The 270,795-nt window shown below is 39.1% G+C and overlaps 4 protein-coding genes across 45 annotated transcripts; 3 read left to right on the top strand and 1 right to left on the bottom strand.

Annotated features, from left to right (window-relative positions):
- The first annotated feature begins 9,124 nt into the window (after nt 1-9,124).
- si:ch211-1e14.1 (UPF0606 protein KIAA1549) lies at nt 9,125-68,359 on the top strand. Of its 4 annotated transcripts, XM_038290959.1 has the most exons (23): nt 9,125-9,318; nt 12,511-12,765; nt 29,611-30,003; nt 30,049-31,740; nt 31,824-31,912; nt 32,448-32,607; nt 32,698-32,828; nt 33,222-33,414; nt 33,505-33,564; nt 33,646-33,791; nt 38,184-38,361; nt 38,639-38,823; nt 46,042-46,277; nt 47,219-47,354; nt 48,007-48,022; nt 48,417-48,625; nt 54,457-54,686; nt 54,804-54,948; nt 55,025-55,348; nt 60,328-60,380; nt 60,852-61,000; nt 63,587-63,741; nt 65,537-68,359. In XM_038290959.1, the coding sequence occupies exons 2-23, from the start codon at nt 12,639-12,641 to the stop codon at nt 65,732-65,734; spliced, it is 5,205 nt and encodes a 1,734-aa protein (XP_038146887.1). In that variant the 5' UTR covers nt 9,125-9,318; nt 12,511-12,638; the 3' UTR covers nt 65,735-68,359. The 4 variants fall into 4 exon arrangements, with proteins under 4 accessions (XP_038146887.1, XP_038146889.1, XP_038146888.1 ...); XM_038290961.1 differs by lacking the exon at nt 48,007-48,022 and having other exon boundaries at nt 47,219-47,328; XM_038290960.1 differs by lacking the exon at nt 48,007-48,022 and having other exon boundaries at nt 48,416-48,625.
- A 5,209-nt stretch (nt 68,360-73,568) lies between these two features.
- mical3a (microtubule associated monooxygenase, calponin and LIM domain containing 3a) lies at nt 73,569-217,789 on the top strand. 36 transcript variants are annotated; one of them, XM_038290906.1, is made up of 50 exons: nt 73,569-73,732; nt 98,087-98,165; nt 137,297-137,696; nt 138,805-139,012; nt 139,114-139,230; nt 139,365-139,466; nt 140,083-140,238; nt 142,688-142,788; nt 146,479-146,736; nt 146,871-146,986; nt 147,320-147,446; nt 148,869-148,962; nt 149,331-149,360; nt 150,417-150,564; nt 155,299-155,495; nt 155,592-155,710; nt 155,824-155,886; nt 155,973-156,149; nt 157,178-157,279; nt 157,466-157,549; nt 159,348-159,458; nt 159,794-159,850; nt 159,929-160,042; nt 160,176-160,280; nt 160,647-160,757; nt 161,501-161,593; nt 163,556-163,669; nt 163,968-164,154; nt 165,920-166,014; nt 166,127-166,217; nt 170,039-170,234; nt 170,315-170,589; nt 170,875-170,967; nt 174,380-174,541; nt 174,957-175,019; nt 177,230-177,304; nt 177,917-178,030; nt 178,728-178,807; nt 178,881-180,876; nt 180,966-181,060; nt 181,878-182,042; nt 184,722-184,772; nt 187,020-187,127; nt 189,248-189,341; nt 194,865-194,915; nt 195,745-195,795; nt 203,261-203,326; nt 213,301-213,400; nt 216,684-216,757; nt 217,170-217,789. In XM_038290906.1, exons 3-50 carry the CDS (start codon nt 137,424-137,426, stop codon nt 217,352-217,354), a joined length of 7,644 nt encoding a protein of 2,547 aa, XP_038146834.1. In that variant the 5' UTR covers nt 73,569-73,732; nt 98,087-98,165; nt 137,297-137,423; the 3' UTR covers nt 217,355-217,789. The 36 variants fall into 36 exon arrangements, with proteins under 36 accessions (XP_038146834.1, XP_038146832.1, XP_038146831.1 ...); XM_038290904.1 differs by lacking the exon at nt 98,087-98,165; XM_038290903.1 differs by lacking the exons at nt 73,569-73,732; nt 98,087-98,165 and adding an exon at nt 104,904-105,056.
- Nucleotides 217,790-220,597: 2,808 nt separating this feature from the next.
- ttc38 (tetratricopeptide repeat domain 38) lies at nt 220,598-239,283 on the top strand. The gene is made up of 14 exons (XM_038290980.1): nt 220,598-220,738; nt 221,006-221,083; nt 224,484-224,565; nt 225,404-225,575; nt 228,128-228,301; nt 229,012-229,087; nt 229,342-229,461; nt 229,585-229,644; nt 229,741-229,779; nt 232,415-232,496; nt 232,781-232,946; nt 234,476-234,635; nt 235,003-235,076; nt 238,890-239,283. The coding sequence occupies exons 1-14, from the start codon at nt 220,709-220,711 to the stop codon at nt 238,975-238,977; spliced, it is 1,401 nt and encodes a 466-aa protein (XP_038146908.1). The 5' UTR covers nt 220,598-220,708; the 3' UTR covers nt 238,978-239,283.
- tspan33b (tetraspanin 33b) lies at nt 223,238-264,054 on the bottom strand. 4 transcript variants are annotated; one of them, XM_038290983.1, is made up of 8 exons: nt 263,862-264,054; nt 252,014-252,071; nt 251,269-251,396; nt 251,033-251,107; nt 244,661-244,756; nt 244,239-244,367; nt 241,424-241,585; nt 223,238-223,327 (listed from the first exon to the last, which is right to left on the bottom strand). In XM_038290983.1, the coding sequence occupies exons 1-8, from the start codon at nt 263,955-263,957 to the stop codon at nt 223,253-223,255; spliced, it is 819 nt and encodes a 272-aa protein (XP_038146911.1). In that variant the 5' UTR covers nt 263,958-264,054; the 3' UTR covers nt 223,238-223,252. The 4 variants fall into 4 exon arrangements, with proteins under 4 accessions (XP_038146911.1, XP_038146912.1, XP_038146909.1 ...); XM_038290984.1 differs by lacking the exon at nt 223,238-223,327 and adding an exon at nt 239,216-239,501; XM_038290981.1 differs by lacking the exon at nt 223,238-223,327 and adding an exon at nt 240,158-241,312.
- Between the last annotated feature and the right edge of the window lie 6,741 nt (nt 264,055-270,795).

The following is a 270,795-nucleotide window of genomic DNA, read 5'->3' as shown; positions in this document are numbered from 1 at the left end:
TCATTGCCAGGACAGAAGTTGAGCATTAATAGAGTATAATTGCAAATAATGGAAAATTTAGTGGGAGGAAAAAGTGTGGTAAAAAATGCCTGTGTAAATCCTCTGTTATGGGGGTCATGGAAACAACAAAACAGGCTTCAATTAGAGACCATCTGAATTGTAATGTCTGGTGGCCTCTGATTGAAGCACGCTTTGTTGTGGTAGAAGAAAATATGAGTTTTCTGAGCAGTCAAGGGCAGTGATGATTAAATCATTAAAGTAGGTCTTTGTGGTGTAGACAGAAAGTCCTATCAAAAAATACAATTTGTATGTCTATAAACTTTGTTCCAAAATAGACTTTGGGCACGTTGAAATACAGCAGACCAACATCACCAAGTCCCTTGGTTCCTAGAATACAAGACAATACTTATATAACAATTTATTGAGCCAAAGGACCCCAAACATTTTAGCTTAAATTCTGTCAGACAAGCAGGTAAAGTGCCTGGCTCAAGGACACAACTACTGAGGCAAAAAGAGCAGGGGCTCAAACTGGCAACCTACTGGTTCCATTACAAAACTACATTCTGAGCTTCAGTACCTTCACCCTATAGAGACTCAGAGACATTGATATGCAAGTTATTTCTAATTTCACCTTAATGTGGAGAGCTTTTTCTACAAGTCTTTTTTCCTTCTGCTAAATTTTCCATTAATATTCTTGGATAAAACCCTGTGTGAAAATCGAATGTCTTTAACAATGACCTGTAAAGCTTATCTCCCTTAAAGAGAGTCTTAATGGAAAACTGTCAGGTCGGCCATCTTCCCTACGACTGTGTGGGTTTTCATTAGCCATGATCATTATAGTTAGCAGAAATAAATGGTTAAAATAAATCAGGTAAAAAAGATCTATATAAATCTCCCTTTTTGAATTTTATTGGGGAAATAATTTCCCTTAATGATGTTGATAAGACTGTATTTTCAAGGTTAAGAACTGGTTTGAGAGAAAGTTTTGACCGAAAGTGATTGTTGCCATGAGGTTGATTCTGTGGGGCTGGAGATATTTCTTGGCTGCAGCAACAAGACAGAGTACAGATGGACGTTTGAAAGAGATACCATGCAAGGGATGACGTAAGGAGTCAGTTTAGGTAGGAATGGGGAGAACTCTATCTTAAAAGGGAATAAAATGGTTGCAAGTTGGCAATGAGCAGGTTGATTGTTACTCTGAGCCGCGCTGGGTGCTGCCTCACCTGAGCGTGCACTGAAAAATCTCACATGAACTCTTTTGTTTTTGTACTTTTACTGCTGTTCATGATGAAACGGAAGTTTTTGGCCGAAGGGAAACGGGACAAGCATACACCTGGAAGGGCACCTTGCAGATGTTTTTGTCTCCATTGTCCATTTGTCTTCAATCCAGGTACACCGTAAAAACCACCATGCCAACCTGAGAGGGATACTGGAGCACTTAGAGAACTAATAGGGCTACAGCTGTGTGTGTTTGCTGCTTGATTTCATGGCTTCATAGCCAGAAGTACAAGTAAACCCTTCCTGTTCATTTGTCCTATTGGACGTAGGTAGACCAGAGCTGCTGGTGGTTTAGTCAAAGCCTTCTCCCCTCCTCCTTGGTATGCCATAGTACTTGCATTTGAAGTGATTTTTATTTTATTGTTTTCTCTTATTAACTTATCAGATTTTTTTTTAATGGCTGTAGTAGTTACATGTGTTTATTTTTAGAGATTGTTGCAATAATTGTTGTGGATATTTTATCAAAATGTGTGCGTATTTTTATTATATGTCGAGCTTATTTTGAGTTTGTAAAATGATGTACAGTAATATTTAGTATTCAGTGAAGGTGGGTGCACCTGTGTAAAGCGTTTTAACACTGCTGAGGATTAAAAAAAAAGTGGGTGGGCTGATGATAATTCACTGGGACCCTTTAGAAACATGCTCTTCAAACCCACGGGTGCCGGTTTGTAATCCAGCAGAGGTTTCCCCAGGCCCCCTGGAGTTGTCTTTCAACCTGGTACTTTCTACTCGGAGATGCAATTACATAGTACATTGCTGGTTACATCATTTGTTTCTGTTCTATTGCTTTCTGTTTCATCTCTTTCATTTCCTCTGGCTCAGCCAGGCCTAAGCACACATGCATAACTTGGAGGATTTATGAATCAAACTACTGAAATATTCCACTGTTTTGAGGGAATTTCACATTACCAACTACTGTCCACGTCCGACACCATGGAGACAGACTGCTGCTTGTCCCACCAAAGACTTTAACAAGATCAACCATGCACAGCACAGAACAAGCAATCCTCCTCATCATTGCCAGAAAAGCCAGGCAATAACTTCTGGTTCAATGTTAAGATGCTTCATAAGTACTTTTCAAGAGGTGTTGTTTTCACACTGTGAAATGCATGTGTGTGAGGATTGAACTTGCATAGAGCACAGATGTTTTTCTGTTGACCCTCAGCTACAGTGCTATGATAAAACCCTTGCCCCTGGGAGGGTTATCTTCTTTTTTCACATTTGGATCTTTCAAATTATGAGACTATATTCATTTATCTGGCAAAGATAACCTGAGTAAATACAGAAGGCTGTTTTGAAATTAGGGTTTTTATAAAGCTATCCTAAACGACCTTTTCTATGTGAAACATAAATAACTTTTTTATGTCATGAATCGATTGTTATCAGCTACATTCTTTGTTTCATCTCCTTAGCCGCCAACGTAGTTATTGCTTGCATATAGAATGAAGATATCACTTTAAGGGGTCATTGCCAGCAGGAGCAGATCCTGCCCAAATCTAAAGAAACCAAGAACAGATGAGATCAGTTTACAGGGTCATATAGACATTCAAAGACATTTAGGGTCCAAAGTGAAAGTCACTGTCCACAGACAGAGAGAACATGGAACTGTGGGGAACCGTCCCAGGAGAGGTTGTTCACTCAGAGATTGCATTGGCTGAACAACATCTGAAGCTCGCTTGGTCTCAGCTGACTCAGTTAAGGTCAAGATTAGCAATTTATATAACATTAAGAAAGTAAAACCAGCCATAGTTGGAGGTTTCTCAGTTCAAAATGACTGCTGAGCAAACAACATCTTGATGATCCGTAATGCTGTTACATCTGGTGCATAAGCAGCATTTTACTGACAGAAATACGGAGGTGGTAGTGTGATGATGTGGGACTTAATGGAACCATTGGTTCCATTAAGCTTGGTTTATGCAAGGATGGAAATTCATGCTAGCTAATCCAGCTCTGTTTGGATTGGTCTAGTCAAAGTCTGAATTTAAATCCAATGGAGATAGAGCTTAAACAATCAAATAAGGCTTAAAATCCCTGTGTGGCTGGAGTAAAACAGTTCTGAACAGCAATATAAACAAATATATATGCCAGATATTAAAAAACCTTAGAGATAGCTGGTATCTGCAAGGATGGCTAAACAACTTTCGTAGCTTTAGTAGTTATACTATCACATTGGGTCAGGTGGGCATGGGATCCTTTTTTTAATTTTATGTTTCAAGCCATCATTTAAAAAGCCTGTTTCCGTATTTACTTATGCTATCTTTGTCTGATCTTTACGATGTTTAGATGTTCTAAAATATAACAGCTGGATAATATACTTTTTCACAGTTCTGTATCAAAACAGTTTCTGTTTAATGTTGAACTCTTCCTCATTTTTTGCCGCCTTTCAAATGGAATCAGATCTTACATGCTCCTTCCTGATTGTTATTTTCTTTTTATGATGTTTGAGCTTTATTCTTGTTATAGGAAAAGTCTTTTGTGTTTTAACTAAAAAAAATAGGTCTCACACTAGACCTATGAATATAAATAATCCAAAATGTGTGAAATATACCTTTAAAGATCATGGTCACCTGCACAAATGAATGTAATATTATTTGAGCCAACCGCATCTTCAGCTGTAGGTGATCTTTTTGTTCATTTGTGCGCAGTTTGTGACCCATGCATGGCGCAATAACAGTATATCTGATCTCCAGCAAAACCCCACAACTGATTAAGTAATAATGACCTTTTTTCATAATTAGGGGATATGACTGATCTTTTTTTTCCAAAATGAAAGGAAATGTACACACTGTGCAATTCAGATTGATACCTTTGTCTGTGTCTCTTTTTTAAGAAAAGTTCAGAAAGGTCAGCATCATCATAGATCTAGTGACCTTACAATTACCAAAATGTGCTTAAGTAGCGTTTAAAAATGTTGGGTGTTGATAAGGCGTTTGCAGCCTTTCCAGTTGGCAACTTTAATGTTAACTCCTGCCTTCCAAACGACCAACAAAACCTCCAAAGATTTAAAAACTGACGTTTCAATTAGTGAAAATGAAATAAGGCAGGATGTCCATGTCTCCCTTTAGGACCCTGTCATTTTCTTTTGTAAAGCGCTCAGACTTCCGGTTCTGCTCATGGTGTTGCTCTTTGAAGTCCTCGTCCTGAGCTTTGGAAACACTGGCTAACATTCCTTAGGGCATGACACACGGAGCTGCATTGGTTGTCCCGACACAACGTCCTTCCAGGAGAATTGCAGCTTGTTAAACAGAGACTTTCTGCAGAACATGCGCTGTAGAAGTAGCAGGCTGGAGCTACAGCTGCTTTCCAAATGTCAGAGAAGATAGTATAGACAGGTGTTGAGTCAGATGAGCCATGTGCTTATGAAGTCACTGAAAAATCCCTAATATAGTCCCACAGACGTTCTTAAAGCCCTTTTAAATACATGATTTTATTTCTTTTTATTCTTAAAGCTTTTTTTTTTTTTTTTTTGATAGGAGCTATTCCTTTGGCTGGTTATTCCTTTTTGGAATTCAGGGTTGGGCGGTCTTGGTTTGATGCCTTCACTGACTGTTGGTGTTCTGCCTTTGCTACAGAAAAACAGATTTAAATTAGATTATATCACCTCCAGTCATAAACATTCTTTATAAAACCCACTATGGAAATAAATTACTTACTTGAAATAACTAGTTCCTGATTTTGTAACAAAAATATTAATACCAACTTTCCACCTTGGTGATTTTGCTTTTATTGAAAAATATCTAATCATTAATTTCAAATCAATCAGGGCAATTATTTTCTTTTTTTTTTTTTTGCTTTATAATCTAACCGGCTAAGTCCACTTTTGTTTTCTTGGAACTGTTATGCATTAAAGAGAGAACATGTGTCATGTTTTTGATGAAAGTAGTAGGGATTTGATTCCAACTGAAGTTATAAAGATTATTCTCTTCTATGCATCACTCCTATGTTCCTAACCCTTCTTTTGTCTCTAAAAAAGTTTGGTAAAGTACTGCATTTAGTTGATGTGTCTGTAGACTGAAAATGTTATAGGTTTTGACACATTTAAGGATTTTTTCCCCCCAGTATTAGACCAGCGGACCATCAGTCAGAGCTGGATTATGATCTCTGGTTTATTGATTGGTGCTTTTTTTTACTGGAGATTGTGTTAAATCCCCTAATTGGAGTCCTCTAAATATCCCATCAAAAACATTACATCAATGTTTGTTTTTTCTTCTAGAGGACCGACTATAAGAGCGCATCAAACCCTGACCCCCGTTTTGTGTCTTTTGCTGTATGGTTTATCAATGTTGTGATATTTAATTCTTTGCTATGAAGCTAAAGTGTGCTGCAGTATTTCCTAGTATACATCTCTGTTGATGGTCTTTTCTTATTTAGTTTTGTTTATTGGGGAGTGATGTCTCATTTCAATCTGTTATCGTAGCGTTTTCTGTATACCCTGTTCCTTAACCTGATATTATCAAGTATGTTATGAGAATGGATATTTTACTGGCTTTATAGAATGTTTTAAAATAAATATAATATTGACAATAAGAAAAAAAAAAGGATTATTTAAACCTCCTAACACGTTGAGTACCTGCTACTAAGCGCTTGTGTTTTTCCATTAGGATATTGTGTGCTTCTCTTAATCATTTTCGTTGTAGAAAAATTGAGTGAATTTATATTAGGCTTTGAAAAACTAATGACACAATTGTAAATTTTGCAGGAGGGTTTTATTAGACCAATGGCTTCATCAGATTTAAAAGAATAGTTCTTTTAATTGTCCTTACTAACTTTAGGATGAGAAAGGGGCTCACATTGTGGAAACCTTGTTCTAGCTTGTTATTCACTGTTACTTTTGATCATTTTTTCGGTCTCAGAGGTGAATCGAGTTAATAATGAGAATTTGTAAGCTCACATATGCATATTGTATATGTGTAGAAATGTAATCACACTTTGTCTTGGATTTACATTAAACTTAAGTCACGGCAACTGTCTCCTTTTTGTCCCATGCTGTGTGTGTGTGGTTGTATTCTTTGGACTAGGACTATAAAAGCATGCATATTACCTATTACCATGATATTAAGGCAAAGGGCTGGATTTAGAAATCAGGAACTTTGCTAAATCAAAGGGATTACACCCAGCACATATCTACAAAAACACCATCCCAGCGGTGAAATATAGTTGTGGCTGCAACATAATTGGGGATCAAACTCCCCAGTGGAGGGGAAAAGAATAATGAACCTGAAAACAAGACAATACTGCAAGAAAATGTGTTTATAAAATACTTTTCTGACAGTTGATATTTGTCGGGCAGTGTATCGACTCTTTATGATACCCTTTGCCAGACATATACATTTTCATAATGAGACTATTTGCAACCTCTCAAGTTATGGCTTTGTAGAAATGATTAAATTGTGCAAATCACAGGAGAGTTCCAATTAAATGGGTAAACTCAATTACAGGTGCTGGTCATAAAATTAGAATATCATGAAAAAGTAGATTGATTTCAGTAATTCCATTTAAAAAGTGAAACTTGCATATTATATTCATACATTACATACAAACTCATATATTTCAGATGTTTATTTTGTTTAATTTTGATGATTACAAATGACAACAAATGAAAATCTCAAATTCATCATATCAGAAAATTAGAATATTGTGAAAAGGTTCAAAATTGATGGCCCCTGGTGCCACACTCTAATCAGCTAATTAACTCAAACCACCTGCAAAAGCCTTTAAATGGTCTTTCAGTCTAGTTCTATAGGCTACACAATCATGGGGAAGACTGCTGACTTGACAGTTGTCCAAAAGACGACCATCGACACCTTGCACAAGGAGGGCAAGACACAAAAGGTCATCGCTAAAGAGGCTGGCTGTTCACAGAGCTCAGTGTCCAAGCACATTAATAGAGAGGCGAAGGGAAGGAAAAGATGTGGTCGAAAAAAGTGTACAAGCAAGAGAGATAACCGCACCCTGGAGAGGATTGTGAAACAAAACCCATTCAAAAATGTGGGGGAGATTCACAAAGAGTGGACTGCAGCTGGAGTGAGTGCTTCAAGAACCACCACACACAGACGTATGAAAGACATGGGTTTCTGCTGTCGCATTCCTTGTGTCAAGCCACTCTTGAACCACAGACAGCGTCAGAAGCGTCTTGCCTGGGCTAAAGATAAACAGGACTGGACTGCTGGTGAGTGGTCCAAAGTCATGTTCTCTGATGAAAGTAAATTTTGCATTTCCTTTGGAAATCAAGGTCCCAGAGTCTGGAGGAAAAGAAGAGAGGCACTTCATCCACGTTGCTTGAAGTCCAGTGTAAAGTTTCCACAGTCAGTGATGGTTTGGGGTGCCATGTCATCTGCTGGTGTTGGTCCATTGTGTTTTCTGAGGTCCAGGGTCAACGCAGCCACATACCAGGAAGTTTTGGAGCACTTCATGCTTCCTGCAGCTGACCAACTTTTTGGAGATGCAGATTTCATTTTCCAACAGGACTTGGCACCTGCACACAGTGCCAAAGCTACCAGTACCTGGTTGAAGGACCATGGTATCCCTGTTCTTAATTGGCCAGCAAACTCTCCTGACCTTAACCCCATAGAAAATCTATGGGGTATTGTGAAGAAGAAGATGCAATACACCAGACCCAACAATTCAGAAGAGCTAAAAGCCACTATTAGAGCAACCTGGGCTATCATAACACCTGAGCAGTGCCACAGACTGATCGACTCCATGCCACGCCGCATTGCTGCAGTAATACAGGCCAAAGGAGGCCCAACTAAATACTGAGTGCTGTACATGCTCATACTTTTCATGTTCATACTTTTCAGTTGGCCAACATTTCTATAAATCCTTTGTTTTTATTGGTCTTCAGTAATATTCTAATTTTCTGATATGATGAATTTGAGATTTTCATTTGTTGTCATTTGTAATCATCAAAATTAAACAAAATAAACATCTGAAATATATGAGTTTGTATGTAATGTATGAATATAATATACAAGTTTCACTTTTTAAATGGAATTACTGAAATCAATCTACTTTTTCATGATATTCTAATTTTATGACCAGCACCTGTATATCTTAATTAGATCTTCTACAGGTGTGGCCCCAAGAAGACTGTAGGCTCTAATGAGTCAAATCATACTTTTTGTTTTTATTACTTAAAATGAGCAGATTTCAAAATTATTTATTAAAGTCACATGTTCCCCAGATAACAAAAGCCCCGAAAATATTTTAATTGGGGATGTTTAGACATTGAAAACCTCAATTACACATGAGTAGTAGGACCTCTGTGTCACCACTAGGTGTCAGTGTGCACCGAAATGAAAGAAAGGGCTATGACGTAAACGGGTTATGTTAAATATCTCAAAAGAAGTTCAGGATCCTTCATTAGAAAACCGATCTTTGGATTTTGCTATTAAACTGTTGAATGGAATGTTTTCTTATTTTGACAAAACAAGCAGAAAAATAAACCATAAATGTGGATATTTCCCTCCTTAAAACGGGTGTTGCATTATAATGGGGCTCCAAATTGGAATTGGACTAAAAAGTTAAATATGAACGCTTACATTACGTTACATTAAGTTATAAAGAAATACGGGAAATGGGTGAAAAGTTACATGGTTCAAAAGGAGGGTAATCCTATTTAGCAGATAAAGGCTGACACGAAGATGTGCCCCCCTCATTGTGCATCATTGCATAAAGTAACGTTGCCGTGGAAGCCGTAGACGCCAGTAAGAGAGGACCAACCTAATATCAAAAGCAAAATCTGACAGATATGACTATTAGCCTATCAGAATTAGTCTTGATAAATAAAAGACCAATCAGAGCTGGCGGAGGGCGGGGTTAAGTCAATCAGGACGAGTGAGGGTAACTGGTAACTGAACTATCTCACATCACAAGGAGCTATCAGTCTACAGCCGCACGCGCACCCGAAAATAACTTTAGGACAAAGAATGTCCACATAAAGCGTTAGGGATAAAGCTTTAAAGAAGATTTTACTCGTTTTATGGATATTTTCTCCTCACTCTAATACAAACTGGCTGAGTCGGAGCTCGCTTTTGATGGGTAAGTGTATGTGCGCAGCTATGAGCTGGCTGAGAGGACAGTCAGCTCTGGGAGAGGTGGAGGACAATTGTTTTACCCGTGGGTTTGGAGCCAGCTTTAGAGAGTGTAGCTATCCAAAACTTGAGCTTCTACTGGGGAATTTGAGGATATTAGCTTTGTGAAGCTTTATTAAAAAGCACGTGATCGCTAAGCTCAGAGTAACGGGACGGGATGTAGGACAGGAGACTGAAGTGTATCAGGATGACAGAGCTAGAGCTGCACAGACAGGTCTGCTTGGTCCCAACCATGCTAAAGAAACACATTCTAGAAATATTTATCTACAAGCTTTTGGAAAAATGTGTATGTCCATTTGGGGGAGAAATTATTATCCAGGGTATATTGAGCTACATGAGGTAAAATGCATTATTTTGAAGAGAGACGAATTTTTACCCCCCAGCTTTAAAGCTCCCATATTATGCATAACTCACTTAATAAACATTTTGTAACAGTCATATGTGTCCCGAAGCCTGCGTATGTGCTCAGCAAATGAAGAAAAATCCTTTCTCTCTCACTGACTTTCTCCAGCTGGTAACTAATGTGTGCTCAAAATGCTCTGTTTGAACATCATGCCCTTTATGACATCATAAGGGGAAGAAACCGTCCGGAACGGTTGATGGGTTGATAACTGAAAATCTTTGAATATCTTGTTAATTCTTTATTTTGTTTTTGCGCTGTTTTCTCAGTCACCACTTGAACAAGCATAACTCATTTTTGAGAGAGGGAAAAATCTACATTTATGTGTGTAGTATTTTGTCACAATAATCTTCTTATTGACCATGAATTAAAAATAATTTATTTTAAGTAATAAGCTGAACTGGATATGTTGAAATGACAAAAAAAAAATCTACATCTAAGGATTTATAATTAAGTTATTAACTAAAATTTGTATCAATTTATATACATTTGGAATTACTATAAACTCATAAAAAATGTTTAGTTTTTTCTAGATGTGTGACACTGCAATCATATAAATCAAAGATAATAGAATAGAATAGAATCTTTATAGTCCACCAAGGTAGAAAATTGTCTTTGGCTCGCTAGACAGGCAGTACTAAAACACAAATGCTGAAAAAAAACAATTAGAACAAACATCAATGCAGATAAAAAAGTGGTACAAAAAAATACACGAAGCTAGAGAAGTTTTATCAGTTTTCCCCATATAGAGTTCTTTGAGGTGTATGTTATTTTTTTTTTAAAACGTAATTCTTATATTTAAGTTGAATTTGAAATGTTAAATATCTAGTCGTGATTTTAGATGTTGTCGTTTTATCAACGTACTGCAAATTAACACAGATTTTTTTCAGTCATTTCAGTAAATTGGCATTAGAACAGAGAGCGTAGCATAAAAGTTACTTTCTTCCTCGTCTGCTACTAAAATTGCAAATTAGCTCATTCAGACAAAAAGGAGCACTGTTTACTTTTATTCTCCTTAATCTTCTCTGGCATACATTCTTCTTCTATGGTGTAATTTGGTTGGTGAGGCAATCTGCAGTCAGGGATTACTCGTGTTTGGGGTTGTTGTCCTGCTGGATTGTGAACCTCTGCCTCAATCTCAAGTATTTTAAAGCCTCTGACAAGTTTTAATCCATAATTTCCATGGATTTAGCTCCGTTCCTATTCCCTTTAACCCTTACAAGCTTTCATGTATCTGCTGAACAAAGTCATCCCCCACAGCATGATGCCCCCTCCACTATGTTTAATGGAGGGAATGGTGTGTTCAGGGTAATTTGAAGATATTTTTTTCCACATATCACATTAAGCAAAGAACAAGGGTCCTTTCTTGGTGGTCTTGGCTGGTCGTCCTTATGGGCCACATATGTGGATTAGGGCTGCTCCTATCAATTCTTTTAGTAATAGATTCATCTATTGATTACTTTTTTAAAATAATCAGTTATTCTGAAAACAAATGTTTTCAGTAAATAATAATTTCTAAATAAATAAACATTTGCATTGTATAAAAAAAGCTTTTTTTTTAAGTATTTTATATGAATTGGAAATGGCAAAACCATAAAAAAGTATAGAATAAATAGACATATACATGTATTGATATATTTATGATGCAAACATTTTTCATCTTCAATGGAATATGTTATACTTTTACTGGAGTTTTTCTTAATTGCTGCTGTAAGTAGGTCATTCTTTCAGTAACGGACCTGTTTAAGATTCTTTGGACTATTAATCTAGGCAACAATTGAACTACTTTATAGTGAGATGAATTTTAAAAAAGATCTATTTTCACCATTAATCTGATCAACCCTTTCAGCCCTAACGTGGATCCGACAGCAAGCGGTTGTTCTGTTAACAAATTCTGGATCTGCATCTCTCTCCATAGACATGATTGGCCATCTGGTTTCTCTGATTAATGCTCTTTGGACATCCATGTTCCTGCAGGTCTGCAGTTGGTCCATTCTTTCTCCATGTTTAAATGGTAGATTGAACAAAGCTCTGGGAGATGTCGACCTGCCTGCTGTGTTCCTTGTTTTTTTGTTTTTTTTTTTCTACAATGTCCTGTCTGGTAATGTGGCAATAAGAATAATTGTCTTGATGCCAAAAAAAACCCAACAGATTTTACTTTCACAAGTGGAGCAGTACGGCTATCGCCATAGTGTTCCGCTTGATTTATGCATATACATTGCTTTATTATAATTATACAGGGAGTTTTACAGATTATTTGGACATTGCAATGTCAGTAAAGGAAAAGTAATGTACAGGAAAGGAAAAACAGAAAAAACGGAGAAAAGATGAAAGAAAGAGGAGATAAAGGGGAGATAATGATAAAACATTTTCAGTCAGTTCCTTGGTTTTTCTGATGTTTTTTTCCTCACTACCAAACCTTTGAGGTCTTCACAGAACAGCTCCATTTATACTTATATTTACCTAGATAAAATGCAATACTCCAGTTAAAAAACAGATCTTATTTTTCAGATTTATAATTTTTTACTTCACATTTGACTTTTCATTATTTACTGTTTTGTGTTGATTCTGGACATAAACTAATAAAACACTGTGATATTGGTGGTTTTAATGTGAGAAAATATGAAACTATTCACAGGATATGATTGCTTTTGCAAGGTGTCATATGTTAGTAATGAGAAGTAAAGTTTAACAATGAGGCTTTGTGTTTAGCATCAATCTTTATTTTTTTTCTTGCAGCCTTTCTGCATGGAAGATCATCCTAACAAAAGAAAAGCAGTAACCCAAGCCTTGGTTTATCTCGGTCTGTGCCATGACTTTTTACGTCTTATCCGGATGAAATGCCCTGAAAGTTCAACCCCGCCATCATGGCAGGTTTACACTCCGCTGTGGGTTTAGCAGTGAAGCTCCAGGCTTTTATGCATGGCCAGTGTGTCCTCTTTCTTGGGATAACCGTGTTGGCATCAGTGATCTCAGCTGGCTCACCTCTAGCAGGTAAGAGAACACCTTTCTCTGTCTCATATGATCCACTCCTTTTAAACTTTGGGTTGGTGTAGATTCTAATCTTGTGAAACATCCTCGTATGTGTAAGAAAGCAGAAAATGCTGTTCAGATGAAACAAAGTTAAAACAGAAATTAAGGATAAAAAGACAGAAGTTTTCCAAGCATCACGGCCTGTTTTAAAAAGCAATTATTTTGCAATCATGGTTTTTATATTTACACAAATTTCAAAAGAGCAGTTGAGACAGAATATATAGATTTTTTGTATGCCAGGATCTATTTATTTAGTAACTGTTTTGAGTTTTTAATCTTTTTCTATAGTAACTGTTGTTTTTCTTTAATATGATTATCTTTGGGAGTTTTTATTTGTCCACCACTTTGTGGACAAACAATTACAGTATATCCTCACCTAACAATGACATTATTATTCTATTCTATTCTAGAGCATCAATGTGGGGTGAATGTTTGCTTATCATCAAAGATCTAGCCAGAGTGTAATTAGGATTAGGATTATCTTGATGGATATCTGCTCTGGTTTCCTTCCCCTGCCTCAGCAACAGTGTCTGGTTTATGTGAATCAGGAACTTTGAACTACATCCACTATTCTGAGCAGAATATGTGACTTGTTTACTTAAAACTTTGGAGATACTGGTTGGAACAAATGCAGTCTTGTTTGTGAACCACAGGGCAGCTGCACTGGGGGTGTTGCATTGACCTTTGCATTGGGAATCTAGTGACTGAAATGAAGCATCCGCATCAGGATTTGATGTACAGATTTTAGAATTAAGAGTTTAACAACTTTCTGCGAGTTTAATGTCTAAATCTACTGGGGAGACATTTTCTCTGGACTTCGATTTATTGATGCTGACGTCTGATCAATAGCCCTCCCTCTCAGGGAAAAAGAAGCCCTTCTAAAAGATCACAAGTAGCTGCGTTATTATATTTTTAACAGGATTTTGTTGGAAAATAGGAATTAGTGTTTCACAAAGTCCTGCTTAGATGATAACGTCACAATAAGTATGAAATAACCCCTGTCCTCTGAATACAGGACTCATGATCTTTGACCTAAAAGTGAGGTGGAGTTATGTCTTATGTTGGGCTGCTTGATAGAACAAAATCTTATCATGGGTATTTTAGAATAGAGTTCCACTTTATTGTCATTACACAGTCACAAGTACAAACCAACGAAATTTAGTTTGCATCTATCCAGAAGTGCTTAACAGGATATAAATATTTATTTCAGGGGTTGATGTTAAGGATTTTTACCACTTGCCCAAAGGGCATGTGACTTGTGGCATGTGAACAATTTTTACTTGCCCAGTATAATGCTTGATAAATACAGTTCCTAATATTCATTTTTGTATATATATCAATGAAACATGTTTGTTTCTTGTCATGTCATGTCATGTTTTTTGTAATTCAGTATTTTTTAAGTTTACAGGTTCCTGGTGTGTATCTGCATGCGTCAGATAATGAACTTAAGCCTACATTACCATGTTAACATGCTTTTCAATCCTTCCTGCATATTCTTTTCAAACTAAACTTTGCTTTAAACAGTTGTATGCTTGGAAAAATATAAATTGTAATGTTAAAAATCTAAAAAAAAGGTTAAAAACTTAAGATAAATCACAAGTCAGAAGTCAATGTCAATAAATAACTTTTATTTTAGAGTCAAGGTATGTTTATACAAGATAATACTATTAATATAATGTGACTTTTCTAGAGAATTATTATACATATTTATTTTATACAGGGTTTCCACAGTCTTACATAATTTCAGAATTCCCTGACTTTTAACTGACTCAGGATTAGTTTTCCCTGACAAAATAAATGCAGCAACAAGACAATAATAATAACATAACCGGTCACCAATTTAACATGTTTAGCTCTATAACATTTAAATGCACCTCTCCAATGTCTAAGAGAAAAAAATGTAATGAACATTTTTTAATGTATGACCTGCATCACTGTACAGAAGACTGCCATATGATAGCCATATTTACACTGTGCGCAGCATAATTATGCCAATTTTCCTAATCCCTGACAAATAATTTTTAATCTAGGGTTATCTAGGTGGTGGGTGAAATGGGTGGAGGGTAAAATAGCCTCGTTGTTGTTTTTTAGCCTGCCAAGTCGAAAAAAATGTGTCTGATTCGCACCGGACAAAAATCACACCATCTGGCAGAAAATCAAGCGGCTTTCTGAAATCACGCGAGAATGTGTACAAAACAACAAAAATGGCGCCGGCAACGCTTGTAGGTCGTTTTCAGAGAACGTCGGTGATTTTAAAGTAATTTTGAGTGAGAAATATATTTTTTTGCGATCATTGCACTTGCCCGGCGGGCAAATGCAATGAAATTTGTACTCTCCCAACAATGAAAACTACTCGCCCCGGGCGATCCGGCAATGGTTAACATCGAGCCCTGTATTTACATGTGTACAGAGACTATGTATGTATGGACTGTAAATGGTATAAAAAACAGAGAGTAAGTGTAAGAGGCTATAAATAAATATGGAAACTATATACACATTATACAGGAAAGTTAGGATATGGATTATGTATATTTTATTGGGGTTATAATACAGGATAAATGATGACAGATAACAGCAGATAAAAGATTTACATGTTATTTACAGCTATGGTAAATGTTTGTACTTGTGTAGCGCTTTTTCATGTCAGAGGACATGACCAAAGTACTTTACACTACATTCAGTCATTCACCCATTCACACAACGACTCCCACACTGTTGGTGGCACGCTACATTGTAGCCATAGCTGCCCTGCGGCTCACTGACAGAGGCGAGGCTGACGTACGTTAGCGCCACCAGTCCCCCTGACGAACTTCAGTAGGCAATGCAGGTGAAGTGTCTTGCCCAAGGACACAACACTGAAAACCAGAACCGAGGCTTGAACCGACAACCCTCTGGAAAAACGTATTTATCCAACGCCACTGTCGCACCAAGCTATAGTTGAGAAGTGCCTGTAAGTGGTGTTGGATCCGTATGTTGTTGTGTCTGTGTGTGTGTGTGGGAAACAGTCCATGGTGGTCTTGTTTTACCTACAATGTGGGGGAAGTATTTTGTAAAATATCCTACATGCGAGGACTTACAGGCACAAATGGGGACATTTAAGTAGTCCCCAAATGGTTAAGTTCTGGTCTTTGATTTGATCTCATTTTGAATTGAACAGTTCATGTAGATGTCCTTGATGGCAGGGAAAAGTGCACCAGCAATGTGCTCAGCAGTTTTCATCACCATCTGCATCGCCTTCTGATCCAAGGCAGGGCAGTTCCCATACCAAACTGTGATACAGTTGGTGAGCATGCTCTCAATGGTGCAGCGGTAGAAGTTTGTGAGGATCTCTGAGGAGAGGAATTTGTTCCTTAGGGAACGCATGAAGAAGAGGCACTGGTGTGCTTTCTTGGTGTGTCTGGAGCAGTTGGTCGTCCAAGTCAGGTCCTCGGAGATGTGGACCCCCAGGAACTTGAAGCTGTCCACACCACCCCCGCCGTCCCCTTGGTGTGGATAGGTGGATGTGGGTCAGCGTTCCTCCTTAACTCCATAATGAGCTCCTTGGTCTTTTCAGTGTTCAACTACAGGTTTTTTGTGTCGCACCACTCAGCCAGATGTTCCATCTCCTCCCTGTAGGCGGCCTCATTGTTTTCTCTAATGAGGCTGATCGCTGTTGTTTCACCTGCAGAATTGATGATGGCTTTGGAGCCATGGAAAGGTCTGCAGTCATGGGTGAGGAAGGAGTAGAGGAAGGGATTCATCAAGCAGCCTTGTGTAACTCCGGTGTTTATGGTAATGGTTGATGAGAAGCGGTTGTCCAGACATGTTGGGGCTAGCTGGTCAGGAAGTCGAGCAACCAGTTACACATAAGTGAACTGATGCTGAGTTCTGTGAGTTTGGTAATAAGTTTTGATGGGATAACAGTGTTAAATGCACGGACTAAAGTATATGAACAGCATTATGTCGTAAGTGTTCTTACTGTGCAGGGGAGAATGGACAGTTCCAGACAGGAGTGCAGCTCCATCGAGATTGCACCCTCTGTGCTCCTTTTCTGCCTGTATGCAGATTGGTGGGGTCCGATCTCAGGTGAGCTAGAACCACCCGCTCAAAGCAATTGGTGATGATGGGGATGAGGGCTACTGGAGGGCAACTGGATGTGACTTTGGAGGTAGACTTGAAGCTGGTAGGTACCACAGTGTGGGCCAGGGACAGTGTGAAGGTGTCCGTTAGGACTCCTGCCGGCTCCCCAGAGCACACTCTGAGGACATGTCCAGATATGTCATCAGGACACGTTCAGGGACACCATCAGGACCCACAGCCTTGTGGGCTCTAATCCTGCTCAGGACTGCTCCTACGTCAGTGGAGAGGAGAGTCAGTGGCTGGTGGTCTTTGGTAATGACTGCCTTGGTTGCAGCTGTAGTGTTCCCTCTCTCAAAACAAGCATAAAAGTTGTTGAGCTCGTTGAGGAAGGAAAGATCACAGGAGGTGGGGGATGGTGTTGGTGGTCCTGTAGTCTTCAAGAATCTGAAGGCCTTGCCACAAATGTCGGGGTTCAGAGTTGGAGAAGTGATCCTCCACCTTCCTTTTGTAGTGGTGTTTGACCTTCTTGGTGCCCCTCTTCATTAACCTGAATGAAATGTTGCAGGCCTTCAAAAGGAGGCAAACATCCCGGTTCATCCAGGGCTTCTGGTTTGGGCACATGGCGGTACGTTTGTGGGTGATGACACCATCTTTGGTGATGGAGATGTGGTCCAGTACATACAGATCAAAGTCTGATTGGTAGAAAGTATTCCAATCTGGTTTCCTGAATCGGTCCTGGAGCACAGCGTCTGAGCCCTCTGACCACACCTTTGCTGTCCTCACAGTAGGTTTCACACTTTGGATGAGTGGTGAGTACAGAGGTGTGAGGAACTGGGAGAGGTTCCTCACATGATTTGATTGTCCAATGTGGGGGAGGGGTGTCGCCTTGTAAGCTCCAGCCAGGTTAGAGTAGACATGGTCCATGATCTCCTCTGGTGTGAGACATGTTGGTGGAATCCGGGGAGCACTGTGCTTAAGTTGGAGTGGTTGAAGTCACCCGCAACAATAAAGGCAGCCTTTGGGTGTTTGGTTTGATGGTTGCTAATGTCCTCATAATGGATAGCTTGGCATTAGCATCCAGGGGGTATCCACAGCAGTGAGGATGGCAGAGGTGAATTCCCTTGGAAGGTAATAAGGTTTACATTTGACTACTAAAAACTCCACATTCTGTGAGCAGCATCTCTCTGTTGTGGCAGCATCTGTGCACCGTACTTTGCTAATATAAATGCACAAACCTCAGCCTCTGGTTTCTCCTGGCATCCTGTTAGCTGGATAGCATTGTCTGGGCAGCTGTTGTTTAACAATTTGTCTGTGAAAAGCGTGACATTTGAGTTCATATTCCATCTTTCGTTTGAGATGGATAGTCGTAACTTGTCTATTTTATGGTCTATTTAATTATTTTGCCGGCGAACGAACATTGGCGAGGAAAATGCTGGGTAAAAGGAGTCGGTTTGCTGTTAGGTATAGCATAGGTTGCAGCCCTCCATGATTATCCCACCTTTGTTTATATTCTCGTCGCCGTCTGCGTGCACAACCCCCGGCTGGGAGGAGTGGGCAGCCTCCAGTATTCTGGAGATCTCTGGGTAAGTTGGAGATCGGCGACAAAAATGTCAAAATTGTAGCTCCAAGGGTCCTGAAGTGACAAAAAGTGAGGAATAGATAGAAAACTACTATTTAGCAGATTCTGGAGAGACGTTGAGCATCGTGATGTTAATGCGCCGCAATCTGTCCAGATGGCTAAACATTGCATTAGCATTAAAACTTTAGGATGATGAAACTAGGAATGCCTGAGCTTGCACAGCTTTTCAAGACATTTAAATGACTTTGTTTCTGCTGACTTTAAATTATTTCTTTTAAATGTGTGCATCCTAATTTTAGCATAAGTTTCCTACAATTTAGAGACAACTTCTATTTTGTAAAACTGAAATCCCTAAGATGTAGTCATGGAGTGCAGGGGACGATCCTGAAGACCTTCTATGACTCTGTTTTGGCATCAGCCATCTTCTATGGAGCTGTCTATTGCAGCTGTGGCTTATCTGAAGCTGAGAGAAAGTGGCTGAATAAGCTGATCAGGTAGGCCAGCTCTGTGTTTGGATGCCCTGTGGACTGTGCAGGAGGTGGGAAACAAAAGAAACCTAACTAAATTAACATTTCTGTTGGATAATGTCTACCACCCCATGCATGAAGCTGGGACAGAACTGGAGAGCTCCTTCAGTAACAGACCGCTGCACCCTAAATGCACCAGGGAGCTTTATCACAGATCCTTCTTCCCAGCAGCTGGAAGACTCTATAACCACCAATGTTTCCAACATCTCAATAATTTGTTACATTCACACAGTTTCTACCTTAGTCAGTTAAATAATGTGCTGCTGTCATTTCTGCAAATCTCTGATGTTGTTGCTATTATCAAATATCCGTCACTGTAAAAATGTCCACAGCTGTATATTGGTTATTTATCGTCTAGGAGTACAGTATTTAATTGTTAAAGCGCTTTACAGTACAGTATGTTATTTGTTTATTTTTTTAACTCTTTAACTCTATCATGTTATTCGTATGTGTGTGACCATTTTATTTCTATGATCTTTCTGCTGCTATAAACACCAGAATGTTCCCATTGTTGGACAATAAATGGATTTTCTATTCTATTCTGTTCTATTTTATTCTATTCTATGTAATCTTTATCTCTAAGGCTGGACTTGGCCTGTTTGCACTCTGGATTCATCATAGTTCACACATATGCCTGTGTAGATAGGCAGGTATATAGTGAGCTTTTGGCTTTTTACGAGCTGCTCCCCCATCCCTGCAGGTTATGCTGCGTTCACACCGGACGCAGCTGGCGCGACAGAAGCAGCGAGTTTACATGCAAAGTCAATGGTTGACGCGCGTCAAGGCGCAGCAAAAGGTCCCGAGGCGCGTTTTGAGCAGCAGGCGCAGCGTGTCTGAGCAGCTGAAGCAGCGCGTCGGGAGCGTTTAAGCATCTTACGCGCGTGACGCGCCGCAAACGCGTTGCTGCTCGAGATGGAAAAATTGAATTTTTGCTGCTCGACGCACCGCGTCAACCAATCAGAGAAGCTGATCTGGGAGCTGGCTGGGACCGCTCTGATCACTCCTCTTAAACAGTTTATTAACGCATAATTAACTTAAAATGCATACATCTGCCGGCAGAATATGTTCGCTTTTATTATTCTGGTGCCTGCAGATCGGATTATTTAGATGAAAAACACCTACCAGCTGCTGCGGTGAACCGCGAGGAGGCGACCCGGCCAGAGGCTGCTGTTTAAGGGATTCCTTCTGTCGGCGCACCGCTGGTATGTGGGGGTCTGAGCGGCTCCGACAGAAATAACATTGGGAGGCAGGATTGTAATCTGGATGAACTGACTGCACTGAGGAAGTTTTCAGGTGTATTTTCTCACTTAAAAACATATTAAAACTACTTTATTCCCACTGATCACAGCAAATATAGCTGCAAGGCAGAGAAAGGATAGAGTAGCTCCGCCCAACGCAAGTCAGAGCCACTTTTGCACCGCGCAGCCAGAGCAGCAAAGCTGCTTCAGCCGCGCGTCAGAACTAACTGGTACAAGCAGCAAAAATGAAGCAGCAGACGCAATTTTGCTGCTTTTGCTACGTCCGGTCTGAACGTAGCATTAGACCATCTTCAGCTCCATTTGTAGTGATCATAAAAATACAAGTAAGCAAGGAATGCCTTCCTCCCTGTCAAGAGAAATCAACCTATTTCAGTCCAGAACCATGGGCCAACACTGAGGAGTTGGTTTTAATGCTACTGCTTCATTCTGCTCCAGCTCACACCGAGGGTCATGGCCTTACAGGCGCCAACAGAACCACATCATCTGCCAAAAGTGTAGCCAAGATTTTTTCCAAGTCAGCCATCTTCCACTCCATGACTAAGCCTTTAGACGTTGTCAACGAACCCCACAGTCAGAATCAGAGACAAGTGCTTGTTCTAGTCCAGGTCCTGGATACATATACAGACCTTCACTGATCTAAAATTTGCTCGCCTTCAGAAGTTGAATGCTTGGACTGGCTGCTTTTCTGACAAATAATGAACGGTTTAAAACAGTGACCTTTCACCAGGTTGTCATTAAGTCTGGGGAAGAGGTTATAGTTAAAACAGCTTCAATTCTTCTAATACAAAGGCAGATTGTCAATTTTGCATCAATTTGTATGATGGGACTTAGTATTCTGAAAACACATCCATCATTTCTTTAAGTTTTGATTCATGCAAACACACCTTTTTAGATTTGTCAAAATGCTGAGTGGATACGAAGGCAAGGTATTCATCTATAGATCAAGTAAAAGTTTGTCATTTTACTCTGTGATCTTAGAGAAAATATCATGGAACTATTCATTTCCAACACCTTAAAGAGCTTTTCAACTTTTGAGTGTTTTTCATTTTTACTGCCTGTTTTGGTTGACAAATTGGGCCAAATAAGCTTGTGGAGAGCAAAGTCCCATCTAATTACCAGTGCAGTCTGTTACCCAGTGAAATTTGATCCGTTTTGGATGACAATATGTCCATTCATTGTTCATTAGAGCCAGGAGCAGTTACAGATCAATGGGTAGAAACTATCAGGAGCCAAAGACAGGGTAATGTTGCACTCAGCTGGCCTGCCGCCTAACCAGAGCCACGATAGCCCAGCCACGGCTCTGTGCCTCTCTGGCACTGTTGGAGCAGCGGAACCCGGTCTGCTGATCAGAAGCGGCACCAAACGGACTCCTGGGATGAACAGCCATTTGGTTTTTAGAAATAAACATGCCTGCTCATTTCTTTCCAATATGATGATTGCATCATTATGTATTTTGCAGAGCTGGGAATCTTGTTTTTGTTTTCTCGTTTTAATAATTTAATGACCTTAGAACTTTGCAGACTTACTGTGATGGTGAACGGGGCTTGTGAATGTACATCTGTGAATAATTTTCTGTACCATTGTTTGTTTTTTACAAGGCCAATTTTCCCCTGAAGTCAAGATTTTACTACTGAAACAACCTAATAAATAATAGGAATGAACAAATGTCTTTGTTTTTTCTTAATCAACCCATATTAGTCCCTCATTTATTTACTCTACTTTAGATTTTTATTGAACATCCTTTTATGGATTTTGTTTGATTTGACGCAGACGTTAGAGCTCAAAGCTAAGAATCACGTCACACCTGTTAGCGTCGGACAAAAGATCAAAACAAGACATTGTAAATATTTAATGAATAAAAACACGTTTTTTTTATATTTACCAAACAGTGTTTCTGCCAGTGGGTTATTGAGATAAAAACCGTCAGGAGTGCTAAAAAGTTTTTTATGGCTCCAGCTATATTGGACACTGTATTTAGATAGGTTCAATCGGGAATTGGTTATTGTTGTTTTTTCCCCTTAAAAATAAACTAATGTTTTTGAATTATGATAAGACTAAACTGAAAGTAAACAAAAAAAAAATTATAATTCAGTCAGATTACAACTCTAGATCAATCTCTCAGTGTGGCATATTTTATTCCAAATCTCATGATACAGAATTTAAAGGTAAAAATAAGTGGTCCTCCTGATTGTCAGTCATTCTGGTTATTTGTTTATGTAAGGGTTTATGTAAAAGGTGCTTTTTTTCACCTACCGATGGTGAGTCTGACATAGTGGGAAAAAAAAGCAAATCTTCTTTTGGAAAGTAAGCGATGAAAACAGCAACTTATAAACAGAGCGTGCCCGAGGAGAAACGGGATTGTGCATGCTATCGCAAACGTTTAATAGACGTCCCTTCTCAGTAGTGAGTACAGGGTTGTGCATGTGTATTTTTTAAAGTTGAGAAGGCAGGTCTTTTCAAAGATTTGTGAAAATCCTCCACTATACCTTTAATATAATCTTGATGGGAGTCGTTAATTGAATATGTTATTTTGGATTTATTTTCCTCACTCAAAGTTAGGTTATTAAAAAATGTACATAACTCACACAATAAGACCAGACAGATACCAGGTGAGGTGAATATATTTTGTTTTCTGCACTTTACAGATTTACATATGTGGGCAGCTAATTAGTATAACATCATAGAACAAATGAGAGCCTAGAAGACCTAGATTCAGAGCAAAGCCCTACAGCTTTTTTTTTTTTTGCAGTTGAACTAACTTTCGACCAGTTCAGACTTTTAAACGTTAATAATTTGGGTTCATTTTGGACAAGACACACTTCATCCATCATGTTTGTTCTTAACATAAGCCCAGAAACATCCGGCCGGTAACCGCTGCTTTGTCTTGTTACTGACTGCATAAAATACTCGCAAAGATTTCCCTGACATATTGTGACTTCCACCTTAGGGTAATACCAGTATTTACAGAATCTTTGTAAAAAGTCCTAGATCCAGATGGTGATTCAAATCAACACCATAATTTGAAATGTCCTCCTCCTCCCTTCATTAAAGACATTTCATCACAACGCTGCGTGTCCCAAGACCGTAACATCATCAGTGACCCCTCACACCCCCCACCGTGGACTGTTCTCCATGCTGCCCTCTGGGAAGAGGCTTCACAGCATTCGATGCAGGACCAGCTGGTTCTGCATTAGCTTATTCCCCGCGTCCATGAGACTGTTGAAATCTAAACTGGACTCTGCATCACAATCTGCATCGCAATAGTATTTTGCACTACCAGCGTTGCTGAAATATTATAACCCTTTTAAGTAGGACACAACTCAATATTCCACTGCATTTTGCACCATATTTATATTTCATAATTTCCTTTTCTCCTAGACTGTTTACATGATGATCACTGCTGCACTTTAAATGGTAATGGTCATTTCCCTGTTGTGAGCTGCTCATTTCACAGTTTGAAGCTATAAGCAGCATAATTTAAATTTTTATACACTCAGTGTATATAAAATGACAATAAAGTTTGTCTAAGTCTAATATACTAATTTGTTGCTGGTCGCTATGCACACCTTCCCAAAGAAATTATAGCAAAATCCATCCACAACATAACCAAACATAACCCCCTTGGCAGAAAATAATTTAATTTTTTGAGAAATTAGATGAAATAAAAGTATTACAGCTTCATGAAAAAAATATAATTTTTTTCCCCCCATCGGAGCAACTCAGAGTCAACCCGCTGAAGGCATGAAGTCCCATTTGTTGACCAATTTAAGTTAGAGTGGTTCTGGACCTTTGACTTTAGAAATCAGGCTTGGACCTTTAAACATCAAGTCTGAGAAGCTTTTCAGACTTTTTTTTAGGCCCTATTGTTCTGAGCACAAACATATGCACTTAGACGACCTGGTTTTTTAGCTCCTTCGGGCTAAATCATTGGGTTTTGGTCCTTTCTGCAGCAGTAAGCACTTAACTATACCCGTCTCAGGCGTTTCCTTTCCATGGTAATGACTTTTAGATCCCTCCTAGTGCCTGGAGGTCTTCACCGAGTCCAACAGACAGTGTTTGTAAGCGAAGGACCTGCGGTCTGTGGGAGGACTGAGACAAAGTGGAGGAAAGCGCACAGTGATGCAGTCCTCAGTGCTGTTTTTAAAAGGAAAGAAAGATTTTATTTTTGTTCCAGGACCAGGGCTGTGATCATCTAGTGGAGAAACTACTGATTCTGTCCTGGAACTTTGTTCAAAGTTTTTATAATTGTTATTCTGAGCCTAGTGCTCCAAATGACCTCAGATTTCAGAGATCATTTGAAGAAAGTCAGCTGTGCCCTTTAGCTCTTTGTGTGTCTGTTTCTGTCCGTCTCTGTTTCACCTCTTCCTGTTTCTCAATTGGACTCTTGTACTGCTCCCTCCCCTCCCCCTTATACTCCCTCCATCCTTATCTTACACAGTATCCCCTCAGGAAAGTAAAACAAGGGTCACATGAATATTTGAAGAGGTCCGTGCCGAGTCAGCTCTCCGTTCCTTGATTCAGATTCATAAAAAATCTGATAATTGATAAAGTTTGCAGTAAATCACTGCCACTTCTCTTGATTTATTAAGGCATTAATTTAAGAGAAAGATTTGGTTTATTTTTTTCCTTCACTCGTTTGTAGAAATCTTTCACTTTTACTTCAGTGCTTGATGACAACTCTAGTTAAGTGTTTAGGTTTTTTTGCACTGGAAAGCAACTGTTGGTTTTATAATAAAGCTGCAGCTTGTTTTCAATCATCCACTTTGTCGGGGGGGTGCTTGAGCTTTAGCAGAGACCCTGATCTCATTCAGCTCGGCTGATAAAAAAAATACAATCTTTCCCATCTTAAAAGCTTCTCTGATAAACCAAATGTCAGCAGCACTGCCGTATCTTGATTGTTTGACTGCTCTCAGTGTCGGCGGCTGCTGCCAACTGAAAAGAGCCAGTCACGCAAAGGGGCTCGGCTGAAAACAGAACCATGTGTGGGGTTGTAGTTAGCGAGCGGTAATGCCAAAGAAACACTTCCTTCTCTTTAAATGTCTCTGTAAAGAGTCTGGCGAACGTAGAAAATTACCTCATCTTATGTTTTTGCACTTGTTGCCGAAGCTTTCCTCACATCTAAAACTTGGACGGTCTGTGTGCAGCTGCTTGTTGGCCTTTTTCTTTTTTTAAACCAAAGGATGTGTAGTTAAAGGAAAATACCCTCAAAATGAAAAGTGAGGCCAGTAGAGGAGCAGGAAAGATGGTCTTGTTTGTTTCTAATTAGTTAGAACTACAACAATTACCCTTGATCTGGATTAAAATGTCTTTCCTTTCCAAAAAAATAAACATACTTTTTCTTGAATCATATTTATGACATCTTTTTTTGCTCTCTTCTTACTCTTGTTGGTTTAATCGTTAAATTTGTCGGGTCTCATTACTGAATCATCAGACTTATTGATTTAAGAATGCTATTTGCTTATATATGATGGTTTTAAGTTTTCGTAGTAGTGTTAGAATAAAATATAATATTGGCCTTACTCTGGCTGCTCAGGATTTGAGAAATTCCTCTCAGAAGAAACAGTTTTTGCTGCAGAATTCATCACAGTTTGTTTTGTTGTGGGAGTCTTTAAAACACAAATCAGGTCAGCTGCTTGCAGCAATAATTCATGTCGTATAAGCGCCCTTTTAATTTGATTGGCTGCTGTAATTCAAGTCTGGAAATAGATGTATGTACCAAAAAAAAAAACAAGCAAACAGTGCAACTGAAGCGGCCTCATTTCTGGTTGCTTGAATTAAAAGCAAATGGATAAATGCCCCTGTGGCTGAAATGCTACAAGCATTAAAGAGGCTGTTTTTAGTAGGATGCTGCATTATGAGGAAAAAAGGAAACGGATTCTGCTAAACCCACACAGCACTGCTTCTCTGGCTGGGAAACGAATCAGGGTTGTTTTCAAAGTCTGCAGAAGCATGAAGAGACAAGTTTTTGAGATTATTTGTGTTTAACATTCCCTAAAAAATATATGATAATCTTTAATCACTAAACATCCCAGAGTAACTGCATATACTCATGTTATTCTAATTTCTTCATCCCCCATAGGAAAAAAAAAGTATCTCAAATAAAGCTAAAAATACATACATTTTTGGGGGAGTTTTTTTAATATCATTTACTCAAGTAATCAACATTGTATATTGGATCTTAATAGCGATAAACAATGTGATAAATGCCCACCCATATCCATAAGTTGCTTAAAATAGGAGAAAAGGATAAGATATCTAGAATTCCTAAAACTGGGCTTTTTAAAGCTGCATACATTTCAAAATTTTATCTCATTACATTAAGAGCTACACTATAGTTCAAATCACAGTTTGCAATGCTAAACCATAACCTCTCAAAACCCACTGGGTTGTCGGCAACCCGTTTTATAGCGTTTACAAATAATAACTCAGAATGCAAGAAAATTACGCTGGTAAAACGCTTACCAATATAGACATGTTAAACATCCTTGGAAAGCTAAGACACAGCGAGCACCAAAGCACAATTAACACAGATATAGCAGCATGTCACAATGTACCATGACAAAGCAGCCACAACAAGCAAGCATGTCTTTATAATTGCTGTTCAAAAAAAATGACCTATCATTTTTGAGAATAAAAAAAAATAACATTGAGTCTTGTTTGAACTGATGCAGCTTGGATGTTGCCCAATTTTCACGTATGTATTCAGGAACTAAAAGGTTTTAGCTTTCAAATAACGTATCACACGTGTAATATGGGCTTACAGGTCCTAGTTATTTGCTTTTCCATTTGGGTATGCAAAATAGGCAAGAATGTCACAAAATGAGGTGGATATTAAGAGGCTAAAGAACTGCTTGGATGTAAAGTGGTAGTTTGTTTTTTTCATATGAGCTGCATTAGCACCCCTGACCTCTGCATGTACAGTATATCCTATATTTGGCCGATTAGAAACATTCACAATGACATTTATGCCCACAACTGACAGATCTAGGTGTTCAGAATGCTTACATGAAATCATGATGACTGAAAATTAAGAACAGTGAGGGAAAAATGAGGTTATGTTGATCATCATGATCATCATTGTGCAGGCCTAGTGTTAAGGAAGGTCATTTGTTCACTAAACAAATTAATGTAACTTATTGTTTATTTTTATAATGGTTTTCTCTCCTTGATCATTCCTTGGATACAATAGCTGTTGACATGGTTACTGTGTCTGGACATGATATTTGATGGTGTCCACAGGTTGTGGCGCTTGGTTTTCGGTTTCATTGACTGTGACAATGAGCCGCCAACCAACTAGAACGCTCTCCTGTTTCAGGGAACAGGTGGTGTCGCTGTGTTTTCTCTTAAGATGTTCATCATACTCTCGGCCTCAGTAATGCCTTAATCTAGGCCAAACATGCCTGGTCGCTTGACTTTCATTCAGCTAAATTATCACCTTATTTAATTTATTGATAAGAGCTTAGTTTGCAATAATTTACTCTAATATTTTTTTTTTTTTTGAATCAATTGTGTTGGCTTTAAATTTAACGTTTGAATAACTACTGTATGTTTTTACCCTCATAATATAGTAATATACGGCAAAGATTGTGTTGCTGTGTGACAGAAGCATCCTCAGCTTCTAGTGATTTTTATCTGTAATTGTCAGGGCCATCATTGCATTTATTATCCTTTCTGCAATCATCATTGTTATTCATGGCCTTCCGGTAATCCAAATGGTCTGTTTTTATCATCCGTTTCGCTATGTTTAGATGTTCTAACTGAGACTACTGATGAATGTAGAAATGTTTGCGGCTGTTGGGGCGTGTTCTAGATGAGCTGACATTTTGGGGTCATGTCCAACGCTTTGACCTCAGACTTCAGCAATCTATTCCAGTAAACATGAGTCTCGCCCTCTTTATTTGTTTTTAGGCTTTCAGAATGTGTTGTTTGCTGCTGCATAAACTGACACAATCATTAGAAAGCATGTGTGTTTCTGTAACATCCAGCCGCAGTAAAAACGGCTCATCGTGAACAATTTAAAGAGCAAACTGAGACGTCACAATGAACCAAAGTATCATTTTCTCTCTACTGTTTTGGTTCAAACAGGTTAGCAGATGTTGCTTTTCTCACTTATCTGGTTTTCATTGCATTGAAGGTCAATCACATTATTATGTACTATGTGTTTATACTGTGTGTTTGTGTATGCTCAGCTGTTTGCTGCTTTCAAACGCTTGGCTCAGCAGCAAAGCGTTTGATTAAAAACCCTGGAAGTTTCCCAAGTCCTTCTAGGCGGGTTCTGGTAAAGTGGCATGCTGACTTGATTAAGGTACCTATGTAGGTTTTAATCAAATTAGGAGTTTTCTTTAGGGCAAAGCCAGCCACTGTCTGCCTCTATGCAACTAGCCGCTAAGTTAAAGATGAAACTCTGGAAGTTTTCCTTTGTTCTTAGATTTTTATAGATTACCTGCCCGCTCCTCTTAGTATTAAAATAGCCTTTATCCTCAGTCCATCTCTTAGCTTTTAGGCCTTAGCTTCTGTAGGGGTCCTGTAAACTACAGAAAGCATCAGTGTTTACTTTTTAATGAAAACTCCATGCAGAGATGATAATGGTGTCACGATTCACTCTTTGCAGTAATATACATAGTTTATTTATCTCTTGCATAAACAAATCAGCACATTATCCCAGTGTATTTCTTAGGATCAGAGAGGCAAGCTGTTTTAGATAGATGATACTGTAAAAAGGCCTATAATGTATTTCTATCAATTATTTATTATCTATTTCCTCTCTTGAAGCTATTTTTAACATGTCCATATCTGAGCAACGCAAATGAGCCTCTTTCAAAATGAAATTATGTCTGATATATAGAATCATGTAATGCAGAAAGCCAAGGCTTTTGCTTTCCATTTAAATTTGAAAGGTTTTGCCTAGCTTTAAATTGCAATTTGAAGGCTGCCTTTTCTAATGTCATTTTTAAGTTTTTATTGGTTTGTTAATCCTTGTGACTTGTTGTCTTTTCTTTCAAATAGGATATTAAATGTTTTTTCTAGGATCTGGCTTTGTAAATCATTAGACTTCCATTTTATACTTTGATTTTTTTTTATTTTACTTGTTTCATTATTTATTTTTTGCATATGCTTGTTGAACTGTCATTGACTTTGCAATTAATAGAGATTTGACAATAATCCTGTTCCGTTGAGTATGGCCAAAAGCAATGTACAATTAATTATTTCTTTTTCTACTTTTCCCTGCTAGGGAACATACCTTCTATGGATATAGTTTGGTCAGTTTCTACCTCCACATCAGAAAGAAGCTGCATTACTCTGATATTACTCCAGCGCTCCAGAGTTTAGTTTCTTTTTACGTGTGTCTCTAAACTAAAACATGATCTGTTTTCCTTCTCAGATGAGCCCTTGCCGGACTCACACTCCTCCCCTGTTGACGTTTTTGGAGGTGTTCCAAGGACAACAGAATCATCACCAGCAGCCTTACCACACTCTCATTATACTGCCTTTAATGTCCCAGCCTCACCTGGTGCCCTGTTCTCCTCTCCTGAACCGGTTCCCAAAGCAAGGACTGTTGACAGAAAGCTTTTTAAATCAGCACCCCATGCATATGAAAACATTCAATCCACAATGCCAAGAAAGGCCTATGTAGGAGAGACAAATGTCCAGAATAGTACATCAGCAAGCTCTAATGGACCTATCCAACGGTTTGAGGCATCAGCTACTAGCTCCTCTAAAGGGAGGGGGGTAAGGACTAATTCTGACCAGCAAGAATATAATTTTTCCCTTTATTCTTTGAGAACTGAGCATCTATTCCAGTCAACCTCAAGTCCTTCTGCTTTGACAAAACCCACACCTCATCCAGACCTTGCCTACCCAGAAGAACCAACTCCAAGCATGGTACAGAGTGGTCCGTCAAAACAAATGCAGTTTATTACGACCTCATCAGCTGACCTGCCTCTAGAATCTCCCAAATTGTTTAAAGCTTTGAGGAACGAGTCCGATAGCAAAAAGGTTGTTTCAAGCAGCGTGAACGCCAGCAATGTTCCATTGGTGCAGACCAAACTTGAACAGAACCTAAACACACTACCGAACGTCGATGAGATTATGGCTCCTGGTTACCACGTGCCTTTCATCACCCCCCAGTCCTCGAGAATTTTAGCTGAAGCTAACGATTTGCCTCCAGATTACTCCTACCCTACCAACATGGAAGAACACTGGGGTTCTGGGGATTACTTGGAAACCATGTCCTACTTCAACGCAGATAAAGACGTTTATTCTCCAGTCACTAAGGTGATCTCTGACCCCTATGATATGGAGGTAAACACAGAGATCTATGATACATCCTTTCCTTCCAGAGTGGGCTTATCACCTTCATCCATGCACCCTGTTTACGTTTCACCTTCCCCCAGCCTCATAACTGCATACCTCCCCATTGTTCCACATCCATCGATTCATCAATCCAGACTTTCTACACAGACTCCCTCTTTACAGAACCCTACTCCCGCACCTAGCACCGACGTCCCTAACATATCTGAAGCAGACTGGGGAGATGTCTTCACTATTCGGCCAACAGATGTGCTCTTACCGGACATGAACAGCTTGGAGTATTACACCACTCAGCTGTCAAAGGACAGTGGTGTTTCAGAAACAGGAGCAGAGTACAGCGAGAACACCACTGAAGTGTCCATCAATGCTACAATGGTCCCACCCAACACCGAGTTCACCACCGATCATCAAATAGAGGCCTCCAGCGATCTGTCAGGGTTTGGGCCTCAATATGAGTCCCCTACAGCAGTAACCACAGAAAACACTCAGCTGATAAATTCCTCTGAGCCTATTCTGGATCCCTCCATTGTCTCACCCTACGTCTTTGATTCCTCTTCCTCTGTGTGGGGTGGTCTGGTTTCCACCACAGGCTGGTCCACACTTTCACCAACTGTAGACATGGATACTGCATTAGAAGAGCCTTTACAGCCAAGTGTGACTCCTTTACTACCAGAGGACCTATTGTCTTCTTCATCATCTCTGACTGATGTCCATTGGTTTGTTACTGAATCCTTTGACAGTCCTACACTCAGACCTCCTGTAATAACTCCAACAATAGCCTTCTCTCCAGTTCCTACTGAAAACGGCACTGCTGTCACAACTGAACTAATGTCCCCCGACTTATTTACCACTGAACAAACTGACAATATGACTCTAGCTTCAACTGAACCCTCATCTCACAATGCTACCCTGGTTCCTCCAGTTATGTTTGGTGATCAGAGCGTGACTGAAGATGGACCCGACAAGCCATCCACCATGACCTCAATCCCAACAAACAGTCAGTTTATCACTATTCCTGCAATGAACACAAGTCCGGGTGCCACAAACACTCCACATCAAGCGACAGCCGCAACTTCTGCTGCCACTGAGACCTCAACCAGTGTCAGCATCATCGCTACTACCAGCAAAGAAGCCGCAGCTGCATCAACAACGAGACGGTACCTCTGCAAAGTTGACAGCCCCAATTATCTAACAAGGACGGGTATCCTGGATTTCTTTATCTTGTCAATAGTAGATAAATATTCATATTGATGAGATTATAACCATAACATTTTTCTTATAAAGGTTTTCCTTCTGGGGTAACTGTTGGTTTTGCCAAATCTCAAGTCAGAGACATTTTAAAAGTGGAATTTAACAAGTCCGTGGAGCTGCAGGTAAGATCATTTTTCTCTCAATATTTCATTTTAAAGTGGAAACATGGTTCAGTATAATGACATGAGTATTATCGTGCTTTAGAGTGTTATATTCATTTAAAGTTTTTTAAATAATTTATAGCATTTTCTTTTAAAAAGCATGTTTTCTTGTGATTTAGCCATTCATCCATTCAAAATATCAGACAGGGAAACTATCCATGCAAACATTGACTATTAAAAATAGTACTTTAACTGAAATAAACTTAAAATAAAATAAGGTGTCATTATTTTATGGTTTAGTTCTCTGATAAATCACATTTTACAAATGATGATCTTTTTCAAGTTTTTTCCAGTTCAGGATGGCGGAACCAAAAGCCATTAGCAAATATTCAGTTCAGTTTATTTATGTAGCTCCAATTCACAGGATGCAAATGAAGGTACCTTAGAGAGAGTGTCTAATCTTTTTTTGAAGATAAAACATTTAAGTTGGACAAAAAACAAAAGCTGAAGTAATCTGTAGAAATGTTATACTTCTTATTTGGTATTTACTGTCTAGGTTGTTAGCCTGCCGCCACAGCTTGTCTTCCGGGTGGTGTCGGGTCCAGTAGTGTACACAGCCATATCTGTCATCAATGCTCTGAGACGGTCCGGTCGACGCTTCCTGTATGTGTCCCCTAACCTAACAACACCAGACCGGAAGTACCAAATCCACACAGGTACACTTACGCTTCTAATGTTGCTAAAAACATTCACTGTGAATGCACATTAAACCCTCCCTGAGTTTCTCCATCCTGTTCTGTGTGCAGTGCTGCAGTTTGTCCCTGGTCACATAGACGTAAGATACTGCAGCTTCTTCGAGAGCGTTGAGAAAGGTTTGACTATGGCTTTTGCAGAAGTGCGCCGTCGGTCAAAGGAGTCAACAAACTTCACGGTGCATGTGAGTTGTTTGACTTTACATCTAAAATCTGCATAACCTGGTTCACAACTTTATAAAGGCCTAGGAATTTAGTTTTTTCTCTTGCTCTATATGTTTTTGGCAGCAATTAAATATATTCAGGAGACATATTGGAATTAGTTCTTTGCAAAGTGGGCTTAAAAATGGTAAAGCGGACAATGTTGAAAAGGCAACAAGTCAAATTGAAGACGTTTTGTAATCCTATGAACATAAATAAAGGAGTGTAGATTTCTAGCTCTTTAAATCCAAACTACTGTTCTGCTTCTTAGTTTGTTCTTCTTAAGTCCACTCTATCAGAATAGGAACGTTTCTGCAGCTCTTTGTAAATAGCTCTTTATCGTTGAACTGACAGACGCATCTTTTGGCTCTTTTCAGATTCTCAACATCACAACATCTGCAAACAAGTATGCAGAACAGCAGCTGGTGAGGCAGCCAGTGGACATTACCTTTACTGTCAGTGGTTCAAGGAGTTATCTGATGGGGTCGAAGGTCAGCAATGCTCTGATGAAACTCACAATGGTAGAATTTAGCTACTACATCGGTTTCCCAGTGCTGCAGATTGCAGAGCGTGAGTACCATAAGATTGGATGTCTGGAAAATCCAGCTGTCTCCTTCAGGATCGCCAATGTTATTCTAATGGGTTTTTTCTGTCCTGAAGCTTTCCACTATCCGGAGCTCAACACCAGCCACTTGCTTCGCTCCTCCTGGGTTAGAACAGGTAACATGGTTCCAGTTTCTGGCCCTGCTTGTAAATAGAGAGCTATGATGATTTAAATTACTTTTAATTTCTCTTTCTTAGTACTTCTTGGCGTTGTTGACAAGAAGATGAATGAAAGGACCTTTCAAGCTAACATGGAGCGTAGAGTGGCCCTGTTGCTCGGGGAAGCCATGGGACAAGTGAGGCGGGTCAAAAGAGCAACCACAGTTGGTAACAGTAGCATACAGGTAAAAAGAAAAGATACCAATATCAGAACTTTGAGCTTAAACTGTTAACTGAGCTGTTGCAAAACGATTTTTAGCAAAACTAAGGATCCTGACTCAGTATTTAAACTTCCAAACTTATAGCAAGTCACCTAAAAATCCTCTGAAAGTGTAATAAGCTTTAAAAGAAGTTTTCTCTCTCCTAATGTGAAAGGAGAACCCCAGGATTTCAAGTCGTTTCAGATTTAAAAGAAGTATGTAACAAATTGCGTTTTACAGATCACATTATCTTCATTTCTGAGGGCGAGTTTGAAATATTAAAAAAATTTGAAACTATAAAGCTTCAGCCTGAAATGAAAATACACCCTAAATGTAGGAGACATCAAACCCGTTAAAATTCCAAGAGCGTTATAGCTGGGTTAATTTGTTTCTAAAGTACAAAATGCTTTAAATCCTAAAGTATAAACTCAATGGCTGAAAAACTAATTCTGATAGTTCAAGTTAACAGAAAACATTAGTCTAGGTTAGTCGCTAAAGCTGTTAAAAAAAACCAAATCTAAAATTTTAGCGCGTGCTCTCCTAAAAATAAAGAAAAATTAAAAATCCCACAATACTTTAGAGTAAATATAGAAGTACCACCGATATCATGGCTATTGGGGCAAAGTCTTATAAGCTGTTATTCTTCTGCTAGATGCTGTGAAAGCCAATGGGGGTGAAAATAGCCCCTGGTTGTTTAATCACATAATGGTTCAGTGCCAAGCTACACAGACTCAAACCAATTGGTTTCACTTATTTAAGTCTGAAACTTAAGTTTTAAATAAAGAGAAATCGCCCAAAATATTTCATATTTATTTTTCTGTTTACCTGGAGCATCATTATAGACGGTGGAGACTCTCTTAGTGCCGGGACCGAGTACAGAGGACTCATTATGTTTGTCTCAGTGTTGGCAACCAGTGAAAACCTTAGTGCTTCACTCATCAAGCTTTAGCTTTTGTGGGTCTCCTCTGCACCTGCTCATCTCATCTCTAAGGGGGAGCAGGATGTTGCTTTATTTCCATGGCAACAACATCCCATTTGCCCAAGAGACAAACCACTTAACAACCTCCACCTAAAGGGGTTCAGATTTCTGTTGCCTCTCCTTCTCGTCTTCGCTCGCCTGCTGCCGAGAGCCACAGACCCGCTAACAGCAGATCAATTATTCATTTGGTCCCAGTCTGTACCCTTCAGTTGGGCTGATTAAGAGTTGTCTATTTTGGTAAAGCAGTGGCTTCAGTGGGGCTGGAATTAAAGATGAGATGAAAATGTGAGAGATGAAAGAAACTGAGGGCGAATGAGTGTTAAAGCAAGATAAAAGGGACTTGTTATGAGGGATATGGGATACATATTTTATCTGACTCTATGAAATTTAAGTGTATAATGTGGATGTTAAACCAGGTGCCTGTTAGAGTACTAATATCAAACTCAGCCTTACTGTTTCTGATCAATCTGCATCAGAAATTATACCAGTTCCCCTACCAAATCAATTTTAAATTAATATTAAAACAAGGTTTTAGATCATAAAAGCATTTTTTTTGTGTAGCCTAAAATATTTGTATTGTTATTTTAAACTTATTTTAGTATTTACATCTTTAAAACAGCTAATCCTTGATAGTTGAATGACTTAAACGTACATACCTGCTGATTCACATTCTGTATATTCGAACAGAATCTCTGAACTATCATGACGGTATGATTAGCTTCACCATCCATGAAAATACCTGATGAGGCTTCTTAAGCAGATAAAAGAGGGGGCTGGGGGGGGTAATACCACATGCATTCATGATGACCTCATTCCACTCTAATAACTCTGCATGGACTACAATTGACTGCATGACGATGTCTGCCCAGTGTTATTTTTTTTTCTCCTAGCCCAGACGTGGCCTGAGCTTTAGGCTTTCCGGTTATACAGACAGCAGCAGAGCCTGAGGGCATCAGGCTGGAAACTAGTCTCTCAAACACACACACGCTTTGAACACTGACTGAGGATGTTGCATTGACTTCCTTTTTATGTTTTTATTTTTATTTATTTTTTTCAACCTTCACCCTAAACTCATTAATGGTACTTAATTTATTTTACCAAAACCTAATTCCTACCTTTGTCCTACGCTTAACATTTAGCCCCCAAAAAAGTGTCAACCAGAAAAAATCATCACTTTACATTTATGTACCCTAAAACAAATTTAACTGAGGGAGGTGAGGTCTGCAAAGCTTTAGATTGCATTCCAGGTTCATCTACCACCTTTTAGAAGTGTCATTTATGAGCTCTTTGGGGGAGTGGGTCCCAGTGGTTCGGAGTTCAAGCCCCACTCCCACGGACTCCCACTCTGGGTCCCTGAGCAGGACCCTTAACCCCACACTGCTTGATGGGCGCCGCACAATGGCAGCCCACTGCTCCCCAAGGGGATGGTTTAAATGCAGAGAGTTCATTTCATTGCTTTGTACTTGTGACAGTGTAATACCAATGTAGTTGAATTTAATTCTGTTCTATTCTCTGTGAGTAATCTGGGTTGGCCAAGCGCCTCTGGAAAGATTTTTGAACGTTCCATGATTTCTCCATTTGTGGATAGTAGTTTTCAGCAACATTGCCTAGAGTCTTAAAGCCATAGAAATAGATTTGTTACTTATGCCAGTCTGATAGATTTCACTTTCTGTTCTTTAATATCCTCCAAACGGGACAAAATGTGTTGTCAGACTTTGTTTAATTGATTTCTTGAATCTTAGCTTCTGGCAGTAACCAGCAATTAATTGCCTCTCTTCCACCATTTTTGTACATGACAAATAAAGTAATTAATCAAGGTTGTATTAAATATCAAAATTAATTTGGTAGACTTTAACATTTAAGTTTGTGCAAAAAACAAAAGCGTAAATAATCTAAATGGATCAAAAACATTCCCACATTTGTTTAATGTGATATTGTCCCATTAATTGTTTTGCACTTTCTGTGGGAGCAGTAAACATATGACAAAAGCCGTAAAGAAAACGTATCAATTTGTTGAAACTTTCCTTTGAAGGCTCAGCATATTATTGTACTATAGCTTGTTACATGGCAGAGCCAAATCTGTTGGGCCCAATTCTTCTTCCTGCTGTCAAACACAAGCTCAACTGCTCCAAGTTTGAACGTTTCACTGTTAATGAGGCGCTGCCTTCTTCATTAGAAGTTTGTTTTTGTTTTTTTTTCCAAGGCAGATGTGACACATTTCTAGTTAAGGTCTTCTTTAGAAATTCCATTCCTAATTTAGAAAGCGGACTTCGTCATCCTCCCCAAATAGTTGGTTCCCTTCTGGAAATGCTTCTCTTTAACTGTTGTTTTTAAAAGCAATAAAATATCTGCAGAGAAACACAACAGATTTAAACCTCCCTGATTACAGTATAGGGTTAGTAATGTAGCTCACTGTGGACTCCACTGAACCTCAGAGCTTTGATATAAAAATACAGGTGGACTGATTAATAAAGACAACTATGACATTATGAGTGCTGATTCTACAATCACAAAAATATTTCACCCAAAATTTAGGATTTATGTATTTTTGTTAAATAACAAACTCCGCTTTAAGTTGATTAGATAATTTTATCACAGTCCTAATTAATAAACTTTACATGATTCATATTCATTAATTTTAGTGTATTTACTTAAATACATATGGTTTAATTGTTTAAATTCCATAAATAATCATTAGTTTACTTTCACGCAATTCAATCACTAATTTAATCTATTTCAAATGAATGCACTAATTAGTGTTATTTTAAGTAACCATACTTTATCAATAATAAATACTAAAGAAAGAAAGAAAGAAAGAAAGAAAGAAAGAAAGAAAGAAAGAAAGAAAGAAAGAAAGAAAGAAAGAAAGAAAGAAAGAAAGAAAGAAAGAAAGAAAGAAAGAAAAGCTCTTGAGTGTATATCTACAAACAGCAGTGAAGGGGTCATTCTTCAAAAGATGTTAAGTATATAATAAAACTTTATATCACCTCTACTTCTGAAGTAAAGTGATTTTGAAAATGTGTCAAACTTAACCAGCATCTGATGTGAATGGTAATGGTGGTGACCTGCTGCTGCAGTAGGCTGGCCGTCTGCAGGATATCACCTTGACACGATGTCTTACAGAACAACAGTTTCCAGTTAACAATGTCCTTTTTTAAGCAGCTGTGAAACTATCTGCTCTCTGTGTCCAATATGTGCCTTGAAATGTCTGAAAACCTGTGTGACATTGTTAAAATTGTAAAAAAAAATAAAAATAAAAATAAAAAAGAAAATTTTTTAAGGAAAAATCAACTCCTGTGTAAAAATACAACTGTTACAGTATGTGACGCTCTCGTTTTAAAACAAGTCCATGTTCCTCTTGAGTCGATGCTGAAACTGTTTGATTTTCCTTTTCTCAGGTTCTGAGTGTGAGCCGCCTGGAGGGAGCAGAAAACCCAGCACAAATGGTGTATTTTGTGGAGGGTCAGGATGGTCATCGGATGCCTGCAGTTCAAACTGCCGACCTTCTTAACAGCCTGGACGTTCAGAGGGCTGCCATTATCCTGGGATACCGTGTGCAGGGCATTTTGGCTCAGCGTGAGTATTGTGTTCTTGATTACGGAGATGTAGTTACTTGTTGGAGTTAAGAAAAAAAACCATGGAAAAACCTTTTCACTGACAGCACGTCTAGGGCTCTAGTATGCCTACTTGTGTTGTAAAGTTATAACCTTTTTCTTGAATACTGAAAAAAAAATCTGAATTAAAATATTTTTATCCAATAATTTTTATAGTTGGCTTTTAATGCTTTTAATGCTCAAGATGATTGATAATGCGCTATATTTGATCCTGTATCCCTGTTGATGTTTGATTGAAGCTGTAGAGAAGGTGGCCGCCCCCCCTTCTGACACAGAGAACACCAACATGTGGATCATCGTTGGGGTGGTGGTTCCTCTCCTCGTGGTCCTCATCATCATTTCCATCCTCTACTGGAAGCTGTGTCGGACCGACAAGCTGGAGTTTCAGCCAGATGCTATGGCAACCATCCAGCAGAGGCAGAAGGTATGCTGCCCATTCATCCATCCATCCATCCATTCATCTATCCATCCATCCATCATCATCATCCATCCATCCATCCATTCATCCATCCATCATCATCCATCCATCCATTCATCCGTCCATCCATCTCTCCATCCATCCATTCATTATCCTTCCATTCATTCATCCATCCATCCTCATTCATCCATCATCCTTCCATTCATTCATTCATCCATCCATCATCATCCATCCATCATCCTTCCATTCATTCATCCATCCTCATCCATCCATCCATCATCCTTCCATTCATTCATCCATCCATCCCCATCCATCCATCCATCATCCTTCCATTCATTCATCCATCCATCATCATCCATCCATCCATCATCCTTCCATTCATTCATCATCCATCCATCCATCCATCATCCTTCCATTCATTCATCCATCCATTATCATCCATCCATCATCATCCATCCATCATCCTTCCATTCATCATCATCCATCCATCATCCTTCCATTCATTCATTCATCCATCCATCATCATCCATCCATCCATCCACCCATTCATCCATCCATCCATCCATCCATCCATCCACCCATTCATCCATCCATCTATCCATCCATCCACCATCCATCCATCCATCCATCCATTCATTCATCCATCCATCATCATCCATCCATCATCCTTCCATTCATTCATTCATTCATTCATCCATTCATCCATCCATCCATCATCCATCCATCCATCCATTCATTCATCCATCCATCCATCCATCCACCCATTCATCCATCCATCCATCCATCATCCATCCATCCATTCATTCATCATCATCCATCCATCATCCTTCCATTCATTCATTCATTCATTCATTCATCCATCCATCCATCATCCATCCATCCATCCACCCATTCATCCATCCATCCATCCATCCACCCATTCATCCATCCATCCATCATCCATCCATCCATCCATTCATTCATCCATCCATCATCATCCATCCATCATCCTTCCATTCATTCATTCATTCATCCATCCATCATCATCCATCCATCCATCATCATCAATCCATCCATCCACCCATTCATCCATCCATCCATCCATCCATTCATTCATTCATCCATCCATCATCATCCATCCATCCATCCATCCATCATCATCAATCCATCCATCCACCCATTCATCCATCCATCCATCCATCCATCCATTCATTCATTCATCCATCCATCATCATCCATCCATTCATTCATCCATCCATCATCATCCATCCATCCATCCTTCCACCATCCATCCTGAACATATGTTTCTCTAAGCTATGGAAGAATGAGGAGAGTGTTGGTGGGGAAAAAATACAAATTTTCCAAAAAGGAAATCATGACAAACAAAAAATCAGTTTAATCGATTTCATTGAGGTCAGCTGATCTACAGTAGAGAGCAAGACAGAAAATTATTAGCTGCTGATTAATTAGCTGCCTTTGTAACGGATTTTACAAAGGCAGCAGCACGACTGCGCCTCATTTCTTTTCCTAGGTGGGAGGAGCAGCGCATTAACAATGCTCATGATGATACAGTAATGAGAAAAAGGCCTCTCTTGTTATTTTTTTCTTGTCAGACCTCAGACATATTTCCATGTTATTGATTATTTTTATTTGAAAAATGTTGATCTAGTTTTCTCCTCCACGTTCTCCTCTTAAATATATGTGAGACGGTTGTCTTCAGTGAGGTGGTTTTTGAAAAGAAATAAAAAAAAAAAATAGTTTAGTTCTTACCGAAATGTGTATTTCAAAGATAAAAATTATTTTGTTTATAAAAGGGATCAACTAAGATACTATGACTCATGTCCTTCTCTTTAGGTTGCCAGTCAGTTTCACAGACTTTGGTTCTCCTGTCTAATTTATAAACTTCATGTTGGTCATATGCGCTGTTTTTCCAATTCAGAGGGTCTTTATTTGGAATCTGACTGAAACTCTGCAGCTGCAACTTGCTATTCTCTATTTAAACTGTGCATCATTGTGAATTATGGGAATGAGTTGTGCAGACATCGCTAAAGTAACGGCCTTGTCTTTCCTGTTCAACACAATCGTCTGTCACTTATCCTCACTGCTCTTCTTCAGTCCGCTGCATCATTCAGTGAATCAGGAGCTTCCCTCCACCAAGCATTCCATCCAACTAAAGGGGATATTGAGTTTAGTGAGGATGAAGAGGGGGAGTATGAGGAAGAAGAGGAAGAAGAAGAAGAGGAGGAGGAGGAGGAAGGGGAGGAGCTGGAAGTTAAAAGGGGGAAGGTACAGAGTGGTGGTCTGTAGATCATGTAAACAGACTTAGTTTGTGCGTGGTTGTGATTCATGTTTACAGTCATGTTAAAAGATTAGGACACCCATTTAATACGTAGTTCTGTAGAGAAATCATTAAATGTTGATGTTTTGGGTTGTTGTTTTTTTTAACAGTGATTAATTACTGTTTAAACAGAAAACATCAACCTTTTTCTCATTCAACAAAAGATATGAACTTCAAGCCGTTTTCTAAATAATGAAGGGTTCAGGACACCCTGACTCCCTTTAGGGAGAAGCTTCTTCTTTCGGTAAGAATTATCTTCATTGACTCTGAGGGCAGTTTGCTCCACTTTTTCCTTCAAGCTGAGAACGTTTGACATGTTTATCTTTAACGGTCAGCCTATTTCTGTGCAGCAAAATTCCCCTTAGTTAGATTAAGACACGTGCTTTGACTACAGGTGCTGGTCATAAAATTAGAATATCATGAAAAAGTAGATTGATTTCAGTAATTCCATTTAAAAAGTGAAACTTGTATATTATATTCATACATTACATACAAACTCATATTTCAGATGTTTATTTTGTTTAATTTTGATGATTACAAATGACAACAAATGAAAATCTCAAATTCATCATATCAGAAAATTAGAATATTGTGAAAAGGTTCAAAATTGATGGCCCCTGGTGCCACACTCTAATCAGCTAATTAACTCAAACCACCTGCAAAAGCCTTTAAATGGTCTTTCAGTCTAGTTCTATAGGCTACACAATCATGGGGAAGACTGCTGACTTGACAGTTGTCCAAAAGACGACCATCGACACCTTGCACAAGGAGGGCAAGACACAAAAGGTCATCGCTAAAGAGGCTGGCTGTTCACAGAGCTCAGTGTCCAAGCACATTAATAGAGAGGCGAAGGGAAGGAAAAGATGTGGTCGAAAAAAGTGTACAAGCAAGAGAGATAACCGCACCCTGGAGAGGATTGTGAAACAAAACCCATTCAAAAATGTGGGGGAGATTCACAAAGAGTGGACTGCAGCTGGAGTGAGTGCTTCAAGAACCACCACACACAGACGTATGAAAGACATGGGTTTCTGCTGTCGCATTCCTTGTGTCAAGCCACTCTTGAACCACAGACAGCGTCAGAAGCGTCTTGCCTGGGCTAAAGAGAAACAGGACTGGACTGCTGGTGAGTGGTCCAAAGTCATGTTCTCTGATGAAAGTAAATTTTGCATTTCCTTTGGAAATCAAGGTCCCAGAGTCTGGAGGAAAAGAAGAGAGGCACTTCATCCACGTTGCTTGAAGTCCAGTGTAAAGTTTCCACAGTCAGTGATGGTTTGGGGTGCCATGTCATCTGCTGGTGTTGGTCCATTGTGTTTTCTGAGGTCCAGGGTCAACGCAGCCACATACCAGGAAGTTTTAGAGCACTTCATGCTTCCTGCAGCTGACCAACTTTTTGGAGATGCAGATTTCATTTTCCAACAGGACTTGGCACCTGCACACAGTGCCAAAGCTACCAGTACCTGGTTGAAGGACCATGGTATCCCTGTTCTTAATTGGCCAGCAAACTCTCCTGACCTTAACCCCATAGAAAATCTATGGGGTATTGTGAAGAAGAAGATGCAATACACCAGACCCAACAATTCAGACGAGCTAAAAGCCACTATTAGAGCAACCCGGGCTATCATAACACCTGAGCAGTGCCACAGACTGATCGACTCCATGCCACGCCGCATTGCTGCAGTAATACAGGCCAAAGGAGGCCCAACTAAATACTGAGTGCTGTACATGCTCATACTTTTCATGTTCATACTTTTCAGTTGGCCAACATTTCTATAAATCCTTTGTTTTTATTGGTCTTCAGTAATATTCTAATTTTCTGATATGATGAATTTGAGATTTTCATTTGTTGTCATTTGTAATCATCAAAATTAAACAAAATAAACATCTGAAATATATGAGTTTGTATGTAATGTATGAATATAATATACAAGTTTCACTTTTTAAATGGAATTACTGAAATCAATCTACTTTTTCATGATATTCTAATTTTATGACCAGCACCTGTAGACCCAAATTGTTCCATTTCTAACTTGTTTTGCCAGTCCAATGATTACATGGATTTACTGCCATGTTTGGTTTTTTGTTGGGGTTTTTTGTCTTGTATTAGGGTCAACATCTGTTTCAGCTTTATTTGATTTTAGATTTTATTGATCTTATTTAGATTTTTCTCAGAGCAAATGTTTTTTACACAGCCTCTATAGATTGATTTGAATATAATCCACCTTCAGACTTTACTGTGAAAAAACTGGTTTGAATCCCTCAGCAGATTTTGTCTTCCTCAATCCTTTATTGTATTGAGGAAGACAAGATTATTGGATGTTCCCTCTATCCCCAACAATAGGAGCAAAGAAAATACATTTATTTGATTTAAACAGGACAAACGTTTTTCAAAGTACTAAGTAATTATGTTTGCAGCATAAACAACTGATTTAATACGCCTGTGTGCAATTTTGGTAACTTATGAGGAAAATAATATGGCATCTTTTCAATTTTTCCATTTTTATTGTTTATTTATATCACTGGAATTTTTTGGTGTTAAAATTAAACATCCTAATACATATTAGAAAAAGATATCCAGGCCGTCATACGGTGTCCTAATTTAGTATCATGATTGTATGTTTAGACTGTAGATATACATTTAGAAACTAGATTATGATTCACGTGTTTTATTGGATAAAACTGTGTTGTATTTCAAGTTATGGAGGTTTGAAAAATTAGCTACAGGAAAAAAATCTGATGATATTCTGTGTAAAAGTAGAACAATACACTCTGTCCATCATGGCTCCTGTTTAGAAACCAGTAGCTCTTCCCAAGAGTAGATGGAATACGAGCAGTCTTGAAGAGGAAGAAGAGGAGGAAGAGGGAGCCGAGGAAGAAGAACAAGAAGATGATTATGAAGAAGAGGAGGAGGAAGAAGATGATGATGATGAAAATAAGAACTTCAGAATAAAACAAATAACACAGCGTCAGCAAAAGCTAGAAAAGATGACATTTGTCCCACCAGGGACAAAGACAGAGGAGAGAAAGGCTGTGTCTAAAGGAAGGGGAGCCACGGGGAACCAGAAGGTATATGTGGTCCTAGACATGGAGACTAGTGGTTGTTGGTGTAAATACAAGCTAGAACCCTGGAATCTCTCCACAATTACTGTGGTAGATGGCAGAACTTTAGCATTAGAGGACTATAGTGTGCTGATATTCTATAGATTATGTGTTGTGTGTGCAGAACTGGTCTCTTATTAGTTCATCCTATGATCTTAGTAGAGCACACACTACAGTTAGCTATAGTAGTTTTTGACCACACCAAAAGTGTTTACTTTGTCCTTTTTTAAAACCTCATAAGTTTTTTGCACCAAATGATCAGCAGACTGCACACAAGATTGCACTATCGCCATCTGCTGGCTGCTTATCTAAATTAATTTGAAAAGTTGAGCAGTGATGCCCCGTCCACACGAAGCCAAACCCTGGCCTAAACGCACAAATTTTTCACCAATGCATATGGTATGCATTCTTGCTGATTCACAAAGCGTGACAGATTTGTAAAAAGGTTTGCTTTGTTTTCCAACAATTATAGCAAAAATTAAAGGAGAGAAATAACATAATAAGCCAACAGGACAAACCTTTGTATGCATCAGAGTGAGCCTCTGGTGTAGAAATTCAGAAGGTCATAGAACGTGACTACAGCCCTTTGAGTAAAAGCACAGGGGGGACAGCATCTGTGCTAAAATACTTTATGCATCAAAATAATGAAATGCTACCACTATTTATACAAAATGTATTTATAGGCAACAGAATGGAGGAAGTAAGGGAAAGAACCACATTTTTAAATAAGTGTTTTCTTTAACAATAATACTCACCAAAGAGTACTTCAAGCTAAATGTAAACATCACAGCTACAGAAAAAAACAGACTAAACTGACTGTTGCAAACTGAAACTGTGTTGTGACAAATCCAGAATATAAACAAACAAGATTTTTTTGCCAATAGCCAGAGGATTTTAGTACAACCTGTTGGAACAATCTATATTTTTTAGGGTTATTTTTTTCAACAAAACTAAAACGTAGACCAGTTTTATTGTTGCATAATTCATCAATCCATATCTTTTGACTGCTAATCCATTATTAATAAAATACTACCTAATCTCATTCAGTTCTGTACTGACGATTTTTTGCCAAATAAACATATTAAAGTTATTATCTTCATACATGTAAATAGGTATGTAAACAAATTTCAAACCCCCCCAAAATATCAAATTTATAAAGGCACAAAGCTAACTAATTTTCTCCCACAGATTTTTTTGTTGTTTTTTTTTTTGTTTATGTAACATGATTAACAGCATAGAGATATATCCTCTCTGGATATTAGTAATACACCCCAGTAAATAATACAGGATTAACTGTTTTAAACCAACAAGCTTCATTAAAGATGCAAACTAGCTGAAGCTTTGGGAACTAAGAAGAGATTTTCCTGAAGCCACATCTTAGTGTCGCAGGACCAAAGTTTCTGTCAACACAGATAGTGAGAGCATGCATCCACTATTTAGCCCTGTGTTGTTGGAACGTCCTCAGGGCTTTACACAGAAATAGTCTCACTGTTTCTGTCTCTAGCCTCCACCCCCCACCACCTCACAGGAAAGCCTGCAGTTCTGTGTTTACCCCACTTTCTAACAGACTGCCAGACTCTCTTTATTCATTAATGCCTGTCTGTCTCCCTCCTGCAGATCCTTTCAGTTAGTCAACCCAATTATGCCTCTAAAATTCTATTTCTGTCTTGGCTGCAAATTCAGAGTTACTGGAATATTCATGTGTCACTCTGACTGGAAACTGTATGTCACTTCTGAACCTTTAATCTACCTTTTTCCTTGCTGTATTTACTCTACCCTTCCTGTCGTTCACTCTCTGCCACCTCTCTCAGTTACAGGCTCCCAGTGTGAAAGGCTTTGATTTTGCCAAGCTCCATCTTGGCCAACAGAGTAAAGATGATGTCATGGTGATCCAGGAGCCCGCCCCACCATGCTCTGGCTCTGGTCCTCTCGCTCAGTCCATTAAAGATGGCCTCAGTCCATGTGAGAACGGCGAGGCCCCCACGCCCAAATCCAAAACCTCTGCCTCCTCCACCAAGGCGTCCCGCAGCAGCCAAAGGCAAGAAAGGTCAGTGCTGCAGGAGTTAGAGAGGATGGAAGGGGAGTAATAGCTGGATCTTGGTGTCAGAGCTGAGTGAAGATAAACATTTTCTAGATTTTAGATTCAGGTCCTTTTAACCATAACTCGCTGATTTAAAAAAAGTCTGCAGCAAGTTCTTAACCGGGTTTCTGACAGATTTAAACTTGTTCATAGACCTTTTTGATGCAGATTTGATCAAGAGTTTAGTTTTATTGCTACTTAAAATGGCTCAAACCTCAGACAGAAAAGATGAGGACGTCCATACTTGGCCTGTTGAAGGACGTTTGTCCTGTTTTGACCTTAAACTTAAAGGGAGAGGGATGTCCGATGATCTGTCTGAGGCATTCCACTGTGATCAAACAGGTGGAGAGAGTATTGGCTGTACAATCTGAATCTTGTGGGTTTGATTCTGCAACATGATGATGTGCTCCCGAGCACAGCTCCTGACTGTTATCTATTTGTGTGAGCGTGACTAGTTATATGAGGCTTTTGTGTTCAGTGGTTGATATGACTAGAAAAGTTCTATATGCATTTTTTTTTTTGTCTGTTGACCCAAAATGGCACCTTCTTTTTTTGTTGATGTTTTTAATGATGAGGAAGATCCTCCACACATGTTGATCGCACATCAGAGCCAATTCATGTCTGCCTGATTTATTCATTCTTTTTTTACAGTTTAAATTTTTAGAGTTATAATTTAAAAAATACTGTTAATCATAATATTAAGGACGGATTAAGTGAATTTTTATTAAATCTATCAGGAGAATTCCTCATAGCTCTGAATCATCAGTGGAAATTTTTAATCCGTTATGTTTTTAGTCTCCTTCCAGCTCATGTTTCTGGAAGACCTTGTTTTTTTGATAATGCATGGTGATAAAGCACATTGGTGTTGTCTTCCATTATTTATGTAGCTGTGTGTGATTTCTGGGCAGGGTCTCCCCATCAGACGGTGACTCAGTGGTGAGTGACCGCTCCATTGAACGGGAATTGGCTGAGGACAACCTGAGAGGCCAGGCCACGCCCAGCGACAGCAAGCAGATCCGTAAGCCTCCCATCAATGTTTTAAATGCAACACTTAACAACAGTTCTCCAAACCTGGAGGCGGAAAAATTTAGGGAGAGGGGTGGAGGAAAACTGAGCAAAATTGGACTGATAAGGAGAAAAGAAGGAACAGCTAAAGCTGGCAGGACCAAGAAGAAGGCCAGACTGAGGGCAGAGATGAAAAGGATGCAGAAAAACAAAAGATGTTGTTTGGTTTCTGTTTGTGATCTAAAAGGGAATCTGAAGTTACTTTATCTGACAGCTTGTTGATTGATTTAAGCTTGCCTTGTCATTCAGAGTGTTTGGGAGCCGGAATCAGCCAAACAGAAGACAGGCTGAGTCACCCACAGAGGAGAGCTCTCTGTTGTGTTATGGCTCAAATCCTGGCTGGGACGATGTGTGCGCTTCATTGGGTTTATAATTAGAAAGTGTATGAAGCTGATGTGTGACTCCTCTCTCTGTAATCATGGTATTTCCTGCTTCTCAGAACTGCTTTTACATATAAACTAATTAGAGGCAAAGAAAGATTTTATTAAGTCTGAAAACTTTATTTCTGTGGGTCATGGTAGACTAATTCTACGCTTTTCTTTTAACCAATGCGTAAAGTCAATCTTTAACCTTACTTAATTTGTTTTATCTCATAAAGACTCTTTTTTTCCTTTCTGATATATGCTCTGCAGGCAAAAATAGAATCGGTAAGGGCTGGTCCTCTTTCTCTCTGTTTTGCCCCATAGACCCAAGGCTTGACCTCCTGCAGCTGTGTCTGTGTGTTCCCTGTTTGCTGCTTTAGCTGTCATTGTGTTCTGCTAATTCCCACCATCCATCACTGTCTGCTGGGCTGTCAGTCACCGCCAAGAAACCATAGGCCTCTCTAGAAAAAGTCAAAACTTTGGTCCTAAATTAAGTTTAGCTCTTGCAGATGGAAATCTATGTTCATTCATGTTGCCACTGCCAACATTTGTCATTGCTAAGTTTTGTTAGAAAGTCGTGCTTTAATTATTATTTGGACAGTTTGATATTTGACACTCCTGTAGCTAGCATAGCTTATGTTTTCATACTTTTATGTTTTCATTTCATTCTTTTCTTCAGGTCCACCTCCTACAAATAGCTCCGCAAACGAGCCGCCGTCCTCAGCCTCCATCTTTGAGCATGTCGATCGGATGTCTCGCGCCACAGATGCTAGCCGCAGGCTCCCTAACAAAGTGCAGCTCATCGCCATGCAGCCTATGCCAGTCCCACCGCTGCGCAGCCCTCCTGTCAGCAGCAAGACTTCTGATCCAAACCAGATCAACAAAGAGGTGATGACATAAATTCATCTAATAGAAGATTATTCTCTGCTAGTTAGGCATAGTTTACTCTGCCTCCCCTGTTTATTATCATCTAGATATTCAATTCAATTCAGTTTATTTATATAGCGCCAAATTCACAACACATGTCATCTCAAGGCACTTTACAGTTCAACCAGATCATACAGTCAAATTGATACAAAGTTTTCTATCTAAGGAAAACCAGTTGATTGCATTGACTCATTGACTCAAATACAATCCCCCACACTAAGCATGCTTGTAGCGACAGTGGAGAGGAAAAACTCCCTTTTAACAGGAAGAAACCTCCAGCAGAACCAGGCTCAGTGTGAGCGGCCATCTGCCGAGGCCGACTGGGGTTCAAGGAGACAGAAGCAGAGATACAAAAAGCAGCTGTAAAAGGCGGCCCCGTCCAGGAAACACGCAGCCAGACAGACGAGCTCCAAGGCAGCTCCCATGCCAGAGGACGAAGAGAGCACATCCACTCAGTCACGGTCAGAGAAACAGGATCACACTGGAAAACAGGCCGATCTCCAACATCTATAAACAAGGGTGTTGATAGAAGCAGCACAGCTGATGTTTCTCTCCAGTATGGCGTCACAGCCAAACAGGAACAGACGAGGCAAAGCTACTCTGAGGAAAAGCAGAGAGAGCAGAAGGTTAGAGATTGAACTAACAGATTCTGCAGAATAGGAGAACAGAGAGAGAATGAAGCAGAATGATGAAATGGGGGTCCCTATGTCCTCCAAAAGTCTAAGCCTATAGCAGCATAACTATAGAGATAGCTCAGGATAACCTGAGCCACCCTAACTATAAGCTTTATCAAAAAGGAAAGTTTTAAGCCTAGCCTTAAAAGTAGACAGGGTGTCTGCCTCACGGACTAAAACTGGTAGTTGGTTCCACAGGAGAGGAGCCTGATAACTAAAAGATCTGCCTCCCATTCTACTTTTAGAAATTCTAGGAACCATTAGTAAACCTGCAGATTGAGAGTGAAGTGCTCTGTTAGGAACATAAGGAACAATCAGATCTCTGATATAAGATGGAGCTTGGCCATTTAAGGCTTTATATGTGAGAAGGAGGATTTTAAATTCTATTCTTGATTTAACAGGAAGCCAATGAAGAGAAGCCAGGATAGGCGAGATATGATCTCTCTTTTTAATTTTCATTAGAACTCTGGCTGCAGCATTTTGGATCAGCTGAAGGCTTTTAACTACAGTTTGTGGACTTCCTGATAGTAAAGAATTACAATAGTCCAGCCTTGAAGTAACAAATGCATGGACTAGTTTCTCAGCATCACCCCTGGACAGGATATTTCTAATTTTTGTAATGTTCCTCAGATGAAAGAAGGAAATTCTAGAAACCTCTTTGATGTGGGATTTAAATGACAGGTCCTGATCAAAAATAACACCAAGATTTTTTACTTTATTATCTGAAATCAGTTTAATCCCATCCAAATGAAGTGACTGGCTAATCAGTTTCTTTTTCAGAGACTCTGGTCCAAAGACTATAACTTCTGTTTTGTCTGCATTCAGGAGCAGAAAGTTAAGAGTCATCCAGGTTTTTATGTCTTCAAGACATGCCTGTAATCTATGTAATGGGTTAGCTTCATCTGGATTTATTGACAGATATAGCTGGGTATCATCAGCGTAACAGTGGAAATTAATCCCATGCTGTCTAATAACTCTACCAATTGGGAGCATGTATAAAGTAAAGAGAATTGGTCCTAGCACTGATCCCTGTGGTACTCCACAGGTAACCTTTGAGCGTGTTGAAGATCTATCATTAACATGAACAAACTGAATTCGATCAGATAGATAAGATTTAAACCAGTCTAGTGCTGTTCCTTTAATTCCAACAAAATATTCAAGTCTTTCTAAAAGAATATTATGGTCAACTGTATCAAATGCAGCACTAAGATCCAACAGGACGAGCACAGATACAAGTCCATTATCTGAGGCCATGAGAATATCATTAGTGACTTTCACCAGAGCTGTTTCAGTGCTATGATGAGCTCTAAAGCCAGACTGAAACTCTTCAAAAAGTTCATTATGGTGGAAGTGATCGCAAACTTGTTTGGCAACTACTTTCTCAAGAATTTTGGATAAGAAAGGAAGATTGGATATAGGTCTATAATTGACCAAGTCATGGCTCTGGGTGAGTTTGGCAACTGTATTAAAAAGAAATCTAGGATTATTCTTATTCTCCTCTATTAATGAGGAGAAGTATGCTGCTCTTGCTTTACAAAGAGTCCTCTTATACAGCAGTAAACCATTTTTCCAGACTAGGAAGGACTCTCGCAGGCCTGTGGAGCGATATTTTCTCTCCAGTTTCCTAGCATTTTGCTTCAAAGTACGCAGCTCTGCATTAAACCAAGGAGCAAGCTTTCTATTTTTAACGGTTTTCATTTTCAAAGGAGCTGCGTTGTCTAAGGCAATACGCAGAGAACTAGCAACCCCATCAACAAAATCATCAACCTGTGAAGGGGAATAAGCTAAGCTTTTGCACTCTGCAGCACTGCTCAGTGACACAGAGGAGAGAGAAAGTGAAGCAGATTCTTTTAAATTTATAACTGCACTATCTGATAAAGATCTACTAAAATTGAACCTTCTTTTGGGGGAGGAGAACTCTGTTAAAGTAATCCTGAAGGTTATTGGAAAGTGGTCAGAGAGGACAGGGTTGTGAGGAAATACTGTTATTTCTTCACATTCTATGCCGTATGTCAGCACAAGATCCAAAGTATGAAGATGAGAATGCGTGGGACTATTCACATTTTGAACAAAGCCAATAGTGTCTAAGATAGCATTAAAGGCTGCTCTTAAGCTATCGCCTTCAATGTCAGCATGGATGTTAAAATCTCCCACTATGATGACCCTGTCAGTATTTAATACCAAATCAGAAAGGAACTCTGAAAACTCATCCAAAAATTCAGAGTAAGGACCTGGTGGACGATACAAAGTTACAAAAAGAAGAGGTTTTCTTGCCTTGAAATTTGGATCAGGGAAATTAAGGGTTAAATGTTCAAAAGAGTTGTAGGTATTAATTGTTTTGGGAGTAATCAGCAAGTCAGACTGGAAGATTGTTGCTACTCCTCCTCCTCGCCCAGAACTTCTGGGGATGTGAAAATTTAAATAGCTTGAAGGAGTTGCCTCATTTATGCTCACATAATCCTCTTGCTGCAGCCAGGTTTCTGTAAGGCAAAACAAGTCAATGTGATTATCACAAATCAAGTCATTAACTAGTAGACTTTTAGAGGAAAGCGATCTTATGTTAAACAGACCGCATTTAATTGTTTTAACTTTTTCCCCAATTGGAGTTATTTTGATTTTAATTAGATTATCATGATTTACTCCTTTGGGAATCTTTGCTAATTCATTAGATTTTGGTCGTGGGCAAGACACTGTCTGGATGGAGTAAAGAGTGGGTAACAGTAGAGAAGCTGCAGAGATGTGTGTTAAACTACAACTCTGCTTCCAGGTCTGCACCCTGGGTGGTCAGGGTTTTGGAGGACTAATAAATGTGGCCAGATTCCTAGAAAGAAGAGCTGCACCATCCAAAGTGGGATGGATGCCGTCTCTCCGAATCAGACCAGGTTTTCCCCAAAAGGATTGCCAATTATTAATGTAGCCCACGTTGTTTTCAGGACACCACCTAGACAACCAGCGGTTGAATGACGACATGCGGCTAAACATGTCATCACTGGTCAGATCAGGGAGGGGACCAGAGAAAATTACGGAGTCCGACATTTTTTTGGCAAACTTACACACCGAAGCAACACTAATTTTAGTGACCTCCGATCGGCGTAACCGGGTGTCATTACCACCAGCGTGAATAACAATCTTACTGTATTTAACCTTATCCTTAGCCAGTAGTTTCAGGTAGGATTTGATGTCGCCCGTTCTGGCCCCCGGCAAACATTTGACTATGGTCCCTGGTGTCTCTAATGCCACGTTTCTGACTATGGAGCTGCCAATCACCAGAGTGGGCTTCTCAGTGGGTGTGTCACTGAGTGGGGAAAACCGGTTAGAAACGTGAACGGGTTGGTGGTGACCAGTGGGCAGAGATCCACGACTACGCTTTCTGCGTACAGTTACCCAATCGCCTGGCTGCTCAGGCACTTTTGGAGGACAGCCACGTGGGGGGCCTACTTTAACTCCTGGATGTTCAACAGCCTGAAGCCTGGATTCTAACTCTGACACCCTCGCCTCCAAAGCTACAAAAATACTACACTTATTACACATCCCATTATCACTAAAGGAGGCAGAGGAATAACTGAACATCTGACACAGAGAGCAGGAGAGAGGAGAGGAAGAAGGAAGAGTTGGAAAAGAGTCAAGGGAGGGAGAGAGAGAAGCCATAGCAATGCTAAGCTAGCGCTAGCCTAGGCTAGCTACTCCTTGCTATCAGAAATAAAACCGTGTGAAACTGACAAGTGCTCAGTAGAAAAGTGCAGCAGAAGGTGCTATGTTTTAAAGTAGTCAGTTAGAGTTACTTAGATACAGAGATATCACAGAGAAAATAACTTAACTTCAGATGGAGATCCTCTGAACAGCTGCACACTCAGTTAATCCAAACAGGAAGTGAACAGGTCTTGAAGTGAACAGGTGAAGATATAGATGTTGAACCTGAGTATATATGGTACTACTTTTTTGGTAAAATTGGTATTGCAAATAAAAACAAAAACAAGGAATCACCTTCAGTTTCTAGTATGAAACAGAGTATATTGATTGATACTGATGTTACTTTTGTACTTTGCATCAAACTAGCTACATTTATATGCGAAAACTAATTTTCCCCGATCTGATTTAAACCTTGGTTGACTGGAAAATCGAAATCTCTGTTTACATTGACACTGAATAAAATTATCCGATCACTAACAAGCATTTGATCAGATCAAATCATTTGAAGCGTGCGTGGAACTGTCTTAATTTTATAAAAATGCTTTAAGAGTAGAAGATGAAACTGCGTGTTGTACTTATCCGCCCGTCCTTTAACTTTAGCTGCTCTTTATCCCCGCCTCTCATATTTCTTTTTCTTCAGTTCTTCAGTCGTGTCTGTTTATGTTGTTTTTTTCTTTCCATTATGGACCTTCATTGCTTTTTTGTATCCATACTTTTGTTTTTGCTGCTCATTTTAATTAAGTTAAGGGGTTAGGAGTACCTTATGCTAATGCTCGTTAGCTACAGGAGTATAGGGCAGGATGGCATTTTCATCCGCACATTACATTTACAGCCACCTGCACCACCTAAGGCCAAGAGAATGTGGGTCAAGGTTAGGAGTGAAGAGTCAAATGTCATGCTGATATTGCACACATGTGCATTGGAGATTATTTTACTCCAAAGATCCTAAAGGGTGTTTACTTGGAGGCCAATCCGATTGGCGATCGGAAAAAAAAAAACAACAGAAAAAAAACTCTTTTGAAATGAAATTTGTTTCAGATCGGATTAAAATCTTCAGTCCACCTTGTTTAGATGAAACATTTTGATTTCTGTGTCTATGTAATCTTAACTAGTGTCTACTAGGCAAATAGGAATACATGACTAACCGGTCATATTCAACATGTGAAGCACCCACACTGTCAGATGAGTTAAACAGCAGTCCTCCATCAACAGTCGCATTTCTTTGTCCCATTCTAAATTTTACAGGCTTTCAATTTCTGTATAAATTCAGTTCTCCTTTGAAAACCTTGAGTTTCCTTAGGAAAAAGAGAGCAGGCACCTACAGTTTCTTAATACCTTACAGTTTCTGCTAAATTATGTTGGTCTGCCACATATAATCTCAATAAAATTGACTGGTGATTTCCTTATGTGTCCAAACCTTGCTGTCAGATCCAGGCAGCTTTGAGGCACAAGTCAGAGATTGAACATCATCGTAACAAGATCCGTCTGCGTGCCAAGAGGAAAGGCCACTATGATTTTCCTGCAATGGATGACATGATCAGCAGCCTCGGCGACGCAAAGGAGCAGGATCGCATCTACCAAAAGGCTCAGACTCAAATAGATAAGATTCTGGATCCAGATAATCCAGTTCCCTCCATTTTCATCGAGTCCAAGAAAAGGTTTGAGCTCGTCGGTTTACTATTTGAATATTCCCTTTGACATTATAGTTTTCAGATTCAGCTGAAGTAAAATAAAGCAGTCTAAAACATGTTGACTCTGTTCCTTTGCCTCCACAGCGGCCGCGGGCGGCGCTCTCCAAAGCAGAGACTGAGGGAGCAGCTGAATGGAGGCATGATGGAAGCAGACAAAGACCACCTCATCACTGAGGATGGCGACGCAGTCTACAGGAGGTGCCCTGGGGTCAACAACGTAGCATATGTGGTGAGTAGAAACAGCAGATCAACATCAACAATCCAAGAACTGCCAGACATTCAAATGCCCTGTATTCTGAATCCAGTCGGACCCTGACCAAGGCCCTGGCTCCCCTCTGAGGAGCCCCTCCCCCACTGATGATGTCTTCCTCGGCCCAGCTTCCTCCCCTCCAGGCCAAGCCCCTCCCCCACCCCCCTACATGCCTCCACAGCCCTCCATAGAGGAGGCACGGCAACAGATGCACTCCCTGCTGGACGATGCCTTTGCTTTGGTGTCGCCCACGTCTCAGAGCAGCACAGCAGGGATCACCCTGCCAGGGGTCATCAGCAACCCTCAGGGCACCAGCCCTCCAGGCCGGGGCCCCAAAGCGTGGGGCCCCTCTTACCAAGCTCTTGGTTCTTTTCCTGGTGTAAGTATTCAGATGTTAATCAGCTACTTTGACATACTGTTGATATCACTTTTATTATAGTGCATCTCTTTTAGTAATTATTGCTTTTTGGTTTTGAATAAATTTTATTCTGTCACCAATTTAGTTTTCCTACACTTTTGGTTTGTTTTCAACAACTTTAATCATTATTCTCTAGTCTTTCTTTTTTTCTGCTGAGTATTAACCTTTCTACCAGTTGTTATATTAAAAGAGCATTTTTATTTCAGTTTTATTAATTAGTTTATCATATTTTTTCTTTCTACTCTTTCAGTTGTTTTGCTCTTATCATTTTTTTTGCTCCTTTTAAATACTTTTTCTCTAAAAAGTCCTTCAAACCCAAGCAACTTCAGAGCTTAATTTTCTCGTTTTATATCCTAACCATCTTGCCGCATCCGCTCTGCTGACGATCTTTGCTGATAGATTAGTTTGCAGACAAACATTTGCTTCATTTCTCTGTGTTTGGAAATATTTTTACTTGTAAATGGACGTATTTGGTTCTCAATCAGTAGTAGTAGTTCTGCGTAAAGAACAATATTCTGAACAAAGTCAAAGTCAAGACTTTGATGACATTGTTCTGCACTCATCTCTCTCCTGCAATACTATTGGTTGAGCCTTCCATGATGCCTTCTTTTCTTTCAGACAAACATCTCACCAACCAAATGTATTAACAATAAATACTTTCATTTTTCTAAATGTAAATAAAATACTTTAATATCAAATTTACATACTCAATCACATGTGAATGAACAACTCATTCTGTGACTGTGAGTCTGAAAAGGAGTATGATAAGGTTTAACTTCAGTTTCCATTAATTAATTTATACCATAGTCTTCTTGTTTCCGGTATCCTTTTCAAAATGATATTTTTCTCTCAAATATATTTCAATTGTTATACAATCAAAATGATATCTAATCACATTAATTATGGTTTCAATTGTATTATATCTAAGACTGATGTTTACATATATAGCCACTCTTCCACCAGTCTTCCCCTCTCTATAATAATATAGCTAAATTGATGAGCATTTAGCTTAAAATCTGCTCCCTTCTCAAAATTAAGCCAGGTCTAGAGGTAGTAATGACACTTAAAGGTTGATTAAGCTGGCTTAAACAGCCTTTGATGTGGTTAAAATTAGCATATAAGCTTCTACTGTATAAATGTATAATGGAAAATGTATTTTCTGCTTTAAATGTTGAGTTGCATTGCTAAGTCGAGCAGTGGCCACAGATGTTCATAATGTTAGAGAAGAAGTTATCCAAAGTGATCCAAAACCTTTTCCTTTTTTAGACTTTTATATTCAGTGTAGCCACAGATGTTCATAATGTTAGAGAAGAAGTTATCCAAGTGATCCAAAACCTTTTCCTTTTTTAGACTTTTATATTCAGTGTAGTCAAATGTTCAGTCCCAGGTGATCAACATCAGATAGAGTTAGTGTCAATTTTATGTCCATAATTAATGAAGACAAAGTATTATTTAATTGAGACATTGTGATTGTGTGTCATGTGCCACTAAGAAGAAGGGTCTGATTGTTTTGTCTTTTGGTTTGGGTTTAAAGTCGGGTCCGGACCTTTGGGAAATTCTGTATGCTGTGTAGCGATATTATATTGGATATTTGCATAAAAACGGTTTGCAGATAAAGGCTACAGTATGATCTATTTGGTAAAGAGAGGCAGACAGATTATGATTTAAATGTCCTGCTCACCATACGCTAACCCTCCCTTTCTTTCACAACACGAAGCCGGCAGCTTCCACTGAACTTGTTTCTTCTTAGCAAACTAATTGGTTAAGCATTCCTCCATCTGTTGCTCCCAGGCAGCTCCAAGCTAACAGCCCTTATCAGCTATATAAAGTCCGCCTCCTAAGACCCTACAGCTTTACAGACTTTATGTCCCTCATATCTGCATATATATATATATATATATATATATATATATATATATATATATATATACATATATATATATACACTATATTGCCAAAAGTATTTGCTCACCCATCCAAATTATTGGAATCAGGTGTTCCAATCACTTCCATGGCCACAGGTGTATAAATTCAAGCACCTAGGCATGCAGACTGTTTTTACAAACATTTGTGAAAGAATGGGTCGCTCTCAGGAGCTCAGTGAATTCCAGCGTGGAACTGTGATAGGATGCCACCTGTGCAACAAATCCAGTCGTGAAATTTCCTCGCTCCTAAATATTCCACAGTCAACTGTCAGCTGTATTATAAGAAAATGGAAGTGTTTGGGAACGACAGCAACTCAGCCACGAAGTGGTAGGCCACGTAAACTGACGGAGCGGGGTCAGCGGATGCTGAAGCGCATAGTGCGAAGAGGTCGCCAACTTTCTGCAGAGTCAATCACTACAGACCTCCAAACTTCATGTGGCCTTCAGATTAGCTCAAGAACAGTGCGCAGAGAGCTTCATGGAATGGGTTTCCATGGTCGAGCAGCTGCATCCAAGCCATACATAACCAAGTGCAATGCAAAGCGTCGGATGCGGTGGTGTAAAGCACGCCGCCACTGGACTCTAGAGCAGTGGAGACGCGTTCTCTGGAGTGACGAATCGCGCTTCTCCATCTGGCAATCTGATGGACGGGTCTGGGTTTGGCGGTTGCCAGGAGAACGGTACTTGTCTGACTGCATTGTGCCAAGTGTAAAGTTTGGTGAAGGGGGGATTATGGTGTGGGGTTGTTTTTCAGGAGCTGGGCTTGGCCCCTTAGTTCCAAGGAAAGGAACTCTGAATGCTTCAGCATACCAAGACATTTTGGACAATTCCATGCTCCCAACTTTGTGGGAACAGTTTGGAGCTGGCCCCTTCCTCTTCCAACATGACTGTGCACCAGTGCACAAAGCAAGGTCCATAAAGACATGGATGACAGAGTCTGGTGTGGATGAACTTGACTGGCCTGCACAGAGTCCTGACCTCAACCCGATAGAACACCTTTGGGATGAATTAGAGCGGAGACTGAGAGCCAGGCCTTCTCGTCCAACATCAGTGTGCGACCTCACAAATGCGCTTCTGGAAGAATGGTCAAAAATTCCCATAAACACACTCCTAAACCTTGTGGACAGCCTTCCCAGAAGAGTTGAAGCTGTTCTAGCTGCAAAGGGTGGACCGACGTCATATTGAACCCTATGGATTAGGAACGGGATGTCACTTAAGCTCATATGTGAGTCAAGGCAGGTGAGCAAATACTTTTGGCAATATAGTGTATATACCGGTGTGTGTATATATATATATATATCAAGTTCTGTAAAAATTCCTACTGTTGCTGTATGCTAAATCTCAATTTTAGAGTATGGTTTTTTACAAACTTATTTGTACAGTTTTATGTTATTGTTGAAACAGCTGAGAGACGAAGTTATCTGGCTGGCAAACCTTATATCCACATATCATTGGAATCCTATTCAGGGTTAAGGATCACAGCTGGAATGAGATACAATAACAGGACATGTTGTAAGGGGTTACTGGAAACCTAAACACTGATTAATCCGTCACATTCACGTAATGAGTGTCATAGCTACACAGGCTTCCCTATTAAATCTGTCCTTGAAGGCAATGCTTTAGATACTACTTTAAACATATCTGCTTTTGTTTTTTTATGTTAAACTCTAATGTTCTGAATAATCAACTATCAGCTCTGAGACTACAGAAATGATTCACTGTAATAAGATGCTCTAAAAGGGACGATTGAAACAAAGCTAAACTTTGGTTCTTTTAAATAAGTGAGGCAAAGAGGTGTACAGAGATCTGTGGCTGATGCCAGATAATAATGCAGAATACATCTTTTACAGAGGGTGTCCACTCCATCAGTGCTTATCAGTAGACTATGTCTCACTATTTTGGGGTCAGATAGGTTTTATAAATGTGCTGCAATTTCTAATTGACTCACAGGTGTTTTATTATAAAACCCAGTCTCAATGAGAAAAACTTTTCAGACATTATCTGTCTTTAAGCTGCACAGTATATTTTTTATTCCAACCCCTTTCCCTCAACAATTAAAACAAAACCTTAGGTTTTGTAACATTGTGACAATAATTAAGATGATTATTCAATGCAGTTTATTTCTATAGCACCAATTCACAACACACGTCACCTGAAGGGAGTTTAGAGACAATTCAACCAGATCAGACAGTCCAATTGGTTCAGTCTGTCAGTTTTCACTCCAAGGAAAACCAGACCCCTCACACCAAGCATGCATGAAGCGACAGAAGAGAAGAAAAACTCTCTTTTAACAGGAGGAAACCTCCAGCAGAACCAGGCTCAGTGTGAGCAGCCATCTGCCAAGGGCGACTGGAGTTCAGGGAGATGTTCCAATCCCAAAGTTGGCTATGCTCAAATAATTATGATATTTCGTGGAGAATAAATAAAACATTAGAACTTCTACCTCATAGCATTATATTATAAAAAGGAAAAGTTATAATCATACATACCTGTTACTGTATATTTAATGTAAAGCATGTAATATTAGCTAGTGTACATTTTTTTCAAGCAACATAGATTATACCTTACAAGTAACAGACAAAATAACCTGTAGATCTCAAAGTGCGAAGCCATTCCCTCGTCTAAAGAAATACATCAACATGTGAGAAACAAAGTCACCAATCAGAAATATAAGAATTTCTATGAAATCAAAGGACCCCCACCAAGAAAGAAAAAAATCACACACTGTTTTTGAGTTTTACAAAAACGAGAAAGTTCAGATTGAATCTTTAATTCAATGCTTTTTGCTGCTGCTGAACTGCAGAAAGAAAGGAGACCAACCATATCTCACTTCAACACAGAATAAAACTGACGGCTTTTCAGGATCCATAAGTAGGAGAAGAGTTAATGCTCCATAAAATACAGATATCTTCTCTGGATTTATTGTCCTGTATGGATCTGCTACGTTCCGACAGCAGGATGTTTGTTGTCTATTTCAGACTAATGACTCTCAGATGACATGTTTTCTTCTTCTAGAGAATCACTGAGCTGGGCGTGTCCTCTGCTGCTGTCCCAGGCCTGACCCCAAGGTGAGCAGGAACCCAGTTGAAAGACAATCATATACTAACTTAGAACATTTAAATTCACCTCTTTTTCAATTTATCAAAAGGATGTCTTCGGGATAGTTCCAGTGAAATTTACTCACCTCTTTCCCAGTATGTATGTTTTCCTTTTGGTGCAGCATAGCAAAACATTTATGAAAGGTAGGAGCTGCGGTCCCTCATAAATAATGAAAGCAAGTCTTTTTAAATAAATCTGTTTAATGGAACCGGTCTGAGCAAAGGTCATAAGGACACACACTTGTTTTAGAACACAGCAATGGGTTCAAACTTCTGTGTTTGCAATTAATTTTGTTTTGCAGCCTTTTTAATGCAAAAATGTTACATTTGGGTTATAGTTTCTACCAGTCCGTTTTCAGGGTTGTTGTTTTGCATCTTTATTGCTTTCACATCCAGGAAATAGATTATTGCAACTAATGAATTATTCTCTTTGTGTTTCAGACTAGGCCTTGGCTCCAGCTACCTGTCACCAGGAGAGGCAGCAGGCCACAGCGAGTCCCTCCAACCAGACAGCTTGTACTCCGGCAGGGGCCTCTACGCCAAAGAGCTGCCCTCGTCTGCCAGGCCACGCCCAGTAGGGGGAACTACAGGTACGGGGAAAGGTTTGGAAACAACACGCATGCTCCGCGGGTCATCAATTACTTATGTTGGGAATTTAAAACTTTGTAGAAATATCTGTTTTTATCAGTATCTCAAGGTCAAGGCTGCATCAGGTGAAGATGTTTGAAAACCTTTCAGATAAATGTATGTTTCATTGCTGCAGCGTAATCTTTCAGAGAAAGGCTTAATTCCAGTATTTGTTTATTACCCAAGTCTTTTTTTTATTGCAATTTGAAATATCAACATAAAACATAAATATCTAATAAATGTCATGACTCCATAACAAATAACAAATATAGACAAGGTTGAAAGATGAAAGGAGAAAAGAGGAATTAAAGACATCGGCAATGTTAGATATAACTAATAGCACGAGTAATATAGAAAAATAAATAAGGTTAATATTGACTCACCAACACATTAGGTGTTTATGTTACATATAAATCTTCTCACCATTTACAGTTGAACAACATCAAATAGATTACGGTAAAATATTTTTAATTAGACCCATTAAAGATGAAAGAAACTCCTTGCTTCCTTCACACACTGTCAGTGAGTCAAAGCTCATCTACTTAGTAGGGAAAAATCCAACTTTTGACATAATTGGTTTGAACTAAATGTTGTTCTGTACCCACTTAATTTTTTAAGTTGATCAGAGTTTCTAAGATTTTAACAATCCATGACTTCCTGTTTTCCCTGCTGTAGAAATATAATGCGATAAAGAGGCTCCTGACATTTAGCCCCTCCCATAATCCATAATCCTCTACTTGGATGCAAGCTTATCTTCAATGATCCAGGGGATAAATACATATTTATAGCCCACAGGTGGAGAAATGCAGCAAAGAGACCCGTACTGACGACCTAGTCATCATAGCAACCATTTCATCCCTGTCTTTGACTTAATGAAGGGCTGAATATATATTGGAGAAAAAAAATCTGGTTGTAGCACAACCAGTTGATGCAGAAGAGCATCTCTGAACACACAACGTGTGGAACCTTGAGGCAGATGGGCTGCAGCAGCAGAAGACCACAGCTGGCGCCACTTCTGTTGACTGAGAACAGGGAACTGAGGCTACAATTCGCACAGGTTTACCAGAAGTAGACAATGGGTGGTTGGAAAAACACCGCCTGGTCTGATTAGACCTCACCTGCACATTCGGATGGTGGGGTCAGAATTTGGCGTCAACATCACAAAAGCATGTAACCATGCTGCCTTGTTCAGGCTGGTGAAGGTGGTTTAATGGTGTTGGGGATATTTTCCTGCTGTGTTTCTGACCACAGGCTGCCCATCTTCTGATGGTGCATTATACTCTTGGAAGAAGCCATCTGGTTGCCAGACTGGTTTCTTAACATGACAGTGAGTTCACTGAACTCAAACAGGACATTCTGAAGGCAAAGGGGTCCAACCCGGTTCTAACAAGGTGCAGCTCATAAAGTGGCCGGTGAGTCTATACTCTAGTTCGATATTTCAGGAGAAAATAAGTCCTTTTGAAAGCAATTACCAACATATCTACTGGTTGAAACCTTTTACCATAATCGTTTTCTTCCAATAAAAGGGTTGGGACCTAGCCTAGTAAACTAGCCCCACCCGCCAGCGGCCAAAATCATTTTTGCCTGCTAGTGGTCCGGCCTCGATCAATGCCCCAAGCCCTAGAACTGGCGGGCCAATCACAACGCAGAGATGTGTTTTGAATTTCTGGATGCAAAGCGGGCGAGGTTTTGAGGGCGTGACGACAAAGCTGTGACGCTGGAGAAAGCACAACAAAGAAGATGGCAACAACTATTGAACAGTTCTCATTTAACTCAGATTTGGAATCAGTTTTGGAAGGATTAGACTTGGGGTTTTCGTTGAAACGTGAGCAGGAAGAGGCTCTACGCTCACTCATTTTTAAGAAGGACATATTTGCCGTTTTACTGACTGTTTACACTCCCCCACCAGCTTTCTGTCGCGCTTATATCGTCACAGTCAGTTGCACTCATTGGTCAGAGCATTGGCCAATAGGCACAGACATGATTTGAAAGACAACGGGCTGTTCTCATCAACAATCTTCCGATGTCTCATTCATCGGGCCAGACTAAATTACACATTTAATCTCACATTTAGTCTGGTTTATCAGGCTAGTTAGGACACATTTTTTCTGTTTGATATTATTCAACAATAACAGATGATTTTGTTGGTATTTACATCATCTTTGATGTGGCTGTTTATACTTAGCAATAACTCTTAACAGCTACTTTAGCTTAATGGTTTGAGGGAATGTCACGTGTCAGAAGGAAAGCTGCTTTTCCCTGTTTTACCAATTCCATAAATACAGCTTCAAGGATTCAGACGAGCCCATCCCATATATCTGTCCAACTGGAGGAGCCTCGTCTCTCTTCTAAATAATTAAAGGAGCTGACTTTCTGCCACCAGCAACACGTGACATGGAATAATACAAATGGATTTTGGCACTTAGCTTATTGAGTGAAGCACTCTGCCAGCCAAGTGCCTTTTAGAGTTTGATGATTGCATCAAACTGTTCGGTAGAGGATCGCATTTCAGGTGAAATGACTCTGCTGTGGTTTGTGTGTGTCCAAAGGGGCCCAGCTCCATCACCTCACACAGGTCGGCCTGTCCAGCCGGATGAACGGTTACCCGGCAGGGATCAGGGCCGCTCCCGGCCAGAACGGAGGCCTGGGCTGGAACGATTACCATGGTGACAATTTTTCCAGGATTGAAGCAGAAAAAGACGCAGTAAGTGAATCAGAAATTGTGCTGTTTAGACCCAGGTCAATCTTAATAAATTTAATTATGCTCAAAAAGTTAATTTATTTCAGTTTTTCATTAAAAAATCAAAACTCAGTGATCTTGTAGTTGAATTACACAACATATAATCAATTGCAGGTGTTTGTGTCTATAAATTTTAGATGATTCCGGCTTGAGGCTGATGAAAATTCAAAAGGTTACCTCTCAGGAAAGTGAAATGATAATAAAAAAATAAAATAAAAAAAACTGTTGTTAAGGCCTTCTGGATCACAGCAAGAATTCCGACTTTCAAGTTTCGAGCTTGTTCAAAGGGTTTTATCCAAGCATTCTAATGGAAAGTTCAGTGGAGGGAAAACCTGCAACTTAAGAGCTTGAAATAAAGGAATTCCATTAGGTTACATCCATCTTCCTCCGCTTATCCGGGGTCGAGTCACCAGGGCAGCAGCTTAAGAAGGGAGGCCCAGACTTCCCTCTCCCTAGCCACTTCTTTCAGCTCTTCAGGAGGAACCCCAAGGCGTTCCCAGGCCAGCCGAGAAACATAGTCTCTCCAGCATGTCCTGGGTCTTCCCCGGGGCCTCCCCCCGGTGGGACGTGCCTGGAACACCTCACCAGGGAGGCGTCCAGGTGGCATCCTAAACAGATGCCCAAGCCACCTCAACTGGCTCCTCTCGACGTGGAGGAGCAGCGGCTCTACTCCAAGTCCCTCCCGGATGACCGAGCTTCTCACCCTATCTCTAAGGGAGAGCCCAGCCACCCTACGGAGGAAACCCATTTCAACCGCTTGTATCCGCGATCTCGTTCTTTCGGTCATGACCCAGAGTTCATGACCATAGATGAGGGTAGGAACGTAGATCGACCGGTAAATCGAGAGCTTCGCTTTTTGACTCAGCTCTCTCATCACCACGATGGACCGGTACAGCGCCCGCTTCACGGCAGACGCTGCACCAATCCGCCTGTCGATCTCCCGCTCTTTTCTTCCCTCATTCGTGAACAAGATCCCAAGATACTTAAACTCCTCCACTTGGGGCAGGACACCCCCCCTGACCCAGAGAAGGCACTCTACCCTTTTCCGGCTCAAGACCATGGCCTCGGATTTGGAGGCACTGATCCCCATCCCGGCCGCTTCACACTCGGCTGCAAACCGATCCAGCGAGAGCTGCAGATCACGACCTGATGAAGCCAATAGGACCACATCATCTGCAAAAATCAGAGACGCAATCCTAAGGCCACCAAAACGGATCCCCTCAACACCTTGGCTTCGCCTAAAAATTCTGTCCATGAAGGTAATGAACAGAATCGGTGACAAAGGGCAGCCCTGGCGGAGTCCAACTCTCACCGGAAACGAGCCCGACTTACTGCCGGCAATGCGGACCAGACTCTGACACCGGTCATAAAGCCGGTAATAAAGGAATTTTTAGATGATATTCTCATTTGTTAAGATACACCAGTATAGTCCTTCCAATGTTAGTTGTTTATCATTCAGGCATTAAAAAGATCCTAAACTCATTAGATTGTTTCTTTTAATTACTTAATTCCCAAAGTGAAACATGGAATACAGAGTTATTATCTGCTTAAGTTTGTAATTTCTTGGCACATTACATCTGACAGATGAGCCTCATCCTAACATATTCAGACTGAGATGGTGATGTTAGCAAATTATGTTCAAAGGAACTTCAAAGATAAAGTGGGTATTTCATGGTATTTTGTCGGAAAGTGTATTAAGTTTGTTGTTAAAGGCCTTCAGCTCCTGTAATGCTGTGATTTGATCTTCTTTAACTTCCAGATGCACAGGAGTGGAAGTGGGGAGCCTACAGCCCCTCCTGTCCACTTAGACACTTCAGCCGTGGCGTATCTGTCTGCTCCACAGCCCTTGGAAACATCTCCTCCAACCCACTCCTCTGCCTCCCTGATCAAAGCCATCAGGGAGGAGCTGCTGCGTCTTTCCCAGAAACAGGCAGCCGTGTCCAGCTACCACGGCTGAATCTGGGCCTCATGCCTTCAACCAGTCTGTTCACTGAAGGTTCCTCTCTGCTTGGCTTCACCTGACGATGCTTCCCATGGAAGCTCCTGTAGCTGACCAGCAGAGAAACTGTCCCGTTAAACTGAAGAGGAGCTTCACAGATTCACAGGAAAAATAAAATGAATGGCAACAAAATACATCCGCTAAGAGGCAGTGTTATGAAATGGACATTTGGACTTCCTGATCAGGTGGGATAAATCCAATCTGCGTCTGCAGCAGAACCACATCCAGGACTGTATTCCTTCAGACTGTTCAGCATCATGTTTATTATATAAAGTATTTTCTTCAGAAATGTTTTAGTGTATTTTCATCACTACACTGGATGTATAGTTTTTCTCACTCCATCCCCGTGGCCGTAACTGACTGTTTTCAAATAATCACTTATAAACATGGCTAAAATTATCCAAATAGGCTCAAATATAAACACTCCCACTGATACTGGTTTGACGTCCCATCGGAAGCTAAACCCTCCATTCTTGTCGTTGCCGTCTTTAAGATTCGGGAATCCCTCTCATGCTTCTTACCAAATTAGTTTCAGTTCTTTCACAGACCGGCTTTTAACCCACAAAGTTTGGACACAGTTTTTCGGTTCTTTCCATGTTTTTTTGTCTTAGCTTGTTTTATCTGTCCCAAGCCGGTTCTGATCTGCTTTTGGGGCAATGATCTCAAGAGCAGGACAAACAAGGCTTCGTTTTAGTTTGTAACACAGTACCATATTCCAAGCCCACCTCTCACTACATCCGCCCCACCTTCTCAGTAATTAAACCCAGTAAAGTCAACTGTAGTAAATCACATATTGCAGCAAAATTAACTAGTCTGCAATCAGAAAACAACCACCTTTTAAGAACAATTTAAACTGCAGCTGATAATCTCCACTTGTACCAGAATTCAACATTGCTATCAAAACATTTTTTTGCTTCCTCTCACAATGTGTTATTTATTTAATGCATTTCTGAAACGTACCCCCATGTTGCTACCACCATGTTTGACACTTGCTTGTCTTGCTTTTTACATTTTTTTCCTTGTCACCTGGACCCAACAATTGAATATTTGTCTTTTCTGATCATAAAATGTTCCTCAGAAAATGTAGTGCTCTTCCATCTGGGCAGCTGTTTATTTTTTTATTTTTGTTTTAAAGCAATATCTCAGTTCTGGCCTCTGAACTTTTCCATGGAGTCCATTTTTGCCCCTTCTTCCTTTTCTGTCATTGAATCTTAAACTCTGATTTTAATGGACGCAGCAAGGCTTAAAAAGCTTCATCGGTTGTTCTGTATCCTACTTTGACCTCTTGGACGAATTAACCTCTTGGACTCATTTTGGTGGACCAGACACTTAGGTTAAGGTTCTGCATTGTTCCTTGTGTGGGTCACGGTTCTTCCCCTCCAGGCTGACGGAGCTCAGTCACCATTTCTCATTTGTTGCTACATTGAACCCTACTGTGACATGGTGTTGTCTTTTTTTAACATTTTAGATCAAACACATCACGTCACGTTGGTTTTGTGTCATTTTTCTCCAACAACCAAATTTGTAAGCTGTATTTTCTGTTTATTCAGGTTATCTCTGAAACCCCTAAGAACCCGTGACTCTTTCTAACTGCTGTTAACACATTTGAGCCTGTGTTCATACATTTAACCCGAGGATATACATTTTAAAGTGATTCTTTCAATTCCTTTTTTTGTATCTCTGAACATTTCTGTTGTATTACCTGACAACGGTGGAGAAAAGGGGTCGAATTCCTCATTAAAAGCCCGACATTAAATGATATTCATGTCCATGATGCAGTGGTAAACCATATGTATCACCTTAGTAGCACTCCTTTTGCATTCCGCCATGATTTAACCAAGGCTGCCTTGACACTGTGATGTCGACCATTGGACCATCTACTGTTAAAACCTGGAGGAACACCACAGTTAGGAACCAGCAAGCCAGTCAGGATCACACTATGGCTTCCATTCATGATCAAACTGAACATTTCTTCCTGCAGTATAACTGTTTTAGTTTTTTCTTTTGGATCCAATAAGTTTCTTTTTTTGGTGTTGATGTTTTCATGCTGTATTTAATATCTAATGGACTAGTACTCTCATGGCCTTGAAATCAACCTCCAAACATAGTTTTTACAGCTGGTTTTGCAAATAGCTGCTAATGTATACTTGACATGTATAACTGTACGTATTGAGTATTTGGCTGTAACTGGATGCACTGTTTGCAGACTACTTACTGCTCTGGTTTTTACAAACGAGATTCTTTGCAGGAAAAGTTGAAAGGTCATGGGAAGGACTTGCAGAGAAGCGTGACAGGCAACTTTTCTGTGTTAACTGTATATTGGATGATCAGCTTTTATTCTTACAGTATTTAAAGTCTGTCCTGCCTTTTTTTTTTTACTGTCTGCTACTTTTTATCATTTTTTGCTTTTTAAATGTTCTGTTTATTTTGCCTCATGTCATCATGTTTACTTGATTTATTCTTTTTTTTAGCTTTAAAGATCTTAAAGTATTCAATTTTTTGATGTCTGAACATGTTCTTTCCAGGAACCTGAGGTGGTAACTTATTGATCTGCAATAAAAGAAGGAAACATGGACTTTTAAAGCAGGACTTGATGGCATGTTTGTAGAGGGTATAGCAGTGTTGCATTGTGGGATATAGAAGCTTCCTGCCATGATCTGTGCCCCTGTGATGTGCCTGAACTGGTTAGAGTACAGAGCAGAACATCTCACTCACCGTCTTAAATCGTGTTTTTATAAAATCGAATAACCACCAGGAAGCAGTCTAGATATGCAGGCCGTTGTTCTATGAAGTCTGTTCTTATAAAGTGTGATAAAGTGATGGAAAGGCAGTAACATCACAATCCTTACTACAAGTTCTTGTTGTCTGTTTTGCATCCCTGTGCATGCTTTATGCCATCAATCAGACGCTATGCCTCCATCTTCTACACCTGTACTGTAACTACATTTCATAGTTCTACGTTGCTTTATGTCTTTAATTTTGTTGCTTTTCTGCAATGTAAAATACGATGTGTTGGCTGGCCCAACTTTAAGTTTGATTGTTTTTGCATGTTCACTGGTTGAATTTCTCCTGGTTTTTGTTTGCATGCTGTTTCAAAAAATATTGAAAATAATACAAATAGAAAAAAAAAGAATGTGTCTGTGGATTATATGTACCAATACTGAACAGCATTACATCTGAGTTTATCTTCTGGTGCATCACTGTGAGTTAGAAAAGCATTAAATGGTGAAACTTGTTAATTATATACATTTTTATTTTACACACACAATTCTACTTTTTAAGCTTGTTATTGCCAATAATTTTGGCTTACAGCTGAAGGAAATTCCACATTCAAATGTTTAGAATTCACACACAAAGGAAAACGTTGCATTTAGAAATATTAGGACATCATGATCTACATAAACATTAGAGAACACACCCTTAATGAAGAAGGATAAACCACAAATGTTCACCAACACCTGCATCTAAGCATATTAGAAAGTTTAGTGGAAGGAACATGATGCACAGCCAAATAGAAATGAAGTCATTCTTGAGAGATTTATGACCCAAAACCCCTTTGAGTGTTGTGGTGGGATGTAGACTGCAGGTGGACTTGGAAATTAAAGAGGAATCACTCACATATATTCTTTGTACATAGAAACCAGCGATCACGCTGTATTCAAGCCTTTTCAAACCTGAGCTGAAAGCCCTAAGGAAAATAATAACTGGAGTGTTGCTTGGTGGCCAAATTACTGTTTTTGGATTAATTAATGATTTAGTTTTTTTTTTTATCAGTGTTGATGGGGCCTTAATTCATGTTACTAGGGATTAACATTATGTTTTCACTTGCAGAAAAGACTTAACGATCCATATTATCTGCTAGTCTATTAAACCACTGTTTCATCAGGTATAAAGTCAGAGCAGCTGTCAATCATCTATAGAGCAACCTTGGCTTCCTGAAAACCTTAGTAGAACCATGGGCTAATGCTGTATTCATGAAAAAGGAGCCCTGACAAACTGCTGAGTGTAGATGCTGTACAAATAGATGGACATATGTTCAATAGGCCCACATATGTATATGAAATAATTGCATTATTTGCCTGATGTAACATTCCAAACTCTGAGAAGATAAACTTGGGTTTTAATAAGTGGTAAGTTTTAGTAATCAACATTTTGAAAAAAACAGTAATCCCTCTTTGTAAATGTAATTTATTATATATGAGTTCAACATTTTAAGAGGATTTAGTGAAATAGCTTTTCCAAAGTTATCCAAAAAGAGATGGTCGGTTTTGTACTTGATACAAAGAGCCAGCAGGTGTCAGCATATTCCAAGAAAATAAACCAGTGCCATAGCTGTTCTTGCTGCACATGCTAACAGAAATTACTCAATGACTTTTATTGTAGTTTGCCTTCAGTATAACATTTAGTCAGTCAGATGTCCTCCATGTTTTATATCAGTATTCCTGCACCAATAACTTTAAAAAAAAAAGCAACATTGTTGCCTATTGTGATTCATATAATTATAAGGCAATAAACACCTCCATTTGTATTATATGTTGCTTTTTCCCCCTATTGTAATTAACTAAAAATAAATCCTTTTACCTTGATGTTTATTTGTTTTCTGTTTCGCTACACATGTTGGAAAACGGTGAGAATACAAAATGAATTTCAGAGGGAAAAAAAGATGGATCTGTCCGTATCAACATCTATCAAAAGTTGCTTGAGCTCCTTCTTTATGAATGTTTGTTGATGACCTGGATTCTTGAGCCAGATGCGAGAATGTCTTTCTTTCTTTTTTATTTATGACTTTCTTTCTTTGTATTTTATAAAAATCTAAAGAAAACAATCTGTTATCCTTTTTTATGCCATTGTATTACTACTTCAGGGAAAAAGTTACTTTTCCTCGAACGATAAATGCATGCATTATCTATTCATCAGCCATGCCTTGAGCAGTATAGGATTAAGGGTCTTTGCTCAGAGACCCAGAGTGGCAGTCTGTGGGAGTGGGGCTCAAACTCAGAACTCCAAGCTCTATGCCCTAACCACTAGGCTGCCACTCCTCTTATCTCTGCATTATATGTGTGCATGTATTTTGATAGATTTTAATATATTTTGAAATATATATATTTTTACTAATGCAATGTAAACATGGATATTTAGACATAGACTGATTACTCACAGTGTTATGTTTCAGCCAATTAGTTATGTTAACTTAGCTGGTAAAAACCGTAAGCCCCCCTCTGAAAATTATATATTTAAATTAGAGATGCACAGGTAGTTTTTTTTCCAATCCATTCATATACTGACGTCCCACCGGGAGGAGGCCCCGGGGAAGACCCAGGAAACGCTGGAGAGACTATGTTTCTCGGCTGGCCTGGGAACGCCTTGGGGTTCCTCCTGAGTGGCTAGAAGAAGTGGCTGGGGAGAGGGAAGTCTGGGCCTCCCTTCTGCTTTGTTTCATAACTTAGAGCCTTAATCATCCAAAAATCCTATTAACACAGAGACATAGCTAGAACATTTTTATAAGGGTGGCCAGGCAATAACCAGTGTACACTGAGGGATGGCCAAAAGTAGATAGGCACCATAACCTCAGTGTCAGTCTACACTGTTCCAACAGGAATATTAACAAGCACAACATCCATATTTTCTAAATAAAGATGAACTACACTTTCCTACAGCTTTTGCTAACAAATAGATGCATATATTTTAACATCTGTGCTTTCTAGATACAAGGTATAGTGGACACAATTCTTTCAGGTTTGAGTTCTGGGGTGAACGTCTCTTCCTCTGTCATTATTTGCCTACTTTTATCAACAATTATTCTGCATAAAATTGATATTTACAAGTACTAATATATATACACAAATTGATTATTAAAATTGATCAAAAGTAATTATTTATGTATGATTTCACTGAAGACTCCTAGATGACTTTCACTTTATCCTAAATAACACAAAATCTACTTCTGAAAAGAGCATGAATTGTCATCTTTTCAAATCCAGACTCAAAACTTTCCTGTTCAGACAGTCTTATCCCATCTAGTTCCTACGCATCACTTCAATATTGTTCTCTTCCTTTTCTTCCTTTGGTTTTATTTTACTTCCTGCTGTTTTGTTTTCTGTGGCATCTTATGCTTGTACTTTTTAGCTCCCTGTTTTTAATGTTTTTATCTGCCTGTACAGTGTCCTTGGGTGTTGTGATAAGGCGCTTTCAAATAAAATGTATTATTATTATTATTATTATCTTTAATGTTAGTATACTGATGTGAATAATTAATATATTGTTTTGTTGTCAAGTAACTGTTAATATATTAAAAATTTAAATGTTTCGAATATTCCACTTGAGATTATTAGTTCTGTCACAGTGGGGGTGGAGGTTTGACAGGACTCAAATGCAGACAAAAGCTTGAGGTGGTTACTTGAGTGTTTGATTAACCAAAAGTTCAATAAAAGCAAAAATCCAAAACATAAATCCACAAAAATCCAAAAAATGCTCAAAACCAAGAATACTCACAACAAGAAGGGGACAAAGTAATGACGACAAACCAGCCAAGAATGACTGAGCAGGAGGAGAATAAATGGAAGAGAGAAACAAAGACCATGTTTATTAGCAGATTGGGAGCAGGTGTGAACAGAGGAGGCAAGAAGGGAGCTGGGGTAAAGGAGGCTGACACAAAAGAGCAAACAGGAAATATCTAAGAACTCAAATACACAAGAATCAAGATAACACCAATGAAAACTCAAAATAAAACTTGGAAAAAAACCATGACAACTGCTGCCACAGTCGTTATTAGAGGGTTAAAAAAAATGGTAGGGGTGGCCACAGAGGTGGCCAATGATTAGCTAAGGGTGGCCATGTCCTCCCCTGGCCCCCCATCTAGCTCCGCCCCTGTACTAACAACCTTGCTCTTTGCCAGGAGTGTTGTGCTCTGAGAATGGTGCATGCACCCAGTTAGATCCCCACAGTCTGTAGTCTGGGTCCCCGAGCAAGACCCTTAACCCCACACTGCTCCCTGGGAGCCGCATAATGGCAGCCCACTGCTCACTGAGGGGATGGGTTAAATGCAGAGGTACATTTCTCCAGTGTGAGATAAATAAAGTTCAATTATTTATTATCAGAATGTTTAATTTTACTGGCAATGCCTGGGTTTGTGAATAAATATAACGGCAGATAATACATTGAACATCCTTACATCTAGTAGAGCATGTAAAACTGTTTACTACACTGGACAAAATCAAATCTAGATAAGTCATTTTTTATTAAAAGTGCATTTGTTCTTGGATTGAGGAAGTAAAAGAGACATTTTGCCAATGGAACAAGCCAGTTTACACTTAAAATAAGAAAACTCATTTGCATTGTCTTATTTCAAGTGCATATATTCTAATTATCTTATTTTGAGAGTATAAATACTCCATTGGCAAACTACCTCATTTACCTACTCAACTTAAGGGTAAATACACTTAATTTAAGAAATGTTTTACTTATGTCTAGACTGTTTTTCCAGTGTAGATGTGTTAGTCTTTGTTCTCCTGCATTTTTCCTCTTTTTTGGGCAGTTTTATGGATTCCTGTGTTGCCCCTCTATGTGGGGTCTACAGTATACACCCCACCCATCTTCCCAGTGCCTAATGCAGTCTGTAATGTGTCCAGCTCAGCCCATGGCGGAACATCAAGCACACCCAGGAGTTAATCCGGATGATGATGGTAATTACTGCCTGGTTGTCCAGCCTGTGAGAGGGAGGAGTCAGATCAGAGTCTCTACCCACTGACCTTGGAGAGAAGCAGTGAGGGGAGGGAGGAGGGAGGCAGAGTTTCACCACTGCAGATCTGTCTCCTCTCTGTGTGTGAAAGACAGGCAGGACAGGAGAGGAAGGATCAGTGGGACAGAAGACGGATGACAGGAGAGGATTTTTTTTAACCCTCCTTGCAGATTTTGGGAAGCCCTTGTGAGGAGACTATCATTCCACTGCCATTCACTGTGAGTACATGTGTTCTTATGTGTGGGAGTGGAAGTAATGAGAGGCAGCTCTGAGGAATTTCTGCATGCAGTGTGAGGAGTTTCTCAGTCAGACATGGTGTCCTGTCACTTTGTTTTGGTAACCAGGCTGTGCGCTCTAGGCGCATGATGCGCTCAGGCTGCTGACATCCTGGTGTTGTTTACATCACAGTTTCTGTTCCTTTAACTTAGAAAATAAAGTGATAGCCTATTGGTGGATGGATGTATTTATTGTGGGGTGTTGCTGTGGAAGGATATGCTCCTCGCCCTTCTTGTTTACCACTGTAGCTGTTATGCAGCTCTCTTCAAGCTTTGCTCCTCCTGCCTCCAGGATGTGTTAAAGGCAGCAGGATTGGCTGGTTGACTGCAACACACTGCAGCATCCAGACATCTCCTGCAGTGTGAAGATTAAGAGCCAACTGGCACAGTTTCCACTGTAAGAGGTGCATTTACATCAACTAAAACTGTTTCTACTTTTTCTTGCGAGTTAACAGTGATGTTTTCATCTTTTCTTTCTCTTAGGACAGGGAAGTTGATTAGTATGGAACCATGTATACATAACTGGATAGGATAAAGAGAAAAAAAGAACGGAGGTCAAGGATATCGCTTGAAAGACAAGGAATATATTAAAAGCAACATTTTCAAATCAAATACAAAAAAATGTAAAAAGAAAATACATGACCTAAATGTAAGGAAAATAAAAGACACAATTAACACAGCATTAGACTATGTCCTTAGCAGGGAGCCTTCGTGCTACAGATTGTGAATTATGAACTCATTTTATCTTTATTTATGTAGATCTTTCTCGAGGGCTTAAGGAGTAGCATTTTGGGGGGAAATGCTATTAAACAGTTTTCTTTACAGGCCCATAGGAAGTCTTTGTAACAAGATATCTTGACAGAATCTTGTATGACAAAAAAAAAAAAAACAGTATAGAGGTTGTGTTTTATGTTGTATTAACATAATTTATTGATATCAATGGGAAATGGACTTCATTTATCCAGTGTTTTGTCATAATGACAAAACTATAGCCTCATTTAGCTGATTGCACAAAATCCATTGGTTTTTTGACTCTACTTAAGTTCTTGCATATTTGTTACCAAAAGCAATACATGTGTTTTTTCCACACTGAAATAGAAGACATTCTGAGCTGTCTGCTCACCCATAACAAGGATACGAGTAACTGACTGTAATGACTGGTTATCGGTACACTCTATAATATAAAGTTGTATCTCATCAGCATATGTGTGGTAACACTCCATTATCTGACCTAGCTATGTCTTGTAGATATTGAATTGAAGTGGTTCGAAAATGAAGCCTTAAAGGAATAGTACACCCAAAACATGATTAGCCTTCATTTTCTACTCACCCCCATGCTGAACAACACTCTGGAGTACTTTTTTGATATCTCAAATGCATCTGGAGATCTGGGAGGCTTCTTGCTGTCTGCTGACATTCAAATAATGGAGGTCTATGGTGCCCGAGACAGAAAGGTCCATAAAAGTCCACAAAAAACGTGTCAATATTCCTCCATACTGGTCGTCCAATGTATTCGAAGTGTCCTGAGTGGGTAGCATCCAGAATTTACTCGAAACGAAGTCATTTAGAATGTTTTTAGAGCATAAACAGTAGTGTATAGGATTTCCTAAAAGCGCGTTCACGAGTCTACAGAAACCACGGCAGACCAAGCCAGACGAAAGTGCGCATTCAGCTCGGCAAAGAACTCATGCTCTTCCTCAAAACTGAAGTCCTCAGACATTTTTCTTTCGTTGTTTCTTTCTTTGCACAGGTAAACAGCACATTTCTTCTTCTACGCTTGCATTACACTGCATGAAAAGTGAGATTTTCGTCCCCGTAAACCCCCGTAAACTCCCGCAGATCTGCCTGATTTTCGTCAGTTTCCGACAATTTGCAACCCGTGCTTGTCCGCGTTTATCGTGCCACAAATTGTCGGAAACGGACTCTGACGTATGTGGAGAGCGATCAGCTGTACTAATGGCCCTAATTAGCATATGAATGCAGCAAACCCGCGCGGCTGGCCAGGTCTGGCTTGAATAACCTACTCAGTATTGAGTATTGAGTATTGCCAATAATTATTGGCAGAGCAGACGCTGAATGCGCACTTTCATCTGGTTTGGTCTGCCGCGGTTTACGTAGACTCGTGAACGCGCTTTTAGGAAATCCTACACACTACTGTTTATGCTCTAAAAACATTCTAAATGACTTTGTTTCGAGTAAATGACCTTTCTGTCTCGGTCACCATAGACCTCCATTATTTGAATGTCAGCAGACAGCAAGAAGCCTCCCAGATCTCCAGATGCATTTGAGATATCAAAAAAGTACTCCAGAGTGTTGTTCAGCATGGGGGTGAGTAGAAAATGAAGGCTAATCATGTTTTGGGTGTACTATTTCTTTAAAGGCAGAATGTGATCTTTGTTAATCGTATTTACTGTATGTTTGCCAGTTGACACAAAGTTTTTCTGCTCAAATAAGTTCTGAACTAGTTTAGCAAAGTACCAGACAGTCCTATCTACCTTCTCCACTGCAATATTTTAATAAACTGTATCAAAAATGTGAGATGAGATCAAGTAAAACCAAAACAGGAAAACTAACCAACTTATTACATGAGGGCGTTTTTGCTCAACACCCCTAATTATGATCTTTTCCCATAATGCTGTTTTTGACTCCTCCCAAGCTTCCCTCAGGTATCTATGCTATCCTTGCTCTCTAATTCAGTAATTTTCTTGCGTCTCACATTAGTTGCAGAAAACACAGCAGTTTCAAGAATGACTTAATGTTATATTTGGCATTGAAGCATGATGTAGGAGAGAGAAGGACAAGGTGAAGTGTAATGATGCTGCACAGAACAGCATTTTGCTAAGTTCCAAAACCGTCTAAAGCATGATGACACTGCAGACATCAGGTTAAGTAGCTCCAGGTTTACACTCGTGCATCTCTTGTTTCCAGTTGGCCTCAAGGTCAAAGAAGCAGCTCATCTGTTTCTCTGTCTCCCCCTTCTACCAGGCTCCACTGTAATCAGAAGACAGAGTGATATTGTGTCCGGCACTGTGCTGAGTAGGAGGCAACACTCATGTGATGCATAAAGGGGGAGGTGAATAGCTGTCATTCATAACAAAGTGACCATTTGCTCAGCAGCTGCCCTCTCCACTGACTTCAGACACTGATCCTGCATGTCAGCTGCTCCTGGTCATCTCCTGCAAGCCAGTCAATTGCTCAGAGGAGAGGATAAATTAAACATATATATTCTAAGAATGGATAGAACATTGGAGAGAAGGCAGCATTGTAAAGACTTATAGAGAATTTGTCGAAAGGAGGTCACAAGGTCAACTGTGTTTACATTTGTGCAGAAGCTGTTCAGGATATCCAGCAAAATTTTAGATGAAAGCCAAAATGTCCCTTTTTGACCTACATGCATGGATGTTAAAGATGTTTTCAGTTAAATCTGGCCAAACTAACCAATTTATATTGGTGAGTCGATATAAATGTACCCTCATTGTTAAAATCTGGTAGAAAAAAATAATAATCTACTAAGCCGCTATGTTGCGGAGCTTTTACAAGTGTGGTTGTGATGTGAAAAAAGTCAGAGGCTCAGATTTTTCATGGAGAAGAAAAGCTTAAATGAAGTCAAAAAAAAGGAAAAAAAAGGTGGTGAATAAACAGAATGTAAAATCCACGTCCCAAAAATGTTATCGGCTGTCGAAGTTCCAGAAGCAGATTTTTATTGCTCTTGCACACAGTATTGTTTTTGGGATTCCTTTAGACTGTATGTGGACAGCCTATAACCACACGTTGCTCCATAAATAATCCCAGAAGATGCACTTGTATGCAGTGGTATCCATTAGACAACCACAGGATCCAAAACAATTTGGATAATAACTTCCCAGAACCAGAAGCACGACCAGTAACATTTGTTTCAGCTATATTAAAAAATCAGCACAAAGACTCCCATCTGTATCTGACTGATATAGAATCAGCTTTTGCTGCTGTTTGCTTCCTGTTCTGATGAGGGAGATACAGTTTAGCCGAGCTCATCAGCAGACATCAGTGTAATGAAAAATGTTGCTGCGCTCAGCATCCACTGAAGGACAAGTGGGTTAAAGAAGACAACAAGGGAGGGAAAGTATTAAAGCTTTAGGAAGGAATCGGTTGACTTTGCATTGATTGTTACAGATTCCATGTGCTTGTTTTAGAGTCCCATTTGTATCTCTTTTTCTTCAAATTTGGTCCTACGTTTTGTAAAGAAGTCTGTGGAGAAAGAAGAAGGGTAAGGGGCACAGCTCTTTAGACCTTAGAGATCTGCAGGGGCAAACATGTAAACAGAGGAAGCAATCTAAAAATACATATATTATCAGTGTAGTTTGAAGTATCTGGAATTACTGAGTAGGGTTTATTAGTAGAATATCTGGGATTGACAAACATGATGTCCATTTCTTCACTCTAAGTCCCAAAGGATGAGCAGAAGGATAAATCGGGAAAATTCAACCTTTTCTTTTCTGGATTTGTCATGACTCTGATATTACTTTGATTCTACAGTTGGTTCAAACACATTTGTCCTTAATGATTGAGAAATTGTCTAAACACAACACAGGTTGAAATGGAGCAGCCACTCAGAGGTACACTGTATAGACCAGGGGTGGGCAATTCCAGTTCCTGAGGGCCGGTATCCTGCAACTTTTAGATGTGCCTTTGGTTCAACACACCTGAATCAAGTAATTAGATGATTAAGAGGACATAGCAGGAACTGACTGCATACTGAAGAGGTAAGTCAATCATTTGATTCAGGCGTGTTGGACCAAGGGTGAATCTAAAAGTTGCAGGATACCTGCCCTCAGGAACAGGAATTGCCCACCCTTGGTATAGACAGTTTTAGTTTTGCCTTAAACCCAACCAGCTTGCTATGAGAACAAAAAGTGTGTTCATGTTGGATTATGGATGCATGCACATGGTCTCCAACCTACCTTTTGGTTTGACTTCCATATCAGGTTCCTACAGACGTAACGGTCACTAGTACAGCTAGCAAAATAGTTACACACAACTTAAAGCCATTAGATCTGACAATGGCTTCAAGTTGGACCACATGTGAGATCTGTTATGCATGGCAGTAAAATGCAACTGAACAAAGAGGCTTTTTTATATGAACTGTGGTTGTTCTGATAGAGAAAAGTCCATGTGTTTTAACTTACCCATGAACGTTAAAGAATGAAAGAATCAGTAGATTCCGCATGTGACAAATGTGCCTTACAATGAGTGTAACTTTTTTTTTACAAATTAACTTGTTACAGATGTCGGAGACATTTGATTCTGCAGTTGCTAAACTGTAACGTAGATGAAAAATGTGACTCCTTTGGACAAAATTAAACACTGATGAAATAATCAATTTGTCTCTGGTGGATGTTTTCAATGTGTTGCATTCACTGTGCCATTCAGTCGTTAAAAGCTAGTAGGTACAAAGGGCCTTCTGTTGGCTTTGCAAGGTCTTTCCAAACAGATCTGAAGGGAATCTGGTAATATTTTAAAGTCATTTTTACCTATGTGACTCCTGCATGAGTTATGATGTCTGACAGTAAAGCATTATGGTCGTAAGTTCTGCCACTTAGGCCTAAAGGTAGATGAAGTCATAACTGGAATACATTCATAAAGTTTTTGTTGTTGTGAATAATTTTTCACTCAGAAGTTTCATGTTCACTAATTAGACACATATCCATCGGTTTAAGCCATTTCTATTTAAAGGATGACATGTGAATTAATAGATCTGAGTACAAAGTAGGCAAGCAGGGAGCAACCAGCTGTGGTTCACGGGGCAAAGAGGTCGAAAACATGAGATGGCATCTCTGAACTTTGAAGAGCTGAAAGAGCAAGTTGGACACATCAACGCCAACGCAGGCCGGGAGGGGGTAATGGTTGGGGTCAGATAAGGAAGGAAGATGGTCATAAATAGATGCAACGCACATTGAGGCCTGACACATGCATGCACAAAGAAGGAGCAGAACGTCAAACCTGGGTTTAGGTCTTCTAGTCATCACCTGTCCCCTTGCTTCTTCTTCACAAACTCCCAGGAATAAGCTTTCACACAAACAGCGTGAATGTATCTAGAATAATAACCGTTGGTTCTTGTAATGTGTTGTTTTTTTTTAACCACGTCACTAATTTCCATCATGATAAGGATTTGAAGTGAAATACCAGCAAATGACAGCAGTTTTTTAAGTTTTTGTCAAGGCTCAGAACAGAAGACCCAGAATTCAAGGCAAACAGAAAATCAATTTCTCAAAGGCATTTATTAAAAATGAAGGATCTGCATGACTGCAGAGACGTCAAAGGCAGGATCCTCAGCGGAAGGAAAACTCCGCTGAGGATCAGTTTAGTGACCAGGTAAATCTGACGGAGGATGATTATGAATGCGTGAGTCTCTAACCTGGTCTGAAATTTCCGTCTGTGCCCAGAAGAAGGAGCGGAATCCAGCCGGATGACTGCCAACAGCATGTGGCAAAAACTGCCTAGAGATTTCCAGATGCTGAAGTATTGAAAACTGCAGAACTGGATGAGGAACAGATCCAAGCAGACGAAGGAAGGCAGGACAATCCAGAAGGTGAAGCCAAAGCAGGTGTCAAAAAACTTCACAGGAGACTGAGCCAGAAGATCAGAGATCAGAAGAGGGAAATCCAGGTTAATGTCAGGAAGCAGATCCAGGTTCGGGCAACAGGCAGAATCCAGCAGTAGTCCGTAGACAGGTCAGGCAAACGGATCAGAACAGGCAGGCTCAGGGGTCCAAAGGCAGAACGGGCCAGGATTTGGCAATCAGAACACAAACAGGTGCGCTAGAGAACTCTCACCAAAGGCTGGAATAATCTGCCACTGATGACTGGGAGCAGGCAAGTTAAATAGAGACTGGTGCAGGTGACACGGATGAACGGTGATGGGAAACTGGGCGGTACTAGACAGGTGAATGGAATTAACCATTAAGCCAGACATCAGCGCCAAGATCATGAAAGTCTTGAATACTATTCCTGATTTTTTTTTCACTGGATTTTTGGCCTGGACTTTGACTAGGCCCTTCTAACACATAAACATGCTTTGATCTGATTTCTTGTATTTTATCCGTGGTATCTTTGTTTAGGATTGATGTTCTGCTGATGAAGCTTCATTCCAGTCTCTTTTTTTGCGGGCTTAATAAGGGGAATCAAGAAAATAAGTCCTAAAGCAGGATGATTGTACCAATATGTTTCATGATGAGGTTGACACGTTCACAGTTGACTGCAGTGGTAGTTTTCTACCACCCATGGAGTTTTTCACCTAGATCAAATTGTTCAGCTTTAATATCATCTGACCAACTGAAAGTGTTCAGATGTTTATGTTTACTCTGATTAGCTTGCGGCAGCTTTAATGAACATCATTACACATATTAACTTACATAGGCCTTAAAAAAGCTAACTTTTGTGTGTCACCTGTTTGTGCTTTCAGTTAATTTTCTCACATGTTTTTCAGTTAATCCTTGCTTTATTTTAGTTCTTCCTTCTTCTGGTCCTCATTGTAACACTCTTTCTGTCATCGTTCCTCTGTGTTTCCGAGCTCCTGATTAGATCTCCTTTCACCACCTTTCACCTCCTGATATTTACTTACCATTTTAATCCTTCACCGAAACAAATCATGACACAAACATTGATCCTGATCAAAATTGCTACACTGTAAAAAGCATGTTGTAAAGCAATAATTACAATAAGTAATGCTGATATACTCATACTGTAAAGAGCTCAACTGAAACAAATTTTTTGAAGTATACAATATTTGAGAAACTTCAGTGGGCAATTATAAAGATCTAAATACTGAAAAAATCTATTTGATTCACTTAAATTAGCTCTTAGAACCTGGTCCATTTATTTCTGTCCAGCTTAGGGGAACACTTGTGCTAAAACTCCAGACAGTAGACATAAAGAGTCGTGACCGGACGTGAGATTAAAGTGAACCTGTCAGACGGTGGGGGGGATTCCTGCTGGGTGCTCAGACGGACAAAGAGCTGAGCATCAGCGGACCTCAGCAGGAGAACAGGACAGGAGGGATTGGGCAAAGAAGGAGGCTCATTCCAACTTCATAATCCTCATCTCTGTTCTACCTTGATCCTCTCGGGTTTTTGCCACCGTGTCACATTGACTGTGGGAATCTTCCTTCCCAGAAATATACTCTGCCTGAGTCATCCTGAGAATGCTTAGGGACATTGGGCTTGGCTTGCCTCTGGTTTTATTCATACACTCAGTAGGTTTTCTTCAGAAACATGATAATAGTTTAACTTAAGGCTTGATAACTTATCTGTCTTTAGAAAAAGTACATTTCCTGCTTGTGTGTTTGTCCTCTTTGAGTCCTGAAGGTATAATGAAGGTTCAGATTACCTGAGTGAAACCTGTCTGTGTCCACATCTGTTCCTGCTGCTTACATAAGAAGACCAGATATGGTATCACTCAGTGTGACAAGCTGCTGACAGGGATACAGTTTACAGTTTCCACGGTTACCAGTTAAATGACACCACAGGAAGGCTCATTGCATGATTACTGTTAACCATGGTGCTATACATTCTCATTGGGTGAGAAAATTACGATGGCAGCTTAAGTTTAAATGAATGTTGTTCTTTCTGTGCACATGTCTGGATTCACAGTCAGACACTGTGATTATAATTTGTAGTCTGATGTTGAGTCTGTCTGAAAAGGTGCAGTATTTCTTGGATTGGCATTTCTGTTAAGAGAGTTTAGCTTTATAATAAACCAAGTTTAAGGAGTAATGACGGTTAAGTTGGACCTGAAAGAGCTTCCTGAATTACCCAAAGATTTTATTCTCTTAGAAAAGTTTAGGCAAGGTTTATCTTCAGCAAGTTTTGGCATCTGTCTGACCGTTCATGGATGCCAAGGGGGATATTGTGTTCCTCCAGAGAATTCTGGGTCAGTCCCAGGGTCTCCCCCCAGTGGAACTTGCCTGGAAACCCTCCAAAGGGAGGTCCCAGTTGACTGAACCACGAGTGAGGAGGAACGGCAGCTCTCCTCTCACTCAAGGATCTCCTAATGAAAGCTTTCTAGTCTAAGTACAGAAACCCGGACATTATAGGGCTGGGGGAGGAAACCAGAATACCCAGTAATAATAAGAATAATATATAGGACCACACAGAAGGACCCATGGATCTTATTGCAAGGAAACAGGACTAATGCATGAGAAAACATGCAATTGTAATGGGGTTATTGTGGTCAGATTATTAATCCCAGTGATTATTATTGATCAGTCTTCTACTTTTCCATCATTCTGCTTTAAACTGTAAATGATTTAACGGTTTATTTTAGCGTTTAATGGAATTAAACATAGCAATGCATACAAATACCTGTTAAAGTGGTATATTATTTCGATTAAATCTACCAGCTACCATCCCAAAGTGGCCAAACTTTGGAAACCACTGTTAAAATGGAAGATGATAATTAATTTTTTTTAAAGCAGACTGTCATATTTATTTAAAAGTATAACTCATAATTTTCTTTTGCAGATTGTCTACGGTTTCCTCAAATTTGTTTTACATGATTCTAACTGAAGAGACAAGATTCCTCAGAGACAGGATGAAACGTCACATTATACATGGAGCTGGTAGCTCTGTGTTGAAAGTAGAAGACAACCTTAAGGGATGAGATCCTTGTTTTCCGAGTCATTCTCTTCTGGCTGTTCGTCACAAGCCCTCTTTGTGCCAGGAGAAGATCTCATGTCACAATATTTGAACAGCTGCAGACTGTGGCTGTGTGTTGGTTTATAGGCACTCAGAGCAGGAATCTTTGCTGATGATGCTGCTCTGAGTGAGGAGCTCATCATGGATAAATTAATGAAAAAAATATTTTTTCCATCATTCACCAAGTGGTTTACATAATAGATTGATTTTAAAATAGCTTAACAGATAAAATATACATACTTAAAAACCAAAATATTGTTAAAACAAATCAAGTGGATGTAAAATTACACCGACTATCTGCTTAAATGCGGGTATAAGTATCATATGGGGTCATATTGAATTGAATCCATCCCAGAGTTGCTTGATAAGACTCTCCTTTTACGTCACATCAAAATGAAGCTGTATGGCATTGTGATCTGGTCACTGTGGTGACCACTGGAGAACCAAAGCTCATTCTCTTGTTAAACAAACAAGCCTTATAAAACTAGAGTTAGCCATCAGAACATAAGCCCCTGTGGGCATGAACATGGTCAAGAATGGCACCAAAGGGACAAAAAAAATTCCCACCTTTGTCATACCACCACCACTAATAACCTGAACCTCTGGAACAAGGCAAGTTGATGGAAATTCACATTTTTGAATGCCAGATTCTTAACAGAACATGCTTTTTCCAATCTCCTCTGTACCATTTCTGGTAGGTTTGCCTAAATTGTAGAGTGAATCAGAATCAGATTTATCGCCAAGTAGGTTTGCACTTACAAGGAATTTGACTTGGTGTTGATGGTGCAGACTATATGTGTATATATACACTCACCGGCCACTTTATTAGGTACCCCATGCTAGTAACGGGTTGGACCCCCTTTTGCCTTCAGAACTGCCTCAATTCTTCGTGGCATAGATTCAACAAGGTGCTGGAAGCATTCCTCAGGGAGTTTGGTCCATATTGACATGATGGCATCACACAGTTGCCGCAGATTTGTCGGCTGCACATCCGTGATGCGAATCTCCTGTTCCACCACATCCCAAAGATGCTCTATTGGATTGAGATCTGGTGACTGTGGAGGCCATTTGAGTACAGTGAACTCATTGTCATGTTCAAGAAACCAGTCTGAGATGATTCCAGCTTTATGACATGGCGCATTATCCTGCTGAAAGTAGCCATCAGAAGTTGGGTACATTGTGGTCATAAAGGGATGGACATGGTCAGCAACAATACTCAGGTAGGCTGTGGCGTTGCAACGATGCTCAATTGGTACCAAGGGGCCCAAAGAGTGCCAAGAAAATATTCCCCACACCATGACACCACCACCACCGGCCTGAACCGTTGATACAAGGCAGGATGGATCCATGCTTTCATGTTGTAGACGCCAAATTCTGACCCTACCATCCGAATGTCGCAGCAGAAATCGAGACTCATCAGACCAGGCAACGTTTTTCCAATCTTCTATTGTCCAATTTCAATGAGCTTGTGCAAATTGTAGCCTCAGTTTCCTGTTCTTAGCTGAAAGGAGTGGCACCATGTCTACATGCCTAAATGCACTGAGTTGCCGCCATGTGATTGGCTGCTTAGAAATTAAGTGTTAATGAGCAGTTGGACAGGTGTACCTATATATATATATATATATATATATATATATATATATATATATATATATATATATATATATATATATACACATAATACAGAATCTATAGCTATATACAATATAAAACATACAATATACAATATGCAATATATAGTACATTGCTGTATACTATATACATAGTAGACTGTGCGTTATTGTAACGCAGAAGGTCTGGAGATGCTACGTTGGTGTAGCTTCTAGGTCCTGAACGGGGGAGGGAGAGAGGCAGAGTCAATGTCACAGTGGTCTCTGGGCCTTGTTGATAAGGCTGGTAGCAGATAGACAGAAACTGTTCTTTTGGCGTGAGGTTTTAGTCCTGATGGACTGCAAGCTCTTGTCAGATGTAAGTATCTGAAATAGTTTGTGGCTGGGGTGTGAGGGATCAGCCTCAATCTTCCCTGCATGCCTCAGAGTCCTGGAGGTGTACAGGTCCTGGAGAGATGGAAGATTGCAGCCAATCACCTTCTCTGCAGACCGGATGACACGCTGCAGTCTGCCCTTGTCCTTGGCGGTGGCACCAGTGTACCAGATGATGGTGATGATGGAGGAGGTGAGGATGGAATCAATGATGGAGGAGGAGAAGTCCACCATCATTGTCATTGGCAGGTTGAATGTTTTCAGCTGCCGCAGGAAGTACATCGTCTGCTGGACGTTCTTGGTGAGGGAGTTGATGTTCAGATCCCACTTTAGGTCCTGTGAGATGATAGTTCCCAGGAAGCAGAAAGATCCCACAGTCTGACTTGTGGAGTCATAGAGGGTGATGGGGATGGCTGGGGCTGAATTCTTCCTGAAGTCCAAATCCATCTCCACTGTTTTTAGAGCTTTGAGCTCCAGGTTGTTCTCCCTGCACCAGGTCGCCAGATGGTCAGCCTCCCACCTGTAGTGAAGTAGTGGTCTGCTGCTGGAGCCCATTTTGTTTAAGGTTTAGTTTTTTCATTCAGAGATTGTTTTATGTAGTTGTTGTTTGAGCTACTGTTACTTTTCTGTCACCAGGACTCAGTCAGACCATTTTCCTGTTACCTTTCATATTATAATGAGGCTTGTGTCCGTACAACTCTCAGTAAACTAGAGATGCTTGTGGGTGAAAATCCCAGTAGGTACACCAAGCATAAACATCATCTAGATGTTTCTAGATTATTCTAGATGCATAGATAATTTCAGTGGCTGCCATGCCATTATCTTAGTCAGCTGTGTTAAAAAAACATCTTTACAGGGGATCTAAAAAGGGCCACATATCATATATAGTTCATAATATCACTATCATTCCAGAGTTTTAAAATTTTTATGCATGGAGCTTCTATTTGACTGGGATATCCCTTGAAATTAACATTTGTCTTAGGGGAGATTTGGTTTGGAGCCAACTGGCTCTAGACATTGAGTCTAGGTCCTGTAGCAACTCTGAAAAAGATCCTTAACACATGCTAGGTACACTGCAATGTTCATCAAAGTTCCCTTCACTGTCATCTGCAGGACTGTCTGATTAGACATCTTCAGCATCAGCAACGGTGAATTCCTGGCAAACTTGATAAACAAAAGAAGAGTAAAGCATTTCTAAACACTGACGTCCTTAGCTAACTTGGGTAAAGAATCGCTGCAAAAAAAAAAAATACTTGATAGTAAATAATCAGACTTGCCTGGATTTAAGGGCATGTGCCTAAGAAATAAAAAAAACATCAAGATCTCAAGAACCTTAGATAAAATGGCACCAAGATAAATTATTTATTATTATTCGATATGGCCTCATGCATGAGACGATCAAAAATCATGTCCTACAATTTAGTTTATCCTATAAATTGTATTTATTTTCTTAATGTAAAGTGGTACATTAAGTTCAGGTTTCTGAGTAATTTATCACATTTCTTAGACATTGTTTGGGTTCTGATGTGGTCATTCTGCTGTTCTGACTCTTCTCAAAAAGAGAAAATCTGGAGAATCTGAAGAAAAACGGACAGAAGTTTGATTCATACTAAACAGCAGTGGCGGCTGGTGAAAAATATTTTTGGTGGGGCTGATATAGCCTAGTGTATGTCTCCAACTAATCCGGAATAAGAATTCAAATAAACAATTGGACAATACATACAATTTAACAGTAATGATTTAATTTACTATATAATAACAGTAACAGTGATGATTTGGGTCACTGTGACGGGGTTCTTTGGCCTCCAAGAATCCAGGCTCAGTCGGGTTACCGGTGTTGGTGATTTATTGTGCTCAAAAACTCAAAACAGGGTGCAAAAGAAACTAAACATATACAAGATCCTCTGGGCCTCAGCCTCCCTCCAGTTACCAGCAATGTAACAAAGAAACAGAAAACAAAAATTGCCGCTTTTCTTCCCACAGCCCTCATTAAATAGTTTAAGCCCCTCACCTCAGGCTCTCTTATTTCTGATTTCTTCTCATAAATCAGTTTTGTCCATATATTACCTCCACAAACAATTGATGTACAAAAACAAATAATTTTTACAACTTAATTCTTTTACACAGATTCATTGACTTATTCAATTACACCAAACTGGGTTTGAACCCAGCAAAGACGCAGCCAGACTGAAGATGATAAGTCCCCATAGCATAAACACGTACACACACACACACACACACACACACACACACACACACACACACACACACACACACACACACACACACACACACACGGCTAACCCCACTGAAATATTAAGTGTGCACCCTCAATATGCCAGCAGGTAACCAGGAACAGCTTGTATGTTTTAAGTTCATGGAGCTACTGGGCTCTGCGCGAGTGTATTGGTCCTCACAAGCACAGTATAACAGGAATGTGTGTGTGGCGCGCAAAGTTAGAGGTTATTTTAAGTGACGAGGTGGATTCGTCACAGTCACAATAACCATGACATGAAATTTTCATATCCTACAACAGGAATGTTCTTCTGGCAAACGGGTAGATAAATAAGGATCTCACCGAATTTGGTGGAAGCTGCATCTCGTTCGTTACGTTCGCCATCTTCCCTCTAATTGTCTGCACCTGCGCTTGGGTTCAGAAGCCTGTTAAAGCGCAGTATTTTCAGCGCCCCAAGACCATAAAGTTCTGAGACGCTGATTGGCCATTAAATTCACCTAGCAATAGTACATGATTGACAGATTCTCTGCAAATGTGGGGCTGTCTGATCACAGCCCCCAGAACAGAGACGGTAGGAGTCTGTGGAAATCCACAAATTAATGACAGTAGATAGGGAAATGTAGTTTATATAATTTGTTTTGCTTATAGGTACACAGTCTAGAGAGTAAAACTGACATTTATGAGTTAATTTCTAAAAATATATTTTACGTTTCTCTCTTCTTATCAGGGAGGGCGGTGCCCCAGCGCCCCCTATGGGCCGGCCGCCACTGCTAAACAGGTAAGCTTGTGTTAATCAGTTTTTAAAAAGCTCATATATTCTGTCTATATTATTCACATCACATTAAGTAAATTCTGATTCAGGACCGCAATCTTGGAGCTGAGTGACTGGTTTTAATCTCCCTCAAGTGAATGGCTCATCTCTAATTGGACATAAATCCATTTTTTGTTAATGGACACCACTAATGGATTCTGCTTGGAGAGTCAGAAGTGAAACACACTTCTGATGTGTTTCATCGACTTTAATTTGCACTCAGTACTTTGAGCAGGAGATGCTGAGATTCTAACCAATGTGGAACTTTAATGCACCAGAATCATTAGTGAGGTGTAAACCCTAAAAACTAAAAAGAACAACCATCTTCTTTTATACTTTCTCTTTAACAAATATCTAACAGGATTATATCAACAGGAATGAGCCCAAGCGACTCTTTTTTGTTCTGGTTGTTCATGAATAGATGAGTCACCTGTGGGTATGCATCTGTTCATTATGTTCTTTGGTCTCATTGTAGAGGCAGAATGGCTTTTCTTAGGGCCATGTTACTTTGAACACTGCAGAACTGGACTAGTGCATCTCGCTTGTTTTAGCTTCAAGGCCCAGCGGTAGCTTGGCTGGTTAGGAAATTATTAAAAAAGATCTGCTCACATGAGTTGCACCAACTAGCCCATTTAAAAAGGAACATAGTAACATTCAACGCATTAAGAACATCTAGTTGATATAATTACACCATGTAGATGAGTAAAATTCTATATTTAAAAAAACAAAAACAAAGATTAGTTGTTGGTTTTTTTAATCCTAAACATTATTTTTAAGATTTATTAATCAATTCAGAAAAAATTGGCAGATTATTTTTCTTTGCATGTCTCATTCTCAGTTCATTCTTAAACTAGGAAACATTTAGAAATACAATTTTTTAAAACATCTCAAATCGAGTTTCAAGAATCTCCCTTTATAATCTAGTTGATGCTTGACCAGTCTAAATATGTAGACCTTTAAACTTGGATACTCTAAGTCAGTCCTGACTCCTGAAAAAACTAAAACACCCTTCTAGTACAGCACCAGCAGCCACATTTTCTTCCATCTACACTAGAAGATAACATGTGTGCAGAGTGCTCCCTCTTTAAATGATTTTAAAAAATCTGTTAAGTGCAACTTAATTGTTTTACTTTTTGTAGTGCCCTCCAGGCCATGGTACCCTAGGCAGAAAAACCTATTGCTCATATCAAAATCTGTTTCTACTCTTAGATGGTATGTAATGAAAATGGAAGTTAATATCAGGGATACACAAAATATCGGCATATCGGTATTGGTCCAAGATATGGTGGTGCAGCCCAGGATTATGGGTGGTTTAGAAGGAAATACAGATGGCTAGCTACTATCATTTGTTTGTTTTATTTTTTTCTGGAGCTGCCTTATCAAAACAGCTATTGTTAATACTGCATGCAGGGCTGATGAAACTGAAGAGGCTGCTCGCAGTGCAAGGTGGGCTGGCCTATATCAGTGTAGCTGCTGGAGCACAGTTAAAAACAGAAGCAGCAGGTGTCAAGAATTTCAAAGTCTCAAGTGACTCTTGAAAGCAATTGTTCACATAATATCCTCACTGAAGCTTGAATAATTAAACATAACACATATAGAAAGACAGACAGATATTTGAGAGAAATTACCACAAGTTAACATTTTAATTTTGCTGAAAGAAAAAAGGAAGACAAGTGTGACATAAAAATCTATTTCTTAATAATCCTTAATCATATTTGTATTTAACCAGAAAGAACTCATTAGAATTAATAAATATTTTACTTTTCAGTTGTTGTTTTAATATATTACTTGAAAACATTTCTATTTTATTTTTTAAGATTTTAAAATGAAGTTCAGATGAGGATTCAAACTGGAAGACTCATCCAAGCATCACCTCGATTCAGTCATATCTAATCCTAATCTCATAATGAACATCCAAGCTCATCTCCATTTTCTGCTTCCATGTAAATAAAGGTCAGTAAAAGGTAACAGAAAATGAAGAACAAGGGCACGTTAGATACAAAACTTACGGTAAACTTGTTCCTGGGCCGTCCTGCGTTGTGACCAATGAGCTGACAACATATATGTAACGATCCAGAATACCCTCATTCCATTGGTCAAGCAAAGTGTTGCTCACGGAGAAGATAGCGGGAGGCAACAAAGCAGTATGGGGGATGGATGGAGTAATAACATCTTTGCATAGTGATGATGAAAAATAGGATGCAGAAATACACTATATTGCCAAAAGTATTTGCTCACCCATCCAAATTATTGGAATCAGGTGTTCCAATCACTTCCATGGCCACAGGTGTATAAATTCAAGCACCTAGGCATGCAGACTGTTTTTACAAACATTTGTGAAAGAATGGGTCGCTCTCAGGAGCTCAGTGAATTCCAGCGTGGAACTGTGATAGGATGCCACCTGTGCAACAAATCCAGTCGTGAAATTTCCTCGCTCCTAAATATTCCACAGTCAACTGTCAGCTGTATTATAAGAAAATGGAAGTGTTTGGGAACGACAGCAACTCAGCCACGAAGTGGTAGGCCACGTAAACTGACGGAGCGGGGTCAGCGGATGCTGACGCGCATAGTGCGAAGAGGTCGCCAACTTTCTGCAGAGTCAATCACTACAGACCTCCAAACTTCATGTGGCCTTCAGATTAGCTCAAGAACAGTGCGCAGAGAGCTTCATGGAATGGGTTTCCATGGTCGAGCAGCTGCATCCAAGCCATACATCACCAAGTGCAATGCAAAGCGTCGGATGCGGTGGTGTAAAGCACGCCGCCACTGGACTCTAGAGCAGTGGAGACGCGTTCTCTGGAGTGACGAATCGCGCTTCTCCATCTGGCAATCTGATGGACGGGTCTGGGTTTGGCGGTTGCCAGGAGAACGGTACTTGTCTGACTGCATTGTGCCAAGTGTAAAGTTTGGTGGAGGGGGGATTATGGTGTGGGGTTGTTTTTCAGGAGCTGGGCTTGGCCCCTTAGTTCCAGTGAAAGGAACTCTGAATGCTTCAGCATACCAAGACATTTTGGACAATTCCATGCTCCCAACTTTGTGGGAACAGTTTGGAGCTGGCCCCTTCCTCTTCCAACATGACTGTGCACCAGTGCACAAAGCAAGGTCCATAAAGACATGGATGACAGAGTCTGGTGTGGATGAACTTGACTGGCCTGCACAGAGTCCTGACCTCAACCCGATAGAACACCTTTGGGATGAATTAGAGCGGAGACTGAGAGCCAGGCCTTCTCGTCCAACATCAGTGTGCGACCTCACAAATGCGCTTCTGGAAGAATGGTCAAAAATTCCCATAAACACACTCCTAAACCTTGTGGACAGCCTTCCAAGAAGAGTTGAAGCTGTTCTAGCTGCAAAGGGTGGACCGACGTCATATTGAACCCTATGGATTAGGAACGGGATGTCACTTAAGCTCATATGTGAGTCAAGGCAGGTGAGCAAATACTTTTGGCAATATAGTGTATATGGAGGAATGGGAAAAAACAAATACCTGGGTGGAAAAAGTCTGCAATAATTGATATAAAGCACACTGCAAATATGCATCTACTTCAATGCACATGTGAGTCAAATAGTTAAAAAAAATCCTTTCAAACACAAAGTGGGGCTAAAAAAAATCACCACACCAGGAGGGGTAATCGGATCAGCTGGCATGCACATTTTTTATTATTATTTATTTTTCAGGTAGTTGGCAGTCCTAGGTAGGAATGGGAATGAGGGATGCAAAACAGTCAAACAAATGTTGAAGGGTTGTGAAGGAAAGAGAGACAGGAAAACTCAAAAACGGTGAATAATCATCTCAGACAGACCTAAAATAGAACCAAAGGGAACTATAAACCAAAGGTGGAAAAAACCAACACTAACCTAAAAAAAACTAAAATGCACAGAGAGAAGAACACAGGAAATAACTGCGTTTAATTGCAGTGAGAACTAAATTTTTTTCTACTTTTAAGGCGGAAGCATCAACAGAAACACTCCCTGAAGTTAGAAAGTTGAAGACTTCTTTATGTCTAAGTTTGAATCCAATTTGGCAGAGATTTACCTGCATAAAGAAAATCTAAATGCAGTTTATGCTGCTGTAATGGAGTCAGTTTTGGTGCATGAAATCAAATTTAGTGTCAAAATCCAAAATAAAATTTGATGTTATATGTTTTATTCAAAGATCTGCAGGTTTTCTTTTATTCCGAATAAGAATCCAGGAGGCAGGAATAGATTTATATAACTAGTGGTCACTCTTAGTGTTTGGCAGGGAAATACTCACTGCCTTTTCCAAATACAGGGATAAGCTGGAGTCATTTAGCCCACAGTCAGATTATTTGAATTCATATTTCATCATTAAGGTTTAGTACCTGTTTGACACGGGGCAGAGGGTCAAAGCCATAACCTTTTTAACTCTTGTGGTAGGATTTATAGCTGGGCATTATAGCAGCTCATAGGGCTAGTAAAAGTAAAGCTGTGTGAGAGATGGGCTCAGTGTAGCCGCGCCCTGACCACTGCTGCCTGTTCCAGTCCTCACACAGCACTGAGGTCTCCTAAACACATGCAGTTAATTTTAGATTGGCTCAGACTGACCACAGACACAGCTGAACCTTCTGAAATCTGGCCTTCATTGTTTGCTTCGTGTCTCTTCGCCTGTCTGGGAAACATTTCTTTACTTTATGTCTTCACCGGACCCCATTTCACCCCTTACACACACACACACACACACACACACACACACACACACACACACACACACACACACACACACACACACACACACACACACACTCACTCCTCATTTCTCCTGCTACCCATCAAGAGCAGCTGATTTACGTGGTGTTTGCACAGGGATTGTGCTCATAGCTCTGGAGGAAATGAAAAGTTCAAGTTGCACCACTAGGCTGGATTCAGGTTACTTAAAATAGTTCTTTGAAAAACTCTTGTCATATCACTTTTTTGAAAAGGGAGTGTTTACATTGTTCATCCACAGGTTACACATGTCTACCTCCTCTTTCTGTTCGTAGTTTATTAGAAGAATAAAATGGATTCTGCTCTGATTATATGTTTGGTTTCTAAGTACTGAGATGCCATTTTTACAGGTGCCAACTCTTGATGATTTACATCTTGCTTAAGAAAAACCTTTATAATCTATTGCCCCATTTACACTACCCACTGAAAATTTATCCATGCCTGTAAACAAGCAAATCAACATGGCGAGGCCCATAACATTCAGGAAGTTTGATTATAATAGGGATATTTCATTGTTCGCGGAGAAGGCAGTCTTTGGTGAATTTACTTGACAAAGTCGGCTTTTGGGAAGTGGATACGTCAAATGATATTCTAATGAGGACTTACAGATGCAGGAAACAATGACAGACGTTGAGGTTCATCACACTGCAAAGCAGAATCATCACTGGAAATCATGCGGCACGGTAGAGAAGCTACTAATATCTATGAACGTCTGAAATTTCATGATTACAGAAGCTAACTGTAAGGAGATGACGCGGTCTGCTCATGCGCTCTTTGTTATCTGAGAACCGAGCCTGAGGTGAACCGTGCTGAGCCCTACTGATCAACTAGTACCAGTTTAGCGTGGTTCGGTTGTGTCTGGCACGGTCCAGTTCAGTTTAGTGTGCCATTTACACTCAAAAGTTATGTCGGTTACTGTGCTCGGACCGATTTGGCACAGTTTCAAAAGGTTAGTGTAAATGGGGCTCCAAGGGGGGAAGATTAGGATCATAATGTCTTAACATCAGAAAATAGATGAATAATTAATGGAATGTCCTCTTTTTTCACATTAATGTAGCTACTAAAAGGGCAAATAGGATTTGTGTGTTCAGGATGGCAAAATAATGATCCAAGTATGAATATTTGTATTATGTAATCAGAATTTACTTTATACTGAACTGAAAAGGTTATTTTTGTTATATACTTTCATTACTTTGCCTTAGTTATCAAGCTTTTATTTGTTATACACTCACCGGCCACTTTATTAGGTACCCCATGCTAGTAACGGGTTGGACCCCCTTTTGCCTTCAGAACTGCCTCAATTCTTTGTGGCATAGATTCAACAAGGTGCTGGAAGCATTCCTCAGGGAGTTTGGTCCATGTTGACATGATGGCATCACACAATTGCCGCAGATTTGTCGGCTGCACATCCATGATGTGAATGTCCCGTTCCACCACATCCCAAAGATGCTCTATTGTATTGAGACCTGGTGACTGTGGAGGCCATTTGAGTACAGTGAACTCATTGTCATGTTCAAGAAACTAGTCTGAGATGATTCCAGCTTTATGACATGGCGCATTATCCTGCTGAAAGTAGCCATCAGAAATTGGGTACATTGTGGTCATAAAGGGATGGACATGGTCAGCAACAATACTCAGGTAGGCTGTGGCATTGCAACAATGCTCAATTGGTACCAAGGGGCCCAAAGAGTGCCAAGAAAATATTCCCCACACCATGACACCACCACCACCAGCCTGAACCGTTGATACAAGGGAGGATGGATCCAAGCTTTCATGTTGTAGATGCCAAATTCTGACCCTACCATCCGAATGTCGCAGCAGAAATCGAGACTCATCAGACCAGGCAACGTTTTTCCAATCTCCTATTGTCCAATATCGATGAGCTTGTGCAAATTGTAGCCTCAGTTTCCTGTTCTTAGCTGAAAGGAGTGGCACCCGGTGTGGTCTTCTGCTGCTGTAGCCCATCTGCCTCAAAGTTCGACGTACTGTGCGTTCAGAGATGCTCTTCTGCCCACCTTGGTTGTAACGGGTGGTTATTTGAGTCACTGTTGCTCTTCTATCAGTTCGAACCAGTCTGGCCATTCTCCTCTGACCTCTGGCATCAACAAGGCATTTCCGCCCACAAAACTGCCGCTCACTGGATGTTTTTTCTTTTTCGGACCATTCTCTGTAAACCCTAGAGATGGTTGTGCGTGAAAATCCCAGTAGATCAGCAGTTACTGAAATACTCAGACCAGCCCTTCTGGCACCAACAATCATGTCACGTTCAAAGTCACTCAAATTACCTTTCTTCCCCATACAGATGCTCGCTTTGAACTGCAGGAGATTGTCTTGACCATGTCTACATGCCAAAATGCACTGAGTTGCCGCCATGTGATTGGCTGCTTAGAAATTAAGTGTTAACGAGCAGTTGGACAGGTGTACCTAATAAAGTGGCCGGTGAGTGTATGTCATGCAGGCGTCCTGCTGTGCTCTTTCTTAGGCTACGTTCACACTGCGGGCTTTAATGTTCAATTCTGAATTATTTTTTGTGAAATCTGATTGTTTTGCATGTTTGTACACATATCCAAATATATGCGACTTTTATTTGATCTCCTGTGTGAACTGCATTCATACAACTTAAGTGTCCCGCATGCACACTAGAGGACGCTATAGTCACCTTTGTGGAGCGATGATGATGTTCAGGTCGTATTGGATTTAGGACCACATAGCCAAGTGGCCTGGGTCACATTTGAAAACATCATCAAACGTCATAAAAGGATCAGATAGAGGTCGTATACTGGCAAAAACAAAATCGGATGTGGGTCAGTTCAGGCTGCTGTGTGCTGTGTCTGTGTCCCTCAGTCACTATATATAGTGGGGTCTACATAGTGGAATTTAAAGTGAACTCAGTTTACTCACCATTCGGAGAGATGATCACTACTTTTCGCTCCGCGTTGGTCAAGAAGCTCCCCCTCCCACCATGGTGCATGCCTCATCTTTGTTATTAATCACCACTACAAAAATACCATGATGCTGTGGGAGGAGAGCTCTTGCAAAGCAATCTGGGATATATCTGCTCATCTAGTGACGATTGTTGATCACTACTTTTTAAGGTGCATTGTGGGAAATTTCGAGTCCACTACTTTTTTATCCACTCATTGCTCAGACACTCATCTAAAATGGCGTAAACACTATATAGTGCCCTATATAGTGATAAAGGCAGATGTTCGGACACAGCCTTACTCTGCCTTCTCCTGCTATGCTTCACTCTCCTGATTTGGGGATCAGCTTCACGTGCTGCTCTTAAATTCCTGCAGGTGTTTCCACCTGGGTCTCGATCCACTGATACTTGCTTCTCGCAGCCATTCTGCACCAGATCGTGTCGTTGCTTATATGCGGTTCATTCCCAGTACTTGTGTGCACTGCCTGCCTTTCTGTGCTCACTGGGTTCCTTTAATCTTCTCACTTTGGTTAAAACCTGGACTGCCTCTGCCTGCCACCGGCCTGTTCTGCTTATATCTCCAGGTCAATTGATAATATCTACATCATTTGGTAAAACTTTTAAGTGCTTTTCAAGCTGGATTATCTGATTCTCTGTCTGATTGCTAACATTATATGTTTGAAATAAAGATTTGAATATCATTCATATGCAGAGCAAAGGCAATGTTACTATTTGTGTCAGAGAGCAGCTAAAAAAAAGAGTTCTACTATTATTTTCAAACTAAATAATTACCATGTTACCATAATTAGGGAGGTTTTGCATATAATTGCAGAACCGGTTTCTATGCATGTGCGTATGTTACTTTAACTCTGAGATTTCCAGACAGAAAAAGAAAACTTTGCTGCACATGATTCTGGTGGCACATTTTAAAATACCTTTATCAGTAGTACGAGCTGAAACTTTAGAATGGAAAAGGATATTTTCTTGTTTTCTTTTTGTGTACATCTAATAGTACAAAGCTAAGGACTGTTTTTTATTAATAATTTGCAGTCAGACTGTTGCACAGATTCAGTCCACCCGCTAAAATACAAAAGCATTTTCTGGTGGTTCTGATTTCACTGGTTTTGAATAAACATATTTCTCCTAAACTGGTACAATCCTTCTCTTTCTGTGAACAGCTTCTGATTGTTTTCTGATAGTAGAAATTGTTGTATTTGTACAGAATCGTAACCAACCTTAGAGATGGTTTTAAGGTTAATTCCCAGTTTCTCTATGTTCGTATTTAGTTTTCTTAAGTTCTGACTGACAATTAACAGAAGTTTTCTGTCATCTATTGCCTCATCAATGTTTGACTGTTTCTACAACCCACTTTTCTTGCCACCTAATAACTTATCAGTCATTTATATAAGATAGTTTTAAACCCAAAATGAATGTTATTACTGCTTTTTGCTAGCATTGAACCACTTAACATGGTTTCCTCCTTCCTCACCAAGTGTCTCATTCTCAGATAAGTTTTCTTTAAAAATGTTTTTTTTCTTTCATGTATCAGAAATACTTAGTTTAAGAAAAGATGTTTCATGAGGAATGTAAATGAGTGCCATTCCCCTACCACTCGCCTCCTTTCTCCTACTCCTCTGCAGCTCATTGGCCTAAGACTGGCTCCCCATGGCCGACCATAAGCATGAGGAGATCATCTATTAGCATAATTGCTTCTCATTATATCTACCACCTATTGATCATTCTCTCTAGGACAAAGGAGAAGAGAGTGAGTTCGGATCAAACAATGTCCTCTATTTAGTACCATGATTTTACAGTTTAATATCAATTCAACAGGACTTCTTTTGTTTACTGGAATTCAGACAGAACATATTTTGGTGATGAAGAAGCATTAACTATATTATTTTAATTTACACTTTGATATAGTATGATATAAAAATCTATCTTCTCCAGGTTTTTACGTCAGGGTTGTGGTCAGGCCAGTTCCTACTGCGGCTGTCTATGGGAGAGAGGCAGGGTCCACCCTGGACAGGTTTGAGACACACAACCATGCACACACACCTAGGGACAATTTAGAGATGCTAATTAATCCAACAGACCTGTTTTTGGACTTTGAGAGGAAGCTGCAATAATACAAATATTTCAAAAGCCAAAATTGTGGAGATGATTTTTGTGTCTAATTACAAATAATTGCCTAAACCGGTTTCATTATACATTGAAAAACACCTTTACAGCCTCCATGAATGTAGAACGGATGGCGTTGGAAACAAAGCATATTTTATTAATAAACCTCCCTGCCCTTTTATGGCATTAGAGGCAAAATGTCTGCATAATGCATATCTCTAACTGGTTTGAGAGGACGATGTTTGAGCTGTTTTAGAAGCATTTTAATTTAGCTCTGTTTTATTTTCTGCAAGTGAACTGCAGCAAATGACCTCTAAATGCACAGTAGATTCAATTTGCACCCTGATATAAAGGTGGATCATATTCATTCCCTTACATCCCTGTTATTTTCAGTTTCATCTATATAAATCCAATAATGATTATTATTCTTGCTGTAGTACAGTGCATTGAAATGAGACTATAGATTTTTCCGGACAGGAACCCCAGATTGAAATGGTTGTAGCAATGTGGGAATTCCAACTGATGAAAGTGGTTAAAAAAGAGTTTGAAGTAAATAATTGTATTGAAAGATGAATAAAAATGCATAACGTTTTGATTCTCAATCATAGTGAAAAGTCAGAAATAGAATGTTCTTTTATTCCTGGTGTTATTAGAAGCATAAGGATATTTGTATCAATTAGACTGAATGCTTATCTTTTACCTGCATTTTAACCTTAATCTGTGAGATCAGGGATGGGTGCATATGTAGAGAAACAGACATAATATTTTCAAAGCTGAATGAAACAGTCAAAAGGAAAAACATCAGCTGAAATAGACTGAAATTTCCACATCTTTTGAGAATTTGTCATGCATGGTTTCTTATTTTAGACCAACCATGATCTCTAAGGTGTTGCACAAGCAAAAGCAGCGTGGCCCATTACCGTCTCTCAAAATAAGCAAGAAAGACAAGAAATATTTGACAAAAAAAGCTTGAAGTTTTCATTCATTTAGTTATTCTGCATAGCTTTAACTCTTCCAATCCATCTTCAGTTAACATCTCAACATTATTTAATTTTGGTTTATCTGTGTTGAAATCTCAGAAAAGAAAACTACTGCCAGCTTTGCTGCGGTTCAGGAACCCCTACTGGGTCTCCTCTGTGTATCCAGGAGCAGAAACGTCTCTCAGTGATTCATCTTTGAGTCATTTTTCCAGTGCTTGTGTTTCTGTCTGTGTTTTACTTCCGGTTTGGTTTCAGTGGATGTCTGCAGCCTGTGTAGGAGGATGTATGATAGATTAGCAGATCGCATTGTGTTATTTCTCCATCCTCTAGACCTTGCTATGTGGGACACCTGAATAACAGATGGGAGGAAATCTTCTACTATCTGAATAAAATGATATCCTAACAAACCAGGTGTCTTTAAGTCAGTCAGTTTCCAGTAAGAAAAAAAACTCCACCTCAGGAGGACACCCTTTGTGTCTGTTTGCTCTATCTGAGGATTCCTCCAATCTGGGAGCTGGTGGGCGTCTTGACACCCCCCGCCTTCCTCTCCCCTCGTCCCGTCCTTCTTACTTCACTGCCTCCAGCCAATCAGAGGACAGAAAGGCCTATTCACGTAACTGCCCCCACCCCCCTCAAGGTTCCCATGACAACGAGCTTTGGTCCAGGCAGCATCTTGCTGTGGTGAGAAGAACAGGGTGAGAAGCGGCAGGAGGAGAGGCAGACACACAGGAAGGAGAAAAATAGAACAAACTGAGCTGGAGGATTACGCTTTTGGATCCCTTCTTCCCTCTGTGCTGTAAGTCATCTCCTCTCTCCTCTTCCAGTTGCATCCAATTCAGATCAGGGATTTTAATGCAGTTGTCATAAATATTTCATGGTGTGTCTCTGAGGATATTACAGGTGACATCATGCGAATTCTTTGTGATCCATTCCGAATGCCGCCTGCCTCACCTTTGATAGATGCCCTTTGTTTGTGTTCTTTAGTCAGCATCCACTGATCCTCGATGACAGAGCGGTATAGTGAACAGAGGCGTGGTGAGATCAAGGAGCTCAACACAAATAAAGGCACTTTCATAATGTGGTGAAACTCTCTGTGATGTATTGTGATCTAGCAGCAAGTCATTGAGCTTTTATTCTCCTTTCTGCTGCTTAAAGCTGCCCTCTTCCTCTCTCCCTCTGCCATTCTCACACAAGCAGACCTGTTTGCTTCTTTGCATCCTCCTGGGGTTTCGTTTAATTAGCAAATCCGTACAAATCCAACTAGGGCAGCTGGCTCTGATTGGAGATCTCATATGCAGAATGTCCTTGTGCTGGTAGAAACACTGTGATTAAAAAAAAAACACTTTTAGAGTTCAGATGTGGTTGTTTTGAGCTGAACTTCAGCCGATGCCTCCATATCTTTTTGATGAAAAGATTCATACTTTGTTTTGTATTATCACTATGGGCATGCACGAAGATTGTTTTTTACCGTGGCAAGACATTTTAGAGATTTGAAAACAGCAGATCATTTTCACAGGTTAACAGTTCCTTTTAATGCAGTTTATTGTTGCAGGGATCTGGGTTGTATGTCATCTGAAGGCACAACAGGTCCAATCCGTATTGAAGTCCAATTTGGTGCAGACACAATTCAAGGTATAATATGATGCAGGCAAATCATGAGATCAGTCAGTGACATCATAAAAGTAATGGATCTAAAGAAAGCCCATATAAATGCATTTTTCTGTCAACTTTGCAAAAATTTCCTATACTTTGTTAATGGTTATTTATAATATTTTGAAGGTTATTGTTTGAATGTATAACAATACCTTTTTGCTACCGACAGTCATTTAACAACACTTATAATTTTTGGTCCTATAGACCAATGTTTCAAAAAGCTTTTTTGACTTGTGTACCCCTTTGGGCATTGTCTCACCATGAGTACCCCTCTCAGCCAAAAGTATTTATGATTGTCCAAAAGTCGAACGTACAATAACTGATTTGAAAATTAAAACTATTTTACTTAATCTTTTAATATGAGCATTTAATTCTTATTTATTTTATGTTTTCCATCGCAAATAAAAAACAACATAAATATGTTGCCCGGAAGTTAGAAAGGAATAAAAATAAATACAAAATAAAATCCTATTATAAACCTGTACGGTATTTATAAAACTGGAGCTCCTCTGAGTAATTCCCTAATAATCACATTTAAAGTGGATGAAATGTAAGCAAAATACAGAACAAAAGTTATAGTCAGACTAACCTAATTAGGTGTACTTTGTTTTGATCAAGAAATCTGGGCTTCTTCGATGAGCTCTGATAGATCAGTGTGAAAAAAAACAGATACTAGGCTGCTCTCTTCATCCAGTCTGTTCCTCTGCTTGGTTTTTAATGTGCATCACAGCTGAAGGTGAACTCAAAGAAAAACTTACTTTATAGTTGATTTAAACTTGTTAGATTTTTTTTCAATTGGGTCCTTATAAAGGAGAACAGATCCCATCCCTATTTTATTTTTCTACCTAAGAAATAAAATATTTTCCTGTACCCCTTGCAATGCACTCGTGGAACACTAGGGGTACGAGTACCATAATAGCTGTTTTGTTCTTGAGAATGTCTTTACTCCCTTATCTTCAGGAGAGTACAATCTGGTTGGAGCAGCCATACATGGTTTCATATAAGTTGAACTTTACATTGTTTAAACTGTTTTTTTCAAGGAATTTATTCAAATCTAAATAAAAAAATAGAACCTAGATGGAGAGGGGTAATACATGATGTGTAGAGTTGATTATGAAAGTGGAAGGTTTCCTCACAGTTGGATCTAAAAGGGCGTTGTAACATTGTTTAAGATAGAGAACATAGATAATGGGCTTTTTTTGATCAAAGTGAAGGAAATTTACCTTTGATTGCTTTTGTGCTGAATTGCGTTTTGTTCCCTTTTGATTTGATTGAACATTTGACAGATTTTTCTTAATGGTCCTGGAAGTAGAAGATCTTTTCTTTGACAAACACACAGCACAATCTCCTCTCGCTGATTTGAAGTAATCGCTTCTCTCTACGCTTTATGTGATCTAGGCTGACGAGTTGCAGATAAAGAAAATACTGTATGGTTTCTGTAGCAAGAAGACAAATGTTGGATTGTTTTGTAATTGAGACAGAACAAAGCAGTTTATCAGCGGTGCATATTTCTGTCCGTGGGGAGCAGCCAAAGGCTCACTGCAGTAAATAGCTTTTTATGCAATGCCTTTCCTTGTACAGCAATTGTTTAGACGTTATAATTTTCCAGAGTTGTAATCTTATGGTCTTCCACTAAAGCTAACTTTAGTCTCTATTGAACCTGTTGCGCAATATGTGTGTAAGCTCTATGTGAAAGAAATTAAAGGGACTTTGAATTTTGTAAAATTGAAAGATTTTAGGCGTAGAACAACCGCTAAATTACCAACTCAGACATTATAAGCAACAAAAACATCATGAAGCATTATTAACCATAAAGGTTATCGTTTCTATTTTGAGCAGATGACACAGATGTGTTTTATTGTTTTATTTATTTATAATGCCTTTTCTATGATGCTCTGTTGATAAATCCACCTCTTTAAGTGTCCTGGATAAGATTAGAGACTGATACCTTCTATGAAGTTTAGTCACGCACAAGGCGTTCTATACTTTTGTACAGTAAATGAGAAGTTAAAGCTCTATAATTGCATTTTTTTTGTAGGTCCAAACTCCTATCTGGATCTAGAACAAATGGTAGTCTCATTCCATTCCTATTTTAGAGTAACATTCAGCTAAGGCTCTTCTAAAAAACAGAGCAGTAATATGATATTTATAGAACAGATTAGAAAAATCTCTTTATTGTCTCACAATGGGGAAATCCTGGTGTTTACAAAAACATTATAGAAAAACTGGTCACACAAAGGTGGACCTTAGACAAATGTATAAGAATAACATTATAGCAAGGAGTTAAAAGATAAACAATAAAATACTGTACTGTAAAGTGTTTTAACAATATAAAAACTGTACACCTGGAGAATAAAATAACCAATATACAGCTATGGACATTTTTACAGTAATGGATATTTGACAATAGCAGCAATATCAGAGATGTGCAAAAACGACAACAGGATGTTATTTAACTGACTAAGGTAGAAATTGTGCAAAATCAGCCTGAATGTAACAACTTATCTCTGATGATTCTAAGTTTATAGTAAAGTGCTGAATTAATGACGAAAGAGAGCAGCTCTTTCTGTTACTTTTTTTGTCTTCAGATGAATAACCTGAACACAAAGAAGACATGTTATAAACTAAATCACCAGATCACATTTTACCCTTGTAAAAAGCTTCTTGGTTCAGATCCTCTGAAGAGTGAGGACCTTTACTGAATAATTTTTGAAAGAAAATTTTATAGCTGTCTATGCAGTTCAGTAAACTTTGCCTCAGTTTTGATAGAACATTTTGTTTTTCACCTAAACTCATTTTTTATTCATCCTTTTATATATTCACTCCTATGCATAGAGATACATTTTTATGTATGAAGACGTGACAAAAAATCAAATTAATCCAGTTTATTTTAAAAATTTCATATAAAAGATTGCTTATTACCCTTGACTGTTAATATGAAAGTGAGTCTATTTTAAAATTAACAATGGCATAAATGAAGCACCATTTTTCTTAATTATGAGACATAAACACATTTAATATAGGTGATCCCCTCATTACTGCGTACTTATGATTTTAACTAAACTCAGATTCTAAAAATTTTAAATTAAGCTTTATACTTGTAATATGTATTAAACCATAATAGAAAATACTGCTTTGAAGAAACGTGATATTTTATTTATTGTAAATGTTTTTAAAGATTTGTTAATCATTTTTTTTTTGTTGTTGTTTAAATTGAAGCTTGTGTAATATGTTTTATCATTGTGTTATTTTTATCATGTTTATGGAGGCAGAAAAAGTTATTTTGGCTTCAAGAAATGGTCATCAAAATTTAGCAGTACATATAAGGGATAATTTACAATGCTGTCAAAATAATTTGGATCTGCCTTTAAAAAGTAAACTGTATCAGTCAATCTTTCATGCCTGTATCATTATAACCAACATGATAAAATGAAATAACGTGAAATTTAACTTTGCCGGGAGTATGAACACTTTCTGTTAATACAATTCAAATCATCCTCAAATATGTTTATCTCCACATGAAAATTAAAACCCTTTTAGGCTCCGTTTTATTTTTTTGAAACAACAATTGCTAAACGATTCTGAATTTACATGTAAGGTTACTTTGCCCCCCAAAATATGGCGGACGCGCTGACGTACAGTTTCAATTTAACAGGCCTATTTCAGTATCTGTCTTATTTCCGATTGCAAGTAAAAGCAACGATACTGCTGCGTCACATTGGCAGAGACCAATCGGATTAAAGTGATCTAAATGAAAAGGAGCAGAGGGATTCAAATATGGAATAAGGGGGGGAGGGGTCGATGTTTACTAGCCGTTTGATAAGTTTACACCGTTATAGACTGCCATTTAAACTGCAATTATTTTCACAGTTAATTATTTTCTTGCAGTATAAATATATTTTTAGCATAACTTATATTTATTCAGTGCTTTTTTTTGATAATATTTCTTTCCATTCCCCCTCTGGGATTCCCTAATGGTCTGTACCGATCCTCCGTGTCAGTTTCAAGTTGCGCCTTCTCCCTCTGCTGTTCGGTCCCTTCCTCTGGCCTCACGGACAGAGCTCACTACTTCATAGTCCCATTTTATAATAAAACTTGGAACCTTTCGCTAAAATGGATTCATATATACAGGATAGGGGGACCTTTTAACCGCTAAGGATTCAAAGGTAGGACGGCATTCCTCCCGCTCGCCTGTGTGTTTCCTAATAGGATCCGTGGGCTGCACCGTTTGCACGTTTGGCGAATGAAACGCTCCGGTGATTTTTTCAATGGAGCGAGTAACGATTTAACCACAGCGACCTTTATAAATCTGTCTAGTTCTATCATCTGCATTCAACATGCCGTCATGCTTGTGCATCTTTCTGGTTTTAACGGGACAGCCTGTGGAATGTGTTGCATGGGGACTTTATAGAGTCTCACACTGAAATATAAAAGTTAATTTTCTGAGTTTTGCAAATAAGGGAGGCGCAGAGCCAAGGTTATGAAAACGACAAAAATAATTTAGGATTAAAGATGCAAAGTTTGAAGTTTGACTACATTTGCAGCTGCTGGGATGAAAGGCTCTTTAGTCACTATTAATATGCCTGTTATATCAGACTTAGATTTATTTAGTCATTTTTATACACAGTTGTAGACAAAGAAATTTCGTTAAGAAAAGCTTTCTAGGAAATTTCTTTCTTTTTTTTTTTTTAAGTGCAGCCTTGAAAAAAAGTAAAAAAAATACATTAAAAACAGTAATGTAAACATATGCAGGGGCGGAGCTAGATGAGGGGCCATGGTCACCCTAACCCCGCGGTTCTCAAAGTGTGTGGCGCGACCCACTGGTGGGGAATTGAGACGTGACAGGTGGGGCGCGCCAAGTTCCGGTGTGTGTGTGTGTGTGTGTGTGACTATAAATGTAGAACGTGTGAGAGCAAACTGTCCTTATAGCTGTATGTTGCCGCTTTTTAGACCAATCAAACCCACAAAGTAATCATTACTAGCCTACATGCAGTCTAATTAAAAGAACATTAGATATGAGAAACATTTCACCTGGAACTGAAGTGCCAAAATAATTATTGACGTGACGTCGGCATATTATTTGTAACGGAATAAACTTTCGCGCCCCAGTGTTGCCAACTCAGCGACTTTGTCGCTATATTTCAGACAGTGGCGGATCTAGAAAATTTTACATGGGGGGGCAAAGGGGTGGCAAGAGGTCTTGGCAGGGTGGCAGAAGTAAAGTACATGGGAATCCTTATATGTGAGCTGCTTTAACCAAATAAACACAAAACACTTTTAAACTACAGTAGTTCTTGTTTAATCATGCCCTTACACACTACAAAGATTTTCTTTTAAATTCACAACAGAATAAGCAAAGTGCAGTGATCGAACAAAAAAAAAACCTGCATCTTTTAAAAAGTAAAAGTCTAACAAGCAAAATCCCTTTAATTTATTTGTTATAATAATTGTGTCCAAGATGCAGTGGACTACAAGCACTTATTTCCTCATTTCCTTCACTCATTCCTGTGTCTCCTTCATGTATTTCCTCTTTTTCGTCACTTATTTCTGTGTCTCCTTCAGTCTTTTCCTGCACTGACCCTCCTGGGCTCTCCAGTTTACTGCCTTCTCCCTCATTTCCCTTGCGCTCTTCCTCTTGTGTACTTGTTGGAATTTTCTTTGCAAAAAAGCTGGTTATATCCCCACTTTTAGCCTTCCTTTTCATGGCTAGGCCTATGAAGTAATAGTCCTTGTATTTCATTAGCCTACACTGTAGGGCCATGGAACTTATAAGTTAAGTAGCATATACTACAATACATATATATATATATATATATATATACATATATATATATATATATATATATATATATATATATATATATATATAGGTATTGTAGTATAGCCTATATAACAAATATAAATGAGAAAGATTTATCACATTCACACACCAGTTATGTTTAGACTACTTAATTCTATTGTATTTGTTATTTCCCCAGTTATAACCTGGTTTCATTGCGATATCTGAGAGGAATTGGATTTATAGGACTGCTCAGCTAATCAAATCAACACTGTAGCCTGCGTGTTGTAACGTAACGGCGGCATAACGGTTACCATCAGTAAATCAGTTAACATTATGGATAAAAAAAATATTTTGTATTTTTTTATTACCGGTAAGCTGTTTTTTTCTTAACATTAATCAAAGGGAAGAGTGCTCTTACAAATCCCGAGGGAAGGATTTGACCGACACACTCGCTGTTTTTGCTAATCGTCTTTAGCAGATATTGACTACAAATGTAACTTTTAAGTGAAACGTGTGTTTAAACTACACCTGGTAAAAGTCACTTCACCTTCAGATGCCCTGGGACAGCTCAGTCTCTCCAGTTGGTTTGCACACTACAGAGCCACCGCGACGCTGCAGACTGTGTGTGTGTGTGTGTGTGTGTGTGTGTCAGACAGACTGAGCGCGAACTGCGCTCTGCACGTTTGAATCAGGGGCGTAGCTAAGTATTTGAGGGACGGTGGCAAATAATACATTAAAAATAAAAAACTAAATTGCAACCTTTTGGTAAATGTATTGTTTTGAGAAGCCTGTGAACATAGTGGCAGGTTGTTTTTACAGGTACAGCTTTTGGATCATCAAAGTTAGGGGGGCAGCTGGGGGGGCAAGGCTCCATATTGGGGGGTCAGCTGCCCCCCCTTGCCCCCCTTTAGATCCGCCCATGATTTCAGACCCCTCCAGCGACTCTTTTTCAAAAAAGCGACTAGCGACAAATCTAGCGACTTTTGGAGACTCTTACGTGAAAGCACGTATCGTTCCTTTTCTTGTCCTCCAGCGGCAGGTGCTGCCGTGGGGCGCCTCCTCCGTCCCAACCCCGTTCTCCCCCGCTATCGCAGGAGTCCCTCTCAGCGCTGCAGTCAGAGCAGAGACACAGCATGTTTAACTTTAGCGTCCAGACTGCAAATAAAGCGCACATGCGCCGGGATTGACGGCGCAGGTTGATCATAAATAACTGAATTTGAAATATTTTATTAGTTTATTATGCAATGAAAAATAAAGTAAGTCTATTTTTTCCTATTCTGTCTGCAGCACCTGCTGATTTTAGGTCTGCTGAGGAGGACCAGTTTATTGAAATGACGTCTGACTCCACCCTGAAGCTCAGGTTTAATGCTCAGACTAATAGTGAATTCTGGTTAGGAGTGGAGAGGGAGTATCCACTCATCGGGCAGAGAGCTGTGTGCATTCTTCTTCCCTTTGCCACATCATATCTCTGTGAGATGGGCTTTTCAGCTGCTGCTTCAATGAAAACAAAATACAGATCTCAGCTGAACATTGAGCATGACTTGAGAGTGGCAGTATCAAGCCTGCAACCCTGTTTTGAGAAACTGTGCAATGCAAAACAGGCTCATTGCAGCCACTAATGCAGGGATAAATAGACCTGTCTTGCCAGATGGATTTCACTTCTTTTCTTTTATTAACAGATTGCAGAGTGCCACTTTAATTTTTTCTATCTTTGAGCTTGATACAAATTTTGACACAGCTGCATTTTTATTTTCTTTATTTTTTAGCTTGCTGTTATTTGATGTAGATAGTTTGTATTTAGATACTACTTGTTACTTCAGTAAAATTGGAACATTTTAAGATTGTTGCATATTTCATTAGCATTGTGTTGGGGCGATGGGGACAGGCGGGGCTTGAAAATTCCCCCTTGTCCAAAGTGGGGAATGACAGAAAAAGTTTGAGAACCACTGCCCTAACCCAATCAGTGGCCACTGCTACTATGTTTTCCCCTCTAATACAGACAGTGGCAGCAGTAATACTCTCGATTGGGATGTTTTAACTTATTTAACATTTTAGTTTTCTATATTTAAACAATTACCTGATAACAAAAACACTGTGGTTAATTATGCACATCAATATACAAACATTAAAGATGATAAGTTCAGAATTCATGCTCTTTTCAGAACTAGATTTTGTCGTATATTGGGTAAAGAGGAAATTATGTCTCTGCAAGTCATCTAAGGAATCTTTACTGAAATCAGAGATGAATAACTACTTTCATAATAAGTACATGTAAATATCAATTTTATGCTGAATGATTATTAAAAAAGTAGGTTAGTAATGACAATGAATAAGATGTTCGCCCCATAACTTAAAACTGAAAGAATTTTGTCCACTTCACCTTTAATTTAGACAGCATGGGTGTTTAAATATATGCTAACAAATATCTATTTCTTAGCAAAGGCTGTAGGAAAGTATAGTTTGTCTTTATTTAGAAAATATGGATGTTTTGATTGTTCATTTTCCTCTTGCCCCCCCCCCCCTCAGTGCACATTGGTTATTACCTGGCCACCCTTGTAAAAAATTTCTGGCTACGCCTCTGAACATATGACTGTATATTTACAGTTCTAACATTTAATAAAAAAAAAAATAATAATAAAATAACCCATTTTACAAAACATTCAGCAGTATATGAGTTGAATGTTTCAACAAAACGATAGAAGCAAATGTGAAAAGAAGGAGGCTGACTTCTGCCTCTCACTTTAATTAAAAGCTTACTTAAAAGCTGGAAACAAAAAAATAGCTTTATTTAATTCCCATGAAACCTTCTGCTTATGTTCTCGGAGGAAAGACCAACCATTTGTGTCTTTGTTGTAAATGTCAATTACATGACCTTTTAACAGCCCCTTTATTTAGCCCAAAGCTCATGTTTGTTACTGTACAGCATGCTGTTTTCACTGCAAAGACATACATAAGAAAGTATTGCCATCTTTGTCAAGCTGATCATAAATATTTCTGTCACTCCTCCTGTTGGATAACAAATAGCTTTCTGACACTAAACCAGGCTCTTGCTTGTGTAGCCTTGCAGGATATTACATTAAAAATACTTCAATCCCAAGATTAGGATTTTTACAGATAATCCAATTTGCAGTGGAATGTAAATCTTGGTTGATTTTTTATTTTTTTTTTCTTGTTCGACAGAGCTACACTATAAATACTGACTATGTAACAGGAATGGGGGACAGAAATGGGTATGCTTCTTTTGTTCTTATCATTTCTGAAAAATCTTAAAACTTAGACATGTTTCATGTTTGTTAATAGTGTGATCACCACAGTACTTTTCTTTCAGCGTAATGGGAAATATGATACAGTCTAAGTATTGATGCATTGATGATTAAACGGTGATAATCTATAAACTCTTATTATTCTTTAAAGAAATATAAGCTTTTCTGAAGATGAATTGGGTTAAAATCCATGCTGTGTCCCTGCTCTGTTCTGTATGTATAGGTTACATTAAGTTTAAATGTGACCTCTGGGTTTATTGAAATAAATCTAATTAGATCATGAGTTTTCTAAATGAACCTGACTGAACAGTTTGTCCATGATGCAGAGCCCTGCTATTGAAGGAAGAATCTGTGGCCCCTGAGGGATCCACGCTTTTATTCTTGTTTCTTTCACTCTTGCTGATTGCCTGCACGCTGGCTTTAATATTGCAAAACAAATTGCTTCTACCTGACCCAGATTTGGTCCATGCATTATATGACCAGAGTCAGTCTGTGGTTAAATGAAGCGGGAGGTCCTGAGCTGACAGGCGTTTCTGCCGAACAAAGCCTTTACCTCCATCTCAGTTGAGTGAAGGCGTGTCTGTGTTATTGATCTGTGATTTCCATCTCAGTTATGCTTATGTTTTAGTGAGTTTTTTTATTAAATGTAGCAGATATATATGCAGAGGATGGACATCTCTGTAGTCCAACAGGGCTTCTCCTAGCTGTTGAATAGAGAGTGGTGGCCTAATGGTTAGGGCATTGCACTTGGGTCCCAGAGGTTCTGAGTTTAAGTCCCCCTCTCACAGACTGCCACTCTGGGTCTCTGAGCAATGACCCTTTAATCCCACACTGCTCCCCTGGTGGCGCACAATGGCAGCCCCAACGGCATGGGTGAAATGCAGAGAGGTCATTTCGTTGCTTTGTACTTGTGACAGAGTAATGACAATAAAGTTGGATTCTATTCTATTCTATTTTTGGATCATGGCACTCCATGTCTGTAGTTTGAGATCCGCAGAATCAGGAGGAGGATGTTTGCTGGTTGAGTCTGCAGCAGATGCAAATGATGGGACATTCATGACAGAAAATGTCACATATGTAATCTTGTTTCTGTAGTTCAATTTTAATATTTAATTAATCAGAGCTCCCTCATTTCTTAGTTAACATTTGGTTGATTTGGGGTTCACATGGTGTACTGAAAATGGTATTGATGATATATATTTTTATTCTAACAATAAATAATAGTTCTTATAAGCACCAGAGGTAGGGCTGGGCGATATGGAAAAAAAACTATATCACGATATGGATTATTTTATATCACGATAACGATATATATCACGATATACCACAACCGATGTTGCATTTTATATTTTCATAGTCCGTCAGATGGGCAGGGTTGAAAAAAATCTTTCATCGCCTATTTTTTACCCATCATCTTGTTTCCTAATATGAGAATCCCAACCCCAAACCAAGAACACCAGTTAAGCAATTTGCGGCCATGACAGTGAACAGTATAGAATCTTGGCTATTGCGCTGCAGTAATTAATCATTTAATATTCGTTTGTTATTGACATTTTATAAAATTCCAAGGCCAGGTTTTTCTCTCGTCTTTCACTTACCTTGTTTTCCACTAGGAGGGTCCAGTCCTTGATGAAATGGATGGTGAGACTCATATAAGGCTGTGTTGCTCTACTCATCCACATGTCCGTAGTCAACGCATAATGCGTCGCACTGCGTACCTCTCTCTCCACTTCAGCCCGACAACTAGCATATAAGCCAGGCAGCTCCACTTTACTGAAATGTTTTCGACTAGGCATCACATATCTGGGATCGAGTGTACGGACGAGGTCCCGAAAGCTGTCTTTCTCGACTATGTAAACGGGGGCCATGCCTTTACAGATATAGCGTGAAATAGCACCTGTGATCTGCTTGTGTCGCTGAGACGTCTTCTCAGATTGTGATCCTTGGGCGAATGCTTCCTTAAGCTTCGGCTGTGAGAATTTCTTTCCAGTGCTTCCTGTATTTTCATCCCTTGTTTGTTTTGATCGGAGTGGTTGTAGTTTCCCGTGTTCTTGTTCATGATTTTTCTTCAGGTGGTAAAAGAGGCCGGAAGTATTTGCATCAGCCGCTGGAACGGCTTTGCTGCACAGTTTACATATCGGCTGCGTTTGTTCTTTATCAGATGGCTGAAATCCGAAATATAACCAAACAACCGAGCTGCCTCCCCTTTTGGGCAAAAGTGGTGTTTGTTGTGTCTGTGACCTGGCAACCGTTTCGGACTCTGTAACCGCTGCTGTGGTAACATTTTCTTGGGTGTCCATCATTCATTTTTTTTCAAGCCAGAAAGAAATTTCGCAGGCTCTCTCCGTCAGTAATGTCGCAAACGTATGGTGCAAAGCCGCGTGACGTAAAGCGGTGTAGTGTCGCAAAACCACGTTCTCTACACATTATCTTTTTATTCTCTTTTTTTTTCGTTATATACACTTAGAGTTTGCATAGCAAAAACGCAAAATGTTATATTAACAAATTATATTAAAATGTATATTAGCAGTAATAATAATAATAAAGTTTATCACGATAGAAAAAATAGAGGAGAAAGGTCACGATAGACATGTTTCTCTCGTCCTCACGATATATATCGCCATATCGCCCAGCTCTAACCAGAGGTGACATTAAACACAGGTGTGTGAGAGAATAGTCAATCTGTCTCTTGAATCTCTTATTAGTGATTAATTCAGCAGTATTGAATTTGGTGAATCTGTACTTTCACTCTGACACTTCCAAAAGGCTCTCTGCAGGTTCAGTCACAGACAGGTTCAGAAGCTGAGGAAGAAAAAACTGGCAAACCTTTGCCCTTCAGCCTTCCTGTTATCTAGTGGAATTCTTGTTCTCTAACATCCTGATTTCAGCACGACATGTTTTAAAAAATTGGATTGGTTTTAAAGAGCGTCTTCTATCTTTTTTTTTCTATTTAAAGACTTCTTCGTTCATCAAGTACCTGCATTAAGGCTTTGACTGATCATGAGAAGTTTTTTTTTGTTTCTGGCTTCTAGTTGGTCATAGCCAGTTGAGATTAAAATTGTTTTATATAGGTTTCTTTGCATTGCTTATTAAGAATCTATTTCTATTTCTCAAAGCCCTTGTACTTGCATTTAGGGCTATTTTATGTTTATGAAGCTGTAATTTTTGGAAAATATTTTTTATTTCAAACCAATGCCCTCCATGTGCCTCCATAGTTCAGTGCAGCATCAGCTAATTTTTATTCTTAGACATAAGCTCATTAGGGATGAACGATATGTCCGCAATAATATCTGAATCGGCAAATGTTGACCATATTTAACCATATTTGTATCCGCTAAGTAAAACAGATATTTATTTACATGACGTGGCTGTTTTTGTTTTAAGGGGGGGGATCAGTTATGGTATGTTTGGTCATGTGACAGCGACTGGGAAGCAGTTACCGGTACATTGTCAGAACTGTAGTTTCATGGTGTGCAAAGGGTGGAGAAATATAGGACATTGATTGAATATTATTCACCATAACAGGGCTATTGTTATCAAGTAAGTATATCAGCCCAGATTTACATATCTGCGTCCCTAATACGCATAACTAACATCCAGGTAATAGTCAAAGTCCACCCGTTTTGAATAAGGGTCCACCCCATTCCCGTTGGTCCGTTCCAATTTGCATGTTTTCAAAACAAAAACAAGGCTTTGCAGAGCTACAGTATAAAACCTCAAACTCAAAACTATTCCTGGCATTTTGAATTGAAAAAGCTTCCTGGATAGGAAACAAAATGTCATCAAACTTGGAAACAAGTCCAGTGGTTTGTTTTAACTTTATTATGGAATTTAGTGTGTTATATTTGCATTATTTGTTGTGAAAGATAATTGTGTTTTACAAGCATGCTTCTAAGCTTCAGTTATGTTATCCTTTACATCAATGTTACCTTCCAGGGGAGGGTAATGCATGTCAATTTTCATGTTTTTATTATAAAACTTAAGGGAGGAAAAAAAAAAAACAATTGGCTCTGGAAAAAAAAAATCACAGTTTTGATTTTTAAGCCAGTGTAGTAAGCCGACCAGATCCCGGCTGCTTAGGTTTTGGTAATAGTGTGCGGCGGAAAAGGTGAGGCTGAGTCGCTTTGACCCGTTAATTCCTTCCTTGCTCTGACACCCTGTGACCCTGGAATATGTGGTGGGCTCTAGTTGAAGAGGCCAGAAGGAAGGAAGTCCTTTGAAAACAGCTCCTGCTGTGCCACCAATAACTGGATGCCTCCCAGCACTTGCCATGATTTACTCACACAGTTTGTGGCCATGGTTGGTTGACTCATCCGAAGCAGCATGCCTCCTGCTGATGTCAGGCTAACGTACGTTTCCTAGGAGGTCAGGACAGCAGTAAGCCCTTAAAAGGAGAGCTTCGTGTAACACGATGCCATTAGCGTGCTTTTAATTGTTTGGGGTTAAAGTTCCTCAGCAGCTGATTACTGTAAATAAAAAAATATCAAGGTGCAACTGCCATGAAGGACTTGTAAGTGAGCAGCATGCAGGATGAGGTCATAATGATTAGATTATTCCAAGGTGATGAGTCAGAGTAGAGTCAGGTAATCCGGATGCTGCTTACGTTGGATTAAAGCTCAATCTGAGAAAATGTAAAGAAATTCCAGTTTTGTTTGAAAGAACAGAGATGATCAACCTTCACTGCTCTACCTGCGGTTAGGTTGGCTGCAAAAATGATTATCTGAGGACTGAACCAAACCCATGGGATAAAGCCGTGTGGGTTTAAAGTTCCTACATGACTTCTGTTCATTTGGTTTCCTGGCGAATGAAAGACTTTCTACTCGGCTGCTGGTTGTACCTTAGAGGTCAGAAGTAGGTCAGAATGACGGATTCTTTCCTGAGCTCACACCAGCGTTGGCAGTCTGCTGAGCCTGGGAACGCTTCAGCTTAGCGGCAGATCTACTTTCTTGTCTGCAGTGGATAAATGATGACACTTTGTTTAACATGGAGGTAGATATAGAATATACAGGCTGTTTCATTAAAAAAGTTATTTTTTTTAGACTTTTTTAGGAGAACTATGATTGGATGCTTATTGTTTCAGGACTGATAAATTATGATGGAAATAAAAATTATGGTATCAAAGGAGTTGCCCTGGATCTTACTCTAAAATAAATGTTTATTAACATGTTGCGTGGATGCTATTATGACAAAAAAAGACAAATTATGTCAACACTAGAATGTAGTTGGTCTATGGGAACAGAATGATGGCTAATAAATGTAGGGCTGCAACAGATTGATTAATCTGTCGATTATTTTTTTTTATTAATCGATAGCCAAAGGTTCCTTAAAGAAGATTTTTTATGGAATTAAAGTAGGTGAATATAAAAACTTTTTCACTTGAGTTCTGGATGGAGAGTATTGACAGATGAAAATGTTTTTTTAATCTTAAATGCAAAATTTTTTTTTTTTTTTTTTACAATTTTGATATAATTACTGCTCTAATTGGGTTCCTCTATCAGCATAGTTTAAAGTCTCTATACTCAAGTTAATGATTAATTGATTACTAAGTTAGTGGGCGATTGTTTCAGTAATCATCATTATTAATCCAATTAATTGTTTCAGCCCTAAATAAATTATTTTATCAACCAAAAAAGGTTATTCTGAAAGAAATAATTAAAAATTTAAAAAACATTCATAAGGAAAGAGTAGTTTGTACCAGAAACTGAAAGTATTAGAAATATATTCAGTAAATAACACAGAGATTCTGGATTTCTGGTGGTTTTACCAAGATTTACCTAGTGGACCAGACTCATCTGAACAGAAAGCTTTTAACATCCCGTGTTTTTGATTATTGTCTGTAAAGGTTTGTGCTACATTCAGCAGGTGTTTATTCTATGTTTTTTTTTCTTCCCTCATCCCCATCCGTGTGCATCTGGAAACAAAATTCGGAGCATTTTTTATATTAGAACTTTCTTCTTTCAGTGTTTAGTCCAGTTTCTCTCCCAGACTCAGCTTTTACTGTGAAAAACTGCATTTGCTCTCTTTCATTCTTTTTGACTTGAAAAAGTGGGTCAGAGCTCACCGGCTTTACTGTTTCTTTCTGAGGCAGAATGGCCTAGAGCTAATTAACAGTTAACTTCTCTAAGATAGGAATTATTTTTTGATCAGTGCTATGCTCCTTTGTAGCGTCTGCTTCTCCTCTGCAGAACGACGCTCACTCTGAGCCTAAAAGTTTATTTTTGTTAAGTTTATTTTTTTTTTCTCTCCATGTTCACTGCTTGCGTGCTGTGTGTGAGGGATTGCTGCAAAGTCAATGACACGAGATATGCGAATGTCCACTGTTGCCACATGGTGATCCGGGAGGAGCGAATTCTGCAAGGTCAATGACTCGCTAAAGGAAGAAAAATACTTTTTAGTTTTTTCTACTTTCTGTTGAAATAAATCTAAATGTATCACTAAAAATCCTCCTCCTTATAAATTATAAGAAGTCTCCAAATGCATCAACTCCATTTGCTGAAGGGCCCAAGTTTTCAATATTCCTGAACTCCAGTCAGGTGGGCAAAGTGATTCCAAGGTTCAAAGATGTTTGGCCAGTTAGTTTAACTGCTTCAGTACACTGACTACCTTAATAGTTAATTCATATATTGGATGCAGTGTTTTACTAATGGTATTTAATGATGCTCTTATTGAACCCATGGAGGTTCAAAGATTGCAAACATCATTTATAAGAGTTTATCGTTATCAAGATCAATCAAAATGTATTACCTGCTCTCTCGTGGTGCCTGTCCCACGTCCACTCAGGTCCAGGTCCAGTTCTGCTGGTGAGCTGGTGGAGCTGAAATTACCAGGCCTAGCAGACAAGGAGACTAACAGGATCAATTTGGCCCAACTTCTCCTGTCTATCCTGTATAATAATAGAATCTGATTGGACCTTAAACTAAAACTTCCCTCCTGGACCTCTTCATCTTTGAATCAAATACAGAAAAAATAAATTTGAACTGGTAAAAACAGTCTTCATTAGTTGGAGTCTCTAATTTATTGTAAGTGGTCTTTTGCACATTTAGAATTTTTGTAGTTCTGCACCCTGAGCTCCACGCTATAAATCAACCACATCTCACCGCTGCCTGAGCTGACATGATCAGAGCAGTGAGGATGTTACCCAGCAGCTGCTTCTGAAGCCAGTAATGTCTTTATTTCATGCCCCTTTCAAACATCTTGTTCTTTTTTAGTGTTCAGACAGGATCTGCCGGCTGCAGAACACATAGCTGTTAACCTTCCTCCCAACCCGGGCCTTTTCTCTCCATTAAACGGCTTTCTCCAGAGACCAACTCATATTTCACATTCTCTCTACGGTTGTCTTTGGAGAAGCTTAAGGTCCTTGTTATCTGCTAATGTGGACAAGTCACAAATTCTTCTCTGGCAGCCCTGATGGAGAAACAAGCCCACTTAGTTTTTTTTTTCCTGAAAAAAGTCAAAACCAAAGCCTCCTAAGGGTTTTGCTTCTTGTTTATAGAGTTTGAATTACTGCTCTCAGATCCCAACCTGGGATTCTCATCACAGCATGTCAGGTCTGAAACAGTTATAAAAGCAAAGCCCATTTTAGGCACGAGTCTAAACAAGTACTAAATGCTGACGTTGATACAGGATTCTCCAAAAAACATGGAGAAAAGGTAGGAGAGAGGAGAAATTCTTCACACGCACCAAAAATTGTTCCGCCCTTTCAGGAAGGGCTGGGCGATATAAAGAAAATATCTAGGCCTGTCACGATAACAAATTTTGCAGAAAGATTAATTGTCTCAAAAATTATTGCGATAAACGATAATATTGTTTGAAGACCTTTTTACACTGATTTAATGGAAATGATGTAATAATGCATGCATTTTCCTGCCAAAGAAAAAGACACTTTATTTTCAACAGAACACTTAACACTGGAACTGGTTAACAAAATAAAACGAGAAATAAAAATTAAAAACAAATTAAAAAAAGATAAAACCACAGTGAAAATAAAAACGTATATACAAAATATCACGTTGGTGTTATGTATGTTTTCTGGGGAATTCATACTGTCTATCAAATGTCTGCAACATTTTTCGAAATGCCGGCTTTTCAACAATATTAAATGGGAGCATCTCTTTAGCAATTAAATGAACTACGCTGTCTGTGAGCGCGCGCCACTTTGTGTCGTCCTTTTTGTATGCTGCCTGTCGATTGATTGCTTCAGTGATGGTGGACTGTTGCAAACTTGAAGACGCAGACGGGCCAACGCTTGTACTTTTTGTTTCCAGCTGGAGAAACTTTGCTGGGTGGTTTTGCTTAAGGTGCATGTGTAGGTTGGTTGTATTGCTGCTCTTAGTTGCTACTGTTTTATGACAAATGCAACATACTGGCTCGCATAGGTTCAGCGGTTCGCCTTGGTCATTTGGTTTGAATATGAAATACTCCCACACTGCGGCTGTTGCGCTCGGCTTTCAAACCAGTTCCATATCGAGCTTTTTCCTCCAACATACGAAGTGGTTTTTTTTTTTTACCTCGCCAACTCCTCTAACTCCTCACGGGGCTCTAGAAGTACAAAATGATGCACGCTGACTACCTGATGCGATAGTCCACTCCTCCTCACTCCTCAAAAATGAGGAAGGGGAGGGGTCAGTGGATAGCACCGGAGTAAAGCCTTTTCATCCAGTGTCATCAATAGAAGGAGAAAAACACAGGCAGAGACGATATAGCCGATAAATAAAATGACGTGGATAATTTTTATTTATCGTGTGATTAATTGATTTATTGATTATCGCGACAGGCCTAGTTATATCATGATATCTTTGGTCACAATACACACACACACACACACACACATATATATATATATATATATATATATATATATATATATATATATATATATATATATATATATATATATATATATATATATATATATATATATATATATATATGATCAAATAATCTTGAAAAACAAATGTTTTTAGCCACATATTGCCTAAAGTTGTATAGGTATGTCACATTAACATGTAATTTTTGTTGAAAATTTGATTGCAAATAAAAAACCAATTAAAAATGTTTCAATTGAACAATTTTTTAAACCATCAGCTGCACATAATTTTTCTCAAATAACATTATTGCAACATTGTAGCTCTCTGTGGTCAACACTGTACCTTAAAAACAGAACTTCCCTGCGGCCAAAAGCAACACCAAAGAAAAATCTTTATATATAACCGAGAAAGTATTCATCAAACATTTGAACATGAGCTCTACTCCACCTGTCAGGTAGGCGTTGACATAGGAATTGAGGGCCGAACTATTTAGGAAAGTGGAAGAGAAGATGATTCAACAAAGTCAAGCAAGGAATGTCACACAGGATTTTTTTTTTTTTAATAAATTGTGTAACTCTGTATATTTGCAGTAAAGACATATTTTATCATATCTTTGATTCTTTAGTCATGGTCATAAAGTTAAAATCATCCAGCGCACCTCATCCTTTCACAAGTCAACCAGATTCTAATAAGAACTGCATTGTTCAGATCTCCTGTTTTCGAATCTCTTTGGAAACATTTAAACCGGTTCTTAGCAGAGATTTCTCATCTTGTATGTATGTATGTATGTGAAAACCAATTTTTAAAAACAGTAATAAAATAATTGATAAGCTGACATTTTAAACTGGTTGAATTATTTTTCAACATATTATTGAGCAATGCCCTCCCACATCATCCGACTCTTCAGTCTACAACTTGTACTCCTTTTACTTCCTGGGTACCATCATCACCTATTACTTCAATTGGTAGCTAAACTTGGCCTCCTTCACCAAAAGGGCTCAATAAAGGATGCACTTCCTTTTGCAGTTGAAGAACTTCAGCTTTCCAATGACAATAAGCTGCACTTCAATTCCACCATCATTTAATCCACCTTCTCTTCCTCCGTCACCATCTGGTGCACTGCTGTTGCCACCAGGGCCAAGAGGCGGCTGCAGCGGATCGTTTGCTCTGTAGAGAGGATGATTGGCTGCAGTTTTCCTACTCCTCAGCAGGGGAGATTGCAGCAGACCCCTCCCTCCTTGAACACAGTCTCTTCCCTCTGGAAGAAGGCTGGGGTCCATTAGGACCAAGATCTCTAGCCATAAGAACAGCTTCTTCCCATTTTCTAGACTAAATAACAAGGCCTGGCTCCTCCACAATCGATCTCCCCTAGCAAGTAATGCAAAAACATTTCATATAAATGTTGTAGTATACTTAGGATCCCAGACACAATCCTTGTACTCGGCAAAATGTTGCATTATTTTTCTCTTTTATCTTATTATTCCTGTATGACCTGCATTTCTTTATTCCACGTCATATATTTCCAAATTTCTGAAATCTATACATTTGTCCATGTGTATAATCACCAAAACACAATAGCTGTGTAAATAGTAACTACTTGGAAATAAAGCTTTTTCTGGTATTAATTTGAATATTTCATAGATAAAATAGACTAAAATTTGTACATCTAAAATCTTCCATGGTTTGGTATCTGTTCTCCACACAGCCGTCCTGTTTTCACCTTTGAAATCATGCCTTTCTTCTCCCTTAATGCACTGCAGATCCTGGTATAGACAATACAGTGTTCTGTGCTTTTTGATTTCCTGTTAACAACTTTGCTAATGATGGCTGACTTTCTTTACCTAATATGCCAAAGGTGGTAGTAATAATAATAATAATAATACATTTTATTTAAAAAGGCGCCTTTCTGGACACTCAAGGTCACCGTACAAAACATAAAAAGTGTCAGAAAAAATAAAAATTATAATTATAAAAACATTTAAAAACATTTAAAAATACAGAGGCTGTGACAGTGAAATTGATATTTTTAAAGAGAATAAGCAATCTTGAACAGATGGGTTTTGAGTTGTATTTTAAAATGGAGAATTGAGTCCGTATTTCGAAGTTGGGGTGGTAGAGAGTTCCAGAGGCGGGGGGCAGAGCGGCTGAATGCTCTGCTCCCCATGGTGGTGAGACGGGCGGAGGGGACAGACAGGTGCAAAGCAGATGAGGATCTAAGAGCACGGGAGGGGGTGGGAACATGCAGGAGGTCTGACAGATATGGGGGGGCAAGATGGTGAAGTGCCTTGAAAGTCATCATGATAATTTTATATTGAATGCGGAACTGTATGGGGAGCCAGTGGAGCTGTCGGAGGACCGGAGTGATGTGGTGGATAGAGGGAGTTCTTGTTATGATGCGAGCAGCTGAGTTCTGGACCAGTTGTAGTTTGTGGAGTGATTTCTGAGGAAGTCCAAAGAGGAGGGAGTTGCAGTAATCTAGTCGGGAGGTGACAAGGCTGTGCACAAGTATGGCAGTAGTGTGTGGGGTAAGGGAGGGACGGAGGCGGTTGATGTTTCTTAAGTGGAAGTAGGCAGACCGGGTAATGTTATTTATATGGGATTGGAAAGATAGTGTGCTATCGAGGATGACACCCAGACTCTTAACCTGGGGGGAGGGGGAGATGGAGGAGCTATCAATAGTGACTTGGAAACTGTCGGTTTTGGAAAGAGTTGATTTGGTACCAATGAGGAGAACCTCGGTTTTACTACTGTTTAATTGAAGGAAGTTGTTGGTGAACCAGGCCTTTAATTCACAGATGCAATTTCTGAGGGAGGTGGGCGGAAGAGAGGACGATGGCTGCGTGGTGAGGTAGAGCTGGGTGTCATCAGCATAGCAATGGAAGTGGATGTTGAATTTACGGAAGATATTGCCAAGGGGAAGGAGGTAGATGATGAAGAGCAGAGGCCCCAGAACAGAGCCCTGGGGCACACCTGAGGTGACGGGGGAGGGGGTGGATTTGAGGGTCTTCAGTTGAATGAACTGAGTGCGATCAGAAAAATAAGAAATAAACCAGTCCAACGGAGTAGTAGCACTTCAACCCATCAGAGAGACAGAAGAGGGTTTTTGTGGATAGTCCACACAAACATTATTGAGGAGCAAATGTATTGGTGTACATTCCACCATAAATGCAGCAGACTCTGCGATGCAACCACAGCTCTGAAGTCCACATTGCTGTCATTTGTGTCTGCGCATGAACATTTAGGAAAGACAAGGTCTGTGTTGACTCTAATGAGCAAACATGCCAGTTTGTAGCAGGTTATGCAGATAGGTTTGCACACAGAGCTGCAGTGAAGGGGGGTTTATGTCAGTTTCGCTGCTGCATCACCTGTATGGACCACCTATCTGTAGAATAAGCTTTTTGGATATATCCAAACTTGGCTTTTTTTGGATAGTCTCAGTGTCAGCTTCAACACCCATTCCAGATCTGTCCCTCCTCGAGATGAACCGATTCCTACAGTTTCCTGCAGCACATTGACACCATTGGTAACCAGCCACATGTTCAAACTTTATTGAAAAGGTCAACATGGTAGTTTAAAAGACTACTAATTCCTTTGTCCACACACACACATGCTACTTGTTTACTATCTGATCTGCTCACAGCCACGCCCAGCCACTGAGATTAGAGGGACCGAGTGTGCATGTCACAGGATTAGACCTTGTGATGTCTGTAGTTTGCTGTTGTATGTCCCATAAAGGCTTTGCATGGAAGCCTGTTTGCACTTTGATGTCATACTGTATTAAATCCTGATAATTTGTTTATGAAATTGTCCCAAAAAATTGCATTCCTAAAAAAAATATTTTTTCTTACAAATATAGCCTTATAGTGGTACTGCTTAGCTGTTTTTGCAGCCTTGTAGCTCTATGACATCTTTTTTTTTTTTTTTACTAATCATCCCTATGAAATCCAGCTATTAGTTATTGAAATCCATTTCCTCATCCTGATGAAAAATACCCATCTGTTTAATGGTGTGTGTGTTATTATTAAAACTTGTAATACTGCTTTAACAAGATGTTTAATACCTCTGTTCATTCATTTACAAAACCAACATCCTTTAATGGTTTATTTTGAGTCAACTTTTCCTTAATGCCTTTTTTTTTTCTATTCAAACTCAGCAAGGACTGCTTGTTGTTTGGGGAGCTTAGTTCAAACATTAACTCTTGATTAATATGGAGGCATTTGAATCACTGGTCAGTTATACTGGGTTTTGCCCATACACTGGGTTAGGATTTTTGTTCGATATACTGCTGACTGCTCTTCACCATTAAAGAAGCTATAGGAAAGCTTCCTATCTTACGTTCTATGCTGACATGTTGAAAAACATGCTTATTATGTAGGTTTGAACAAGAGGAAATAAAGGGCATTTCTATGGAACACCATGCATTGTCATTGGTTATGTCACTTTGTCCCGTATTATCCATGTGTAACTGGGTGTCTTATTTTTACTACCTACTTATTTTTACTTGAATAACTCTAGTTTTATTAGTAAGATAAATGTGAAACACTTGAGGATTACTATTTGTTCCCCCAGAGGACACAGGAAACAGGAATGCACCGATATTAAAGCTAGGCAATAAAACCATATCAGTACTGCAATATAGACCTGAACGATATCAATAGAAAAGGCTTTAGATAGAATTATTTTTTAGTTCAATAAACTTCAAACAAATTTTCCAAACAAATAATTTTTTTACGTTCACTGCAGCCTTGATGCTAAAATCCGATTTTTTTGTGTTGCTGTCCACATTTCCAAATACCGTATATGCGACTTGTATGTGATTTCTTGTGTGAACTGCATTCATACAGCTTATGTGTCCCGCATTCGCAGTAGAGGGCGCAATGGCGTCACAAGCCAGCGTGCTTCGTGTTTACGGAAGTAAACCTGGATGTATTGCTGGAGCGCATCTGTCAATCTTTCCAAACCTTAAAACCTCAATCTTTTCAAGATGGTTTAAAAAATACTGCTCTCTGCATCATCGTCCGCCATGTTGTTTGTTTTTCTTGTCCCTTCTGTGTAGCAAGACACAGAAGAGTGACCTATGTAGGTTACTAATGGCGTTCAGATCGGATGATTGCGATCAGGCTGTTCAGACACAGGTTGCATTGAAAAGATCAGGTTCGTATCGGATTCAGGACCACATGGCCAAGTGGCCTGGGTCGCATTGGAAAAAATGGGATCTGTGTTGTTCAGACTGCCATGAAAAGATCAGATCCACGTCGCATGTGGGCAAAAAAATTGGATTTGGGTCACTTCAGTCTGCAGTGTGAACATAGCCAAATAGTCGAAGAAGAAGAAGATGCCAAAGAAAGAAAAAGGTGCATGGGATATAGTATATATAGTGCATCCACATATGACAGTTTTTTTTTTTCTTTTTATTATATCTAGTAAGATCATTATACAGGGTATAATGTTATTTCAACTGACTGATATGAATTTAGATAGTTCTATCTGACAGCCCTAACCGAGGTCTGTATCGGTTCCGATCCCTGTGAATTTTCTCATACTTGTATCTCTAAATGTGCTGCGACAATTAAGGACTGGATACTACTAGTCTTGTTTTCCCTCTGACTGCTGGCATTAGTTGGCTGTTTTAGTTTGCGCATGAAAACTCCAGCCCAGTATATGGTAGGGATGGGACGATTTATGAAGACCGTCAGAATCGTTCGGTTCGACTGTCTCGGTTCGGTTCGCGTGTGTTTTGTTCGGTTCATGCGCTGCTCCTTTATCTCATAGAGGAAGCGTTTACACTCCAGAGCAGAAGGTGGCAGTGCTGCGACCAAAGCCAACCGCCAGTAGTAAACAAGAAGAAGAAGAAGCGAAGCAGGGGAAAAAAATCAGTTGTTGTGGAGAATTGTGTCGGACTGGCGAGTGGGAAAGAACAGGAGTTGGAAGACGCGCCAGCAGCACTTTATAGGTCTGCTGTATGGGAGCGCTTTGCATTTAGAGTGACCTACGATGACAGCGGAAAGAAAGTTGTGGATAAAAGTGCAACAGTGTGCAAGCATTGTGCAACACGTTTTGTTTATGCTAACAGCAACATGTCATGCTAACCCCGAAATTCCTCATACTCCGTCAGCAACCCCAGCTGCGCTCCAGACCGGCTGCTGAGAGCAAAGCCTACAGCCCCCACTGTGGCTCCCTCCGTCCGCTCCCCTCTGAGTCCCTTGGAGATGGTAGAGAGCATGCGCCAGATGATTAAATTCAAAGCAGCAAAACATACAGAAATGATCCAGGGTTTCTGCGGATCATTTAAAATAATTACAATCCATTATTTTTTGGGGGATTTTTTCATTAATTTCATAAATTTTTATGGGATTTCGGTGTAACAATCAACATGTACAGAATCGAACCGAAAACCGTGACCAGAAACTGTGGATCGAACCGAATCGTGGATTTTGTGAACCGTTCCACCCCTAGTATATGGCAGTAAAAAAAACAGAAAATCCAGTTAAAACACAAAAAGAAGCAGCAGCGGGTAGAGATGCGATGATCCGATACCTGGACTCGGTATCGGTTCACTGAGTAGCCGGATTGGATATCGGGCAAAAGAGACAGATTAACAAATTCAACCCTCTTTACACTTTACAAGGAATATTTATTTTTTCTGCTTATGTGCCCTTTATTTGTTTATGAATAATATAGTACATTTCACATCTGTGTGATTTGTTGTTTTTTTTTAATGCAAAGTTAATGATTAGCTTGATACTCTCACTCACGTGGTATACAGTTCTTTTATTCAACACCAGTGCAGAGTTAGTAGATGTGCTCAGCCCAAATACCGGTTTTGATCACAAAAAAAAAAAAAAAATAATAATTGGTGCATCTTTAGCAGCGGGAGCAAGAGCAGCATTAGCACATTAGCTGTAGAAACTCCTTAAAGAGGACGGTGTGACTTGAAGCAGCCATACTGTAAGGAGGAGCTAAGTTAGCAGTGTGGGGGTGTTTCTAAATTAATGAGGATAACAGGAAGGGCATGGAACTACCCTGGTTAGCTTAGCATCCAAACTAGTCTGCAAGCAGAATTTGGTACTCAGAAACCTTTGAAAGCGCAGTTCAAATTAGTGTCTTTTTGAAGGCTGACTGCAAGTTAGTTCTGAAAATTTAAAGAGTTAGAAAATGTTCAGCAAAGTTATCAAGGCGTTTAAAAACAAGGAAAGGGAGTATTATCTTAAGTGTACTGGGTTCAAGGTAAAATTCCATCTTTATCTATACCCAGTAATATGATTGAAACTCTACGTAATGAAAAAGCTTCTATATAGCAATCAGATTGGTACTCTGTATTTGCAATTACTAAAAGGTCAGCACTTCTGCATTTTGGTTAAAAACGTGTGTTGCATCTCCACTGGGAAATATGCCAAGCAATCAGCTCATCATCATACATGTCACTGCATTTCATTGGTTCGAAATATATCTGTATTTGAGGCTAATGCATCTCTTGGCTTCTGGTAAAATGTGTTTTCAAGAGATTGTGAAATCACAAATCTCACGACAAATCATTTTCCTTGAAAGGAAAGCCCATGCCTACTTTAGATAAAAAGTTAGAATCATGAATTCGTGGTCCAGAAACCATCTTCTCTATGCCTCTCTTGCTTTTTACCTTCCTTCATCTATCCTTCATCCTCTACATGGGTAATGACTGCTTCTTGTAGGCTTGTTTTTGTAGCCTGCATGTTGCCTCATGATCTCTAATTACACTTCCTTGTTCTCTTTAATGGATGAATGGAACCAATTCTTTGTTCCATAGCAACATACAGGCCTGTATCTTTCTGCTCGCAGGTGTGAAATATACAAACCAATGTCAGATAACCAAATGCTAAAAAAACAAAACATTGAAGAACTTTATGATTGGCCTTACTTATCACTCTAGTGAGGTAAAACCTGTGCTATTTGCATTCTTCCTTTGCATTCCACCAGCCATTCTGTTGAGATTCATTATGTTCATATCTGCAGAACTTTTTGCTGCCACTGGAATAATAAGATTTCAACAGCATTTAACCAAAATAAACCACTGTAAGCACTGGCTGGAAGCTCCCGTTCATTAATATAGAACCCAGGGGAGTACAGGACATGTTAGAGGTTAACAAATGCAGGTTTTCATGACTTTCAAATCAGTCTGTCTGTGAAATATGCTTCCAAATTATTTATCCATTATAGAAGGAGGGGGAATCTTCTTTGCTTTCTGTTTCTCAATTTACACTATGAAAATGGCACAATTATTAAACAAACGTGTAACACGAATCCAGTTTAAACTTAAAGAAAAGTCAACAAATCACCTAAAACAACTGGCATGTATGGGTGTGGAAATGCATGCGCTAGGGTTGCAACTCGTGATTATTTTGCAAATTGGTTCATCTTTCCATAAATTTTTCAATTAACTGATTTTATAATCGGACAGCCAAAGGTTCCTTAAAGAAGATTTTTTACAAAATTAAACCAGGGGAAACTGAAAGTTTTCCATTTGAGGAGTTCTAGATATATCATATTGACGAACGAAAAAGTTTTTATTTTAAATACAAAATGTTTATATATTTATTTTATTTTTTTTTACAATATTTGTATAATTATTGTAGGCTTGTCCCGATCCGATCCACGTATCGGATCGGGACGCCGATATTGGCAAAAAAATGCGTATCGGCAAAGCATGTAAAATGCCGATCCAGACTGCCGATCCAGTTTTTTTAAAAAAATCCGGTCCGTATTTTCCAGTTTCGCCGATTGAAACGATCCATTCCACTATTTTGCGCCAGTGTTTCCCTGTTTTGCATTTTTATTAAAACTTACAGTAATACTTGCACCTTTAACTGTTTACGGTTTTACTGCTCACTGTGCAATTTCAGATTGCTATTCATAATTTTGTCCAGTTTGTGTTTATCTCTTAATAAACAGGTAAGTTTGTTGTTACCAAGCATTGTGTTTTATTCAATCTCACCTAATTTAGCTGGCTAGATGTTATCAAGAGTACTAAAACCCTTTTTAACATGAGTCTTACAACTAAGGCTAAATACTTTAACTTAAACTTAAATACATGCTCGGCTAGGCTGGTATCGGCCAGTATCGGTATCGGATCGGAAGTGCAAAAACCTGGATCGGGACATCTCTAAATTATTGTACTATTTTATTACTATATTTATAATAATAATTGGGTCAATGCCAGCCGAAGGCATATTTTACAATCTCTATACTCATTTCATGAATAATCGATTAGTAAATTAGTTGATGATTATTTCAATGATCGATTATTCACGATTATTGTATAATTGTTTCAGCTCCAATGTCAACACATGGCTGCTGAATGCATTAATGAATCAGTAAATGAATCTGGTACTACTACTGATGGCATTGATTCACTGAATTCAGTGCTTTGATGTTTTTTGCATTCCTCTAACTCCAACCTGTCTCTTGTCACTGAGGGTTTTCATGGCAGTATAACAGTCTGGTTCCTTCTCTGTCTCTGCATTTATGAAAGTCATAAATGCGGAAGAAGTGTCATTTCAAATGGTTTTATTCGAGAAATATCTGCTTCAGGTGCTGGCAGGAAACTGTATTGAATCAGGGTGACATTAATGAGCAAATTTAGAAGGTAGAGTTGAAGTCTGTGTCCATGCTGGTGTGAAGCTTTTTAGTTTTTATGAATTTAAACAGAAAGTCTGTCATCAGGGTATATGTGTCTCTCTTAGTTTTGTCTTTAGGAAGTTGTTCCATGTTAAATACCCCATCATGCTCAGCAGGGGTTTGATATAGCTTGTTGGACTTTGAAATGAAATGGGGCCCCAGAAAAAGTCAGGAACTGTTTTTATTGGGTTGAGTTGGATTGTCTTGGCAGCAGAAGCAAGAAGAAATGGTCTAATATTGATCTTGGATTATGTCTCCCCTGCAGTGATGTTAGCCTTTTATATAAGATATTTTAGGACGGTCAGCCGCGGTTCAACAATCCCAAAATGAAAACATTGTTTTATTGGAGACATTGATAATCCAGTTGATTTACTGCTTTATTGCTTTGTTTTTCTACTTCATTACATGTTAAAAATCCAATTCAGTTTTTTATTTTCTGTTTTGTTTTTATAATGGGCAAAAGCATAATTTGCATGTTTATGGTTTCATTTAAAATAGAGATAGACTGGTCTGCTAATATTTGACCTGTTTTAGCACTTTTTGCTTTGATTGGACGATGTGTATGTGTTAGCTGATTCATTAGTGCAGTGGTGCAGTAGTGCTCTTTGACGAACATTAAAGCTCATTCAAATGAAAATTACTCTTAATTAAAAACAATTATCATTAATGAACAGTATGTAATAATTTTATGTTTAAAGCTTTCAGAAGTTTGAATTCTGAATATGACCGGACTTTTCCTTTAAAAAAAAAACAATAAAAAAACCCGGTATCATCCATCTTTAATATAAAATGCACTAAGTAGCGGGAAAAAGCAGCTTGCCTTAGACCTGCATTGGCTTGTGAAGTACCCCTAAACTGTTTCTTATCTTTATCGCAGTACATCACTTAGTTCAGTGTATTTCATTAAGACGTGTGGTGATAAACCACACCAGCAGTGTATGGTTGTAAACAGAAATGAAAAGGACGCTTTGTTTTTCACCTTTTTGTGAAGTGAATACTGAATATGGTGTCGTGTTCAACCCTCTTTCCTCTGATATAACTAAATGAAGCCAAAAGCAACCTTGACTTCAGCCATTAATAAACAAAGTCCAGTTATGAGTAATTTAATACCTGTATCAATATCATTATTCTGTGTTTCGTTACAGATCATTAGAAAACAAAGAGCATCAGGAACAGTACCTTTTTTAACCTTTAAACTTCTACAAAGCCTGAACAAATAACAGCTGGCGAAGGGTGTACGAGTTGAGCCGGTGACGCAGACATTTTTGATTTATGCTCAATATTGAAGCATGGTCTGTGCTATAATCTCCTCCTCCTTTCCCTAAATTTCTTCATATTTGTTTTGATATACTTAAATGCCACATAAGCTGTCTTTGATTCTCACTGCATGTGTAGTGAAGGATTATCTTTGAATGCGCCCACACCAAACTGTAGGCCTACTGTCCAACTGTAGTATAATGTCTCACAAAACACTAGGGTTGTTGGAACAAATCGCTTTGGCGATATATTAGGGATGGGCACTTTACAGAAAATAATTTATCAGATCATCCAGAAAAAAAAGCCTATAGTCTGTATTAGGGATGGGACGATTTATGAAAACCGTCCGAACCGCTCGGTTCGACTGTCTCGGTTCGGTTCGCGTGTGTTTTGTTCGGTTCATGCGCTGCTCCTATTTCTCATAGGCGAAGCGTGTACACTCCAGAGCAGAAGGTGGCGGTACTGCGACCAAAGCCAACCACCAGTAGTAAGCAAGAAAAAGAAGTGAAGCAGCATAGCCGGGTGTAGCAGGGAAAAAAATCAGTTGTTGTGGAGAATTGTGTGGGTATGGTGAGTGGGAAAGAACAGGAGTTGGAAGACGCGCCAGCAGCACTTTATAGGTCTGCTGTATGGGACCGCTTTGCATTTAGAGTGACCTATGTTGACGGCGGAAAGAAAGTTGTGGATAAAAGTGCAACACGGTGCAAGCATTGTGCAAGATGTTTTGTTTATGCTAACAGCAACATGACCAACATGTCATGCTAACCCCGAAATCCCACATACTCCGCCAGCGCCCCGCTGCGCTCCAGACCGCCTGCTCAAAGCAAAGCATACAGCCTCCACTGTGGCTCCCGTCCGCTCCGCTCTGAGTCCCTTGGAGATCGTAGAGGGCATGCGCGAGATGATTAAATTCAAAGCAGCAAAACATGCGGAAATGATCCAGGGTTTCCGCGGATCATTAAAAATAATTACAAATCATAATTTTTTTTTTGGATTTTTTCATTAATTTCATTATTTTTAATTTTTTCATTAATTTTTATAATTTTTATAAATTTTTTTATTTTTCGGTGTAACAGTAAACATATACCGAACCGAACCGAAAACTGTGACCTCGAAACCGTGAACCGAACCGAACCATGGATTTTGTGAACTGTTCCACCCCTACGATATATATAGTGACTTTCAGCGACGCAATATAATATTGATCTTTCAGTTGCTAGTATCGATTTTGAAAAAAAACAAAACAAAAAAAAAATTTTTTACCTGAAACAATAAAGGAAAATGGGCTACCTCTTGAAACACCCATGCAAATATTCACCCCTACAGAACACTATATTACTGATACTAACACTATATCACGGTTGCTAAGAAAAATATTGACCGATAAAATATTCTGGTGGCTGGTAGAATTTTCACTCTCACTACAAGGCTCTGCTGCTTTCTCTTCTTGTTAACGATTGGTAATGTTTTGTTAAGGTTTAATAAATGTTCCATTTTTGGTTTAAGTAATTTTTATCATCTAAACGGAGGAAGAGGAAAGGATTCCTCCTAAAAAATCATCAGCATTTATTGGGAATTTGTTAGACATCCTATTGGCCTTAAATAACCTTTATCTGGGGATCTCTAGAATATCCATCCATCTTCTTTACACGCTTAATCCCAAGTGGGGTCGCGAGGGGTGCTGAAGCCTATCTCCAGCTGTTAATGGGCGAGAGGCGGGGTACACCCTGGACAGGTTGCCGGTCCATCGCAGGGCCAATTAACCTCAGTCATCAGTCATGTTTTTTGACTGGGAGGAAGCCGGAGTACCTGGAGAGAACCCACGCATGCTCAGGGAGAACATGCAAACTCCATGCAGAAAAACCCCGGGCCAGGAATCGATCCCAGAACCTTCTTGCTGCAAGGCAGCAGTGCTGCCCACTGTGCTTCTGAGCAGCCTCTCTAGAATAGTAGAATTTTATTTTAACGTTTGCTTATGTATCTGTTCTTGTATTATTTATGATGCTATTTATTTTGTCTATGCAGCCATCGTTTCTGGCTTCTTGCGTTAATGCCGTCAGCCGTCAGTGTTGATAAGGCTGTGGCCAATAAACTTCCTTAAAGAGTAGTAAATCTTATCTTTGTTGGTATAAAGCTTGCAGCTCAACACTGAGTCTAAGTTCATTAGATTAGTTGGAATAAGATTTATGTTGGGGTTTCACTTCACAGAACGACAGGCCTTTTGTCTTGGAAACAAAAGTTCACTGCTCCTGCATCAGATTCTGGCTTCTATAGTTCCCTCTATTGACTTAGTGGGAGTGCTTAAACTCATGTTGACATACAGTGTTTTTCTTTGGGTGATGATTGAACTTACAATAACAATGGAATCCGATTACGGTTTTCTGATAACGGAGTTATAAACACCTGCCAACAAAATGTAAATCATTACTGAAAAACATAACTTTATATCAGAAACGGATCTCAAGATTTGTGGACTGGTGGAATTAGAAGCATCTCCTGATCCATGTGGATGATAAGAGAAGGCACATGAAGGTGGAGCCACCAGATTAACACCGGTCAACATCTGGAGTACTGCAAACTAGATAATCCACGCCTGTAAGTATTTAGGCATTCTCCAGAAAAATATTTTAGACTAGTGTGAACATTGATGCTCTTCACAGGAAAGGTTAGTCCAGACTATAGAAACATGCTTTATGGTTCAATGTGTGCTTCTGAAGGCCCTTTTTGACTCGGTGGTGCCGTTAGATATCTGCTACGGCGGGAATGTTGGAGAAGCAGCTTATCTACCACTGAGAGGAAGAGGTTGGGATTAGGTGTGTCAGAAAATGGATGGATGGAGGCTTTCAACTCTTTAAATCTTCTTACTCAGTTGAACATGTCTTTAAATCTAATTAGGGATTTTTTTAAATAGTCATACAGTATTTTTGGTCCTTACTATTCCGTCTCTTTATCATTACTTTGTTTTTGTATTTTAACCTTGTTAAGAATCTGTATATTCCCATTAGTTTCAGGAAGTAAGACTTAATAACTTTGTATGATGTTTTTGCAGCCTACATGCTGTCCAAGAATAGGCCTCACCTGCTGATGCATTACCGTGTCATTAGTGTTGTGGTGCTACTGTAATGCAGTCTTTCTCAGACGCTACTATGATGACTGTGTTGTTAAAGTGGTCGTTAACTATTAAGATGGGAGCCGAAGAGGATGCTCTCCCACATTAACAGAGTGTTGTGTTTTTTAATCTAATAGTGGGGGAAATATTACCTGTTATTATCAGTTAGCACCGGGAATTATGTCCTGATTTGATAGACCACTGATGTCCAGATGGTAGAGGAGACAGCCTGGTTCTCAGTTATGTCCAATGAACCTCAGTCATCCCGGGAAAATGGAAAACTGAGGCCTAGGTTTTACTTAAGAAGACACACTGACGACTAAAAAAATCATTAACGTTTAAGTTAATGAGGTTCCTGTAAGGAAGGTAAAGATATTAACTGCTCGGGATGTTTTTGCACTTACTGGAATATTTAAAAAAAATCCTCTGTAACATTCTTTTTCTAATAAAAGCTAATGATTTGTCATTTCTTCTAAATCTTGTAAGGTTTGCAGCTTTATTTCTGTGATAAAATATAATAAAAGGAAAAGAAACATGCTGCAAAGACCTGGGCCAAATTAAAAAATGATACCCTTTAAGTTAAACCAAGGTCAAGTGAGCATAAAATGGTGACCCCTAGACATGCTTCTGTCTTTTTGTGCGATGATTGTTAAATGTCTGGTTTGTGCAGCTTGTTATTTAGGCGCTGCCATGTGAAACGTGCGTCCTCCTGGCCTAATCTCTGGCTCTATTTTTAGGTTTGGGGATGATGCAATTGAGCCAACAGAAGTAAAGGCATTCTGTTGATGTGTGTGTGCTCTTGTCTCGGCATCAGAGTGAGGACAATTTTTCCTATTTCACCATCAAATCGAGGACCGCTTGTTGCAAAGAGAGGTCCTGCAGAGCTATTTTGATAACAGTTAGCTTTAGAGCTAAGGTGTAGGGTGAAATTTGTTCTGGGAATGTTTAGGTTAAGGGTTATTGTTGTGGTTAGAGAGAGGGTTTAAATTGACTGAAAATAGATAGGAGTCAACACATGGTCCACTCTACATACAGACGAGAATGTTTGTGTGTGCATGCATACAGAAGAGGGGGCGGTCGCTGCTGCAACTGAAGGCTAGCATGGATGTGCGCAATTCCTCAGTGAATGGTTAGGATGTGTGAAATCCTGCAGCGTATCAAGAGAGAAATCTGGATCTGACAACACTGCAACGTGCATTAGATATCTTCTGTCACATAAAACCGTTTGATTGGATGTTAGTTTTTCTGAAGGCTGCAGGACTCGCTCCTTCTGTCCTATTCACCTAACAGAAAGGTATTATGTTCCTCTCTTGTTGTGTGTGTCTGTTCGCCAGACTCCTGTTCTTTAAATTATAGGTCATGTTTTTAATAGTCAATGTTTGTCTGAGTCAGAAGGCTGTCATTACATTACAGCAACCTGTCGGAGAAGCAGGATCCTTAAACATGTTGGTAATCCCATCTCCTCTTCCATCATGTGCTCAGAATAAGCATGTCTAAAGGTTTATCAGTCAAACTTTATTTGTTATTATTCAGTCAAGTAAAACACAACATGCTCTTAACTGGACACAGAGTAAAAAGTATAATTATAAAGATCATGTAGAATTTAGAAGAGACAAAAGTTTATCAATTATTAGTGACAGGAACTGTGAAAATTGCAGATTGATTTTCTCCAGATTTCCCTCTGGAATGGTGCTTTCCCTGGTAATTCATAAGCCTACAAGAACATCCCTGATCTCAGTCATAATGCACCTCGTGGGATTTCTAAAAGGTGGTTAACATTTCCAAATCCAGAAGAGAGAAGAGAAATAGTCCAGACAGAGAGCTAATTATTTTGGACATCGCTTATCGGAGCACATTTGCTGTTCTCCACCTACCTCTCCTTACTTCTGCTGAAAGTCTACCTCCCTCACAGTCAGCATTTGAAACAGTTCAACTTGATTCTTCTTATTCTGTTTGTAATAACATCCACACTGAAGAGTGTTGCTGTCAGTGTTGTTAAATCAAAGAATCGTTTGTCACTGCTTGTTTGTTACTCTTAAGCTTCCTTTTCTAAATGTATCTATATGATATTTTGTACTTTTTCAAAATTATGTATTTTTATTTGCAATGGTTTTTCGAACTGGGAACTTCCTACACGGCCAGTGTTTAGGAATAGATCAAAAATATATCTCTGTGATGTGCAACATATGTGCATTTTCTTTAATTTCTCGGCTGTTGCCATTATGTTGAAAAGGTTAATCCATCTTGAGTATATTTACTGCCGCCTCCTGTGTTGGTTTTCTCTAATCTGGAGCGGAGAAGTGCTTTTTGTGAGTTATTGTTACCAGAAATAAAAGAACAAATATTAAAAGAAAGAATATTAAACAAAAAAGTGTTGATTTTGATTTTGTGGCCCTCGGAGGGGGCCGACGGATCCAAACTCTTTGCCTGCTGGCTGTTTTCACTGCAGCGAGGAGTTGGCAGCGTGTGAAAAGGAGGCCGTCTGACCTCTGTACCTGTTGTACTTTCATCACAACTCCCAGCCAGGACTGCAACTACATTAGCTGACATGAACTAGCTTAACCTGCTGGACATTTAGAATGCAAAGCTGCCTCAGAGAAGTGGGTCAGTTTGTTTTGTAACCATTTGGCTGTTTGTCAAACTGCACCGTGCAGATGATTAGAAGGAAACATCATTTCCTGATCAGTGAATAGATAACTGAGAATAACAATCTGAGGTTTTCTTTGCTGTTATTTGAGTTTAGACAAGGTTTAAATAACCATAAATATTTCTTTCTTTCTTTATCTTCTTTTCTGATAAACCAGTCAGTTGCATCACTCTACTTTTTCATCCTACTTTTTCCCCTAAAATGAGCAGGTATTCTGTTTTTGTATTTTTATTTAAAATGATTACTTAATTCCAAATCATATGAATTTTATTTGATGATTAGAACTGATCTGGACTTGCATTTTTTTTATTCATCACATACCATAATTGTACTAAATTAAGCACTTTTTATTTTAATTTTTTTAACAATTTGAACTTGAAACAAGCCGGGCGAGTTTCTGTTCCATCCCTGGGGGCTGCATACAAAGCAGAACTGCTGCCTGTTTTGAACTGTGATCATCACTCCTTTTTTCAGCCATCATTGCCCCTGTTGTTTTGTGTTTCTTTCCTTAATTTAAATGCCAGCTTCACTATGCACTTTTCAGTTTAAATGCTCTGTTGGTGCATTTTTCTGTCCAACATTCAGAGTTAGACAGAACATTCATCAAGTTGTAGCAGAAATATCAGAAAAGCCACACATACCAGAGAACGTGAATGATCTTGTCTCTCTCTAAGGATTAAAAAGTTGAAAACATAAGCATTAACTGCAGCATGTTGTTGCATGTTTAAAATAGTACATGAGGGCTTCTTATGGGGAGGCACATTGTTAATCATAGTCTGTTGTCTTCGCTCCAGTCGTTTGCTTCTGGCATTTTTTTGTTTTGGGCTGAAAAGTTCTGTGTATAAAGTAAATTTTTAACTAAGACATATCCCTAAACCCATCCACCTGTTTACTTCCTATTTCACATTCTGAAGCTTGAATGCCATCGCTCTGTCCAATATTTTGTTTTAAAGTTTCAAGTTTTCTCTCAGAATTACCTAAAGTGTGTTATCTTTCCTAACCAGCCTCCTGCATCGTGGCTCAGGCAGAGTTAAGGTTGATTTATGGTTTCATTGATTGAATTAAAACACCTTCTGACATGCCTTTTATTTCAGTCTGTTCTTGTTGTGTGAAATCGTGCAAAATTGTAAAGTTTGATTTTTGCCTCTCACGGACAGAAACTAAATGGTTTGATTTCATGTAAAAAAAAAAAAAATGAAGCTCAAGTTGTTATGATGCTTTTAGCGTTTGTTTGTTTGTTTGTTTGGGATTCTGATTGGGTGGAAATAAATTTTTTTTTTTTAAAGAATTAAAAAGTAAGGTGTAATCTAAGGCATTTTTTAAGAAAAACCTATAAGCATTTCTCATAAGTCAGTTTGAGTTTGAAGTTACGCTAATGGTTTTAATTTAATTTAATTTTTTTTTCACTTCTTTGCATTTAAAATGGTAATTTACCATAACATGAAGTAAAAATATCGAATAAACTGCTCTGGTTGCCCGACTGCAGGTACCCAGTTGACCTTTTTTGTTTACACACCATAAATGTGTTGCAGGAGACCAGGAATTGTACATAGGTAATCTAATTAACCAGCTGACATTGTGCAGCAACAGGTAGGGGAGGGGCGGTGCTACATTTGCACTGTCACTTTGAAGCATTATAATGTGATATTGTTGCTTATTTGGATAAAGACGCAGCCTCTAAAACTGCCACAGGTTTGGACACCAGTACATCCACTGGTAGATGGCTAATATTATGACAATGATTAGGGCTTGATTATGTTTTACCGCTCTAATTATTATGGTTTGATCCATAAAAAAGAATGCAGAACCCTTAAAGTCTTATTGTAATTTTTGCTTGTATGTTTTTCCTTTTGATTAAATCTCTCCTTTTTCTCTTCCCGTCTTTGTTAGAATGAAGATGCTTGGGGCTGGGAGTTAAAGCCCTCCTCCACCTGAGGGACGCTGGTACAGAGCTGGGGCTGGCCCCCTGCCTCAGGTGGGGGTGAAGGGCCCTCACAGCCCTTAGTGGGTCTGGACCATGGGGGATGGAGGGACCAGTGCAACCGGAGGGATCAACCGATCCCATGTCCTGTTTGACAACTTTGTCCAGGCGACCACGTGTAAAGGCACCCTTAAGGCCTTCCAGGAGTTTTGTGAACATCTGGAAGTGAAGCCCACCGAGCACAGGATCTTCTATCACAAGCTCAAGTCCAAACTTAACTACTGGAAGGCGAAGGCGCTCTGGGCTAAGCTAGACAAGAGGGCCGGCCAGAAGGAGTACAAGAAGGGACGTGCCTGTGCCAACACAAAGGTAAGCCTGCCTCACTGGAAACTTGATCGGTCATGTAAAGCATCCACGGGCGGCTCCTGTTCCCAGTGAGACTGGGAGTCAGATCATTGTGGGAAGACAGGACGACAAAGCAACAAGTCCATGATTTGGATGGGAAGACAGCTTGACTGAGATATCTACTTTTTTTTTTGTTATTTTAGATTAGCAGCTCATGCTAACAGATCACCTGGCACAGTACTGGTAAAGATTAAGAGTGCTTTGACCTTTTTCCCATTCTGCCACATCAATAGCACAAGACTTTGAACCATTTATTTGTTAGAAGGTAAAGCAGTATTTTTTTTTTAGGTTTAATAGTTTATAGTTAAAGCTACAAGTCTCTCTGACAGATTCGCACATCTACTGACTTGGATTTTAACTCATTCTTCATGGCACAGTATCTCAGGCTCAGACCTGGGTTGGCCTTGAACATCCGCTTTTAGGTGCTGTTACTGATTTAAGTTGAAAAACAGGTAAGAATTCTTCAAACTAAGCTATTGCTGTTAAACAATGGTCCTTGGTGGGCCATTCTCCTGCTACCTTCAGATGTAATCCTGTTAGCGGCCTGTTTGACATGATCAGGTCATTAGCAGGACTCTGTAGGCCTGGAGTTTGAAACCCATCACCTGAATCGATCTGTGTGTTTAGGGTGTTTCTCCTCCTGGAAACTTTATCTCCAACCTGAAATAAAGTCTTCAGCCGTCTCCAATTTTGTACGTTCATTTTTTCTTAAGAATCATTCCAAAGTTAGTCAAAGCTATGGTTTATTAAGCCTAAAGTAAAGCATCCCCACATCATGATGCTGCCACTACTATGTTTCTCAGTGGTGATAATGCTGTGAACACATCAAAGTGAGGTTTTTCATGTAGGCTAAAAAAAGCTGCATGTTGGCATCTCTCCTACAAGCCATTTTGGACATATTATAGCCTTCTTTATTGCTATGATTGGCTAAAACCAAATTTGGTAGGCGTGCACTAGTTGTTTTTTCGTCCAATCAGCTTGGAAGGTTCTGCTCAGAGTGAGTTCACATTATTTATGTGACTTGCCAGGTTTAGGAGAACGGATCTCTGTTTAAATTATCCTGTGGTTTCAGTGTCTGATCATTGGTGCGGGGCCATGCGGTTTACGCACAGCCATCGAGCTTGCTTTCCTGGGGGCCAGAGTGGTCCTCCTGGAGAAGAGGGATGCGTTCTCCAGAAACAACGTGCTGCACCTTTGGCCCTTCACCATCCACGACCTCAGGGGCCTTGGAGCCAAGAAGTTCTATGGGAAGTTCTGCGCTGGTGCTATCGATCATATCAGTGAGTTCAGACCATAATCTTGCTGCTCCTGATGTTGCTCCTTTAGTTTCCAATTAGTTAAGTTATTCGGTTGGAATCTCACCACTTTCTCTTGGTTTTAGGTATTCGTCAGCTTCAGCTAATGCTGCTGAAAATGGCCCTGCTGCTGGGAATAGAGATCCACGTCAACGTAGAGTTCAAGGGTCTTATTGAACCCCCTGAAGATCAGGAGAGTGAGAGTAAGTGATTTAAAATGGTGCAGGAAACCGGCCGAGAAGAGAATACTGCTTTCATCAAACAAATATCTCTCAGCTGCTGCAAACCTGGCACTGAGGATGCATTTCTGTCTGGTTACACATGCCTGTGTTCCCAGGGATAGGCTGGAGGGCTGAGGTCCACCCTAAGACACACCCTGTCAACGAGCTGGAGTTTGATGTCATCATTGGAGCAGATGGAAGGAGAAACACACTACCAGGCAAGTTTGCATGCACGGGCTGGAGGAAGAACATTCGTAATGTATTTTTTTTTTCTTCCTTTAACTAAACATTGCAAGGCCCAAACAGTTCTGCCTGTTGTTCCCACTTAGACGCTTGAGTCACATACGATCATTATGTCACTCATTTACAGCTGCAGAAGGAAGGCTGACCTCACTCTGCTCTTTATGTGTGAATGAGCGTTTGTGCACATCTGGATGCACGTTTGTTTGTGTTTAGCAGCAACATTAAACCTGTTGTGAACAAGAGAACAGGAATGGGTCATCTAGTTGTCTGTTTCTACTCTAAGCTTTGTGGCAGAGAACCATGATGCCTTTCTCCAGAACTGAGCTCTAAACCCCATAAAAGGAATCCATATCCTCCCTTTGAGAGGTCCAATTACGTGAATACAGTGTGAACAACTGGAAACTGTTTACATTGTTCAGATACAGAAAATCTGGCCACAATTAAATGGTACGGCATGGATTATTTGTTCTAGAGGCAGTAAGTTGCTCTAATTCAGTGCTATATTTTCCTTTTGAAATGTTAATCTGTTCTGTAACTGTTGGTGTCCATTAGCCCAGGCTGCTGATCTCATTAGTTCTTCTGTTTCTACAGGATTTCGACGGAAGGAGTTCCGGGGGAAGCTCGCCATCGCCATCACCGCCAATTTCATCAACAGGAACACAACGGCAGAAGCGAAGGTGGAGGAGATCAGCGGCGTGGCCTTCATCTTCAATCAGAAGTTCTTTCAAGATCTCAGGGAGGCAACAGGTGAGTTCAGCTCTGCCTGGCTTGCATCCTACAGGCATTTCTTGCTGTTTTTCTATGAGTGGAAATGGCCTGATTGAATAACGTGGGCTCACACTCTTAGCGGTACGGCTGCAATGTAGAAAGTCATTTGCCCAGCTACTGCTTCAGATTTGCTTAAGAGGAAAAAAAGACATGGAATCGTGCTCTTTTCAGGAGTTGTTGAGCATAACTTGTTATCGGTGGACATAATTATCCCTTTTCATCATCTAGTAGCCCTCTGTTTCTAGTCCGCCTTCTTATCAAGTAGGCGTTGGTTGGTTGGTTGATTTTATTTTGAAATTCACTGGAACTTCCTATTTGGTGTTTGGAGCTTTTTGTGAAGACTACTGCAGTGTCTGTTTAAACTTCCCTCATGCTTAAGAGAGAATTCCTTAATCTGCAAGGCCTCAGTAACCGCACCCGCTCTGCACCTTGGCTGCTATGAGCTTGCACATTGATTTTAGTGAATTGGCACCTGCACAGCAGCCTACCGTGTTTAGTGTGAGCTCGGTGTAATTCTTCTGACCAATGCCACTATGGACGTGATTGCAGTTTGAAATTACAACCTGGATTTTGGGCGGGATTTACAGATGAAATGCAAAATAAATCTTAATACCATAGAAGTTTTGTTAGAAATATCTGGAAAACATTTCCACTTGTTTCACGTTACAGCCTCTGTCTTTAGGGTTGTAACATAGTGGTGCCCAAGTCCAATCCTCAAAATCTTTAATCCTGCAAACTTTATTTGCATCCCATCCCAAAACACCTGGATCCAATGAATGGTCTTTGACCAGGCCTCTGCAAAACTAAATGACAGGATAACAACATAGACAAATAATACTAAAAAGGAATAAAGGTTTTTAACACTCTCTGCAAGGAAAGCGTACATTTGAACCCTTGTTGATTGAATATTATCATTACGAATGGTTCAACTCACAAATCAGTACACTGAAATGATTCTTCCTCTTGCAGAATAGCTGAAGCTCAGTTTGATTCCATGTGATTTAGGTCTGGACTTTGACTAGTCCATTGTATAACATGAATATGGCTTGGTTTAAGCTAGTGCTGTCTAAACTTTTTGTCATATGTGCCAAACATCCAATTTAAAAGTGCTGTTGCTCCAATAAATGTAATGTAACTTTTAATGGACTACTTTCATATAATTTTTATTTCATTTTCCGCTCCTATATCATCTTATATTATTGATCTGTATCAAAAATTACTTTAGACTGATGAATACTGGGTGCACAAGCCAGCTTTATGGTTTATGACCTGCTCTTCAGTCCCTGTTTGAACTTTTACTATCAAACAAGTTTTATAATAAAAACCAATACATTTAGAAGTTGTATTTGGATGAATATGTTTAATAAAATGTGAGTGTCTTTTAAAAAGCAAATGTTTTTATTCAGCACAACAAAGAGAGCTGCAGATGCATAAGTAAATAATCCCACAGAAGGAAGAATATGGGGCGGACCAAATGTTCCAGAACAGTGAAATTCACTGGTTTGGGACATCCCTGCTATCCAGCATGCACAAAGTTTAAGAAGCACCTGTTAACCGTGTGCATTCACATCGCATTACTCTTATGTGACTTTTTTTTGGGGAGCTAAAGCTGATCTCACTTCTTAAGGATATTTGTGCTGCATTTCAAGCATCCAGTGCTGATTGTGAAGGAAGATTTAGTTTAATGAATATTATCTAAACAGCAACAGAACGCTCTTAAAGTGGCATATCTAGAGAACTATTGAAGAGGTTAGAAGGATAGATTGAAAAATAGACCAAATTTAAGTTAGATTTTTTCATATTTTAGTAACATCTATTAGGTTTTTTATGGATATTATAATAAAAAAGGATTATATTATAAATAAATTGTTAGTAGAAACTCTTAATCTTAACAAAAAGTTATGTGTGAACGGTGTAGCGTCTCATCTCTTCAGGAGCGGGACCCCCACCCTGGGCAAAGCAAGACTTTTACATATGACTTACTAAACATCTCATGACCAACAAGCTTTTTGTTTTTTAATTATAAGTGGGCCCGATCATTTAAATAAAAGGCAAACTAATGAAAATTGCTGCTGTAATCTCCTATTTTTTTAACAAGCTGTTTAAGTTTGTATGAAACCGGGTTTAAAACAATTCTAACATTGTGTGTGGTGTGATCATCTGATGTTGCTCACAGTAGTCCTCAGTGAACTCAGACCACACACACACAGAAGTATTCCATTCATTTAATTGGTTTTCTTAGAGTTCTTGAGTCCAATGCCAGCCTTCCTGTCGGGTTATTGCTGACTTGACAATGTTCCCGGTGCTCCGAATCCCATAATTGCTGCTTCCGTCCTGAAACGATGACAGGACGGGCAGCTCTGACAGTAAGCTAGAGAATTGTGTTCTGTTTCTGACAATCCATCTTTTTTTGTTTTTGTCTTTTTAGGTATTGACCTGGAAAATATTGTGTACTACAAGGATGACACACATTACTTTGTGATGACTGCCAAAAAACAGAGCCTGTTGGAGAAAGGAGTCATTCTGCATGTGAGTGATCAAAGCCCGGCGCTCAGTGTGGTGCTCTCCGTGTCATAACTGTTGGGTCTCATTCCGCTCCTCTTTAGCTGACATAAAAGCGGCGTACACACAGAAACAATCACATTCAGAATGATGTCACTTTAGAGGGTTTTTCTTTTCCAGCGATTCTCTTTCATTATTTCGTCTTTATTCTTTTTGATTTCGCCAAGCATTGGTTTAATGGTCAGACAGAGCCAACAGTGGAGCAGCCTGCCAGCTCATGCAGTCTCTTGAGTGCTGATGTCCTCACTATACACGGTAGCTTCCTGTCTCTGGGCACTTTCCACAGGAAACAGGAAAGGCCTTTTAAATGCCCGTCTTCATGTGCAGAGAAAACCGTGCCTTGGTCCAAACGATGTCTGCGGTATGGCAGCGCTTCTTGCAGTTCTCAGCCTCATTTCTGCTCTTATTCTTACGTAATGTGCATGTGTGGGTCGAGTCTGGATCTGAGGAGTTCTTTAAACATTTGCCTGAGGTAGTTGTGATCAAGTTTTTTCACTAAACTGTTACCTGTCAGGTTATCAACTGTGCTTTATTGCTTGAAAGGGATGGAAGTCCAAACAGTTATTTCAGCTGGATTCAATAAAAAGAGAACAGAATCAAATCTAGAACAGATGGATGAAATAAAGGAAATTATTTCCGACTGAAAAGAATCAAATAAAAACATTAACTTCAATAAATCAGTTTTGATCAACAGCTTAATCTTAAGAATATGTCATGTCAGCAAATTCACAAGAATCTTTTTCACAATAAAGCAATACAATACAATTATTTCATGATGCTATTAACACAATGAATGACTAATAATGCTGTAATGAGCCAATAACCATAACTTAAATCATCACGTAAATCCTGTTAATCAGCTATTAATTAAAACCAGCTGTTCTGGAGCAGGGGAACCTCGAACACCTGCAGGCCCTCAAGGACAGACTTTGGGCATGCCTGCTTTAGGTGTTCTGGGTGTAGCATCTTCCACTGCCTCGCCCTTTTCTTTAACCACCAGGATCACAGGAGAACCCTTCAGACGGATGGAAAAATGTTCCTCCCTCTGTAAAACCATGTCATTTTGAAAGCATTCAAAATTATGATGCTACGTGTTAAGACTAGTTTAGCTTATGCCACCAAAGCAGAGGTGAAAATATTTAATCATTGACTGGTGTCTGTTTCTACAGTTGAATAATAAATAGCAAGCCAAACTGCTGCAGCACCCAATAAGGGAGCTTCACCTCTTGAAACTAAGCAAGTCTAAAGGAGTGTTAACACCAAACGCGTTGAGAGCCTCAAACCATCTGCTTTACATGCAAAGTCTATGGGGGGTGGCGTCAAACAGCGTTGATAGGTCTTATGGCGTGTCCTAGCATCGGGAGTGGCACATCTGAGCATCTGGGCATCCCAGCATCTGAGTATCAGCCAATCCAGGAGATTTTTGGGAGAGACTATATGGAAGCCGTGATCGCTACTGCAAATCTTTCTCCATGTGAAAACATGCAGATTTGCTCGGCGCCCTGACCCTTCTTATGACGTCAATCAAGTCATCATATTGCTCCACTCGGACAAACTGTATTGCACCAGTTTCTTAAGAACAGATCTCTTTCAATTATTTTACATTTCATTGGCAATCTAAAGTACCCAAAAGAAGAAAACAATCAAACTCAGTCTTGAAGGAAAGCACTGAGTTCTAAGACAGACTGAGCTCTGCCATTTTTATTATTTTAATTAGGATCTGAGGGCAGGGGAGGACAAATTGAACATTTTAAAAATTTATTTCGTAGAGGTTTTAGACAAAGAAAACAGTTATTCTACTTGTAGAAATGGAAGGGATGTTGACATGTAGTTAAAAGTAGTGTTGCACCGATACCGATACCAGTATCGGATGGGGCCCCGATACTGCCCTAAAATGGTGGTATCGTTATCGGCGATTACCAACAAATAGAGCACCGATACCATTTTGAGAGCCATAAGTTTATACAAATATTGTCACCCACTCCTGGTAGGCAATAAAAAGTTCTATTGGATTCACTTTGTATTAGATTTTTCCTGCTACACAAAGGTAGGCAGCAGCTTGACAAAGCCATGATGGCTATAATTTTACATTATTATGGTATCGGTATCGGCCGATACTGCACAGCCAGGCATCGGGTATCGGTATCGGGGCCAAAAAATGGCATCGGCGCAACACTAGTTAAAAGTTTTGTAGCTTAATATGGCTAAGCAACAGAGCTAAGCTACTGAGCACAGCTAGCCACAGCGCTACCCTGTTCTCCCCCTTTATAATATAGTGTTGCAGTTACTTCGACATAAACATATTTCAGTTTCGTTATCAATCAGGTAAAACTTGATTGATCATTAGACAAGCTAACGCTAGAGATGGTCCCGACTTGGCACATGGATGTCATTAGTGTTGTCTAGTCATCCACAATGTTTTACATCATGTAGCAATGTTCAGCCAATCATATGGCGCAACGTCACTGGCATGTGCAGGGCCCGAGCAGATCTGGTACCTACATCGGCTTCAGAGCGCTTTCAGTGGGGAGTCCCAGCGCTGTCGCCTGCCGGTATGAGCGGCGTGGTTCCGCTGCTCTGAACAAGAACAGATTATTTTAGTAGGATCAGAATCCAAATGAACTGACTGTGCGGATGATGTTTTGAGGTGGCTTAAAAAACGTGTGAAATTCTTTTTTGGCCAACTAATTAAAGTCAAGCCAAGCTGCTCTCTAGCTAGTAACTACAGAACAGACCAAAGTATTGTGCTTCCGGAGCGTTGAAGCATCTTAACCAACATTTGACCTAGCATCCAAGTTTCAGCATTGAAACGTTTATCTCCAAAACGTGTTTGGCGTGAACGCACCATTGGTGTTACACTTCCTGCTGAAGCTTCTGCAGCTGAGTAAGCTCTGCACTAGTGTAACCTATTATTTATTTCATTTAAAAAATATCTCCTGCTGGACCTTCTTTGGTGAGCTATTCACAGAAACTCTTACCTCCCATCTGAAGATGTTAAAAGCTGTTTTGATGCTGCTGAAAGGTAGTAATATTCTCACTTTTTGGCCATTATTTTTTTAAATCAACCTTTGTGGATCACAGTAGAATGATTCATCCACTGCTCCTCTTTGAAGCAACTGTGGCTTAATTAAATCAGAAAAGTGGAGTAATATCAGCTTAACTAGTGAATGATAAGATGATGCTGACAGGCATTAATTAGTGCAGAAAGCCTTTTTGTGATTGCATCCCAGCTAATCTACCTTCACAGGGATCTAGACGGAGTTCAGAGTGCCACCAAACAAACATAAGCAGTAGTTTTAAAAAGCATCTAACTATCATAGCATATTATGTCTTTACAGCATCAGGTGTTTTAAAAATATTTAGTGTTTACATAAAAGAAAAAGAAACAACAATTACAAGAACATAGAGGGAAAAAGATATAAAGAAGAGATGGAAAAATAAAACAGGAAATTTACAAAAAGAAAGAAAACAAAGAAACATAGCCTGTCTGGCACAGGTCCCAAAACGGTTGTTAGGCTTTAACTCACAGTGGCTTCCTGTACATGTGAAGTGCTCCAAAAAATGGCCTAATGGAGCCTGAATCTTCTGGAATCTCCCAACTGTTTTTTCTTTTTTCTTGTTAATCTGGCAATTTCTGTTCTGTCATTTCCCCTGCAGGACTATGCAGACACTGAGCTCCTCCTTTCCAGAGCTAATGTAGACCAGGCTGCCTTGCTGTCTTACGCACGTGAGGCTGCAGATTTCTCCACCAACCACCAGCTACCCACACTGGACTTTGCAATCAACCACTATGGCCAGCCTGATGTAGCCATGTTCGACTTCACCTGCATGTATGCTTCGGAGAACGCAGCAATGGTGCGCCAGCGCCATGGCCATAAACTGCTGGTGGCGCTGGTGGGCGACAGCCTTTTAGAGGTGAGGATTTTTCCTAAGGACATATTTGGGGTGGAGAGACTTTAACTTTGTTTTACTTACAAATGATGTTTCTTTTAATACCCTTTGCTCTGGTTTTGATCATATTTGGTAAATGAATTTGCTTTTCTCTCCAGCCGTTCTGGCCCATGGGCACCGGCATTGCGCGAGGTTTTCTGGCAGCCATGGACTCCGGTTGGATGGTGAAGAGCTGGGCCCAGGGAAAAACGCCTTTGGAGGTTCTGGCTGAGAGGTGCAGATGACTGATACACATGTGCCAAGAGTAACATTGTTCTTGCCCTAACATTTATACACTGACCCACGGCCAGGCACACACATTCCTAATCTGCCTCTTCAGACACACTCTTTTATCTCTAAGTGCTTTACTAGGAATTGTAACCGTGCATGATTTAAAGCTTCAGTCCCACCTCTCTTTTTACTAATGGGATAAAAGGCTCTCATATGTCCTGAATGGAATGTGACTCCTCAGTTGTGTAACATCTATCTTTGCTTTCCTTTAATGGTTTGTTAATGGGCTGAGATCAGATAATAAGGAAAGATTTCAACGTGTTGTTCTGTGCTTTAGGGAGAGCATATACCGACTTCTGCCTCAGACGACTTCAGAAAATGTCAGTAAGAACTTCAGTCAGTACAGCGTGGATCCGACCACGCGTTACCCCAACATTAGCCTTAACTTCCTCAGGCCCAGTCAGGTGAGTATAGGTGTGCACACACCTGGATTCAATTCTTTTTCATTTAGCCATCAAATCAGTTCTTAAACTGGTTTAAAAAGCAAAACGTGTTTTATAATGTTTAAAGCTTGATTTTCTACATTTTTCCCATATTTTGCCACATTCTAAAATGGAGTTAACTCTTGTAGAATATAACCTTACAGTCCAAAATAAAGCAGCTGGTAATTGTATTAGGGTTTGAAGCATGGGTCGTTCCTCCGCATAGAGCTTTTTTTAGTGTCTTGATAATTACTTTGATCTATTAATTACATATTCTTTTCAACTATTAAATGTTACTAAAATTACCCCCCACCCCCCCCCCCCCACACACACACACACACACCACCATGTACTGTACATTTAAATGCAGTGTAAATGACAAATAAAAACGTGTAAGAAAAACCTCAGTTCCATGCTTGAAAATACCACAGAAAACATTTGGAGATAAAGACGTTTCCTTATCTGAATTGCAGAATCATTACATTTATTTGATTGTTTTAGCTTAATTACTACATTGACTGGATTTTTATTTCAACAAATGATGTGGTGTGGAGTCTGCTTACTCCAGTTTATGATTATTTGATTTCTAAATTTGTTGACGATTATTTCAAAAATGTATTAATCAGTTTACTTGTTTAAGGACTGAATTAGTCCAATGATAAGTTTGTGTGTCAGTATTAAAGTGAACTTCAGCATTTTGAGCTTGTTTGCAAAACAGTCACTGTATTTCTATTCTGAGAAGTTTGTACTATAGATGTTTTTTTTCCCGTATTTGCTCCAAAACATGTTTCACCTCAGAAATAATAAAATTCATATTTAATCTAAAACTCAACATCCCTCTTGTTTAGTGGTGGCAGCATCATGCTGTGAGTTGAGAACTTTTTTCACTGTTGTAAAACAACTAGAAAAGGATTGAAATCTCAGCAATGAAGTATATCAGGAGTCTATCATGAGATGTAATCATAATGTTTTTTTTTTTTTTATAATTTTTATTTTTACACGTTTTCACAGTATCAAGACATATATAAACATATATGGGAAGCATGCCAATATTCACAAGACAAGGTTTTTAGTTCAGATTCATAAAAAATCTGACCCTAAGGGTTTTACGTACTCAGTCCATTTAGTCCAAATTTTATAAAACATGTCCTTTTGAATCCTGAGGGAAAATTACAACTTTTCCATGACATAAATTTCTTGGATTATATTGATCCAATCCTCAATAGTTGGAGATTCCACTCTCAGCCACTTTCTTGTGATGGCTTTTTTACTTGCAATAAGTAACATACCAAGTAATCTTTTATCATTGTTATTCCAATTTGTCACAGGAACATCACCCAAATACAGTGTTTCACATTTAAGGGGAATTTTAGTGCCAAATACACATAATGTTTTGTGTTTTAGGTGCGACACCTCTTTGATACAGGAGAGGGCAGGGAAATCCGCATTGAAATTGAGAATGTCATCAACTCGTCAACGCCAAAGTTGGCCAGGAATGGTTTGTATTTATATTTATTTTTTATATGACCCTAATCCCTGTTTCCTGCAACCTATGACTTGTTCAGGCTCAATATCAGAGGGGAGCCAAGATTAAGAGAATGATACGTGTTTAGCACCCTCCTCCTTTATTGGATCTTATTATAAAAAAATTCAGACCATGATTCAAACCAAGGATTTTGTCTCTCCAAGACAACAGTGCTACAAATTGTGCCGCAGTGTTAATTATTGTTCAATCATAACCATCTTTTTTGTGACGCGATGGAAGGAAAGAGTCTTACAAGCAAAGTTCAGAAAAACCATGCTAACTAAATGTAAATATTGGTGTTTGATCCAGTCTGATAATACATGGCTGTATTTTCACTCCAGACAATTACCTGCTTGACAAGCAGTTTCAAGGTAAAGTCTAAATGCATGGTGTTGCTCCTCCAGGTTTTCTAAAGTTCTAATCATTTAAAATTCTACCTGCCTTGCATTGATTGCTAGATTAAGGTAACATTTGAATGTTAGAACGTTTGTTGATGAGCTGGAGTTTCCTTTTACACACTAACCCAGTCAGATATGCTGCCATCTGATCTTCCTGAATATGCTCAACAGCCTGTTTTAAAGATCCCAGTTTGGTTTTTACTGTCTAACTTCCTGTTTGCATCCATTTCCCCCTTAAAGGAATTCTTTATATCAGAGTTGTATAATAACTAACACCAAAAACACTGACATTTCTCAGATAGCATAAGTAGAATGATTTTGCCCAGTGACATGGAAGTTGTAACCTGACAACAGCCAGATGCATGTCTCGCTCCGCCCAGCTCCACTCACATACATCTGGGAACCCGCCATAGGAATTGCCTTTACTGAAGGCTGGGCCTTATCAAAACTCCTTGCATATGATTGGATAAGCCACTTGTCTGTCATCTTTATTGACGTGCTATTTCAACCACTCACACCGAAGGTAACCCGTGACGCTGTGAGAGGAGGAGCCATTTGGTAGATCAAGCTCTTGCCAAATCCGGTCGGGAGAAGGGCGAAAACATCGTTTCCACCAACAAAAGCCTTCAAAGCCGTTCTCTGATGTTCTTTTAATGAAACAATATCGGATAGATTGGACAACACAGAAGAAATAGCAGCATCAATGCTAACGCTTGCTTCCTCATACAAGCCACCATTGTTGTTGGAATCTCAGGGTCGCTTCTCCACTCCAGGACACACCCGCTCTGCGTCCTGATTGGACAGACCATAAATTCGGTTGGGGAAATCACTTTCAATGAGCGGGTTACCAGATGTATGTGAGTGGAGCTAGGCGGAGCGAGACATGCATCTGGCTGTTGTCAGGTTATGGAAGTTGTGCTGATTATATTGCTTTTCAAGTTTTAATGCTGCTTCTTAACTCAGCACTTTATCTTCAGTGTTTAATATTGTGTAATTAACTGTTATTTTTTTTTCTTTACTTCACCAAAGAATCGATAGCTCGGTCCAGTAAACTGCTCAACTGGTGCCAGAGGCAGACAGAAGGATATAGGAACGTCAGCGTCATGGACCTGACTATGTCATGGAAGAGCGGCTTGGCGCTGTGTGCCCTCATTCACAGATACAGACCAGATCTCATGTGAGTAATAGGAATCAAAACTTGCACTCTTCATTTTCGAGATAAGATAGACTAATTGATCTAACAGTGGAGAAATTCAATTGTCACATCGGCTCAATAGTTAAAACAAGGTGCCAAAAAGACAAAAAAACAGTTATTTAATATAAAACAGCCTGTTAAGATTAGTTAAATTCATTCTGGAAGCCAGCTGGGTGATTTAAAAAAAACAATTTTACTTAGTAACTTTGTATAGCTTGCTGCAACACCTTAATCTGACTCCACCAGATGGATTTGCTCCGCATATCCATCTGGAAACCTTCCGTTGAAGTAATTTCGGCAAGGGGCGAAAATACTGGTTAGCTGATTGGCCTATGTTGGTGATAGATGGGCCAAATAAACCAATCAGATCAACGAAGCATATGACGTACTAACAGAGCGACGATGAAGAGGAGCTAATTGATAGATCAAACTCTTGCCGAAACCAGTCGGGAGAAGAGCAGAAACATCTTTTCCTCTGAGAAAAGCGTCCAGAGCAGTGTTTTGCTGATCTGCGAGTGAAACCTTGAAAGCTCGCGAGATCAGGATGGTCTCACGAGGCTAGCAACACCTCCCCCTGACATTGTTTGTCAATAGGAGCTCCAAAATCAACTGACTGTCATGTCATTTATCTGTTATATTTTTTTTTATGTTGAAGATAAATTGCAGCTCTGCATTAACATATTTGTGCGAATTTTAGAGACAGACTGCTTTCAATTGTTTAGAACGTTACATATCCACATTTACTGGTACCACAAACAAAAGACAGACTAAGTAAAAACTTGAGTAAAAACATTTGACATTAAAAAAAATGTATACATTGTATAAGTTATTTTTTTTAAGTACTATTTCTGCATGTTGTTTGTGATTGCTGTTTGCATCATGACTAGAACTTGGTCTGAAATTGACGTATTGAGACTCCTTTCAGTGGAACTTTTCAAATGTATTTTGGGCCATTTTAAAATGCTAAGAAATCCAATCTTCTAGGTGGCAGCAACTAATCATTAAACCAATGAGACAGCAGTTTGGGGGTTTAGTGATTCTCTAATCACTGAATTGGCTTTACTCTTCAAGAGGTGCTGTAGTTAATCTGCACCCATTAGACTTGTCAAAACATCCATACTCTGAAAAGTGTTGATACTGAGACATTGTATCTGGATACAATGCTAACTTTGCATGATACTAAGCAAAAAACATATGCAAAAACTTGTGTTATTTTTTATCTTTATTCTGCTTTATAATTTGCTCATTAAAAGAATAATGCCTAAAACAACATAAAAATATTGTCAACTTGTCAAGTTTATGTTTAGGTCATTCTAACCTCCATGCTTAGATTAGAAAAAAGTTTATGTTGATAAATGTTTTTATCCCTTAAATTGGAGGTCCTTAACAGGGGGTCCGCGACCATTAGGGGGTCCATGGGGGTACTGCATAGGGGTCGTGAAAGGGATCGTCAAAGCTTGTTAAGGTTTTAATATCTTGAAGTGACGATTTGGTGTTTTCAGATCCTTTTAAGAGCGGTTCCTCAGAATTGCGTTGTTTGTTTATCACTATATTTCTGGAACTGGGAGGCAATGACCAGTTTATGTCAGAAAAAATGTCCTTACTCTCTTCCAACAATTAGTTTGGGTTTTAACTTGACCTAGCTATATATGTCTGGAACTGGGTGACAATGCTTGTTTTTGGTCAGAGACACTAACTGATGCTGGGCGGGTGTCACAGTAGGGAATCCTGGGTAAAAGTCGGACCCAATTTCTGGCTATCTTTGAGGAGAGGGAGTCCTGCTGGACCAACTTAATGAGGTTGTGTCATACAAGTACACTGGCAAGCTTTCTGGGATTTTGACGGTCTTAGCATGAAAGAAATGACCTTTGGGTGGGTCATAGTTGCCTGAAGTGACACTGTAAATGACAATCATTGTCACATGACTGAAGAAATACCACTGGATCAATCCCCTTTCCCTTTGTAACAACACAGCTACATACACTACATAGAAATAAACACCAGTTGTTAATATCAGACCAGTTTTACTAATTGAAGCAGTACAAATGTTAATGCAGATATATTTTGAATCCTTAAAGTTTTTCATTCTCAATCTTAGATGGACAGAAAATGGATGGTTCAGTAGAATAAAACAACGTTTCAAACAAGTATGTTCTCCTGCAGAGACAGGATTGATGGTTTTATAACTGTTTTTATCGGTCAGCTTAACTTTCGGCCTCAAACCATGCATGGCCGTAAATGAAGTAGTGGTTACTAGTTAACAAAGGCCTGTCAAACTAAACCTGCCTCTGCAGCAAACATCCAAGCATTTCAATGCAAACACACTTATCATAAACACTGCAGTTTCCATCTCCTGTGTCTAATGGGGTTTATTACCCTCTGGAGGTTATGTGGCAATTAACATTACAATCCATTAGTTCCCATGTCCTACCTGACCTTTACAGAGTAGTTCAGCAGTTGTGCTCCACTGCCTCTTATTGGCCAGATGATGGGAGGACCAGAGATGGGCTACTGAGCAAAGGTTCAACAAAACTGCGTTCATGTATCCACATGTATAAGATGGATGTTGGAGAGGGTTCAGTAGGAGGTCTCCCTCAGTCCCTGATGTGATGTTCAGATGCTTATGGTTTTAAAAGGACTTCATGTTGGAGCTGAGATGTATTGACAAGGCACAGTGAGAGTATATTCAGCTGAGGTTTAATGACATTTACAGGAAGGCGTTTTCCATAAAGTATACAGTACCTTGCTGTGCAGAAATGCATCATTGTTGGTGGTTCTGTTAATCCAGACTCATTGGCTGCTCTTTGAAATCAGTCTGTTTTTTTTTTGAAAAAGTTAAACTTTGTGTCTGTTTTGGTTTCTAATCAGGTTGCAGATTATGAGATCATCTGTTAAAGATATTTAGATCCGGGTGAAAAGGCAGACTTTCATAAATGCTGCTCTGCAGGATCCTTCAGTTCCCTGGAATTTTGAGCTGACTGTTTGGTTTTCACAGCCCACATCATTCACTGTTTTGATCCAGTTTCTCCTCAGCATTCCATTCACAAGAACAAAGGAAACGTGACACAGTTGTGAAAATCTATCTTCTGTTTCTGGCTGTTATCCTGACTTATTACCGACTTTGTCTTGTTTTCTACTTTTTAACTGAAAAAAGATATATCTAGAAATAAGTGCAATTTCCTGAAATTAAGCGTATTTATTTAAAAATTAGTTATTTAGATTTTATGTTTTTGCAGTGTTGAGGCTGGGGTAAAATAAAGGCATCAGGCTTTTTAAATTTGGGACCAACACTTTGAATATGCTGGTCAAGAAATAGTGTAGTAATTCAAAGAGGCCTTGATGTCATAAACATTCGACCAGCTGATATTGTCATGATGATGGTTTATTTGGGATAAATTGTGTCTCGTACTGGAATTCCAATGTAAAAATGTCAAACGCTGCTGATGTTGATAGAGCTCTGCACTCTTTGTTGGCTTTATTTTGAAGATCTGTATAGTGCAGAATGTGGGTCTAAGTTTGATTATTTCTTCGCCTGTTCTTGACTTCATGCAGACTGTATAGCCATTCCTTTCTGTTTTATGAAATATTTACTTTGTAGACAATATTTCTCTCAGCAACAATATATCCAGACAATTTTATAAATAATACTATACATACAGTTATATAAGGCAAATAAAATCCTGTTGCATTGAAAAGCTGCGATCTCCATCATTACATTCCTGATGGGTTTTTAATGGGTCCATGCGAAACAGATTCTAGTTCCTTTAGAAAAGCAGTCATGACTAAACATGCTCCATTTTTTTATTAACTATAAATAAAATAGGTATTTAGGACCTGCTAAGTTATTTATTTTTTAATAAATTAATAATAAGATATTAGCTTAATAAATGCAATAAATGCTAAAGAGTCTGTAATTTGGAAGAAGTTTGTTAATCTTGATTCAATAGGAATATTGTAATGTTTTTTCCCAAAGTCAGAAAGCACAATTATTTTGATTTGTATATTTTTAGATAGGTTATATCTGGCTGTTATGTTGCTGTTTATGTGCAAAAAATTATTTTTCTGAACCAGAGATAATATGAGATGAAAAAAGATTTCAATATGTGAGCATATCTAACTGAGGAACAACATATTTCATGGTGTTCTTGCTGGTTTCTACCTTACGGAAGAGGATTAGGGCCACTGGAAAAAAAAGAAAAGAAAAGTTAACTGATTTTTAAATATTATTTCAGTTTAATATTGTGACTTTAATCTCAGAATTTTGACTTTTTTCTCACAATTCTGACTTTTTTCTTAGAATTCTGACTTTAATCTCAGAATTGTGAATCTTAATGTAGATGGGCACCATGAAGGAAGAGATGTGGAAGCACTCAGCTTCACTGACAAAGATGTGAGTTGTGTGGAAGGAACAGTGACACATTGGTGGAAAATGACAGAATTAGGCAACTTTTTACGTGCCCGAGGGGTCCCCTCATTAATGGAGGAGCAGGAGGTTCTTAAAACAACAGAGCTAGTCTCTAAAACAGACATGGCTATGGCTTGATGCTAATATGTTTGTTAGCTGTCAGAATTCGGTCAGAATTCTGAGATTAAAGTCAGAATTCTGACTTTTTTCCCATAATAAACTGAAATTAAATTTAAAAATCAGTTAACTTTTTTAACTTTTTTTTCAGTGGCCCTAATCCTCTTCCGTACTACCTTCATTTCTCTCCTCAGTGATTTTGACTGCCTGGACGAGGAGAACCATGAGAGGAACAACCAGCTCGCTTTTGACGTGGCAGAGAAGGAGTTTGGCATATCGCCATGCATGACCGGCAAGGAGATGTCTTCTGTGGTGGAGCCAGACAAACTCTCCATGGTCATGTACCTCAGTCAGTTCTATGAAATGTTCAGGGACACAGTGCCACCTGGAGGTGAGTGGAGGAGCTGTTGCATTTCTGGGTTTGGTCTGTGTTTAAAGATGTTAAATGTTTAATGGGATCGACGTTCAAACATTTGAATTTGTTCAGATAATCAGAACTGGAGTCCGGAGGAAAAAGCTGCCCTGATTGCCAGCACAAAGTCTCCCATCTCCTTCCTCAGCAAGCTGGGTCAGAGCATAGCTATTTCCAGGAAAAGAAACCCCAAGGTCAGGGATAAAAAACAAAAGACTTACAACACGTCTAGCTTCTTGTTTTCTCTCTCATTTCATGTTTAAACTCGTGCTTCAGGTCACAGTAACACCTAGCATGTCATTAACAGGACAAAAAAGAGAAGGATGTGGACGGTTTGGGCAAACGAAGGAAAACCAGTCAGTCTGAGGATGTGAGTGGTTCTAATATTAGCCTGTGACTATTATTAAGTCCATCCATTTAAAAAAAATGTTTCATATGTATTTCTGTTGCCCAAAGGAGGATATATCCAGGACTTGTCATGAAGAAAGACCGTCTGTCCCTCCTGTGCAGTCGGAAAGAAAAATGGACTCTGCTGCAGCAGCAAACCATAATAAAGTGAAGGTCATGGCCACCCAGCTGCTGGCCAAGTTTGAGGAGAACGCCCCCGCTCAACCTGCAGGGCTAAAAAGACAGGTATGTAGGAAACATGCACAATGTATTTCATGGTTGTACTTCTGCAGGGGCGGGGGCACTGCTTAGAGAAACAAGTAACCCATTTACTTTCAGCTGGAGGAGCGTGCAGTTTGATGGTGTATGACGGTACCTCTGGTTTGACGGTAGACGAGCTGTAGGCCTCTGTATTAATGAGCTGAGGTCCAGTATGCTGGTACCGCTAAAGCAGACCATTGTTTCTGGGTCATGTGGGCAGCCTCGCAGTGCTGACTGGACTTGAATGGGCCGTCTGATTCGCCGCGGACGACCGATTTGTGTGATACGACGGACAATAGACATATTGAAAATCTGAGCGACATTTCTGAATCGAAAAGCTCTCGGTTCTTGAGGCTTCAGGTACAAAGACTGCTAAAGCACAAGTGATTAAATCCAGATGGATGGGATTAATTAGATCCAAACCTTTCCTTCGAATACACCACACTATGTGTACCCATCCCTTCCTTTAGACAACGCCATTTAATGGAGAATCTAATGGATGTAAATCGGAGTAAAGGTTGGAAAAGTTTCTAATAAAAATGTTGTTGGTATCTATTAATTTGACATGATTTACACAGATTGTTATTGTGTAGAATGTAGAAATGTCCCAGCTTTCCGCATGTTTATTGACATCTCTGCTACAAACACAGCAGTGCTAAGAAGCCTGTCAGGATGCTCTGAAACATTAAGCAGAAAAAATAAACAGAAACTGCATACAACTTAACAAAGACAGCCTGTCTGTCAGAATTGATTAAAAACAATTAATTGTCACCAAAAAAAAAAAAAAAAAAAAAATCAAAATTTTGAGAATTTAGGAATGACAGAGTAGCTCATTGTTTCCATATTTCTGTTCATTTAGATTCACTCCCCTTCATGTCTATCCTGCAACATACCATCTATGCTTAAACCTTCATCTGCTCTCTCTTGTCTGTTTTCTCCCTGGTTTCACCTTCCCTCTGTGGATCCTTCCATGGTGCCTTGCATGATTGTTTTGTCTCATGTTGGCCATTAAGGGGGACTCTCTGCCCAATCTGGACCAACTTTTGTCCCCTTGCCCACCGGCAAACCCTGTCACCGAGCCCGTACGCCTGGCTCCTGTTCCTGCATGGAGAAAGGTAAACCTCCCCTTCAGAGTTGTCAGCAGCTTTAGTTTGACCCATTCCTGTAGAAGCTCTGCTGACTCTGTCAGCTTAGAGTTGGATATATAGACTCTTTAGCTGTAGTTAAAAACTCTGTAAGTGAGTTGGGGAGCCGCTGAACTGTCATGCCATTTCCTCCTTGCTTGTCCTGTTCTGGCTCAGAGGCGCACCCAGCGGCAGGAGAAGCTCAGCATTCGCTACAACGAAATGATCAAATGTCAGACACTGCCCAGCAGAGGGGAACAGGTACGGTTAGTTAGCATCGTAGCTCTCCAGCTCTTAGAACCTCGCCACAACCTTAGATTAGAAACCCCACCCATCGAAGATGAATACCTTTAAATCTGAAAGAAGATGAATAAAAGCCATCGGTCACAAACTTGGGTTCATTTTCCATTACGTCTAAATGAAGAAAACACCCAGGGACACTTTGACCTTTGGGGTCAAACAGCACTTTACGCTGTTTTATCACTAAATCCCAGTCAGCTTCATCATTGCCATAAAATTACACATTATTCTACATGAGCATAGAATCATTTTTTTATTATAATAATTACCAGTTATGGTTTGGGCTGATTTAAGAGCCTTAAAATACTACATAAGATATTTATCACAGCCGACCTTGAAGATTAAAAATCCAAATGAAAAACATGATTGAATAATTTTTCTTAAATAAAGAAAAGCTTATAGCAAATGAACCTATTGCAATTATCTACATTAGGATTTCATTAAACTAAAAAAAAAATGTAGAATGGACCTTTATAAAAGTGATAGTTTATAAGTTCTGCTTTAGCTTTCAAGATATTAACCGTCTTCTTTTCTTTAGAAATTCTAAAAAGTAGATATGGTGAATGAAAATACACAAGAAAAATAGGCACCGATTTAAAATCTGTATCAAACTTAAGGCTCGCAGGCGTATCTGGCCCATCATAGCAATTTATTTGGCCCTCAAGAGCCCAAGAAAGTCTGTCATTTCAAAGTAGAGCCACATGTTCTATTGAAGTCTACAAAGCTGTTAAAACTGTGAAATAAATGAGTAACAGTCTAATATCAGAGAAGTGGGCTCTTTTTTAATCAAAATCAAAAATCCTATTTATAGATGTAAAACAGGCCCTTTAAATTTTTGATGATGCAGAAGTGGGCTGATATAAAAATGAAAATGCAGAAAATGTAAATGCAGAAAGAGAATGACAGATATTAAATCACCATTAGGGCCCTGAGATTTTAGCCCTGAACACACCGGTTGCATACGACTTTTTAATGTCTGATCCAAGTTTATTTTTCCATGTCACACTGACTGCATATAGAGATGCTCCGACAAGACAGGGCGGCCAGATCTGTGCAGGTTTTTTTATTTCACTTCTCTCCCTGTGTTATACAAATTGAAGCAATTTCCCACATTTGCTTTAGACTGAATATGAAAAGTTATAAGAAAAAAACCATGGGTAAAACATTCTTTAATATGTCATTGATTGTTTTTGCCTGAGTCTGTTCCGCTTACTATATACGCGATGTGCGACTCCAAAACTGACTGTTTCCCCATGACATTAAAAGATTTTATTTAGTATTTTCCCCTAAAGCGGATGCGTTTTACTTTTTAATCGTGTCTCCCTTTCTGTCAGACCCGTGGAATTGCTGCTGAATTACTGCGTAGTCTGACTAAAATAGACCTGGGGTCTTATCTCAATCGGACCTACGCAAACCCCCTTTGCTTAAAAACGTGTCGGGTGTGATCATCCCCACTGACTTTCAATGAGCGCTTTACGCCACAACCTTGTCAGACATGATTTTCTGTCGGATCTGAGTCATTAAGGATGATTTTATTGTAGGATGTGTGTGTTTGTTTTAGTTTTTACAAGTGAAAGTTCACCCTATTTGTACAACTAGCCGGCTGGTTGACGCCTCCCGTTCTGCTGCAGTAAATCCTCCAAAAAACTTTTACTTTTTCACCATAACTTGTTATTTAAGTTATTTTCAGCTTTTGCACGTCTTGACATTTTCACCCTCTGTTTCGATTCTCTGCTGTTCCTGTTCCTTCGCTTTCAAGGCCAGAAGCGATGCCGATCAAACGTCCAGCTCGGCCTCTCGGAGCTGCCCAAAGAAAACCATTCTGCTACCTTCCTCCTCCTCCACTTCATCACTCTCTCTTCATTCAGAGGTGACATAAAGTCTGCTGTCTGTTTTTGTCTGTCAACCCCAAAAGTAACAAATCCTCAGCAGACTTCCCTTTAGCCTCCCATTAATCCGACTACCCTCCGTTTTTTCCTATCCAACAGACTCCTAAATCATTTCAGCTTCCTAACTCAAAATTTGAATGAAACAAATGATGATTTACCCCAAACTAACTTTGTAGAAAGACCCACAGTGATGGTAATTCCCAGGGATGTTGTATTGCATGTCGTTAGCTGAATACCTGCAGACTCAGGAGGGTCCAGTTTTCTGTAAATTAGTCGTTACAAAGATCGTGAAAAATGTCTCTTTGTTTGTTTCAAGAATTTAACTCCTGAGGAAGAGGAACTTGAATATTATCAAAGGCCTCTGGTACACCGGGTACAGTACTACACTTCTCTATGTTCAGCATTCTTTAAAAAAAACACTCAGCAAGTCTCAACTGAGCTCCTTTAACAGGAAGCGAAGCCGTTAACCACGAGCGACCCAGCTCCCATTCACATCCCTGGTATACAGGAGAGGGCAGACCGCCTCATCTCCAAGTTTAAGGGCAAAGCTGATAAACCACCGAAGGTGATCAGAATGCGTGGCAGATTTGACAGCATGCGTTTCTTTGGGCTCACCTGTTGCACGTATAAAATAAAAAAATATCTGCCATTTCTATTGATCTAATTTCCCATTTCCACCTCCCTCTGCCTCCCTGAAGCCTAAGAAAAAGCCGTCCCGTTTCTTTTTAGAGCAATGGTACTCAACCCGAGGTCTGTCTCAGAGTCCCGCTGCACCTCTGTCCTCCCCAGATGCTTCTAGAAAGGTCAGCTGTCTGTTGTTGAAGAGGGAAACCCACCGTTTGCAGTGCTAACAGGATAGCATCTCACACAAGTCCTAGAGAATAAAACCATTGATGTTTACTCTTTTTCTTTTTACATTTTGAGTGAATCTATAGTTTAATATGTAGTTTTTTTTTCAATACATGCTTGTGAATGCAGCGCTTACTCTCATTGTTTACATGCTCTGACTTAAATTATTGCATGAAGTAAAGCCATGAAAGGTAAAGACAAAACTGGGCCAGTTTGAACCCCTAATGCACGCTTTTCGAACTAGATGTTTGGTCCTTTGCAGAAATAAAGATTCTTCCTTTTAGTTCCCATTTGTAACCAAATCAACAATCTTTCTGCAGGACCCAGTGAGGCCTCTGGACTCTGACCAGATGCCTATTTATGTGCTTAGCATTCAGGAGAGAGCCGAACAGCTTGAATTTCAGTTGGAAGGCAAGCGAGTCGGGCCACAGGTGAATCTCTCCATTTAACACAGATGGCTGAGATAAATGTTTGAATTTATTTAGAAGATGGAATTGTTTGCCAACTTCTTGGGCAGAAAGACTAAAATTCAATTCAGTTTATTTATATAGCACCCATTCACAACACATATCATCTGCAGGCGCTTTATAGTTCACCAGATCATACAGTCAAATTGATTCAAAGTTTTCAATCTAAGGAAAACCAGTTGATTGCATCGACTCATTGACTCGGATACAATCCCTCACACTAAGCATGCTTGTAGCAACAGTGGAGAGAAAAACTCCCTTTTAACAGGAGGAAACCTCCAGAAGAACCAGGCTCAGTGTGAACGGCCATCTGCCGAGGCCCACTGGGGTTCAAGGAGACAGAAGCAGAGATGCAAAAAGCAACTGTAAAATGTGGCCCCATCCAGGAAACACACAGCCAGAGAGACGAGTACAGAGCCAGCTCCCATGTCAGAAGATGATGAGAGCACATCCAGCTAGTCACAGTCAGAGAAACAGGACCGCACCGGAAAATATCCATAAAGTATTAAGATAAAAGAATCACATCGAGTCCTCAGAAACCACCTGAATGTAATGTCTTTAAAAGCGCTTCTGAACATGACATGCAAAATATAATGGCGTAAATTGATAAAATATGTATTAAATCTGCATCTTAAATTATAGATTGAATACGTATTTTTTCCACATATACTAAACCTATTAAAACTTCTCTCTCTCTTCTTCTTGAGCCTAAGAAAAAGCCATCTCGTTTTTTCATGGAGCGATGGCACCTGGCCCGAGCCCAGAACCCCCCTGACCCCCTCCCCTCCTGCTCTAGACAGGTAGCCCTTTGCATCTGGAGGGCATGGATTGCTGTGGTGCTGACACACCGCCACTGCCTTTTGTGTTTCAGGAAGACGCATCACCTCCATTAACTGCAGTATTTCTCCTAACATGACTAAATTCACTGCGGATGTTTTTACTGTTAAAAACAAAAACTGATCTGCATCCTGCTGAATATTAATTGTTGCTGTGATTAATAGTTTTTATATTTTTTGCAACAGTGACTGAAATTAAATTAATTTTACATTGAGGGGATTCAGTTAAAGCTTTGTTGATCTGTTTGCTCTGGTTGTTTGAAGCAAATGAATTTATCTGATGTTGCTTTAATCCCTTGAAGATGATCACAGGTTTCGCTCCGGCCTGGTTTCAGATTAGTAGCACAGCAGGAATGAAACACAGAACATGTTCCCACCTCATTCATCTCTGCTGATAAACTAACTTCTGATGCTATAAGGGATAAATATTGTGTCTAACAGGTTGAATGGGATGAAATATAATCCCGCTGCAGATTAATTCTGGATTCAAACCAAAGATGGTTTTAAATCATGATAAGCTGTGAACTTTAGCATCAGGGTACCAGTTTTATAACACTTTTCTGTGTCTTAAGTCCTTGTTGATCGATGCCAGTTATTATGCACGTGAGAGAGTGAAAAATGCTGCTAAAACCCAGTGTACCAATGGTAAATCTATGTGATCCGTTTCTATGGCAGGAGCACTAATCTCTGTATTATGGCTGACAGCAAAGGGAAAGCCTAACTTCAACTTCCTCTTCAATTTGCAAGTATTACATAAAGTCTAAAAAAATAAGAGTTGAGCTAAAGTATAAAATTTGGTACATGTTGTTGCGTAGAACCAGCCTTGATAAAAAGCAGAAGTTGGATCTTTTAATCCATTACTGATTTTAAGGCCAAAAGTCCTTGGATTTGGAAATCTAGGTCCTGCAGGAAGACTGGTTTAATCCAAGCCGCTGTAGTTCATCCATCAGGGAATCGACTTCATGCCTTCCTCTCCTGTAAAGGATAATGGAAATGCCCATTTCATTTGGCCCATGGCCGACTGTTAAAATAAGCTATACATGCTTTTATCACCATGGTAACACCAGCAAAATAGGCTGTTGATAAGAGACACCAGAACCTATGAGGCCATGAGGTGAAGGTCAATGGGCTTCCTGCACACCTCAGCAGAACCACAGGCTGATCTGCTCCATGCTGTGAGCCAGAAACAAGCTCTGGGTGTAGGTAGTGTCAGATTAATGCTGTTGCTTGTGCACCTTTTCCTGCAATACATTTTCCTTCCACCAAACTTTTCTCTTTAGCTCTCTGTAAACGATTGATCTCTTGGAGAGTGACCTTTTAATCCTTATGGCTGCTGGACATTTATCAAGTTGGCTGTCCTCCCCATGATTATCTAGGATTAACCATAATATTTCTACATTAGAAATACTTAAAATCAGTCTCGAGTCAATTGTAGCTTTTCTGAAAAGCTTTTTTGGTTTTTATCGCTGCAGGCCACGATGATCATGATGATGATTTATATGAATACAGAATTTCTGGATGTTTCTTTTAGATTATGTCTCTCATAGTGGACATGCACCTACAGTACGATGACAATCCCAGGCCCCTCCATGATTTCTAAGTGGGAGAACTTGCAAAATAGCAGGGTGTTCGAATACTTGTTTTCCTCACTCTACATGCTTTCACATATGTTGGCGTGCAGAGGTTCTGTTTTGGTGTTTTTTATGTGCTGTTTGTTTGCACCTTGTTTAGTGAGGCGGATATAGCTCCACTTAACGCTTGATCAATCAAACATGGAAATGCTGCTTTGTCATGTGTGAAAATACTAGTTTCCCCCTCCATCATGCCTGCAGCCATCCCTCCTCCCTCCGTTCATCATGTGCATTCCTTTACTGCTGTCATTTCTAATGTTTGTTTCATTTTCCTCCTCTCTCATGCTGTTGATAGCACTTTGTGAGGATGTACACAGGAGGAGTTAGCACTCTGGCTGAGCAGATAGTCAGCCAGCTTCAGTCTCAGGAAGAATCCAAACCCACACATGTACCTGAAAAGAGGGATTTGGTAAGCACGCTGTCTGTAGGGTAGGAAGCAGGCAGCCACGCCTGCCTTTGTGTTGTGGAGAATTCCCTGTGCTCAGTGAAGCGGCTGATCAAACCCTGAATGTGTGTTTGCTAATCATTCGCCCACAATCAGAACAGATGAATAACCCTTCGGGTTAGGATGTTTGTGCTTCAAACTGTCCGGAAAGGATCCGATCCCATAATAACCCCACTTTTCTTTGGTTCTCTAACGTCACTCCTCTTCTGTGTTTTCTATAATCCTGTCAGCTTATTGTTTTTTTTCCTTCATTTTCTTGCAGGGTTCTCTCAGAAAAGAGTTTCCCGTCAACATCGGAGGCAGCGACGTCTGCTTCTTCTGTCGGAAGCGTGTCTACGTCATGGAGAGGCTGAGCGCAGAGGGGAAGTTCTTCCATCGCAGCTGCTTCAAGTGTGACTATTGTGGAACAACTCTGAGACTCTCCTCTTACGCGTTTGATGTTGAGGATGGTGAGTCAAACCTAGAGTAGCATTATGCTGTTAGATGCACACCCATTCTAACAAACAAGCAATTTAAGATGCTGCTGATTCTTCCTAAGAAGTCACAGAGTTTTACATTTGGTTCTTTGTATCATCAAAGGTGAGTGTCCATTTAAAGGCTGTAACCTCATTTCTATTTAGACTTTGTGCAAGAAAAACTAGCACAAAACTATATAAAAATTATGGGATGCAATCAGTTGCTGTTGGTTTTTCGGCAGCTGCTGCATGAGGACCTAAAACGGCTCCAAATCAGATTCTGCTTCAGGTCCCAAATAATTTTTTAAACCACCCAGTTTTGGATTATTAAGCTAGAGGTGAAAAAAAAAACTTTTACTACAAGAACTAGAAAAAGGATTACCTAATATCAATCAAAGGTATGCTTCATCAGATTTTAAACAGTGCACCTCTGCTACCATCTAGTGGTGTTTTTAGGCAGTACAGACAAAATGGCTTAAAATTGTCTCATAGTTCACACTCCCTTATCAATTCCAGGTTATAAATCATTTCGAACTCAAAAATAAATCAAGCAAGAACCCTTATTATTAATTCAGAATACCAAACAATAATATAATCTAGTAAAATAATAAATTAAATAAGCTGCAGGAGAGTGGCAAGTGCAGCTACCCAGATTAAATTTAACCTTTGGTTCTCAGTTCTATAATGTGTGTTTGACACATAACCACAAGATAACCATGGTAGCAGTGAAACATGGTGGAGGCAGCATCATTCCCAGTTGGACCTGGTGTCTATCTGAAGGTGGATGAAGCAATGAACTGATAACACCAGTTTGGACCACAAACCTTCATATGCCTGCTGGAAAGTTCAAAATAAAGTTTATTTATTTGCTATCGCTGCAAAGCTCAAATAAGCATCCAGATTAACAGAAGAATCTCATGGAGGGTGAGGATTGTACAGATGTGTCCGGAGACTTTTATCAGGCCGGTTTTCTTTAAATAAAAATTCAGAAAATAAAATAAAAATGGAACTTTAAGGTATAGGGGAGGATATTTGTGATTTTTTTAAAAGACCTGCCCTCTCCACTAAAAAAAAACTGCACATGCCCAACCCTGTACCCGCTGCTGAGAGGGAACTACTTAAACATGTGCGAGAGCGTGCACGAGCCTATTTCTCCTTGTGCATGCTCTGTTTAAAAGTTAGTGTTCTTATAGCTCATACACGCTTACTGTGTCCGAACGTCCGCCCTAACCTCTAAATCCCTCAATCACTATATAGAGCGGGGACTATATAGTGAACTTTGTAGCAAACTCAGTTAACTGACCGTTTGGACAGATGATTACTTTTTTTTGCTTGCCATTGGTCACGTAACTCCTCCTGCATTGCACAGTGCCTGCGCCATCTTTGTTTTTAGTCGCCGCTGTCAGGTAGCAAAAGCGGGCCGCTGTGACAGCAAATCCTGTAATGCTTTGCGAGGAGAGCTCTCTGTGCAAAGCATCCCGGGATACATCTGCCTCTTCTGAGGAACTTTTCTTATATACCTCATAGACACTTTTTTTCCTCATGACCCAAGGTTTTCATTGTGCTAAAGGACAGACACCGGATTGTTTAGCGGGACAGAGCGGCTGTGGGACTGCAGCCCACTGAGGCTCTCAGCTGAAACACAAAGCTCTCCTCTTTTATTGAAATTTGCACACATTCTTCTACACAACCTTTGCCTTTGTTTAGTCTTTTGCCATTGTTTTACATTTCTTAACCTTTATTTGTATCTTTCTGACAGGTAAATTCTACTGCAAGCCTCACTACTGTTACCGTCTGTCCGGATACGCCCAGAGGAAGAGGCCTGCTCCTTTTGCTGCTCCAGTCTCAACTAAGGTGCCTCCTGTTTTCTATTTTTCTGCATATAATAATTCAGTTTTACACCTTATAAAATCTATAAAGAGAGCCAGTTTCTATCATGAGAAATCCCACTTTCTGTGGCTCGCAGGAAAACCAGATGCCCCAAACTCCCACATCGACCGTGGATGCCCCCAGCAGGGGGCCGGCGGCTCCTCCCTCGGCAGACATCCAGCCCTCAGGTACCCGATTTTCCTCTGTAGATGTGGTGGCTGTGTCCTGCCGTCTGGCCGTAGGGGTGGGAGTCCGTCTGCGTGCCGTCCGCCGCGCCCTCTCCTGGACTTGCCACCAGGTGGCACACAACCCCTTAGATTCTCCCTTCCTTTACACCTACTGCATCTACCTCTTCTGCTGTTTCACAGTCAACATCCTCCTGAACTTTCTCTAGCATGAAACCCTTGATTTGATTTCAGTTTCTTTCCTATTTGTTTTAGTCTCTGCTGACTAATGTGTGGAAGAGTTTGTAGAACCAAGGTTTACTAACTGAACTGGATGTGCTCATGTTATTTTTTTTATTTCCTCTCTGTTATTGTTTTATTTCCTGAAAATGCATCATCCACAGCTCCCTTTACTAATTTAGGATTTGTAATTGGCATGAGAAGTTGAATAGAGGTCTTGCAGTATAATTTTAAAGATGAATGATGCATCGTGAATCTTTTTCCCTCTTTTTTTTTTTTAATCCTTGCTTAGAAATATAGAAGAACTTATCAGAGCTGCTGCTGAACAGCTCTACAGGCAGCATGCTCAGCTTAAAATCACTCCTCCTCAGCTTTCTCCTCTAGATTATAATAGATATATAGATTATAATTCTTGAGTAGTAAACTTTAAACCCTACACTGGTTGTGACTTCCTGAAGGTTCAACCTCAGATCCCGTCTTTTGTGATTGTAACCTTTTTCAGGCTGTGACTGCTCTTCTTTTAGCACTGTCTCCTCCTGTGATGTGTTTACTTTCATGCCTGCTGTGTGATTTTTCTCTGTAAGCCATTTTGCACCTGATCTTTTCCCAATCCTGCTGTATAATAGTGCCTGTATCAGTGCTTTTGTGAGCTTTACCTTTCCCCCTCCTAATGGAGCATCTTAAAACTGAGAGTTTTTTATCAGTGCTTGAAGTAGTTCCTGTGATTTTGATCCCTTTGTTCTTATAAGCTTCCAAAGCCATTGGCCTCCTGCCAAGCTGCTCTTCAGAACCACTTATTTCTGCTTAATGCAGTATAACATTTCTGTGTTATTAGATTTGCATATTAAATAGCACAGTGCTTAAGAGAAACTGCAGCTCAAATATGGACACTTAATGGAAACAATAGAATCTAAACATAAGAACTCGTTAAGGTTTGTTCAAACGCCGTTCCATTTGTTATAACTGAATAAGTAAACGTTTCTGACAGGTCGATTAGATCTTTGCTGTAACATTTTTTCTTAACAATAAAGCTTAAGCTATTGAAAATCTTTATTTCCCACAAATGAAAGCTTATTTGTGAGGAAAATGCATTTCAGGGTTAGCATCAGAGTTGGAGGTTGCACCTATGAGTAAATCTTCCTGGCTGGCTTCTGATCACCAGCTTGGTCAGACACGGCTTTGGGACGGCCTCCCATCATTCAGCCAGCTCTGATGCAGCTAAGTTCATGCCACGGGTGTTCAGTGGAGAGTTCAGATAAACCTAGCTGTTCGAGGTTAGAGTTCAGCCCTCTAAGGTTGGAGAAGATTGATAATCTCATCTGGATGTGTCTCTTTTCCAGTGAAGAAGAGCCGCCTTAGCATCATCACACCTCCATCACAGTAACTCTGTTAAAGAGTATTTTACAAATTCTTCATCTGTGCAACCTACAAACTCCAAACTCTGCTGCACCAGCAAATTTCTTTTCCTTATAAATCCGGAGCCGTTAAAGCCTAAATTATTAAGCTTCTTTACATCTTTTGGTATAAATAAAAAATGTTGGGCCCTGTAAATAAAATAATAGAACGTAATAATAACAGTAATTTAATTTAACATTAGAGTTTAGATTTAAAGGAATCACTCAATCTTTACCCTCTAAAGCAGTTTTAGATGACATTATAATATAATAAAGTTAGATATTTATAACCTTGAATTATTTAGAGTAGAAATTTTAGAATAGTTTAGATTTATTTTCATTTAAATGTGTAGATTTAGGGAACTGTTCATGCAAATAATTGGAAAACTGTATATAAAGATGTATTATACTATAAATAGTATATCTTTTTAATTTTTTTTTTGATTAACTCTGTTTTAGCATGTTCCAATAAAAGTTTAACTATGAGCTAAGAAAAATTATGCATTATTATTCCAGCTTTATAAGCAATAGTTAATAATACTTATTTTTGTTGTGTTGCCTGATGTGGTATTTTTCAAATGAAAATATTTAAATACTTAAATCTTCTCTGAAATTTCATTGTTAGTCTTTGCCGCCTTAATAAAGTTGGATTTATTTAATTCTTTCAATAAGTCTTATCAGCAGAGCAAATATCTCTGAGGGCTCTTTATGTTGGCAAATAGAGACAACCTGTTGGTCAGAAACTGAAAAATCGTACGTTTTTGCTAAGCAGTGAATGCACCTTACCTAAGCTCTAGGACAGGAGTTTCCAAGTGGGCCCTTAAAGGCCGTTGTCCTGTGGTGTTTAAATGTTTATATCCTTCAGGAAGTCAGATTGATGGTTAAGCTGTAACTAAGGAAATAAGAAAATTTTTCTTTGGTATCACCCAGGCATTCAAAATGAAGTCTGAAGCTGTTGAACGTCATTTTACTCCTATAATACTTTAAATGTTGTTTTTAAAATGTGTCAGTTTTTGTGTTGTTAGAAGTGATGAAGAGATCACAGCTTTTTATTGCTCACATCACACTAAAAACAACCCAATATGAAAGGTTCCTTGTGTTTCACCTCTTTCCTGAACACTCTGTTCATATCCTTAGTGGATGAGCTTTGACCGACGCATCAGAACCTTGTTTTAGTTCACAATGAAATCACAGTCAGTGTGATCTGAACAGTTTTAAGGTTTCCTTTCAGGATGGGATTAAGGCAAGGCACCAGCCTTGTGTAATAAACTGTAGCATAGATAACTGCAGTCTGTTAAAACAATGTATTGGTGTTTAATTTTGCTATTGATATAATAAATTCAATAGCAGATGCAAAATCGGTGTGTCCTTGTTGGTTTGTCCTTACCGTGGTTTGAAGAGTATTGCCCCATTTACACTACCCTCTAAAAACCATTAAAGACCATTTACACACCGCGCTGGCACGGTTCCTCTCCTCCCAGTGGCGATATACGGTACTACTGCTACCGTAACAGTCAGGAAGTTATGTTTGCTTATAATTGTGATATTTCGTTGTTTGCGGAAAGTCAGGCGAAAAAGGAAGCCTTTGGTGAATTTACCTGACAGAGTCTGGTTTGGGAAGTGGATATGACAAACGATGGTCTGATCAGGGCTTACAGATGCAGGAAACAATGACAACTTTGAGGCTCATCGCACTGCTAAGCAGAATTATCACTGGAAATGATGTAGCACAGTAGGGAAGCTAGTATTTTTTATGAATGTCAGAAAGTTCATGATTACGGAGGCTGACTGTAAGGAGATGACGTGATCTGCTCACGCTCTCTTTGTTATCTGAGATCCGAGCCTGAACTAAACCTCACCGAGTCTGGAACGGTCCAGTTGTATGTGCCATTTACACTCAACAGTTATCTGGGTTACCGTGCTCGGACTGCTCTCAGCACGGTTTTAAAAGCTTAGTGTAAATGGGGCTTATGAATCGGATGTAAACAGCTGGATTCACATCATCAAGATGCACAAGCATCTGAAGAGCTAGAGAAGCTAAAACATTGACACAATCTTGCATGGATCCTTCTCCTCTCTCCTGCATCCAGTTGATTCTCAGCCGTGTATCTTTGCTCTCTCTCTCTTCTCCCGACTTCCTTCCCTGCACCTTTCCTCCTGTCTGCGCTCCGTGGTTTCACCCTGGGGTCTCCGTTTAATGCCGGACCATAGCACTGGAAGTCAACGGCCTGCAGGAGCCCAGTTTAGCAAAGCGGCTCCGGGGAACCCCTGAGCGGATCGAGCTGGAGAATTACCGGCTGTCCATTCAGCGGGAAGAAGACCTGGAGGAGGTGCCAGAGGAGACGCTGGCAGAACACAACCTCAGCAGTGTGTTGGATAAAGCCACAGACGCTGATCTGGGCTCCAGGTAAGGAGAATAAAACACAGATTCTCTTTTTTTGGGTGGTTTTTGTCTTTGTCCTCATAGTTTGGCGGCTGTTTTATTAGCAGTAGCTCAGAATCTGACATGGAGGAGGAGGATGAGCAGGAGGATCAGGAGGAGGCGGAGGAGCAGCCTCTCAGCCCTTCGGACCTCGGCGGCGTTCCCTGGAAGGAGGCTGTGGAGCTTCACGCCAAACTACGTGGCGACGGCGAAGAGTTGGAAAGTGAAGCTCTGGCTGATGCTGTCAGCAGGGATGGAGACGGGGAGGAAGATGAGGAAGAAGAGGAGGATGGGGAGGAAGAAGATGAGGATGAAGAAGATGAGGAAGAATCCAGTGATGGTAAATATATATATATATATTTTATATGATCCTGTTTGTTTTTTTTTTTAGCTTTAAATGTTCCTTCATTCTGTTCCTATGAATGTTTACATCCTGTTCATTCTGTTGCCGGGACAACCCCCAGTGCCACCTGCTCTTTGTGAAAAGAAGCTATTTTTTTGTCTAAATGTCTCCTGCATTGCTTTTTTCATCCTCTTGGCCTCTTCTCACCCCTCCATCCTGGTCTCATCCCCTGTCTGTTCTGTGTGTGTATTTTTTTGGGTGTTTGTCTCCCCCTGCTGTCAGAGGGGGATTACTGCCCCTGGGACAGGGAGCTCCTGTCAGGTCTTTGGCTGGAGAGGCACCTCACAGATGAAGAGGATGTTGGTAAATTCAAAGGTAGCAACAGACCTGCTTGCGCTGCTGTTTGCAGTAACCTTGAATATGACTTATCTCTGGCTGATTTCAGTTTGGTATCAAACGCTTTTCCACACCAGGAGCTCATTTTCTTTGTTGCAGTGTGGTTGTTTTTGTTGTGGTTTGTTGGTTTAAGTTGTGTGTTTTAAAGGATTGTTTTGTTTGCTTTTGATAAAAAATAAAAATAAAAAAAAAACTAGGCATGGGCCGGTCAACATCTGAGGAAGCGCTAAAACTCTTCATAATCACTGTTAATAACATAACAGAGTTGTTATATTAACACCTGTTGCTTCACACTGCAGGTGAGCCGACTGAAAGAGAAACTCTGTCAGCAGACGCAGCGTCTCACTAAGGCTGTGTTTACATTTCAAAGTGCTTTACATGAATTAAACAATAAAGCAGAAGAAAAATAAATCAAGTAAAGATAAAAGATCCTCTGGAAGATTGTTCCAAAAAAGTGCAGCATAGGAATTTTGCTTTTTTTGTTGTTGCCCATACACCACCCACATTTTTCACTGCAGTCGGAACAGCCCAAATCAGATCTTTCTACCTAATAAGAAATCAATTTTGCACCACTTTTGATATATGGTTCTAAACTGGATACAGCTGATGTTATTTTATCCTGCTTTAACCATTGCACTGATGCCCACTGCATACTTCCACACAGATGTCCTTGGTTTCCTTAACCGTCCATTTAGTTGGTAGCAAGCATTAAAATAAAAAATCAGATTTCAGTCAAAAATAATCTAAAATGTGTATCAAAACAGGCTGAGGGAACATCGCTTAGAGGAATTTACTTTTTCACAACTAGAGTCAGCAATCTCTGTGGAACATGTCTTTTTATTTTCTCTCTGGTTTTTTTTTTTTAGTTTTTATTTTTTTATTTTTGGTCCTGTTTTGTCAATATGGTTCTGGGAATATATGTCCCAGAGATAGATGATAGCCCAACAGCTTTGCTTTCACAAGCAGACCATTATGACCGTTACCATAAGGTTCTATTTGATACTTGCTTATGAAGCTACAACGAACATGAGACGAAAAGGGAGGTGAGAAAGGATGAGGGGAGAAGAACTAAGGTATGACAGGAAAGAGTGCATGGAAAGAGGGGAAATAAAACAAAACAGCAAAAACAGATAACAGACAACCAAAGTAAATATTTAAAAAAACGGGATAATATGTCTTTAATTAGACGATGACAGGTGCGTCCACAGCCGGTTGTAATAAAGTGTCTAATGTTACCAAATGTTGTATTGATCTGAAAAGAGCAGAACACTCCCCAACAACTAAAGGCAGAATCCCAAAACCCTGTATTTAACATTGCTGTTCAGTTAACCCTTCCTTTAAATGATACCACACATTGAGTGGGTTAATCCTCTCACTGCACCACGAGTGACTGACGTCTTGAGAAGCCGCCTAGATTTCAAGATAAAGCATAAGCCATGATTTTCAGATTTAAAACCAAACCATTTTTTCTGATACTTGAATTGATCATAGCTAATTGCTCAGTTCGCACTTTATTGTCTTTGAAAAGTAGAGAACAAGACAATCATTACAGCCCTGCTTTGACCTGGAGAAAGTTTTTCAGCTGTGAAGGTTTTAGTTAAAACAAACAGGCAGTCTGAGCAGACCTACAGACGGACAGAAGTAGAAAAATCCTTGAGTCCAAAGAAAACTGGCCTCTTTCCAAAACATCCCACACTAATAAAACAACTCATGTCCAAACACTGTTGTAGCCTTGCAGGTGTGAGACGGCCTGAGCAAGTGTGTTTTTGTCAAAGATAAACGAACGCTTATCTTTATTAAAATAGAAGAATTTAAATCCATCTTTGGTTTCACTTTTCTTGCCGTTGTGCAGAATAGACCTCCTACCGAGATACCGCCTAGTCATTGTTTTATAGCGCGGTGAAACAGAATTAAAGTCAATTTATCGTCAGATAAAGCTTGTAACGTTAACAGATATTCATTTAATAAAGCCAGAGGGACGTGTTCTAAATGATGACAAGGCAGCTGAACTGATCTGTTAAAGGTCCATAGAGGGGGAATTCTGACTTTGCATCAGAACATGAACCATTAAAACTCTAAAACATCTCTATGAATTGAGGATTTAATGCCTCTTTCATTGCAGATGGCTGTAAACATGCAAACATTCTATTTCAATTCAATTTAGTTTATTTATATAGCGCCAATACATGTCATTTCAAGGCACTTTAAAATTCAACCAGATCATACAGTCAAACTCATTGATTTGAAGGCAATCACTCACACTAAGCATGCTTGTAGTGACAGTGGAGAGGAAAAACTTCCTTTTAACAGGAAGAAAGCCTCCAGCAGAGATACATAAGGCAGCTGTAAACCAGCTCCACAGGCGGGCCCGCCCAGGAAACACACAGCCAGGCAGACGAGCTCAAAGCCAGCTCCCATGAACAGAACACATCCAGCCAGTCACAGTCGGAGAAACAGGATTACACTGAAAAACAGGCCCATCTCCAATATCTATATACAAAGGTGTTGATAGCAGCTTCACAGTTGATATCCCTCTCCAGGATGGTGTCACAGCCAAACAGGAATAGACGCGATGAAGCTACTATGGGGAAAAAGCAAAGAGAGCATAACGTTAGAGATTAACTAAAAAATTTTTGCAGATTTGGAGAATAGAGATAGATTAACAGTAATTACAACTTTATTACCGTTGGACAAAATGAGCTGTGGACAATTTTAGGTTAATTCTACTGAATAACGGTGAAGAACCTCAGATGTTGAGTTCAGAGGTTTGTTCTCTATATTTTTCCTTTAGACTTTGACCAAATCAAAGCAACTATAAATGAATGTAAAAGATTACATTTTTCTTTTTTTTTTCTTACTGCCTTAATAGCCTTAAAGTCTTTAGTTCTCTTTAAATGAACCAAGTAATTACGCCATTATTGGGTGAACAGAATAAGATGGGATGTTTTTTCCTCCCAGGTAGTCTCTGGCCGGCCCATGCCTACTGCAGACCATTTAACCTGCTTATTAAAGCTCAGGTTTTGATTTGGCTCTGAAGTGTTAATCTGATAAATTCCACAGACTCCTCCAGGCACTACAGTTATGATCTCTATTGATCGCCAGCATCGCTGTATTAAACAAATGGCCGTTTCTTTTTTTTTTTTACTGGCGATTTTATCTTTATGTTTGAGAGTTTGAATTTTGGGCAGTGTGTGAACGCATGCAGACTCCCTTTAACTTATCTATAAGGTGGTAGTTCTACCCGCTGAGTAACTGTCTCTGCCTTTTTTCTCTCTCATTTCTTCTTGTCTTTTTCCCGTCCATCTTTCTCTGAACCCTCTTGCATATCTGCTGTTGTCTACTCTTCCAACCATGCCACTCATTACTAAAACACAACACAACAAATGTTTAGTTAGGAACATACAAATTCAACAAATGCTGCAGCCCGTGGATCCCAACGCCATTCCCAGTTTGGTACGAGTGCTGTCGGACTTTGAGGGAGACCCGGACGGCTCGCTGGGCACGGCCCTCCGACGCTCTCAGCCCTCTGAGCTAACACAAGCCTCCCCCACAGGTAACCCGCCCAGAGGTGCTGCAAACCGGACACAGACAGGGGCCCCGAACTGATTTCATGGTGGCTGTTCTGTTTGTTCATCTATATGTGTGACAGGAAGACCCATCTCTTCCACTAACCAAGCTGCTACTTTAATGACCTCTGATTTTGTACATTTCTGTATTATTATTGTTTTTCTTAGAATGTCTAATTTTGTGTTGAGTCTTTAATTTTTCCTCCAGAGTTGCTGTGTTTCTAATGTTCTGCATCCATGTCCCGGTGCACCATATAACCCCCTCTGAGTTTCTTTGATGTTCTTTTTAATTTTGTTCTGCTTTGTTCTATTGTGTTCTTCTATGTTCTTTTCCCATTTGTCTAATTGCTTTGCCATTATTTCCCCTGCCATCCATGTGTTGTCCTTCTGGTTTGAGAGTAGCCCCTGCCCACACATCCACCCGACATGAGGCAGTGAGAGTCTGGTTGGAGTCCTTGTCTGGAGGTAGCACAGACCTGAAAGGGGCCTCGGTCCCGTCTTAGACTCATGTTTTTATCTTTCTGTCGGCTGGCCTTTTCTTGCAGCATGCAGAAACGCATAGAGAGCTGCTACCTCACAAGCATGCACACGGTCAGGCTTTTGACCTCACTGCTACTGTTGATCAGATGAGCACCTTTATTTCACTTTTACTACCAAAGATCCTCATTTCACTCTTTGTCTTGGCCTAATCCATGTACTGTATCTCAGATAAATGCTGTGTCTCACAGAATGAGCTACTGAAGCTGGAAACTTTCTAACATTTGAAGTATTTTCACATTATGACCACAAAAAATTAATTTTATTGGGGTTTTATGCGACTGATCAACACGAAACGACACATAATTGTGATGCTAAAGGAAAACGAAACACCTACAGGTCCTAATGGGTTTCTTTACTGATTAGTCATAGTGGACTGAGATCAGAACCATTCTCAAGTCTTGCCAAAGATTCCCCATTGGATTTATATCTGACTTTGACTGAGCCGTTCTAACACAAAGGGAAATGATTTGATCTAAATTAAGTTTATTTTTATTGCGCCAATTCACAACACATTTCATCTCAACGCATTTTGCAGAGACAATTGAACCAGATCATACAGTCAAACAGGAACAGACCAGATGAAGCACAACGTTTGAGATTGAAACTAACAAATTCTGCAGTGGGAGAATAGAGATCAACTGAAGCAGAATGATGAAAAGGGGTCCCTATGTCCTCCAGCAGTCTAAGCCTATAGCAGCATAACTATAGAGAAAACTCAGGATAACCTGAGCCACTCTAACTATAAGCTTTATCAACCTCTCTACCCTTAAAAGTAGAGAGGTTGTCTGCCTTACGGACTAAAACTATGAACTGCCCTTAAAAGCTTGTGTGCTGCATTTTTTTTTATATGTGGAACTGTTTAAATTGTTGAACTCATAAAGCTTCTTATGAGTTAAACCGAAAACGGAGAGAAACCCAAATCTGTGGGTGGTTTTCTTACTGGGTGGACTCCATCCATCTTCCTGTTAAAAGGTGGTTGTAGTTGCTGAAGAAAAACTTCCAGCCATCATGATGCTGGTTTGGTTTTTCAGAACAGATGACATTTGACATGGAAGCCAAATTATTCAAATAACAAATAACTAAGTAGAATCTGACTTTTAGTTGTATTGAATTTTATTTGGATGTAAGCCAGCCAGCAAAACACTCCACACTTTCAGGCTTATATTTAGAGGATTATTTTCTTACAATTCATCCTTTTTCTTTCTCCTCACGATTCTTCTCAATATTATGTTGGTTCCTTAAAACCCCCCAAAAATCCACAAATATAAAAAGGTTAGAATGTGGAAAAAAATGTGTACTATGATGTATTTACATATTTTTTGCAACGTCTTTGTTGGTTTTTCCATTTTGCTATGGATCGTCCTATTAGACACTGACTGTTCAAATATTTGTAGACTAACTTCTCAGTCTTCTATGTGCATAAACTTAACACTATGAACCTCTTGAAGTTCTTTATATGCTGCTTAAAAGCATGAATAACTAAAATGAAGGTGCTTGACTCATCTGCATTGAGCTGGAGAACACCTGCTGGGTAGAGAGCAGACTCAGTAGGATAAGGTTGCTGCAGATCTTTGCATTCACATGAACACAGATATGGTTTAGTGCAACTTAAGTGTGGGTTAATATGAAAATGATGACTTTTTTCTTCGCTTTAGGTTTGCTTCCTTAAAAATAATGCCTTTTACATTTAACAGACATGATTAACATATTAATTACGCTTTACTCAGACTGACTTTACCCCTTTTTAAAAAAAAAAAAAAAAAGGACTTTTGCATGAATCTTTATTACTAATGTCTCCATGTGGTTTTCCTTTGTTCGTATTACTGACAGACTATTACACTGTCAGCTGAGCACTAAACTTTTCATAGGCACATCAATTTCCAAGTGCTATATGAAGTAAAATGGATTTTGGCATTGAAGTCTATTCATGCTCTTTCAATGATTTATTTCTGCACTCCCATTTTTATTTTCAAATTGATCCCAGTAGCTTTGGAGCTGTCTGTCTGAAATTCCGAGAAAAGTTCATTCAAGCTCTTAGGCTGTCAGTGAATTGGAAAAGTTCTCACCCATTATTGACTTCAGACAGCATGTAATGGACAGATTACTCATTTTTCTCCATTTTGATTTCATATCAGAACCGTGTGAAGATGAGGAGCTGGAAGCTGAAGCAGACAGTCCAGATATGGAGCCTGGTACAGAGTTGGATCAAGGTAAAAAAAAAACAAAAAGGGCCTATCTGATATCTGTCCATGTCTAATGTATACAAAATACGCATGTCTTTCTATCTAATCCCAAAAGTGCAAAGATATGTGGCAGTAAATTACCACTTGTTATCGCTTTCTAAGATGTTGGAAGATCCTGCGTTCCTTAGCAGCGACCTGATCAGAGAGGGAGGAGTTCTTCCCCAGTAATTGAATTAGATCAGAACCAATCTGTCAGAATATTTGGAGTTTAGCACATTACTAACCACTAAAAACCAAAACAGTAGTGACATATAAACAAATAGAATCATAATTTTCCTGCTAAAAAGGCTTGAAATACATAGATTTCTGGAGATTCTTAGACTCCATTTATAGTTTAGGGCAGTCTCTTTGTTGTTTAGTTGCAGTGTGTTGTATATTATATAGTGGAGCATCCACAGCGTGCCTCTACTGACACATCTGGAGCAGATTTTATTCATTTTTTATAGCTTATGGATGAGCATTACAAGATTTTATGTAGATTTATTATTAGACGAGTGCTAATGAGTCCAATGCACAGTTTGGTAAAATCTGGTCAGCTCTCAGTGCTTGTTAGTAACCCTGTGTTTCACCTGATTCCAGAGGACATTCCTTCAGATGCAGAAGCTGAAGCTCGGTTGCACCAATCGGAGCAAAACGATGCTCCTCCAGAGGAAAACAAGGACACAGAAAGTTTGGCGAGAGACTCAAGTATTGGTACGATTTTCAAGCTCTTCATTGTAGTTTATGTGTTCTACTCTGAGGTATTTACCTTTATGGAACCTTTGCACTTTTTTTTATATATCTATTTTTTTATTGGGTCTTTATGTGAAAGACCAACACTAAGTAGTGCAACTTTCTGAAGGTTTTTAATTTTGTTTTTTTAAGAAGAACTTGAAAGAAACTAAAATGTGTTTTTTGCCTTTATGAGTTTCCTGCACACTGAGGCTGAGCTTGATCAGTTTAGGAAAGACGAGAATCTCTGAAATATTTGTTAGGATTAAAGCAGAAAAACTTTACTTTTACTGGGCTATTTTAAAACATAAATCTGGTTGGATCTAAACCGATTCAGTGCAGCTCTGACTGAATGTTTAGGATCGTTCTCTTGCTGGTGGAAGAAACTCCACCTTTAAGCCTTTAAATGCCTTTCAAAGGTTTTCTTCCAGTTGTCGGCTCCATCCATATTATCTCAAACTCAGTCTGGCTTTACTTTTCCCATTTGTAAAAAGAAAACGTCCCACAGCATGATGCTGCGATTGTGTTCATTATAATGTAGGTGAAACAGCTTCATTCTGATCTCATCTGAGCAGAGCAACTGCTGTTATTTGAAATCCAGGGAAGTTTGTGTTTATGGGAAGTTGAGGGGTGTGAGAGGTGGAGTAATAAATCTCACTGTTCTTGTTTGGGAATTTAGAGCCATCCAGCGTCAGCCCAGTGATGAAGGATGATATCGTTCTTTCTCCACTCAGACCGTTAGCTGAGCCTGAAACCCTGGTAAGACAGCTCCACTTTAAGGTAAAATGATGGGATCTTTTCTAGAGAATCTTTAACCTTTCTGTTTCTCCAGGTAACTCCAGGAAAGTCTCCCAGCGTCCGTTTCTTTCCCGATCCCTTCTTACCAGAGGAAGAGAAGCCTGAGAAGATGGCTGTGTCCCCTGCTGCCAGGAGCCCACTCAGCCCTTCTCCCACTCCGCCGTCATTTTCAGCTCCTATCCAGTCTCCCACTCCTGCCACGGCGGCTAACCCTATCAGGGTCCCCTCACCCACCTGCTCTCCTCTGGTCTCAAACGCTGCATCAACCTCCGCCTCTCCAGTAAAACCAGCCAGTGAGTCACCTGTCAGATCGCCAATCAGGTCGCCGCTCAGCTCCCCGATCTGCTCCCAGCCCAGCTCCCTACCAGAGCAGCGCACTCCTAAATCTCCAGTCTTCCCTCACCGCTCCATCTGCCCTCTGACGGGGAACCCCCTCTCCCCGATCTGTGCCCAGCCTCTGCCCTGCCAGGAGCCCTCGTCGTCCCTCACCTCCGATTCCCCCGTCAGAACTCAGCCAGTCCCTGCTGTCAGCTCTACGCCCATGCCATCCGGTGAGCCCTCCACGTCTGCAGACTCATCAATCGAGGAAAACTCATCTAAAAAGACAGATATCATTGAGGAGTTTTGGTTAAAGAGTGCTGAGATTCGGAAAAGCCTCGGCCTTACTCCCTTAGACCGTAGCAGTAAAATCTTGGAGAAGAGCGCTGCTCAGACTCCTAAAACAGACCCCATACCCACGAGGACACAGTCTACGAATGTTCCTGAGGAGCCGAAACCCGCTTTTACCAGCCGCACTGTCATCCGCAGGCTCAACATCACTCTGGAGGGTCAAGTCATCACTCCGATCACTCCTGCTGCAGCCAAGAGCGCCATCTCTGTGACCGACGTGAGCAGCAGCTCGGGTTTGAACGGAAGCACGGCCAGGAGCCCAATGGCAAACAGCGACAGCTACAACACGTCTGATTCCACCATGCTTACCCCGCCCTCCAGTCCGCCGCCCCCCGTCCCTGCCAACCAGTCTCCAGCCGTGCTCAGGCAGCAGAGACACCAAGCGTCTTGGAGCAACGGGACGGAAAAGCCTCCGTCCAAACGTGCCAAAGAGCCGGCCAGAACCAACGCTCCAGTTCCCGCCCCCAGAACACAGCTGAGCCCCATTTCTAGGAAACCGTCCTCCCCTGAAGCAGCTCCACCAGCTGCTCCAGTGGTGGTAATGAGGGAGAAGAAAAGGCAGCCTCGACCGCCTGAGGTGAGAAAATCTTTTGTGGAAACAGTTGAGGAAATCCCTTTCGCCGACGACGTAGATGAGACTTATGACGAGCGAACGCCAGAAACAAGCTTGAACAAGTATTACACACCGCCCACCAGCAGGCCTAGCAAACCTCCGCTGCACCTGGCCTTAGCCATGGAAAACGGTAAGCCTAATATCCCAGTGATCCCAGTCTCCAAGGGCGAGAGGGCCACTCGCTTTTCCCCAGAGGCCAAAGAAATCGCTGAGGAGAGAATCAGAGCAAGGGAAAAGTCTGTGAAGAGCCAAGCACTCAAAGAGGCCATGGCTAAGCAGCTCAACAAAATGAAAGAGTCTGATGTGGACAAGGGGCCCTCACCAAACGTGGCCACAGATTCAGCAGCAAAAAGCAGAAAGTCCCCCGGATCTCCTAAAGCATCGGCTGTGAAAGCGCTGGAGTCCAAGAGGGCCGAGAGCGGGTCGGAGCGTTTCTTCTGCAGCAGCAAGAGCCTGGACAGCTCGGTGGCCTCCTCAGAGGGCTCCTCCTCCGGCAAGAGCAAGAAACGAAGCTCCCTGTTCTCACCTCGCAAGAATAAGAAGGAGAAGAAAGCCAAGAACGACAGCAGGCACTCAGGCACTGAGGAGACGCCGCCAAAACACAAGTCGCTGTGGAAGGCTGTGTTCTCTGGGTACAAAAAGGACAAGAAGAAGAAGGACAACAAGTCTTGTCCGAGCACTCCTTCGTCCAGCTCCACCACCCAGGACTCTGGGAAGAAGAGAACGTCACCTCTGGGGAAATCTTCAGGTCTGAGCTGCTTTCAGAAGCTTGTTGCTTGCGTCAAAATGTTTTGTAATCAGGGAAGTTCATATTTTTCTGCTCTCCCTGTTCAACAGATTTAAAAACCCGAAGGAATTTGAGCTTCTCTGAGGAGTCGGACCTGTCGTGTGATGACGTTTTGGAGAGATCCTCCCAGAAATCAAAGGCAGACGTGAGTATAGATACAAAGATCAACTCTTTTCTGGGTGAGCAGACACCTCAGTGTCTCTGCAGAGTCAGCAGAACATTCACAGATCATCACTACAACACAGAGCCTCATGAAAGTATTCATACCTCTTCAGCTACAATTTTTTATTCCCTTAAAATTTCATTGGGACGTTAACTAATAAAACTAATGCTGAGTCATCATTTCAAAACCACAAGTGAAAGGAAAAGAGAAGAGGCATTTAAATGTATTCAGGTCACCAAACAATTTTAGGGATGTCCCAATCTGGTTTAAAAATATCTGCCTGCATCTAAAATCTCATATATAAGCAAGCTGATAGAAATATAACTCATAGATGAAAAGCAAATAGATAATTTCTTACAACTGTGTTGCTGACTTTTGCTCTCACTCTCTTAATATTCCCTTATCCGACTTTTTCTAACATTCAAAAATGAAGAAAATGCCCAAAGAATGCATCAAAGTTTGTTTAAATTAAAAAGAAAACAGGGTTAAGCTCAAGGGGTGTGAATAATTTTTAAGGCACTGTGTTTAATGCATCTCATTAAATCATTTCAATATTATAAACATCTATAGATTTTGATTTTGTTATTTTTTTCTGCTTATTGAAATGTTTTTCAGATTTGATTTGTTCCTATGAATCTGATTTTTTCTGCTCTTCATAGACCTAGAATATCTGAACTAGAGTAAATGATACCTTTTCTGAAAAATGACTGCAAAAACTGGCACATTATCTTCATACCCAATACTTGTTTAAAAAAAAAAAACATTTCTGTTTGTTCATGATAATTTCTTCCACTTTTAGCTGCATATGGACATCTTTGATCTAGTGTCAGGCATTCAGAAGGAGGCAATAAAGGAGGAGAAACTGGGAAAGGAGAGAAGGAAAAAAAAGAGAGTGAAAGAGGGGCAGAAAGAAAGGGAACCAGAAAAGGAGGTTGAGAAAGAGAAGGACAAAGACAACGAGGAGGTATTTTGCAGCTTGGGGGTTAAATGATTTTGAGTTTCCAATGAATAAAACCGCAAACCCCAAATTCCACCAATATTCTCTTCACAAAGCTTTTCTTTTAAGAATCAACTTGTTCAGTTTATGTTTTCGTGATCAAGCCTCAAAAAGAGAAATGTTTACATATTTCTCTCCTCAAGTGATCCCAGATCTAATCAAGCAGCGAATTCAGGAGGCAGCTCCATCTCCAAGGTCTACACCGACCTACAGAGAATGAACGCCAATTATAATATTGTTTGATCTGAAACAAGTTAAACTTTTCTAAAGGCGGCCTTTGCTCTGCATGCAGATCATAGATCATATGAGGACTGTGCAGACATTTGGTACACAAAAACTCCTATTTTATAATGCAAGCTCTTTCATTTGCATCCATTTGCATTCATTGTGCTGTGAAATTCAAAATGATTCCCCCCGCTGCAGCTCAGTCGGTGTGTGTGTGTCCTTGTTTTGTCTGGTGGCTCTAGAAAGACACAGTGGAATTCAGGGCCAGAGGCATGAATTTTTTTACTCAGTGAAACTATTGACAAGCTCCCTTTTACTTTCCTGCATTGTGAAGAAAATGGTTGCTATTGTAATTCTCAGTGACAATGATTTGAATTCAGCCTTAATAGAGTCGGAGTAATGGCGGCTGCAGCTGTGACTTGCCTCCTGGGCCTTCAGTAGTTCATGAAATCACATGAACTCTGCAGTAGATCTGTTCAAGTGTAGACTGTAGATTTAGTACTGAAACTAGCAGATATTGTCAAGTATTTTTGTTGTAGTTTTGTTGTAGTTTTAGATAAAAATGCAGAGTGTTGAAAAGATATTTATCCCCTTACAGATTTCTTCTCTTTTGTCGCACTTTTACATTTCAGATAATCAGATCTGAGTGTTTATGCAGTTTTTATATGATTATTTCAGTTATAATGGAAACGGCTCTACCCAAACCCACCTGATAATGTAATAAAAGAGGCCCGATAACTGTCTGTTCTGTCCAAAGCAGCTGCATGTTAGATGGTTCTCTAGCATGTGAAGCATGATACATTTGTGCTAAAATCCACTCTTTCATTAGACCATCATTTTTTTTAGATGTAATTACTCATGCATTGATGTGGGTAACTGTCCTGCTGCATAACCTGTATTGACCTTAAAGGTATAGTGGAGGATGTTCTTTTCTCGGGTGGATCATCAAAATAAGTGGTCTTCCTAATTGTCAATCATTCTGGTGATATGTTTACATTTACAGTGGAGAAGGCGGGTCTTTTCAAAAATCCTCCACTATACCTTTAAGGTCAAAAACTCATGTAGGGCTGAAACAATTAATCGGATTAAATGTGATAAATTGATTATTGAAATAATTGCCAACTAATAAAGTAATCGATGAATCGTTAACTGGAGTATAGAAAGTCTAAAACATGCCTGTAGCTGACAGAGCAAACTACTTAGAGCAGTAATTACACCATGATTGTAAAATAAACATGTAAACATTTTGCATTTAAGATAAAAAGAAATAAATTATCTGCTAATAATCTCTATCCAAAACTCCGTAAGTGGAAAGGTTTGAGTTTCACCTGATTTAATTTCATGAAAAGTATTTGTTAAGGAATCTTTGGTTATCCGATTTAATAACTGATTTGCAAAGTAATTGTTAGTTGCAGCCCTAAACTCATGGTCAGATATCTAGTTGTGTATATTTTGCTGTACTACCAAACTAATAGTTGTTTTAATAACATAATCTGTTCAGCACCAAAGAGTATTAGATTCTTTTTAAATAATTTTAGTTCTAAATCCTTGCTAACAACAATTCTCTCAATAGTTCCAAAGGTCTTCATTTGTCTGCTCAGTCCACAGAATTAATTCAGTAAAGTTTTGGTAAATATGAATCCTAACGTAGGCAGTGAGGCCTTCAGAGCTTTAGATGTACCTCCTGGATGATTCGTTAATGAGATCCTGGATTAATTTCAGTAGATCAGACGCCCCCCTGAAGGTTTCTCTGGATCAATGTTGTTCTCACTCTGGTTCTCTAGAGCAGGCATCCCCAACCTCGGTCCTCAAGGCCCACTGTCCTGCAGGTTTTAGAGGTTTCCCTGCTTTAGCACAGCTGATTATAATGATTGCAGTAGACCAAAAGCCTGTTAATCAGCTTTCAATTAAAATCAGCTGTGCTGGAGCAAGGATACCTCTAAAATCTGCAGGATAGCGGGCCTCGAGGACCGAGGTTGGGGATGCCTGCTCTAGAGACCCTAAAGTCATAGAAATGGCTTTACAACCCTTTCCAGGCTGGTAGATGTTAACGCCTTTGTTTCTGGGCTGTGGAAAATATATATTTTTTTAGATTAAATCAACATGTGTTGCTTTTGTTGATCGTTTTTCCCTACTTCCAGCTGATTTCAGACCTGGGTGTGATTATTAAAATCTAAATTCATGATTTAAAACGAGGAATTGGAAGAAATCTGTAAGGGGTAAAATAGTTTGATCATGACTCTGTGTAGCTATCATGGTATAGGATATTAACATGGCCTGTTTTGATTTATTTTACCAACTAAATAGTCACCTAAGTGTTGTTTTAATTTTGACCTGTTTAACATAACCATTAACCCATTTAATCATATCGTCTGTATCATGTTTGTTTCCTCCCTTTTTTTCTGTTTTGTCTTCATCAAGTCTGTTTATGTCCCTCACGCGCTGGCGTTCAAGAGATCGTACGCCACAAAGGTAGTAGTATGACATACATTCCCGTTGAAAACCCTCCCTCCGCTCGCCCCTCCGTTTCCTGCACAGTTCGCTGTCATAACACGCTGTGTATGTCTGGTCAAAACTAACAAGCAGGGCCCGCTCTCTTACTGCTGGATGCTTTAAAGACGTGACTTCTTCTTCTCTGGTCTCGCTGATGAGACAGCATCCCCGTCATACTGTCATTTCTGTCCTGTTTGCTATGAACAGATTCATCTGTTGTTGTGATGGACTTCCTCCGGGAGAGAAACTGGAGAAGCATGTCCTGCCTCTCTGCTTTCACTCATTTCCTCTCATTTCTGAAAGCTTTTCATTTTTATTAAACACCACAGCCAGTACTGCTGGGTTCTTATGTACATTTGTAAGAGACGATTTAATATTAAGAGGTTTTTGCTTTTGAGACCATAATCTATTATTAATTAACAGAAAGATAAAAAATATGCATTAAAAAGAAACTTTATATGTGGATTTGTCCTACTAATATGGACAACGCAGTGATGAATATAAAGCAGGCTGTTTTCCTGGACTGTAACAGTACACAAATTCATGGCAACATCTTTTAGTCTGTTTTAAAGCGTATGCAAAATTTTTATGTGTTTGATGTGCAGCGGTACGTCCAATTCCCTGAAATAATGCCGAGCTAAATTGAAATAGAGAAAAAATCACCTAAAAATCCAGCAGCGGTTCTGAGACTATAACTGGTTTCATTTTGGATTTCCTCCCCTTCCCCAGTGGTTGCAATTCTAAAGTACGTCAAGTTCAACTTCTGCTTTATATTATGAATGTATCAAAAAGACTTCAAAGTCATTTTAACATCTATAGGCATCAAACATCCTATTTAAAGCTGTTTTACTGCTGTCTGGTGCATCCATCCACACTTTTCCTTTTATTTATTGAAAGGAATCAAACCAAATCCTCAGTCGGTCCAGTTTTAAATTTCGGAAACATAATAATATCTCAACATTTTTATGATTCTATCAGTTTTTTGTTCGCTGTTTTAAGCATTAATGAATAGAAATAGTTCATCTAGATAGAAATGTACTGAGAACATAGTTAACCGTGTTTATTTTATACCGTTGCAGCTCTGCGTCTACTGTCTGGGTTTTTTAGCTTTCGGATACTCTTACTCTGAAGGAACCCTTTTCACTATGACACTCCTAAATAAAAACCTGTTGGAACCAAGCATTGAAATTCTGCTAGTACTCTTTTCTATCAATAATCTGAACATAGAAAGAGGATGGATCAACTGTAGATCTCCAAAGACATGCAGATCTCCCTTAAATGACAGGCTGGAAGAGAGCAGGAATCGGAGAAGCAGACAAAAGGACCACGGTTGCTCTGGAGGAGCTGCTTAAAACCACGAGAAAGTGGGGAAAACTCAAGATCCCTATCAGCCAAACAATCCACAGCTCTGTTTTATTAGAAAGGTGACAGAAAAGCAACATCTGCTTGTAGATTAAACCATGCAGGGAAAGATGAGACCATGCAGCATGATATGGAGGGGAGGCTTTCTATTTCACAGCTACTAATATTCCCTAAAATAATAATGAAATATAATGAGGTTATGGTTGTAAACCGATCAAATGTGAACAATAAAAAGGGCTATTACTACTTTTGCAAGCTATTGTAGATCAGGGTTTAAATTGGACCCATGCTTTCTAAACTAGCTCTGGGTTCAGTGCCAAATAATGTAGAGAAATTTATTTACCAACAAAATGTCTCTCAGAACTCAAACTTTAAGTGAGATAAACTGTATGTGGTGAGTGATAATTCAGCTCACAATACATTTTGTTTTTGGTTTTTAAATTAGGGTGATCATATGTGGTCCAGACGCCTGGAAAGTTCTGATGGGTCCTTTTTATGAGGTGTATAACCTGCGGATAATAAAACCAGACATGGTTAATGGTTTCTAATCAGAATTCCTTAAAATGTGTGAAAAATATTAATTTATACAAAGCTTTACGAGCAGTTATGTTAAAGTTTCACTAGACTATGTTGATTCAGATCTGTAGGTTTTTTTTCATAACAGTATTTTTAGCTTTATTACCTCTAGATTATGGGTAAAACCTTAAATGTTCCTTCTTACTGTAGGTTTTCTTCACCCTTTGACCATTTCCTTGCTGCTGGTTAAATTTTCTAAAATTTTTTACCTCCATTTTAGACAGCTTCCAAGCTGAAACATTTATAAATTATATTCTCTAAATCAGTTTTTATTTTTTGCTCCAATAGAAAGCATACACAGAGGAAGAGCTGAATGCCAAGCTCACACGCAGGGTCCAAAAAGCCGCCCGACGACAAGCCAAGCAGGAGGAACTCAAACGGCTACACAGAGCTCAGGTATGAGATGTGTTATTTTTTTATTTTATTTTTCATGTGGATTATCATGGCTATAGCTTTGCTTCTTTTACTATATTTTACCATCTGGGACCTGAAATGCTCTGCTGCTTGTTTTATATAGGAAAGTGTCTGTATTTGAGATTCTAGCCCCCATTTACTCTACCCTTTGAAAACCAATCCCTGCTTGGTTTCTTACGACCATTTACACATCATGCTAGCTCGGTTCACGGTCCGGTTCAGTTGTGCGTGCCATTTACATTGCTGGTGTTACCATGGTGATTAAAGCAGTTTGTGGTATTCTAAGATCAGCATCTCCATGTCACCAGAGGGAAAAGGATGAGCTATGAAATGTCCAGGGAGACCACTAGTTGGATTTGATAAAACGCAGTGGACCAAAACAAGCATATTTTCAACTTTCCAAATCTAACTCTCACTGAACCTCAAGTAGTTTCAGAAAACAAAGTAAATGATCTGAATAAGGGATGCAAATGATCGATTAATTAATTAGTCTAAAGCTGACAGATCTTATTTATCCACTAATGATTCATTAATAAGCAGCAATTTTCTTAAACACCTGAGTTTTTTCATTGTATCAAGAGGATTTTCTGTAACATGGAGGGCTAAAGTTTTTTTACAAATGCTATAATAACAATATTTATTGTGCTGGCTGTTATAAATACTGATTGAATAAAGAAAAAAAAAGGTTTCCTTGCACTTTATTAAATGGATCAGATACAAAAAAGCAGGAACCTCTTAGGTCATTGAATAAAAAAGATAAATAGAATATATGAAACACATAATTTTCAAAGAACAGAGATTTAGAACAATATAAGACGACAGGATGTGTCGCTCTGATGTTTGCCACTTTATTACAATGAAATACACAAACACCAACTGTGGTATGGCTGTTTTTTGTTCTTGTTGCTCTGAGAGGAATGTTATTAATAGATTCATTGAAATGCATTAACATGTGCAACCTCTGTAAGGTCCAGGTAGCGCCTCATGCTAACAGTAGTGACAGCGACCCTAGCCAAATGCACAACTGGTGTAAAAGAGTCAGAAAAGATAAGGAGGGGAAAAAATGTCAGTGGCCTCCACCTGTAAAACCATTCCTGTTTTGATGGTCGTCTCGTTGTTGCCCCTCTAGTGCACCTGTTGTTAATTTCATTAACACCAAAGCAGCTGAAACTAATTAACAACCCCCTCTGCTACTTCCCTGACCAAATCAATATCCCAGAAGTTTAATTAATTTGATGCTATACTCTGATTAAAAAGTGTTCCTTTCATTTTTATGAGTAGTGTATAATACATCGATCAAAAATTGATTGTTAGTCGATTATTAGTTTTCATCCCTACTCTGAATCTTTCTGAACTTCTGAATGGACTTTAAGTTGGAATCCTCTCAAGCTGTGATTATCCCTCCTCCCATAGCAGGTTTTCCATCCACTAAATTTTCCATGGTTACAGCTCTCTGAACAGCCAGCTCTTTTTTTCAGAGCTCTTTAATGACTAACCGACTGTGTGTATGGTGTTAGTGAATACTCCAGTCAGCATTCTTCCTCAGTTGTTATGAAACTTAAATACATTTTGAATTTTTAGGTGTCAGCTAGACTTATCAAAATGATCAAAATAAACACTTGAGTTACATAACTTTGTGTATAAATTTAATTTTCTAATTTATTAAGATGCAGCCTTATATAATACCAGACCTTTTATGGGTCACTAGTAAATTTCTTCTCCAATCGGAACACACAGTGCACCCCATCAGAAAGTGTTTAAAATATGTATTAGAGATAAAGATTTAAATTTCCATCTTCCAGCTAGTGTGGATATTTGAGCCTCTGAAGGCTTTTTAACACACCCCACTGCCTTATGACCCATTCATAAAGATCATCCCTGGTTTAATGTGAGCCACTGAAAGCAGCTCGATGCTTATGGGGGTCAGGGAGGGGCCATATTGCATGTCACCCCCCCCTGCAGCAGTATTGAGATGTGCTGCTGTGTGTTACTATCAGAACACGCTATAAAAGGAAGATTTATAGAATATGTGAGACAATTGTATGTATATAGAACATTTAGGATGCCTTTTTGAGTCATTCATCCTTGATATGTCTGCTCAGATCATCCAGAGGCAGCTGGAGCAGGTGGAGGAGAAGCAGAGACAGCTGGAGGAGAGGGGTGTAGCTGTGGAGAAAGCTCTGAGGGGAGAAGCAGGTAACAACTTATCACAGATTCACATTTAACTTTTTTTATCCATTTGATTTATAAATCAGTGGCTCCTTCAATGTGGCTGGTTTATGTTTAATGTTACCGTACATTTAAATATGAAAGTTACCACTTTTATCTGCCTATTATTATTCTGTTAAGGGAATTTCTTTTGCCTCTTAACAGTTAAATCTGCAGGTTTCTGGTTTAAGTATTTCAAGGTAGCCAGCCGCAATGTTTAAATTTTCCCCCGCTACGCCCCTTTTGGTCTTTTTTTAATGGCTATCAGCCCTTTGACTGACATCTGGGTTCCTTCCTCTAGGCCTCCGTCCAACACATTTCCCCACTAATGCTGGTAATACAAGAAAAAACAAACACTAAAAGTAGGCGGATACACGGAATTTTTGTGAGCCCAATAACTACTGCGTTTTAAACACTTTTAGCCATTATTTGCACAGTTATTACACGCAAGAAAAATCCTGTGAAAACATCAACCCCATACCTTTGACACTACTTTATGAACTCACCCTGAGGGCTTCAGGTGAACACATGAACTCCCGCCAGTAGACAATGAGCCAGCTTTGAAAGCATGGGTGAGGTATCCAGGTGCAGAAGCTGAAACCGACCGACAGTGTTTCTTTTTTTTCCTACCCAATAAAATCCACATGGGTGCGTAGCCCCAACCATGGCTGTAGGTGGATCAGAGACATCTATGGGTCAGTTTAATAGTTTAGATCTTAAGGGGAGATATGAACATCGCCTACAAATAAGCAATGGCCTTAGTTAACAAAAGAAAGAAATATGGATGTCCTTAATATGGATTTAAATAACCCTACCCCCCTGCTATGCTTATAAAAATCCTGGTGAGAACCCTGATAATCCACAGTTGGTGTTCCAGGTGTTCCTCCCCTTCAACACCTTATTTTATCTCCGTGTCATCATGAGTTAAACCTTTACTGGATGCTCCATAGAGAAAAACTGTAATATATACAAATCTGTGATCCATCAATCCAGCCCCTTAGCAGTGATTCTGACGCTGCTGAACAATCTGTCCACATTTACAGCTTATTTAGCTCTACCACAGTAAAACATAGCAGCAGATGTTGTTTGTCGCAGTCACTGTTGTTCCTCTGCTGTAAAGATCTTAAAATGTTGTTGGCAAGGGGCTATCACAGATGATAAATCTGCAACCATTTTGAGCAGCGCGGTTCATTAGTTACAGTGTTTAAAGGGCATATATCATCATTTCCTTTCAGGTGCCATCAAGCCTGTAGCTCACGATAGTACAGTTTCAACGGTAGTCCTGAAGAGAGTCTCTGCTGCCGCAACCTGAGCTACCTCCTCAGAATGTTATCAGGGTGTTCAGAGAGCAGGGACACGTCTAAAACATGAAGGAAAACGGCTTCAACTTTTTTGTTTGCATTTTTCTTTCATTTTTTTGCTTAAGATTCATTAAAGAAAAGAAAAAAACGCAACCCAGGATGGAAATGTGAATTCTCCACTCAGTGGTAGGTTGCAATTCGAACAGAAAATAAATTCAATTTGTCCAACTGCGTCTTGATTTTATATTCTCTAATCAAAGAAGAGAAATGAAGCACTAGCTTTAGGAAATTGATGTGGAACGCTGTCACTCACTACTGCTTACCAGACTCAGTGACATCTGCTTGTTCATGAGGCAGATATGGTGCTGGTCTATATTTGATGCACAAATGTTGCCGACACTGTGTTTAAAGTGTTTAATCCACTGTACTAGGGCTAATCAATAAATTGGGCAGTTGTACCTCGATAGCGATCAATGATAAATGCTCCTCTATCAGAAATAAAGGCATGTGCAGGAAATGCAACTAATCTATTTATAATTCATTTATTCAATAAATCACATTAAATATTAATAATGATAAATAATATTAAATCCTCGTACCCATTCAGGTTTAAATATTCAAGCATGTCTGATTGAACAGGAGAAAAATGTTATCTCTCTTGCAAACATTTTAGCGCTAAGGTAATGGAGCCTTTTGCACATCTTTGAACCCAACAGCGTGGTTGTGCTATAGGTGAAGAAGGGTGGATGTGGTACTTCAGACATTTTTCAGACAAACTTTGCATTTTGTGTTATTTTGCTCAACATCTACATTGTAATTTTGGTGCCACCGAACTGAGCATGCAGTGAGAACAATGGGAATCTTTAAACTCGCACACCCTCGCTCACAACTGTCTGGCGCTCACGACTTATTCTCTGCGCGCTCAGCTTCCTCTCTGCTCTCGCTCGGCTCCTCAGGATTAACTGATGTTATTTAGTTTACAGCTGTGTTAGATGCCTTTTCACTGGGCCCATCCGCCATTGTCTTTGCTTAATCTTCTGGCTGGATCGTTGGAATAACGTGATTAGACACATGCTGCAGTGTCTTAAAGGGGAAGGAAACACCAGCCACACAGGAAAAAAATGGCAGAATTAAGTTTATTTATTTTACAAACATTGGAATATTGTCGCCAATTATCATTGTGTATGGCGGAAACAGTAAAAATTTGATTTATCGCCTGGCCCTACCCTGTACCTAATAATTGACTGATGCACGTTTAAAGCACCACACAACAGAGGTTAGACGGAATCTGAAAACCAGTGCAAACCAGTTTAAAAGGAAGAACTCGAATCATACAGGATCATATTGAATCCTTTTCTATGTTTATAACAATCGGATTTACATCCGTTTGATATATTCCCATCAAAGTCCGGTCAGCAAGGAATGATCAACGGATCATTATCTATTGCTAAAACTAATGCATTCATGGTGATTCGATTAATTTAGCATTAATCAGAAAAAAAATGTCCGGGAAGGGCCATTTTTGCCCAAATATAGTAACACCTCACTCCTGACATCTTCCGGCAGTGACGTCACGGTGCGGTAAGCCCAGAACAATTCTTCCTACTTTACAAGCAAAATCAATGTGAGCTACTAGACACATCTGCAGTCAACAACAATTATTTAAGATTTTGAGAGGAATTCACCAGAGCTAGTTAAATTGACAATGCCCATGGTATGGCATTTGGATGTTGTAATACATTGGGTAAAAGTGAAAAAAAAAAAAATTTGTTATTTCACCTTTCCGATTCATGATCCCCAAAGGACGGGTTCATCGTTGGATTGCAAACTTGAAGAGGGAGGATTTGCCATCGAACTTCTGGCTAGAGAAAAAATTTGTAATATGTAGCCAATATTTTGTAGAACAATGTTTTCAAGATAACCTGGATAATAGCGCGTTGTGACGTCACAAACCGGTAGGTTGCAGTAGTGCTCTTTGACAAACATGGATGTTTCCAGTAAAGTACACTCAAATGAATATTACTCTTAATTAAAACACTTATCTTTTATTGAACAGTATGTAATAATTTCATATTTAAATTACTTTTAGAAGTTTGAATTCTAAATATGACCAGACTTCTTTAAAAATGCATTTTTTAATGGGAAACCAGTGTTTTTCCTTTAAAAGGACAATCCATCGGCCTCTGCAGATACATGTTTTTATCCATATATAGCTTTCACTTTGTGTGTTTAGAAACGATATTCTATTATGATATCTGAAGGTTTCATGCTTTTCAGTTAGAGATATACCGCATTTTAAACCACAACAAGCAAAATCGGAGGGAGATCAAAGTCCTTAAGCATTTCATGAATAGAATATGTAGTCATAATGTTTTCAGGGGTATGAATTCATTCTCTGCATCAAAATAGTACATTTGACCATTTGGATGGACCTTCAGTGCCCTTGATGCACAATTCAGTGTTGTTTTTGACAGCCATATCAGATTTAGTCTTAGTTTTCAGGGTGAAAACTATTATTAGTTTTAGTTGCATTTTAGTCATTACTATATGTGATAGTTTTAGTCCAGTTTTGGCAGACCAAAAATCCAAAAGGTTTTAGTCTAGTTTTATTTAGTACTATGTTGCACTTCACAAAACAGTTAACCTTTTGAATTTTCGAATAACTACCAGACTGACAGCTCTTGCCTAGATACTACAATTGTTGCGTATAAAATGCTGCCGCGCAGTTCATCATTGCTGCTGGGCAGAAAACTTTGATTTATAGATTTCATAAAACCTTTTTTTATGAATTAAGGACCTACTTTATAAAAAGCAGTGTCTCAAAAAAATTTGTGAAAATAGCAGGTCTAGCTCAATGCATCATATTGGTTAAAATAGCAGAGAGACAAACTAACAAAATTTACAATAAAGGAATGGTTTTAGACATATAAAGTTTCCATTGTAAAGCAAACACTTCCTGATCGACTCTGAATTATGCATTACAACACAGATCAATAAAATCTTCATTACTCCAAAAAAGCAAATATAAAAAATGTTCGTCTTTCTACTTTGGCAATTTTGGCTTTATTTCTTCATTTTGCTTCTTGGTTACCACTACTCAGGGGTCAAAGTAGATTTAAACTTATAGGGTCCATATAAAAACAATAGATGCATATATACAGATAGAACCTACATAATTGCCTTATAATGTCATGGCAATCCGGACTTAAATTTCAACATGTTAACTAAAATGTTAAAATATTCAAATATATAGAAACAAAAACTATGAGAGAGAAATATTCAAAGATCTATGCACCTTTTCACCTGGGTCTTTATCCAAAAATAAACCATATTCAATTAAATATTTTCTTTGGATATAATTTAGGGACCTCACCTCTTGTGAGATGGAAGAAAAAAAAACTTGATAGTTAGACAAAGGGACTTTTTACACTTGCCACAGGATGATCAGCCACCTATAGTTTATTAAGCAGCGAGAGCAGGAAGAGCCATATTGCTGAGAACGAACCATCAGTGTGGAGCGTGAAGCGCAGACGCGTGCAAAGACATATTTCTACGCAAGCACAGCTGGAAGATTTTCAGAGTTTGTCAGATTTGATCGCGCAGTACCGGACCGTTCCAGGTTATTTTCTCCCCTGCGGCTGCTGCCATGATCTGTGGTCATGCAGAATGTGCACCGCTGCAGCTTGGTGGGCTGCATGACCAAACAGGACACTGCAGTACAGCTGATACAGCTTAGCAGATTACAGCACAATGAGGCATTTTAAATGTCTGACTGACCTCCCGCAAACATTTTTATTTAGTCTCGTCTAGTCAACAATAACTCACACCCATGTGATTTTTCGTCATCAAAGATCTATGTTTAGCTAGTCAGTCCTCGTTATCGTCATGAAAAAAAACTACGGTTAGCAAATCTATAGAAAAATAGTGCTAATGGGAAGATATGTTTTCCTATAATGTTTTCTAGTTTAGTAGTATTATATTTTTTACTTTTTTAGGTGTTATTAGTATTAGATATGATATTTGCCCTTTAATCATGAATAGTAATTGATTTTATGTTCCGTAATTATTTTTTTAATGCCAAATTAAGAGGCTACTGCTGAAATAACAATTGAAGCCTTTGCATTTTTCAGCCATCCAGTATTCATTCAATCAATACTGTAATAATATAATCATTGTGTTTTAACTTGTGCACTGCTCTACTCTCTTAAAGGCTTGCATAAAGGTACTTATACATTACCCAAACAGCACAAAAGAAGATCAGGTATTAGATTTACTCAGGTTGCCTCTCTGTACACTGTCATGTGGACTCCATCTGTGGTGACACACAGCATCAGTTCTCCATCTTCAAATATGTTGACCTCTGTTTGCTCATCACATGTCTGCCATCGTCAACGTTCAGGGCTGCATGCGATCAGGAGAATGTGTGTCCTGACATCGATTTGTCTGTGCTCGTTCTGTTTAGTGTCTCCCGCTGCCTCTCAATGAGGAGAGTTTCTGTACTCTGATCACACTTCAGTCTTTAAACTGCAAGTAGAATGTTAGAAGTTGGACAGAATCTTCTGTTTGGAAGAGTTTCTGCAAAAATCAGTCATGATTAAGTGAAATGATGTTGTGATCTGTTTGGACTCGTTCTTTTTATTCAGCGACTCACAGCCTCCTGAAGCTTGTTCGCATTTGTTTGTCTTCTACACACAAACTGGTTTGTTAATAAATTACAGTGAGTTTGACTCCAAACTAACCTTGGCTCATAAAAATGAACTCAAAGTAGTATAAACAACATTGGCTTCAGTGCTTTGGGCTATAAAACAAAACAAAAGCTGACCCCTTAAAGGGCAATACAGCGAATCTACACCACAGTATGTTTATATTTGGGAAATTCAGCTTTGCATTAGTTTTGCACAAACTTCCTACCCTCCAGCAGACCCCAGTGGTGAGTACGGCCGAACTCTCTTTGTTCTGAGTGCTGCTACAGCGTGTCTGTGTTTGCATGACATGCTGTTGTTGAAGATTTTGCTCTGTGTTTGTGTTTGGATGCCCAGTTTGGGGTCGTGTAAAATAACTCCTATCTCTAATCTACCCTGTCATTGTAGACTATTGGGGAGATTCTAATTACAGTGAAATCCTGGACTTGCATCTGGGCGGTATGTATTTCTAATCTGTCGCTTTGAAACTAATCCAATAGCTAACCCAATCTCTCCTTCCTCTACTTGTTTGACTAGCTGAGCTTTGTACGCCCCATGTTCACCTTTATTGTTTTGTGGAGAGGCTGGCTTTTAGCCTTTGCACTATTTGTGCTCCTTAACCCCCCCTCCTCCTCCTCCTGTTTCACAATCAACCACCCTCTCTGGGTTTCTAGCCATACTTGTTACAGCAGAGATCAGACACTTGGCCCAACACTGGAAATAAAGATCATCTTTGATCTCCAGGAAGTCATGAATAAAGGATGAAGGAGTAGAGGAGTATCTGTTATTTGTCACCTCTTGTTATGCAGATTGGACAACACAGACTGCAGCAGAGGTACAACTAATGAACAAGAGAAAAATCAGAGCAAAATTACTAGTTTCTGTTTTTAGAGAAAGCTTACAACAGTAAAACTTATTTTTATGGTAGAACTGATCCACATTTTCCTAAATCAAAGGCAGAAGTTGCGATAGCAAATTTCCTTTAAACTAAATATTAGGAATGTCCCAATAAGGCATCTGTAGTTTCCAGTATGTACAGATGTACATCAAATTTCTTTTTATTAGTCAAAAAATGGATAAAGCCCTGGAATTTTCTTTCCTTGCACCTCATTATTAATCCTGACTTTATGCTGTCAAGTAAGATCTCAGCACACAAGGCTGATTAAATCTCAGCGCTTTTGCAAGGAAATCAGTCACATGCAAATAATCAAAAGTAACTGAAGAAACCTTTACCGCAGGTACTCTGATTTTTTATTTTAAAATGTTTTTCTGTTCCTCTGATTGAATGTTCCAATTCTAAATGTCATGTTTTAGTTTAGATAAAAGCAGGAAATCCTCTTAATCGACAAAAAATACAATCCTATTAACTTGTTGGTTTGTGTGGAATTGATCTTTATGTTTCACCAATTAAATGGAGTTACTGAAATAGGTAAACTTTTCAGTAATATTCTTATTTATTAAATATAACACAAACCGAGGTCTTGATCGTGCTTATGTCTTTACGTAGAGCAATTAGCTAAAATGCCATCCAATGTTCAATGCTGCCATGATTTTTTTGGTTTGTTGAATGTTTTAGTCAGAAAAATGAAGTAAAAAGTTGTTTTTGTGCTTTATAGACATTTCATATAACGACCTAGAATGTACTGACAGTAGTTTGAGCTGCTTTCTAACAGTTCTCTGCTACACAGTGGTTTATATGTGAGGACAGAGCAGAGCTGCACAACCAGTAAAACCTGCATTTTACCGTAAACGTAATTCTCAAAGCTAAAATTGCTTTTATTTAGGAACAAAACACAGATTAATCCGATAATTAGAACATGTCCCTTCAAGGTTAGCTGTGGGACAAAATCCCAGATTACAGAACAGCATTAGGTGATCTCCACTTTAAAAAAACAAAATCAACTCAGTTTAGACCCCAGTCTAATACATTAAACCATCCATAAAGAAATTTCACAGTTAAAGTTGGACATTTAGATCATCATGTCCTAAATGTGTGTATTTTTATCTGGGTCTGTCTCCAGTAAAAAACTCCAGAAACTCCAGGAGTTTTTCTAACTTTGTTTACTCCAAATGGTTCAGAGTTTTAGATGCGTATAATTCCTGTGACAGGATTGGTAAATATATATATTCACACACGAACCAACAGACATGACTGAGCTTTTTGTCATTGATTTTACATTTTAAAATAAGGAACAGAAATCCCTTATCTCTTTTAAAGAGATTATCAAAAACAAAAAAAAGACCACCAAACCATTTTACTAAGGGGATTTGAGTTGCATATGAGTTCCCAACTACCTGTTTAAATTGCCTCTAAAATCCACAGTGTTGTGATTAAATGTATTCAAGTAATCCAGCTCTCTGGCTTGAATCATCTTAGGCTTCATTTCATAAATTTGCACATTTAAGACTGAGAATATATAAATTTAAATGCACATGAAACCCAGCTCTCCTCACACAGTGCAAAAGGATTATTTAACCTTCATGAACTGACTCATACTAAACAGCTGGCCTGGCGCTTGAACTCAGAAATCTATGCTGCTATAGTTCTGCATTATGCCCATAACAGTTGCTTTCTCATACCTGCTCAGTTGCATTACTCCCAGAGTGTTTATGTTGTGTGCCTTCATAGATGGGTGTTCTATTAATCGCTGAGTCTGAAGTATGGTGCAACACATGGCTGTCTCTGTTTGTTTGGGGGGGTTGTCTGTTGTTGATGTCTTGCAGAGGAATTGTTTTTTTTTTTCCTAATGTCTTCTGTGAATCCAGCAGTTTTGCTTTAAGTCAGTAGCTGTATCTATTCAGTGGAATCTCAGCAGGAAGGAGACACTTGTTTCCTCATGTTTTGGCTGAATCTGTGTTGTCTAATCCTGCTGCTTGTTGACGGCTGAATGAGTGGAGATATTAAAGGTGAGCCTTTTAAAGGTCTACTCTACCCGAGTGACCAGAGGCACGCTGTTTCATCTCTTTAACACTAGCTTGTTTTTCCCCTATTGGTGTCATGCACTATTCATGAATGCTGAACAGAGTCTCCTGTACCAAATCCGCATTATTCCTAAAGTAGTTTACAGACAACAATGCTTCAGGTAAGAGTTAAAACACGGAGGAACTACCATCCATCTGTGCCGCTTATTCACCAGAGCACTTTGGTACCACCAATTACTCTGAAAACATCACATACACAATTCAACAAAAATGTGCAGACAATTCATTTATACTGAAATACAACTGAAAAGAGAGAAAACTGTTGGACGGTTGGCATGATGCTAAATTTTGTTAAACATCCCATATTGATGCTAGCGCTATTAGCATGTTATTTCCTCTCAGATTCTCCTAATGAAATACAACCAAAATGCCTCCTTATACAAACCAACATTTCATCAAAACCTAAAACTCCGGGACAGATGTTTTGGGTAATTGAGAACTTACATCAGAAAAGGATAAGACAACACAAACATGGCTTTTAATATTATAGCCCTTTAGGGATAGCTTGCCTACCATTCACAAAAACCCTGCAGCACCCTTCTTTACGGGCGGATTCTACTTCTGCAACCGCACACATCAAATGTCGCTTGCGTTTGTTCGCGAACCAGTTTTGCTGGTATGCTTCTGCAACGTCAGTCTGGAATTTCTAGGGACGCACAGCAGTTTCCCGCCAAAGCGCAAGGAGGAACCTATTCGAGAACTCACGAGAACTTCGGCGGATAGCACTGAATCGAGAAGGACGACCACACAGACAGCCGGGGAGGCATACCAAGGACCAATCACAGCTGCTTTTTGTCTGCGCACTTCCGCTTGAAGTCTGCACGGGTTTGCGACCATCCGATGCGTCGTCAGGATTTTTTTGAGGTGCGCAACGATGGTTGCAGAGCCTCTGCGCAGGGTGAATGGTCGCGCACAGAGACAGATTTGACAGTTGCAGAGGCTATGCATCAGAAGCATAAATTGGCCTTTAGTTGTGCAGGAGCCTCCACTACTTAAGCTTTCTGGGTCTGACTCAGGATTAAAGGTGTACAATTGTACCAAAGTATGCTTGTGTATTTGTACACATTGAGTTTGTGGAACATGGCTTTTTATTTGCTTAAAAGAAACAGAGCCCTAAAGCCAAAGCTAACCCTATATGCAAATCAGAAATCAGCTTCAATATTGACTAGTTAGCTGGATTGAATGTTGGATGAATGACACCCATCCAGCATCCCAGTCCTGTCATTTCTTTTTCTTCTGATATCATACACAGCCATACAGGTACAGCAGTCCAGTCAATCCAATTCTATGTTTGCTATAGTTGCTCAGCCTAGTTATTGGTCTATGATTGGATCCAGAAAAACTGAATCGGTGCATTTCCACCTAAAGCTGTTCATTCCAAAAAGGGGCTGAAAATATACAGAAATTAAAGGTGACATCTCATTATCTCTGGGTGATTTTGATGTAATGTAATCTTTTGCAAAAGCTGCTGTTAAGAATGCACATCACGGAACTCAAATTAAATGATCCCCATTAATATGGCAACCACAAAGCCATGTCAAAGAGCTGATCTTAAAGAAAGTTTCAGAATGGCCTCCAATTTCTTTTTCTAATTTTCACGGGGAATGAATCGACTAATTGAGAAGTTAAAACGGCAGAAATTCCAATCCTCTTTAGAGCCTCTGAGGTGTCCATGGCTGTTTCAGCAATGACTGCCCACATGGGGATAGAAAGTGAGAAAAGACGAAGCACCGAGGCAAGTCAGAGAGAAGCAAGATGATTTAAAGCTTTAAAAACGAATGGATTTCATACTATAATGACCTTTAGGATGAACTGACAGAGTGCAGTGAGGGTGAAACTAAGGTATGGTACTCTCTCCACTGTATCACACCTAAGACCTGTGTGGTGCAATAGTTGCAGTAATACATTTGTAATTAAGACTTAAATATTGGTTTAGAAGAACTTAAGTCATATCTCGACAGATTGTTTTATCTTTGATGTAAAGCTGATAAAAGATGGATTTCAACAATGCACTGATTCCACTATGGAGTTTAGATAAGAATCTGTTTTAAAACCCAAATTAATGATGGTCTGCTCTCTATAAAGAGTCTGTGTTGTATAGAATAGATACTTCACTTAGGCTGATGAAGATTCTCAGTCATCCAGGTCATAGTCATTCTTTAAAAGTTTAAAAACAATCCACTGGACTTGGTTTCCAAGGTTTGAAGACGTTTCGCTTCACCGCCAGGAAGCTTTCTCAATTCAAATGTCTGGATCCGCAGTGAGTTTGATGCTTTATATAGACAAGGCCTTTTATTGCTTGGAAACATGCAAATTGAAACCGACGAGCGGGTTGTTTGGTTCCATTGTTAGCCTGTATCATCTAAAACAATAGACAAACCTGTCATGAACCGAGGACAGATGGACCCAGTATTCAAGGCGAGACAGTCAGTAGGAAAGTTCAAATGTTTATTAAATAAAACAAAACTAAAGTGGAGCTGTGGCTCGCGGACACTGCAGGCGGGGGGGCAGGGCACCGCCCAATCTCAGACACTCTATGGGAGGAAACACAGGTAAGTGACCACGATAAACTGATATTAGATTATCTGGATTGGTCACCTACCTGGTTAACAGTCCAGACCACGAGTGTCCCCAGAGCTGCAGTCCCAGAGGTTATGGTGGAAGCTGATCCTGGTGAGGGATCCAGAACAGACAGGAACAGACAGAAACAGGCAGGATCCAGATCAGGCAGGAACAGAGACAGGTGGCAGGATCCAGACTTCCATGCATCCACAGGCTTCCAGGAGGGTTGAGAGTCTTACTGGGACCAGAAGCATGACCAGGTGGTCACGCACAGGAGCAGACAGGATCAGGTGCAGACAGGCAGGCACAGTGGAAGAGGGTAGCCGAGACAGGACGTAGGAACCGGAATTTGAAGCAGACTTTAAACTGGTCTCCACCCTGGAGCCAGGCTTACTTTGATAAAAACTGAACCTCCCCCCATAGTGAGCCAAAAACCCAGAGGACTCCGCGGGGGAGGAACAGTGGACAATCTGGAGACAAGACAAACACTAAAACCCTCTTTCCACTGGCAGCTAGGATCCAGGACATGAACCAAATAAAAACTGAACAGAAAGACTGACAGAGAGACAAGCAATGATCTGGCACTGAATGCTCAGGCTGAACTTAATATAAACCAGAGGAAACAGGTGAGAGGAATAAATTATAATGAGGCAGGGAAAGAAGAGGGCAGGTGAGAAGAATTACTAATTAAGGGAGAGCAAACAGGCCAGATCATGACAAAACCATAGAAATCATAGACAGGTTTTGAGAAAGCTTCCTGGAGGGGAAGCGAAACGTTTTCAAACCTTGGAAACCAAGTCCAGTGGATTGTTTTTTAAACTTTTACGGAATCCTTCACTTAGAAATAGACTACTTTTACACTCAGTGTATACAAAACAACATTTTGTTTAGTCCAGCTTTCAGGATATTTCCATTCCATAAAGTGCAGCAGTGATCAAATGTTCACTCACATGAATGTGAAAATTAAGGAGCCGTCTGAGTGTTCATTACCCCTGGACGACAATATAACATTTGGATGTAGTTGTGTCTGTATTCCCAGGAGAAGCTAGGCCACATGGTTCCCTGGCTCTGCAACCAGGAGGATGTTGAAAAAAAAGACCAAATTGTTATCTAAACAGGCTTCTGGTTGACTGTGACCAGTTATATTTTTGATGCTGCATTAGTGGGAATGCTTTGAGGGCAGAAGGATTACACCCTTCTGCTGAGTCTGCAATCTTTCTTGTTGCTTTATTACTGCTATATTTCAGCCTTTTAGGTGATAAGCAAACCTGTTATTCTTGCCTTCAGACCCTGTCACCTAAGTGTGTTTTTCTGCAAAAATTGAATCAGATAAACTTAATTACTGCTGTTTAGATAAAAATCTATTGAGCATAAAATTCATTTCGGAAAAAAATATTTGCATAATTGGAGGAAGCTATTAAAAAGCCATTAGGACTCCAATCTTTCTCAAACATACATTCTTAACTGCAGCCATGCCTTTTTTTTCTCTGTGATGGTCCCTTTGCCACTATTACCCAGCTTTTCATGCCCTCGAAGCTCCACAGCCACCAAAAGTAAAGCTTCCTAACTAGGTGCAACACAATCAGCTCAGCATCCATTTGAAAATTTCTAAGCAACACATTTTCCACATTCATTATTCGGACTTTTATTAAAGGAGCCCATGCTGTTTATGATCTTCTCTTTTTCTTTGGAAAATCACCTCAGTGGAAGAAAATTAGAAAAATAAATCCTAATTTGCACTTCAAATGTCTCCTAACTTCAAAAGTCTCCAAGCTGGCAACAAATTAGGCTTGCTGGTCTAAAAATGTTCTAGTTGGTATTTACTGAGAGAGGCTCTTTAAAGACTAAGCAATTATCTGTTTCTTAATGCGAAGGATATCCTGGTGATCAGTAATGGCTGTGATGATGGTATTAAATCATTTTGTGTGCTTTGATAAACATTGACCATTTGTTGTAGGCTATTCCCATATTGTTACTGACATGGGAGGCTGTTACCTAATTGAAGTTTATCTCCAGAGCTGCAAATGGAAGATCAAACGTGAGGATTACTTTTTTCCTCCTCGGTCCTCTGGATTTGTTGTTTTTTCTTGTTTTCTTTCTGTGTTTTTACCCTTCTTCATTTTTCACCCCACGCAGTTTGTCACTCAGCTCTTCTGTTTTAGAGGATTTCTCTTCTCCTCCCTATCTCTGTGCCGCTGTACTCTGTTAAATCCTCTCGGTATTTTCCTCTGTACCCCACCCCTCTCCTTCCCCTTTCCTTCCCCATCTTTTCGTTGTGTCCTGTTCTTTCATTTCAATTATGCTCCCATGCTCCGTTCTCCTTGGCTCTCCACCCCGTTTGTGTCCCTTCCTCACACTATTTCCCTCCTTCTTGTGGAAGTTGAGCCCTTTGTGGGGATGCCTCGCCGAAGACCACTCTCCCTCTGCCCTTGCTGTTCTGCCGAAGGTAACATCACCTTGCCGCATGTATCGAGAGTTGTGGCAGGTCGCCTTCTAATTCGTAAGGCTCACCAGAACAGGGTTACTTCATCTCACCTGATGTGTGGTTTCAGTAACATCACCAAATGCACTCAATGTCTATTTTGGAGGACAAGACAGAAATTATGTCAACATAACAATATATATATATATATATATATATATATATATATATATATATATATATATATATATATATATATATATACACTATATTGCCAAAAGTATTTGCTCACCCATCCAAATTATTGGAATCAGGTGTTCCAATCACTTCCATGGCCACAGGTGTATAAATTCAAGCACCTAGGCATGCAGACTGTTTTTACAAACATTTGTGAAAGAATGGGTCGCTCTCAGGAGCTCAGTGAATTCCAGCGTGGAACTGTGATAGGATGCCACCTGTGCAACAAATCCAGTCGTGAAATTTCCTCGCTCCTAAATATTCCACAGTCAACTGTCAGCTGTATTATAAGAAAATGGAAGTGTTTGGGAACGACAGCAACTCAGCCACGAAGTGGTAGGCCACGTAAACTGACGGAGCGGGGTCAGCGGATGCTGACGCGCATAGTGCGAAGAGGTCGCCAACTTTCTGCAGAGTCAATCACTACAGACCTCCAAACTTCATGTGGCCTTCAGATTAGCTCAAGAACAGTGCGCAGAGAGCTTCATGGAATGGGTTTCCATGGTCGAGCAGCTGCATCCAAGCCATACATCACCAAGTGCAATGCAAAGCGTCGGATGCGGTGGTGTAAAGCACGCCGCCACTGGACTCTAGAGCAGTGGAGACGCGTTCTCTGGAGTGACGAATCGCGCTTCTCCATCTGGCAAACTGATGGACGGGTCTGGGTTTGGCGGTTGCCAGGAGAACGGTACTTGTCTGACTGCATTGTGCCAAGTGTAAAGTTTGGTGGAGGGGGGATTATGGTGTGGGGTTGTTTTTCAGGAGCTGGGCTTGGCCCCTTAGTTCCAGTGAAAGGAACTCTGAATGCTTCAGCATACCAAGACATTTTGGACAATTCCATGCTCCCAACTTTGTGGGAACAGTTTGGAGCTGGCCCCTTCCTCTTCCAACATGACTGTGCACCAGTGCACAAAGCAAGGTCCATAAAGACATGGATGACAGAGTCTGGTGTGGATGAACTTGACTGGCCTGCACAGAGTCCTGACCTCAACCCGATAGAACACCTTTGGGATGAATTAGAGCGGAGACTGAGAGCCAGGCCTTCTCGTCCAACATCAGTGTGCGACCTCACAAATGCGCTTCTGGAAGAATGGTCAAAAATTCCCATAAACACACTCCTAAACCTTGTGGACAGCCTTCCCAGAAGAGTTGAAGCTGTTCTAGCTGCAAAGGGTGGACCGACGTCATATTGAACCCTATGGATTAGGAACGGGATGTCACTTAAGCTCATATGTGAGTCAAGGCAGGTGAGCAAATACTTTTGGCAATATAGTGTATATATATATATATATATTTTTTTTTTTGCTTTGCTTTTTTTTTGCTTTAACTGGAAATATTTGGACCAATCCAGTTGTCAATATTGGTGGTGTCAGTAGTATGAGTTTTTACAGATGAGTAGGGCATTATCAAGAGTTTTAAAGCAAACAACCACGTTATATTGGGCTGAGTGGGAGACGAGATGTTAGGGTCCCAACCATTGGTCTAAGCTACGCAATGCATAAAATAAAATCCAACATAAACTGGGAATCAATTAGACCAATTTTTATTTGTATTAAGCATTTTGATTCCGTGTATTATTTGTTTTACAACTTCATAAAAACAAAGAAACAACCGGGTCTGTGTACATTCAGACAATTGTTTGAATGTACGCAGACCGAATTTTCCCCCCGAATTTTGTTGCATAATATGGAGAAACTGAGAACAGTTTTTGCTTCCCATACAACATTAACTATAATAATTAGAAATAAAGAGAACATGGAATACATTCATCTTTATTTTTTTTTTCATTCTTATAGCATCTCAGCCTGGTAGACGCTGGATGTGCATGACGGCTTTATTGAACAAACAAAATTTCGCTGTTCTGGTGCATGATCTAGCTACTCTTCAATGTCAGTTTAAAATATCACCATCAAATCAGTTTCATATCAAAAAACATACTTTTAAGAGTAGGATTTGGATGAATATGTTTAATAAAAAATCATTGTCCTTTTAAAAAATAGTTCAGCAAATCATTAAAGAAAGCTACATGTATAAAAAAATAATCCAACAGGAAATGGCAGCCAAAATTATTTATCTAGACTTTCATATCAATGAAACTCACCAGTTTGTAACAGCCCTGCTATTCATCCTGAACGTCCTTTTAAATCAATTTGTCACAGCAAATCTATTGTGCTATGGCTGTTTACTGGTTTAGAGAGAAAGCTGATTCTCACATTACGAGGATTGTGCTGACAGGCAAAAGGCTGCCGTCACTCCGACATTACTGCTGCTGTGGCAATGCAGGACTGCAGGAGTTCCTCATCCTTTAGCTTTCGGTTGTCCTTCCTTGGACTGAAGATTTTAGTTGGTTTCACAATTCTGAGTCAAAAAAAAGTATTTTAAGCAGAGACTATTTCCTTTCTATCTTTCTCTAGTTTTAGGCACTAGATGGAGAAAAGATTATTGAAGTAATAAAAGCCTACAGATACAACACATCTAAGTGTATTCCACTTAAGATTATTTTTTCAATAAAGCCATTAGAAGAGTAGTATGACCAACAGTAATCTACAAAAAAAAAAAAAATTAACCAAGCGGTCAAAGATGTATACCGTATTTTCACGACCATAAGGCGCACCGGACTAAAAGGCGCAGTCTCAGTTATGTGTGCCATTTCTGTATTTAACACACACATAAGGCGCACCGGACTATAGGGCGCGTTTTTTATATACAGGTACATGTCCTCTCAGGTGGATTTTCCCACTTAAAAACATATTAAAACTACTTTATTCCCACTGATCACAGCAAATAAAGCTGCAAGGTGTATTTATTACAAAGTATTATTCAAACCTGGGAACCAGCCGTGAGAGACACATCGCTGATGACACAGGGCTGCGATTACTCCTCTGATACAGTTTATTGACGCATAAATTAACTTAAAACATAGGCAGGATAATAATCTGGATGAACTGTCTGCAATGATTACATTTTCAGGTGGACTTTCTCACTCAAAAAGATTTAGATTATTTAGATGAAAAAACACCTGCGGAGGTGAGCCCTGATGCGCTGCGGCCCAGAGGCTGGTGTTGAATTAAGTTTTCAGGTAGAAAAATAGAGCGGGAGCAAAACTGAGTATGATTGTGCTTTATTCAAGTATTTATTACAGAGTATTAATCAAACCCATCAAAGTCCTCATCCTCTGTTTCTGAATTAAACAGCTGCGCTAAATCCGACATGCCAGTTTCCCCTTCTTCTTCGTTTATTGACGCATAAATTAACTTAAAACATAGGCAGGATAATAATCTGGATGAACTGACTGCAATGATTAAATTTTCAGGTGGGCTTTATCACTTAAAAAGATTTAGATTATTTAGATGAAAAAACACCTGCGGAGGTGAGCCCGTATGCCCCGCGGCCCATAGGCTGCTGTTGAATTAAGTTTTCAGGTAGAAAAATAGAGCGGGAGCAAAACTGAGTATGATTGTGCTTTATTCATGTATTTATTACAAAGTATTAATCAAACCCATCAAAGTCATCATCCTCTGTTTCTGAATTAAACAGCTGCGCTAAATCAGACATGCCAGTTTCCCCTTCTTCGCTGTCAGAGTCACTTTCCGTGCAGCGCAGCTCCTCAGAAATAATGCCGGCTTTTGCAAAAGCTTGAAGAACAGAGCCAGCAGACACGTTAGTCCATCTACAATCCATCCGCAAACTGTGGCGTAAACTGCCGCTCGCAGCCTTTCTTTGAACGGGCGCTTCACACCGATGTTGGGCGGTTGAAGTTCCTTTGTCAGACCCCCCGGGATAACGGCGAGCACAGCGTTCATTGATTCACCTTTTTTTTCACATCGGCTGTGAGATGGGCACGCAGCGATGGTGATGGGTGGAAAAAAACACCTGTTCTCCTCACATAGGCCTCACCTCCCTCACCCACGCTTTCATCATCTCCTCTTTCATCAGAGCGCTGTGTCTGTCTAGCTGTCAGCTCCCAGATCAGCTTCTCTGATTTGTTGATGCGGCGCGTCCAGCAGCACAGCTTAACATTTTCCATCTGGAGCAGCAGCAGCGCGTTGGCGGTGCATCAGATGCTTAAACGATCCCGACGTGCTGCACCTGCGGCTCAAAACGCGCTGCAGGACCTTTTGCTGCACCTATACGCGCGTCAACCATTGACTTTGCATGTAAACTCGCTGCTTCTGCTGCACCTGCTGGGTCCGGTTCACACCGATGTCGAGCGGTTGAACAGCGAGCACAGGGTTAATTTGTTTCCCCATGTTTTTCACATCAGCTGTGAGATGGGCACGCATGGAGTTACAGATTAACCCATTTAGGCCGGGAAAGCATTACCGCATTTCTACCATTCAAGCCGGGGGCGCTGTTGCATCATTCTACCATTGACGCCGGGAGAGCATATAAGTCAGAGACAGAGAAGAGTTGTCGGAAGGCAGTGATTTTGAGGAGTGTGTCGGCTTTGATGACGGTATAGATGAAAATGATGACTTTGAACGCGCTGAACCAATCGAACTACCACCGCAATGCACGGAGTGTTTTCAACCGCACACCTGGAGTGAAAGTTGATTTGCCTGCAGACGCCACACCGCTGCAGGCATTTGAGCATATTTTTAATGAAGAACTTTGGATGCATCTTGTTACCGAGACGAATAGGTACAGTGACCAAACAAACCAAACTCCAACAAGAGCAAAGATGGCAAAGTGGTCACCCGTGACTGTGACGGAGATGAAGACATTTATTGGGCTGTGTATGTAAACCTCTCTTCAGGACGCAGTTCCCCCAAAATATGTCCCGGGACAGATTTGTGGCCATCTGGAGGTAAGTTGTATGCAATTTATAACACAGACATATGCATTATTATGCATAATAATACTGTTAATAAGTAATCATCAGATAGTTATTTATGTAATGTTTGTTCTTTATTTTGAAAACGTTTTATATTGCACATTCTCAATGAAGACATGATCACATATGGAAAAAATAAAAGGTTGAATTTTTTTTTGATTACTGCTTTTCACATTTTTTTTTTTTGGAAGAATTTCAAAGATAAAATATATTTTGAGTTCTATCTGCTACAGAAGCTGAGATATCAATAATTTAGGCGTTGACACAGTTGCTGAATTTACAGAAAAACTTCAGGTTTTAGGGGTATTTTTTAAAATCGGCCATAGGTTTTTAAGGTGTTTTTTCCAGGCGTTTTAGGCCTAAATGGGTTAATGGTGATGAGTGGGAAAAAAAACACCTGGTCTCCTTACATTCAGCCACTCTTTCATCATCTCCTCAATGAGGTGGTCTCAAAAGTCGCAGTTACAACACACATAGGGCGCACCGCACCATAGGGCGCACCGCACATTTTGAGGGGAAAAAAAGACGTTTAAGTGCGCCTTATAGTCGTGAAAATACGGTAGTTTACAGTCTCTACTGTCATAATGCATGTCTTTATTATTCTTTATTTTATATGTCTTTAAAACTGCAGAGGTTTAACCTCTTAAAACCCACCGGGTCGCCGGCGACCCGGTTGAACTTAAGTGGGGATAATAATTCAGAAGGCATAAAATTCCACTGGAAAATTTTTTACCAGCGGGTGGACCCATTATGCGCAGTTCAAAACCCCACAGCTCTGGAACTTTTATAGCTAGAGGTCTGAAATTTTCTGCATTTGTGGTTGACATGATGTGGAACAAATATAATACAATAAAACCTTCCTTTTCTCAGGAATGTCTTTATTACTGCGTTTCAAAAAAGACCTGTCATTTCCGAGAATAAAAAAAACAACAACTTTGAGTCATGTTTGAACTGGTTGGTCTGTGTTCTAGTCACCCAATTTTATATATTAGGAAACTAGATGGTGTTAGCTTTCAAATAATGTATTGCACATGTAATTTGGGCTTACAGTTCCTAGGTTATTTGCATTTCCATTTGGGTATGCAAAATAGGCGAGGATTACCCAAAATGAGGTGGATGTTAAGAGGTTAAAAAAAAAAAGGCAGATGCACTGATTAAAGTTTTTTTTTTTTCCCAATATCTAATACACGGTTGGGTTTTTTAGTCCTGATTTACTGATAACTATTTAAGGGATTTCCAAGTTCTTATTTTTCAAAATAAGAGCTCACTTTTCTAGCTGGTCTGAACCACCAGATGTAGAAAATCTAGTTTCCTTTTAAAGAGCTGATCACAGCTTTTTGGTTCCCCTGATTTAATTTCTGAACATGTTACTGGTGTTAAGATGGCTAACTATCTACCAAGTCTTCTTTTAGTGGTAATTTTCACACAAAAGAGTGTTCCTTTTAACTCATTACACAACCAGATTTAGGCTAAATCAGTTCTGACTTTTTGATTAATAACTGGTTATTTGTCATCATTTCATAACCATCTGATTTCAGTCAGTGTTATGGAGTTTCTTGGTGTGTCTATAGAGGCTGCACTCTGACAAAATAACAGACCTTTTTTGTCTATTGATTCTACTTTTAACATTAGAATAAATAAAAATGGATATATGCATCAAACACCTTTGTGTTCTTGCTTCTGCAGCAATGTTGTGTTGTTCCTCTCTGTATGTCCTCCAAAATGGGTGACAAGTTATTGAAACATCACAGTTAGCAGTCTCCTTAAGGCCCATCCTGGCGTTTATAAACATTTGTTATTAGATTTCCCAATTAGTTTTTTTTTAAAACCTTCCAAAGAGAAAGTATCAGTAGGAAAGATATGTTAAAATGTATTATTTGCTTAAGGCAATCATTTCTTCTTCTTTTTTTTTTTAAATCAAATTTCAGATCTTACCCAAACCAAGTAAATTGTATCAGAATGGCATTTGTTAAGCTAATTTATTATCTTCTTAGCTTTTAATGGATGCAGCCGCAAGACTAACAGGAATTGCAATAGGTTTAATCAGGTAAACTTGTTTAAAAGAATACACCTTGGCTCGTTGATTATTGATACCAATTATCCAAAGTTTTAGATCAACCTGTAGGTATATTTGCACACATGCTAATTAAACTAGATCTGCAATAAAAAAGCCAGACTAATCCACCACTCTGCTTTGTCATTTTAACTTAGAAAACACGTGTTCTCTGTAGGTATCATGCATTGAAATTTGACAGCAATATTTAGTCTAAATGTTTAATAATGGCAAGAAATTATGCAGAATTTCTTAGGTAATAAAGGTTTAAAATGTTGGCCGAGAAAATATTTATTTCCATTTATCCAGAAGTGGTGTACTCAACTCAAGGGAAAACAATCAAGATACAGTTTAAATCAGCAATATGTTTCTTGTCGCTGTTTAGCTAAACAGCTAAAAGACTTCATTTATACTTTTTTGTTGTTGCTGTTGAGAAATTTGCCCTTTAAGTTTGTGTATATACTATACTGGTACCTGCAAATGTGTGTTCAAGGTTGGAAAAAGTTGCATGGTGTGACAGCTTGATCAACATTTAGGTCTTACCCAAAGCAAGTGTTACACTTTGATGCATCGTCTGAATTTTCTCTCTCTAACTGCGAGTTCTAACTATGCCTGAGCGTTCAGTCTTTGTGAGGAAACTTTGCTTCATTTTTTTGTCAAACCTGTATTGTTTGTTGTTTTTTTTGTGTCAACTGTTTCAGTCTCTGTCCCAGATTCTAGCAGCTTTTTTGCTGAGGGTTGTCGGTGGTTGAACAGTACTGTGGTTTAGGAGATAAATTAATGTGGGATGGTTTAGAGATATCAGTCTTGATTTCATAATTGTTCTGCTTTGAGTTTGATGCTCTGCTTCCAGTGTGAGAAGCTCTTCCTCAGTCTGTCTCTGTCCTTTTTTCTGTCAATAGCAAAGCTCCCTCTTGGAGACCACAGCCATGCAATTTATTTGTGTAGGAAATTTTTTTCTGCTTTCATATTGCTAAAGCCTCCTCTAACCCGGCTAAGTATGCCATGCTGAATCTAGGACTGCCTTCTGGTGTTTTATTGAAAGCGCTTTGCTCCACCTGCAGCAGTAAGATAAATGAAAAGTTTGATCCTCTCAGCATTGCGATGCATCACACCAGCATCAGACTTCCCCAAGCATGCAGCAAACCTGTTTCCTCCTCCAGGACAAAGCAGGAATACAGTTAGAGAAGGAGGCTCTTGTTAATGCAGTGCATGAAGCCGGCGGCGCTGACCATGCCTTTCCCTGAGGAAGACCAAAGTCAAGAGAATGGATTTTGGTTTTCCTGATGAGTCATTCCATGAACATTTAAAACTTTCAACAGAACATGTGTAAAGAGCAGATAGCATTTGTTACTTTCTACCCTTTTAACTGCTTAGGATTAATGGGATCTGAAAGAATTTTATTTCATTTTATGGGGCCTTACATGAGCAGAGCAGCCGTAGTTAGAATTACCATTTTTTATTTAGACTTAGTGTGGTAAATCTTTTCTAGCCTTTTATCACAAATGCAATGTGGTTTTTATTTTGAGGAAGAAAACTTAGCAAAGTGCAGACAACAAATAAAAAAAAAATCAGTCTGTAATATTTGTCAACTTTACATTTTAATTTCTCTCTTAATCAGTAAGATTTAGTTCATTTATTTCTGGGCTCTGGTTAAGCCATTTTAGTTTTCTTCATTTATCATTTTCTTCTATTTATCTATTCTCATTAAACTGCAATTATGCAACTGCATTAGGTGTATTTACCCTTAATTTGAGTAGGTAAATAAGACAATCTGCCAATAGAATGAGTATTTTTAGCCCTAAAATCAGATAATTACATATTATGCACTTGAAAATGCTATTTTTTTTCTTTAATATAAATGTAAGTTGTCTTGTTCCATTTGTGAAATTTCTCACTTACCTGCTCAGTTCAAAAGAAAATGCACTTATTGTAAGAACAATGTACATGCAGTGTATATAAAGCCGTTTGTTTGATTAATTTTGTAGAAGCCTTTAATTCACCTGAAAAAGAGGATGCCAAGAGCATGATGCTTTCACCTGTTTTATAGTAGTTATTGGGGTTATAATTGGTTAAACATAGTGTTGTCTGAATGGACATTGTGGCCATTTTATAGATGGTGCATCTTGAGGAAAAAGCCTCTGTCTTCATCACCACTCCCTCATCCAGACAAACATAAGAACACTGCAGATAGTTTTAACATCAGTGCCTGTTAGAAAAACCTGCAGCTCCCTAATGGTTTGTGTTGGCCTCTTTAAAGCTTTCCAGACCATTTTCCATCTTTTTGTTCTCATGAAGATTAATGTGGCCCTGGTTCATTAGATTTAATCTCATTGAAGGCTGTTTATCTCAAATAGGCTGAAATACTGAATTAATCACAATTTACTCCAGCAAAGTATTAATTAAACAATATGATCTGAGTTACATTAAAGATGGAAATGGTTTGGAAATAATGTGATGTGTATGGTTCGCTGTATTTTTCCTGATCGTTTAACCCTTTGAGATTTGTTTAAAACTGATAGGAGGTTGCCGTTGCATGTAGCACACAGGCCAAACTGGGTAAAACAAACTCAACATGGCAACAACGGGTACTTATATGTCTGGGTGTGTGTGAATGTGGGTTGTTTTCCATCTGTGGACCTAACTAAAGTGCATACATACATTAAATCATTAACTCTCCTCCCCTCTGCGTGCCATCACCACGTATGGCCCGCCCGAGCACGTTGGTGTTGAGTTCCTACTTCCACCCCATCATTCCTCGGCAAGGACATCCTGGCTTGGCTGTCTCCGTGCCTGCCGCGGCCCTTGTCTGTGTGACGTCCTTGGCATCTCGTCGCCACCTTGATCCTCACTTCCGCTCTGTGCTTCCTCCAGGTATGGGCAAGAAGGATGATCCTAAGCTGATGCAGGAGTGGTTCAAGCTGGTGCAGGAGAAGAACGCTCTGGTCCGCTATGAGTCGGAACTCATGATATTGTAAGTATAATGTTGTAAAAACACTAGTTGTTCTAGATATTTACATCCACAGCTTTAAGATGCTTCTCTGTAATGTGACAACTGTTTGGTAAACCACCCACATGGTCAGCTGGGATGGTTTATCATATGTTCTCCATAAAATAGAATAGTTTTTCACTTTATTAGTATTCTGCAATTCTTTTCCAGCATTAAACCTGAAAAGGTGAAGCATAATAGTTGTAGGTCAGATGTTATTTATTAGAGGAGTGAGGAGGCCATTTCTAACATTTGATTAATATTCTGAGTTCTATTGGCCCTTTATACATTTATATTTGATCAGACATATGACAGAAGACCAACCCTATAATAAATCATAGGAATATAATGCATATTTTTATATTAAGTTTTATTTATTTTGATCTGAAATTCAGGGTCCTTTCGCTCTAATATCCTGGAAGTAATCCATAAACCGATTGTCCAAAACTCCCCTAATTTGTAAAAGGTGCCCTTTTTTTTTTTTTTTATGTAATCTCAGCAAGTATTCAGTGTAAAATAAATAATGTGGGTAATCTATGAGGCATCCAGTTTTTCCACAGACAATAAGGGACATAAAACATGGAAAGAAGTTGCTTGGGTCAGAAGACCTAAATATAATACACCATAATAATAGTTAAGCACGGTGGTGGCAGTGTCATGTTGTGAGGATTTATTTATTTATTTTTTTCCTGGGAGATGGATGGATTAAGTAAAGTTTATTTCTATAGCACCTGCTTTAAAAAATAAATACTTAAGAATGGTAAAAATACAATAAAATCGAATCAGAAAGAAATACAGTAAGTGCACAAATGTAAAGTAAAAAAATCAAAGAGATTCACCTTCCAACAGGAGAACCATGGATGGTTTAAATGAAATCAAATTCATATGTTTATGGAAAAAAAAATTATAATAATAATTTTTATTTTTGTATCATATTTCACAATATTATTATCCAGAGGGAAAACGATCCTGAAATATTTACACTTTTGCACTTTTACCTGAATTATTGTATTTAGTTTGATAGAGAAACAACATTTGGTTGGCCTAGTAAGGGTGAGACCTTTACCAAGTGACAAAATATAAGAATTCAGGGAAAAGTGCAAAAGTGTAAATACTTCAGCATGGTTCTCCCTCTGCATCATAATAAAATATTAATTGTGAAATATGATACAAAAATAAAAAGGATTGGTTTTTTGTTTTTTTGTTTTTTTTATTCAAACCTTCAACTGTTTGGAAAAAAGATAGAAAGAAACAAATGTGCTCTATAAAGGGAAAGCTTTCCATGTGATTTGTGTTGGATTCTAATTTTCTCTAGATTGTGACAGTAGAAAGGTTCAAGACGTGTCATTTTTAGGATTTCTACAAAATATTTTGGTTCAAAAAGATCCGTAGATCAAGATCTCAGCAGCCATGTCTTTTTATTGGGACGCAAACGTCTGCAATAATAATAATAAAGATGTTTTACTGTCAGGCAATAAATATTAACATCCCCAGAGTCCTGAACTAGGGACGACTCCATAGTTCAGAGATAATAAAACTGTCTGAGTTTATTGTATTCATTTTTTTATTTAAGCGCTGCGTTCTTTTATGAGAATACAATTCCAGCAGCTATCTATTTACTCCAATAACTTTATTACATTTTTTCCATCAAATTCATTCAATTATGCCGTTATCTTGTTAAATCTTCTGAAAGATGATGGATTAGGCATTTGTCTTCTTTTGAAGAGCTAATAATTGTTTATTGAAAAGAGTGCGGGTGAGTGGATCTGCTCTGAAACCATTGATGCTGAGAGCTTTTCCCTTCTGGCTTGCAAAAGTTCTCACACCCGTTCAGCTTCTACGGATCTTGTCTCATTACAGCTGCGAGCCTCCAATGATTTTCTAACAGAACGTGTGTATTTATTAAGCATTTTTTAATTTAATATGACTATAGTGAACAAGCAGCATCATGAAGCCCAGCTGACGGCCTGGGTGACGCTTCTGGTTCCGTTTAAAACAGGTTAGGTTCTAAATCAGTTTTCCAACATCTCCCCGTTATTTTAAGAAGCAGCCGATTGATTCCCTTGGAGGAGATATGGAGCTCCACTGTTCAGGAAAGATAATTCTTTTAGTTGTGCCTTTATAGAATCTTGGCCAAAAGGAAGCCATTGTTCTTCTCACTTCTTACAGGTTAAGGTCAAATTTATTTATATAGTACATTTTTTTTTTAAAACTGCTGCCCCAAGTGCTTAGCAACAAACATATAAAAGGAAGGAATACAATTGAAATAAGGCATAATAAACTATAGTGTCAAGAACAAAGAAATCGAAAATACATATAAGAAACTGTAAAAACACTAAAATAAGAAACAGCCTGTGCAGACAGGTAGGTTTTAAGGGAGGATTTAAAACGGCAAAGAGTTGGAGCGAAGCGAGGCACACCGTTCCACTTTCGGGGTGCGGCAGCAGCAAAAGCTCTGTCTCCTCTAGTTTTCATGCACGTTTTGGGCACATCAGACAGATATAAAGCTGCCATGCCATTTAAGCATTTAAAAACAATCAAAAAGGATCTTGGAAGTGGATTTGGTGGCAGACAGGGAGCCAGTGCAGACGTCTGGTGCTAGTCAGCAAACGGGCCGCTGTGTTCCGGACAATTTGCACCCTGTTTATGGACACTTGGTCCAAACCACAGTATAAGGCATTACACTGATATAAACAAGTGCTGATGAAGGCATGTATAGCTTTTTCCAGTTCGTTTGAGGGAATTTATTTTTGCTTAAAAGGAGCAACTGGATAAAGATAGTTTGGACAACTGAAGCTCCAGGAATCCTGCGTGAAAGGAGGAGGTTCACCTTTCACAACAACCATAAAAATACATACAGTGACAGAACAGAAGGTTTACATCAAAGTAAGTTCATATGTTAGAATGTCCTAGTCAAAGTCCACCTGAGATTCTGATTTAAAGATTGTTCTTCACAGATGTTATTCATGCAAGCCGACTGAGCTTGAGCTTCTTTGAAAGAAGAATTTCAGTTTGTAGATGTTCAAAGTTTGTAGATGTTCAAAGTCGAGATCTGAGAGGTGGTTCGGCAAAGTAGTGAAACCCAACGACTGAATACTAATTCTCACCACACTTTTCAAGTTTAATTTGTACTAAATAAACAAATTTAATAAAATATTTTCTGATTCACAAAACAAACCCTACACTGATCAAATGCATGTTCTTCTAAAGTGTTCGTGGATTTATTTTTGTCCAACTTATTTTCTCCTCCTCTTGTTCTGTCTTCCAGTGCCAGAGAGCTGGAGCTGGAGGACCGCCAGAGTCGCCTGCAGCAGGAGCTCAGGGAGCGAATGGCTGTGGAAGGTGAATATATTAATGCCTATCAGCTGAAAGAGCTCTGTCTGTAATACAAGAGTCAAATCTGATTTCTCCCATTCCCTCCAACTGTTACCATAATCATTGTTTGCTCTTCTCTGAAGGATTACTTCCCTGCTGAGGTATTTTAGGGAGGCACACTGAAATAATACCTAACAAATAAACACACTGTCAAACTGAAACAATTTTCTAATAGATTCAAGTGTTAATATTTTCTTTACCTCAACTCAAAGTCGTTCAAAGATTATATAATAGAACTGTGAGGATGTAGAATATTTCCCATGTAATGACATATATAGATCTGTCAGACGGTGTTTGAATTTGAGAAGTGTCAGTTTGGTTTGCAGCGATGACTTTAACTCCTTTCATCCCTACTCCTGTTGCTCTGTGCTCTCCTCAGACCACCTGAAATCAGAGAAAGAGCTCGCTCAGGAAAAGCAGATCTTGAATGAAATGTTGGAGGTGGTTGAGCAGCGGGACGCCCTGGTCGCCCTCCTGGAGGAACAGAGACTTCGTGAAAAGGAGGAAGACAAGGACCTCGAAGCTGTCATGCTTTCCAAAGGATTCAACCTCAACTGGGCCTGAAAACTGAGACATCGTCGCTCACGGAGTTGTGAAAGAGATGGCTTTGACTCCTCAATCTGTACACAGACTGAAGCAAAACGGTCTAGAACTGTCACACCTACAGCACTGAATGTGTAAATATGTTTCCAACACAGCAAACGCACCGTGGCTGCCTCCGTCACTGAAGCATTCTGCAGTGTTTACAGATCCCCTGCCTGAAGGCAGTCCAAGTTAATCACTGCAGTTTAGTTCTTCTCCCTCTGTGTGGGAGGAGAGCTGAGTACATATTCACAGGTTTATCATCCCAGCCTTGAAGTGGATCCTTTCAAGCAGGAGGCCCTAGGGAGAATACGTAGAAACTTTTCTTTTGACTTTAGAAAAGGGAAAATGCAGTCCTGTTCTGCTGATGTAAAAAAAAAAAACAGTTTTTGTGTCTAAATGTGCTAAAAGTCACATTATCTGCAGGTGAGGGTCGTATCCTTCCTGCAAAGGAAGCTAAAGAGGTGTGTTGTGTTGCAGAGCGACATATTCTGGCTCTTATATCTGACATCATCTGCCTTTTTCTCTAGAGTTCTCCATCCTAATGAAACACATAAACCCCCTCTTATGCGTTCAGTGAGTCAACACTGAGAATCCATCAAATCCTGCCACAGTTTTTTTTTTTTTCAGTTTTTATCCATTTGTCTTTGTTAGCTTTTAATAGATGAACATTTTTTTTCTTTGCATTCACAGGAGAGAGCCCAGGATCTCATTATCCTGCACTTATGCGTAACCCTCCTGCACTCCATAGCCATTGTGTGTCAGTAATGCTGCTGCAGGCACATACAGCGGAGGAACTCTGCATCTCTTTAATCATTTCACAGACTCTATAATGCCGGGCTTCTCCTTGAGATGCTGTTAAATCACACCGACAGTTAAAGTTTACCGACACTTGTTTGATATTGGATGGCTATTGATCCTGCTGTGGGAGGCAGGACCGATACGGCTGTTAGAGGGAACGGTGTTATCAGTGGGATCTCGTTATACCATAAGAGGTCTGTGACGTTCCTGTCACTTTGTGCCACAGGGTGCTCTCAGTTAGTGGGATTGCTGTGATATTTACACTACAAAAGAGTTGCACAACAGTATAATGTGGGTAGTTCTGAATATTTGAACTAGATGCCTTTCTAAGTTTTCTTCTCCACATTCAAGTTGTTTTTAAGCCCCTTTGTTTTTAAGGTGGAACCAAACTTTTAAGTCTAACTGTAATATCACCAATCTGCTACATGCAAATCATTTTAAAAAAGGGGTGCAAGAAGAACGCAAAATGTGCGACTTGCACCAAAAGTTATCGGATTTTTGGAAATCCAGGTAGGCTGTTAAAAAATACTCGACCCGAGCTGCGGATAAAAGGTTACAGAGGTTTAAAGAGTGGTGTTTTAGACGGCGTGTGAAACGTTTGATTGTACTGATATTTATTAACATGTGTGAAAACTGTATTATATGTAAAGTAAAAATGAATCCTAATTTGTAAAACTGTTCTGTTGACACACGGAGTGCGATGTAAATGCTTCATGTAGCTAAAACGCTTAGGGGTGTTGGATGTATGCTGAAATGGCAATAAAAGGATGCAGTTGTTCTTTTACTTGTTTGTTTCTTCTTAAAGGTGTGTGTGTGGGTGGGGGGGGGGTAGTTCTCACTAACACACATTTGCTAAGAAGCCTTTGCTTGTGTTTGGATTTGCACTTTAAAATTTCACAAGATACTGCTTAGTCTGTTTTTTGGGAACCTTTTTTGATTATATCACATGACGGTGAACAATCAAGCTCATTAACTGATCCTTAAAAAACTAAGGTGTAATCTATGTTGGATTATCTAGTCTCTGATGCCTTTGGTTACATTTAAGTGATGAAGGTGTAATGGTTTATTTATTTTCTGCCGTTTAACTCTGGTGAATGTTCAGCCCTGATTGATCCTGCTCTGGATGGAAGCGCTCAAGCAAAAATTTACGTTCCAACTAATTCTTCTAGCTTGTCATTTTTCATTAGTCTTGATCGCTCAAAGTGAACAAATGTTTCTGATGGAATCAAATTAACGCAAACTACCTTAAAATAACCATTGTAGTTTCTACCTGCTGAGCAAAGGGATGCCTTTACTTCTCTGTTCTATTGACTGGAATTCATGGTAACTTGTATTGGAATCACTGTGAGCCTGTTTGCCTGCTGATCATCTTCTGCAGAAGTAGGAGTTCTGCAGGGAACATCTTTGGGAACTAGACGTCAGCTTAACAGAAAGTATCGACCAGATTGTTTGGTCTTTAGGCAGACTTTGCTTGTAACGAAAGTTAAAGGTCTTTGGCAGTAAAATTTGGCCATCCCAGTCTGTCCTGTTCCTCCTCAAAAACTTCTTATATTTCCCTGAAATCCAACTTTTGTTCAGAAATATATTTTTTTCTATTTTTAATTACATTTTGAATTGAATTACTGGAACAATTAACATTTAGATGATCTTACATTTTATTGAGATCTACCTGGACATCACAGTTATTCAGTGAACACCATGTACAGATACAAAGTGTCCTGATAAAGGGGGAGGAAAAATTTTAAATAAGCAACCCTGATATATATATATATATATATATATATATATATATATATATATATATATATATATATATATATATATATATATAAATAAGCAACCCTGATATATATATATATATATATATATATATATATATATATATATATATATATATATATATATATATATATTTTTTTTTTTTTTTTTTTTTTTTTTTTTTTTTTGCTTTATTCTCTGTCAGGGATTTTGTTCCTGTTACAAAAAACAAACAAACCTAAACTTCAGGAATTAGGTCAGTCAACAACGTAATACATTATTATATGATAACCCTGGTTATACAATGAGGGCTTTCTTATTGGTGCAGCTCAAATTAAAATATGTAAAGGTTTAATATTCTTGATCATTGAAGAAGGTGAAGCTTGTGTTACATATAAAGTCATTACATATAAAAAACAATTATTTTTTTTTAGATAGAAACATGAGATTCCTGTTTAAAATATCCTTTATTGATCTTATTTATTCTTCTGAGACATATTACAGTACTTTGTGTTTTATTATCTGCAAGCAATTATCATCAAAATATACAAATAAAAGCTTGAAATATTCCACTCTATATGTAGTGGATTTATATTCTATTGGTGTTTATTGAACTTTATCGAACTAGCAGCGGGCAGCTGCTAATCCTATTTTAAAAGTTTATCGGTGCTTTTATTGTGAAAGGGAATCAAGCCGGAGTTGACTTCCGATTTAGAGCCTGCGGAGTTAGGAGCTTTCAGAGGCGCTAAATTGTTTCTCCTCTACAGGCTGAACATTATGAGCGGGCCAAGTCTCAGAGACTGTCAGGTGAGTGCTAATAACGGGAACTGCAGGGAAAAATAAAAATAAATCCCTCTGAGACAGTTCGCTGTGAAATCAACCTGCGTTCAGCCACGTCAAATTTAAATCAACAGAATTTGATAAGTTTTCATTATCTGCTGCTTGTTTTGCTGACGGAAAGAATAAAGCCAAATGGCAGAAAGGCAAGGAACTAAGTTTTATTACTGAAATAACCTTTGGTTTACGGAGTGTTTTATGTGGAAATGTTGCGGAGTTTTCTTATCTGTTCTGCAGGCGTGGAAAAACGAGGCTCTTCCACTGTCCACCAGCAGCAACGAGGCATGCAAACTCTATGACGCCATACTTACACAGGTAACACACACATGATCCCTGCAGGCTCTGCTAATTGCATTGTCGTATTTACTACCTAGAAACACTCTTCAATTTGATGCATGGCTCATAAACCGAGGTTTGGAGACATTTTCTTTAAAACAGTTGAGTTGGGAAACTTAAATTCCCGTTTCCGGTTATAAAACACAAAGTTAGCCACAAATAGAAAACTGAAAATCTTCCCTCTAGTTCATATTGCTGACTAGATCTTATTCTGCCACTATCAGGCGACGATAGGGGGCGCTGTTTCCCCTATACAACAGATAAAACACATGAGGTCATTAACTATAGGTTCTATGCACAACTTCACTACACTCTGAACTTAAAGCAACTCTTTTGTTCCCTGTAATTTTTATTTATTTACTTTATTTTATTTTTATAACAGTATCCTGTCTGGCAATAAGAATAATTGTCTTGATGCCAAAAAGAGCCCAACAGATTTTCACAAGTGGAGCAGTATGGCTATCGCCATGGTGTTCCGCTTGATTTATGCATGTAAATTGCTTTATTATAATTATGCAGGGAGTTTTACAGATTATATGGACATTGCAATGTGAGTAGAACAGGAAAGGGAAAACAGAAAAAAAAGGAAGGAAAGATGAAAGAAAGAGGAGATAAAAGCGTGATTATGATAAAACTGTCATTTTCTACTGGATGAACTGATTAATCCAGGTGTGCCTGAACTCGGTAACCATGGCAACACACACCTGGATTAATCAGTTTGCCCTGTAATGAAATTCAGAAAACAAAAGAGCTGCCTTACGCAGGGCCGTAACCAGGATTTTGTAAATACCGATGTCAATTATTGCCATAAATCTTACTTGACAAAAAAATATCCTAATATGATGACTTTTTAAAATATTTTTTGGAAACGTGAATAAAGAGAGTTAAATCACCAGCCCATCGAGGAGGTGAATATGAACGTGTTTATTATAACAATTCCAAAACTCACAAAATTAGAGTATTTGTGTAAGTGAGATTACTATTATTATACTATATTATTGTTTTTGTTATTAATATTGAATTATTATTACAACTATTATTATTGTTACCATAATCACCATGCTTGTGCATAGCCCACTAAATGAATCAAATGACTCGCAATAATATATTGTGGGCTTTATTTTATTTATTTTTAAACAAATGAGAATGCATGCTGATCTTTACACCAGTCAAAGTCAGAACAATTTTCATCATATAGTTTGACATTTCTCTGAATTAAAAATAATATATAATAATAATAAAAAAAAAAATTAAAAAAGGGGAAAATACCGAGGACATGACCTCAGTGTTCTCAATGCTGGTTACGGGGCTGGCCTTACGTTCCGCAACTACTGGTGTTGTGCATAGAGCCCGTTAAGATATAGATATGTATTTTTGTATACACAAATGTAAACAAAAAGAAATTTCATTAAGAACAGACCTCGAGACAATTTCTTTTTTTTAAGTGCAGCCTTGAAAACAGTAAAAAAATACATAAAAACAGTAATATAAACATATGACTGTATATTTACAGTTGTAACATTTCAGTTTTTTTTGTTTTTTTTATAAGAAAGTTAAAAAGAAAAGAGTCGTATATCACAATCTCCTGTATCTCCATCATCACATGCTCTTGAATATTGTGCAGGTCTACTGATGAGCCTGGTGTCCAAAACGCTTACCTTTCATATAGAGGAAAGAAAGGCGAAATATGGAAAGTGTTAAATCTAATAAAACCATTTTTTTCCCATTTTTCTGTGAAAACAGTTTCTTGGCTCTTAGTGTTTATTTTCAATATGATAAATATAAAAAAATATATATATAAATTTAAACTCTACAGCCACATTCCATAAGTTACAATAATATTGAATAGTTTGTTAATTCCTTTAACTTTTCAGTTGTATTAAAAATATTGTGGAGAATTTTCTCGAATTTTTTAAAAGAGCCGCCCTCTCCACTTTAAAAAAAAAAATAATTCCTGTGCGAGAGCATGCACAAGCTCAGTTCTCCTCGTGCACGCTCTGTGTAAAAGTTGCTGTTCTCACAGCTCATACAAGCTTACTGTGTCCAAACGTCCTCCCTAACCCCTAAATCCCTCAATCACTATATAAAGCAGGGACTTTAATGTGGAATTTATAGTGAACTAAGTTTACTTACAGTTCAGACGGATGATCACTTCCCCGTTGTTCCACTGCGCGGTGCCTGCGCCATCTTTGTTATTAGTCGCCGCTGTCGGGTAGCAGCAGCCTATGGTGACAACGGGCTGCTGTGAAAGCAAATCTCATAATGCTTTGCATGGAGAGATCTCCCACAAAGCATTCTGAAATATATCTGCCTCTTCTGAGGCCTTTCTTTTCTACTTATAAACTTCGTAGAAACTTTTTTTCTCACGACCCTTGACCATTTTCAAAGAACCGCGCTGATACTGTAGCTTACCACATATATACGCCTTAAAGTGTGCATGCACAGAAAAATACAGCCAACTGTGGACGTGCACATAGGACGGCCTTACGTAAATATATCACCAAAATGATTGACAGTTAGGAGGACCACTCATTTAGATGAACCCCCGGAAATAAAGATATACCTCTACGCCCTTTAAGAAAAAATTTATTAAGTGAAGTCTTTTTTTTTTTCTGTTATGTATTCATTTCCTCTTCCAGCTAATAAAGAGCATAACATTTAAGATAAGAATATTACATCAAAACAATATGAGAATTATTTTTAATACAGAAAGAAAATTTGGATTATTGAAAAGTATTTGTGATACCACCTTAAAGGTTATTTTTTAAAAGGTACTTTGAGTCAGACAAAGGAGCCTCATTGGATTTCTAAAACATGACCGTTATCAAATACAAAGACTGAAAATAAATGTTTGAATGATTTAAAAGACAATCTCTCAGAACAGCATTAAGGGTAATATAGCATTGTAAAGATCGTGAAGCTGTATGGAACAGTGCTTGCAGTGGGAAAGCTGGAAAGGTTTGCAGCTGACATTGAGCTAATTTATCTAGTTTTTGTTGAGAGCTCTGCTCCTGTTTTTTTTGTTTTGTTTTTTTTTTTTTGCACCTAATTATAATAACTGATTGATTTAATGTTTAAAAATATTTTATATTACTGCTTCTGATGAGAAAATCCAATTATCATCAACTATAGCAGTAGATAATTAAGGACTGTAATGAATCCATATTTTGAAACTGTTTAAGAATTTTCCATTTTATATCCTGTCAGTATTTCTTTCTATTTTCTTTTGTTTAAAATGTGAAGGAGTAGATATGGTCTCCCTTCTGGAAAGCATCTGATTAAGGCCTATTGCGTAAAATAATTCCCTCAGAAATAAATGAAGTGCAATAAAGTAAATCCACTAAACAAATGTACTAACAGCCTGTTTTTGTTTGTCTAGTATGTGAAATGGAGAAATGATGACACGCTGGGAGGAATTGAAGGATGCATGTCTGCTATCCATGCAGCTGACCCTAACTTTGGTAAATAACTTATTTTATTCATCAGGACTGTTCTAATGACAGATGGTAATTATTTAAGAACTGTGTGCCGCACCATCTGTTCTAAACAAGTTAGAGAAAAAAACACTGTTCTGTTCTTCTCTCCTCCTTGCAAAGAATAAAACTCAAGTGTTGGGTTTCATTTGGTTTATTGCTCAAATGAATCTTTTGAAACTCTTAGTCAAACAAGTTTGACAAAGTTTTAAAACAGAGTTTTCAGGGTGAACAGAGGTTTTTTAAGGATTAAATTGAGATTCCTTCATAACATGAAAAATAAACAAAAAAACATGTCCTCCTATTGGATCTTAAGTGGCTCTACAAGCTACTGAATCACTTGTTTTACTTGGTGTATGTTATCTTAATTCCATGATTTGGTAAGGTACTTTAGTATTGGTTGCCTTGGAAACACCTTGATATTAAAACACGCAGAGGAGATGCAAAGCAGCTAAGCTGCACCAGGCTGAAAATTAAATTCTGTTGATTTGTTTATGACTCTTGCTTTTATAACAGCATTAAGCACAGTTACTGGAAAGATATTAAACAATATTAAAGCTCGCATTGCTACGCATGAGAGCAGACTTTATAGGGATACACGCTGTTTTTGACCTTTTTCTCACCTTTCATATACCGTAACTTCATCTGCTGTTTACTATCAGAAGCAGAAGTTAAAATTGAAAAGGTCGACTTTCTTCCAGTAAAAAGCTCCTCTGGCTCTGAAAATAAATAACAGAACCTTTAGAAGTGCACATGATTTTTCATGTGGACTGCTGTGTTGCAGAGGGGAAATTCAGAAAGAATAATTTATTTATTCCTGCAACAGTTATGGGTCATGTGATCAGTACCGGGCTGGAGCTGGTGGGCACGACGAGCAGCCCCCGGGTGGACGAGCGTCTGGCCAGTGCTGTGACGCGAACACTGGAGCTCGCCAACAGCCAGGACATCACTCCCCGAGAGAAACTCCATGTCAAAGCTGTGGAGCTCTTCTCCCATGGGTAAGGTCCAGCAACACTGATGCAGGAAGTGAGACCATAAAAGAGCTTTCTATTGGGGGTGTACAATTGAGAGGGTCCATAAAAATGGCAGGTATGTTACACGTAATTGATGTTGTGAATGAATACAGAAGGGTAATGGTTTTAAAAATATATCCAAGAATAATACACTCACAACAGATTCTTGACTGGGAGAAAATAGGTTGGTCAGTTTTATTTGATGTTGGAATATGGAAATATAGTTTTTATTTCAGGTTTTATTATTGAAAAAGCTGCAGTTGCTTCTGCCTTTGATTTAATAACAAAAAATAGAGCAGCAGGGCCTGTATTTATAAGGATTCTCATAGGCTCAATCCCAAACTGGCCCATAAACAGGGTCCTCCACATTAAGTCCAAGTGGTGGGTAGGACGACAGGACCGTTCAGCCCTTAAATAGGGAGTTTGCATCAGTGCAGGCTTGCTGGAAATTTCCAGCAAGTGTAACAGCTAGTGGTGGAGGAAAGGAGTTTCTCCAAATGTAAACTGGTTTGCTGCATCTTCATCACACTGACAGAAAATCACAGATTAGTTATATGAAAAAACATAATCATTCCCAAAAGGGAAGCTCCTTTTTAAAATAGTTTATTTCACCGTATACATTTGTTTTAAGAAAGGTGCAAATGTTGGGCGTCACTGTTGCGGTAACAACGACTGCTTTCCCTCTCCGTTGGAGGAAAGAAGCCATCCCATTCTCATTTACACCCCCCACCTTCAATTTAGGTGCCCTCAACAGCTCTCAGTGGGACGCCTGACCTGCGCTTTTAGTGTACACAATCCCATTACAGAATCTCCCAAAAAACAATTGAGTTGTGCAGAATCTAAGCTTTCCAACAATGTCTAACGTGTCTATATTGGTAAACATTTTCAAGTGTAATTTTCATGCATTCTGAGTTATCATTTGTAAACGCTTTAAAACAGGTTTAAAAAGTAATCCAGGAGTTCTCTTTACTCATCGCTTCTGATCGACTTTGAACTTTTGAAATTGAGACGGAAAATATGCCCGCTTTGTGTTGCAATTTTCTTTTATTGAGACATTTCATCACAATATAATATTAAATACAACCGTATCAATATGCTTTCTTTTCGTTGTCTGCCTCACTGAGGCTCAACAAAGTCCTCACTACTCCTGGTCTTACTTCACCTTAGGGGCCCAGGCTGCTTTGATGATGTTTGTTAATTAAACTGCTAGATAATATTTTATTTAAATATTTTCTTTCAGATACTATTACTAAAAGTTACTTTTAGTCAATACAGGCACCACGTCTTAATCACAGCAGTTTATGTTCTAACACATGTCTTTATTTTCTCAGCTGCAACGCTGCCCTGACCTGATATTCTAATGTTCCGATTCTCTGTGAAAGAGGATTAAAGTTTTTAACTGTTTTCAATAATGATTTTTGAATTGGGGAAAAAAAATTAAATTTCTATTAATCTTCTACATAAGTGTTATTGTAAGCATTATGAGCTCTGGATTATGGAAATAATCCATAAGACGTTTTTTTTTTTTGTTTCCAGCATTTTTTTTATTGTCATTACACTGTCACAAGTACAGAGCAATGAAATTAACTCTGCGTTTAACCCATCCCCAAGGGAAACACCCCCAATGTGGGGGTTAAGGCTTGCTCAGGGACCCAGAGTGGCAGTCCATGGGAACCCAGGATTCCAGTCCCCAAAGCAGGCATTAGCGTAAAGGATCTTCCCCTTTGGAACTAAGCTCATTCCTCCCAGCTGGGATACGAATCCAGGCTTCCTGTTTGCAGGATGGGTGACTTACCACTTGAGCTAGCCAGCTAATAAGTAAAGAAAGTATTTGGATGATAAAATTGTGTATGTGTTAAGGGTAGTGATTAATCTACATTTTTTATTCAATCCAGACATGTGGTCTCAATGGAAACCGCTGAGGTTTATTAATAAAATACGAAAACCAGGAACTCATGAATGTTTTCATGTTTTTTTTTTTTAAGAAAATTATTAATTTTGATGTTGTTTGCTGCTGAATGTTTTCATTAAAACCTTTTTTACCTTTTATTTTTTACATTTTTAAGGCATATTTAAGGCATCCGCTGCATTATTTTTCCTTGCAAATCACAGTAGAGGTTTCCAGTAGTCTGTTAAAGTCCCCATTAGATGCAGGATTTGTGTTCATTGTGCCACACGAACCGAATCGCCTGTGAGCATTTCAGAAATAGCTTATGAGGAAATAGTTTAGCATTCATGAAGCTTCTGTTTCCGTCTGCATGTGATTCAGTCATATGCTCCGGATTAACAGAACCCAGAATTCATGAGAGATTTCTTGTAATTTGAGCTTCTGTCCAACATCCAGACTTTCTTATTTTATCTTCATTTCCTTTTCTTTCTCTGTGGTATAAAGTGAGTTCTCGTAATGTTTAACCGCTTTTTGTTTTTTGTTAAGCTCCACCTGGGAGACGTTCTTTGCTATCCCACAGTTATCCTCTAGCTGAACAGTTCTCATCTTTCAGAGCTCTATTTTTTAATAGTGAGCCTATTTCTTCTAGGAATTATCCCAAAGCCTGTGAGGTATGGGAAGATATCCTGCTGGATCATCCCACTGACATGCTGGCTCTTAAATTTGCCCATGATGCCTACTTCTACATGGGGGCCCAGTTGCAAATGAGGGACTCTGTGGCCCGAGTGCTGCCCCACTGGAAGCCTCACATGCCTTTGTTCAGGTACCAGTTGCAGCACACAGAAGGTCTACCGGAGGTTCTATGATACAGTTCAAGTGGGATAATATTCCACTTGCCGGGTTTAAATTTTCCAATGACGAATAAAAATACATTTCCATTCCTTTAATTTTGATGTTTGTTTTTTATAAAGTTCTGGTCCAATTAAATGTGAGCGCTCCGGTAATTTTTCTTAACAAAAAGCACGATGCGGAATAATATTTATATTTCTAGAGAGGGAGGGAGGTTGGACAGTAATAGTGCAGAAACCTTACCTGTTCTGGCAGATTGTCTGCCTAACTTGCCATATGTAGAGTTTAGCTTCGCTCTCATGGTTGTTTTTAAGCAGGATTTATTTTCAACACACATCTATCCAACTCAAATAGCAGTTTTCTTGTCTTTTTAAAACAAAGAGTGAAGGACAACTATCTGAAAATAGGATGAATAAATTGAATCGCATTTTTTTTGTGTCCATAATTTTCACAGAGATTTTAAAATCATAACTGAATTATTTAATGTGTGAAATTCTAGTTGACACATTGCAATTTTGTAAATTATTATTTAAAGCGGGGTCATCATAATCATGAACATACAGTTAGCTTATTTGATCTGAGTATCTGTATTTCAAGCCTACTCTTTCTTGTTAATGATTAAAATCAAATTCTATTTAATATTTTCTGTAGTAAGTCTGTTTTTTTTTTTTTTTTTGTCTATAGCTACCTGAAAGGACAATACTCCTTCGGCCTCCTTGAGACTCGTTTCTATGACCAGGCTTTGAAAGTGGCCATGGAGGTGAAGATTAGATTTTCTCTTTTACGCTCCGCTGATAAAGCAACAGTGCATTTGAGACTGTGTGCCTGTGTTGATTGTCAGTCCACCATGTAACAAGAACTACCCCTCTACACCAAATGCCTCATGCATATAAAGCAGCAGTGACATGAGTGTCTGTTGGGGAAAGAGATTTGAAGGACATGAAAATAAGATTTTCTTTTCAGATATATCTGCTGCTTCTAAATGCCTCTTTCTTGTTCCATCCTCCTGTGCAGGGCCTCGCCTTGACCCCTGATGATGCTTGGTCTGTCCACTCTGTGGCCCACGTTTATGAGATGACAGCAGAGGTGGAAAAAGGCCTGAATTTCATGGAGAGCAGAGAGAAAGACTGGCAGGTGGTGTTTTCAATCACACTGAAGCAGTGTGCTTTTCTACTGGAACCTTGCTGAGGTTCAGACAGGTCTGAGGTTATATTTAAAAAGAAGCTTGTAAACTATGAATATTAATTCATTTTTCAGAGATCTGACATGCTGGCCAGTCATAATTATTGGCACTGGGCTTTGAACTTCACTGAGAAGGTAAGGACAATGATGGTTCTAATTTGGAGGGTTTGCTATGAAATTGACTGAAGTGTCTTAAATGAGCCTTAGTTTTGTGACTTCATCCTTTTTTAGGAGCAATACGAAGCTGCTCTGCAGATATACGACTCCCAGGTGGGTTTGTGTTGACTGGTGCAGGTTATGGACGCTGTGATAACTGGAGGTTTTAAGGTTTTAGTTAGAGCTGTTGGTTTCTGCTAACACAACAGTCAAGTGCAGTAATTTTACCTCTGATGGAGACTGATGGGACAATCACACAGCATTACCACAGGTATGGAAGCTTCACAGTAGGGAAACTCTGCACCAAAAACAGTAACACTAAATATTACACTTTGGAGAACAGTGGGTCACCCTGTATTTCTTAAAGCATGTCATAATTTAGATAATCATAGCATTTTTATCTCTTAAGTTTGAATAAGAAAAAAAAAATAAACTTTTTACAGGAAAAAGTAGATTTTTCCCAAAAAAAAAAAACTCACTTAAGGGTTGATTTTTATCATATTTTGAAGAAGGGTTTCCTAATATGAACCTTTAAGGTGGTTCTGATACATCTGGGTGATGCCATTTTTCAGTTTTTATCAGTGGTTATTTCTGCTGTACGGTCTGTCCAGCATTTAATTGAGAAACTAAAGCTGTATAGGAAACTGTCTTGGAACCGCTTCACTGTATTTTAACAGTCTACATGTGACTGGACTTGACAGGACTTTGGAACCAGCTATAGACTGGATGCTCATCCTGTTGGATTGAATGAGGTTGATTTTTTAAAGGGGAACACCGTTTTTTTTAAATTGGCCCCTTGATTTTACGTTCATGTTTATCATGTTCTACTCACCCATATTAGTTTTGTGTCATTTGGAGCTGTTCTGAAGATATTCGGTTAGGTTATATCTAAGTAACGTTTCTTTTGGGTAACGAGTTGAAGGCACAAACTAAACTGTTCATAATTTATTCTTTATGGTACGCCAGCATTCATAACATGTAGGCAAATCACTGTCACCCAGACATCCGGGGTTGTATTTTTTATATTTATATCTTTTAAAAACGCCGGACTGGAGTTGTGACAGGCAGCCCGGGCCACAGGCGGCTATGCTCTAACCCTTCTATTCGTTTGGCTAGCTAATCTGAATCGTTCAATTCCATTTCGTGAGCGAGATCCTCTGTGGTAGGAGCACCAGACATCTTCCAGGCATGTGAGTAAAATTAGCAGCAGTTCAGCGGACAGGAAGAATGAACGGTAGCTGGCACGCGCGGGTGACGTCATACACGCTCCGCTTTGTTTTTGAAAAATAGAAATATAAAAAATATAACCACGGATTTCTGGGGATAGAAATCCCTCTACATGTTATGAATGCTGGTGTACCATAAAGAATACATTATGAACAGTTTAGTTTGTGCCTCCAAGTCGTTGCCCATAGGAAGACGTTACTTGGATTACAAAACCGAATATCTTCGGAACAGTTACAAATGACAAAAGACTTATATGGGTCAGTAGAACATGATAAACATGAACGTAAAATCAAGGGGCCAATGTAAAAAACAACAACAACAAAAAAAGTGTTCCCCTTTAATAGGTAGAATAATTCGATAAACTGCTGATTCTTTGTCATCTTGCAGCAGTATCTTTGGCAGCCAACTAGACCCTTAGCATAATGCACCCATCACCTTGCTCTACATCTGGTGATATCCCAGTCTTTTACTTGGGTAACTGTACATCCTTTTCCCAGATTTCATTCAGATTCTCCAAGCTAGTCTGGACTAGATTGGTGAGGTTAGCTTGTTATAACATGGATGCAATAAGGTCTTCAATCTACACATAGAAAACTAGTATAATTGATAACATGATGCTTCTAGAAGGCCTTCCTAACGCTCTAACCTCAACCATGCTGAAAATAAAACTTTGCTTATAGTCAGGTCTGTGCTTTGGAACCGTCCAAATTAGATAAGCCTTAATTTTTCTGATGAGCAATTCTGGTTTCCCTTGTGAGTCAAGGTTAGATAATTGCAAATAAATCCTGAATCCAAGTTTAAGATGTGCGTGCCAAAGAACCACCCCCACATGTTGGTTTGTGCTTTGAAGTCCTATTTAGGATGATGGAAGGAAACAAAGCTGGATTTCTGAATCTTTGCAAAAACATTTCATAAGGTCATTTTCCTCCGCTGTGTTAAAAATCATTATTTTGAACTTATCGACCATAAAAGCTTGTTTTTCTTCAACATTTTTAGACATGAATATTTCATTTTGATTTCAGCAATACTAAATATTTCAAGTAGAGAGATATTAATAACTAAAAGAGAGGTAATCTTTCTGTAAAATACACAGACCCCACCCACTACGTCTGGCTGTTTAAGTAAGTTCACCCTGGGAAAAGTCTGTAAAATGCTAATAGAATTTTCCAGCTTTCTTTGATGTAGGGGATCGATAACTGTTTAAGAAGTTTTTTATTTATGATGTTTACTGTAAACCAAATCCGGTCAGACTAGCTGATGAAGGGTAGGCTCTTAACTATTTCCTCTTTTACATACATTTATCTTTAGACTTGTAGTTCAGCAATGGAAACAGAATTTACATTGATTCGAGAAAAATAAAAGAAAGCAAATTTAATGTGGTTAAATTTTTTTAATCAATTGGATTTTTGATGTTTAAACATGGTCTAAAATAAGATTTGTTCTGTGGAAACTATGTTTATTCAACTGGGAAAATTCCTGTCCATCATTGCTCCTAAGTAAATGGTGATATGCTTTCTCTAAGGTATTCAATCGCTGTAAAGCCTCAGGCGCCATGCTGGATATTGTTGATGCTTGTTCAATGCTCTACAGACTGGAGATGGAAGGTCAGTGTGATTTTATATAAAAGGACCCTGATAAATTTTTTTCTTCTACTGTTAGATATTCTCTAAAGCTGTTGTGAAGAATAAAATGCAATATGCAATTGTAATGTTTGTAATTTAATATCTTATTGAGTAACTCTAACATCTAATTTAACATGAGAATTTTGTCTAAAAGCAAAAAGCTTTAGTAAGAAATCTTTTTTATTAATATTTTAATAACATCCAAACTATTGTGGCAGAGTTAAGGATAATTAGGCCTTGTCTGACCACCTCAGGGTTTGTTGCAGGTGTCTGTGTGAAGGACCGCTGGCGGGAGCTGCTCCAGATAACCCAGCCTCACACTGACGATCATGTCACATTGTTCAATGACCTCCATTTCCTCATGGTGTCACTGGGAGCCAATGAGACCAAGGCCAGTCAGCGCCTGCTGGAGGGCCTCCAGGATTTGGCCAAGTTAGTTCTGTGCCATTTCTCTTCACTGCACACCTCACCACTGTGCCAGCCTTCCATAAAAGTAACTCAACCCCCATATATTAAACAGACTTAGATTAGTGTATGATGCAAGACCGAGCATAAATGCAGTTATGAATAGGACCACAGTAATGGCCTCCCTCTTAAGCAGATGTTGTACCAGGAGCCCACGTCTCTAAAGAAGTTTGTCCACATGGCTTAAACATTTTCTTTAGCTTATGCCATAGCAAATGACACATCTTGGTAACCTTGAGGTTTTTCTTTCGAAATTCTTCAGGCTGTTATGTTGTTTGCTTTTCAGCCATAATGCGTTGCTGTGAAACGGTATGTAATCTTTATAGATTTCAAACATTTAATTGCTTTATGACGCACTTAAATGCTTCAGATCATCAACATATTTCTTCTTGCCTTAATAACATTTTACCAACAATAAATTAGTCAGAAAATGGGCAGAGGGATAAAGTCGAGATTAAAAAAAGAGAAAGCAACGATCAGCAGCCTGTATATTGAGACACCATGTCTAAGGCTGAATCCAAATCCATATAATCTGAGCCTCTAGCTGCTGCCCCTTCCTCACTACAGCACTATGGCTCTGTAGCACCAGATAGAAAGATTATAAGGAACTAAGATTGTAAGCATGCACACTCCCGTTTCCTACCTCCTTCCTTATTGCAGCATTTTTTTTGGACAGTACTTTACAAGGCAAATGCTGATGCACTTTACCTTTGCTGAAAGAGTCCTTAAGGAGTAGCTGTTAAAAGATTGAGCCTTTTTTTTTTAATTTTGTTTATTGTTCACCTCAACTGAGGCAGCTTGGCCTGTTCCCCCGGCTCAAGCTGTTAATATACTGGACTTGACATTTATATTTTTGTAAATGTCCACTTTACTTGAGGTAAGGAGACATTAACTCAATTTAAATCAATTTAAAGAACAATCACATATGACTGTGTAATTTAATGTAAACACATACATAGAAATAACTTTTTAGAGGTTTATAATTAGATCTGTCATGACATATTTATGATGGGTTATGAGTTTTGGGTATATGTAAAGTTGTCACAACAAAGACATTTTAAACAATGTCAACTTTGCATTTATAGTGTCATAATTTACCGAATGACAATTAATGACAAAAGTCCTAAGCAGATAAAGTGTCATTTATGTCAGGTGTTAGGTGTTATGTCATGTTTTTGACAGTGTAAGTCTTATGTACATCCCTTCAAATAAAGTGTTACAGAAATCTGTTTGGGGTAAATTCATTATTGCAGTTATATATATATATATATATATATATATACTTTATCTGTAATGATTAGATGGTTTGCACTTTTTGGGTTTAATGCGTTAGACCCAAAATGAAGTTAAACATTTCCCTTTTATAGAGCAATGAAAAAATGTCTTACTATTCATTTTAGTCAGTAAAAGAACAAAAAACACCACTTTGGTTTGTTTAATATCTGGGAATTAATACATTAAAGGCACTTTGTTGAAAGTACCATTTCTATTCACAGGGAACCAGGCGACAATCAGCAACATCAGCTGGCTAAAAACATAGGCATACCAATGTGTAAAGCTATGATGGAGTACAACCAGGGCAACTACGGCCAAGCTGTAGCACTTTTGTACCCTCTGCGTTACCAGATGTTGGGGATTGGTGGCAGTGATGCTCAGGTAAGATGTTCAGACTTGGATAGGTTTAAAACAAGCATGAAAATCTCTCTGCTTGATTCAACATGCCATTTTCTCAAAGAAATGCTCAATGGTGTAAAAGTTTGCCTCAGAAATGCGTTCTTAGGTTTATAACCCTGCTTCATAGGGTGGCGTGAGAATAGAAAGCCTACTGCACCATCATATGAATAATAAAACTTACTGATGGGTGCTAATGGACTTGATGCATTGGGTGTTTCCTGTGCAGACAAGAGTTATCTAAGGTCCTATACTGTAGTGACAATATAGGAGGAGAAGAAGAGTGGATGCACTTTACATAGTATAGTGAGAAGTTTGCATTTACTAATGGTTTGTCCACTGCTTCTTACAGAGAGATTTGTTCAATCAGCTGCTCATTCATGCAGCCATGAAGTCCGAGAATAAGCAGCACCAAAAACTGGGAAGGTAATGTACAACTAAACAGCTATTACATATTTATTGCATTTAAATGTGATTCATAATAATTCATAAAGAAATTGGCCAGTTTAGAGCCTTTTAATTATATACCAAACCACCTTAAGGCACATTTCAACCACAAACCTTAATGTAGTTTTTGACACAGTCTACATGCTGACCAAAGGCCGGAGGGCCAGAGCTGAGGGTCCATCCATTAAAGACTTGGAGCTTTAACTACAAGATGGTTCTACAAAGTTTTAACCTAAATGGGTACAAGTCATATTGTGAAAAGCATGTTTTACTTTTTTCTTTGTTTGTTCCTGTTGCTCTGTTCACTGTCATAGGCTGTCAAAAACTCAACAAAAAAAGTTGAGGTGCAGCAAAGGAATGTGTTAAAGGTCAAAGCGTATGAATATTTTTGATAGAACTCGCACCACCAACTCATCTAAAGGATTTATTTAAGATTTGTCTCCTAAACTGACAAGCTTCTCCAGATTTCCTCCTATCAGTGACAAGTTTTCACTGTTTTTTAGATCTGTGCTTCCAGGATAGGAATTGATCCAGACATGCATAATAACACCTGTTAACATTTAATATCAACATGAACCCTTACTGATCTGGTCACATCCCGTTACAGCAGGATTTTGTTTCCTCTCATCAGTTATTGGCTCTCATTACAAATTAAAGTATACATTTAGCTGGAGTCTTCTCTATACTGTTATATGTGATCAATCTCCAGTATAATTTTGAGTGCGGCCTGTATGAACATCAGTATTTTAAGGCGTTGGCCAGGAGAGATGTTTGCTGCACATATCAGCCTAAATTTAAGTTTCTGTGTGTAATCGAATGCTAGAAATCAGATTGTAGGAATTATGATCCAAGACCAGGGGCTGTAATGTGCAGGGCACTCCATAGTATGGGGAGCTCAGTCAGAGATTAGGAGTAGAGCTGTTCTCCTTCGCACTTCAGTTGAGGTAGGTTGGACATCTTTTTCTGATGCCTTCTGGGTACCCCCCCGCTTGAGGATTTTTATGTCCAGCTTAGAGGAGGCCCAGAGGCTGACCCAGCACAAGCTGTGAGACCATGTCTCTCTGCTGGCCTGAGACGTCCCCCACTGGAGCTTGAGAGTTGTCTGGGGAGAGATAAGCATTGGAGTCTCCGCTGAGACTGCTGCCCCTGTGACCCGGTCCTGGAAAAGCTAAAGACAACAAGTACGAAGAATAGTGCTAAACTAATAGAGTTCAGGAATGTCAGGAAGGATTCTCCTGATCCACATTGTCCAGAGCTTTGCAAAAAATTTCTATAAGATTAGGGATATTTTTAGCATTATATTGGCCGATAATGATCATCTTTATTTGTTCTTGCAATAGTGCATTCCAATGAAATCTGTTTTCTGTGTGTAACTGATCCAGTAGGAAGCAGTGAGCAACTTGCAGGGGTGGGGAGGGGCAAGTTACTTGGAGACAAAAAGTGGAAGACTATCTACAACCCAGTGATGTTTTGGCCTCTCCAGGACACAAACACTATGCTCTCTAACTACTCACCAGCTACTTTAGGAGAACTGCTCCTTTTTTCTTTTTCCCAAGACTAATTTCTTGACGGTTTTCTCTCCTATTAGCTTTCTCGTATAAATGACCCTGATGAAGGCTAAGAAAAAAAACATGATCTGATAATAGTTGTTTCTTTGTACTTTTTTTCTTTTTCTAAAGTCTTTATCTCTTTGACCCTTTCCATGTATTTATGGGAGATTTTTATGCCTGTAGACTTGATGACAGTACAGAGATATTTTTAACTTGTTTTCTGGTCACTCTCAGCAGAGGAACAGTTGGGTGTTGATAAGTTTGGCAACTAGAAACAATCTTTTTAAACCGTGCCCCTTTTTATTTCTATTTTTTGTGGGCTCAGAGATTCGACAATATTAATTAGAAACTGGCTCAGTTTGCAGCCAAATGCCAAGTGGCGAAGAGGATTCGGCTTTCTGGAGTCATGGGTCTCACCAAGAAGGTGGACTCAGGAAGAGTAACTGAAGACGAGGCTTCGTCTGCTGTAGCAATAGACAGATAATTGGCCGCCGATTGATTAGAGATTTACGTAACCACATATTCCTGCTCCTTCCATTTGCTATCAGTAATGTTATGTTTGATTTGTTAATAATCTTTCTTGTTTAAACTTCCACTTTTTAACATTTCTTGTCACTGTGTCAGTTTATCAGTAAATGGTGGAAAAAAAGTCATATTTGCTTCCAAGAATCTCAAGAATTGCCAAAAAATTGGCAATCGTTTGAATCCCAGACTTTCTTCCGTTTACTGTCAAAATATTCAGGATAGGCAGTAAAAAAAAAAAAAAACCTGTATCAGTTATTCCCTGGTCTGGGGTAATGTTGCTCTGCTCTGTTTAATACAGAATCAAGCTCTAGACTTGGAGGCAGGGGAGTGTCTGCGTTTCCCCTGTGGACCTGCTAGCCCTTGATCCAATCAGATGGAAAATTATCCTCGGCTCATTTGCATATTTTTGATTAAAATAATAAAAAAAAGAATGCCTTTGTCTTTTTTTAAAAATTTGCTCAATTCCTTAAATCAATAGTTGCAACTCTCTGAGCCCAAAACTAAAAATTAGTTATGTAGGAGGTTCAGTGGTGTCAAAACTACACACATTTGTTACTTACCGTAAGTAGAAGTATAGATACTGCAGTTTAAAAACATTCTGGTAAAATTCAACTTCACCTCTTTTCTCAAGTAAAAGAGAAAAAGTATGTGCTCCAAAAACTACTTAAAGTATAAAAGTATAAAGCAACATTTAAAAGAAAAAAACAGCCAGATGCCACTATATGAATTGAAAGCTTCATTTTTCGACTATTTCGAAAAATTCTTTGAGATCGGGCCAAGGATGAGGGAGGTCTTGTTGGTCTCCGTCTCCTGATAGCTCTCGCCTGTGTCTGACCTTTAAAACATTTCAACATCTTTTTCTGAATCCGACATTGTAGCATGCTATAGACAATTCACATTTACAGTTTGAAGAACACCTGCTTGCTTCTGATGATTTCCTTTAGCTAACCAATGAGTGTTTGCGTTATATGACTCATCCAATTACACTAGTTTTCACTAGATTGGATGGAGCCAATGACCTGCATTGGATGGCGCACATGACGGGAAATAGATATTTATAAACATTAAACTGAAGCCAAAAATAATGAGTAACGTTTGTATTAAAAATGTAAGGAATAGAAAGTACAGATACTTGTGTGAAATTGTAATGATTAGAAATCAGAAGTAGGAACAAAAATAAGTAATGGAGTAAAGTATAGATACCTAAAAAGTGTACTTAAGTACAGTAACGGAGTATTTGGACTTTGTTAATTGACACCTCTGAGGAGGTTACATCTATAAATGGAAAACTAATCTTTGTTGGCACTTCATTGCTTTGCACCAGAATAAATTTTTGCATCTTGATTCTTTTCCAGCAGCATTTTGACCATTTCAATGTAATTTGTAGGGAAACATGATCAGAACTGTGTTTATCTGTGGAACTCCACCATCTGTGCTGTCACCATTTGGAAAACCTGTCAAAACGAAGCTTCTGCTCTGACGTCTACTGGATGAAATGCATCTGAACTACTCTAGGGTCACTGTTTAGACTACTGCTCACCTCTGTTTTCTCTCACATCTGTGTGTGCAGAGCACAGGCTCTTGATTCTTCCATTCTATTACTGACACCATCTGCACACTGTGTTACTCTTTCATTATTGATCGAGTTGTTCTCGCAGCTTGAAGTCTCCCTGAATCTTTGTTCATCTCTTCGTTCCCTCCTGCTGTATTTCCCCAGATGTCTGTTGGTGGAGCGTGATGCCGTGAGGCCCAACTCCCCTCTGACCCATCGTCTGATGCAGAAAGCTCTGGCTCTTCATGACTAGAGTGATTGCATCGAGCGCAGGCGGGTCCCCCATGAAAACATCAAAGCATCACTCTAATCAGATCTACTGTTTGGGTTTAGGAGACGTCAAACCCACAGGAAGGAGCTGGACACCGTTAACAAGATAGTCACAATTCTTTCATGGATCATCTTTACATTCCTTGGCTTGGAGCATAATTGTGTGTTACATGTGAAATTATGAAGATAAAGTGAAAATTCATTAAAATAGATTATGCACATTTATTTGCAAATTTGTAATTTTTATTATAAATGGTACCATTAAAAAGAAAAAAAAACAAGCACTATATACATTTGTTGTGCCTTTTGTGTCACAGGAAAGTGCATCGTATTAATTTTGTCAAAGAGAGTGGCATGTCAGGAAAAGGATATGTAGGTGAGATGTGTTTGCCCTCATGGGAAAATTTGAGCACCACAAACGTCCTTCTACATCTGCCCTCAAAATGCTGAGGTAATCTCCTTTTGGATCTGAGAGATCAGGATCTGGGACAGCACAATGCCTGCAATCTAGAAAACATCAGCAGCCACTTTAGAGTACAGAACATGCTCTCCCACAGCCAGCAACGAGCATCTCAAGGTCCCTTTGGAGGGATGCTGCAGTTCTCTGTTAGCCGCTGCCAGGAAAACATCTCATAAATGAAATGATGAATTGTCCTTTGCAAATATCTTATCAGTCGTTGAATATTTTTATGCATTGTCATGAATAGGGTGTAATATAAAAAGAGTAGTGTGAATGTGTACTCAGTTCCCTTATCAACCGCACTAAATAAGACGTTACCTGTCTGTGTGATTTAAGAGATTAGATGGTCTGTTTTTTGTTTTAAATAAAAAATGACAAAAAAAAAAGGAACACAGCAGGAAGAAACCAGGGTGTAAGTAGGAGAAGCAACCAAAAAGTCTGGGGAATCTGGAGGAGCTGTCAGGACCCACAGCTCAGGTGAAGAATGTGATGGTAAAACAAGTGGTTATTTCCAACATAGATTAGGCCTTTAAGCAACATAGACAGATATTTGGCTCTGAAGGAGGTCTCTCAGACTAAAAACAATATAAAAATGTGCCAGAAGCAGATCACCTTATATATGAGTTATAAGTGTATATGTTATATTTTTGTGTGGTTTGTTGTGTGTATATATATATATATATATATATATATATATATTTGTATCTGGAGTGTGTAACAAAAGTAATTTCCCTCTGGGATTATTAAAGTATTTCTGATTCTGATTTATCTTGAAGAAAAAGGCAGCATTATGCTGTGGGGATTCTGTACGGCCGCTCCTAACATTCAGTCAGAGCCACAGATATTCATGATTATACATATTGATGCATGATTATACAGAGAATGACTCAATTTAAATTTAGAGCAGTAAACAATTTATGAATCTGTGGCTCAACTTAAACACTGTTATGCAAAAAACTGCATTTAAGTGTTCCTTTTGGCAAACACTGTCATTTTTTCCCCCATAAATTCTAAGGCGTATAAATACTTTTGCAAGGCCCTTTATACTGATGCACCCATCAGACGTTTTACTTTATAATTAAAACAAGCCAACAAATAATTGCCGTTAAAGTGACCGATCTAATCAGTGTCTGCTGAACATCGTCGCCAAAAAGGCATCATCACAATCAAATTCCCAAAACATCAAAGCAATGACTGCACTAATGTGGTCGGTCTGACGGGATTTCTGGGAAACGCAGTCAATGAATGCAGTGAGAGGATGCTGTGCGATTATTTTATCTCATGTGTGCAGCTCCTGATAACAGCTTATATTATGTTATTCTGACTTTAGATATTAAAAGGACTAATTGCTGTGGGAGTGTGAACGTGCTGTGCAGCTGAGTGGGAGTTGTCAGCATCTTCCCTGTTTCAGTAGATACTGTTACAGCTTAATACTCCTTTACTTGGTTTACAGGCTAAAAATGCACTTTTAAACACCTTGGAATGAATATCTTGCAGTTGGAGTTAATTGTTGCATTGTGCCACCTTATTACTGCACATAAGTCGGTGTTTTAAATAAAGTCGTTGGAAGGGCTGACATTCACTGAGCATTTATTATAACATTGGCTTTTCTTTTTCTACGGTGTGGTAATAATGCTCTGAAAAGGCACTTTGCAGAAAGTTCTTGGGAAGAAAACAATACATTTATATTGAAGAAGTCTACTTTAGAATTGATGCAGAGCACTGGTCGATGAAGTGTTTCTAGAACTACTTGAACGCAGCAAGAAGCACTGCCTTAAAGGTGGAAGGTCCGCTCAATAGGTTGATTACTGGATGTTCTACCCAGCAAGCCTCCATTGATGCCTTCATTGACCTGTAGCTTATTTAGAAGAAAAAGCCTTCTTTTGTATCTGATTTCTGAGGTCTGGGGTAAAAGACTGCAGTTTAATCATGCATAACATGAAAGGTCCTTGAGTGTGAGGTGGGTTACCTGAGGTAAGGCCAGACCAAGGGCCAGGGCTCCAACCATCAGCAGATGGGACTCAATCCACATCACTGCCCTGTCTGCACAGCCTACTGGGTAAATTGCCTTGTCTGCATCCAGATACGTTTGGGCTTGAACTCCAAAACCACACATGGTGTTGATCACTGTCTGGATAGAAGGAAAAAAAACAGAAAGTGGCCTTGAATACAACATAAGCCTCATGCAAGATTAAACTGCACTGGGCTGTTGTCTTACAGCTCCTGGAAAAACTAAATGTTATCATTGTGACACCTCAGGCGGAGGCACAGAAGGCTAATGAGCCATAAAAAACAAAGCAGTCCAGGCGTACATAGTGAAGCACCAATGACTTGAAGCTCTTGAACCGGCCTGCAGATAAAGTGAATTTTCCATTTGCCACCAGCAGGTTGCAGCACTGCATCGACTGTGAGGCTGTTTAATTAATTGATTTTTTTTTCTACCATGTTGGAAAAGGTTGCTGTGATCCGTTTTCTGTGCAGCCTGATGTTTAATCAATAATGCTGTGATGGCTCAACATGAGCTCCTTAGTTTTCCTTCAGTCTTAGTTTTTACATTGTGCTGCTTGGTCTGCAATATAACTAGAAAGAGTTCCCACCAAATAAGCATTTATAGACAAAAGAGTTTCCTTTTTTAATGTAGACCCAATAAAAGCTGGCATGCTCTGTCATTCATGTACCTCGTACATATGTATGTGGACAGCCTTCTTTGATGCTCCGAGTACTGAATATCATTAAAACTCAGTGAAATCACTGCCAGCTTTGCTGTAGATTGCTGATGAATTCACCTCTTGCAGATCAAACTATGAGGACATGATGCATATGTTCAGACTAGTTGGATACCATCATTTTGTAACAGATATAATAGAAAATATGTGCAAAAATCTTATTAAGCCAAAGTTTTCTCAACGAGCCACAGCTCTGTTGGACTTTAGAGACAATGTCAAGCAAGAGTGGCAAAATATTTAGTTGTGTTCTTCAAAGAAGTGGTGATGCAACCTGGGGGTAAACTTGAGTCTATCGCTTTTTTAAAAATGGGAAAACTGAGATGTAGCGATACAACATATCTTTGATTTAGCATCTGACATCTTGCCTTTGATATTCTTTTTTTTATCAAACAAAAACCATTTTTTTTCTCCGTTTCACTTATTTTCATCTTTTCTGATGGAACCAGGTTTTTCATCCTGAGGCCAGTCCTGTGTGACAGCCACATCACCCTTTATCTGATCTAGACATGCAGCTGCTGCCTTCAGGCAAAAAGAAACAGTTCTAGTTTTGAGAGACTAGAGGAAATCTCATATTTCAATATGATACAGTTTGTGTTGTGGTCAATCAACTCTGGCTGTTTGTTTTGCATCTGCAGCCCAACGGCTGTATGGCACGTTGCAGGATAAAGTATAATACCTTTTTAAAAAAAAGTATAATCTGACCTACATGAAATGAAGCGTTTGCACTGAATGGAAATCCACTTTAGAAATACTACTGAGAATAAACCAGCATTTAATCAGCACGGATGACAGGAAGCATGGCTTATATGATTGAGATGCTATATAACCATGTTTTCACAAGCTCTGAAATGAACTGTTGTAGATATTTGCTTTATTACTGTAATTTACTTGAAATGACTCACTGCTTTTTTTTATCGATGCAAAAACAAATAATTCATTCTCTTCTGTACAGTTTTACTGGAGATTCTATGAAGTTTAAGGACCAAGCTTTGATTTAACCAGTACAGCATCTTTATTCTCTGCACATATCACTCTGTTTTGTTGTTAGATTAAATGTATGTCATTTTTGACATAGTCTTGTGTACTCATAGCAGAATCGACATATTATTATGCAGAAGAGCTCAGGTTCAAAGCCACATAATCCCCCGTCTACCGCCATATGTTCTTATTGGTATTAGGAGAAAAAGTTAACCTTGGTGAGTTTATTTCTTTTCATTCACAAAACATAATCAGATCTACTTTGTGTACTTTGGCATCTAGAAATATGGTTGTTTAGGAAGAAATCGGCATCTAGCTGTCCAACACTGTAGCATTCATGCTGTGATCTCAAGCTAAGCCAGGCTGCCACACATTTTTTTGGACATGGTGATCGAGCTTACAGCAGCACAACTCAGATACCTTACAAGCTGCCTCCTCTATTGCAACTTCTACATAGATGTCAGATCACCGCGGCAGCTGTGCCTTAGTGGGAAAATGGGGTCTTGCAGTTAGATGATTGTGCGTTTGATTTTAGTCCCCGTGCCATAAACTATAGTAGCTACAACTGATCGGAGGAAAAAACATATCAAGATGAGCTGATTTAATCTGAGTCTGCTTACTCTTGATGTGATCTGAAGCACAACTGTAAGAGAAGTGTGACACAGTCATTTCTAAAGGACGATATCTAGATGTTTTTCATGCTGTTAAATTCAAGCATACCTGTATATGTTGGCATTACATTTCTCTGAGGTTAATTCAAAAATAAGCAATTTTCAGAGACATGCCACATATTTGAAGGATGCATGATGCTTATATGATGTTTGTTTTGGGATGAAGGGTGTAAAATATAATAGATTGACAGGAGAAAGGGCTGTTATTTAATCGCCCTGCGCCCAAACCTTAATGATAAATACTGAAAATTAGTTTTAATCCTAATCCATGGCAATGTGTCCTAGTTTTGGGTCATTTTTTAATTAACCAACATATAAAACACCCTTGAAGCCTTTTTGAGTTATTAAGTATTCATGTCTAACATTATATATAAAGAACAACATGAAACATCAAAACAATAGAACCCACCTCTCCAGGAACAGCAGTGCAGCAGGAGTAAGGCACAGCGCAGCGCTCTGAGCTGGGATTATCATGTGTGCAGTTAAAGTACAGGTTCCACGACCAGTCTGTATAGTTGTTCCATCCACAGCACTTAAACTAGAGACGCCAAAACAAAGGGGTATATTTAAAAATATGGTCCAGTTTCATTTCTTACAGTGCAGCCTGCCAATAGGAAAAAACCCAGGCTCCCAAGTGGTGCCAGGATGTGCAGATGGAGCAGGAATACCCCATAAGGAATCCCATGGAGCTGCAGGATATGCATTATTTATTTTCTCATGTGGAAAATCCTCACTAGGGCCAAATATAAATATAAACAGAGCACAGATCTATGCTCACAACCATCAGTGTAGTGAAGGAGAATTCTGTCCAAGAGGAATCAACCAGAGCACCTCTTTCTGGATGTAATCCATCAGATTCTGCAGATCCAGGTCATCCCTGTAGTGCACAATGGCTTTCTTCACAAACTTTCCGAATGCATCCTGGGTCTAAAGCAGGAAAAAAACAGAGATTTATGAATAAAATGGGAGCTTGATTTTGCAACAAAGAAATTAAGACTTTTAAACTGTGAAACTTCACAAGATTCCAGCCTCTGTTAATTACTGCAGGGGTATTAACAGCACATTGCAACACATCTTTCTGCAGATGCTGGGAAATCCCACCAGAGCCTATGATTGATAATTGCTGGAATCATTTCAAGCCTCAGTCAGTGCTGCCTCCAAAATAGCTGCCAGCCAGGTACTTCTGGGTAATTTGGTGGCTTTCCATGTTTTTTTAGTAGCTTTAATGAACAGTTTGGCTTATTTACATCTGCTTTAATTCTACAGCAAAGCCTCATGTTGCATAATATTCCCATCTGAAGGCTGTGACAAAATGTACATTGTAAATTTAGCTATGGACCTGTTATGGCAGGAAGCTCTGTACAAAGATTAATGAAAACATATTGCCTAACAGTTTGCAATTAATTGGAGCTAAAAGAAAAAGAAACATAAAAGATCCTTATAGTTGGAATATAAACCAGTATCTGGATCTACTGGAACATTTTATCACTCCACAGCCTAAAACTTTATTCTTTATTGTATTTTGTTGGGATTTTCATATGATGCACCGACACAAACTAGATTGGAGGAAAGTTTAACATTGTTTGCAAGGTTTGTTTTCAGACGTCATTTATTAATTCAGGCTCCTTAAACCATGGTTTGCTGAGCCACCTTAAACTACAGATCTTAACCCTTTACTAGTTTTCTACATCTAGAATAAGGAGTCTTTGTCCTGACTGAGAGCTTACTCTTAAAGAGATGCAGCTTTCACTTCCTACCCTCCTCAGTTGGGAACAAAATCCCTGAAAACATAATTTATGCAGAAACTGTGGGATCTTTGTAAAGAATGACTAAAAGCATTGTTGTTAACTGTAGCTTTTGATCAAACCATGTGACCAGTGAAATTTTGATGAAGGCTTAATGTCTAAAATGTAAGTAATGCCATTCAAATATGTTTTTTTTTTTTTTTTTTTTTTTTTACAAATTGCTCTTCCTGCTTTAAGAATTATGCTTTATACATTTATTTTTATATTGAGCTATATCTATTTTCTCTTTAGCTCTGACCAGTTATCTTCTTTCAGTAGATCAAACATTTCCAAAGCATGATGATACCATCCTCCTGTTCAACCATGGATAATGCATATAGACGCTTTTTTTTGACACACAGCATTATGCATAGATTACAAAGCTTTTCAGCTTTGGTCTCAGCTGAACAGAAAGAAATGTCCTCCAATTTTATTTTTTTTATACATAAACATATGTAAACACAATGAGCAGTTTTCTTTCCACTTCTTATTCATGTGTGCTTGATGTTGGCCAATCATAAAAACCAAAACATGTTTTGTTTGTATTTTTTTGTGAGGAGATAAAATCGAGAAAATGTCAGGTGTGTAGACTTCTGAGAAGCACCCTCCTTTGTGTTGCTTGCATATCGTGCAGCATCAGTCTGTGCACAGTGAGTCGCTTTTAAAGGAAAATAAGATGATGCATGTATGAAAGGAGCACCATCGCTCTCCTCTGTGTACCTTCTGGATCAGATGCGTCTGCAGAATCAGCAGAAGTGCAGAATACATAATGTCAACAGCAAAATTATTCATGTCTTTGACATCAATATAAGATGTAGACAAAATACAAATCAGCCGAGGATTTAGGAAGATTCACCAGCAGCAGATAAGTATAAACCTGCCCATTAGTTATTATAATGTAATTTCTTTATCAGCTCCTTGGAAGTGATGCAAATAGGAACACGCACTGAAAAAAATATATCAACAATAATCTGTTATAACTGAATAAAGCTGCTTTATAACATTTTAGCCTGTTATTCTAATTAAGTCTATCAAAGTATTTTTTTTCTCTTTTTAACTAATCTATTTCTTCCACATAAGAGGCTTAAATTGAAGGCAGCTGGACTTTAACTCAGTTCTTCTAGTGTTAGCCGGCAGAAAGGATGAAGAAACCTGGATACAGCAGGTGTAGAAAGGTTTTCAGAAAAAAAAATTAGCTAAAGTCTGTTTGCCTCTGATTTAAGTCATTTTTTTAGTTATCAGGACCAGATGACTGGGATTTAGCACAGGCTAGTTCCCTATTTTACTTTTGTGATAGTAAGAAGACTCATAGTTACAGAATTCAGATATAATTAATCCTAATGGGGGGGGGGGGGGGGGGGGGGGGGGGTTTCATAAATGCTTCATAGACTGTTTCGATTACACACTGTTTATATTGATAAATACTGTTATCCTAAAATAATTTTACTGAACTACACCCCCACCCCTGTTGGATCCCTCTGCCCCTATGTTTCCATGCTTGGCTTTTGGGCTTTGAAGCCCACCGCCGCACTGTGTCATTAGCGGGAAAAGTTTCCTTTAAGTGATCTCCTGAAATGGAACATTTGGTTCCACTTTGAAGTGCCGAAGCATCTGAATCATTTAGCGAGGAAGGATGCTGGGAGGGTTGTTAAACTGCTCTGTTTAGCAGCAGGCAGTCCGAGGCTTGACAGAGAACACAAGGGAGAGGAGAGGCATTATCAAACACCAGGAACATCACCACGATGCACTGATGTAAGGGAACATTGCCCCTGCTGGCTGTTGTATTTTTATTCCTAGTGGACCTTTAATGGGGAAGCTACTGAACAGGATAAGTGGATGTGAGAGCTGCTCTTAGCTAGAAACATGGTTACAGAATAAACTTGAGCAATAGATAAAAGTCGGTACTCTACAAATTAAACAAATAATTGTACTACATAACGTCAATGCAAACTATAAAAGGAAGCTCTAAATTCTCAAGGAAAGAAATACAAAAGCTTTAAGAAAGGTTTATATGCCCCTCTCTAATGTTTTTGTGAATAAAAAAAAAAATTAATTTCCTATCATCTTTAACAAATTAATTAATATATATATATATATATATATATATATATATATATATATATATATATATGAAAAAGAAAAAAGACATTTCATCTTTAACCAGAAACAAAGTGCAGAGCTCCCGGGATGCTTTCACAGCTCTCTCTCTCTCTGCAGCATTTTCCTGACACCACAGAAAAAAAGTTCTGCCCAGAACTTGCAGCAAAAATTCCCAAACCAGCGCTGCAAGAACAGCAGGGGGTGATTCTGTTCTTGCAGCCCTTTTAGAAAAAAACAAGTGTCTCTGTTCTTACCAGTGATGGGACTAACGGCGTTGAAACTAACGGCGTTACTAACGCCGTTACCTTGTTTTAGTAACGAGTAATCTAACTAATTACCTTGACTGTAACTATAACGCAGTTACCATTGCAGGCACCCCGTTACTGCGCGTTACTCAGGTCGCACAATGAACCTTTTTTCATGATAGGACTCGTGCGCAGCTGCGTGAAGCTGACACCCCACCCACGTCAAAAAACTCTGCAAATAGACTGAATGGTAAGTGCAACGTTAGTGCAGATTTGTGCAGAAAAAAATATTGTTTGTGCTACTTTTGTTTAAGAGATATTAAGGATTATTTTTTTAGGTCATCCAGAGGTGCGCGCCTTGTCATGAGAGAGGGGAGGATGAGATTCCGTCTGTCAGTTGAATAGGTGGGTGTTTCTGCTGGTGGGTGTTAATGTACAGCACACACAGAGAGATGGAGAGTGAGGATGACTCCAGCAGCAAAACAGCGTTTTCCACATGGAAATACCGGTGTTACGTAGAGCTGCGTTTCCCCATCACATACCGGTTTCCTCTGCATCTCCACACAGCGCAGGCGGCAAGAGTCACCGCGCAAGCGACAGGAAACGCGCATGCTCGCTAAATGCGCGCAACAGTCGCTCTGTGCTCGCGCCACAGGAGAACTATGGAGAGCGTGAACGATCAAATGAACCTGACAACAGCCAGAAATGATAGCCTATATGGAGAAAGGGAGAAATCTGGATGGATGGATGGATGGATGGATGGACGGACGGACGGACGGACGGACGGACGGACGGACGGATGGATGGATGGATGGATGGATGGAAGGATGGATACTCTGCCTTCTCAACCTACTGTATTTTTTATTTTAAACATTATTTGATGGCCTTTGTGGCAGGGATGGAGATCCATATTTTATGTCACACACAGAGTATAGATAGATAGATGGATAGATAGATGTTGCAGTATCTATAACAACCCAAACACACAGGATTTCAGAATTAGACATCCCCAGTTATTAATTTCATATACTCACCGGATCTGAATGTCCTGTTATAAAACTTCACATCGCGTTCCCCCTGATGTCATTTACGTTGAGTTGCAATAAATGCTAAACTGTCTGCAGGTTCTTGTCTTTGTCGTCCGCTCTATTCAGCTGGCTTTGGAAACACAGGCGAGAAGGTGGGGGCTGGGTGGTGAGGGTTACCGGGGCGGGAAACGCAAAAGTAACGCAATAGTTACTTTTACTAGTAACTAGTTACTTTTATTGTGGAGTAACTCAGTTAGTAACTCAGTTACTTTTTGGGAGAAGTAACTAGTAACTATAACTAATTACTTTTTCAAAGTAACGTGCCCAACACTGGTTCTTACATAGAGTGGGCTGACCTTAACACCACAGAAGCACCTTCTAATTTAGTTTCACTGTCCAGTCTTCCTTAGTAGGAGTCTATCAGCACTTGGCCTTGGCTAAAAAATTTAATAAATCCTAAACTGGTATTCGGAACTTCTCACAGCTTGATCCACAACAAAAAAATCCATGTCACTAGTTTGACAAGAAAACCTTGTAAAACTGAAATATATTTCATGTTCATTAGATCTGATGGTAGGTATAGTATTATATATATATATATATATATATATATATATATATATATATATATATATATATATATATATATATATATATATATATATATATAGTATAATGTCTTTGCTTTCTTGCACTCTTAGTGCCTAAACTTCAGGAATTATGATACAGATAATTATGTCAGTCAAATCGTTTCACCAGTGGCAAGTTGGTTCTGGGGGATAAATTGGTTTTGATAAATATGATATTTTACAGGGAATACTTTTCAAAAACCTGAAACTTCAAATATTTTCAAGTATGGGCTGGAAAAATATAAAAAGAATTTAATAAATTCAAATGTGAAGTACAGGAACAGAAATTAGAGATATGAAAATGAACTAATCAACTGTGCAGATTGGCTGCTAAGAAAATCTGACTGACCACTTTGCTTCACTCTTCTTAACAAGTTTATATTCCAGCAAATTTTCACTTCTTTTCCATATCAATCAGCATAAAAAACTTTTATACCTTGATGTAATGCATATTTTTGTTTAAGACAATGCTACAACATTTTAAGTGCCATTGGGCTCTGATACATATCTGGTTAAGTTAAAAACCATTGATGTGAGCCACTAATAAGTGTTCTGAGAGACTTTTTATTGGTAATTTGAGACTAAATTACTCTGCAGTTTAAACATGACACAATGCAGAGCTCTATTTCTATAAGGCACTGGTTATTTAGCTGAATGAGGACCCATATTTGGCATTCCACTTTGCAATACTGAAAGACAGTGATGGGTACAAAAACTTCAAGGCTCCCTGTTAAAGAATGTGGAATAAACCCATTGTAAGAAAATGCTTGAAAGTTGCTAATCTTCACTAGAATTCTTACAGGAACTGGATGTTTCAGTCAGATAAGACTTAAATTCGGTTAATTTTCACTTTTAAAGCCCTGTGGAAACCTGTCAGGGAAAATGCTGCTATAACCTATTTTGCCATACCAGAAAACCTGGTGACTCTTTCTGCACGATATGGCCAAACTGACACAGCAACACTGTCATTCATGCATCTTCCATGGTCATCTCAGAAAATTATACCACAGACAAATTTTGGCTGAACTAAGAAGAGGATCAGAGAGCATCAGACCCATTTAAACGCATTGTGCAAATATTCTTCCTCTAAAATGCTCCAACCTTGTGAAAAATTACAGATCATTGAGAGCCTTTTGGCTCCTCTTCAGTTTCCCAATAAATACAAATGCTTAAAATAAAGGTCAGCAGTGTTTAAAGTTTTTGGAGCTTTTTATGCAGTGCAACAACAACTCGATGTATTTATAGACTTTTCTCCACCTCTTTACCAGGAGAGCTAACACATATAGCCACTACTGCAGGTGCTTGTGGTTGATCCAGGAATTATAAATGATGCATCTGTTAAGGCCCTGAAAGTGCCCCCTGGTTACTGCAGAGCTGAAAACAAGCAGAAAGCGTTCTTAGAAAGGTTGGCAGATACCTGATCAGAGTAGAAAAAGCCCAGAATCGCTATAACCAGTTGGATAAGAAAGACCAGTACCAGGCTGAAGGAAAACTAGAAAGGAATAGAAAGACAGGAATGTTTAATTCACATTGACACTTTTGCTGTTAAGCATTTGATGTGAAACACAATTTTAGATTTAGTGTCATTTTAGCTGCCAAACTAGAAGCAAAACACAGTGTCAATATTAGTGATGTGTCTTTTTGGAGAATTACTGTCTTGAGGAGGCGAATGTTCTCTCTGAGGGCTCCAATGCAACCACAGAAAGTGATGAAGAACATCACCACCCCCACAACAATTAGGATGACAGCTGGGTCGACCAGGAACGTGTCCCGCACCGTGTCTGGTAGAGAGAGAGGAAAACAGCCTGCGTTCAAAAAGCTGCAATCGTCTGAACTTCCTGCTCTACTTTTCTACCCTCATTTTTAATCTCTCTTTGACTCAATTATTTGAAATTTAATAGTTTTCTATTTTTGCATTGTCCCTTCCCACACTAGCTGCCGCGACAGTCTGGAAGCTTCAATGATGATTTCAAATTGGAGGATTATGCAGATGCAGAGGTTTGATCGCTGGGATTAGTCACAAGTTAATCCTTTTTGTTGTCCATGAACTATATACATCCTAAATTAAATGTGAGAATTAGGGATGAAGCTGAAGCCCGACCCTCTCTGTTTCACACACCAGCATGAGATCAATGCTGCAGATCTCTGTTGATTTTTACTGGGATACAATAGGCCTGACAGAACAATGATGTTGGTCTGAATGCTATTGTTTTTACATTAAAAACTGCTGATGAAGGTTCTCAGTCATCCAGGTCAAAGTCATTCCGTAAAAATTCAAAAAATATCCACTGGACTTCAAATCTTGAAAACCAAGTCCAGTGGATATTTTTTGAATTTTTACGGAAATACATTAAAAACTGTATTGTGAACTGTGTGTGAAAAGTGTGTTTACACATACCTGTGGCTTTCTGGACTTTAGCATAAACCCCGATTCCAACAATCAGCAAAGAGAAAACCTGAAATAAAAAAAATAAAAAATGTATTTATTAACCAGATTCAGTCTTATAGAAGCTTAGAGAATATTACCTGCTCTGATGTTTGCTCCTACTGTGTACTTATTGTTCAAATATTCAGCATTTTTATTTCTTTTTTTTGATGCACATTTAAATATCAATATGTTTTTGTTTTTTTTTACCGAATTTGGTTTGATAGACAAGATAGATAAGTACTAAAGAACTAAAGTAGAGGAGAAAAAAATAGAAATGATAACAATAAATGAATAAAAAAAAAACAACAACTTAAAATTGACTAAAAGTAGAAAAGTTATCTGAAACGTGTTTGTATCCAACTCCCTGATTCAGTTCTTTGTAAAAACCATCTGTACCTTCTGATGCAGCTTGTTTCTTCCAGATTTACATCTAGAAATACTTCACAGTCAAAGAATTCAAGCTTTGTTAGGCTGGATGAAGAAAATCTTAGTGTCAGATTTTTAGTCTCGCCAAACATTAACTGGAAGAAGGTGAAGACTTTGATCAGAATATTCTAACAAATGATTGGGCTTTGATTGGAACTAGTTCCATGTTTAGGGTGGCTCTGCTGCTGATATCCACTATAGTCTCTAGTCTTCTACAGCAGTGTTTTTCAATCCTGGTCCACAAGGCACCCTGCTCTGCATGTTTTGGATGTTTCTGAGGTTCAGCACACCTGATTCAGATGATTGCAGTTCAGCAAAGCCTGATAATCTGCTATCAATTGATAACAGGTGTGTGAAAGCTGGGAAACATCTAAAACATGCAGGACAGGGTGCCTTGAGGACCAGGATTGAAAAACACTGTTCTACAGCCTCAAACTCCCCCACCCCCTAGATTGTGCTGATTTTGATTTTCACCCTCCAATTGACTCTGATCAGCCTTCCTTCCTTCCTTCCTTCCTTCCTTCCTTCCTTCCTTCCTTCCTTCCTTCCTTCCTTCCTTCCTTCCTTCCTTCCTTCCTTCCTTCCTTCCTTCCTTCCTTCCTTCCTTCCTTCCTTCCTTCCTTCCTTCCTTCCTTCTTTCTCGTTCTTTATTGTTATAAATGAGCAGATGGGACAAAGAAAAGGTAAAACATATGGTTCTCAGTTTTTTTCTGAATCTGAAGCATATTGTTGAAAACTTTTTTTTCATCTCCTGCAGTTTTCTCATAACTTCTTTTTATTTTGTGATTTGTTTGAGTAACAGGGAATTAGGACTTTTTTTGGGATCCAACCACAAATCTTCATATTTATGGTGACTGTATTTGACAGAGCAACACAAAGTAGACCTTGCATATTTATTTGTAAAGCATATTTTACAAGTAAGGCATATTTATTTGATCTTTTACTGGGCGAGTGATCTTTTGCTGGGCGAGCCCTGAGCATAGGGCGACAGTGGTGTCGGATGTAGGAGTTTGCCCTGAAATCGAAGGATTGACGGTTCAAACCCTGGCTCCGACTTTCAGTGTTGTGTCCTTGGGTAAGACACTTCACCTGCATTGTCTACTGATTGTTGTCAGAGAGCCTGGTGGCACCAGTGTACGCCCCAGCGCAGCTGTGGCTACAATGTGTGTGAGTGTGTGCATGAATGGGTAAATGACTGAATGTAGTGTAAAGCACTTTGGTCAAGTCTCCTGACTTGAAAAAGTGCTATTTAAGTATAGGCCATTTACCATTTACTGATGAAAACCTAAAAAGTTTGGTGTACATCAGAATTCTAAGTCAATGTTTGGTCTAGAACTACCATCTGCTGTAGTTACAGTTTAAAGAACGTCTAGGATGTCTGTACATAAAGCTACCAATATTTTTGCCTGTTCTCTATAGCCAAAAAACCTGAATCCCATCAGGAAGGATACAGATAATGAGCAAACAGTAGTTCTAAGGTATTGCCCCAGATTATGACATCTTATGTCTAAAAACTTTATTAAAATCAGTGAAAAAAGGTACTCTTGGAAGATCAAATATCCTAACAAAGCATTTTACTATTGTTTTACTAATAACGGCTTTATTGTATATCATTTTTATTCACCGTCTCATTCAAAAATATATTTTGAAAACTTTCTTTTTTTGACAAAAACGTTGATAATATATGTTGTTAATTATTTATCATTTTATATTGTCCTATACATATATGCTCCTTGTTTTTATATTTACCTGATCTGGGCCTGGAGATGAACAACCGCCTTAATGTCTAAATCTGTCCAAGTTGCATCTCATCCAGTCTTAATAAATATGCAATGTGCCACTTTAAATCACCAACGATTAAATTCTCAGTTAGATGTAAGTCAGGACTTTCACTTAACTGCTCCTACACTTGAATATGTGACTAATTGAATAAGGCTGCATAGCACTTAGCAAATGTACATCGTCATCGCAATATCATTGTGTGTTATGTTCATAATCTAAAGGACTTATTTGAGTTCCTTCATTTCAGGCTAATATATTCCAGCTGTTATAAACTTAGTTTTCATATTCCAGTGTAACAATAGTCCTAATGAATAGTATCACGGCAGCAGTTGCTCACACCAATGACATTGTCTAAATTGATAATACAGCAATAGGAGAACAGATGTAAAGTTACAGTTAAACTGGTCATTTTTCATGACCAGTTTAACTCCTACTATTTACCTTAGTGTTTTCTGATATTATATAGCCCTATATGTGAAAATGGTGAGCTATTCATCCTGCAGAAGGTTAATGTTCACCCTAGTCTCAGTGGGTTAAAGCAGCAGGTCCTGTTTCCATTCATCTTCATGTCAACTGAGACCTGGTTTTGAGTGACTTCCGAAGAGAAAACATCTCCACAGCATTATACTGCTAGCAGCGTGTTTCTCTATAGAGATGGCATGAACAGGTTGATGTCAATCGTCAGTTTTCCATCCAATAACCATTTGCATGTAGACCATTTTATCACCTTCTTCCAGATGTTTGCTGTGTCTCCTACATGGCGTGTGTTAAATTAACAGGTCACCTTGCTTTCTTTCAGCATTGACCTTCCTCTTCCCACTCTACAGATTAGTGAATGCATGGCTAATACTTGTCCTTTCAACCTGTTCTAACCAGGTGAGGATTTGAGCAACACTTTTTAAAAATTACTTATAAACACAGTGACCTTTTTTTAGGGTGACATTCACTTAGAGATGGTGCAAAACAAAGAAATCAAAAATGTATTTCAACATTAACGCTATACAATGTCTTTGTTAGAAACATAATACGTTTGTAAGAAAGGGAATATAGATTGTTTTTAAGAAGTAAGGTTAGTGTTGGTTTGTTTGCAGAAGCTTTAATTGGATTGTTTTTACTGAGATGACGGCACGTCTCCTGCATGTAATAGAGTTAGTCCAGGATGTGTTGGCTTCTGAAGGTGTAAGTTCATTTTAAATAATCCTCCCAATAAAACAGTGAAGCAGGTGGAAAACAGGTGGTGTGTTGGTGCTTCTGGCTGATGGAACTGTCAGGACTAATTTCCCCGTTTGCTTTGTTTCTTTGTCTTACATTTAATAACAAGCTGTTAAGCTTTCCTTTTCATTTTGCTGCCTGCAGATTCACAGCCTTTCTAATGAATAGAAACCATGAATGTTTATGTGCTTGTGTGCGTGCAAACAATGCTTTTGTTTGTCACTGATAAGCATTTTGTATTTAATGTTTGAAGAGCACATATTGGATTGCTGGAGGTCTAAAGATGTGGTTCATGGTTTAATTTGGAGTAAAATAAGCTTTCTCTGTATTTTCTCAGCCTGCATGCCTAATGCGTACTTTAGAAGTTCTAAAGGAGTAAATAGTTGACTTTAAATAGTTTTCGTGCAATTTCCGAATCAATACAAACCTTGACACAATAATAGCAGCGGAAACCTGGAGAAGATGTGTTGTCTCTGGAACAAATGTTTTCAAGGCTTTTAAAACGGATACACTTTTTAAAGAGGTATCATTTGTTGCGCAGGAGTGCTTTCACCTCCATCTCCTTTTCAATTTCAACTATCTTGTTTTCCACTGCCAGCGCATATATGAGTGCACACCTAAGTACAGAGAGATTGTATTCCAGCTCTGTTTTTTGGCCTTTTCAAAACGATGATTCTGGCTTCTCCCGGAGGATTTTGCAGCAGAGGTGAACTGAGCCACGAGGACGTCAGGACAAAGGCCTGATGGATTAGGGTTGTTGTTTTCACGTCGGAGCTCCGTGTCTGATAAACAAATTCAATGCAGATTGGGCGCACAGCTGCTTGAGCTGCAGTTATTGCTGTTTGGCTGTCATCACAGTGAGGGTGCGCCGCCCGCCGTGTTTTGCTCCCTTGCTGTTTTGGTGTTGCATTGAAGAGCGAAATATGATGGGTTTGAAGGGGGTTACAGGTGTGGTCCATGTGCTGAAGCAGCTGAGAGACGGAAAATCAAGGCAGTTAGAGCTTTGGTGGCGCATGTGCATATGTGTGGGATGTGCACTTGCTGTTGGAGAATTCAGGTATGACATCAGTGCTCCTTGGCACTTGTAACTTCATGTTAATGCAATAGTTCCCTGCATACTCCGGCCTGAGGTTATTACCGTATGCTGAAGGCGTAACACTCCCTGGGAAATATTCATAATTATGTGCATTTTCAGATTCTGAATATATATGGAAATGCTTTTTTATGGAGAGCAGACCAAATGTTAAAAAAAACAATTCATCCATTTTCTATTTAAACTTCATTATCACAGAGTAAAAGTTGGGCAGGTCACCATATTTATGTCAATAGGCTGCACAGGTCGGCACAGAGACAGACAAATCTGACCTACAGTACATCTATGCATGGACACTGTCACACATTAAATTCATCAGTTTACATAACGTACGTTTTTGGAATGTGAGAAAACACCTGCAAGGAAAGACTGCCAGAAACATCTGTTCAACATACAGTGAAAACATGTAGCATATAAACTTTGACATATTCAACACTTTCAAAATAATTTCAAAGAATTTTTTTAATAACTAAAATCTATTTTAATCATTTCTTATTCTCTGCTGTTAAGTCATAGAAAAAAAGGAGACATTTCCTTTCCTCCACACACCTTTCAATCTTTGTTGCACCCAGTTATGTTTAAAAAAAGCCTTTCCTCTCACTTTAGAATTGAAAAATTATGTTTAAGTATAAATTCAGCTGCACTGCCCAGTTTCTTCTGCACCTTGGTTCCATTTTACCTGCTTACAAGCTTACAAGTGTGACTTATGGACAAGTGAGCAACGTTATGCAGTAAATTACTTTGAACTTAACCCCATAACAAACTTTACAGATGGCCAAACAGAAATAAGTGTATTTGCATGAATAACGATGCTGCCATTTGACTCATGGACAGGATTTCGACACAAGAAAAAGCAGGCCTCGAAAAGCACACAGTGGCTACAGTTAAAAGTAGTCAAACTCAATTCAATTCAGTTTATTTATATAGCAGCAATTCACTACACACGTCATCTCAATGCTCTTTACAGTTCCTTACTCTGCTCTCTTTGACCCAGAAACTTCATTTGATTAATTTGTAATTTCAAATTTTGATTACTGTTCTTGATTCAGATATCTGTATATTTTTTTTATTTTTGTAGATGTGAATCTGTTTGCTTTCATTTGTCTTTTTCCTTTGCAAATAAAAAAAATGACCATACTGTTAGATATTAAAGGGTATTTCCCTTTTACTTCTATGTAGTGGGTAAAAGAGATCATTTACTAGGAAAATAGATGATGCACAGCACAGATAAAGCTGACAGTGAAAAATCCGGCTGGGTTATATATTTTCTAAGATGTCAACTAACTATATGTCAGTTGATCAAAACTGACAAATAGAGTGCATAGAAGGTTTTACATAATCTAGATATTAGTCCTATTACTTATAATTTTTTTTACTTTATTTGTTGAAACTCAAACCTTTTAAAATGTAATAGTGCATGACACTCCTCTGCTTTTGTCAAAGTTCCCCTGCAACAATGCTACAATGTTTTTACTACAGTGATGCTGGTACTGTATTCACAGCAAAGCTAATGCTGCATTTTCCATTTACTTATGTAAATGCACTCTAGATTTCATGTTTGTCCTTCCTCCACCCATACAGCCGCGTTAGTGTTAAATGAAATGTAACACAAAGAAAAGAGCATTTTGTTTAGACTTACAAGCTTGGCTCAATTATAATCATATCAAAACTGTTATTTCTCAAAAAAACTCTACCTCGAAACAAGTTTTTCCACAACATATATAGGGAATGAGCATATTAAAATTATAAATCTAAAAGTGGCTCAGTCAGGCATTTTTTATTCCGCTTTATTCGGTTATACTAAATGATGTGAGTTTCTCTCATATGGTCTCTAATACAATACATGGTACTTTGTATTGTATCCTTTTAATCTGGACACCAGAAAAACGTGCTTTTTGCCATGGCAACAGCTAATGGGGATCCTTAATAAAATTACCAAAATTACCCAGCAACATATCTAGATATAAACCAGATGAATATGCCTCGCCTTGGTTATTTTTTTTACCCAGAGCCAAAGGTTAAATGTTAGCTAAATGCCCTTGTTACATCTTTCAAACTGAAATTCCCTTTTGGTATTAATAAAGTATTTCGGATTTGAATTTGAGTTGAATTATTTTTTTTCAACCCATTGAGACCCTGAATAGTTCAGGTGCCCCTTAGGGGAGATGCGCCCCACACTTTTAAAAGCCCTGCTGTAGATATCTAGTGTTTGGAACCTAACAACTTAGTTATAAGGAAGGGAAACACAGCTAGGGTCATATACCCAACAACAACAGATAAAACTCTCTGGAGGTCCACTTCACGCCCGCCAACTGGGGGGAACAAATGGGTAAATTGTCCCAGGGCCCAGGACAATGGGGGGGCCAAAATACAGGCAGAAGATATACTTTGAAGTACTTTCCTCCCTGTTTGTTCAGTCTTCTACCTGCATTTGGCCATCACTATGTATTATGATATTATTATGTATCAGTATTCTTATATCCTACTTCAAAAGGGCTGAGCTGACTCCTATTGTAAAGAAACCTAACCTTGATGCTGGTTAAATCTCAAAATTTGCCTCAAGTCAAAGCTGCCTCATTTCACTAAAATACTTGAAAAACTAGTTGAAATCCAGCTCAGCTCCCGGCTTTCTAAATAACAGATTTCGGACCATCTTAAGCCTGGCTTTCTAAAGCAGCACTCTATTGAAACTGCTTTAGTAAAAATCCACAACAATGGTTATGGATGGACGGTAAAGTTCGCTGTTGGTGCAGCTGGATCCTAGTAACACCTTTCATACTGTGCAGCTGGTATATCCACCTGTATGTATGCTTTAGAGTGCATTAGATCAATGGCTCTCTGGTATTAAACACAGAAAACACAGCTGGTATAATGACTCCTATCCACCTACAAGCAACAATAAGCCTGAAAAATACCTTTTGGCTTAGCAAATAAAAACATTTAGCAGCTGGCGTTTAATTTGGATTTGATTCACATGATTTTCTTCACTTCAGGATGCAGCAGCCAGATGTTTCACTAAATCAAGTAAATTCTCCCATATTACCCCCATCTTGCATTGGCTCCCAGTTGATTTCAGAATTAGCTTTCTTACTCTCACCTAGAGGCTCTAAATGGTCCAGCTCTTGACTATGAACATGGGATTTTCCTAAATGTTCCTTATGGCAGAAAGCTGAAACCAACAAAGTTTTTCTGATTCTCTTGATATATAAATGTTATTAATCTATTCAAAAATGTTCTGTTCTGCCAGGCTTTTATTGTATTTCCGATGTCTTATCTAGCTCTGATTTTATTTTGTTTTCTTTATCTTGTTCTGAACTTGTGTTTTCTGTTTCTTATCTTATCCTTATTTTATTGTCCCTTCTGTGTCCTTAGCTCACCGTGAACAGCGCTTTGTGGCATTGTGTTTCCAAAAGTTGCTTTATAAATAATATTGACTTACATACTTGCCAACAACAAAAAAATTAAACTTAAACAATTAAAACCAGGAATGATACAATTGTACAGATGACCTCATACATTTGAGGCATGGTCATGCTGTAAATGTTTGAGCCTGCTGTTGTCTAAGCTTTTCCTCCTCTGGGCAGATTTTTTTCATTGACTGTGTAATTCAGAACAGCTCAGATCCCTACAATCATTTTTTATTAATCTTTTTCTATTTTATACCAGTGTTAAATTCCACAAACACTAAATGTTGAATATGCAAATAAAGAAATGCCATTAAAACAGTTCAATTTCTATTTCTTTATTTGAACTATAAACAATACTCTTAGCTGTCAACTGCTAAGCTAGTAAATAAAAGTTAAGCATATCAGCAGCCTGCCAGGTCTTTAATTTGGCCAAAACCCTTATTATATTTTTTATTGTTAATGTAAATCATATAAGTGTTAAAGAACTGATACATAAAAACCTAATATGGAGGATGTATTGTTGTTTTATGAAGTTCACCTCTGATTATTAGCAGATGGCTCTGCAAGAATTATTTCAGTAAGCCTTTTTCTTGCTATGAAAAAAATATGAATGATTTTACACGTGCTAATGTAATGCTGGCTTAAATTTGAGCTGTATTAGAGTTGCCTGCGATGGACTGGCGACCTATCCAGGTTATACCCCACCTCTGGTCCGACAGCTGGAGATAGGCATCAGCACCCCTCGCGACCCCGCTTCGGATAAGCGTGTCAGAAAAGAGATGGATGGATGTATTAGAGTTGTTTTTGTTGTTTTTAATGCTTTTGTTTGTGTGTTGCAACCACTGAGAGGGTAACATAGGATCCTCAACCTCCATTAAAGCTCCTTGCATCCTCACAGGCTAGATGCGCTAAACACACATATTGGCTGTCAGCAGCAATGCAATAGTATTGAGATGACATCATACAAAATTGAAAACAAACAATAATGAAATTATGTAAAAACAGGCTGTAGGGATTAAACCTTGATGCCCGTTTGCTCACATGTGGCCATAATGGCCATCAAGAAGACTCTGGAAGAGTTCTTAGTAAAACCAAGATAGATTGCATAAAGTTGACCAAATTCAACTGACCTATGCAGGTGAGTCTTGGGCAGCAGCTGACCTGAGCATGTCACAACCAGTCCTACATTATAAGTCATTTTCTGATCTTACATCCTGAGCCTATGACTCAACGTTCAGAAAGAGAGAATCTTCATTGACCCAAAGAACACAAAGACCAAAAATAAATAATAAACCCATAGACTTGGGGTAAATAGTCTTTTGATTTATGAGACTCTTACTCTACAGGTTAAAAGTTAAAATGACAGCTAGTTTTTGACAGTGAGTACAAAGACCTGTTAAAATATTGTATTATGAAGCTGAAATCTCAGAAAAGAAATCAGTTATTTATGACTTTAAATTCTGTTAAGCTTTTATTAATTTCATGTATTTACTAACTAGATATTTTTTTATTGTTTTTTTTTTCTGAAGAGCACAACTTGATGTCCTTCAAAAAATAACTGTTGTAAAGAGATGAGGTGATCCTGAACAAGGGACAACCTTTAAAATAATTCTTGAGGTTTTTATGGATTGGTTGCAAAAACTTGGTTGGTCAAACCATTTTTGGTTGCAACAACCAATGTTTTGGTCATAATTGGACCAAGCCATTGGTTACAGATCAGCCAATGTAAATGGTTATGCCAGGCATCCCCAAACTCGGTCCTCTAGGCCCGCTGTCCTGCAGGTTTTAGAGGTTTCCTTGCTCCAGCACAGTTGATTTTAATTGAAAGCTGATTAACAGGCTTTTGGTCTACTGCAATCCTTATAATCAGCTGTGCTGAAGCTGAGAAACCTCTAAAACCTGCAGGACAGGGGGCCTTGAGGACCGAGTTTGGGGATTCCTGGGTTAAGCAAACAACCAATAAACATGGTAACTGATGGTTTACGTAGTAATCTGACTGTTTGGCTGGAGTCAAGTGTGTAATAGTTATAGATCTAGAGAACAATCACAGTGATGTGTACATGTATAGCATACAAATCTTGAATATAACCTTGGTTGTAACATTAAGAATAACTATTAAAAAAATTCCAGGAAGCATCAGTGGTGTTGGATGCAGGAGTTTTCCCTGCAACCAAAGGGTTGATGGTTCTACCTTCCAATATCATTATATTATTTTGTATGTTTTGGTCAAAGTGACCAATTGGTATTGTTTTCTCTATTACCAATATAGATTGGTTAAAAACACGACCTAACCAACAGCTTTGCTTTCACAAGCAGATTATTATGACTGTTATCAGAAGGTTTTGTTTGGTACCTTTATATGATACTCTATTAAAAATTATTTAGGGAGTAAAATCATATAAACAAGAGACGAAAAGAGAAAGAAAGGGAATAAGAACTAAGGGGGGGGGGGGGGTGAGAGAAAGAAATAGAGACAAGAAAGAGTGCATGAAAGAGAGAAAAAACCCCCAGCAAAAATAGACAACACAAAAGACACACAGTAACTCCTACAAGTCTGCTCCCACAGCCATATGATATGAGAGGAACAGAAAACAGAATAAAACAAGAGCAAAAGGAAGAAAAATAAAGCCAAATTAAACTAACCAAACTTCAAGGAAGGTAAAACTAATTGTGATTACACGTATTCAGGGTGGTTAATAGCCTTAGCTGCAGCTTAGTATTTATTTTGTAATATTATTGTGTATCTGTGAACCCCTAGAACTAAACTTCAGTGGTATGTATGCATGGGCATGCTCGTGTATAAAGGGTTTACAAACTATTCTTCGGAAGGAAAATATGCTTAATAGCAGGCGTGGGCGGCAAGCAAGTAGCAAGTAGGCCACAACCCAGACCCGACCCAGTCTCAACCCCAGCTCCAACACCCAGTGCGCCCCAAAGAAAGGGAGAGTCAAGCCCGGAAAAAGATAGGTGAGGGACATGACACAGCGGCGATAGAGCACACGTACCAGCCCCGCCCCACACCCAAGCAGAAAGGTGACCAGCCAGTGTGATGCGATCTGACCAGGGGGCACCATGCCCTGATGATCCCCAGATCTGATCTTCTGACCCAGTATTCAGCATAGTCCAGGGCTCGCTATAGCCAGACCTGGAAATGACCAGAGCGAGACCCACACCTACGCCAAGGTGGATAGTGCGCCACACCCGATCCAAGACTCCCAGCAGCCACACACACAAACCCACCCACACAAACATTCCTCATACAAAAGGGAATAGAAACCGCCTGACTGACCAACCCCCTCAGGCCTCAAGTGGGGAAGCAGCAGAGCCCAGTAGAAGCTTCCCACCCAGAGGCAGCAGTAGGGGACCAGAGCCAATCCCAGAGCCGTGTGTAGTTCCTGTTTTCATTGCGTTTACACAAGTATGGTTCACCTGTCTCTATAATGCATGCCTTAAATCCATACAAATATTTAGTGAAGGGATGCAGCACATTAATGGTTGCTCTTAGCTGATGACCAGCAGGCTTAAACAGCTGCCACTTTTATGCCTTAGCATGAGTCAGTGCTCTGCTGATCTGAAAGGACTGCATCGCTCCACATTTGCTTCAGAGACTTAGAGGCAATGCGAGTGCCCATTCATAACTGTTGTAAACCTAAAACAAGCTGTAATGGAGAGGCTGGACTCATGCAACTGACGACTAAAGTTCCAGTATGTTGCTTCAGTCATTATTTATAAGATCTTTCTAGTATTCATCTTTTTTAAGGTACAACTCTGATAGCTGGTGATTTGTATTCTTAAAAATAGCCTGAGTATAAAATGTTCCAGGACATCAGATGTGAATTTTTCTGTGCCACACTATGTGCTGCTGCAGGAAAAGCACTTTGAAAACAACTGTACTCACCCAAAACAAGAAGCTAAAGAAGAAGAGAAAATATCTGATCCATGGGTTGACGAAGGAGAATGTCTCAGCTCGGTTCAGATTTGATTCTCTGTCCATTTTTATTTTTTTTTTTTATTTCCAATCAGACTTCTAAATGGAAATCATTTGCAGCCCCAGCCTGTGCATACCCAACTGTTATGCGAATGTGTGATGGGTTGGGTTGTTTGTAATCTGAAAGGGGTGTCAAGCTTTCTAAAAAAAATGTTAGGGGGGTTGGGAGGGGTTGAGTTGTGACACTGCCCAACCATGCTGGTAAGACCCAGAACTCTCCATGTAGTCTGACAGGTCAGATTGCACTGGATCTTTGTGGGTGAGTGCAGCTGAAAGGGCTATAAGTTTTGGTGTTATCAACCTTCCATTATTAGAACTCATTTAACCTCAAAGTCTGTTTTAATTCAGCTTTTTGTGTCACATCAAAGTTTTAGATCCCACATCCTATTCCCGTGAGCGCGTTGCCCACTTATTTCCTTACTTAAAGCTTATTGCTTTTGAAAGGCTCATGTCCTAATTGCAGCTTCAAAAGACAGATGCAACTCTGCAAAGCATAAAGCAGAATGACAGCTGACAACAGCTGGACAACATCATCTTTAGAAAAGGAACATTTAATTTAGTTAGGGAAAAAAAAAGGCATTTTTTATGTTTGTTAATTCTGCTTTATGGAAAAGGAATGAACTTCTACAAACATACGATCTGCCAAATCCATGTGATGTGATGTGGAAAAAAAAGGAAGAAACCTCAATGTTATTTTTTTGCATTTTAGATTAAAATGTGTCAGAGTGAGCTGGGGAATCACAGGAGGACTCTGTATGGGTAAAATATTCATGCTAAAACTTACATTTTTTATTCATGCTAACATGATAAAATTCTGTTTTTCTATTTTAATGAAAGAATTTCTCCTAATCTCAGGAATCTTAAAATTTTAGTTTTGCAATGTTTTATTTGCCTATTTTTTTTAAACACATTTTCTGTTTATTTCTTTAGCATGACACAATGATTCTGCATTATCTGTGACTTTAGAAAACCTGCATGTGATGAAATATTCAAGAAATAACTTTCCTAACTATATAGAATAGTAAAGAAGAGTGGGTAGACATAAAACTACAATAAAACACAAGGATTTTAATGCTTCATAAAAAGAAAATTCTCTCTTTCCATCATTCCACCAAACTGATCATGACAGGTGTTCTCCAATTTTTAGAGTGAGTCTGAAAATATTGTATGCTATCGATATTGCCACTCTCTCTGAATAATAACATACTTACATTTATCCGTGATGCTGGGAAGTTCTCTAGTTGGTTATGTCCTGGGACTCCTGATTCCTACTACTGATACACCATTGCACTTATACCCTGCAGCAATGATAAGCCTTGATTATTCTTTCCTCGGGCGATCCTTGTGGTTTTTGCAACTGCACTTGGATAAACTTTCAAAGTTTTTCCTTTCCTCCAATTAAGAAATCTTCAATCTTCAAATTTTCTTTAGCTAGTTTCATTCATGTCTAGTGGATCACTTGGATATCCTGCTGTTATTCACTCTAAAATGCAGATGGACTTCAACACATTTTTGGTAATCCCTAAAAGGTCCTAGATCTCTGTTGAAAAAAGCATTTGTTTTCTATTAGTATCACATGTGTGTTCAAGCTTTTATCAACCACTCAGATTGCATAAAACTACATGTTATGGGATAGTTTGATTTCCTTATTTGTAACTGGAAATGCACCACCGGAGGAAAGTTCAAGAAAATACAAGCTTTGCCCCTTAGATTAGTATTCATACCTGTTCATATTTCTTTTATTTCAACTATGTACATTCAACCCTGGTGAGGGAAAAGTTCCAAGATTTCAAGCTTGTTTGGAAAGTGTTGTTTTACTGGTCTAAATTCAAATGCTAAATGAACAAGGTTAGTATTAATGGCTGCCTGGCTCATTAAAAGATGTTTGGCCCTCAATCACAAGCCTTGAACTGAGAGAGAACCGTTTCTTTTTTACATGTCCTGCATGACTATAGAACTACAATGAGGAAGCAGGAAATCCCATGTGCAGTTTGCTTCACACCATGTGACACAGTCATCATAAAAGATACTAAGACACCAATTAAGAAAACTGCCACCGTTGTGAATTACAGGTATATAAGGCTAGTTACTGAGCTCCTTCAAATCCATGATCAGGGAGCCAGTTTCTTTATGCTGTGAAACAAATTTACAATACAATTCTCAAACTTTCTTCAGGCTTGTATTTCTTTAAGCTTTTATTTTCCAATATTATTTTTCTGGCTTCTGCTTTGCTAATATGATCTCATTTTCTAGTCTCCTGACTCAGGGACTGCAGGACATATTTAAAATCATGTGGACTGTTTCTGAGATTCTGTGTCTACATATGTCTCTACCAGCTCCTCTTCCTCAGCTTTTTACTGCTATTTCAACTTCACAGTCTATTTAAATAAGGTGTTAAAACAGATTTGAATATTGACATACCTGCAAAATTTGATAAATACATATTTTTAACATTAAACAATGTAACCAAAGATCTATACTTACAGATGATTTAATAACACAACAAACATTGATAAAAATGTTTCCTTCTGTTCTTTTGTTTTGTCCAGAGATACAAAACTCTGATGATATAATCATCTGACATTGATATCGCTATTATAGCCAGTAACCAGAATGCACCTGTATGCATTTGCCTACCCTTCTATAATTGTGAAATTTAACCACAGCTCTAATGGGATTATATCTGAATAAATAAAGAATAAAAAGAGGTTTCATCTTGCTTTAGTTAATCATCCCACAATCCTGCCTGCTTCATCGCCACATGTAAGCTCCTCCCTCCCAAAACAATACTGTATCTTGCATAAGTCACCACTCATGTTTTATAAGCATTTTGTGTCAAGGCTCAGATAGTAGGACTCAGAATCCAAGCAGACAGAATAGATGTGTTTGAAAATGAAACGCTTTATTGACTGCTCAGTACACTGTGGCTCATCAGCCGGGCCGTGCTTACTCTACTCTGTAGAGTTAGATACTCAGGTTAGTGACCAAGAAACTCGGAAGGGGAATGATAGTGAGAATGTGACTATCCTGGTTCTTAAGTTCTGTCTGTGCCCAGAGAAAGGAGTAGAAATCAGTCTGATGATTTCTCCACAGCATGCAGTGGGAGCCACCCAGAAAGTTCCAGGAGTGAGGCAGAGCAGAATGACGAGCGGAAGCTAGCAGACATGGAAGAGCAGCAGAATCCAGAGCAGCGTTGATGCTGGAGCAGATGTCCAGGCCAGAGGATCAAAGAGACGAAGAGGTACCGAAGAGGAATCCAAAACCCAGGTAAGGGGACGGATCCAAGTTCGTTAACAGACAGAATCCAGCAGTTCATAGATGTGACAGGCAGAAACAGACCACAACAGAGGAGCACATAACCCAGCAGTCCAGATCAAGAAACAGGTTAGAATCAGGTAATCAAAAACACTACTGGGTAAGCTAGAGAACTCTCACACAGGGCTTGCATAACTTGGCACTGATGGCTGGAAACAAGCAGCTTAAATAAGAAAAGGAACAAGTGGATCTGATGAAAACTGGGCATAGCTAAGCAGGTGGAAGGAATGAACTAATAATCCAGTCATCAGTGCCAAGATCATGACATTTGTTTTCATCAGACAACCCTGAAACCTTGAATTGTCCCTCCGCAGTCTTTAATTTAGAAGACGAGACATGAAGCATGTTCAGCTACAAATAATAAATGTTATGTCCTGGACTGATATCTTTAACAGCACATCCTCTAAAAAACAACAACTCCCAGCTCCAGCTTAACATTCTGTTCCTTTCCTTTCATGATTTGCAGTAAAAGTTGTCATTGCATAATGTACTTCTAATTATAGTTTTCTGATGCAGGAATATAGGAATACATGTACACTTTAACATCTTGGTTTCTCCTAATTTTCCAGCTGGGTGAAGCATAAGCTGGTGAGTTTTTACATGTCATCTGGAAATGTATCCCAGATAAAAATGTCAACAGCCCTGAAATTATTCATTAAAATCCTGTAAATGTGGATGTGAATAAAATTAAGCAGTTAAAATTCCAGGTCATTCATTGTTTAAGTAATAACTTAAAAAACAATAATAAAAAAAAATCCAATAACTACAAAAAAAATGAATTTTTAGGTTTTAGTGAAAGACTTTTTGGCCTTCATCCAAAAGACTGTCATTTCAGAGCTTGTGAAGGAAAAATGTCAAGCTTTAAAGCTCTGTGAGTCTGTTTTGTGGATCTAAATTGCATGCAGATTGGAGTCCCCATGCTGTAGGGGGCCTTAGCCTATCTCACTGAGAGATGTTTGGTGCCATGCAGGAAGTGTGAATTGGTATGCAACTAACAGGAGGGGTAATGCTGGCCTAAGCTGAAATACTTTGTGGTGCTTTAAGTGGGATCAAAATGAAGAAGAGACAAAAATGCACCTATGGGGATGGTAAAGTAACACTAGGACTAATTTTATAAAGTGCTGGTAGAGAATTTTTTATTTTTTTTGCTGTCCTTGCAAGCTGTTTATCTAATGAAACTCCAAAAAGTTTCAAAAATGTTTGACCTTATTCAGGATACTGACCCCTATGATTATGAAAAGCTTTGTTTTCCTGTGGAGGTTTCATTAGGGAGAGCTTTTTAAATCTTAAACATGTCTGATGAACTTCTACAACAGGGTTCCTCGATTCTGGTCTTTCAGGTTAGGTGTCCTGCACCTTTATATTTTAATACAGCAGGACTTTTTGCTATTATTTGAGTTTGCAAACCATTTTTTCAATGTGTTCCTTCATACTTCTAATTAAATGTAATCGTCATCAGGTTCTTGTCTGAACCGTTAAGCAAACCAAAGCAAACACACACTGCGATGAAGGTAGAAGACATGCAGGAGCACACTGTTTACGGTCGAAATAATCAATGTCTCTGTCAATAGAAGTATTTATTAACGCTTTGTTAAAAAATAAAACATAGGTCCGGGTGTCTCTGTGTGATAATTAAACTTTTGAGCAATGCGAGCTGATAGAATTATGACATCATTAAAAGGAAAGTCAGAAAAATCTGCATCTAACTATTAACAACAGCCATTAGCAGAGCAGTCAATGAACGCTGCTGTGGAGAAGTTTGTTTGGATGTGTAGTAGGAGCCAGGACGATGATGAAAAACTTCAAGTATGTAGGGATCATATGCTTTATGCAAACTGTGTGATCTGTGTGGCCTAGCGCCAGCACTGACTAACACACTATAGGTTGTGAAAGCTTAAATCTGAGGCCTCCGCCTCTGTTTAGAGTCATTTTTTTCTTTCTTTGACATTAATGCATCTCTTTCAAGTCATTCATCTACTGCCTCCTAAATAGTACAATTTTGTCCCTTAAATAGTGTCTCTTTATCCTTGAGGTGTAGATGCACAGCTGAATCTTGTCCATAGGCGCAGGCACTCTAATGTTAAGCCATTTGTCTGCGGAGATTGTTTAGTCTCTACAATGTACAGGCCTGTACATTTCTCACAGCGCTGAACTGCATATAAGACACCCATTCGTCCTTGTTGAGGAATTGTGTCCTTAGGAGGAATCAGCCTGAGAGTTCATTCGGTCTGAACCTCACTGGGATGATGTGATTGGAGAAAATCTTTTCATGTTTCTCAGATGTACGTATAAGAAAGGCCGTTTTGGTCATTAATCGTGTGGTCAAAGAATTTCATGTATTCACCAATGTTTACACACAAGAAAACAACTGCAATTGGTAAATATATATATTTTCTGCAGTTCTCTTCTACAAAGAGAGAGATAAGTTATCAATAGCATGTTACTGCAAGTAAGCATAGTATCGATATGGCCGCTAGTGTTTTTATAGATTCACTCATATGCATTTGCCTAAAAACAGAATGAATAATGGCATCAGAAAATTATCATGAGCTGCTATGGAAGTTTTCTGAGTTCTCAAAGGACATACAACCTCTGCTAGATTTTAATATTTGTATAATTCGTTCTTTCGCTTTTCAAATTAAAACCAAAAATTTAAAATGCAAGATGCATTCGTTTCTTCACTATTTGTTTCCAAAACAAAAAGGAAAAAAAACAGATAATGGGCAGTTTTCTGTTATCCGATTTTGTGCACAAAATTGAAAATGGAACAAATGGATCATGCTGATTATGGATTGCTTATTATCCTTTTTTACTTTTTGATATCAAGCTATTTGAATTGATTTATATGCATTAATCAAGCAGAACACTATGGCAATGGCACACAGGACACTGTTACAAGGCTACATCAATCCAGTCCTGAGGCTGTTACACTGGCTAGATTTAAGGATAGATGAGGATAGACTAGTTTTGATGGCGGTCTCTACAGGTCTTAATGGTTTTGGACCTGAATACACCCATAACCTCCTGTAGCTGTCTGGTTATGAAGCCACCAGATTGCTTTAGTAATCTGGATAATTTCTTTTATCAGTTTCAAGTCAGAACCACACCTGGAGAAGCTGCATTCAGCTTCTATGCTCCACATGCCTGGAAAGATTTAGATCATCTCAAACGCTGTTTATTTACATCTAGATTGAAAACCCACCTGCTCTCAGCTGTATTTAAATTTAAATTAAGTTTTTATTTAGGAGTCCAATTATGCACAGCCTCCAATGCTAGTGTTAGTAAGATTTCTTCTTTGTTTTTCCATTTAAAATTATGTTTTTATTCTTTTCTTTTTTTTTATGCTTTTTTTTCCTTCTGCATCACACTAATGCTTTGTTTAATGTAAAGCACTTCAGATTGTGGACATTATAAATACTATACAAATAAAGCTGCCTTGCTAGCTTTCCTAAAATGTTTTTTTTTGTATTTAAACAGAACCTGCTAGTCATTTGCCAGGTCAATAATAGGCTAAACTACCCCCTTAAAC

This window comes from Cyprinodon tularosa, unplaced genomic scaffold, assembly GCF_016077235.1.
Source record: "Cyprinodon tularosa strain WSP-4 unplaced genomic scaffold, ASM1607723v1 ctg290, whole genome shotgun sequence".
Classification (NCBI taxonomy): Eukaryota; Metazoa; Chordata; class Actinopteri; order Cyprinodontiformes; family Cyprinodontidae; genus Cyprinodon; species Cyprinodon tularosa.
This window is presented reverse-complemented; position numbering and strand designations above follow the sequence as displayed.

What these genes read in the sequence shown, in the direction of transcription:
- si:ch211-1e14.1 (XM_038290958.1), top strand. Translation starts at nt 12,639, where the DNA reads ATGGCAGGTTTACACTCCGCTGTGGGTTTAGCAGTGAAGCTCCAGGCT. An exon ending in CAACAAACTTCACGGTGCAT is followed by an intron (nt 32,829 to 33,221) that starts GTGAGTTGTTTG and finishes GGCTCTTTTCAG; the next exon opens with ATTCTCAACATCACAACATC. An exon ending in CCCAGTAGGGGGAACTACAG is followed by an intron (nt 61,001 to 63,586) that starts GTACGGGGAAAG and finishes GTGTGTCCAAAG; the next exon opens with GGGCCCAGCTCCATCACCTC.
- mical3a (XM_038290904.1), top strand. Translation starts at nt 137,424, where the DNA reads ATGGGGGATGGAGGGACCAGTGCAACCGGAGGGATCAACCGATCCCAT. An exon ending in TACCTGAAAAGAGGGATTTG is followed by an intron (nt 163,670 to 163,967) that starts GTAAGCACGCTG and finishes ATTTTCTTGCAG; the next exon opens with GGTTCTCTCAGAAAAGAGTT. An exon ending in GGCGAGAGACTCAAGTATTG is followed by an intron (nt 178,031 to 178,727) that starts GTACGATTTTCA and finishes TTGGGAATTTAG; the next exon opens with AGCCATCCAGCGTCAGCCCA.
- ttc38 (XM_038290980.1), top strand. Translation starts at nt 220,709, where the DNA reads ATGAGCGGGCCAAGTCTCAGAGACTGTCAG. An exon ending in ATGACGCCATACTTACACAG is followed by an intron (nt 221,084 to 224,483) that starts GTAACACACACA and finishes TTGTTTGTCTAG; the next exon opens with TATGTGAAATGGAGAAATGA. An exon ending in CTTTGAAAGTGGCCATGGAG is followed by an intron (nt 229,088 to 229,341) that starts GTGAAGATTAGA and finishes CCTCCTGTGCAG; the next exon opens with GGCCTCGCCTTGACCCCTGA.
- tspan33b (XM_038290981.1), bottom strand. Translation starts at nt 263,957, where the DNA reads ATGGACAGAGAATCAAATCTGAACCGAGCTGAGACATTCTCCTTCGTC. An exon ending in TGGATTACATCCAGAAAGAG is followed by an intron (nt 244,368 to 244,660) that starts GTGCTCTGGTTG and finishes TGGCGTCTCTAG; the next exon opens with TTTAAGTGCTGTGGATGGAA. An exon ending in TTGGTCTGGCCTTACCTCAG is followed by an intron (nt 241,313 to 241,423) that starts GTAACCCACCTC and finishes CTTCTAAATAAG; the next exon opens with CTACAGGTCAATGAAGGCAT.